Source organism: Drosophila novamexicana, unplaced genomic scaffold (genome assembly GCF_003285875.2).
Source record: "Drosophila novamexicana strain 15010-1031.04,08,12 unplaced genomic scaffold, DnovRS2.1 tig00000820-arrow-pilon, whole genome shotgun sequence".
Lineage (NCBI taxonomy): Eukaryota > Metazoa > Arthropoda > Insecta > Diptera > Drosophilidae > Drosophila > Drosophila novamexicana.
In genome coordinates, this window is record NW_020824828.1 from 1376585 (window position 1) to 1664942 (window position 288358).

General features: G+C 42.1%; 17 protein-coding genes across 35 annotated transcripts; 10 read left to right on the plus strand and 7 right to left on the minus strand.

Annotated features, from left to right (window-relative positions):
* Nucleotides 1-3924: 3924 nt before the first annotated feature.
* On the minus strand, nucleotides 3925-33154 carry LOC115764395. Its single transcript, XM_030707376.1, has 5 exons — nucleotides 32741-33154; nucleotides 32457-32673; nucleotides 18018-18218; nucleotides 4927-5118; nucleotides 3925-4868 (listed from the first exon to the last, which is right to left on the minus strand). The coding sequence occupies exons 1-5, from the start codon at nucleotides 33143-33145 to the stop codon at nucleotides 3925-3927; spliced, it is 1959 nt and encodes a 652-aa protein (XP_030563236.1). The 5' UTR covers nucleotides 33146-33154.
* Nucleotides 33155-49753: 16599 nt separating this feature from the next.
* On the minus strand, nucleotides 49754-51873 carry LOC115764432 (mucin-2-like). Its single transcript, XM_030707433.1, has 3 exons — nucleotides 50682-51873; nucleotides 50451-50621; nucleotides 49754-50385 (listed from the first exon to the last, which is right to left on the minus strand). The coding sequence occupies exons 1-3, from the start codon at nucleotides 51697-51699 to the stop codon at nucleotides 49886-49888; spliced, it is 1689 nt and encodes a 562-aa protein (XP_030563293.1). The 5' UTR covers nucleotides 51700-51873; the 3' UTR covers nucleotides 49754-49885.
* Nucleotides 51874-58829: 6956 nt separating this feature from the next.
* LOC115764390 (proton channel OtopLc) lies at nucleotides 58830-82463 on the minus strand. Of its 10 annotated transcripts, none has more exons than XM_030707369.1 (12): nucleotides 82428-82463; nucleotides 81564-82109; nucleotides 75558-76000; nucleotides 74485-74618; nucleotides 66958-67068; nucleotides 65121-65305; nucleotides 64895-65052; nucleotides 63945-64056; nucleotides 63674-63834; nucleotides 60220-61622; nucleotides 59779-60127; nucleotides 58830-59032 (listed from the first exon to the last, which is right to left on the minus strand). In XM_030707369.1, exons 3-12 carry the CDS (start codon nucleotides 75687-75689, stop codon nucleotides 58892-58894), a joined length of 2886 nt encoding a protein of 961 aa, XP_030563229.1. In that variant the 5' UTR covers nucleotides 75690-76000; nucleotides 81564-82109; nucleotides 82428-82463; the 3' UTR covers nucleotides 58830-58891. The 10 variants fall into 10 exon arrangements, with proteins under 10 accessions (XP_030563229.1, XP_030563221.1, XP_030563223.1 ...); XM_030707361.1 differs by having other exon boundaries at nucleotides 59767-60127; XM_030707363.1 differs by lacking the exon at nucleotides 66958-67068 and adding an exon at nucleotides 74030-74068 and having other exon boundaries at nucleotides 59767-60127.
* An 8318-nt stretch (nucleotides 82464-90781) lies between these two features.
* LOC115764366 (proton channel OtopLc) lies at nucleotides 90782-101241 on the minus strand. Its single transcript, XM_030707329.1, has 6 exons — nucleotides 99269-101241; nucleotides 93331-94104; nucleotides 93124-93241; nucleotides 92428-92524; nucleotides 92181-92366; nucleotides 90782-92090 (listed from the first exon to the last, which is right to left on the minus strand). The coding sequence occupies exons 1-6, from the start codon at nucleotides 101239-101241 to the stop codon at nucleotides 90787-90789; spliced, it is 4452 nt and encodes a 1483-aa protein (XP_030563189.1). The 3' UTR covers nucleotides 90782-90786.
* A 2222-nt stretch (nucleotides 101242-103463) lies between these two features.
* Nucleotides 103464-104587, plus strand: LOC115764335 (ras-related protein Rab-21). The gene is made up of 2 exons (XM_030707290.1): nucleotides 103464-103650; nucleotides 103723-104587. Exons 1-2 carry the CDS (start codon nucleotides 103587-103589, stop codon nucleotides 104346-104348), a joined length of 690 nt encoding a protein of 229 aa, XP_030563150.1. The 5' UTR covers nucleotides 103464-103586; the 3' UTR covers nucleotides 104349-104587.
* A 140-nt stretch (nucleotides 104588-104727) lies between these two features.
* Nucleotides 104728-108901, plus strand: LOC115764334 (alpha-(1,3)-fucosyltransferase C). 5 transcript variants are annotated; one of them, XM_030707285.1, is made up of 5 exons: nucleotides 104728-105834; nucleotides 106129-106220; nucleotides 106521-106650; nucleotides 106715-107684; nucleotides 107741-108901. In XM_030707285.1, exons 4-5 carry the CDS (start codon nucleotides 106933-106935, stop codon nucleotides 108174-108176), a joined length of 1188 nt encoding a protein of 395 aa, XP_030563145.1. In that variant the 5' UTR covers nucleotides 104728-105834; nucleotides 106129-106220; nucleotides 106521-106650; nucleotides 106715-106932; the 3' UTR covers nucleotides 108177-108901. The 5 variants fall into 5 exon arrangements, with proteins under 5 accessions (XP_030563145.1, XP_030563148.1, XP_030563149.1 ...); XM_030707288.1 differs by having other exon boundaries at nucleotides 104728-105474; nucleotides 105548-106220; XM_030707289.1 differs by having other exon boundaries at nucleotides 104728-105474; nucleotides 105582-106220.
* A 2827-nt stretch (nucleotides 108902-111728) lies between these two features.
* LOC115764376 (protein stoned-A) lies at nucleotides 111729-115070 on the plus strand. Its single transcript, XM_030707338.1, has 3 exons — nucleotides 111729-111934; nucleotides 112341-113633; nucleotides 113782-115070. The coding sequence occupies exons 2-3, from the start codon at nucleotides 112370-112372 to the stop codon at nucleotides 115062-115064; spliced, it is 2547 nt and encodes an 848-aa protein (XP_030563198.1). The 5' UTR covers nucleotides 111729-111934; nucleotides 112341-112369; the 3' UTR covers nucleotides 115065-115070.
* Nucleotides 115071-115098: 28 nt separating this feature from the next.
* On the plus strand, nucleotides 115099-120108 carry LOC115764375 (protein stoned-B). 2 transcript variants are annotated; one of them, XR_004018020.1, is made up of 7 exons: nucleotides 115099-116891; nucleotides 116955-118221; nucleotides 118281-118532; nucleotides 118592-118773; nucleotides 118838-119048; nucleotides 119391-119727; nucleotides 119793-120108. XR_004018020.1 is itself a non-coding variant. In XM_030707337.1 (6 exons), exons 1-6 carry the CDS (start codon nucleotides 115109-115111, stop codon nucleotides 119533-119535), a joined length of 3840 nt encoding a protein of 1279 aa, XP_030563197.1. In that variant the 5' UTR covers nucleotides 115099-115108; the 3' UTR covers nucleotides 119536-120108. The 2 variants fall into 2 exon arrangements, 1 of the variants encoding a protein (XP_030563197.1); XM_030707337.1 differs by having other exon boundaries at nucleotides 119391-120108.
* A 7183-nt stretch (nucleotides 120109-127291) lies between these two features.
* Nucleotides 127292-128229, plus strand: LOC115764347 (farnesol dehydrogenase). Its single transcript, XM_030707305.1, has 2 exons — nucleotides 127292-127887; nucleotides 127940-128229. The coding sequence occupies exons 1-2, from the start codon at nucleotides 127297-127299 to the stop codon at nucleotides 128105-128107; spliced, it is 759 nt and encodes a 252-aa protein (XP_030563165.1). The 5' UTR covers nucleotides 127292-127296; the 3' UTR covers nucleotides 128108-128229.
* Nucleotides 128230-130132: 1903 nt separating this feature from the next.
* On the plus strand, nucleotides 130133-131078 carry LOC115764280 (farnesol dehydrogenase). The gene is made up of 2 exons (XM_030707209.1): nucleotides 130133-130768; nucleotides 130825-131078. Exons 1-2 carry the CDS (start codon nucleotides 130193-130195, stop codon nucleotides 130990-130992), a joined length of 744 nt encoding a protein of 247 aa, XP_030563069.1. The 5' UTR covers nucleotides 130133-130192; the 3' UTR covers nucleotides 130993-131078.
* A 4920-nt stretch (nucleotides 131079-135998) lies between these two features.
* On the plus strand, nucleotides 135999-136834 carry LOC115764355. Its single transcript, XM_030707312.1, has 3 exons — nucleotides 135999-136124; nucleotides 136190-136606; nucleotides 136671-136834. The coding sequence occupies exons 1-3, from the start codon at nucleotides 136002-136004 to the stop codon at nucleotides 136722-136724; spliced, it is 594 nt and encodes a 197-aa protein (XP_030563172.1). The 5' UTR covers nucleotides 135999-136001; the 3' UTR covers nucleotides 136725-136834.
* A 2072-nt stretch (nucleotides 136835-138906) lies between these two features.
* LOC115764360 lies at nucleotides 138907-139833 on the minus strand. The gene is made up of 2 exons (XM_030707320.1): nucleotides 139454-139833; nucleotides 138907-139397 (listed from the first exon to the last, which is right to left on the minus strand). The coding sequence occupies exons 1-2, from the start codon at nucleotides 139710-139712 to the stop codon at nucleotides 139339-139341; spliced, it is 318 nt and encodes a 105-aa protein (XP_030563180.1). The 5' UTR covers nucleotides 139713-139833; the 3' UTR covers nucleotides 138907-139338.
* Nucleotides 139834-150357: 10524 nt separating this feature from the next.
* Nucleotides 150358-152185, minus strand: LOC115764319. Of its 5 annotated transcripts, XM_030707260.1 has the most exons (5): nucleotides 152033-152183; nucleotides 151667-151971; nucleotides 151054-151596; nucleotides 150632-150984; nucleotides 150358-150577 (listed from the first exon to the last, which is right to left on the minus strand). In XM_030707260.1, exons 1-5 carry the CDS (start codon nucleotides 152053-152055, stop codon nucleotides 150551-150553), a joined length of 1251 nt encoding a protein of 416 aa, XP_030563120.1. In that variant the 5' UTR covers nucleotides 152056-152183; the 3' UTR covers nucleotides 150358-150550. The 5 variants fall into 5 exon arrangements, with proteins under 5 accessions (XP_030563120.1, XP_030563119.1, XP_030563121.1 ...); XM_030707259.1 differs by having other exon boundaries at nucleotides 150632-151596; nucleotides 152033-152182; XM_030707261.1 differs by lacking the exon at nucleotides 150358-150577 and having other exon boundaries at nucleotides 150917-150994.
* A 27042-nt stretch (nucleotides 152186-179227) lies between these two features.
* LOC115764245 (chaoptin) lies at nucleotides 179228-198842 on the minus strand. Its single transcript, XM_030707163.1, has 6 exons — nucleotides 198657-198842; nucleotides 198158-198374; nucleotides 196733-196995; nucleotides 182295-185229; nucleotides 181647-182185; nucleotides 179228-180717 (listed from the first exon to the last, which is right to left on the minus strand). The coding sequence occupies exons 1-6, from the start codon at nucleotides 198840-198842 to the stop codon at nucleotides 179635-179637; spliced, it is 5223 nt and encodes a 1740-aa protein (XP_030563023.1). The 3' UTR covers nucleotides 179228-179634.
* LOC115764422 lies at nucleotides 194001-194826 on the plus strand. The gene is made up of 3 exons (XM_030707421.1): nucleotides 194001-194022; nucleotides 194094-194570; nucleotides 194639-194826. The coding sequence occupies exons 1-3, from the start codon at nucleotides 194001-194003 to the stop codon at nucleotides 194824-194826; spliced, it is 687 nt and encodes a 228-aa protein (XP_030563281.1).
* A 16869-nt stretch (nucleotides 198843-215711) lies between the features above and the next one.
* LOC115764246 (protein folded gastrulation) lies at nucleotides 215712-251980 on the plus strand. The gene is made up of 4 exons (XM_030707164.1): nucleotides 215712-215813; nucleotides 228220-228423; nucleotides 248839-251250; nucleotides 251347-251980. The coding sequence occupies exons 3-4, from the start codon at nucleotides 248911-248913 to the stop codon at nucleotides 251596-251598; spliced, it is 2592 nt and encodes an 863-aa protein (XP_030563024.1). The 5' UTR covers nucleotides 215712-215813; nucleotides 228220-228423; nucleotides 248839-248910; the 3' UTR covers nucleotides 251599-251980.
* An 8427-nt stretch (nucleotides 251981-260407) lies between these two features.
* Nucleotides 260408-262916, plus strand: LOC115764297. Its single transcript, XM_030707231.1, has one exon. It carries the CDS (start codon nucleotides 260568-260570, stop codon nucleotides 262758-262760), a length of 2193 nt encoding a protein of 730 aa, XP_030563091.1. The 5' UTR covers nucleotides 260408-260567; the 3' UTR covers nucleotides 262761-262916.
* The last annotated feature ends 25442 nt before the right edge of the window (nucleotides 262917-288358 follow it).

A 288358-nucleotide genomic window follows, 5' to 3' on the forward strand; every position in this document is an offset into this window, starting at 1 on the left:
CACATACTTGAGCGAATGTCGCTCAAGCGTTAAATAGAAAACTTTATAGCTGCTCGGTAACCTGGCAACACTTCCCTTAGTCTTGTCGACATCAATTGAAGCACCTTTTGGTACACACACACACGCACGCACATCGACTGCAATAAGTGGGCTTTCAATTAACATACTGGCACGCCCCCTTCCAGCGCACATATGACACTCGGCGCGTAAGCAATTTGACTTCAGGTCATTATTAACGCCTTCAGCTGGCGCCAGACAATGCGTTCGCTTCGAGCTTCAAATTCAGCTATCACAAATACTCTGTAGCTGTTGGCGCCTGCTAATTATGTCATCATTAGAGAAGCACACACACTCGCATACCCACACGTAGACGTGCAATATATGAAATGTCATTGTCTCCGTTATGCGACAATTTGCATATAGCAAGGGCACGAGACTAAGTGATGTGCCCTCTGCCAAACCCCCGGCAGTTTGTGACATGTTGTTTGCTGTTTATTATGATTCCGATGTCAAGCAATTGGTATGTGCTTGGGTGTGTGTGTGTGTGTGTGTGTGTGTACATATCTTTAAATGTCAAAATTTCGCACACCTATTAAATGATTTTCAGCGCTAATTGCTGCAAATTATAATAATTATTATCGATTTTAAATAGGTTATAAACAATTTATGCTGATTATAAATATCATTTTGAGGAAATGAGTCTACACGGTTCCATAATAAAGGTTATCGTATGAGCACTTACGTGTTTGTTATTGCTAGCCAGAATGGATCGGTGTTATTTCCACGTTCTTCCTCCTTTAGAGAAGATTTACTTACGATTAAAATATAAGATAACACTTGTTTGAAACACTTTCTTTCCATGCATCATCTTTGAAAGTGTGCTTAAGTTCGAGAAGATTAGCAATTTAACGGTTCGATGCACGCTTGCAGCTTATAATTCTTAACAAGTTAAGTCTTTGAAATGGGGAAAAGGAATCGAACCACACAATCTGGAAATAACTTTACAGACAACCTGCCATATTTTTGGTGTTTATACCTTGTTGTTTTTTGGTTATAAAAACAGAAGCCAACAGTAACCTTGATGCGGTCAACTTAATATTAACAAATTTCTTTATGATTAGCATAAGCCAAAACTCCATCCTTCTTTTTACTTATACGCATCATACAAAGTAACTACTGTTCGTACTAATCTTCGAAATAAAATAAACAGGTGATCAAAATAATTCTCAGCATTTCTGGCTTCTCATTTACACCCCAGTTGATGGTGTATAATAAGAACGTATTTAAGTTCTGAGTTATTTCATTATTAAAATATGTTTCTTATGTACAACTCTTAAAGACAATCTAAATAATCCTAGCAGGTTTTAGTATAAGCCCCTTTTGGACCAGCTTGGACTTTGTTAATAAAATTTATATCGGTTTTTTTTTAAGCATACAATTATTTATGTTATTACAACTTTTGGCCTATCTATTGCAATTCTCTTGAAACTCTATATTTCATTAATTTAAATGGATTGCTATCCGGTTCTGGAATACAAATCCTGATGGCATCGAGGATGCTGTTTTTTTTAGCACAGCTCATGACAAAAGTTTATAAAACTCACTTACTTTCAAACCGTTTTCTAAATATAGTTTTTTGGAAAGGAATTGTGTCCTAGAAACGCTCACAACATTCCCCAAGGCATGGCTCAGTTGCATCAACTGCTTCGTCATGATTATGATAATGCTTTTTTATTTTTGGGCTCTTTGGCTAATTATGTGATTTATTCGAATCTGTCAGCGTCATTTAATATGCGCTTAGCACTCATTCATTAGGCTTGCCGTCTTGAATAAATTGAATAGGCCAAAGTGCATGCGGACCCCAGAGAGGGTCCATATACTCCAAATATGCTTATGCCCTTTACCGGTCGCATCAGTTTGGTTGGTTAAAGACGGTATTTTTAGTAGCTGGTTTGGCGTTTTTCGCTTTCAAGTTTGCCCATTAATTTAAACTTTTTATTTGCCAGCTTTCTATCTATGCCAACTTCCAAGAGTCGGCTATAAATTCGACCGGCCCGTTTTAACCCCTTAAATGCGGGTTGGGGGCGGAGCTGCGGGCGAGCGCAGTGCAAAAGAAAAGCGAATTAATTTTCTTAAAAGCTTTTCTTGGCGGCGCTGATTATCTGACCGGCTCTTTCTCTCGCTCTCTCTCTCTCTCTCTCTCTTTTTATCCTGCTTTCGTTATTCCCTGTCTGGTTTCCTGGGCGTTTGCCAGGAGCTGCAGGTCCTTATTATTTCATTTAATTTATTTACTTTTATTTATTTTTTGCTTTTAGTTGAAATTTTATTAACGAAACTTGGCACGCTACTTAAGAAACTATGTATATACAATTGTTGTTTCACTGTGCTTAAATTTATTTTTAATAAATTTCTCAATATTGTGTGATTTATAGTTTAAATATTTAATTTTTGATAATATTATATTTGGTTTTGTCTTTTTTCAAAAAAAAAATTGTTTTCCTTATTGACTTACTATGTTTGCAATATTTATGGAGCATATGTTCAATTTCTCAATGTACACAGAAGGTATCTCTCTCTAAATTCTATATAATTATTGCCCAAACATACACCAGCCGCACCTAATATTGGGCGCTACTAAGTGCATTTCTTATATATATTGGGCAATGCTAATTAGTTTAAATTCGATATGTGATCCGGCTTAATTTGGAATTCTATAGAAAAAAAATAACAGACACACTGTGCGAGGATCGTTCAAAGAGTTTTAAGTTTTAACTACAAATTAAATCCAGAATTCTTTTCTTCTTAGAAAAGAATACATTCGAACAACTTAATCCCGAGATAAGTAAAATTTAGAATAAGGAAGCATTTAGAATAATATAAAACTGAATTTATCAAGTCCAGTGAACGAAAAAATAGGTGAGCGTTGTCTAGTCGAAGAGCCCGACCAGGAGATATCCTGAGCCCCACGCCGAACTATCTTTCAAAATTTCAATCTAGGCAGCGGCTGTGCTCCGTGTTGCTTGCTGATGTATTTATGAAAAGCGTCGGTGCTTATACTGCGATCTGTATGCAATTTGTAAGCCACTTTTATGTAACACGGGCATAGAAAATTTGTTGTTTTTATTTTTTAATTTTCATGGAAATGATCTGTGAATACTTTATGAAAAATTTGACGTATCCAGCTCTGATCATATATGAGTTATGCTTCTCATAACATGTCTCACAATCTATATTATGTGTATGGAACGGACTATGGACAAGAAAATGAATTCTAAGAATGGAATATGAGAAGGTATATATTTCAAATGTCATGTCTTTGGCTTCCAAGATCGATACGTTCACAAAGACGGATAGACGGTCGGACGGACACACATGAGAAGATTGATTCAGCTCATCGTCTTGATAAGAAGTATATATACTTAATGGGGTCGGAGACGCTTCCTTCTGCTTTTTACATACATTTGCCCATAGCCAGTACAGCCTTAATACCCATTTTCAATGAGTATAAACAAAACACAGCAGACAAATGCTGGAAATTATGAACCTTAAAATCCTATAAGAATCCTTTCGTTACAAAGAACAGGCATTTTACGGACTAGCCGGAGGCCTCTTTGATAACAATTTGGCAAATGCTGGCTATAAATAAATCAAAAGTACAGTTAAATGAAATTAGCTTTTAACATGTGTCGTGCAAATAATTGAAACTCTTGTGTGAATATGCTATCGAATACTCTCTCCAGCTCTAAGCAATATGGTTGCTGAGAAACCCTCGCACCCTGCCATATGATCTAAATTAATAATGGAGCAGCCGCTCAGCTGGCAGCTAAGCACAGCCTACGGTTGCGCCCTCTGTCTCTGTGGAAGTCCGTGTTCGTCGCTGGCACGCGCCGCCAGGCAACTGCCCAGCAAGGCGGCCGCCAGCCGCTAGTAGGGACGCCAGACGTCCGCCGTCGGCTTTGGCGTACGCGTGCGTATCGGTCCGCCAGCGCCGCTGGAGCCGCTGGCCGATCTCGATGTGGTGCTAACATCATCCAGATCAATTGTCTCTACGGGCGATGGTGAACGGCGCGAGGAGCTGACTGGCGGCGATGCGTTCGGATTGGCATTCTCCGCATCTGGCGGGTTGTGTGTAATGAGCGTAACACAGCGCTTGATGAGATTGACACCGTCGGCATCATTGGCTGCCGCTTGTAGAGCCGATCCTGGCTCCTGCTGTTGCTGTTGGTGCTGCTGTGGAGCTGTGTTAGCCGCAGCTGCAGCTGCCGCACTTCGCAGCCAAGGTAGATCGCTGTAGCTGCCGTAGAGCTGCGTGTAGAGCCACTGGCTCGACTGCGGCAGGAGCGGACTCTGCAGGAAGAGCTGAGCCGCCAACGCCGGATTGAAGCTATGCGCCGCCGGCGCAAAGTGGCCTGCACCGGCAGCAGCGAAACCGCCGAACAGCTCGCTGGGATTCTTACTGCGCTGGATAAGCGCGGTGAAGGCGCCGCCGCTGCCAGGTGCCGGATCTGCAAGCGTTGCCACACTGCTGGCGTCCGCGCTGAGCAGCGTGGGGCTGCGGCTGCGCCCCGCATCCGGATCCGGCTCCTCCTCGTCGTGCGTCAGCGAGCAGATGCTTTTGCGTGGCGATCCTGTCACCGAGATACTGTCGCTCTCGAAACCAGCATCGATATTGCTACTGCTGTTGTTGTTGTTATTGTCGTGGTGCTGCATGCTGCTGAGGGTCAGCGGCGGCGAGCTGCCCGCGCTGGCATTACACGCCGGCGGCTGCACAAATGCGCTCAGGGTTGCGCTCGTCGTTGTCGTGGGTGAGCCCTCCGGACTGGTGGTGCTATGCGCCGCGCCCACTGTCGCTAACTGCTGCTGATTGTCTGCCCAGCCGAAGGAGCAGCAAAAAAGAAGCAGAAAGATCACTTAAAAATCTGTTACGGTAAATGAGAAGAGATGCCTTACCGCTTAGCCCACGAAGACCGCTTGCCGCTACACCCGGAAAGGTCGCTCCATGGTGATGCGCAAAGAAGGGGCCAGCGGGAAAGCCCGGACGTCCACCCAGCGCCATGTGTGCTCGCCAATCGGGCGCATGCAGATGACTGTGCATCCCAACCAAATGATGAGCGAATCCTGGGAACAAGAAAGGAGCAAACGAATAAAACACATGCATGTGAGGGAGCTCCAATCGAGAGTGTTCGACTGGACGATATTCTGTTCTCAGCGCCGACTTGCCGTAGCATACATTAGAATTTCCTTTTATATATGTATGTATTTATGCCTGATGTCAAATTAATTATCCCACTGCTAATTACAAATAACGTGTAGTCCTTCTCTGCGATTCTCATGAATTTAAGTATATATGTACACTTACATATACATATTACGAGTCGAACAAAATTGGGCACATCATTTGGTTTCCATACTCAGGTTATAATATTTTTCTGCAACGTTTGTCTCTCCGTGAAAGCAGTATTTGTTCGACGATATGCAAGCCAGAGGCGAAAACTATAAATATGTATGTATATGCTCGTGACTATCCGGGCCAAACAAATTGTTGACATTTTTGGCCACGCCCACAAGGCGACTGACTGTGAAATTCAGTATTTCCTGATTAGGCATCCTGACTGGTAGACTACTGATGGGAATAAGCCCTATTTAGAAAGCAACGTCAATTTGTTGGCTCTTGCTAACAGCTCTCGTTAGTTTGTAAGAAAGATAAGCTTAATAATTTTCATATAAAGGAACAAGATTCGCAGCTTGTAGACCATAATAACAAGAACTTAAATCTGAAATTCCTTTAGTAGCGAGCAAATGCCAATAACTCAAGGCTGAGGAAAAAAATAAGACCAGCAGCATAAGCCAGGACCAAATATAAGTTCACGTCCAAGTCCAAGCACAAGAACATAAGCAAGTCCAATGCCAAACCCCAACCGAAGCCCACCAGACCACATATAGCCCACTGTGCAAGACCAAAAACGTTGCCGCACATTTTGGTCGCTGCAAAACAACATTGGGCTAAATTCCCGCCCACTAGCCGCCGCATCCGTCGCCGCTGCCGCCTCCGCACCGCCTACTCCTATCATGTGATCAACAAGCCGCCATATTGCTGCTTATGTAAATGCATCTTTGTCTCTTCTCAACCGGCGGACTACTCTGTATGTGCACGCCCAATGAGAGTTCCACCTTTGGTGGGACGAACGGAGCAGACAGGCAGGACAAACGGACAGGCCTGGATGCTGCTTGGCCAAGTCTGGCAGCGAGAACGAGAGCAAACGGAGCTGCCCGAGCAGCCAGAGCAGCCAGCAGAAACGAGGCGAGCTCAAGGTAAACTCCTAAATAAATTCATTAAAATTATCCCAGTCGACGATGTCGTTGCTCTGTCTGGACGCGGCCGTCTCACTCGTCTCGACCCTTGGGGTCCAACTCCTATAGCGTTGCCGCTATCAAGTGGCAGCCCACATTTGTGGGCAAGCGGAGGAAGTTGCTCTGGCTGCAAGCCATTGGGTCGACGGTCCAAGCATTAAATGGGCGGGGAGAGGTGGGGCATGTTGCAGCTACGAAACAGCCTCAAATACCAGCCCGCAGTCGCACATAGTACGCGGTCGACAGTGACGCAGGTTGAAGATGCTGCAAAGCAAGGCACAGTTGACTCATTGTTATCTATGTATGCGAGTATGCCAGTGTGTGTCTGTGTGTATGTGTGTGTCTGTGTGTATGTGTATGTATGTATGTGTATGTGTGTGTGTATGTATGTGTCTGTATGTGTGTGTCTGTGTGTATGTGAGTAAGTCGCACTTAAGAAAACGCCAAGGCAACAAACATTGAGCAAATCTTGTTTCGCTTAGCTCCTCTCGCTTCTGCTCGCACAGTCGAAGACGAAGACCGACCACAACACACTCACACATACTCACACACACACACACACACACACACACACACACACACACACACACACACACACACACACACACACACACACACACACACACACACACACACACACACACACACATACACACACACATACACATACACACACGCCGCCCACATGCGCGCTCTCAACTGCAATCGCTTTGGCTCTCTCCGTCTCTCTCTCGCCCAGTCTGTCTGCCGTGCTCTGCTTTGGCTGTCTCTGTCCCGCTCTGTCGCACTTGAGGCCAAATACTTGGCCAAGTTTTGCCAAAGTTTGCAACCAAAATTTCACCGAAAATGTGACACCAACAACCCACCAACGAACCAACCAGACCAACCAGTCGTCAGACAGGGACAGGACCCGGCTCAGGAGCAGAAGCGGGAGCGTAAGCGGGATCGGGAACGAGAACGGGAACAGAGTAAGTAATACTGGCTGCGACACAGTCTGAGGCAGCACACAAAGAGCAATCCAAGACACGGGACACACACATTCACACAGACAGGACTGGAGCCATATTTGCTGCTGCGGCATTACTTGATTGGCATGCTGCGTTATCCTAATCCCTTGACATACTTACATAAGCATAAATATGGCTACAATAACTACTTAAACTATAACAAGTTGAAGTTGAATCAAAATCATATATGCCACTTGATACTCCTCTTAAGTTCAAGTACTTTTATGTAGGTCAAACAGCTGTGCAGCATTGTTTGGTTGGCGGTGCTGGATTCTGTCTGGGATCTTGATGAAAAATTTTGATTTTGATTTTTACTCTTCATACTACAAAGCAATTCGCCGTAGTCGACCAAATTTCCATGCACCGCCGTTGCCCTTGTCCTCTCAAAGAATTCGCTTATGAATGCATCCGCACAAATTAATACTGACTTATATTTCCCTCTATAATCTGCCGCAAAAAGTGCACGTAACTAAATGTAATCACAACGTTACAGATTGAGAAATTGTTTTAAATTTTATTTTGTTACTTTTTTTAATATTGCTTGAAGCCGCCTTGGGATTCGTTTTGTGACTCTGGTTGGTTGCGGGTTTTGCCTTAGCTGCGTTTTGTGTTATGGTTTGGTTCATAGTGAAAAATAAGCTAGAATTTCGGGTTCACTAGCCTAAGTTATGTAAGATCGCATACTTGAAAATAAATGTGAGATAAAAGTACTAAGGTAATAGAAAAATATTGGCTACTAAACAATTGCAAGAAATTATTTAGATGCAGTTTTGTCTTATCCGAAGAACCCAGAAGCTAATTCTATTGTTTATAACAACTTATAATTTAAAAAAAAAACTAACTAAATAATAATAATAAAATATTGATAATATTATTTAAAATTAATATTTCTTATAAAAGTACTAATATTAATTAGATTCTAAACATTGCCCAAATTTTTCATAAAAATATAATTAATTTTTTTTAAGAATACAAATGACATGAAAACTTTCGCAATAATCTCTCAAATATTTCAATGAAATCGACAATGAAAATATATTATACTTATCATACTTACTGACGGTTGCTATTGTTTTTTAATTCAAAGATCTACAATAGCAAACGTCAGCAATAATATATATATATATACTACATACTTATATTGGATGTGGTATACATTCGAGGTTTTTAAAGCAGATAATTTTCGTTTTAGTTTCCGTTCTTCCTCTTCTGCTATATCCCAACGTGCATTAGCACTCATTATAGTATTTATTTTAGTTTTATATCATTACAAAGTTCTGAATGTGCTTATGCCATTAGCATTTGCAGTGCACTAACTGGTCCTTTTTATGTTCATATATATGTGTGTATGTGTATATATATGCTTATATATGCAGATGGTACCTACAAACATGGACATATGTATATGTATATGTATGGCGTCTGCTATGTACAGCTGCCAGCTGGGGCATAGGGGCATAGTTGTTGGATTTTAGTTGTGTCACACAAAATGGCAGCAGTAACAGCCCACAAAACTGCGACGATCACAAGCTCACACACACACCAACACCAACACAGACACGCCCACGCTCTCGAGAGCTATTTGAAGGCAGCAGCGACACCCGACGGTGAAGAGCAGCGACGGCGGCGATGACGACGACGACGACGACGACGGCGACTTCCATGCGGCGGATGCGGCGACAGACATTGAGCAAATTGTGTTTCCATATAATATAACATCACGTCGATTTTGGTAACCCAAACCATGTGAATGTGTGTCGTTGTGTGTGTGAGGGCTTGGCCACTGCCCGCAAACATATACGCATAAACACACACACACACACACACACACACACACACACACACACACACACACACACACACACACACACACACACACACACACACACACACACACACACACACACACACACACACACACACACACACACACACACACACACACACACACGCACACACACACATAGACACAGACACACATGCAAAGAGAGAGAGACCGCATGAAGGCATACCAAGGATGGCGACAGTGAAACCCCATAACAAAAACCTAAATATGCGGTCCTGTAAGGAAACCCTATGTGCGATAAAGGGTTAGCCGCGCTTGGTGTCAGTTTGGGGTCGGGCTTTCTTCGGCACGCCACGTAACGGTATTCGTCGGAGTCGGCCCGTTCTCGTCTGGGCCGGTGGGCTAGGTGGGTGCCATGACAGGGAAAGCAGAGAGGGGTATGGGGTGTGGTGGCGTCCATAGCCCAGCCCCCATGCATGAGTGAGCGCGTTATCATTGTGTATATGTATGTATGTGTGCATATGTGTGTGTGTGGGTGTGCGAGCGTGTTGGTGTGTGTAGCGGGGCATAACGCGGTGCTATTGGTGCGCCACAAAAAGCTTTCATGCGTCCAACTTCCCACACTTTTTTCGTTCTCGTTTTTGTTTTGTTTCGTTTTTTTTTTTTTTTTTTTGTTTTTCTGGGCACCACATTGCGGAAGGATTCTAGAGATGGGGCATAGTGAAGTGCTTCTGGAATTGCACTGCAGCGTATGTTTGGGTGTGTGTGTGTGTGTGTGTGTGTGTGTGAATCCGCATCCTTTAAAATAATCAGTTGCGCTCTGAGTATTACTTTGGCTACGTTTTGGTTGGGAAACGTTCTTATGAAAGTTACGTGTGTATTGGTTAGCAAATCAGTTTCCATTGCCATGAAACAAGAATCTTTGCCGTTATAACGCACTTGCCGTCGGCAAATACAGCGCTAATGTTTTTCCGACGGCATTTTCACTCGGCGCAGACAGTATGCAGCTCGATTCCCCCACCCATTCAAAGTTCCCGCAATGAAAACGAAAGGCGCTCAGCCAAAGCAGCAAAAATAAAAATAAAAAAATAGCAAAAAAAAAAAAAAAACAAAACCAAAAACACACTCAACGGCGCGCAACAATTTCTCACCACAAGACGCTGTCTTGGAAAAAACGTCGTCGTCGCCGAAGCAGTTGCCTTCTAACTCACCACAACGTGTGGTGGGTGGTGGGTGGCGGAAGGCGGGTGGCTGCTTTGAGCGGCACTAGCGGGGTAAGCAGCAACCCCCACACACATGCACACATTTGAGCGAGCCAACGAATCAGGGGAAATAGCTAATGTACATGGCCCTCAAATCACTCGACTCAATTTCGCCAGTCGCTGCAATACCACTCAGAGAGAGAAAGCGAGTGCGAAAGCGAGAGCGAGCGTGAGCATTGTTGCGCTCATAGTTGACGCCTGCGCCAACAGTTGTTGCCGTCGACGTCGGCAAGAGCAGCGCCAGCAGCAGCAGCAGCAGCAGCAGCGCCAGCATCGAGCAACGAGTCATTTCTGTTGCCTACTTTTCAGCGTGACCTCGGCACGGCGGCTTCAAATGCTCAAATGCTGCCAACGCTGGTTACTTTGGTGCGCACTTTGCGGTGGATGTTCTTTTTTAAAATTCGGTCTTTTTTATTTATATCTTGTTTCTCGTCTTTTTTTAACATTATTGAGCAATTAGCAAAAGTGGCTGGCAGAAACGAACTCAGAAGCAACAGCATCTTAAAGCTCAAAATAATAATGATAACCTTGATGACTTCATGTAGTAACATTCGCGATGCCTAGCATCTAGATTGTAACATATACAATGCGTGTGTCTTCGAGAACATGGCTTAAGCCTATTTATTTTATGCATTGTGCTCAACTTCAAGATGGTTTTATAAGTCCAATTCTGAGACTATCATCAAATACGTTATTTATTATACAAATCTTGATATATATATAAATCTGTTTTACTGAAGTTCCTTTCGTATCTACCAATTATTAATAACACATGTTAATCAATAGTATAACTGGTTAAAGCTAAACCAAAAACTCAATTCTAAATATAATATTTGTAACCTTTTACAAGAAAAAGAAAGATTTTGCAACCAAATTAGTTAAGAAATTATTTCATAGTTTTTTGTTTTTAAAGTCCATCTATTAAACGAGTTCCCTTCAATTATTTTAATTTCGTTTTCTCAATGCCGCCTAGTTAAATGAACTGGGGCTAAGCAAAATTGTAAATATTACGTTTACTACTGAACTCCATTCTACTGAGGATTAAATGTTTATCGATAGGCAGAAGGCGAACAGCTGATTGGGATTTGATTTCTATTTAAATTTAAATTGATATGAACATGAAAATATTGATAAGAGTTTCACAGATATATTATATTTTGTGCAAATACCTTGTAAGATCTACATTACAGAAGAATGATCGATATACTGCACCAATCGATACCCTATAAATGCAACCGCAAGACGCTAGAGACTAAGTTTAGCTACAAAAAGAATTTTTCAAGTATTTAAACAGCACATAATATTAAATTAAATTAAATTAAATGAACAAATTTTTTTAAAAGTTTCTTAACAAAAACTCAACTAGTTATCGACATCTAGCTAAAGAAAATAATATAAGTATATTGCCAAATTATATGAAGTAATTGTATATAGCCGAGAGCCTCAGCAGTCAGTGTTTTATTCAATCTCTTAGACAATATCTTTGACCTAAGCTATACAAAATAAATTAGGTAATAAATAAAATAGTTATTGATGTATTGCTTCTGCCCCTCACGCCCCTTTCACTCACAAACATAGCTCAATTTCCAGAGTCCAAACTGCTTTTACTAAATAAAGACATTCAAGCAGCTGTGTCTGCCTAAAGTCAGCACGCAGTCAGTCAGACGGCTTCTATTTTTAAGCTCCACCACAGGTGAGCTCAGACGGTGTCTCCGCCCCCGCCTGCGGCTGTCTGTCTTTATCAATTTCTCAGCCAGTTGTTGTCAAGTGCCTGTCATATCAGTATTTACACGTAAGTATTTGCTGTAGATTTGCAAATTGTTTTGGCAAATTTGCTGCTATTTGGTAAGGCATGCCAAGAGCTTAAAAAAGACCCCAATTTCGATTCCAAACCCAAACCGAAACATACGCCACCTTATGCCGATCCCGTACCCAACCCCGATCCCCGACTCCTCCGCACGCACAATACGCACAAATTTACCGTAACACAAGTGTTGTCAACACATGCGAGTTGGCTGGAGGTTGGGGAATTGGCGGGGTTGGCGTAACATACATTCCAGCCCGCCCACACACACACACACACACACACACGCACACGCATACGTATGCGTAACAGGCCGCAAGTTATTACAAAAAAAAATGGGAAGGAATGAAAAACGAAGCATACATTTTGGGGCGCGCCAAAAAGAAATTGCAGAGCGACGCAGGCTACAGAGTTGTTGGCATTTGGCAAACATATTTTCGCAAATGTTATAAATAATTTTAAATGCACACCTTGCCCAGGCCACCCTCGCCCCCGCCAGCGATTCGAGCTGTGCCACATGTCAGGCAGCGGCGCGGGTCAGGGGTCAGGGCATCAGCAGCTTTCCGCAAGAGCCACGACCCTTCGCGTATTAGTGTCGCATTGACACGTAAATTGACATGAAATTGAATCAATGCTGTAATATGTCCTTGGGGGGCAACGACACACACACACACACACACACACACCCCACAAAGCCCACAACCCCCACAGCCAGGGCCACGGACAAGCAAGGACGATGACTTTAAAATTTCCTTTTGCCAGCCAAATTGAGCTGTAGGCCTTTCCCGCGGGCACGACTGCTGCGACAGCGACTGCGACTGAGACTCTGACTGTGCAAATTTGTCTGTCTGCATGTTTGATTATTTGTACTAAATCATTTCGTTTTTGCAAGACATGCGCCCGGCTAAGAGGGGGGAGCGCATGCGAGAGAGTCTATCAAGTTGTTTAAAGACACAACGTTTAACCCTTTTGGGCATCTACAAAGAATAAAAGAAAAAACAAGGGATTGGTATCTGTGGAATGCTGAAGAGTAAATACTCTTGCATAGATATGCTTTTATAATAATCATATGATATGCTGGCACGCTGTTAATATGGTTTTGGAGCAGAGTTAGGCGCTTGCTTGGCGAATTTGATCGAGATACATAAGAAAAAAGACATTGTTCCGTTACGAGCCATATAATATACATATGGCCAGATTCAGTCAACTGCAACAAAAAGTCGCAAATAATAGAGCCAAAAGCTGGCTACATTCCGAATTTGATTCAAGTGAAGAATCGGACAATGGATATTTTGAAAAAGAAAAATAAGAATTTAAATTTATAAACAAAGCTGCATACATGCATTGATAAAAGTCTCAAATCGTCCTCTAAATCTTCTGATCTGAAGAAACATAAACAGTTTGAAAATTCCCTCATAAGTAATTTCTATACATCAAGGCACCCGTAATATCTACTTAATTCCCCTTGATTAACAATTAAAATATATGAACATATGAATATTATTATATTGAAAAGAGACTCCTTAAATTACGTAAATTTTAATTATTATAATTAAAAGAATTTTGTTATAATTTCATTGAGCTACTGATCAACAACAACAAATGCCTCGTACTTACGAGCACGCTAATATAGGCTTGCAGGCTTAATGCCCTAAGTTAATACATAAAGCAGAAAAAATAGGAATGATGTGTGTGCGTGTGTGTGTAATGATGGAGCGTGGTGCGCACTTTGATCTTTGCCTTTGCCTTTTGCATTGCTTTTGACGATGTAAAGTCCTGTCCTGGCCCGGCAAACAACACACAAAACGGCTGACGGCAAAAAGGGTTTTAAATAAATACGAGTGCCCGAAATCTTAAATCAAATGCGCTCGCTGTTGTCGTATATATATATATATATATGTTGTCGTATATATATATATATATATATATATATATATATACATATATTTGGGCTGATTGTGAGTGCGGCACTCAAGACAATGCGCTGCAATGTGATTTCAAGCTGAAAATTCATTTAAAACATTTGCACCCGCACACACACACACACACCAGCACGTACACCAGAAGCTATGTAATTATGCACACATGTGTCTACTTTCAGATGGGTTTTATGACATAAATTACATCAAGCACAAAATTTTAATATAATTTTCACTAAAAACGCGCGCGCGAAACTTTTTTAGTTGCTGCTGTTGCTGCTGATGAAGGCAACTTCAAAAGGCACGCACACGCACACACACACACACACACACACACACACACACGGACACATAAAGAAGCGCGTTTCTGGAGAGGGCGTGCGTGTATGAAAGAGGATATCCGTTGCGGAAGTTACAAATTTTCCACTTTCCACACACTCGTGACTTGGCCCCGGGGCACCTTGCACTCCAGCACCCAGCGTTAGAGGGGGTTGGGCTAGAGGCGTGGCACTAATGTGCCCTGCTTACGACGCCATTTAATATTTATTCCGTTCCATCAAGAAAAGCACTTGGCTTGCTTTTTCACAGCCAGCTCAACTATTTCGCCAGGCAGCAGGCAGCTGGCACCGTCGAGTCCTTTTAATCATTTGGCAAACTTTCTGTGACACGCAGCACTCCAGTGTCAACTACATTTTGTGTATGCCAAAACTACTCCACACTCACACACGCACACACACGCACACATATGCCTGGTGCCTTTTAGTTTTTAATGTAATTTTGAGACACTTTTTTGCTGCTGTTGTGTCACTTTGCAGTTTCGGCTCGCAAGTGCAAAAAACTTTTGGGGCGTCAAAGTTTCTAGAAAAAAAATTGTTTTCCCCAGCGGATATCGAAACATTCTTCAACAAAACTAAACTCATTTGGCAACTAAAAAAGCAAAAGAAAAAACAAAACGAAGGTTTCTCATATGCTGTTGCTGCTTTATAATTGCTGGCATTCTAGTGTTAATCAAATAATGTAAATTAAACGAATTAGTTATATATAATCATCGTGCATGTCACATTGTTTTGTAACAAGCTGAAACAAAAACAAGTAAGAGGTTCTAGTCGGGAGCTCCCGACTAGGGGATACCCTGAAGCCTCTTCTTCCAACATCAAATGCATATACATATATATACTATTTTAGAAGCTATATGTCAAGTTTAGTGACTCTAGCTCTTATTATTTACCAAAATTGCCCAAAAAAACAGATATCGATATCGATTTTGATCGATTACTTGGAAACGGAGTAAGTTATCGATTATCGGAAACAAACTCGATCTGCGCGGGAGCTAGGAGCACCTACATCTAAAGAGACATTTCAAGTCTCTAGCTCTTATAGGTTCTGAGATCCTTGCGTTCATACATACGGACGGACGGACGGACGGACGGACGGACGGACGGACAGACGGACGGACATGGCTAGATCGACTCAGCTATTGATGCTGATCAAGAATATATACACTTTATGGGGTCGGAGATGCTGCCTTCTGCCTGTTACATACATTTAGATTTTGCACAAATCCCTGGGTTCAGGGTATAAAAATACAGCTTAATAATTCTGAATGGAATAATCGTTGGTTTATAAATTTAATGAAATTTGGCATAAAATAGACTGTGCATCATAATTATTATTATTATTATTATTAATACTATAATTATAATTAGAATTAATAGCCAAGAAATATTCGTTTTGCTTTTTACGTTTATCCGAGATTCAAGTGTTGGAGATTCAACTTGTTGGACGTAGTATAAAATCGCTCTATAAAAGAAAATACTCCATCAAGAGGATAGTTGATTTTCCCATTTTATGTTGCATTTGTTTATGTTGCATTTCATATACACGAAATATTAAATTTGTTGCAATGCAATTAAAAAATAGTTTGCATATCGATTTCAGTACTTTGAAATTTTGGTTGAGAACTTGATATTGAATTCATATTGAAAGGCAACTTTCGATTGGCTTAGTTAATAAGAAACTGACGCAAAAGGGAAAGTTGTAGAGACAGTGGCAGCGGTGGTGGCATCCACATTCACATCCGTATCGTCAGCGGCAGCGCACCACCTAGCTTCGGGCTCACCCACTTGTCGGCTCATAAATTTCATAGCGAAATTGTTAAATTTTAATAAAATCAAAGCGTATCAAACGGGATTTGTTCACCAGGCGACGATGCCGACGGCGACGACAGCGACGGCAGCGACTTTTCGCCGTCTTCAGCGTTGTCCTTGCCATCGTTATCCTTGTTCGCAGTCTGGTTATATCGCGTGTTTATTGTTGCAACAGTCGCGTCGAGCGCTTTAAAATAATTTAAGGCTACGCCTGCTGCTGTCAATCAGGGGTGAGGAGTGAGCGTTGTGGGATGAGGGGTGAGGGGTGAGGCAGTTCGCGGCTTGCTCAGGGGTTGCACCCCAAACCCATTGATGCTCAATCTGCTCATCCTCGAGGCGCGCGAGTCGAAGTCGACGCTGTGCTGCCGTTTTGTGACTCGTTAAAGGATTAAAATCATTTTAATGGATTTTTCAAGCTGTTGTTTTGTTATATAATTGTCGCCTCTATTGTGACACTGTGTGTGTGTGCGCGCACGTGTGTGTGTGTGTGTGCATTATGGGGGCATAAATAGGGCACACAGATGCACTGGGATTTGACAAAAAGGCAGCGCGAATCTGTTTGCACGCCTGTCGAAAGGCTTCTGCGCCTGACTGCGCAGGCATTTGTCATCGTCCTTATGCTAATGTCTTTAGTCTGTTAATGATATCTAGAGCTCTGTTTTCAGTTAGGAAATGGTTAGGCAACAAATTACAAATACACGTACTTTCAACCTCAGGAAGTATCGAAACTTTGTATCTCAATGTTTCTGCAATTTGCCCACGGACAGCTATCAATAGTGGACCGACTCGATAGCTCTAATAGTTAACTAAATCGATAGTTCGATACTGTGAAGTGTTTGACACAGATCTTTTAAAATGAGAAATCTCTAACATAAATATATGCTATGATTAATTTTAAACGATTTAAGGGATTAACATATTCAGAAATGTCAATGAAATATGTTGATAATCATGTAAATCTATTTCTAACCTGAGCCAATCGAAAATCTTCAGAAAAATTATGACGATTTTACACAGGAGCAGTCTAGTGGGTAACCCATGCCCACATTCATTATAATTGCTCTTTGAAAAATTATGATTTTCTTCTTTCCTCTTCTGATAGGGATAGATTTGGAAATTGCTTTTAAAGTCTAGTTCTTATCGATTCTGAGGTCCTTGCGTTCCGACATACTTTATGAGTTCGGAGATGCTTCTCTCTGCCTGTTAAATACGTTTGCACAACAACATTATAACCCTTTTCCCATTTTCCTGGGATCAGGGTATAAAAAGGACAAAAGAACGACTGGTTCAGCTGCCAAACTTTAAACAGACAAAAAACAAAAACATAAGGTTTTATCCATAAGTTACTTTTACTCCAATCTTTAAGTCCACTAAAGTTGACTCACACCAACAATTTCGAGTATTTAGACAAGTTTGTTGTAAGCCAATCCTGACATACGTATGTACACGTATATTTATTCCATCAACAGTCGAGCTTAGTGGTAGGTTATTCAATACTTATAATCAAATCATTTAATCTGAAAAAGTGTTATTGCCGCTGGGCAGGCGACGTTCGCTTATTTAACCCTTATAATAGACAAGTTTATTTACAAATAAGAGCTTATCGTCTCTAGCCGCCAATCCATCTGCTTCGCATCGACATCAATACCTGCCCTAACGAGCAGGTTGGCGCTTGGGGCAATCCATTTGATGGAGGGGGAGTCTTGCGTTTTGGAGTATTAAATGAGCGCGGCTTACGTACCTGGCAACTTGAAGGGCAATCCGGCCATAAGTGGATCCGGACCAAAACGTTGTGGTCCAAATGCAAACGGGTGGAAGCCCTGATGGCGCACCTTCGAGCGCGGCTCGCGTGGGCCATCCACAGTTACCTTGATGGCCTTCGTGTAGGTGGCGATTTGTATGGGATTAGTTGAGATGACAATTGTCAGCGTGAAGCTTTTACCTTAAAAAGAGAAAGAGATTTAGAGACAGCAAGAAAGAGAGGTAGTCGGTTATGAATGTGAGTGTTTAATTAGCCCGCATTGTCGCCTACGATCTACAATAAAGTCGCCAATCTAAGCGCAGCATTTGATGCAGTTCAATTTCATCGGGGGCTCTGCGTATCATGTAAATTCGTGCTGTTTGCCATGCAGCAATTGGCAGGGTTGTCAGGCGAATGGCGCACATCGAAATTAAAGTGCGGAATTCGCGAAAAGAGCTGCATGCGGCATGCACCATGCCAAATTAACCCCAGCAGAATTGGCAAATTATACAAAATTTGCAGGCAATCATTAAAAATGAAGCTGGCACGCAGACATTCAAATGAATGCATCAGTGAATGAATGAATGATTGAGTGACTGAATGAATGACTATTGGTATGAATAGATGGGGCGGAGGGGGCGTGGCCATGGTGAAACAAGTGGTTCTTAAACAATCGAATGCAATGCTCAGATACTGCTCTGAACAATATTAAGTAGCATGCTGCGACTTTGACATGGCAGCTCTATGGCGGCTGCGGCCCAGGGTTGCCATAACAGCGAAACGTCAATGGACTCCACTGCTCGCTCGCTCCTCGGCCAGCAGAGACTTGAATATTTGGAATATTCATAAGGCGGCGTGAACTTTCCAAATGTAAATATGGGGGTATGGAAACTCTGAAATCAACTCGGGGTCGTTCACTCACTTTCTGCTGGCTTTTTAAAGGGGCGCGAATACAAAATTCATGGAGGCAAACACTTTGAATGCCAAGCGCTTGAGTTAATCAGCAGAGTTGAGTGTACCGTGCGTATTTCGGCCGGATTAACAGCTTATCCCAGCCTATACAGATACAGATACAGATACATATTTATGTATGTATATGAATTTATATTATATTAATTGACAAGCTGATCATGCCGAGAGTGGCATGCCGAAAGCAACAAAAAATTGTGGAAAAGTGTTTCGGTTTCATCAAAAATACTTTATCAGACTATCTGAAGAATTTTCTGTAGTTTTTTAAAGAATTATGTGCTTACATCTTCCAAATACATTATGTCGCTACATAAGACAACTTGAAACAAGTAAGAGATTCTAGTCGGGAGCTCCCGACTAGGGGATACCCTGAACTCTCTTCTTCCAACATCAAATGCATATATATATTCTATTTTAGAAGCTATATGTCAAGTTTGGTGACTCTAGCTCTTATTATTTACCAATATTGCCCAAAAAACAGGATATCGATATAGCTTTGTATTGATTACTTGGAAACGGGGCAAGTTATCGATTATCGGAAACAAACTCGATCTGCGCAGGCATTAGAAGGACCTACATCTAATTGAAGTCTCTAGCTCTTATAGGTTCTGATATCCTTGCGTTCTTACATACGAACAGACGGATAGCCGGACAGGCAGACAGACGGACAGACAGACAGACGGACATGGCTAGATCGACTTGGCTATTGATGCTGATCAAGAATATATATACTTTATGGGGTCGGAGATGCTTCCTTCTGCCTGTTACATACATTTGCATTTTGCACAAATACAATATACCCTTATACCCATTTTTAATGGGTTCGGGGTATAAAAAGGGGACATCATAAGATGAGGTTTCCTCATAAAATCTGTATATAGATTAGTTTTTATAATTGAATACATATATAATAGATAACAATTTGATATTAAAACTGATAACATGGCTAGCTTATTAAATTGTTTATCATTATTATTTAATTAAAATCATATTTATTTTATTAAAATTGATATCATGGTTGCTTAATAATTGGTATTGCGAAGACCAAAGTCTAATTGGGCACTCAACATATTTTAAGCCCAATAAGTCCTTACTGAATTTTACTTTTACAAATTTATTTTCAGTTTTCATACCAACAGTTATGCCAGGTTTGAAAGTTTCCTTCTATGGGAAACACTCTTGAGACTTAATAAGAATTTAGGTAATGCAATAATTCATATTTTGATTATTACTAACAGACAACTTTGGCTTTTTACTAAGGTAATACTAGATTCATGCCTGAATGGCACTGGGTCACTCGAACAGCTCATCTGCCAGGGACAAGAATTTTTCCAAGAACTTTCAAGCAATGACTATCATAAGATTTGAAACACATCTTTAGCATATTCTTTGCAGCCTATTTCGGTTCGAAGCTCGGAAACGTGTGGGCGTTGCGTTATTCACTTTCCACTACTTGCTCCAATGGGCAAAATACGAGTATCTCTTCTCGATTCCGACTCATGATGATGTCAAATTTCTTTCCACACAGATCTAGACAGGCATACAAAGACTTTCGCATTAGGAACATGAAGAAACAGTTGCTCATTTGCAAGTTTCTAGTCGAAGTCAGAGCCAACACGTGAAAGCAAACAAACTTCTTAGATTAATATTAAATTAAACGAAGCATGCAAAAAATGCTAGAAGAAGGCGGCAATCATTAGGACAAGGGCGTCAACAATAACAACAAGACGCCCAACCCAGCCCAGCCCAGCTCAGGCCCTGCCCGTTTAACCAAAACAAAAATATTGCCAGTTTCGAGCATGCGGCATGCGGCATGTGGCAGGCGGCGCTGAAGAAGAAAACCCAAGAAAACCTACACAAGAAAACAAATGAACATAAACAGACGAAACGAACCAAGAAAACCAACAAAATGAAATGAAACTTTTTTAATTATGCGCCCTCAGCTCCCAACACAGACGAGCAGCAAGCGTGGAGCAGCAGTTGGTTAGAGGCGTGGCGGATGCTTCATGGAGCGCTAGCAACACGTCAACAAACTAACGAGGTGGTAAGAGAGGGGGCAAAAGGACGCGACGCGACGGGCACAAAGTGGCTAAGACAAAAGACTCGACGGCGTTTTGCCAAATGAGCAAATATTGCAAATAAATCTGTTGCTGTTAGCCATTTTGTGCAGTGTCGACCAGAGGCGTGGGCGTTGGCTTGGGCGTGGGCCTGGGCGTGGCAACAACAACAACAGCAGCAGCAGCAACAGCAGCAGCAACATCAACAACAACAAAGCCAGCAGCGGCAAAGAACTTTGCTGCTAATAAGATGAAAACCATTAAAAGTCGACACAAGTCGCGTCCGTTGCAAACCAAAGGAGAGCTCTGTAAAGGATGAGTAGCGGCAGCCGTGAGGGGGGAGAGGGCTGTGCAGGGTGCCGGTTGCCGGTTGCCGGGTTCTGGGTGCAGGTCACAGGGCTGACAGGCAGCCAGAAGCCAAGTTAAAATGTTGTAATTTTCGCAACAAAGCAAAAATTATCACCACTTTGCAAGAGGCGACAACGACGAGAAAATTCTGCACCCTTTTCAAGTCTGCCTGCTGCGTGTGTGTGTGTGTGTGTGTGTGTGTGTGTGTGTGTGTACGTGTGCGTGTGCGTGTGTGTGTGTAGCAGACACTAAGTGATTTTAAAACAAGTTTTTCAAACGTTTAACGTTACAATTTTGCCAAGTGTAATAGAAAATGTAACGATTGCTGGCTCGTCTGCGTTTTAACTTTCGATGCTGATAATGAAGCAAGGAACAGGCCCAGCGCCAGAGCCAGAGCCGGAGCCAGTGCCAAAACCAAAGCCAAAGCCAGTGCCAAGTGAATGAGCTCGAGACAAGGGTGCGCATAGGCAATTTAATGGCAATGTCTCCACCAGCGCACCACCAAACCACCCAAAAGTCAGCCCCCAGCGGGCGTAACTGCTTCTGTGTTAATGTCGTTAGTAGCATGGCGCCATAATTATAATTTGACATAAGACAAGAAGTCTGAGGTTGACAACAAAATGACATTTTAAATACACACTCCAAAGGCAGCCGCCTTCGAATCGGCATTGAATGGACAACCCTCCAGTGCTTCAACCAAGCCCCCATCCACAACCATCTCCGCCACCAGCATCTATTAAGCAGCCGCTCATCTTGCCTCTGCTGTGCGTATTTAGACACTTAACAGATCATAATTTTAACACTTTGCCTAATGCCCATGGTACGTTTAATGGAAGTTAAGCCCAGTACAAGAGAGAGTTTCCCTCAAAGCGTAGCTCTGTCAGAGATAAAATGAGAGTTTGAGCACTTACTCGCATATTGGGCAAGAAAATTAATCGATGTGGAGCCAGAGTCCAATTTTTAGATATTGGCTACGCTCTTTTTATTATCTCATTCAATGACTTAATTGATTTTGCGAACAGCATAAATACTTCAAAGCCGCATTAGGCACATTATATTTCAAACCTTATAAGATCCGACTAACTTTTACTTTAACATTTGTCTTTAGTATTCATCTGATGCTGAGATACTTCTAATATCAGTTAACACTAACACATTTTTGCATATAATTCCTAATAAAAGCGAGATTTCTTCTATAGAAAACCCCGTGAAGACTTAACAAGAATTTAGCTCAAGTATTTAGTCAGACAAAAGCGTTAGAGCCAAGTGAATTCCGGCTAAAATTCTAGCTATATAAAGACATGTATACATGTTAACTGAAATACCACTCTTTCTTGCCATCCCTCTCTTTTATTTCCTCTCTCTCTCCCTGTCTCTCTTTCTTCTCCTGCCTCTATCACTCTCTCACCATCAGTTTTCCAAGTAACATTTCTGAAAATCGCATTTTAAATCGCTTAAAAAATCTGCTCGCTGCAAAAGTCGAGGCTTTCCACCGCTTTGTCCTGTCCCTGCTCCCAAACGTGGCTTTCTGTCTGGTATAAATATTCATATGTTTATTTATACGTTTTGCCAACAAAAACGTTGCACTTTCTTCGACCTCCCCGCCCCGCCCGCTACACACTACGTACTACCCAGCTGAGAGTTTTCCCCACCCACTAGCCGTTTGCCCTTTAACTAACTGTTCAGCGGGTATTCAGTTTTTGTTGAGCAATGTGTAACACATAAATAATGGCATCTTTTTAAAAGATTTTAATCATAAAAAGTTAATATAAATATATAGTTTGTAATGAGAATATTTGGCCAATTCCAGGAAAAATTCCCATCGCTGAGAAAATTTTTTTTTCTTGTTAGAAAATCTATTTCACTTTTTGAAATTTTTAAATATTTTTTCAGGAAAATTAATAATTACACAATACTTTGCTAAAAAATCGAATTGAAAATTAGAAACATATTTTAGTGATATGTAGAAACAATCTGGCAAAAATTCAGTTTCTTAAAAGTTTAGTTAAGCATTTAATTTTTGTGTACAAATTGTAAAACTTGCTCGATATTCAAACTTATAAAAGGGCGAATAAGCTTTTTCTAAGATATTAATCCGGCTACTATATCAGCTTCAATTGGTGGAATCCGATTTAACAAGGTATATTTTTGGATGGGATACTATATATCGACTAGGGTATTTGAAGTTCGTCATACGGTTGCGAAACGTTTGTTCTTTTTCTGTTTGGTTGGCTCATGATACATTTGTTGTTTTCAGCTTTTAGCATTTGTCGCCGCTTTGCCGTTGGCCTTCACTTGTGCGGGCGTGTGGAATGGGGCTGGGCTTGCGGGGTTCAGAGCATGGTTTAATAATCATAAATTGTAACCCTTTTTAGCGCGACATTTGCCGTTTTGGCCCTTGTTGTTGTTATGTTGACATCCGTTTTGTTCTTTGGCAGCCGTTTAACCCGATTTGTTATACATGGCCCAAGGGCAGTGTCACTGACGTTGACTTTTGTTGATGCCGCTGCCTCTGCCTCTGTCGCTGTGAAGCTGCCAATGACGTGAACGCGAAAATGCCACCACAGACGAACTGCAACAGGAGCAGCAACAGTAGCAGAAGTGGAAGCCGCGGCAGCAGCCAAAAAGGAAATTAAATTTCCAGCAAAGTCAAAAATTATATTGGCAATAAATGAAGACGCACAGACGCGACGCAGCGCTCCCTGCAATTACTTTGGCCAGCATCAGAAGCAGCTCCGTGCTGTTGGCGGTGGTGGTGGGTTTTCCACTAAATATACGAGTATATATATGTATATATATATATATAAAGCGGGAGAATGCGAATGCCAAACAGGAAGCCGGAATCGACGTTTATTAAAACGGAAACTCGAGACAACTGTGCGGCGGGCAAAAGAAAGCACAAATGCGAGTTCAGCGATGAAGGCAAAAGGCAAAAAAGTGAAGACGCAAACGCTGGCTATAGCAAATGCGCTGGCAAGGACATAATTTTGTCCCTGGTAAACAATGGCCTTGGGCGACGGTTGTACTGATGCTGCCTGACTGATAAGCCCGCCCAACCCACAGCGCGACTTGGCCCTGCCGAAAATGTAGATCCCCGGCGTGAGCATACCGAACAAAGCCTTCAAAATGACCAACGGGGAGCTGTGGCAAAAGGCCGCTAAATTGCAATTTTCAAGATTTAAGCGTGAACAATAAATGTCACATAATCTGTAAGTAGCTAAATAAAAGCGCCCGCAGCCAAGTGACTCCTTGGTCTTGGTCCTGTTCCTGGTCGAAATCATTGCGCCGCTTGCTATTTAATTTAATTTATCGCATTTTAAACAGACGACAAACAATAAAGAAAGCGACAGTTCCCAACAAAATAATACAACAAATTTATTTGTTGTTTGTTTCCTTTGGTTGGTTTTTAGGCCAGGCGCACATTGATTGCGGCTTTGTCTCTTGTGCACCCCAGCCGGAGGGGCTCGCTGGCAATGGAGCCAAGAGTCACTTGTCCCATGAATCTATCGGTGCCACATCGCAATTTGTAGACGCTTTATACGATAAGCAACTGCAGCTATGTGAACGGAGCACCGTGATAGGGATAATGGCAAAATCGTCGAAAATATATGTGTACACTTCGGGACTGCAAAGCCAAAGCAAATTGTCGGCAGCTCCGTTCTTCAACCAGTTTCCAACTTTGGTGCGGAAAATTGGCAAGCGACTTAACATGAATTGATCAGCATAAAGAATTGTTTATGTAGACATAGTTAAAAATAGAGTAAATTAGAAAAGATCAATTAAGGAATACATTGGGGACATTTTAAATAAGAGATGCGCTTCTTGAGCGACCCAAGAAAGTTGAAATGTTTCTAATTTTCTCGAATTTTACTTAGCACATGCATTTAAAGTGGTTCGCTGCTTAAAAGTGGTTCGGCGACCGGCTTGAATTAGTCCAGAGACACAGCTTGTAGAGGCTTCAGCTAGTTCATGCACGCCCGAGCGACGACTAACAGCAAGACAGCTGTCAAAAGCAGCCGTGTCTGTTCTGCCCTCTTTCTCTCTCTCTATGTATCTCTATCTCTATATCTGTTTGGTATTCTGCACGCCTCGCCACCTGTGACCCGATGCGGGCAAGAAAAGCCTATGACACATTTCATTATACAAATATCAATTAAGCCCACTGCAAATACTAATTGTAAGTGTAGGCGAAGGACATTTGCTTCCACCACCGGCACCACTACCACCAAATTTAGCAGCAAGATAAAGCATAACAAACGCTCGAGCGTACGGCCCCGGCCGCCCAGCCGCCTAGCCTCCCCCAGTTGTCAGATACACATACATATGTACATGGGGCATAAGGGCTGCCTCAAGGCTGCAAATGTTAATGAAAATTAAAAATTCAACATCAAACTGAGCGACGAAGGACGAAGGACGACACAGGATTCGTCAACATCAAACGGAGCCGAAGAACCCAAATATACTTGATGGCAGGAATGGGTCGCGGGGGGGGACTTATCCAGAAAGAAGTGTTAATGTGTTATCTGATTTATTTATGTTAAGCTCATGTGTGTGATTGCCAGTGTGTGTGTGTGTGTGTGTGTGTGCGTGCTTGTAAATTGCTTAAATTTGTAGAAATCGTGACTTCAATTAAATTCCATTCGATACTCAAGGAATTTTCGACTGATGATGCGCAAGTAATTTCGGAAATTGGATATTGTATGCCAACTGCAAACAAGCAGACAAACAAACAAACAAGCAAACAAACAAACACTTACACACACACACACACATGTGTTTGTGTGCATACGCGTGTATGTGTACTTTTGTATTAAATCAAATTTTAATTGCGCATACTTGCCCCTCGGCAAATATTTGCAGCGAGCTCGCCGCCTTTGACTCGCCTGCCTCTGCTAGCCAAAATGCTAAAGCGACAAGGAATTTAAGGCAACAACCAACCGACCAAGCACACACCATAACACACACCAACACACACTCAGTCACCAATGCTCTGCAAACAAACATTATGAGCAAACAAACAAACAAAACCGGAATCTTAATATACCACACAATGACGCTTAAATACCCTGACCAAAAGATATTATGATCAAAAACTTTTTAGTTCTACTAACTAGCTCCCTAACATGAAAATGTAACTTCATATGCTTCGAAACACCTTTGAAAGGGTTCAAAATTATGCTGCATACCTTCTGTGCTATGCAAAGGAATATCTATGCTGAAAAAAGACGGAAGGCGGAAAAGGGACATGCCCTTTTCAACATAAGTTGTGCAAATGCATGTTGCAACCGGAAGAAGGCAGCTGCTACTCGATATTATATATATACTTGATCGACATCAGCAGCTGAGTTGATCTAGCTGGCTTAGCGACAGTCCCGTTGAGGAATTTGAAAACCAAGCTACCCGAAATCTCTAGCAATGTATTGATCATTAAAAAGTTTTTGCTGGCTCGCACAATCGAACTGCATCGACTTTGCTCTTAAATAGTCGCCAATCGATTTTTGAGCAGTTTTTACTGTTCTGGAACTTATTAAAGAGTTTCATGACGCCGCTTCATGAAACTTCAAAGTACTTGCCGCTAAGGGCCCGACTAATGCCTGAATGACTAGAAAGCTGCCTGATATAATATAAGCTAAGCGGCTGCGTTGTAAATCTGTCAAATGTCAGCATCAGCATCGGCGGCGGCGTCGGCGTTGGCTCATTAAAAAACAAAAAACAACAAAAACGGGAGAAGGAGAGCAGAAGAAGAAGAGGAAGAAGAAGAAGCAGAACTGTGCCGCAGTTGACTGCTCGATGGCAGAGCGTTCTGCTCGGCTGTAGCTGACACCTGGCAAAACTTTGCCAGTCGCTGGGCGCACAAAATGGCGACGTCGGCCTCATTGCAACCATTTTGGCCGGGTGTTTATCACATTGCTGCTATTAATTAAGCTTAACGAGGTTACCGTTCGCAACCACACCCAGTCAAGCCGGGGCAGCGAGCGGGTGTGGGTGCGGACGGAAGGTGGATTGGTGGGTTAGTGGGTGGTCGGTTGGGGTTAGGCTAAAGCCAAAGCATCTTGGCCCGGTGCCGTCGTGCCAGTCCCCAGGCAACTTCATAATGAAATTTCGCCCTCATCTCATTAAAAGTCTTAAGCATTTTCCAGGCAGCAAATTGATGCGTGCTATGCTAAAAGGGTTCTCTGCGCAAGAGGCTGGGGGCTGTCGCTTAGGATCAGGAACAGATCAACCAGCCACGCCCAGCGCAGCCAAGCAGCTTTTGCTACTTTTGCTACACAAAGAAGCCAAAAAAGCAGCTGCCAGCCGCCAGTCGACGGTCGCCAGTTACCAGATGGCAGCTGCCAACGCTGTGGCGCATATTTAATTTTTAATGAAGTTTAATGGATGCCGGAAGCTTTAAGATGCGAAAGAAAAGCCAACGTAGCGGAATACGCCCCGAAAATAAGTATGCTAACATATTGTTTACTTGCCAGCTGCTAGCTGCCAGCTGCCATTTGCCAGCGCATTTCCGCAAAGCTACAGTCTGTACACATTCCTATGGAAAGCCCATAGAAATTGTTTAGCCAAGCCCATTTTATTAACTCAAGCATATACACACATTTGCTTTGTCTCAATCTGAGTGGTAAATCAACGCATCTCTATTTCAAATGCACCACAACATACATAAGCAGAACATATTTTACAGTGGATAACAACTATATCATGCGCATATTTCCCATAGAAAATACATAAATGTGTTTTATGAAAACCAACGGAATTCATATTCACCAAGTAAAAGAATTGTATGTTCCTAATACATTTTGAAGAATCCATCCATGAGTATACATGTACATAAATGTTGCTAACTCGTGCTCGTGTCACGTGCAAAAAACTGAGCACGCGCCCATCTCTAGCCAGAGGCACGTTTAATTGAATACACTTGCATGCATATGAAATCGTTTTATGTGAAGCACATAAAATTGAATATTTGTTGGAAAATTTTGTCTATGTTAATTTGCATTAACCCTTGAATGCCGCATTCATAAACTTCTTAACTTGCCCAAGTACAATAGGCAAATATTCTGACCTGTTCCTTTGGCTACAAATGCACTTAACTAATGAATTGCAGTTCATGCATGGAGACATACGCATGTGGAGCTGCTGTTTTGGCTATGAAGCAGTCTTTCAGCTAGTCACGCTCCCAGCCACAGGGCTGTGCATGGGCATCAAAGCACCTGGCTCAAGTGGCAAGGAGTTGGGCATCAATTGTGCGATAAGCACGGCATAATCACAGCGAACGCTAACCTCCAGTTAATTAACATATTATCGTAAATGCAGTAGCAACAAGAAACTAAGCTGCAGCTGCTTCTGCTGGCGCTGCAGCTGCTAATGCACTTTAGTAATGCACTTCAAAGTGCTTACACATCAATGTGCAACAACCAGCCGTGCAACATGCAGCGCACATCTCATTTACATGCATACACATATATGGCAACAATAATTACATATGCTCAGCCTCCCCATTTCCGTAGCCGTCCAGAAGAGTTTAATTCATTAGTAGACAACGGCCAAATGCATTTCCCTTGTGTGTGGATTATTCAGTTTCCGCTTGAATGCAACTGCAACTGCTGCCGCTGCCGCTGTTGCAACAGTTGCAACAGTCGATGCCACCATTTTATCTAATTGCGCCCACATTACGCATACGCAGCATAGAACACATCATTAAAATTACGAGTGCACAAAAATGCAAAAGCAGCTCCCAACCCTGAAGCTCAAGCCCAGCCCCAAGCCCAAAACGTTGCTATTGCAGTTGCGAGGGCTGTTTAGAAAGTTCCTATTATATTTTTACTTAAAATATAATGCAAGCGGGTATTTCCCGGCCTTGCCCGGGCCATGTTTTCTGCCTCATATTTTATATATCACTTTGAACGTCATGTTTCAAGATTAATTAAGAATTTCCCATCATTTCGTATGTATTTTAAGAAAGTGTGAAATGAGTTGTCATAAATAACAATGGATATGGGTTTGACCAAGTCTGTAATCTCCATTTCCACCAAGTAGTAGAAATGAGAGTGAAACCGAAGGAATGGTTTACAAAAAAGTTTCATGCAACGAATTTCCGCGATTTTTCCACACTTGCGGATGGAATTTCTTTAAAACTATGGCATGCATATCGACCTTTGCATTTTGTGAACGTGTGACCGCAATATTTTGGGCCAGATGTCTAGATGTCATGCACATTTCAAATTTGGGAGGCTCTTACAGTAAAAATGTCAAAGATATAAATTTGCACTGTGACTGTGAGATATAGAATTACACTGCGACTCTGTGCAGAGTTCAGCTCGCGCCACGTTTAAGCCCAATTTTTTGTTGGGGTTATCCAAGGAGCACATATGATAACATTCAGATATGATAACGTTCAGAAAACAACCAATATAAAAGAAAACGATAAAATGATGATTTGTACTAATGAACCGGCAACATGCCGCTTGTTATCGTTAAGGCTGTACTTTGATCTCCATCAATCAGTCGGACTGACTCCGTTAGTCAAAACAACTCTCTCATAAATATATATATCGATTAATTGCCGCACGTTTTGGGTACCTCAGTAAGATGTTGTCCAATTTACGGAGCAGCCTACGCTAAGCGGTTGAATGTCTATTGAAGCGCATGCTGCGCAAACATAATTCGTAGCTGACCAAGGGGCATTCGGTATCTGCAGCCTTGACAACTGCAAGTGGCATTAGTTGTAGCAACAACAGCAACAACAACAACAATGAAAGCAACAACAATTGCACGCATCACTTTTCTAGTACAAGGGATTTGCATTTGTTTGCTAATTGAAATTAAGCAAATATTTACAAGCATGAGGCGCGCGACGGTCTACCGTGGGCGGGGTCGGACTTGACCCACGTAATCCTTTTGTAGCGCATTAAAATTCATGGTAAGAGTCCGAAAAAGGACCAACAGTGGCGCCAGATAATTTAAATCCATTTGTACAACATTTGCCGCTGCTTTCAATTGCAATTGCGAGCACTTTTTTTCCATTTTATTTTTCTGGTAATTAGTAAGAAAAGAGCCGGTCCGGGAGGGGGCCGGGGCCGGTCCGAGCTGGGCCGGCATGGAGATCGAAGCGTAACTGTAACCGGGTCCCATAATCAAATGTTTAAAAAAAGATTTGCAAGTAAATCCCAAGGAATTATTTGCCACTTGAAACGTTTAAAAATGCCAACAAGAATCTGTCGATGCTGATGAGGGTGACACAAAAAAAAAAAAAACAGAACAGAACCGAGGGGAAAAAGGCCAAAACCAAACCAAAGCAGAGCAAAGCAAAGCAAAGCGTAGCAACCCCAGACCAAGTGCGTCCGTTGGGTTGGGGTCAGACAAACTTAATGAGCAAATTGTCAAATGCCGCGGCAAAGCGCGCACTTAAACATGCCGGGATCTAGAAAATGACGCCCCCTAAAAAAAAAAATGAAAAAGAAAAATAACTTGACGAAAGTAGCAACAAAATGATAAAGATGGCAAAGAAAATATCCAAAGGACGAAAAAAAAGTAAAAGTTGCCGCCGCTGTTGTTAGCCATGTTTGGGGATTTGAATAAACAGTTACGCTGATTTAATTTGGTTCATGGCCCAGGCCCACGGCCAGGGCCAGGGCCAGGGCCAGAGCCAAGGCAAATCATTGGCGAGGAAAAAATTCTATCACAGTATGTCGTCTGTCACCCTCGATTTGATTTTTAAATTGCGTTCGTGATAAATTGACGAAATGAACAGCAATAACGCCACCAAAAAGAGACGCGAAAAACACACACACACACGCACACACCCACACAACACACCCACACAACCACACTCACAGCAAGCAGGAAAAAATATGCGAAGAAAATTGACAATTGTCAAGGCGGCGCCCCCTGAATAGACATATAAAAATTAACTACAGACTACTTATCTTATTTGTTGACGCAGTCAGAAGAAAAAAAGTAGAGAAACCAGGAGCTAAATCCCAGACAGAAGCTAGCAGAGGCCAACGCGGGCCCCTTTCACTGCAATATATGAACGGAAGCCAAGCCAAAAAGTTTGTCCGCCGCTTTTGATGTATGCGACGGTGTGCGTGGTGTGCCTGGTGTGTGTTGTGTGCGTGGTGTGTGTGCCGCGATATGGATGCGCATACGCCGCATTCTAGTGGCAATATGCTACAAGTATCCTGGGGCGTAGACAGGAAGCAGACAATCAAGCCAAATGATACGCTGAATGGAGTTAGCCGGGCGCAGAAGTTAAATGCTAAGAGCTTCTCTTCAACTTTCAACTTTGCATATTCCTTAGTTCTGCTAATGAGCCCCACTTAGCAGGTGGCCCGCCCAGCAACTGGACGAGCAGCGTAAAACTTGGCTAAAACTTAATTAATTAACATGAAAGTTGATATACCTTCTAGACCAATTGGATCGAATGGCCCATTAGGCCCTCTAGCCATGGAAAGATCGCTGAAAATTGGGTAAGCTTGTTCTGTGCAAATGCATGTTACACGCAGAAGGAATATATAAATATAAAGTGGACATATTATTGTTCAGCAGTAACAGTCGAGTAGATATAGCCATGTTCTTCAGTCCGACTGCATGGAAACTGAGCAAGAGCAAAGGGCTTACAACTTGATATATATCTATATATATATCTTTTTGCTTTTCCAGATAAATAGACCAAACTTAGCATATGAGAGTTTTATGTTCCTTGCACATGAACCAATTCCCATTTATATCGAACCACTTTGTTTTACAGCAAATATAAGAGACCGGACTAATACTAAGTTTTTGTATAAAAACGTTTTTGGTTTTTCAAGGTATTCAACATAGCATATACAAGTTTCACACACAATTAAAATCCTATTCATATCGGACGAATATATCATGTAGCTCTATATGAGAAATGGGTTTGAGTATTGCGAAAGGATCTGTTTTTTCCAACAAATCTTCATCAGGCTCGGCAATCACCTCTCTCCACACACATCTACTAACCGTTAGCCACAAGGGTGTTCAGGCTTCGGCGTGCCGAAGGCAGCCGTGTCCCCTCGTTTAATTGATTATAGTTCGTACTCACCCCGGCCGCTGCGTCCAACAAATCGCAGATCGTTGAACTTAGCTACCTGATTCTTCATGACTGCGGTGCAGTTGCGCAGCTCGCCGCAAAAGTTCTCATCGTTGCCGGCGCGTATTGTGACAATAGTACCATCCATGACCTCGCCCAGTGCCAGGACCTTGAAGGCAATGGGCAGCGTTTTATTGGAACGCCAGTGCGTGGGCAGCGTCGTGCAGACCTGAGTGCAGAGTGTGCATGTTATCCAGTTGAAGGATGTGGGAGGGAGAACCTTGCCAAATACTCACCACGTGCGGTGAGCCCGTTTTGACAAGCTCGCCAGGATGTTCGGCTAGCAGGACATCGACGGTGCGCTCGATCAGATTCTCGGGCGTCAGGTACGGACTTGTATCCACGGGCTTGTTTTTGCTGCTGCTATTGGTGTTGTTGTTATTGCTATTGCTGTTGTTGTTGTTATTGCTATTGCTGTTGTTGTTGTTGTTGTTAGACTCTGCATTGCGTCGCTTCGTTGTGCTGCCTGTTGTTGTTATTGTTGTTGTTGTTGTTGCCGCTGTTTGCTGTTGCAGCTGTTGTTGTGTCGATTGTTGTTGCTGCTGCTGCTGCTGTTGTTGGTGTTGTTGTTGCTGCTGCTGCTGTTGCTGGTGTGCTGTTTGATTTGAAGTGGTCGAACTGACCTCAGCTGAAATGTGCATTATTGCCAATAATTCCGAGAGTTTATGTCTTTGGGTTTAGTCAATATTTTGTTTTACTGCCAACTGTTTTATAGATTCACGCACTTGGTCATCTGCAAGGAGAGACACAATCTCATCAATATATCCTAAAAAGTTTCTTTAATTTTATTTTAAAGCTAAGGGTTCGCATTACCGTAGCGAAACAATATTAATTCGCTTTTCTTAAAAGAGTGATCGCTGGAATATGCCTTCCAGGCTGCTTATTATTGGCTTTACATTAAGTATAAATAATTATTAATAATAATTACACTATGCAACAGAATTTAACTTATTGTAAGCATGTTTGATTATATCTACCAAGTTGAGCTCCTTTAAGTCGCAATGGATTTAAAATTTTGTATAAATAAGGCTTGTATTTCACAACTAAATAATTATATAAATAAATAAAACTTAATACCAATTAATAGCCCACTAATACTTTCTGCACTTGTTTAGAGTTTTTCACAATCTTTGCATTTTTTTGCACAAGTCCATTAATAGTTTTGCTCAACACATATTTAAGTCGATTTGCGGCACGATCGTTTCTCAGCAGCCACACTTGCACCTAAACAGCTCTGCCCGCAAAAGTATGCAACACATTTGTCGAACCACTTGATGTTATCCAGGACGTTGAGCCGATGCTAGCCTCACCTGTGTGTGGATATGTCGAACGCTTTGCTTATGGGCCTTTTGGCCCGCAGGACAACCGCGCACCTTTGCGCACAATTTGCATTTAAGCCTCCGCCGTCGAGCGCAACTCAATTAAATATTAAAAATCATGGCGAATACGCAGCGCGACGGGTACGGGCATTGCTCAGCTAAGATGGATGGCGAGCTGCAGATGCAATATGTGCAAGCGGATTCCCCAGGACATCAGAAATAAAAATACACAACAAAAAAAAGTGCACGGCAAAAATTGTCCGGGAAAAAATTGTATATAAATAAAAATGATAATAATAAAGCGCCAGCTGTTGCCTGTTTGTGTTTGACCACCAAAAAAAAAAAAATCAACAATGTCCAATATACACTCACACACATCACACCCACACACGCATACGCACACACACGCACGCACACACCTTTTGAAGCTGCATCGACTGCGTATAAATAAAAAAGCAGCGACTGACGCGATGCGTTTTGTTTTTGCAATGCTTTTTGCGCCATTCGACAACTATTTTTGTTGTTGTTTACACACACACACACACACACACACATGCAGTGTATCTGTGTGTGCGCATACTAGCACAATCTGTAGGTAGTATATGTACTCGTTTTTTACAACTTCCGTTTGAATTTTTGCATACACGACGGGCGCAGCTGGACAACAAATGAGCTCGTCCAGTGACTATGCGGCGACATATGTGGCCACAGAGACGGGACACGAGACAAAGGACCTGGGCACACAGTCGACGGTAGCCAGCAACGGGGGCAGCGGGCGAACAGTGCACAGGCGACAGGAAAATGAGACAATGGAAAAATTGAATTTGGTCTGGGTTCGAGGAATTATTGTCGAGTGCATGTTGGGGCAGGTTCCGATGGGCCTGCTGTGAAAGCTGACGGACTAAATAGGCATTTGGCATATTATTATTGCAATTGCAATTCTCGAAATTATTTCGTATAGTTACCGTACATTAAACATGTACAAAGACTCAAAAAAAGTATCAATCAAATTTGGAATGTTGCATATTAAAAAAATCCATGAATTTTTCTAAAGTATTTTCAAGTAGTTTAAGCCAGTCACATTCCATTGATCTATCTTTGACTAGGTCCTGTATTATGCTGCTTGGTTTTTATGGACATTCCGCAACATAAACTATATAAATGAACAAAATATGCTTTCGGATTGATTGATTGATTGAGAACTTAGTTGATCTGGATTGATACATGATGTACGAGTGGATCTGAAGTTTTAATTAATATAAATCCTTATCAATGATACCTGAAATTTATCAAAAATTATAAATCAATTATCTGATCTGAGCATGTCAGATCAATCCATTTACGATCGTTTCCCAAATCACAACATATATCTGATAGTCTATATTATTTGCATTTCCTATTGAACTATAATCAAGTATACGCCAAGTAGTCGAACTCAATCGTCGCTTAGGTATATAGAAAACTTAATTTCAATACAAATTGTATCTGAAACTTAGTTAAACTTACATTTTTTATAGCACCATGTGAATATTCCAGTTATTGGCGAAAAATGTTTTAGCTTTTTAGAGTAATTTGTGTAAATTTGGTTTATTTTGTGGCACGCAAAAAAAAACTTCTTGAATTATATCACAAATGTGCACAGTAAAAAAATATCAATTATAAATTCTATTAACAAAAACGATATTCAATATATAACAATTTCTTGTGTACACACAACACACACAACACACACAACACACACCACACACACACACTGCACTGATTGATAGAACTGCTTGAGATTGATCTTAAGATTGAGCTCCAGATTGTATAGCACTTTGTTGCTTGTGTGCTAGCCTAGGACTCTGGGGCTGGCGATCGAATCAAACGACACGGAGATATTAAACTATTTTTTTGCGGTAACCATGAACGCGACCACTATGAGCGGTTGGCGACGCCGACAGCGAAGTCAACGGCGCGTCATCATAATCACGACGGCGGGCAAGGACGAAGGCGAGTACGAGAACGAGAACGAGGACCAGGACGAGGACGAGGACGAGGACCAGGACGAGGACGAGGACGAGGCTGAGACGAAGCAGCAGCGACGTCTATGTGAATGTGGATGTGGCTACGGCTGTGCCTGTGGAGGCTGGATGCTAGATTCAGAGTCAATGGCTACCGCCTTTGGAGTGCGAGTGCCGCCTCTTTTTGCGTTTTTCAAGCAACCGCGTTGGGTATATAATTCTTTTTCTTGGCTTAACATTTACCACGAGAACCAGTAGCAGTGGTTTTTACTTGTGGTGTCCCAGCAGCGACGCCAACAGCGACTGCAGCGCCAGCAACTGGCAACGACGCTGCAGTCGGGGACAGCGACGGCGACGACAGCAGCAGTAGCAGCAGCAGCAGCAGCAGCAGCAGCAGCAGCGGCAGCGGCAGCAGCACTGACGAACCGAAAGCCAAGCCAAAACCGAAACCGAAACCAAAAACGTCAACTACACCACAAGCAGAAAGGCCGCAACGATGTCTTCAAGTTGCTGCCCCAACCAGCCAAGTCGCCTGCCAACCTCCCAGCCGCCCAGCCCTCCAGTGGATGGGGTGGGGTCCTGCTGCTGGAAACGAAAAAAAGCGCTCAATTTTAGCGCTCGCAACACCTTCGCGGGCTGCTTAGAGACCGGGCGGCCGCTGGAAGCAAATGGGGGCACGGCCGGGGGAGCAGTAAGAAAAAATTGAGTTGAATTTCGCAGCTGGAAGCTGCGACCTACTGTTCGACTCATTTTTCTATGCAGCTCTTATGGTATTTCCCTGCGTTTTGCTTTTGTACTTCTTTTTTTTTTTTTTTTTGCTTTCCATTTTTTTTCTTCTTCTCTTTGGCGCAAGCAACCCCCGAAAGACGTCTTGGAAGTGCGCTGCGAAGTCTTCTAGCTTTGACTCAAGCGAAAAAATCTCAACAGCGTGGTAAATAAGGCGCTGTCGACTACTGTCCCAAGACTCCGGCACGGGAGCGGCGCTCAGACCTCAGAATTGCAAGTCCGAGATGTTGGCCAAAAAATTGAAACCGGCGCGCGGCTTTGCGGCGAGCCTCTACCTAACCAGAGAATGTGCATAGACAGGCAGCTGGGCAGAACGAGTGAGACGGGCACACCAGGGCGAACGGGATAGCGAGCGTGCCGGAGCGAGATGGCGCATAAGTGTGGGCGGCAAAGCGAGAGAAAGAGAGAGAGAGAAAGAGAGAGAGAGCGAGCGAGAAAAGCAGCAGCAGAGAGAGAGAAAGAGAGAGAGAGAGGCATGTAGTGGTGGTACGGTAAAATCTTGCGGCTGCCATTTGCGGCCAAAGACGAGGCGATTTTATTTATTTTTGTTTATTTTGGTATTTTTTTGTTTTCATGCTAGGCCCCGATTCGGGCGCCTTGAGTGAAAAATTGCAACAATAACCACATGAGCGTAAGACGTCCCCTCACTAATACACACATACACGCACACACACAGGGCCAGACGCACAGGAGATGGATTCGTTGAGTTCTTTTTGTCACCAGGGCGGAGTTTTCTCGCCTTACAGTACCGACCTGTCGGCATATTAACGTTCAACCCTCCTACATTTTGCGGTTTTTGCATGTACCAACAAGACGCGAATGCTGCTTCCAAGGAGAACGGCTGCCAGTGGTGGTGGTGCTGCTACTGTTGGTAGTGGTAGTGTTAGTGGTGGTGGTGGTATGTGTTGTCAGTCGGCGGTTGCGCAGCAAACATGTCGAAGGGTGTGTGGTTGGCGTAATGAAACCGCAAGAATTATTATACGCTGCGGTCGATTACTATATCAAAATGCTAATCCAGCTGACGGCAGGGCGGCCCAACAGCCAACCAAACTGCGCCGGCGACAAGCCAATGAGCGATGTCGCATTGCAAATTAGCGACCGAATCGCCCAAATACCAATCTAAAATGGTGGCCACTCTTATTAGCCAGCTTTCTTTAGGTTCGTATTGCTCAAGTGGTGCACATATATTAAGTCTATGTCAATATATTTGTGTAGCTTCTCGCCCTTCGTATAAGCTACATACTTGTAACTATACCGTCTTCCCTCATTCATTCGCTTGGTAGAGATCAGGCGGAACTGATCGATTTTCGCCCTCAAGCCATTGGAACTCACTTTTCCATAGACTAGATGGACTTTGAATAGACTGGGTAACTTATTTTTAAGAAAAAAGTTAATATCTTATGTTTTTCAAAGTTATTTAGCTTTCATAACTTCATGAAATATAAATATAGACATCAGATCAAGTTCAGCATCGTAAAAAAAACTGTTTAAAAACTCCAGTCCATCCCTCACAATATGTTTTTTCTTATTGACTTATTTTTGAGCAGGATCTGATTTGTGATCTGTGTACTAAGCTCTGTGCTTCTACCTCTAAATCAGGCAATTAAGACTGTTGCAATACATTATTTTTATGACTCGGTCTTTAAAGAAGGTCATCAGCAATCGCACAGCAAAATGTAATGAGTCCTGCTCTAATACATAAGAGATTTTCACGATTTACCCGCCCCAAGCAAGAAGAACATTACAATCCAACACACATAACGTCATAATATACAATATTTCCTCTACTAACAATGTTTAAAATGGATGATAAAACTAACGTGCCATAAAAAAGTTGAGCACGTATAACTCGGTGCCTCTATCCATTTTACTTTTCAAGCTCGTTCAAGCAAACAGAAAGATATTCTATTCGTCTGCCCTGATCAGAAATATGCCTTATTGGTTTGAAAATGCCTTCATCTACTTAATACAAAATGTGCAAAGCCTAATTAAATCTTTTTGGCCCATTTTTTAGTCATATCCATAACAATAACAACAATGATAAAGCTAAGAGAAGCCTGCAAAGGCTACTTTCTATGAAAATGTACTAACAATAATTATAATTAATATATACTTATACTACTATTTATTAAAATAAGTATTATATTATCTTCTGTAGATATACGAAACTGTTTATTCTGAGTGACAGATTGATGATCAATGGACAGCTCAAACTGTGGCAGAAAGGTGAGTTAGGAAGGTGCATAAGGAGAGTTCGTCTTGCAGGGGTGGAAAATTGAAGGAAATGAATCTATATAATAGTCAGTTGTAAGCTATTTTTCTTTTAAATATTCTGTATATTTTGCAGAGATCAATTTTAATATTTTTCGAAATATTCAATCTCATCCCCATAGTGTTCACATATTGTCCGGGAGGCATTGGCATAGGTATTGCTGAAAATCTGCAGCATTGAATGAATATCGCATTCAAGTTAGTTCTGGTAAGTTTTTATTGTCTTGCAGGCGGAGAATGGCGAATGGTAGCTTAATTTGCAATAACATCCACTTAGTCTTGCCAAAGCCGGGTAATAAATGTTAATTACTATACTAATAAAAAAAGAATTATTTTATTAATATTTATTTTTGTTTTCAAAATATCAGACTTAAACAAAGTCAATATTTAAAGCAAACAAAAACGCTGAAATCTAGTGTGCTCGACTACGAAATACCCTGTACCGCTAAATTAATAAAATATTTTCAGTTTTTAGCACCTGGGCTCAAAGCCGTTAAAAACATAATTTATAGATCAATATGAATTCTCGAATATTGAAAAATTAACGTTAAATAAGTTCTATGTTTGATGCATGAACTCCATGAAATTTGAAAGGCATAAATAATACATTTAATTAATATGTGTATATATACCAAAACTGAATGCACTAGTCTTAAAATTAGTGGGGAATGGGGTAAGGTATCACAAATATTAACTATTCACAACATGTCTACATTTGGTGTGTGTATCTTTTATAGTTTTTCAGTTATGCTCCAGAAACCAAATCTCAAAATCGATTTTTATCGACAAAAATATAAGCTCAGTTATCGTATAGAAGAATATATATACATATATATTTAAGGCTATTTCTATTCATATACGATTTTTACCCTTTACAAAACTTGGTGTCAGTGCAATATGGAAGTACGTACATATAAATGTGCACCCGTATTGATGTATTTGTGTATTTATCATTAGCCGCATACAAAGCGATTGTTAAGTGGGCAACTGGTGTACCAGAGCGCTACGTGGGCCAATTAAGGCATAACCCAAATACGAGAACCAAAACAAGCAAATAGAAGAAGGTGGCTCGAGGGCTCGGCAATTCTTGGCACATTGGAACCGCGAAGAAACACCCTGAGAATGGTGACGGGCGGCGGCAATTATGTGTGTGGACAACAACAACAACTATGGCTGCAACAGAAGACGAAGAAGAAGAGCAAAAACTGTTAACTGGTGTTGCACTCAAGGCGCCGCGCCGGGCGCTGGGGCAACAATCAGAAACAAAAGCAAGAGATTTTGTGCAAATAATTTAAGGGGCAGTAAAAAGTAAACGACTCGTCGAGCTGTTAACGAATATATAGCTGAGAAGAGGCAGAGTTGGGTAGCTGGTGCAGTAGGGTGGGTAACGGCACACACACACACACACACACACAGGCACGCATACTTTAATGGCCAGCACGGCGATGACAAGCGACAAAAGCTGTCGGCAGTTGACGGCTCTTCTGGCAGCTTTTGTGTGTTGATTTTTCTTTTAATTGTTGCGGATTTGCATTCTGACACATTTGTCAACCTCAACCTCAGCGACGGCCTCAGAGTCGCGCAACGTAGCCAGCGACACACACACTCACACACACACACACACACACACACACACAAGGCACACGCAAAAGGGTTGCCTACAAAGCGTGTCAGGGTGTGGGTGTGTGTGTGTGTGTGGGCCTGGGTCTTGGTCTGAGAAGTGGCCGGGAGGGCGCAAAACCTCGTTTGCACAGGTTGTATGAGCAGCGTTTATTATTTATTAGCTGGCATGTCTATGTGTGTACATGAGTGTGTATGTGTGTGCGTGCGTATGTGTATGTGTGTGTGACAGGAGGTGAAGCCTTAAGCCCGTTGGGATAATAATAAACGCCGGGGCCAAGTCATTTGTTAGAGAGACTCAACAACAACACCTACCTGCAAACTGTGCATGTTACGTGTGTGTGTGTGTGTGTGTTTGTGCGAGCGTGTATGTGTGTGTGTACAAGTGTGTTTTGAGTGACATGTGTCAAAACTGAAAAACTACGCGAATTTGTGTCAAATACCCTTGTCAGCGCGTTTCAAGTGCAAGAAAATACTCGAGAAGGCACGTGCTGTCATTGGGTACGTGGAAGGGGTGGAAGCAGGCGGACGTCAGTGGGCCGTGACGCACACAGATATACACACATACGCGCTTGAGCTGCCTATGTGTCCGTCAGTCCCCAAAAGAGTAGAGCCCCACTAAATATATGAAGCTGCTATTTAAGTCTGTAGATAAAAAACGATAAATGCTCCGCATTCAATTTATATAAAACAGTGTCCCGATTGATTGACTGATTGATTGACTGATGGACTGGTGATCAATGCACAGCATAATCCGTAAGCGCTTAAATTTTTACTGCACTTCCATTATGAGACGAAGATGCACGGTATGATGGTCTGCCAGATTTTTGAATTCCACCCGAATATGTGGAAAAAACGCGAAAAACGTTTGTATGAAACTTTTTTAATCACCATCCGATCGACCTCAAACTCAATTTCAGTGTTCTTTGTTCAATTTTATTGGAGAGGTGCTTCACACTTTTTACACCCCTCTTTGGTGGAAATGGAGATTCATGATTTGGCGGGCGAAGTTTTGACTTCAAACTCACTTTCAAGGATATTTATATAAATGAATTTTCGCAAAACCCATCCACTTTAATTGAAAATTGTATATTTTTGACGAAATTTTAAGTGTCGTTCGATCGTCATTTGACTTTTTTTCATCCTCCGGTCGGCTTCAAGCTCAATTTCAAAGAGCTTTGTGAAAAATTATTTTATTCACACAATTTTGATTCTTAGTTCCATCAATTCCAAACAGATTTTCAAATGTCTGTGTTAAATATCTTTAGACGTGGAGTTTGGGTGGAATTGCATGTCTAAGATTTGAAGCGAAAGGCTTGTCATACATATATGTGTTTAGTCATATTAAATGCATGCTCATCCTAAACTGGCTAGAAAATGGGCTGTTATTACCCGGCTTTACACGGACAAAGGAATCCTTTAAAAATTGCAAATCAATATTTTCACCCTATTTTCACCCGATAAGATGAAAAAATCGGTCAGAAACGTTTAATTTACTTAATTTAAAAAAAAAATCTTCTACAACATTTTTCAGACTACTTCCAAAATTGTTCTTTGAATCGTCAAGAGCCGCACCTTAGTTACTTACTATATCATAATTGCGCCGACAAATTCGGCTTTCAAGCTCTTATGGTTTGATTTAAGCGTTGATCACCAATCAGTCTGCCTGTGAGCACAAACAGCTTGTTTTATTTCAAATAAGATTATATTGCTTGTTGCAATAGCTATCGAAATTATATTCAATTTGGTCGCATCAGTGTAATAAAGAGACAAACGTTTAATGGATTAAACGCGACTCGTAAGCCCACGACAGTTAAGTCTGCCCTGTCACGACTTGAAACTACTTGTGAGGGGTTGTTCCGAGTATTTCGCAAAAATTTCTTATGTGAGTTCGTAAAAAAACGAAAAACAAAAAAAAAAACAAAATTGCCTTTGATCAATGAAAACAAATCATAAAACGCGGTTTACAGCTCCCATGTGTGTAATCGCTGACATTTAACGTTTGGCCTTCCTTGAGGCTTATGGCTTGCACGTGAGGGTTGCTCGAATGAAGAGAAGCAAAATAAAACAGGAGTGCTCTACTCGAAAAGGGACGCTTAGAATATACCCTGTAGCAAGCGGCCAGCACATGCACACACAGAGACTTTCAATTAAGTATCAAAAGTTCACATAATTTCCGAGGTATGCGAAAAAAGCCTTTTTGCAAAATCGATTTATCGATTAAACTATCGAAAAAATAAATATGTTACCTAATAAATAGAATTTGGCTTTAAAGTATGTAGCTTTTAGAGTTTTCATGATCATGTTGCAGGTAAGGCAAATATACCTAAATCAGCTCAGTTAGACGCGTATATATATGTATTCATATTTATATATACATTTATATGCATACATATATATATAACATACATTTACACAAAACAAAAAACCGACATACTCTGTCTTAAACATATTCAATGGGTCTGTGGTATAAAACCGACATAAAAAACAGGAACAACCTTATTGACATGCACTGCGCCACAAAACATCTGCCGTGGGAATCTGTATTTAAGAAAGTTAAAAATTTGAAAAATGTTCAACAATCTGAGATTTTGAGCCCATGTTTTGATTTCGGCAATTTTTTACAAGCCAAGTAGCATTTGAAGGGACTTGCATGTGAAACCCTTGAAACTGATTCGATTACGGATAAGAGTTCTCAATGAAATATTCAAATTTGCATGCACCTTAAGCCGGGAGCTAGAATTTTTCGTTAGGAGTTGTCTTTCACTTTTGGAAATCAATTTTCGATCGAAAAGTGATGGCTTATGTGTGGCAAATGTGGAAATTTCAAAGAAACTTGCACATTTTAGTTAAAAAAATGTTTTGGCGAACTTTCTCTTGTATATATGAGTGTGTGTGTATATAAAAATATGTGTACAATTGTGTTTGCTTGTATGTCTGCATGTGTATATGCATGCATGTACACATGCAAGTATACATGTTTGCATTTATATAATTTATATATCTATATCTATATATATATATCTATGTATGTTTGCTTGCATGTATTTTCATATATGATATTCTAAACGCAGCACTAGTTTACTTTACTTTTTGGATAACTCTGCTTGCTGCGCTGTAAATAAAATACAAGGTAAATTACCCCTCTCTGCAATTCTCAACAACACAAGTAAGTCCCACAGGCTGTCTTGCTTTGATCATAAGTGTTGTGTTAATATAGTGTATTGGCGAATTATATATACAGATGTGCATGTTGATGTGTATGTATGCTTATGATTGCATGTACGAATATATGCATGTACGCATGTATACATGCATGTGTGCACTTATGTAGGTACATATGCATATGCAACTATGTGTGCATGTATAAATATTTCTCATACCAAACGCAGACAAAGATTTCTTCTCGCTGCTTTTAAAAGTTGAACAAAAGGTTTATTTTAATACCGCCCTACAATGGAATTCTTATGAATTCAAGTGAGCCTTACAGGCTTGTATGCATTGTTATTAACAAGCTTGTTTGGTAATTAAATTCATTCATTTTTGAGAAATTTCGTTCATTTGGAATCATTAAAATATGAAATGAATGTAGTCTGTTTGCCAGGATTAAAGCTCTGCATGTCGCTTAAAAGGTTTGTATATACTAAAACAGGGTATCAAAAATGTCAATCGATTCAGAAACTCAATCTGCAAACAGAGCTCTCACTCAATCCATGGCGTAGTTAATACCAATTCGTTTTTTTTTCAAACACAAGTGAAGAAATAAATTTGTTAGCAAAAAAAAACATAATCCATAAAAATAAGAAAGCTAAGTGCAAAAAGTGCAAACTTTCTGGACTGGTATGTTGCGTGCGGTGCATAGTTAAAAGCCACATTTGTTTTAATGGTCAGACATGGACACACACACACATATTCACACACGCGCGCACAGCCAATGGCGACAGTGAGCGTAAGGATAATAATAAGTGACTAAGTGAGTGAGTAAGTGAGTGAACACGGCTACAGATAACGATAACGTAAATAATGACCAAGATATAAAAAAACATAAAATTCGAGGTGTGGGCATGAAGGGAAAACGTGCTCGATATTCAATAACCGCACCGAGGGCTCAGATCAGCCGAAGGACATGGCGCACACTTTCAGGCGGCGGCGGCGTCGCAGGCGAAAAAATTGAATTGAACATTTCCGGGCCGACGCTGATGGCAACCATGCGGGCAAGGACAATGACAGGACACAACACAGCCCATTGGCATGTCCATGACTGACCCATTCAATTAAGCATGAAAAAATGAGCTGCGTGCGGGGGCCAACCGGCCTACGTGCCATGATAGTCCTGCCTGTTGTTCATAACAAAAAAATACAAAAAAAAAGGCATCACATGCGAGGACGAGAAACAGCACTTAAGGAGCCAGCGACGGACGCTGCCCGCAACAAAACACGCATCACTTGTCACACATACTTAGCAGCAGAGAGCCGCCCGGCGAGAAGGGTGAAGGGGAGCCACCACTGGGAGTCAGAGAGATATACCAATAACGCGCCCAAAAGGACTCACTTATTGTCATGTCCTGGTGTTGTTATTGAGGTGTAATACAATTTTTTCCATGATACCCATAACAATGGCGAATGAAAAAAGCCAAATACACAAAAAAAAAAAATAGATATAAAATGAAAACACCATGCCGACGCAATCAGAAAGGATAACGAGCCATCGTCGTCCTGGTCACATATGGCGGTATTAGTTTTAGCAACAATAGCAAGCCGGAGCGTTTGGGTCGAGGCACAGGGTGGGTTTACTGCGTCCGGCATTGCATAAACTTGCAATTGAGCCAATTTGTAAAGTGCGGCAAGCCCATTAACGAGCAGAGCCAGCGAGCAACTACTCGTTACAGGACAATGCCCAGCGCTGCTGCCAATCGAACGCCGGCACCTGCGTCATAAGGCGACGACAACGACCCAGACAGCAGCCAAAGGCTGAGGCGCTGGTCGCCCACTCGGTCGGCCGGGTGCGGGCGTGTCAGACCGGGCGGGTACCCCGAAACTTTTCGATGCATATCCCTTTTTGGGGCGGCTAGGACGACTACTTTGCATTACAAGCGCCCACAGTGAAATTAAAATAAAGTTCTTTCTGCTGGCTATTTGGGACGGGGCAGAGTTTCGCCTTTTTTGTGCTTAACTACAAATAAATCTAAAACTCGCACATTCCTCAAAGCCTTGACGTCGCTGATGGGCACTGCCGGCAGACAAAGCGCTCAGTATACGCCAGGATACGAGTTGGCCACAGTTGGGCAACTCAGTTTTATTTTGCATTTACATGCCCACATGCATAATGCATATATTTGTTTGTGTGCGTCGATGTGTGTGTGTTTGTGTGTGGTCCTTGGGTCCATTGAATGCTCTAACATTGAATCCTTTACAATATTTAAAAGCACTAAGGAATCAATGGAAGAGTCGGCTCGGAACTCTGCACAGCATGGCTTAAAGTTGCAAAATATTAAAGTAAAATATTAAAGTTGTGGCCAAAAGTGCTGAAAATTGCAAATCTGAAGGTCAAATGTATACTATATACCTCTTTCCCAGAAGTAAATATTATCGTACTGATCTTATGCATTTAACCTGACAAGGCCTAATGACAAATTCCATTTTTCCCTTTCAAAATTACAGAAATACTACAAAGAAATTGTATCCAAATCAGAATATGTTCGAAACCCTGGAAAAATTATATAAGTACAGCTTTGTTGAACGTATACTTACTAGTAAAATATGTAATATATTCGTGTTTACATAAATATTAACAGATATTACCCACAGAGGAAGCTTGAAAATGTATTTTCATAAGGATTCTTCGAATAGATTTTCCGAAAAGTGTGAAATACCTCTTAAATAAATTTGAAACTGACTGTAGGGACGATCGGATGGTAAACAAAAAAGTTTCATACAAACATTATTCACAATTTTTCCACACCTGCGGGTGGAATTGCCCAAAACCCCATCTTAGCTTTCAACTCCATCACATAAGGTAGCTACAGTAAAAATCTCAGCATCCTAGATCCTACAGTTTGGGCTGTGAGTTGATCAACAATGGATCAATCAGTCAGTTAGTCAGTCAGGACAAACCATTTTGTATTATATATTGAGATATAAATACTTTAATAAATATAAATCACAGAAAAGAAGAGATAGTTTTAATGTGATAATGTGTTGCTAAGCTTAAATTTATGAGAATCGCGAAGTGGAGCAGTATTTATAAACACGTTTTATGTTCATTTTCAGCTCGGCTCACATATTTAAACACATATACACATGTATGTATTCCAATTAATACAAAATAACATGCGTGCATACGATTGTAATAGTTGTTACTTTAATTTTTAATATAATAAGCATTGTTACGTTAATAATACTTACCAGTTTTATCAATGCCACATTTTAAATTGATGCCCCCTCCTGCGGCATAGCCATAGCCACCGGCTCCTTCATAGTTCCGCCGTTTCTATTATAAAATTGCCGTTGCCTCCGCTATTGCTGAAGCTGCCATATCCTTCATAGTCGAAGCTGCCGTCACCTCAAAAATTAAATCCGTCGCACCCTCCAATTTTTAAGGCACCGCCTCCTCCGTCGCTGAAGCTGCCGTCTCCTGCACAGTTTAAGCTCCCGTCTCGTCCACGGTTAAAGTTGCCTCCTCTACTTGAAGTGAAGCCTAAGGGACTTACTTGAGGAAAAACTAACTAGGGGAAAATTTGGTCTTCAAACATACAAAATATATGCATATATTTATTTACATATTTATATGCATACATACACGCATGGATATATACATGCAAGTATACATTTCAATAAACTTTAATTGTTTTACATATATAACATACAAACACACTTACAAATATACACATACATACATACACATATACATACATACATACATATTAACATGCATGCATACATACATAGATACATACACATATACATACGTACATACATACATACATGCATACATACATACATACAAACATACATACATGCATACATACATACATACAAACATACATACATGCATACATACATTCATACATATATACATACATGCATACATACATTCATACATATATACATACATGCATACACACACCTACTTACATACATACATGCACAGTTACACATACATACGTATACACACATACATACACACATATATAAACATTCATACATACATGCATTCACACGTATATACTTATAAACGATCATATATACATATAGCGGTGTATCCCCTGCCCATGGCACGTTTTATGCTTACAATTTTAGGTATACCATTATCATCCAGTTCCCGTACTTGGAAAATTCAAATCTACCCGTCTAATCTTTAACTACACGTCTAATTTCCTAGAGATATTTGAAAAGAGGTTAAAAATCCATCGAGTTTTATTATCCAAGCGGGGCGGATTTTAAGAAAACTGTGTAACGCATCTCAGATAAATATGAACAAAGATCAAAAGGTCAACAAATAACTATCTTACAACCGTTTTCGGTTATTTGCTTCAGTTACTAGTGGAATTTCCGAAATCGGGAAAACAAGTTTTCAGACAGTTCTTATGCCGGGCTTTGTACTTAAAATGTGAAGCCGATCGGGCGAAACTTAAGACTTCGCTCGAAAAATCTTTGAAGCGCATTTTCCACCGAGGAATCTTGGATTCTGCGAAAGGGTTAAACACGTCTCGAATGAATTCCCATAAAGTTTTGATTCGATTTATTTTTGAATATTGTCGTATTACGTTCTTACGTAAGTAATTTCTCTTATTCCTTTCCAGATAATCGAAAATAGTGTATTTAAGCTTCGATATGCTGCCCCAAGTTCTTCCTCATTTCTTGCTGGATTTTTTAGTTTCAGTTTTTCGCCCTTTCCAGTTCTCTCCTTTTTTTTGTTCTGCTTTTGCGAAAGACTTTGGAAACAAGGCGCAGGCTACAAAAAATAAAGTATGCAAAAAGTAAAACAAAAAACGTCGGGCACAAAGGATGCTACAATAATATCCTTAAGCTACAAATGCAACATGAATTTGTCTTTGCTCGACCCGAGACCCGAGCTCGGGTCGGAGTATGGCTGTACAGCCCCGCCCACAATGGCCGCCCACTTAGCCCGCACTCAACAATTTTGTTTTGTTGCTGTTGCTCTTTCTTCGAGTTGCCTTGGCAAAAAACACAGCAACAACAAAAATTAAAAATAAAGGATACTCGAACTTTACAAATGCATGCACATTAGAGCGCCAACCCGGGCGATTTACATGTGTCTGGCCGTGTGAATGTGTGTGTGTGTGTGTACGTCTGAGTGTGTCTGTGTGGGAAGTAATCTTATGCGTATCATGTGAACTCCACATATGCCTTGATTCAGCTCCTATATGTTTTCGTATTGCTAGTCCTTTGGTCCTTTATGCTGCTTTTGCTTCGACACTTATTTTAATTTATTTCATTTCATTTATGTATGCTACAAATGTCCTTTGTGCGTTTGTCCTTCTCTTGCCCACCTTCTTTTACTTTCTGCCACTAGTTAAAGTGTGTGTGTGCGCGCGTGTGTTTGTGTGTGTGTGTGTGTGTGTGTAATTAAATAAAAACGTATTTCAAGCGACTTAATACACACACACGCACACACATCCGACTGTGTCTATGCATGTATTTAAATATATGTGTGTCTGTTCTCGCTTCCTGAAAATATTTTGCAAGCTTTTATTTTAATTGCACATTGAAATTAATGTGCTACTCTCTTTCTCGGCAAAGGAAAGAGAATCTTAACTTGTATTTCTTGCTGTTGGAGATTTTTATACTCCAATATACCATTTAATACATTAACACCCGACTAGCTGAAACCCTGCAGCCCCAGCGCCGAGCTGCCGTTTGAAAAATGTCGAGCTTTCTTTTAAACTCACAAAGACACACTCATACAGAGCAGCCACGCTTCTTCCTCCCTTTTCCTTTATCCTTGGCAAAGTGCATTCTTGAATAGCTTCGGTCTTTATAGTCCGATCTATGTGTTTCAGTGTTTTATTATAGCATCAAAGTGTGGATGCATACGAAAGCGCAATGTGATATGAAAAAAAACAAGTATTCCTACTTATATAGAAAGTTGGCAACAAACGAAAAGAAATATTCCATATCCAGTTCTTATGCTACCTTCTGCCTGATACACACTTTTAGCTAGCCTTTAATAAAGTTATCAAAAGTTTGTTTATTTTATTTTGTATTTATATATAAGCTGGTTAAAACTAAGATTCATTTTCATCAATCAATTGCTATCTTCAGAATAGTTATAAAAAAAAAAAGTTTAAAATTTAATTTTGCCCAAAATGAAGTAAGTCAAAATTATTTCTCATCCAACCTTTTATCCAGGATTCGAGTTCTAATTGAACTCACTAGTAGAGGATTGCTTAAGAGTTTTCAGATCATTGTAGGCATCGGCCGCATAATTTGTCACAGAGTAGTCGATCGTCGGATCCGCTGTGCCCGTTGAGCCCGTCAAAAACTGGAAGGGAACAGCAGGCGTGAAGATAGGCTCAGTCTTGAATTCGTTTGGGTAAATGTCCTGCTCGCCGCCAGCCGATTGTATTTTAGTGAATGTTTCCGCCTGGCTAGCTTTAGCCTGATCTTCCATCAGCATTATTTTTTCCATATGCTGGCCCTGATCATGATCCATGGCTTCACCCTTGGCTTGATTGCGACGCAACAGCTCCCAATAGGAGACATTCGGCTGAAACAAGGGCTGATACTTGGGCGGCACCAGCACCTTGGTAGCCTTGGGAATCAGCTTGGTCACTGGACGCACGTAGTAGCCATCTCCGGTGGTACCATTGGTAACTCTAAGCTGGGCCAGGCGACTTGTTAAATGGGTATCGTGCTTGGCTGCGTATGCATATGGGATTGTATTTTTGATTCGAGGTTCGAGATTCCATCAGCATGTGGCTCACCTATGAAATGCTGCTGCTCGCGCAGCTCGCGCTCCGGCATCTCCATGGGCATTGGTGTTGGATAGTCCGTGTGTGGCCCAATCTTTACCTGATCGCCCATCAGCTTGCGGGCGCGACTGGACACGGAACGTTTGCCTGTCACCACATGCTCAAACCCTGGCGGCGGAGGCGCTGCCATGACAACGAGTTGTAATGAGGAGATTTCGTGAGACAATCAGATTGAATACTCACGTATGGGATTGCTGGGATCCAGCTGGCCACGATTGCGATCCAATGGTTCCCACACCTGCCGTGACTCGCACAATGGCTGCCACTGCGTCATATCGTATTGGGAATGGGACAAAGTGACCTGGCAACGGGAACGGGCACGGGGCGAGACACACGCACGTCGCCCCTGTTGGTTATCCCCATCATGGTCTTCATAGTTTTGTTGAACCAGCGGCACAGATTCCTCATGAATATCTGGCATCGTTGGCCTGTAGTGCTGCTGCTCCCAGTTGTAAGCGACTGTCTGGGGCTGACCTGGCTGCAGAAGCGGCTTCTGTTCGATGCTCAAAGGCGCCGGCATACGCATCGGTGTATAGAATGTGGACAGCATGCGCTTCTCCGGCTGCATTAGGTTACCGTAGCCAGCTATCAGTGGCTTCATCATGGGTCGTGGACCACGCGGCTGCCAGTTCATCGGCGCTGGGCAGCGCGGATGCACCTGGCCCGAACTCGTGCCATAGGGACAGGCGGTGCGAGTCCGAAATTCGTTATGATGGCGACGTGGCCGATAGGTGCCACCCTGACTGCTGGATCTGTGATGGTGTCGATGGTCAGGAAACGGCGTTGGTTGACGTGGCCACACGCTCCGAAAGGGTCGGCGGAAATCATTGGACGTTGGAATCCGATTCGGTGAGCTGTGCGCAGCTCTTGGCGTTGACGTTGGCATTGGAGGCTTCAACGGTGCCGGCTTCGGTGACGTATTGCCCACCACCTGCTCGGAGTTCTGCGCCAAGGCTGTTGTCGGGATGGACGTTGGCGGGATAGCCGGCGTTGTCTTAAGCGTCATCGTCGGCGAAAGCGTTGTTAAAGGTGTTGCCGTTGCCGTTGCCGCTGCCGCTGCCGTTGTCTTTCCCTTTGCCGTTGGCATTCGTAACATCGGCTTCGGAGGCCCAGGTCGTACATTGTTCGGCAACCGCAGCGGCTCATCGATGATCCCAGTGGCCACCACAGATGCCCAGGAAGTTGAACGCCTTGATGACATGGAAAAAGGATAAATGGCTTACCTATTCGCCGTGACAAATACCATTGAGTTGCTTGACAAACTGTTCGCTCCCTAGTGACCCGAGCACTAGTCTTTGGCAATTGATAGATCCCTGAGCTGTGTATCGGATCAATTGTTTTGCACAAAGCTGTGACAAACTATGTTCGAAATGTACAAAAGAAATAATGCGGCATTTGACAGGAATTTCAAGGCCTGATATTCAAATGTCACTCGCAAAGTCTACCTATTATTTTGTCTATGGTCCTAAACAGAGCCAATCTCTGTTAGAAATGGGACTTACGATTCTTTGGCAGAATGTTTTTTCAGTGATTTAAGGTCAAGATTTTGAAATTTAATCTTAAGCTAAAAAGTTTACTCAGAGAAAAAAGTATTTTAACCCTTTTTTACAGACATAAAGGATTTATACTTTCATTGGAGCTTTACCTCGTACACTTTTACTTTAGCCAACGAGCTTACATGAAGTTAAAGTCAAAGTCATTGAAATCGTTTAAAAAGCTTTACGTTGTAGCGCCATCTATTGTAATTCTTAAAAGCAAATGAGCTTACATTAAGCAACAGCTTACTGTATTTAAATAGTTCAAAAAGCTTTAAGTCGAACGCTTAGCGCCATCTATTGTAATAATTGATTAAGTTTACCAACAAGATCCTTGTACTCTTATGGGAAAAGGAGCATACATTAAGCACAAGCTATTAATAAACTTTACACCGAATGTTCCAGCGCCATCTAGTGTAATATTTTCAAGGTATTTGAAGCGAAAATCTAGGTTGCGAACACAAATAGCAGTTACTTCAGCCGTTGCCCAAAATGCAAAAACAGTTATTGTTTTGTCTTTTTTCTCAGTTCATTCCAACAGCGCGCGTGCTGCTGCACCTGTTCTGCTTTGTATGTATGTATGTACATATGTGTGCCTTGCATGTTTGCATGTGTGTGCATATTTAATGTGTTGGTTATTAATATAAGCTAATAATAGTGCAAAAAGACTACGAAAAACATCTAGTTCAAAACATACAATGCATAAATGCATATTATTTGAAGTAACAAAATGATACAATTTTTCCATATTTTAAATAATTGAGGAGGTACATATGTATGTATATGTGTAAATGTCCATAATCGAAGACAATTGCGCTAGCCAGCCCGAAGCTCAGCCCAGCAACTGCAGAACATTTCCCATTAAAAACAACAATCAAGAGAAACGACTCGACAATGATAAAAATAGACAACAAGCTCAATCTTATGATCTAAGCTACTGCACCCTTTTGCTGCTTATGAGCACTGCTGTCTGAGATTCGCAGTCACGGTGGCTTTGTTTTTGCACATAGTTTCGTGTGTCATCGATATTTTGCACAAGCATCTAGGTGATCAGCGATTAATACCGATATATCGTGATATCGTGTTCGTAAAAACAGCTGAGAGCACGCCGATGTTCAATCTCTGTGCAACCCTGATATAAGCAAACTCCCGCTATTTTTCAACATAAAATTGTTAGCGCCGTCGTCTACTTGATTAATTTTGCCTACTCATCGCGTTTATATTAAGTAAAAATAAGATAGAACTGCGAGTAACGTTTATTAAAGGTCGTTCACAAGTGCCGCCATTAAGGAACTTCTCGCAGACTCTATAAGCTGCATCGCCTTAATGTGCGTAAAAGTCTTTTTACTACTCCTTGTGGTGTTGGCGGCCAGAAGCGACTACCCTTGCGCCGTTCCCGCGGGCTGTGTATTTATTGAGCCGCCAATCACAGAATGTGGATAATATGGAGGAAATGGCTATCGCTATATTTGCGCACACTGAGGGTTTTTGAAGCATGTGAAACTGCAGCAACTCCAGTGTATATCTGTTCAGCAACTGTCCGATTGATGGCAGCCAAACTCATCCGGTGCTCTGCAGTTATGGGCTCGAGTTGCAGATGGACTGCTGCGCCTTTTCAAATAGCAAATCAAAATCGCTGGTCAAGGAGTACCTGGCCAAGCTGCAGGAATCGGCAAGTCTTGTGGTGCTTGAGTACTGCAAAAACATTGAACGGAGTCCCTTAAAAAGGGGATCGCAGGAGGTGAAAGGAGTCTGACCAATGATTATATGCTTCTCGCAAAGAAATATGAAGTTAAGCTCTATACCTCAGATTGATATGTGTAAGCAACAACTATCTAGCATTTTATCACTTTCACTTTTATAAAGATACTATCTCACTTTTTGCATTCTTTCAGGTATTTTGATCAACTGTGCTGTTTATGGTTGATCCATGACCCGCTCCTCGCTCAATACTATTGACAAGCAACATCTGCTATCCCTTGGTGGCGTCGTTGAACTCGACGATGACCCTGAGGCTCATTTTCAGTAATACTTGGTTCTATATGCCCAATCTGAAAACGCAGACAGCAAATAGGCGTCGTTTCCTAGCTCTAAAAATGTGAAAGTTCGCCACTTTTCTGGCTACCATATTGTCAACCATGTGATATAATGGTGCAAAAAGCTGTCGGCGGTAACGCCACATTGTGACCACGTCCTGGTGGTCATTGACAGTCGCATCCTACGACTGTCTGGCTGAAAGAAAACGCTGAGGGAGTAATGCGTGCGTGACAATGATTTAAAGGGCAATGCGTGAAACGTGGAGACCAAAATAAAAATGATAAACAAATTCAATATCTAAAATTCAAATCAATTTGGAAATAGGATCAAGGCATGCTCGTGGCTTTATTCTAATCAAAGGTATGTGTTTTAAATTGATTACAAATCTCTTGATACTTGTTTGGCATTTCCTTAAATAAGATTTTTGTTAATTCATACGGCCTGTACGATATTTCTTTTGGATCGAATTTTACCTTTGCCGATAGTCACGCTACTGAGTGGAAAATGGGTGGGCTTGGGTTAAGGTTTCCTCTGATGTCGATAAGTCGGATGCAATTTTCACAAAATTTCACAAATAATGGTGGAAATTGGGCTCTGCCTTGTGCGTAATAAAGATAGTCTTGAGTTTTAGGATATGCATATATATATACATATAACTTGAATTAGCATAGATTAAATATGGTATCAACTGATTAATCAGCTTTCTAATTAGGTCGAACCATGCCCACAACCCATATGAAACACATTAGGCATTGTTGTACATATTTAATACTAATTTTATTCAATTTAAAATTACTTTTATGCTTTTTTTTTTTTTGTGTACCATCAATGTTTTCGTTCGTATGTAATTTATTCATGTGTGTGTATTTGGGTATAGATGTGGGTGTGTTTGTGTGTGTGTGCGGTGGATGTGTGTGCTGCACTCAAAGCGATCTGCTGCTCGCTGAACATAGAGCCATGAGCCTTGTGAATAAGTGAGTGTGTGTGTGTACTCGTGTTGGAACGAAAGTTATTCGCGCTCGGAAACAATTTGGTATCTAAAATGCGACAATGATTTAAAAATTGCTTACAACATTTGTTGGGTCATAGCTCCGCAAAATTCATTCTCGTTCGTTTTCATTTTGTTGTTGATATTATTATAAATATTTGCTGTATTATTTTGTAATTATGTATTTATTTCTAGTTAATGGTTATGGGAAAATGTATATTAAATGCATGTAAATTTCGCTTAATGCTTCCATTTTGTTTTTGTATATATATGTATATATATATTTATATGTTTGTATTGATTTATTTCAATTTTTTTGTTTTTTTTCTTTTGTAGTTTTACTTACTGAAATCTTTATATGTACTTATACACGCATATGCAAGTACATATATATATATATATATATATATATATATATATATATATATATATATACATATATACTTTTTCTATATATATGTATATACTCATATTTGTATAGATATTTGAATGCTTTAATTCTTCTATGTATTTATTAATCTTTCTGATTTCATATAATAATTTGTTGTTTTGGGTTTCTTTTTGCTTGTGCGTTAAGTTTTCCATGAACTATATGTAGTTGTTGTTAGTTGTGCGGTTATCCATGAAGCGATCTTTTCATGCGTTTGTTTTTGTTTTTGGTTTTCTTTTAAATACAGATACATAATTCCATTATGTCTAGACGCGTTCTTTGTTAATGTCACTTATAAATATACAACTTAGTTGAAACATTCAATAATTTATGTTGTAGTTATTAAAAATACATAAAATATGATCTTATGTTAAACTAAATATTTTAAGAAAAAACAATTAGATATACGCATATATATATATTTGTATTCATGATTCCCTTTTCCATTCCTTTCGATTTGCTTCTCGCATCCCGATCTCGCTCGCGATCTCTATGTCTGTCTTCTTCATTCACTGCTTATCAATTATATGAATGTATATTTATTGAATATTTATACTAAAAGCTACACAAGTACATGTTTAACTGAATTTGATTCGCCATTGAAATGCTTAAGTATAATCCATAAATAACTGCACACTCGTAGATGAAAAAGAGTCGACCGACTGAACTACTTACGACTTGACTACACGTTATATTTGATTTTATTTTGAGATTTTAGTGGTTTTTTTTTTCTTTTCTTTTTCGTGTATAATACGTATTATATAACTCTATTGACGAGTACGAAAGTGCGTAAATATACGTATTCCGTTTGGGTATCAAGGATTGGATTTCTGATTTGTATCTGAACTTGGATTGCTTTGATCACGTATCGCGCAACGCCACATGCATAATACTTGTCCACGTATATATAGCTATGCGTGAAATTTATATATATATATATATATATATAGAGAGAGAGATGTATATATATACTCGTACAGTACAAGAGACGGCAGTGTATATAAATTGCCAACAAAAAACATGCACACACTGGCTATATTATGTACTCGCTATGTACTTGCAACGTATGAGCTCAAAATTTGATGTCTTCCTTTCGAGTAGGAAGTATCCTTTTATATTTTTTATTTTTTTATTTCGGTTTTTTTTTTTCTTTTGGTCTTTGGCAACTGGTAATCCCGTATTTTGTTGCCAATTTTGAGCCATTTTTTTTTTTTTCAATTTTCTTGGTGTTATAAGTAGTTAAAGTTGTTGCTATATTTTGTTGAGGGACGGGGCGGCGGGATGCATCGTGTTTGCCGCCCTCTATACGCGTTTATTTTCATATAAAACTTTGAAATACTTTGAATTTGGTGGGTTAGTATACATATATTTAAAGATATACGTTGCACATCTTTAAAAATGGTTCTTAGCTTGTAATTGTAAACGTTTTTCTATCATTTCCTAAATGCGTTTCATTGTTTGGGAATTCAAGAAGTTTTCTGGCGAACCACATGCGACAATCTCATTGTTTGTTTTGCTTACTTTGAGAGCTATTACATACAAATTAAATTATTATAATTACTATTAAGTTTTTGTTTCGCATTTAACATCACTACTAATAATCAAAAAATGGACATTTATAAACTTTTATTTAAATATATATTTATATATATATATATATATATATATATGTATATAATATATATATATATTTATATATATATATATATATGTATATACATATGTATACATATAAATATTAAAAATGATTTTCTTCCTTGTTTGGCTTTTTGCTGCCACAACATAATTTTCTTGTTGATCTCTTAGCCTTTGTGGTGTTTTACAATTGGCCACGAAGTTTGGTTGAACGCATTTTTTTTTACTTTTGTGAATTTCTGTGGTAAAATGTCGTAAATAATGTAATGCAACTGATAAATTAATTGGTATCCAAAGTCAATAAACAATATAATTCATCACAGTTTGTTGTTGTTGTTAGTGTTTGTCTTCGGCTGTTGTTTAGGGTGAAGGGAAATCGAAAGCCTGCGCAAAATGTGTTTCATGAATTATGCATTCTTCAGTGCTCGCGTCTTACAACAACACATTTCGTGGCATTCCAAATATGTACAGGTATTGTGACCCATATATCTATAAATATATAGATAGGTACACACCTGCGCAGTTTGTGTATGTGATCCTTAATGCTGCCTGAAAAGCGCTGCATATTTTGCGGCGCGGCAGCTTCTGAATTAATTGTCGAGCTGTGTTAAAGTATATATTTGTTTGAGCACTCGTGTACTCAGCTGCAAAGCGAAAAGTAAACAACCTTTTTGTTTATAAGTTTAATCATTTTTTTTGCTTAAGTTGTACATGATTTTTAATAGATTTGCAGTGGAAATAAAAACAAAAACATTTTGATATAAATATTTAAAGTAAAACTTTTAGTTACAAACACATTGCAGCGAGTTAAGCAATAATAATAATAATAATAATAATAATAATGCACAAATTAGACAGAAATAATAATAATATGTGTCTGTATGCATTTAGAGAAACAATTAAATTGATAATTAGCATATCATGTGCTGCATATTTTTAAATACTTTTCGTTTTTCGCCTATTCTTTAAAATGAGAAAAAAAAGCGAAGAGAAAAATGTTGCAACTAGTTTGCATTTGCTTTCGGAAATGCATTTGAAATGTAAACGCTATGACTTAGTTCTTAAGTTTTCCATGTTGGCGATTGCAGCTCACATGTCACAAATCAAAATTCTATGTATAAATATGTATATATATATATATGTATAAAAAAAAAAAATTATAAAACAACAAGCGATTCGCAAAGCGTTCTCTGACATATGCTCAATTTGTCAACAATTCTGTTAAATTTCATCCAAAGAATTCTCTACTCGTTTTTCTTTTTGCATGTGATGATTGCTAGTTGTTTAAACTTTTGGTATTTAGCATTAAACGTTTGGTTTCAACATTTTAATGTACGCTCTAAAGTTTGGTTTATGCCTTCGTTAACGACGCACATTGGACCAATTTCTTGCTTTGGGCTTTAGCTCACATTGATGCAACTCGCATTTTTGTTGCACTTTCTAAATGTTTTTCTTTTTCATATATATTCAAATACACTTTTTTTGGGTTAGCTTTGTTCTGTTTTGTTATTTGGTTTTTGAACTTAGTTAACCTTTACGTACGCGTAACTAAAAACATATATATATATATATATATGTATATATATTATATATGCAATAAGAAACTAACATTAAATTTACGTTCTTTGCGTTTCGGTTCGCTATAATTTTTGTTGCTGTTTTTCTTTTACTTTCATTTCGTATTTTTTTTTTTTTTTTTTTGTTATTACTTTTTGTTTATGTTTTGGTGCATTTTGTAAACTCGTTCGTTTTGCATTGTTGCAACAGCTTATTCCAAACGCGCCTTGTAGGTGGTCTTCCAGATCTCGGCAAGTGTTACAGCGCTGTGGAAACGATGGAAAATGCACAGGGGCAGTGTTATGCGCTGTATGATGGACCAGGGCACAAAGCCATAGAACTCCAGTTGCACCTGTTTTGTATTTGTTCACAAGAAAGTTACATTAGTTAGTTAGCAGATAGTTAACTAGAGCATAGACTATTCCAAATAACAGCATGCATCAAAGTCAATAGCTATATAATTCTTGAAAGAAAATGAAAATATTCGCCATTTTCCTAGATGAAGTCAATTTATTCATCATCGGAAAGGCAATCATATCGTATATTGTTGTCGATTGACAAAAGATTCAAACATGCATTCGAATCAGAGCTGCGAACTTGTTTTTAATTTTAACTTTTAATTCCTTTAAATATTTGAAATGTATTATTATTATTGCTCCAGGTGGAAGCTATTATAGCTTAGCAATTGTAATCGTATGGCAAAACGTAATTACAACAACTCTGATATGAATTTAAATACAAGTTGGACGCGTTTTCTTAAGTCTCTGTCAGGGCTGTAAGAACAAAGCAAAGATGGTCTGTATACAAAGTTTGTGCATCGATTTGACAGTTCTTTCATCAACTAGTGTGTTTTCGTTTTGTGGAGAAAAGTAATTTGAACTATACCAGCTCAAAGCCGACATGCAACCCTGGTTATTATCAAATTGAACAGCCGACATGGACTTTAACAGGAACATAAAAAGACGCGCCCACACATATATACAATTGATGGTTATAAGTACGAAATTGAATAACAGACAACGAATAGAACGAGTAGAACGAACGAGAACGTTAATCGTCTTACTTAACTCAGTCTCGCTTACGTACATATCTACTTACAGGATTGGCGAATACTTTTTGAGCTTCGAATGTGTAGATGGCGAACATGGCCACATTACAGATGAGTAGGAAGGTGACAATCTGGCGGCCGGGCTTGCTGCGATCATGCTCCGGCAAGTGGACGCGACGGCGCGATACATCGGCTATGAAGAGCAGCTGCAAAATGACCTGGAAGACGGCAACGCCGCCCGTGGTCGTTACCAAGAGGCTGGGCTCGCTCTCCAGTACCTTGATACTGCCGGCAATGATGCTGAACACGGAATAGGTGAACAGGCCAAAGGCCGAGATGCGCAGCAAAATGTCATTTAGATTCGATTGCTCCTCGCAGCGGAATTTCAAGTTCTTGACCCTGTCAGAGATAGGAAGTATAAATCGGAAACGGTTCAGTATATACAAATATGGTTTGAATGGGAAATGAACGTTTGATGTCTGGGAACGCACCTGATAAAACCGATAATGATAGCGAGTATGGCAAAAGCCATTAGAATGCAGTGACTGGCATCGGCCAGGTAAATGGCCAACAGCGAGAACTGCTGATGACGCACCAAGACGAAGAAGAGTATCAAGCAAATCAGCGCGCCAACCAACAGCAACAGACCAAAGAACAGGCCCTTCGATGAGCCAACGCAGTCGACGCGACCGGAACGTGCCTGCTGCGCCATGGCAACAGCTCGACGGGACAACATCACCTCGAGCCTATGCTCCAGATCCTCATCGTTCAGCCTGCCCGGATAGCGACCGATGTGCTTCCACATGACATACAAAACCACAGCGCCAATCAGTGAATACTCAATGATAAACGGATACAGATACGGCGCCGAGTCATAGACGATAGTGCCCATTATGTCAATGCGTCCACAGGCGGTGGAGTTGAGTGTGCCAATGTTGGAAGACAAGGCCGCCGGATAAATGTTGTCCAGGCTCTCCAGATTCTCAAAGGCGATCAGGCCGTTCGGCTCATCATGCGATATATCCGAATACGTTTGGAAGCTAGTCTCCATGCCGGGGCCAAACAGATTGTTCATAATATTCACAGCGCTCTCGGTGCTGCTGGGGCTGACGCTTGTGCTGGGCGTGGACGTAACCAGATTGTTAAAGAATGCGGAGACGCCGGAGGTTGCGGTGCCCTCGGCAGCAGCGGGCAACGTTGACCCGGCCACATCGACTGGCGTCAGGCTCGGAGCAGCGCTTGAGAGGATGCGCTCCAGGCTATTGAAGGGCGTTTCACTGGTCGTGCTAATGACGTCGGCGGCCGTTGCAGCGCTGCCAAATGGAATGCTAGTGGTTGATGTGGTGCTGGTGGTGGTGCTGGTTGTGCTGCTGCTGCTGCTGCTGCTGCCACCCACCGTGCTGGTGGCAGCGGTGGTGCTTGTGATAAACTTCTTCAGCTTGCGGGCCATAGTAGTGCTGTGCCATTGATAGCCAGGCGTTGTATATGGCGCCCTTGTGCTGGTCGTGGTGGTGGTGCTGCTGGTGGTGCTGCTAATGCCGCCACCCATGCCCAGGCTCTTCGAGATGCCATCGACGGTGTTGCGCACCAGCTTGGACAGCACATTGTCGCTCTTGTACACGTTCTTCGGCAGCACATCCTCACCGTCCAGCACCTCGAACTCGCTGTTGGGACCAGCATGGGTTCTCAGCACGGTGCCGGCATGACGCAGCGCGTGCTGCCTGATCGAATGGGCAATGGACGAGGCATCGGGGTCGGCTTCGCGCTTCTGGTGATAGATCGTGATCTCCAGCAGCGACTCCTTCACCAGGGTGCGTATCCACACACAGATATTGGTGGCCACCACATGCATCAGGCCGAACCGGGCAATTACCTTGAAGCGGTGTATGTTGAGCTGCAAGCGATGTGCATTGAGAGACAACGATCAGGAAATATAAAGAGCGGTGGGTGTGGTTGGGATTTGGCGGAGGGGAGAGAAAGTAATGCGCAGGCGCAAACATTAGTACGGAAACAGGAAACGCGTTTACAGCACTTACATATATATATATAGATATGTGTGTATATATTTACAAAAATACGCAAATAAGTGCTTGAAAAGTAAAAAAGATAAAACTAACTTCGCCGCTCTGACGAAGTTTCAATACTCTTGCATATACCCCATTTAACTTTTGAGAAAGCAAGCTACGGATTCGAAGTGCTAAGGTTTTAATTTCGAACGATTGTTTCTATATAAGCTATTTTGTGTAGCTCGCAGTTGCTTTGATCAGGATATCTTGCAGGAAAGAGAAAAGTGGTCCATGCAAGCACTTGAATAATTGACAGATTGTGGTCTGATCCGGACTGCAAACAAATTAAATTATCTAAGCAAAGTTTCGTTAGTAGTAGCTGGCATAGAAAGAGATAGATGAATAGGACATGGCTATAAAGAAGCGACTGTTGTCTCTGATCAAGAATGTATCTATGTATATAGCCTATTAAGCGAAAACCCGTCTTGGTCGGACTTTTTCTCTCAACTCGATGACTGCTGTGCGCCCAAGAGAGTTTTCACTGTACTTTGTGCGCATATATCAAAAATGATTTAACTAAGAACTAATTGGAATACCCTGCAAGAGTATTATAGTTCCCACTTCCGATACCCCTTAATAGTATATATAGGAATATGTTTAAATAGTTTATATTAAGCTTAAGCTAATGATATAGTTATTATAATATCACACATACATATATCTGAAACGTGTGAGAGAAATGAGCGTAGGGTAGAGAGTAGAGTAGAGTAGAGTAGTAGAGTAGAGTTAGAAAATGATTTGTATATCGTACCTGAAATGGTGGCCTAGTCTGCGATCGCGAATGGGGCAGAGTTGTGGGGATTATGTACACAAAAATGGTTCATTAAAAAAACTAAGTACTTAGCACAATTTCGAAATTTGTTTTAAAAATATAATGATGATGATGTGAGTTTGGGTTGAATAATGAATGAATGCTTAATGAATGCGTGTGTACGTGTACGTTCTGTGAATGTGAATCATGTGAATCTAAGCTGCTAAACATGTAACCTTTTATCTAGCTAAACACTGGATTTGGCTTTTGGTCTGAATGAGCTATTCGACTTTGTGCCGAATGTGAGCATAATATGCCGATAAAATGCGAATGAATGAATGCGCTTCAGAACTCATTTCCGAGTGCAAGCACTCATAGTTTATTCAGTTTCTATGGCAATGTTGCATTGTTGCATTGTGGAATGAAGCAAAGCGAAAACAAATAAAGGAAAATTACAGATGATGATGAATGTTGATGTACTTAAGAATGAATCAATGCAAATGAATGCGAATGAATGCACGAATCAATTATAATTAACTAAACTGAACTAACTGCCAATTAACACGCCAATTCGAACGAGCGTCACAGATGTAAACAATAGTGAAAGTAAGAGACAGAGAGAGAGAGCGAGAGAGTGAGAGAGAGAGTGAAAGAGGTGGAGAGAGAGAGGAGAGAGTGACCGAACCGAGCCTGTACTGTTGTGATGTGATCGTGACTAGAACATGGATATGGCACACGATTGTCGTTAGGAATATCGTCAAAGGCTCAATCATAGACGGAATTTAGAGATTTCATAATATTCAGAATGAGTCTATTACGATTTCCAGCAACACAATTGCCTGCCCTTCTCCATTCCATGGCCAGCGAGTATATCGTAAGCTTAAACTTAAAACTAACCTCAATTAGACTGTTGAAGGACTGGGACTCTGTTGGCTTTCTGTTAGGTTGTATTTATTTTACTGTGTGTACTCGTGATTGTCAACATACAGTAGTTTAAGTAGTAGTATTAGATAATAGCAGGTAGTAGTATATTGTATTTAGTAGTAGGTAGTAATAGGTTACAGTGTTTGTTTCAGACAGAAAGTTAAGGTAGAGGGTCACACCCAATTGCGGACTGAATTGACTTACCCGTGCATTCATGAATATAAAGTACATCTGCATAAAGGTGAAGATCATCTGCAGCAACGGATTAACGCCAATCAAAATATGATGGCAGGGCGAATCGAATGGTATCTCAAAGAACGAACCGAATTCCAGACCAATATAGATCATTGCACCAAGTCCAAATGCTAAGAGACAATGACGAAAACCAAATAGTGGAAAAGTACATGCGCGATCAGTATCCAGTTAGCAATACACAGTACATAGATAAATTTAATGCATAAATCTGATGTTTTACCGATGGCACCAACGCGCAGAAAGAAACTTCCATGCGTGGGATCGCTGTGCGTGGTCTTTCGCTTGCGCACGTTCTTCGGGGTGACGGCCACTTCGGCATCCACGGGTGCTTCCTGTGCATGTAAACAAAAATGAAACACATTTACATTCCGCATTGGGGTCATATAGCATGATAAATGTTATAAATGTACATATTTGAATTTGCGAATGATGTGCTCGTCACTGAATCAGTGCTTGGCAAAAATTCATACGGTCACCTTAATTGATGTGGCCTTATCACTTGGCAAATGTCGTCACTTAATTAACGGCGAACTGTTAATGTGCCCCCATTGAAAGGTGGCATCTATTGTTATGTGGCATGTTCAGCCAGCCGGCCATTCATGCCGCCCGCCCTACAACCCTGGCACAAATGAAAACTAAATTTGCCTCGATCAATTCGAGAAAGAACTAATTTTTAGGAAGGAGAAGCGTTCAGAAAGAAGCAGCAAAAAGTAATAAAAGCGGCTTGCAAGAGATCGTAAGGAGAAAAGCAGTCACAAGTCGTTCTGGCTATACTTTTGTAATTTCATTCGTATTTAAATATATTTATAAAAAGAGAAGCAATTAGATAAGTATGACTAAATTTGCCTTGAAAGATTTGGCAATGAACTAAATTTGCAATATAAAAATAATTGAGAATACTTTGGAGAGAACTGCTAAAATGCCGCTCGTTTCAAAACAAAGAGAAGCAATCAGGGAAGCATGAGAAGCTTTGCCGCGAGAAGCGTTTAGAAATCAGAAGAAATAAAAAGGAGCAACGAACATTTAAGGCACACGTCACGTTTACATTTATTGTTAAATTACAAAAGAGAAGAGAGAAGCAATTAAAGAAGCTTCTTATGATTAGACCGCAACTCTGAGAGTGCCGTGGATTAATGACAATTTTCCAAGTAAAGCAAGCATTTAACGCACCTGATATGCGGCGCCTTTGCCAGCTTTTCCAGAGTCCTTAGAGCCCTTCGCATCCTTCGAATCGGCTGGATCTGCATTCTTAGTTTTCTTCGATTTCTTCTCTTTGATCTGTGGTTTCGGTTTGCTGCCGCCATTGCCGCCATTACAGCAAGAGCTCTCTGCGAATGGAAGATACAAGCACTCACACAAATGACAACAACCTGGGCTCTGGCTGTGTTAAGCTTACCCTGCAGCAAAAAACAGAAGACATACAAAAGGAAGAGTATGCTGGTGCCGTATAGGTATGTGAAGAACGTCTCATAGTAGAGCACCGGCAGTCGGTGTGTGGTCACATCACTGATCACATATGCAATGCATACTACAATCAAGAGAATCGCATAAACCAGGCTGGTCACAATGAACAGCGATGTCCTGCGAAATCGAATGTCAAAAAAATAAAAAACACGTTAAAATATATTTTACCGAAGTAAAAATATGCTCGATTCCTACAAGTGAATGTGTGTGCGTGTGCGTGTGTATTGCACAATACGTGTACATGACCCAGTCCTAAATCTAACATCACATAAGTGAGTGTCTGAGTGTGAGTGTGTGAGTGTGTGTGTGTGTGCGAGTATATGTTGGTTAGTGATTACCCCCTAGTGTCAGTGGCAATTACCCATTTGACTAATACTTAACTAGGCTCTATAATTGGTATCATTCACTGTGATATTATTTATGTATCTGTGTGTGTGTGTGTGTGTGTGTGTTTGTGTGTTTCTCATGCATCTTGAGAGCAGCGCTTGACAGCTCGAAGTGCATAAATCAGCAACATGCATACCTAATTAGCTATCATCAGACACCCAACTGCCTCAATGGCAACTGGTCGGCTCTCGATATTCGATGCCAATCAACGCCCTTAACGAGCTACTTAGGCATCAAAGTGTGCACAGTGGGCTGATATTCAGAAATACTTTTGCAAATTTCATATGTTACAAATCAAATATTACATTTGATAGAAAAGCGTTTAACTTCAGTCTGTTTAAGAGCTCTTCAATTTTATTGTGTAAGCTTCAACTAAAAGTTTCTCGAAATTATAACTTTGTAAAAGCATATTTAATTTTAAGCAAAAACTTGAAATGACTTGCACTTCTGAAAAGATTTGTATTTGAGATCTCTCTTTATATGTTCGTTTGCAGAAACTGAAGATTTTTCGAACTGAGAACTTCGGATAGGATTTGTTGCCATTTAAGATCTCTTTCAATTTATTTTTCTGATATTGGTAGCACATTTAATTTATTTTAATTTAATTTATTCATGAAATGAAAAGACTCTCATTAGATTTGTATTCGAGTTAAGGTCTCACTTTATATGTTTCCTTGGGTGGTAATATATTTAATTATTTTCGATTCTGACTAGTTTTCAGGTTCGTTAAGACGCCTTTCATTCGATTTTTAGTAACTAGAAATTTCTCGAAATTAAGATATTTTTCAGTATATTATTTATATTGTAGCATATGATGTTTTAAGCAGAAGCTATAATTTTTTAGAGCTGCTATCTTTGGTGACGATTTATTTTCGAGTTAAGATCTCTTTCAAAATGTTTACTTAGTTTTTGCAGCTATTGATGCCATTGCTGTTTTTCGCTATTTATTTGTGCAAAGCCCTTTTTTGTCCACTGTGCTTTGTGTTGCATGCAACTCATTTGCACTATTTGACCTAGTTAAAAGCATCAACGCTGCTTAGGTACTTGTCCCGTCCACTGGCAGCACTCAAAGCAACCATTTGTATATGTATTTGGGCTGCTGTGTGTAAGCCGCACACTCACACAGACATACAGCCTCATTTCCACAGATGAACAGAGATATCGTATTGACTGAAACTGTCTGATTGGAATGTGACAATGTTGAGGACTTCGCTAGAAGCGTTATACCAAAAATGATAATAGAAAACAGAAAGTAACATAAGCAATTCGCATATATGTCGCTTCCATATAACTGAGTGTACGCTGGGTCGGAGGGGCGGCAGGGGGTTGGTAATGGGCAAGTTAGGAAGCGGTATATTTGATGGTTGCATTTTGTATATTACCATAGTTCGATTGGTCCCGTTATCGGATTTGTCTGATATGTGCCATGGACCGTTATTTTCGCTGGCATAAAACTGTGCTTATTTGGATTTGGCTTGAACGTGTAGCAAACCCTATAAGACGACAATCGGCAATTGACAATTCAGAAAGCATTCGTTAAGACAGTCAAGAAACGAGTATTACGAATATATTCGGAATATAAGGTGGCATCATATTGGAGGATTTTAATTTCAATATCGGTACCTTGGCGTTGCAATTGTTATATGTTAGCTGGTACTGTTATTAACTAAGTTATGGAATGTGGAATACATAGAAGCATTTGTAGTATATACAGCTTAGCTTACTACAACAAACACATACAGACATATATATAAGTATATATACATATACACTGGAGTTTTTGGGTTTAGGCGTGTGTATCTAGCTGTTATACGTGATATATGTATGCGTGATATGGGTGTCTGTCTCTGCGTGTGCGTGTCTGTGTCTGTGTGTGTGTACATGACTGAGGGCCTGGCACTTTTGGCGGCCTTGAGAAGCATACAGTGCCCACCCACTTTTGAGAGCTATCCCCACTCCACATCCCTTGAAACGCTCTCTTGTTTGTCTTTATCTTTCTCTCGCACTCACATACTCTCTCTCTCTCTCTCTCTCAATCTTTCTCGCTCTCTTCTCCCTCTCACGCTCGCTCTGTCTCTGTCTCTTTCTCATCTGGCAGCGCACCTTTGCAACGGCTGTGGCATTACATTCTTCAGCTCCATTTCCTTGTTGGCCGCATTGTTCTTCTCGGCGCTGTCGGTGCTGCCGGCGGTATGGGAGCGGGATACCGGCAGAGTTGCCATATTGTCGCCGCCCTCCACATCGACGGTAGCGACCTTCACTTCACCGCCGCCCATTGTCTCTGATTCCGTCTCGGCCTCCGTTGTGCTGGCTGTTGATCCTTTCTGCTTGCACTTAGCTAATATCGATACCGATATCGATACCGATTTTTTTTTTTTTTTTTTTTTGTTTTTGTTTTCTTGTTGCTTGTCTTTTATCACTTGCTACACTTTAGTATTTACGGCTGTTGTTTGGCTGTGACGTGAAATATTATTGAAACAATTTGCAGCTGGTATTGCAGACGACGCACAGAAGTATGCAACGCTTTATTGTTTGTTTCTCACGCTCCTCAATGGATCTCTGTGTGAGTGTGTGTGTGTGTGTGTGTGTGTGTATGTTATACTCTTTGGTATTTTGTGGAACGCATTTGAAATGCATTTGGCAAATGGGCAACTGAGGCGTGGCCAAAATGCGCGAGCCTCGCTCAAAAACTTAAGCCGCACTTAATGCGTTAATATGCTGTGTGTTGCTGTTGTTGTTGCAGCTGCTGCTGTTGCTGCTGTTGGTGCTTTGGAATGCGTCCTGGAGCGACCTAGTGACCTCTCTTCGACGCAGCCAGCGCAAGTAAACAACTCCAGCCAGCGAATTCAACCCTCGCTCACGCATTCCGCTGCGAGAGGGGAAACAAAAAGTGCGTGAGATTAACTTCGACTGAGTCTGTGTGCGTTTGCTTGCGTGTGTGTGTGTATGCGCTGCACAGCTATGTATACATATATATATTTATGTACATATTGCATACAGCTTCATTTAGCTGGAGCTAAAGCTGTGGCTGGAGCTCGAAGCACTTGAAAGTAAATTTGCGCACTCTCTCACACAGCGAGGTCCTGTTTATGCTGCTAGACTATATGAGCGAGTATGTGTGTGTGTGTGTGTGTGTGCGCGTGAGTGTGTGTGTATAGCTGCCCGGTGCTATCAAAACCAGGAGAGACATTCAATAGCAAAATCTTTAGCGCGCCCAAGACAGCAAATTGTTTCACAAGAGTTTTGCAAAAGCAGCAAAAGATTCAAATTTTCATTCACGAAACACTCCTTGAACTTATTAAAGTTATATTTATAGTTGAGTTGCTCTCACATAATTGTTTGATTAGCGATTAGCTCTTCCGTGCAACACTTTTCGATATTTAACTTTTGGCACTTTTGTCACTTGCATCAGCTTAAGCACAGCTTAGTTAAAAAATTAATTTAAAAAAAAAATGTATATGCATTTCTATGGGCTGACTATTTTTGCTGGAATTGCTGGGCTTTCACCCTGTAACTCTGACTGACTGACTGTGGCTGTGTGTGCCTTGGGCTACCTTGCGAACGCTGCATAGAACACGTCCAGGACCCTTTACTATCCAACTACAACTGAAAAGGCTCGTCTCGGGCCAAGTTTCTGTGCGTTTTGTGTGTGCCTCTGCAGCAGCCGCCCCTGTGCGCCGAATCTCCGTGTGTTCGTTCGCCTCTCCGTGGCCGTGTAATTGTGTACTCACTATCTCCATTCTTGTCTCTGCAGCAGCTGTCCCGCTCGCTCTGACTGCAGCGAGCGCTCTCTTTGTAGGATGCTGCCGCTGCTGCGGCGTTGCATGGCCAGGATGCTGGCTGCTGTGGAAGCCTTTAGCGAAGCGTAGGGGAAACGAAGCGCTGTATGCCAGAAAGTAGGACACATTCTGTGTGGGTTTTGTACGTTTCTTTTTTACTTTTTGCCCTTTTACCTCATGGCTTTTTGAATTTCTGTCCCTTTCCTGCATGGCCATTTATAGCGGGCTTTATTTGCATAAAGCGTTGAATTTCGTTTTTCCTCTCTTTTTTTCTCTTTTTATTATGTTCTTTTTTTTTTTGTTTGTATGTGATTGGAATGTTAATGACTTGTTTGGCTATGATTTCAGTAAGCCTCGGATCTCCACTTGCCCAGCTTGTTGCCAGAGCCCAGAAAAGCGTTTTAGTTTCGTTTACATTTCCGATTTGCCATTTGAGCGTAGGAGTGGGTGTGCGGCTCGTGGCTTATTGCTCTGGCTTCATTGCACTCTCATTGCCATTTGTCCAGGAGGTTCATTGAAATTATGAATTGGAGACTCGAGCTTGAAGATCCTGCTACATATGCCTATTATAGTCTTCTAACATATCTATGTATAACATATGTCGTTTTGGAAGACAAGAAAAAGTTGTGAACAAGTTTTGTCTTGTTTTTTTCATTTTCTTGAGACTCCAGAGTAAAAAAACATGCATGTTCAGAAAGAAGGGGGTCATTTGAGCTGGGAATGCAAAACGTATTTCATTTTACCAGCGACCAGGGTGAGTCCCATCCCCGACGGGCTGATTGTGCAGCTTCAAAGTGCAGCCCACACAACACAAGCCGCGGCATTCGCATCAGAAAATCATGGGAAAAAGGGCGAGTTGTCAGTTAAACGAAAGCAACAGCCCAAAACTCAATTACCGCAGGCTTGGCCGACTCTGTGTGTTGTGTCTGTCTGTCTGCGTGTGTGTGTGTGTGTGTCTGTGTGTATCGTGAAAAGTAAGCACTGTGGTTGAGAGAGTGTAAAAGTAAGTGAAATCTTATTGAAAAGTATACGATATTTGTTGAACTAATTATTGGCAAAATAAAACAAGATTGCGCGTTGAAGGTATTTCTTCTATTTAATATATCTTTTAAATAATTAAAATAGCGGCTTTGTGCATAAATAAATACTATTTTTGCCTTACTTCACTATTTTGTTTTAAAAAAAACACACACACACATTCTTGTCTTGTCTTGTCTTCTTCAAGCCAAAGGAAAATTATTGAACTCTATTCAAAAAGTTAGTTCGATCGTTTGTTTAATAGCTTTACACACATTTCTAATAATCTTTCACAGTAATTTTTTTTTTTCGAGGTGTCCATCATTTTATGAATGTGGCCAATGAGTTTTAATACTTATTCTGAGTCGAATATGCACGAGTAAATATTCTAAGTTTAAAATAATTAACTAGACATTGCACAAGTACACATTTTCCGAACGGAGTATACAAATGAAAACAAAGTAACAGATATATTGTGTTTTGTGTTTAAAGCTCATTTTCAAAGCTCTCTAAGAAGAGCTGTAGATTTGTATCCGATCAAAGATATCATGTATCTTCATATAAGTTACATGTTTGGAACTATACAATCTTCCCTTAGTTATTCGCCTGGTAGAGATCAGTAGGCACTGATCGATTCCAGCGATTCCCTGCCTTAATTGTGTATTCATTATTTGCCTGCTTTGCTCCACTGTGCGTTTACGATAAACGCAGCAGCGACGCCGCCGCCAGCGTTGCTGCGGCGCATCTAATTCAGTTCCTTTCGCAGTCCATTTTATATCGTAAGTATTGGTCGGGCAGATGAGTGTTTGTGTGTGTGTGTGTGTGTGTGTTTTGCGTAGTTTTGTTTTGTGCGCGTTTCACAACAACCAACAATCGCATTCTGTTTTGCTTGCCCATTCGGCATACAAAGCCGGCAGGACCTGCTCGTGGGGTGTACGTATGTGTGTGCGTCTATCAATAAGCCGAGTCCCTTTGCTGCAGGGTACGTTGCCCGGAAAGGGGTTGCATTTGGCTAAAGGCAGAAAAGGATTTGCGTCGCGTCGCGTCGCGTCGCTACCAACAACTGCGTCGCAGTGCACTGAATGACATGTTGAAGAGAGAGGGTCAGGAGTGAGGGGATTGTCAAGTGGGAACGAGAAAAAAACCACACACAGTCCAACAACCGCACCAAGAGTCAGCCAAATGTATAAGCCAATAAAAAATGGGGCACAGTTGGCAAGCACTAAAAGCCCAGAGCAAACAGAATTTGACTGATAGTAATACATAGATGGGGCTTAGCTTTGGATCCGTCGGGGTGGTTGAAACACTTGAATGTTCAAGTACAGTAATAATAACATATATATATTTATATATAGTATTCGATTCTTTTGGTACAGTTGAATCAAGTTTCTTGAAACGAGCCCGTTCGAGATCGGAATTCAAATTATATTTTTACCTTGCTAAAAACCTGTTGCCCAAAAAAAACTGTAACCCGAACTTAGGCATATTTTTCTCTAAAAAGCGTTTCCTTTAAAGTAAAAAACTGCTGGATGAGAGCTAGCCCCAATGCCTATCTAACCATGCTTAAATCCAATCCAAGGATGTACCTAAGGTATATTTCCTTTATTTCTTATTTACGCAAAGGTCTTATTTTTAGCTCAATTTGCTGATGACAGTGAACATATGTTGTGTTAATAGCAGGAGACAAGGACTAGGGTGGTTTCTGAGGACTGTTCGGCGCTGTTATTTATAGATCCTTGTTTTTGCCACCCCATTAACAAGGTGCTTAGGCTAAAAAGCTATCCGTGACCATCGCGAGCTTAGTGCTATTTAAAAAAATAGGAAATACAAAAAGTGAGCTGCTTTATGGCAAAAGCCTTGCTTCATTGACGGTGGCAATAATTAACCTTGTGCGCATTTATCTAATCATGCGTCGCATTTGGTGAGGGGCTGAGCGTCTAGAAATAGGTATGCGACTAATAGAGAAATAGGACAAGGCTCGGGCGAAATCAAATCGATAAATTGATGCCAATATTAAAGATGTGCTGCAATTGTCAGGGTAAGCGTTATCGATTACTGTTCATCAATATTGCAGAGAAATTGAAGAAGCTGCAACATAACAGCAGATCGATAAATAAGCGCCAATGTCTAAGTATCGATAACAAACAATTATAATTTAAGAGATGCTGTATGAGAGCTGCATGAAGAGTTCAGGGAACTGAGCGTATACTTAATGAAGGACATACTGTCCTGTAGAGGTGATAATTTAAGTATCGATAGAAATTGATCAAATGTTATCGATATTGAAACAGTTTAGGGAAGTGTTATCGTATTAAGGTAATCAGTATTGCTGTGAAACGCAGAGAAATCGCAGGAACTGGATAAATTGTAAAGTACAGCAACATCATAACTTAACAAGGTGTCGGTAAACATACACCAATATTAGCGCTAAGCAATTAATAGATCGATAATTAGACAGGTTAAAGCAAGGTCTTACAACAGAGTTTATTTCAAGCTATACTTGAAATGAATACCGATATTAGAGGTTGGAGTTAAAGTATCAATTTAAATCGATATTGTAACAGCGTGAGGATGAGTAAGTCCCTTGTGCTACAACTGACATCTTGGCTGACAGGTTAACAGCTTGTTTCCGCCTGCTGTAAAGCAAGCATTGATAGTTTTATTCGACTTGTCGCAAGTTTTGTTGTCTATTGTGTGTGTTGCATGCGAATGTAGGTTCGTGCAATGACACCTAACACTGAGGCATGAACAAAAGCATAAAGATGAAGCAAGTCAAAGAGAGAGGGAGGAGCTGCCAAAGAGTTGCCCTACGTAGTCAGCACTGGAGCAAAGATCTTGGCAAATGCCTCGGCGACAGCTTAGGCCCAGGCTTTGCTTGTATGGGTTCGTCGGCTAATGGCGGGGCTTTGGCGGGTTTTGGCGGGTTTTTGGCCTGCTGCCTGCTGCCTGCTGCCAGTTGTCATGTTGTGTAATTTGTTTGCAACATCTTCAACTTACATGCTACCCGCCGTTGTGTTGCGATTATATATATAGTTCTTCTATTCAAAGCGCTGACTATTTGTTTCATGTGGGAGGGAGAGAGAAAGTTTGGAAGAGAAAGGAATGTGAGTTAGAGAGAGAGAGAGAGAGAGAGAGAGAGAGATTTGCAGATGAAATTGCATGCTGCTTAACAATGCCGGCATAATCGGAAATGTAAGGCAATGTGCCTGTTGTGTGGCATCAGTTCATTGACATCATAATCTGTCGCGTTGATGACAGACAACAATCCAGCCATGATATTTGGCAACTTTGCCAGTAGAGGCTGGCTGTGTTTATGCGACATCATTAAGTACTACATAATACATTAGGAATTTATATCTAGTGATTAGCTGGGCTTCCAGTGTTAGTCCGTGTGCTTACTATGGGTTCTACGCTAAAACACAATGCAGTGAAATCAACAATTGTGTTCATAGTTCATAACTAAGTGTGGGCAAAGCAATATAAAATAAAATACGTATACTTGGCAAAGAGATCGAGTTTTAGTTAGGATTTATTAGAAGAGGATAGTAGGAAACTAAAAGTAGTTTAGTGGTAAGCTATTAAATGTCTTATGGATATATATATATATATCGAACATTCATGAGTTTTTTTTTTTCGAATTGAGTATATCAAATCTGACCTTTTCTGTGGTTTCGTCAGAACCTGGGGATGATTACCGCTGCAAAGGAGTCTTGCGCATTAGTTCAATGATTGTTTGTTTTTTTTTTAAAGCTACAAGTACTTAAAATACATATAAAAAAAAAAAACTACTGTGAAATCAATGATAATCCACAACCAAGAAGGGACTACGCTGCCTGTGACATGACGGTCGGGTCATACTTAGATGAGAAACAAAAATCACATAGACTGTATAAGGTACAAGCAGCTTTAGCAGTGATATAATGGGCAGCATGAAATATCTTATATAGGGGGGAGGGGTATATAGAGGGTATGGAGAGCATGAAGTATGTATGTTTATGATGTTATTGGTTATAATGGACAACGCGTAGCACGAAACACATTTAAAACGGAGTTGGAGTGTAAGGGTGTAATTATACCATATAAAAATAGAATGCCTCAATGGAACACACTTACTTGGCATTTTTTGGTCGTCGTGCATCGATCGGAAAATCATCATCGAAATCCAAATTGAAATCCTCGCCCAGATCATGCGGCACTAGCGGCGTCCTCTGGTGAGCGGGACTCGTGTGATATCCATCACCCTGTAGCTGTGGTTCAGTTGGGATCGAAGGTGAAAATTGAAAGATTAGTTCCCTGAGCCTCAAATCAGATGTTTGGAGTCACAACAATAAATTGGAATTTTGTATGTACAGCAATATAATAAAACACAAGTATGATGTCAGCATGGGTTGGCATCATTCACAATGGCACTGCGCTTGTAATTCTCTCACATTGTGAATGACGCGCGTTAAGATCGTTAGATAATTATTTAAATAGAGTGCATGCATTTCCATGTCGCATATTAAAGGAAAAACAATTGAAAAACAATTCCAATTTATTGCCAGTAAACGAAAACAAAAAGAAAAAAAATTGTATTTCATAATTTGTATATTATTTTCGAACTCAAAGTAAAGGGCGAATCGTTCCGTTACTCGTGCAAGGATTTGGTTATTTTTTTTATTATATTTGTATATTATTTTGTCACATTTTGGAGTTTGTTTGCTTTGATTCATATCGAGCTGCCGGGCGATCATGATCAATCAATCAATCTGTCGAATCAATCAATCGAGAGGTATTTAATTTCACATGGTAAACTGAACTTTTCTATAATTGGAAAGCTTAAACAATAACGGATTAATGTAAACATTTTCTATATATAGAACACAACTGAAAATGCAATCATCAACATTACATCATAATAGAGGTATATCAATATTTATATTCATATAGGCGTGTAATTATGTTTTTATATTTGAAACTCATATGCAATATTTACAAGCAAGTCGTTCAGATGTTTGCCAAATGGCTGAGATATTTGTACAGTTCTTCGAATGCCATTCATTTGTACAATATATGTATGAGTTGTGAGTGGGATTGTGATTGTGACTGTGAGTGTTTGTTAGTGTATTATGAGCGGCATATTGCATATGATTTGAATCCTTGTTACGAGTACATCCAACAGCCCCTACCTTGACCACAGTGCCGACCTGATTCGACTCGGTTGCCGACTGGCGATTGTCCAGCAAATTGGCACGCTCCATACTCTCCAGCTGCAGTGTTTCCCTTGGCTGATCCAATAGACGTTCGCGCATCTCATGTAGATAGGGACAACGCTGCATTCCTCTCTCTCCGCGCCCGCTACGAACAGCTACTGAAATCCTTCCAAGCCTGGTTTGCGGTCACTTCTTGTTACTTTTCAGTTGCTTCTTTGTCAATGGATTCGAAAGCTAGCTACTTTAAGGCCAAGCTCTAATACTAAATATAGTAAATGATTTGATATTCCCGCATATATGTATGTTTGGGCTGGCTTTTGTTTATGGTATTGATAGGTATAAAGTTAGTTAGAGGTAAATTTTATATGTTCAGAAAAATCAGTCATTCGGTTTGCAGCAGTTTTGTTTTAAGACTTTTAGTTAGCAAATTGGTCGTTCTGAAATGAGAAATGATATTAAACGTATTATAAACAATACATAAATATTCGGATATTTTTGAATATCTCTTTTCTTAAATACTATATTAAAATGTCTGCCCTTGAATCGAACAAGTGGAAATTCCATTAGCAAAAAGCACGCACAATCTTCTAGCCATATGTAGAAGCAAGCATGTCAGGGGCACACTATGGGAATGGGTGTTGGGTGGCGGAGGGTGGGGATATATTGGCAACATTGCCATGCTTGATGGACAGCTGACTGGCTGGCTTGCTGTCGTTGTTATTATTATTTTATTTATTTTTTTTATTTTTTGGCTCGCTTGATATTGTTTATAGCGAAAGCGAACCGATCTTTTTAGCGTTTGCAGCGTAATCTACATGAATCTAATAAAAATCTAGTGGAATCTCGGCGATCTTGACAGATTGATGAGGGTCATGCGCTCCATAGACGCACGCCCGTTGAAATGGCAGCTTGTCGAGGTTGCGCCAGCTAAATATCATATCGTATAATTTATATGTATGAATATCCACTTTATGATGCACCAATTGTTATAATGAGCTGCCACACTTTGTTGCTGGCCGCTGGCCAAAAACTAAACGCGCACAGCCCACCCTCGATTCCATTCAAGCGTTGGAGCCGCATGTGGCGTATCCGGAGAGCAAGTGCATCCAGCAATCGCTTGCTGTATTTGCATTGTGATCGAGTGATCGTATTGGATTTCGTGGCGAGGTCGTGTGCCATTTCAGTTTTTGGCCAGCTGTCTGAGCATATTAAACGCCTGTGAATTGCGTGGAGAATGCGTTCTATTATAAAACAAACATTGCCAAGGAAAAACAAACGCAGAGCCAATTTCCATATGAACAACGTGCCTGACGAAGCACACAGTCTCGGCTCTAAGAGTCGAAAATAATTTTGATTATTTTTATTAAAATCTATTAAAGATATATCGAGGATTCATTTTCTTTCTTTAAGCTTCAAATTTGTGTATTTAAAATTTCTAAAGCAATTTGTTTTTTATTCGAATTTATTTTGGATACATTTATATCTCAGAACAATTTTTGTTTAAGATATATTCTTATCGCAGTCTGTGGTATATTCGCAGTATACATACAATGTATCTTAGAAATATTTGTATATCGGATACATTTTTATCCAAAAAACATTTGTTTTTAAGATATATTCATACTGTAGATACGTTAGTATTACAGATACATTTTATTATCAACAACATTTCTAAATCAGATACATTTCTATTTAGAATTGTTTCATATCTTAAATACATTATAATCCTATATAGATTTGTATCTCGGTCTCACTTGTCAATCAGATACTATTATCTAAGATACATCTGAATTTCATATACAATTCTATCACAGACATATTTATTAAAAACATTTGTATCGCGGTAATATTTGTATCTCAGTATAGAGATACAATTGTTTATAAGTTATATAATTATCTCAGATACATTTGTATCTTGTATACAATTGAATCTCAGACTCGTTTGATAAATGCATTCGTATCTCAGTAGAGATATATTTTGATCTCAGATACAGTTGTTTCTCAGATATATTTGTATCTCAGACTCATCATTTTTGTTTTTTGTTTTTTTTTAAATCGTTTGTAAATCAGAAACATATAAAAACCGAGGCACATTAATATCTTAAATATAGTTTTACTTTTAATATATATATATCTTTTTATACGTGGAAAGTATCTAATAGATTTATTGGTGTCAGATGACGTCCGTCATATATGAATGGCAAAGAAGCATTTGTATCTTCATTTATTTTCGTATCTTTAAGTTACTTTTTACATTTACATAAAAGTTAGTTTAAGTCTCGACAAGATCTTTGTAACTAACAGATTCATGAGAATCTTTTACAATTTTCAGCCTGAAAACTTGTAAAAATCTCGCAGAATGACGCAGTCCCCCATGAAAGCTAGTTGTCTCTGCAAAGCGGAGGTTTTGCATTTAATCAAATCAAAATGTTGCGCAGAGCTTGCTACCTCATATAGTATGTATAGGGTGTTCTTATGGTATATGCCCTTAGGTATGCGGAATGGGCGTTCTGACCATTAACGGACTGGCCCGCATGCAACCTAAACCGCAAAAAAGCAACGAGGCGGCAAACATAAAACGTTGTTTCCATGATGTTGGCCCAATCGCATTTTGCTGCTGTTCCATGGCCAGTTCCAAGCGACGCCTAATGCTGATTGTTGTTGTTATTGTTGTTGGTGTTGTGCCTTCTCGTCCCCCCACCTTTGAGAAGTGTCGCATGGTCTTGCTGCCTCGGCTAGTGACAGCAGTAGCTGCATTAACACCAACACAGAAACTTAAATTAAAAGCTTGCTTAATGCCATTAACATTTGATGGCTAACGACTGTGGCAAGACCCAGCCAAAGCGGCCCAAACAGCAGCGGCAACTCTTGTGCCCAGTTATGGTCTATATAGAAAATCGAGTCGAGCTCTCAGTTAGCGCAAAACTAACGCTCGCTTGTTAATTGCAACGTCTTGAATACCCTTGTCGAGGGTATTGTAATTTTGTCACCAAATGTGTTATGCAGAGAGGGAGCTGTATTCGAGTTCATGAAGTATCTGGATTCTTGATGAGCATCAGCAGTCGAGTCGACAGAGTTCGGCTATCTGTTTCTAGGTAAATTTCTCTCCAGTCAGGGCGGCTCTTATGTATGTCGCAGGTTGGAATTTAGGCTCTTGTCTGAACTACATTTTCTGTCTTCCAAATCTCTCTTTTACGCTCGTTACACAAAATCTAGTCAACATCTTAGATACTTGGCCGTCTGTTTGCGCCGTCGTCTTCATTCATACGAGCTTCTCTATTCTCTTAAAATATTAAACTTAAATTTAAGACCGTATCAAATCGGACTACTATATCATATAGCTTCCATATAAAAACAATTTGCAGCAGACATCAAGATACCTACGAGGGTATTTTGAATTCGGCGTGCTGCTTTTTCGGCTTTTTCTTTTTTTGGTCTAAGCACTGGACATTATCACCTTATCAGGTTCCAGCTAGCCTTGCCACATAAGCGCCTCAAAATGTTGCCGCATGTGGCATGGCATGCCATGTTTATATTATGGTTAAGCATATTTCGTTTGTGCCCGAACAAATCTTTGGCGGGGTGTTCAATGCGCATCTTTACGGCCCGATCATTGCCGGAGGCACTTATTATTGTTGTTATTATTTATTGTTGTTGTTGTTGTTGTTGTTGTAATTGCTTTTTATGACAGTCGCACAAAAGGGTCCGATGACAGATTAGAAACAAACGACAGACAGGCACTCAAACCGCACCCAGAACCATCGCAGACTTGCGGATCGGCGCCACGGGCGGAACATTAAAAAAAAGATACATTTTTGTTGTTGTGCTTTTTTTGTGCAGATGCAGTTCTGTGTGCACTGAAAAGACGGCGCCCACATTGGGAACCGGAAATGCAATTGTATAAAATAGCTGCAAACGCACACGAAATTGGAACTGGGAATGGGCATACGAATGGACATGGGCATGGGCATGAGAATGGGGCGAGCTGTAGACCAGATGGACACATTTTGCCTCTTTGTTTTTTGCCAGACGCCACATAAGTATCTAAGTTAAATTAAACAAGACACCCTGTGCAATCTTTCAAATGCAATAAATCTATCAGACTTAATATGACTCGCAAGGCTGCTTGACTACAAAATACCCTGTACCGAGTTAATAAATGCAATCAAGACAAACCGCCGTCCATGATAGAAAAGATGAAAGAATCATGTACGACTAGAGGACACTCTTCGACAGTTTTTCACTTTCATTCTATCTATTATGCAACAGCAAAAATAGATCTAGAAAAAGCAAATAGACAATCGAAAATATAATCTTGCACGACTTACAGACACCCTGTGCTGACTTGTTGTCTTATATAAATGAAAAACTGCGAAAATATTTAGAGCTAGAAGATACCCTGTAACAAGAGCTTTAAATTGATACCTTGTTTAAACTAGGCCCACTTCAGATAATACCCCATATATGCACACTCAGTAACAGGGTATTAAAACCAAAGCATGGCAAAATAGGGTGACCTTATAAGCCGAAACAAAAACAAAAAAACATCAACAATTTTCAAAGCATGTCTGTCAGCGATCCACAGCTGACGTTGACGTTTCGAGGCGGTCGATGGGTGGGTTTTTGTTTGGTTTGGGTTTTTTTTTCCCGGTGCGTTTCTTTGGTCAGCCTTGAGGCGCGGAGGGTTGAGCCACAGTCAGTCGCAACCACCCCCTTTTTGGGCTGCAATTTGATGGTATTGTGCTTGCAAATGCAACGCGTCTCATTAGCGCAATAGATATATGCATATATAATGCCCTATGTCTGGTTCTACAAACTGGACAAGAGTGCATTCGTTTTGTGCAAGGTTTTGAGCAGATCCTTTACAGATCAGTTTAACAGTCACAGCTTTGCGGTTACAGTCTTAGAGTCGCCAGGCGAAAGTCAAGTTGACTTTTTTTGACAGCTTCAAGCAGCAGTCGTAGATTCATTGTGCACAGAGTATTGCGCAGTCGGTTACAGCCGACAGCAAAGTTCTTAGTTATTTGGATTTGCGCTATGCCCACGCAAACCAACCACCCACAAAGGGTCAGTGCAAAACACACCACCGTTAGAAAGGTGGCACTTTCAACCCTCGCATGCTAAGAATGCATTGACAGAACGTTAAAAACATGCAAAGCAAAATATAAGTTTCATAATCGACATTCGACATTCGAACATTTTTCGAAACGATCCAAGAAGGAGGAAAAATTTCGTATAGACCATTAATTATCTATGAGATCCTTGGGATGAACCTTTAGAATGTAACATTTCTCATTATACAACACTGGTAAACGGTGATTTGATTACGATTTGAATTTCTGTGTATAGTACATAGTTTTAGAACACTATAGCAATAAGAGCTGTAAAACAAATAAGTTATTTGATCTGTCTGATAGTGGATAGATGTACGATATCAACAATTATTTTACAACACTGAATGATAAAAGTTGTAAAATGTAATTATTTGTTGATCTCCAGTTGTCTGATGTCTGTTGTTCGATACGCTAAGCAAACCCAAGACTTTGTTCCATATACGTTGACAGTGTCTGCAATCGTTGTACAACACTGCACATTGATTTATAGCTGTAATATGATTCTTACACAGTTAAGCACCGATCCAACTGACCCAGTTCTGTGGCCCATTTAAGTCGTCAGCCCTGCGGTTAACGATTTTAATTTCCATTTCTTTTGCAATTTACTCGTAACGAAATATCTGTTGTCTCTACAGTTTATTATTTTGTGGCACTTGTATGGGTTTCGCATTGCCAGCGAAGGTGGCAAAGCAAAAGAAACGCTTATAGTGGACCTTCCAATGTCTTTCTAATGGAAGACCAAGAAATGTGAATACAAGTGTGTGTGTGTGTGTGTGTGTGGGTAACGAAGGTAACTCAAGAAACTCACAAAAAAAAAAAAAACAAACAATTTTTTCTATTGGAAAAAAACACAAGATAAACACATCCATATTCAAATAGAGCTTACTTTTCGGGCTTCCTCCTGGTCACACGCTTCTAAATCTTCTGCGTCTTCTTCTTCTGCGTCAACTCTCACGTGGAATGGCAGTTGCGTCTTTGTGTTGTTTGTTTTGTTACGCGTTTCGCATGTCGCTGTCACGACTTCGTCCTGCTTTCAGTTCGGAGCTACGTCGAGGGGGTTGGGGGGAGGTTGGCACGAGACGGACGTGTGCGTGCGTGGGCGTTTGATTGTTGCGCGCGCGTTTGCTTTGCTTTGCCGTTATTGTTGTTGTTGTTGTTGTTGTTACTGTTGTTGTTGTTCTTATTGCTGTCCTCGCATCGACTGCCTTTGCCAAAAATTTGTTGCGTTTGCCGAAAATGGAAGGAACACAAACACATACACACTCAGACACAAAAGGGACGACGCGCACACAACCCTTTATTGCCCTCTGCTTGTTTTATGTTATTTTTATACTGTTATTATTATTATTCTTATTACTATTGCATCAATTATTATTGTTGCTGTTGTGGTATCAAAAGCTAACAACTTTTACAAAAATAGTTTGGTTTAGCACTGTACGAGAAAAAAATTCAAAAAAAAAATAAATGCTAGCGCAACGGCAGCGTCAACGTCAACGCAGCAACAAAACGCAACAGCAAAAACAACAATGGCAACATTGTGTAAAGCAACAATAATTGCGACAAGTATTTAATTCGTATGACTACTCAAGCGAATTGATTCGAGCTTGAGTTAAGACTTGGCTCGATTCTAAAACGGTCTCCGATTGCGTTTTATATTACTTTGTTTTGCTATTTCTGCTGATGTTGTTGCTTCTGTTGCTGTTGTTGTTGCTGTGTTTGTTGCTTGCGTTGGATTGTTGTTGGCAGGCACCGTATTGACTCTTCCATCACTCGTAACAGTTCGTTTATGACTGAGTTCGAACGCAACTAACAACTCAAAACGTAGAACGCACACAGGCCAACAACGAAAAAGCGCTCTGCCGGCGTCAACGCTGCGTCGCAGTCACAGCAGCAGCAGCAGAGGTCGTCGGTATGCGTCGCAACTACAGCAACGTCGCGGCCGGCGTCGCTTTGCGACGTGACGCTTTCTGTAATATCGTAAGCATATACGATATTCACACATACGCTGCCGCCGCTGCTGGCGCTGCTGCCTTTTCTGTAGTTTCGCAGTCTGCTGCACACGACATTCGTTGCGCGAATCCAAAAACAAAATGAAATATATATAAAAACAAGATGATGATTGACTGAATAACGGTAACTGTCTGGAATGGTAGCACGTGAACTCTTGCGACCGCATCCAAATGCGACAGATTGCATAATTCAACAGCTAACGGGTATATTGCCGTTTTGGCTAACTTAACTATGAATTTCTTCAACGAAAAACTATTCTATATCTCTCTATATATAACACTGTTTGTCCTGACTGACCGAATAATTGACAGACTGACTAACTGACTGATTGGTGATCAACGCAGAACACAAACCGTAGGAGCTAAGAAGCTGAATTTCGAACTGTAGTATCTTGTGGGATAGTTCACTTGTTTGATTACCATCCGATTAGCCTTAAAAGTGTCAAAATCAACTCTAAGCAGCTTTATGAAAATTTATTTGACAAATGTTTAACACTTTTTGCAGAATCCAAGCATTTTCGGTGGAACTTTTAAGTTGTGTCCGAACTTATTTCGAACTGTTCAAACTTATTTTCAAAGCCCTACATAAGATCCTAATGTACACGGAACTGTGAAAATTTTGGAAAAAAACTTGATCGTCTTCAAATATATTTTCCAAAAGACGTGGAGCTCAAAATAGAACGGCAGTTTTCTACATTTCTTGGCGAAAAAGTTATACTAAAAATTTTAAGCACAAAACTTTCCACGGGGCAATGTGGAAGTAAACCCCCTATTTAAGATATATATATTTGATAGGATTATATGCTAATAGGATTATATACTAATCTTCTGTCTTCGTTGCCTGAACTAATCCGATTTTGGCGCACAAAACACTTTTTGGGTCGGGTTTGTTCATTGTTTTTTAAAGTTTTTACAATTTTCTTTTGAACATTGTCTTTAGGAAACCCCGAAAATAGCTATTTTTCTTAGGATAGCTCTTAAAGTTTTCGAGATCTACGAGTTTATACAAACGAACAGCTACTGGGACATGGCCCGATCGACGCATCTCGTCGTACTAGAGCTTTGGAGATTCTGTCCGCTGAATAGACTTATATAATACTCTATTTTCATTCCTTTTCAATGGGAACAAATTTTTAATGAACATAAAAGTATAACTCACATTTTAAGCCTAAGTTTAAGAACTAAAATTTGTATATAGACTTTTACTTTGCGATCATCAGAACATATCACAGCTAAGCTCTATAGAGAGTGTTATTATAGATAGAGATTTTTAAAGAACCCATCGGGGAAAATAAGCTGTTCGTGATATCTCCGTTTTTGCTAATGGGGTATCCGATACAAGGAAGAAGCGGCATTTATTACGAGCTTTGACAATTGCAATATTCATCTGCTTATGCAGATCTTTTTCTTAATACGTGCCTGGAGTTCACAGGTCACGCAGTTTGTTTTCGCCTGCACTTAACCTTTGGCTAGTCCATCTTGCACTTTGCTAGACAAACCGAGTGTGACTTCGATCGCGAACACCTTGGTTGGGTCTTTGGATTCGGGCTTACATTACATTCATCTAGACATAATGAATTACCTGCCTATGAGAACAACTTGGAGTCATTGTTCATGCTTTCTGAGTTCTGAGCTCTTTCCAGAACTTATCGTCACGGCTGAGCTGCCTGTTTCCTCTGATTCGCATTCCTTGTATCTGGACCCATTGCTAGCCATCGAATCTTCGTGCTTCTTGTCCATTTTACAAAGTCTACGGGAAGGTTCTCAGCATTTTAAATGCTTAAATCTTAACAAAACTTAACAAAGTGTTTGAACAAATTATAAAAAGGGACAGTTATACTAGAATCAACTTAGGCTAATTTGTACTATTTATAAACATGAACACGAACGGTAATTACCCGGCCTTGCTCGGGCCAAATTTGTTTCTCCAAATTTTTAAAATCCACATATCCGTTTGATTGATTGCAGAGTGTATTTTCTGTCATCGGTAAATAATGTTTGGGCTATTTTATTTATTACAATTTCAAGTTCGATCGAATGAAGAAGACAAAGTTGCCATCAACAGTACTTCGAAAATAGTTTGAAAACCGGTTGAATAAATATGAATCTTTCGCCTTAGTTCTTCATATCCGCCCAGGCTGGTTAATTGTTTTGACATGCACGAACGGGTTTGAAATAAAATCTTCATACAAACGTTTTCCACCCATTTTTCACAGTTGCGGGTGGAATTTACTTACATCGCATACAGCTACTTGGCTCTTAGGGATGTGCGGAATGTTCGCTGCTTACCAATTGTTCAGTCAATCAGTCGCTCAAACAGTCAGTGAATCAGTCAATCAGCCAGACAGTCACTCTGTCAGTTGTTCGGTTCAGTCGCTGCAGAAAAAGAAAAACATTTGGTAACCGTGTCCCGCTGCTGATGATTGACCATAAAGTCCGTTGCTAGGTGTGAACCTGGGTACCTTTGGCAAAGCGTCGCAGAATCCTTGTCGAGATTGTGGTCCATAAGGAGCTAGTACTTGTGCGTGATTATGCGTGTCTTCACACAGGGATAATAATACATACACACACATACACATTCATATGCAGGTGTGTGCGTATGCTTATGAGGACACACAAGTGCTCCAGAGGTGCGACAGAGCCAGGACATTAAAGTCTGAGCAGGCCAGCTGCTGCTGCGCCTACTCGCTGGGGCTGTGGCTCTAGCTGTAACGTTGGCTCTGGCTCTGGCTGTGGCAGTGGCAGAGTCTCCAACTGGGATTTTTGTGGCGCATGCGTGTAAAATCAGGCAAAGGACATTCACCTCTTGGCTTAAGTTTGCCGCCAAACAGGGTGCATTTTGTGTAAACTTGTTTTTGTATCTAATTGCAATGTGGCGCGCCCACAATAAATGTTGCCACGGGTGGGTAGATGGGTGGCCTATTCGGTTGTAGGTGGTGTAGTTGGTGGTGCGTAGGCATACATAGGTGTGGATATTGCCTGGGGATGGGCCGCTGCAGGGGCAGGGGCAGGGGCATGTGCAATGGTCAAGCTGCAGGCCTCGCTGTGTGGGTGTGCGTGTGTCCATATGTCCGTTTGCCCGTGTGTGTGTCGTACCCCAAATAAAACACTAATTGAATTAAACAACCAACAAGGCACTCGTCCTGTCCTGAAGCATTCAACGAGCCCTGGATTAACAGCAGGACCCCAGACCCAGCGCTTCGCTTGTATTTGTAAGTCAACAACAACAACAAAAAAACCAAGGCGATAATAATTCCAAATAAATAAACATGTAGGAAAAAACGTACAGAAACGCTAACCTAGTTTTCGGCCAGCTCAGTTGGCCAGGGCGTGGTTCAAGTCCCGGGTAACCAGTTGGTATATGGTATACATATAGTACGCATAGGTACATAGGCTAAACAGCATCCACAAAACTGCAGCATAAATCAGGGGCAGCTCGCACAGCATCCACAGGCGAGACGGCAAGTCTGGCTGACAGAGAGCGGGTTGGCTGGCGGCACAGAGCAGGAGCGAGAGAAAGGGAGTGAAGGTGTGTTGGAGTGAAAGCGTAAGCCAAATGGGGAAAGCATTAATGTGGCACCTTCGAATGCTGCAGCTCCCTCAAAATGCAGAGCCCACGGTTTTTGGGATGCGACCGTTTCCAAAAGATACGCATAATTGTTTGTTTTAAGTCTCCTGTTTTTTTTTTTTTTTGAATATTTTGGCTCTCTCTCTATCCTCGGCGCGCTTGCAACCCTTAACCGGTTCGTGCGCCTCTCGCCGAGCCACAGATACATGCCCATTTGAACATACAAATGCGAGCATATCAATTTTGTATTTTGCATTATATTCTTTTTTGCCAGCTCAACGACTGGGCTGCTCCCATTTCGCAGCGAGGCATAATTATGTGATGAATTGTTTAGTGAACTGGAGAACCGGAAGTGCTGGCTGGCGCTAACTTGACCCAAATGAAACAATTAACAAATGTGCTTTTTCATCGTAATCGAATTCGTTTTTTATTAATTTTACTGCATATTTAATGCCTTTCTATGATCAGCTTAGGGGACTGGAGTGTCTCTTAAGCCAATTGTTGCAACTAATCAAAAATATTTATGTATTTTAACTTAATTTAATATTAATAAAACTATATTAATCTCGAATCTTCAGTTGCTGGAGAGAAAAACAAGGTAGATTGAAGGAATATATGACTTTTTATTAAAAAACAAAAAAAAAAAAACATTTATATTTCAATTTAGGATTGTGTTGTATAAGCACTCCAGTATTTTTTTTTTTTACTTTGCTGAAAATTACAAATGCATTTAATCGAAATTGCAACTATTATGTTTTTTTTTTTTTTTTTAATGTATTATCTGTATTTTTATTGAAATGTTTATTTATTTTATATGGCAATTTAAAAAAGTTTTTAATGAAATGGTTATAACTTTGATGTTTACTTTTATTTAGTTTGATTTCTGTTTCTTTGACTACTGGAATAGGAGCTTCAATACGTTTCTTATGTTTTTTTTTTTTTTTTGAATATAGTACGAATTCATTTCGCAAACTAGCAACTAGTTAATTAAACACTATTATTACTCTTGTAAATACATTTCAATTTTTTGGTTTGACACTTTCGTTTATGCGCTTTTCATTTCGTTTTCAATTTATTTCGAGTTCATTTTTTATAGTTTTTTTTTAGTTTTTGAGCAGTGTCCAAGTCGGTGTACAATAAATACATGTAAGAAAATGCATACAAAGTTACAGTTATGCTAGTTAAAAATTTAGTTTGAATATAAAATTGAGATAACTAAGTCACACACACATATATATATATATATATAAGTATATATATATATATATATATATATATATATATATATATATATATATATATAGTTCAAATTACTTTGATTTGAATTTTTGGTATTGTTTTTTCTGTTTTGGAAATTCTGTTTTCGGCTTTAATAACGTGAATATACAATAAAACTTCAGACTTGCTTCCAAATACGAACTCAAATCAATCAATCACACATACATTAGCATATTTGATTATGTTGCATATGTATTTGTTAGTTTTTATTGAAAGCAATTTGAACTTAGGCTAAGTAAAAAATCTTTGGCATTGAAAAATATACAAGTCAATGTTTCGTACATGAGGGCGCGGAGTGTACACAAATACGAATATTCTAATAAAAACTTATGTTTGTTAAACATTTAGTTGCACCTACACACATACACATACATATATATATATTTACTCTAGGCTCTATACCTTTATGGTAGACAAAAAAAAAAAAATATTTTGGTTTTCATTTCTTAAAAGTGTTTTACTCTTATGTATTAAAAAGTAGATTACATAGTTAGTTGTTGTTGCTTTACTTGTGCGTCTCTTATGCGATTCCCATGAATCTGTTTTTATGATTTGTCCTTCTATCGTTTGAGCTTATTAAATACTGAATAGTTAATATAAAAACTCGCGGGTCTTAGCTATGCGTTTGTGATGGGACTCGTAAATGAGGGGAATAACACACAGACATACTAGTTATGTTTGCATGCGTATAAGTAAATTATCACAAGAACCTATAAGTAAGGGTAAACGAAGCTCTCAACAATTATTTCAATGCTTATAAAATAGTAGCCAATAGAACATCTAGTTCTCAATTGAAATAGTTCAATTCAACAAATCCAAACTCAGTGATTCATCGGCTAATGGCAACGAGATACGATTTATAAACGAGGAATTTCAACAATAAGGGGATCATAACTATTCAAAATTTACTTAAGAGTGCGGCAAATATTTATATGATCTTACTTAATATAAATATATATTTATATATATGTGAATGTATATATTATATATGTGTGTATTATATATAGTTTGATATCAACAAAAATTTAGTTGTTAGCTGTTGTTGATAATGAACATTGGCATATATGTATGTATATGTATATGTATATGTATATACTATATTTTATATTTTATGCTACTATGTAGTATAATATAGTTAATACTTTTCATGGTTGTTTGACTTTATCGCTCGCATTTGGTGGGGTTTATGTTTTTCTCGCTTTATATTTAATATGCAAGTAGATGTATTTTGATTTCAATGTACTTAATTATGAATACGCAGCAACGTCTACGATAATATCCTTTATTTTTACTTGTATATTATTATTATTAGTATTTATTATGCTTTTGCTTGAGTATATCCATATAGAACGTTTTCGAACTGCACGAATGCCAAATATGATGTTTAGTATCATATCATGTCGTATCGTGTATACTGTTAAATCGAACTCTTTAGGTTATATGCATACTATATTTGCTTCATGATTCACAACTCGTTTGCGGCAGCGCCTTTCGCGGCGCTTCTCAGTTGAGCTACGTTAGTGTCGTGTTGAAATTTCGGTCTGGTCATTGAGGATAAGCATTCAGTCTCTTTAGAGTGAACATAAGTGGTATGAAAACTGTATCGTGATTCGTTGAGGTCTGTCATGGAAATTCAATATGGTGCAGAATTGCAAAAGCTATTTAATTGGTTTTGTTTGCTTTTGCTTGCTTTTCGCCAACTCTTAAGATCTGTTATGGAACTTGTTATGTTAACTTTATGCATAATATGGGGCGCATCTACACACCAACATTTTAAAACACTCAAAGATGCCCATTGTGAATAAACATGGAACTAACCTATGGGTATACGTGTATGTAGGTATCTATTAAACTGATATCATTAACGATTCGTAAATTGTGATATTTAACCATGCATACACACCTTCACACACACACACAAACAGACAGACACATACGAGCATGAACACGGGAAGGGGGAGAGCTTACACTAAGAATGGAAAGGCCTTGCTAAACAGCCCACTAAGATTGGCTTGCAGTTGGCTGGAAAGATCAAATAATCCCTCTAGAGGAGGCCTTTTTTTTCAATTCTCCCTAGATGAGATTGTAGGGGAGGCCCTTCTACCATTTCATCCTAGATGAGAATCTAGACTAGCCCATTTGCCTATAGAACAAATGATTCTTCCATTAACCCCCAGTCGAGATTCTAGATGTCTTAGTCTAGAAGTCTAAGTCTAGAAAACTAGAAGTCTAAGTGACATCGCCTCATCGCAATTATAGAGTAGGTGTTAGGCTGAGTGGTTGAAAGTCCCACACATTTCGACTGTTAATGTGGCCCACCCCATAAAAAAAGAGAGAAAAAAAAATGCCCACACACAAGTTCTTTAGACACGAGACTTCAGCTTTGATTAGAAAGGACTTCACATTGCTTGTGGGGCTTCCTTAGCAATTTTTGTGGAATATTCGTTTAGGAATGTCTTTTAAGGGTTTACCTGCAATTATATACGGATTTCTATGTATATATGTATTACATCTTAAATATGTATGTTTTCATTGCCATTTTTCCAACTCGCGGATATGTTTTTGGGTTTCATTTTCATTTTCTTGTTGCTGTTTTTTCTGTTTGGGCTAAATAACTTTTGCACCCGCCCAGGCCTAAATATGTCGTGAAGTTGACTCTCCGATGGTGGGTGTTGCTGTTGGGTGGTGTTTGTTTTTGTTTTTTGCTTTTTCGTAGTGGTTCCTTATGCTTGGTGGGTGTTGGTGGTGGTGGAGGTGGTGGTGGAGGTGCTGCTGCTGCTGCTGCTGCGGGTGCTCAATCGCTAAACAAAGTTGAGCTCATGGCCGCTTAATGCGTCAATGAACTCAAAGTGAGCGTAAACTCATTCGCCGTTTATGACGTAGACCGGACAGAAGGCCTTATCGGTGTTGAGACTTTGCGGCGACAGCGCCCGGCCGTGGGCCCGTTCCAATCGGCTGGCTGCGCTGCCGCCGCCCTGTTCCCCCTGGTCCTGCTGCACACGTGCAACCAGATCAGCGGCATTATCTGTTCCTGCTTCAGCGTCGACATTGGCGTCGTCGTCTCCATCGCCATTACCGTTGCCGCTGCCGCTGCCGCTGCCGCCGCCGCCGCCGCCGCTGTCCACCTCTTCGACTGTCTCGAGCTCGCCACCAGCCAGAGTTGTGGAGCAGTAGCAGTAGGATAGATTGGTCTTGAGATCTTCGCAGAATTGTTGCTGCTGCGCAATACTTTGAATGCGCGAGCGGGCGAATTCTCACATATATGCCGGCTTTAGCTTATAGGCCCGCTTCCAGATCTCGCACAGGCACACTGTCGAGTGGAACCGATAGAATATGGCCAGCGGCATGGATACGTGCGTTATTATGGTCCAGGCCCAGAGTCCGTAGAAGTTCAGCTGTATGGGATGCGATTCGGCTCGCGATTTCTCCAATGTGCTAATCGCCCACATGGCCAGATTCACCACCAGCATAAATGTGACTATTTCCCGTCCCGGCTTCTTGCGTATGTGCTCCGGGCTGACCGCCTGCCGCCGGCTGGCGTCCAGTATGAACATGGTCTGGCATGCGGTCTGCACAATGGAGGCCAGCGCATTAATAGGCACCAGCATGTCATCGCTGCGCAGAGTAAAGTGTCCGGCGATTACCGTGAAGATGTTGTACAGAAACGAACCCGTCTGCGCGCCCACCAGCAGGATGTCATCCAGGGAGAAGCTGCGATAGGCATCGTACTGCAGATGTCGAATCTGTATCATGCCCAACAGGGTGGCTATGGTCGCAGTGCCATATATGAGTAGCTCACATATGGTTACCTCGGTGACCGCGAGAGCAACAAACTCCGGTCGGGAGATTAGCACAAAGAATATTATCAGCGAGATGATGGTCAGCACGAGGATCAGTATGCCCACAAATAGACCCTTGTGGGCGCGTGCACAGTCCACGGAATAGTGGTGAGGGGAACGCTTCATCGGGGAGCTAATCATGTCCGGTCGCTGTGGAGTCGCTGTCTGAGGACGGGAAATGCTGCGCCACATCACATAGAGTATGGCGGCACAGATTAGCGAGTACTCAATGGTGCACGGGAATAGAAAAGGTGAAGCGTCCTGCACCAAAGTACCAATGATATTTGTGCGACGGCACTCGAAGATCTGATAGGGACCCTTCAGGCCGCGGGGCACACGCAAATGTGCCGTGGGATCCGGAGCAATGACAGCATGACCGCGCGAGTGGCCCGGTATGCGATGCGAGATGCGCAGCGTGCGATTTTCCGGATTGTAAAAGGTGAGTATCTCGTGTTTTGTCTCCTGAATCAATACGTTCAGCCAAACGGCCAGATTCGTGCCGATCATGTGCATCAGACCGAAGCGTGCGATGATCTTGTAGCGATAGACCTTGATCTGCTCGTTGTTCAGAAAGATGAAGTACATCTGAATAAAGATGAAAGCCATGCGGGTAGCCGGCGTCAATGCGAGCAGCACATTGTGGCACTTGGTGTCCGGATTCAGCTCAAAGTACTGACCAAACTCGAGGCCAGAGTAGATCATGCTGCCAATGCCAAATGCTGCAAGGTCCAAATCAAATGGTTTACAACAGCTGATCAACCTCCCTTCCCCCGACTAGTGGGTGGAAGCAGTCCGAGCTGAATACTCACCCACAGCGCCCATGCGCAAATAGAAGCTGCCGTAGTGGTGCTGCCTGCCAAGCGGCGACAGCAACGACGGACGGCGCACTTGAATGGCCGGCGGTATGCGGCGATGGGTCGAGGTGCTGTCCGTATCCGATTCATCCATGCTATCCGAGGCGTTCACCTTGGCCGCCGACTTGCTGGGCGAAGAAGCTTCAAATGCCAAAAGATTTATTAATCTCATTTGCACACAGATCCTTTGAATCTCACTTACCCATCGGCACTGGCAGCTTGGGACGTCCCCAAAGCAATGTGGCGTACATAAAGAGCAGAAAGATCATGCTTCCAATGTACAAGTACAAATAGTAGACCTGGAAGGAAAGAAAAACAATCCACCAACCGGAAGTTGCAATTACATAAGGTAGTGAATGGATAAAGGGAAGAAAAAAGTTAAAGGAAAAGCTACGGGCGAAAAAGAGCTATGGAATTGGTAGCATAAAAGCGAAAAATAGTATTAAAAAAACTAGAAAAAAGACGACAAAGAGAAACTGATTGGATGAAAGAAAATACTCAAATCTTCGAGTGCTAAAAAAAGACATGATAAAAGCAGAATTTATATATTCATAAATAATAATAATATTAGGAAACATCTTGCATACAGCTCAGGTGTAGCGGTAAAACAAAGTAAAGACTAGAAAAGAAACGTTGCCTCCAAAAAGTTTTTGGTGAAAGAGGGAAGGAAACACTACCTAAGAAGGCTACCAAATAATAGGAATTACAATAAATGCAAAATACATTTTTTTAGCCCATCTATATTAAATGAACGTAAACTTGAGGACCCTTTCATTTAGGCATATAAAAAAAGAAGATGCTGGTTCAAGCCACAGGCAAAGCGTGGATATAGCATTATTTTGTCATGTTATTCTATTAATTATAAATGAACTTAATAATTGAGAAAGCACAAACTTACCTCATAGAAGGATGGTGGTATATAGGTGGAAATAACTTCGGCCATGGGAAAGGCCACTCCCATGACGACCAGCAGTTTGCCATAGAGTGCTGAAAAGAGTGTGGCCAGAGCATCGCCGCTGCCAACCAGATATAGATAAGCGAATGAAAGAGAAGTTATTGATAAGACTGAAATGAACATATTAACCATATAGTAATCGCTACTTACGCCTTGACGCGCGGCATTGGTGGATAGACAAAGGAGGGGCGATGGGTACGCTTGATGGCCGGCAGCACCGGATAGTTGGTCAGCTGATGGGAGTGATACATGAGTGCCAGCTGGCCACCTTGTCGCTCCCTATCTGCATTGCTGAGCTGACACTCGGAGCTGCTGCCCGGTGATGAGGGCGGCTCCGAGCTGTCGCCACCGTGGTCGCCATCACCATCGCCATCGCCGCCGACCAATATCAGGCCACTGGGTCCGGCGGTCTCCACATTGCTCTTGTGCGGCAAACTGGACTCGTCGATGGTAACGTGATGCTGCGAGCCGGAACGTGCCGAAAGGCGGCCCGGCGATACGGCTGCCGCCACGTTTCCAGCCTCTCCAGGAGCGGATAGCAGCGAGCTGCTTAGTATTGGCGCCGCCAGAGGCACTGCGCGTCGAATATAGCTCGGTGAGCGTCCATCTCCATCCGGAGCTGATGCCGCCGACGACGATGGTGTATAGCTGCTCGGCACTGTGGGCGTGGGCACGCGAACACTGTGCGTATGATGATTCTGATGATGCGGATGCTGGAACTGATGCGGCAGATGGTAATGATGATGACTGCTCGTAAAGTGGGCACGCGGCTGGCTGGTCACCACCACGCTGGCCGGCGGTGTGGTGCCGGCAACGGAAACGGAAACGGGCTCCGAGCTGGGCAGCTGCGACTTCTGCTCATCCTGATAACTAAGCGTGGCCAGCGGTGGCTCCGGGACGACAATGCTGCTGCTGCTGCTGCTGCTGGAAATGGAAGGCATGGAATGTGGATCTCTGGATTAATAATGCCCGTAATAGATGTGCAGTCGCAGTCGCGATGAGCGACATCGATTGACTGAATGCGCCGCCAGTCACTCGATTTGCATGAGGCCCCCGTTCCGTTCTGTGAGCGCAGATTCGCGCAGATATTCTGCAGGCGCACACTTGGACGCAACAACCACAACAGTGGCTTAATTAAATAATGGACCCGCTGTTGCCATGGGGTAAAGCAGCAGCTTTATATATATATATATATAAATATTATATATGTGCACATTACTAAATGCCTGCTATGTGCCATGTGAACGCTTGACCGTTGGCCACTGCTCATCATTTCGGGTGCCAGACACTTCCGTCGAGGCGTCGTCGTCGTCGTCGACATTGTGTGGCACTCAAGCGCAGAAAAAAACAGCTCGAATTATACAGATAAATCAGATCACTAAGATCTGTACTGCTTCCATTCCGGAACTCTTGCAGTTTTCTGCGATCTCAGCCTGCTGCAGGCCACTAAATCATTCAATCCATGAACTGTGCCATTGTCATTGTCACCAGCTGTTTCCAGCAGTTTTTTAATTCTCTAGTCTATAGACTCCCACGCGCTAGCAATGTTTAGTGTGCGCCTAAATTGTGCTTAATAACAGCAGCAAAAAAATAGTATACGTAAAAAGAACTAATGAAAAACCCCCTCCAAAAACCGCAGCTGGGGCTGCCCACGTTGGCAATTGAAACTAATCTCTATATGCATATGTGTGTAAAAGGTATATATATATATAAAATATGATACATAGCTAGGTGACGAAGCTGCCCGCTTTATTCTCTCTGGCCTGGGGCGGCGACTCAATATTTGGGGCACTCCTGCACGGCGGACGTGTAATTAAGGCTAAATGAGGCTGCGAGACAGGAGCCCAAATTCGAATATTTTCTATACACGATGAAAATAATTAAATGAAGCTCTATGAATTTTTAATTAAAACAGCGAGTGGTTCCCTATAAATATATCAAATACTTAAACAAAGCCTCTTCAAATAAATTGTAATAAAGCTGCTGTATTTGAACCGGTGACTTCACACTATTGAGTCCAGCGCTCAGACAGCTGAAAGCGCTCAAACTGCCAGCACGTTTTTCTGTTTGTGAATAAAAACCAATTAACTAAACAAAACAAACCAAGAACTTCTGTTGGATTTGAACCGGCACCTTCACACTAACTAGCCCGACACGCAAACACCTAACCTCATAGACACATGACGTCACTTGTACAAAGGAAACTTAAGTGGCTGCGTTCTTTTTGAGGTTTTGCAAACAGATATTGATCAGTTGTCCCCCACTTGGAGGTACAATTTTCCACAAACTTGTCTCTGTGCGCATTTTCGAACCAAAGGGAAGTTTCAGTGTAAATTTCTCGAGTAGATCTCAAGGAGGCATAGACACAAAGATCCTAAATTCATTCACTGCCTTGTCTGAGGTTGTTCACACGAATCTTTGTTACAGGCTGCCATTCATTTGCATTCGCAGACACATTTACATTCGCAGACACATTCACACTCGCCCACACATGCAGCGAACTTGCCTTTGAGTATGAATGCACTGAAATGGATTCATATGCATAATTTGTTTATTTGAAATCTAGATTCAAGATTGCGTTTGAGTTTGAGCTTGAATCTGAGTATCTATCCGCTTGGCACTCGAAAATATTGTCGAGCACAACAGCACTTCAGCGGGAACTCATCCTTATGGTGCCGCACTTGGTGCTTGGATGAAGGGTACATAGAGCTCATACATTGCAACAAGTGTGGCAGAGTTTTGTGCCAGAGCTTATAAATAACCTTGACATCGGGTTGGCTCTGGCTTGCTTCCAGTCGACGGGACACAGGAGTCGATCTGGATGGCTGCCAGCCTGCCTGCCTTCTTTTTTTTTGCCTACCGGTGGTGGTTACTGTGGGTCATGCACTCAATCGCTCTTGTAATACGATTTCTATAGAGTGCTGCATACTTTATGGAGTTTCGTCGGGGTTGTTAACCTGCCTGCAACTCGGCTGTTGCATAAATGGTTGTGCCGGTTGTGCAGGAGGCAGGCGCACGCCAAACCCAAGCCGGAAGCATGTTGTTAGCGGGCATGCATGTGGCACTCGCTACAAATGTTGCAACGTGCTTGTGGCACAGAAAAGTGCTGTAGATGAAAGCAAGCAGAGGAAATTTAACTAATTCAGTGGTGCATAAAACTTATCGAAAGTTTGAATAAGACAGAAGTTTGAACATTTCAACTGTCGATTTTGAGTGCTTCACGTTTGTTCACATGCTAATTAAAAGCATTCGTAAGGCATTCGTAACGCATTCGTATGGCCTTGTAATGCATTCGTAGAGTATTCGTAATGCAATCATTGTACTCCCGTGGCATTCGTAAGGAATTCGTAGACCATTCGTAGTGATTGTTTAAGTAATTCGTAAAGTATTCGAAACTGATCCATAAAGCATTCGAAAGGCATTTGTATTGCACTGCAGAGTGCACGTAATGCATTCGTAATGTATTCCTAACTTGCGCGTCATGCATTCATAAGGCATTCGTAATGCATTCTTAAGGGATTCGCAAGGTATTCATAGGGCATTCGTAGACCATTCGTAGTGCATTCGTAAGTCATTCAAAAGACATCCGAAGGGCATTCGTAAAGCATTTGCAATGCATTCGCAGGTCAGTCGCATGGCATTCATAAAACATTCGTAACGTATCCATTTGGCTTGTTTTACTTGCCGTTATTTACATGCCCATTCACAGAATATTCCAGTCTTGGGCATTTATTCCACACAAGGCACGCGCTGGCCTGGAAATGTCCGACTGCCGTCTGGGCAAACAAAACCACGCGATGGAATGAACTTGCTGAATGGGCAGCTATTTCCGGGTGGCCAGCAGCTGCTGCTGCCTAGCACAATAGCAAGTTTGAATTGACCCATTTTGGTTTGAGCTGGACTGCTTCAATATGGGGTGCGTGGCAATGGACAGGTGTCGCCGCAATTGTGGCCATGCGCCTGCCGGCGACAGCAGGTGACAGCAGCGGAGGACAATAACCTACAGCAACTTCTTTGTTGCGCAATTTGTTCGTGGCGAGCCAATCTACGCGGCATCTGCAGCTGCGGGCAACATGGCGTATGCGCATTAACCAAGTGCCGCATACGCCGCGTGGGCCCTGTGCGGCCTCAATGCCTGCGCAACTTGTCAGGCTGTTGCACTGGAAACGTGATGTTTAATTAATGCAAAGTGTAAAAGCGACTACGCTGCCATGTTACGGGCGAGGCGCAGGCTGCGAGCTGCATGATGGCGCATTTAGATAGTAGGCGTCAGACACAGGCCCCGGGCAACAAGCGCAGCATGCAACATGCGGCAAGTGTCGAGTGCACGAACTAAACAGTTTTGCTCGGCTATTAACAGCAACTAATGGATGCAGACAACAAGCTGTCGAGAGCCCAGGCAATGCTTATGCAATTAACAAATGTATAGGGTGTGTGCATGTGTATGTGTGTGTGAGTGTGTGTCTCGTCATAATAAAACCAGAGCAGAGCGACACAACAGCCAACAGATGGTTTAAATAGATAGCTACCACTCGAGACTAATATCGAGAGCCAAAGTTATGGAACGCAAAATATCAATTCCTAACGAAGAAGATAAAAGAAATGCATATATTTATAAAACAGGAGACTGGATGAGAAAACTGCATACACAAGCGTGGAAAACGCAATCTACCTGACATTTTAAGTCTGGCTGGCTGACAAAACTCTTAAAGTCGCTCTCAATGGTGCACTCATCAAGGTTCCATTTCGATTCCTATCACATTTGACTATATATATTCATGAATACTTTCATATTCAATATAGCTCGGATTGGAATTGGAACTTCCTCTGGAATCTCATTCCAAGTTTACTTTTCAAAATGGAGGGTAGCTAGTCCTTACAATCGGTGCCGATATCCCAAGCATATGGACTAACTTTTTTTAAGGAACATCTGAATGTTGAACTGCGTTGCCTTACGGCCAAGAAGAAGAGTTAACTGTGACTGCTGCATCTTGGGGAAACATAGCTCAATGTCATTTGATAAGCATCTTGCAGGAGGCTGAGAGACCTAAATATCGACACACTATAAGCAAAGTAAAACACTTAAATGAGATATGTTGATCGAATAGTTTGCCATCCTAAACCGCTTATTATCTCTTCTTCGTCTCCGGCCAGAAGGTTGTAATGAATAGTTCATAACATTTTCCAACTTCCATTTTATTATTGCGAAGGATGTTATGATTATTTTTATACCCTGAACCCATTAAAAATGGGTATAAGAGTATATTGTATTTGTGCGAAAGCCAAATGTATGTAACAGGCAGAAGGAAGCTTCTCCGACCCCATAAAGTATATATATTCTTGATCAGCATAAATAGCCGAGTCGATCTAGCCATGTCCGTCTGTCTGTCCGTCCGTCCGTCCGAATGTATGAACGCAAGGATCTCAGAACCTATAAGAGCTAGAGACTTGAAATTTTGGATGTAGGTGCTCCTAGCTCCCGCGCAGATCGATAACTTACTCCGTTTCCAAGCAATCGATAAGAATCGATATCGATATCCTGTTTTTTGGGCAATTTTGGTAAATAATAAGAGATAGAGTCACCAAACTTGACATATAGCTTCTAAAATAGAATATATATATGCATTTGATGTTGGAAGAAGAGGGTTCAGGGTATCTCCTAGTGGGGAGCTCCCGACTTGAACCTCTTACTTGTTATTATTGTTATGGTACATGGGAATTCGAATCCTAAACTTCGTTGTTGAGGTATTTTACAGATTTAATCTCTTGGAATATAGCATCCGAGTCATAAACATCATAATAACAGATCAATAGCTTGAGTCACACTTATCGCATTGGCTAAAAAGGATATAGTTCTAAAAAAAATATGCGGCATGCTGTTCTAGACCCTCTGAAACACTTTGATCAATAGAAAAAAGAAATGTTTATACGATATACAAATTTAGCCTCTTATCGATGTGGAAGACTTTTCTTTCTTTTAAAAAAGGTGAAATTTCTCATGCCGACTTTTTCTTAATAATGGCATTGATGTAGTTAAATGTGGTTGAAATGTGTCCCGTTCCAAACATTGAAGCGGCACTTTGCTTACCTGGCCTGTTGCTTGGACACGACTGGCACTGTGGCAACGGCTGCTGCGGCTGTCTCCGCCAGCTTTGGTGGACTGCTGACCAGCGGGGGGCTGCAGACGCGCGGTGGCGTTGTTATGCGCGGCGGACTGTGCATCTGCCGCGGTGGGCTCTTGGCCAGCTCGGGCGGCGAGCTGCGCATCAATGGGGGCGAGGGCATGGCTGGTGCGCTCTCGCCTGCGGGCGGGCTCTTGACGCGCTCGGCGCTCCGCTGCGATGACCTATGTGATAGCGCTGGACTTCTCTCCGAGATCGAAGCCTGCGATTTGAGCGATGTCTGTGACTTGAGCGAGGCTTGAGGGGACAGCACCGGCACCACGGCTGCAGCAGCGGCGACGGCTGCGGCAGAAGCAGAGGCTATAGAACCCGTTCGGGAGCCGGTCCGTGAGCCTGCGTGCGAGCCCGTGCGTGAGCCATGCTGGGAGCTAGTGCGGGAGCCAGCATGGGAGCGCTGGCTGCCGCTGCGACTGGGCACACGGCCGTCTGACTTGGGCGACCCTAGACCTGCGTTGCCAGCGGCCATGGCTGCAATGGCGCCACTGGTGGACATGATGCCACCGCTGGCAATGCTGGCGGCTCGTGGGGAGCTAATGCTATCGCCTGGCTCATCATCGTCGGCATCGTCTGCGTCGTCGTCGCCCACATTGGGCGATGTTTTGTCCATGGACAGTTCATCGGTTTCAACCTTGGTTAGGTCTTCTTCATCAACGTCGAGCGACTGCAAATTTTCTTGCTGCTGTTCATCACGTTCGTCCGCATCCACATTGATATCCTCCAGACCTGCCGGCGGTGGCGGTATGAAGCCACGTCCCAGACTGTCCTCGTCCAGCTCGGCAAAGTGCTCTGGCGGTGGTGCAATTATCGAGGATGCCGAGTATCCATTGCTGGGCGGTGTGGTAATCGTTGTTGACTCATCCTCATTGTCTAGAGATCTGCTGTACTCCTCGGCGGCCAACTGCTGACCACCGCTTACCAGCTGCTGATCCGGCTCTGGCTCCGGCTCCGGCTCCGGGTCTGGTCCTGGGGTTGGTCCTGGTTCTTCATCTTGATCCTGCTCCATTCCCTGGGGTTGCTGCCTAACAATGGGCTGGGAATTCGGCTGCGACTCCTCTTCGCTCTCGGACGAGGGCGTTAGAGGAGGTATCTGACTTACGTGCTGCGCTGGTGGCGACACCATCTTGCAGATGTTTAGCTCCGGGCACAGTGGCGGCGTTGCCGGCGGAGATGGAGATGTCGATGGTGACTTAGTTAAAGGGGGCGTGACGCTGCCCTGCACATACGATAGATTCGAGGGCAATGGCGGCAGCGGTGGTGGCGGTGTCGATTTCTCCTCATCCTCATCTTCTTCTTCCTCGTCATCGTCATCATCATCATCGGCATCGGCAGCATCTTCCTGCTCCTGCTGCTGCTGCTGCAGCTGCATAGCTACTGGTGGCTCAATGACCGCCTCCTCGGCATCGTCTGTCTCCTCACCATCGTCGTCATCGGTGCGCAGTCCGGCATCATCCATGGGCGACAGTGGCGGCGGAGGTATCAGCTCCAGTTCGAGCACAGAATTGCTGGAGGAACCGGGCGGCGAGTTGGCCTCCATGCTGAGCTGCTGCTGTGGCGGCGGCGTTGGTGTTGGCGGCATATCATCCGTCTCCGTTAGCGTCGGCAGCGGCTGGCCAAGCAGCGTGGTTGGCGGCGGCGGTGGTGGCGGTGCCACCAACAGCAGCATTTCCTCGCTCAACGGGACTGTGGGCAACGGCGGCGGCAATGCCATCTGGATTCCAGAGCTCGAGGCGAGCGCATCATCCAGATGTGTATTGCTGTTGTCCACCTCCTCGATATCCGAATCGATGCCCTGGGCAAAGTCCATATAGAAATTGTCGCGTGAGTCGCTGGAGCCGCGTCGCAGTTTCAGCGACAGCGACAAATCCGGCGAGCTATCCATGCTCGCTATTCCTGGTCCTGGTCCTGTTACTGCTGCTGTTTCCTCTGTACCCCTTTCCTGTCTGCCTCTCTCTCTCTCTCTCTCTCTCTTTCTTTCTCTCACTTTCTCTGTATTTTCACTGTGCACTCAAATTCCTTTACTCGAGCCGTGAATTGTTTTTGTTTGCCCTTTGCCCTGCTCCTATATTTTTCGCCTTTGTTCTTTTTGCCTGTTGGCTTTTGTTATTGTTCCTCCTGTTGGCGCTCTTCACTTTATAGCGCTAACGCGCATTTTGTGTATCCTGTGTATCCCTAGAAATGCAAAAGTTACAGCTACACACACGCACACATACGCACAGGCACGCACACGCAGGAAAAGAAAAACTTTGTCAAAAGTCACTCTGTGTTGCCGGGTCGGGGCGGCGGTGTGGGGCGTGGCAATTGCATTTGCTGCGCATTTGGCCTTCTACGCCACAACTGCTTTGCGTATTTGCGTGTGTGTATATGTGCGTGTGTGTGTGTGTGTGTGTGCGAAAGTGCGTAGTATGAAAGGCGCAACAGCAGCAACCCCGAAAGGGCAAGCGGAACTGCAAAGCAGACAAAAATGTTGTTGTTGCTTGTACGTTTGTTGTTGCTGGTTTACGCTTGTTTGGTGCGCAGTTTTTGTTGGCTTACTGACCAAATACACACACATATACACGCACACCAACACACTGGGGCAGCTACCGTTAAGCGCTAGCTGTGGCTCTTGAATTCTAACGGACAGCACAAAAACTTTATGTATGCCAAATGCGAAGCCGACGCCAACGCCAACGCCGACGCTAACGCCAACGCCGAAGACCTGGCAGCGCCTACACAGGAAACCACCGTGCGTCTGTATGCGTGTGTGTACACCAAAAATAATGCGTATGCCTCTGTGTGAGTGTGTGTGTATGTGTGTGTTTTTGTAGGGCAGGGATTTGGCTTCTTGTAAACTTTTTTGCACAGCGACGAAAGCGCAACCGTTAGTGCAGCTAACTTGAAAATACCGTTATTTGATATTTACTAGCAATTTTTATTGTGTTCTCTTTATTGTTGAATATTTGAAATATTTCAGTTTTTGTTGTATTGCAATTAATGCTGCCGATACCGTTACACATTCACGTTAGCTTCGTTTCCGCTACGTTTCGGTTCGGTTTGTCTCGGTTCCGGGTTTCTGGAGGCACACGGAGCGCGCCTGACGCTGGGATTTTTCGATTCCTGCTGCGGCGGCACTTAATTCTAGAATGAAACGCCAGCACGAGACAAAGCTGCGCCACTGCCGTTGTCATAGAAAACAGATGCCACAGCCTCTCAGCCAGAGCCAGAGCCCGAGCCGGAGCTGTAAGCAGAGAGAGAGAGAGAGAGAGCTCGACAAATGAGAGCAGAGTGGATGGAGTAAAAAGAGAGAGAGAAAGAAGGAAAGGGAGCGAGAGAGAGAGGGAGACAGAGAGTGATAGCTGCCGTGTACAATGGTTGTGTTCAAACAAATCATGAATGAAGAGAATTATTTATGGAGCATCCACATGAGCGGCCCACTGTAAGTTGTCTATGGTCTCTCAACCTCTTCGATCCGGGAGCAGGTTAAATGCGGCACTGCGTAGTGACGCCTCAATTGAGAGCAGAAGTAATATACAACAACTACAGCAACTACTTGGTCAAAGCGTATGTGCGCACGCCTCCAGACCCTTGTAAAGTGTGCTGGAATTTCGCATATTTTGCGCGCGAGAGAGAGCGTATTTGGTGTAAGTAGGAAGCTGCCATGGTGGAGCAATACGCTATTAAATTATTATTTAAATTAAAAATAAACTATTATCAAACAAGCTATTTTGTACTATTTGATATATGAAATATTCTAATTAGCTGCCAATAGTAAATCAAACGCGCGCCAACTTAGTCTTGCAAAACACGATACAAAATAATATCGTTTTCCTTAGGTAACGCATATATCGGTAACTTTGCCGATACTTCTTGGTATATAGCTAACATTTTAGCGGATATGTATTTTTACGCCTCTTTTGAGCTCCATTATTAATTTGCTGATATTCATTTTTTATGTGAGAGATCCATATTATAATATTAATTAAATTAGTGCCGCTGTGGTTGCGATGTATCCCACATATGTTTAATGGCAAAAATACTCAACACTATCAGCTTGATGCTTGTCATAATTATCGACAAGCCGCCACAATCTATCGGCGATTAGCTTGCAACTCTTCTAGACTATTTGACAAAAAAAAAATAAAAATATATATATATGAAAATAAAATCAATTACAAAATTCCAAGTGTGTCAGAATAACTCAATGTTTCGGAATCGCTTATTAAATTGCATACGAGTGGACCTACAATGAGTTCGCGCAGAACGGGTGCTGGGCCCACGCTCAACTTCAAAGCGGTGCTGCTGGGCGAAGGTATGTAAACCTCCAGTCGCAATTGGATGCCTCTATGGTTTTTATATTTGTAAAGCGCTGCGCATTTTGCAGGCTGTGTGGGCAAAACATCGCTGGTGCTGCGTTACATGGAGGACAAGTTCAACACACAGCACCTCAGCACGCTGCAGGCTTCTTTCGTGACCAAAAAGGTAACACTGCCAGATGAGCAACGCGCCCAGCTAAATATTTGGGACACAGCTGGGCAGGAGCGCTTCCATGCATTGGGGCCCATTTACTATAGAGGCTCGGATGGTGCATTGCTGGTGTATGACATCACCGATCAAGACTCCTTCCAAAAGGTCAAGTCTTGGGTACGCGAACTTAAACAGATGCGAGGCAGCGAGATTGCGCTGATTATTGTGGGCAACAAGACTGATCTTGAGGACCAGCGCGCCATTAGCTATGAGACTGCACTGCGCTATGCGCAGACGGTTGGCGCACAGTACGTAGAGACGTCCGCCAAGGAAAATGAGGGTGTCAACGAGCTGTTCGAACTGCTTACCCAACTGATGGTAGAGCATTATGGTAGTAAGCAGCAGAACGATACCAATGCGTTGCGATTGCAAAATTCCAGATTGGCGCCCAATGCCGGCGCCATTAGCATCTCGGATGACGCCGAGGCGGATCAAGAGAATGGCCATGCAGCCGCCGCACACCGCTCCTGCTGTGGCATCTAGGCTGCCTGTCAGTCGTCTATTGTGATAATACATATGTACTAGTAGATCTGTAATCGATGTGTATTTGTATATAATACGTGTATTTATGTATCCCCTATACCATATAGTACCATGTACAATGTGTGTTGGCATGTGTAGATAAGTACGATGTTATGAATTACCCATTTCGAAGGGGCATCCCAAACTGTGGTTCAGTATATTCTTTTTTTGCTTTTGTCTAACTCGTTACTTTCACTCTTGTTTTTTTTTTTTTTTTGTTTTTGTACTTTTGGAAATTGTTAATTAAATCTTTTTGTATGCAACAGTCTATTAATAGCTTGTGAACTTGTAAATTTCTTATGGCTGCGCGTACTTTATCTCTATAAGTATGTGGCGATAAGAAGGTTGAATAATCTGCAGGCGCTATTAAATTCACAAAGTTCTCGTGATTTTTCATAATGGTTGCCGTTCGAGACAAACAGCTTAAATACTTTGTAACAGGCGTTGTAGAAAATTGATTTGGGGTTATTTAGTTGTATTTTAGTTACATTATACAAATATATTATACATAAATAACCTCGAGAGCTTACTAAAATGAAACCATTTTATAAAGGTACTAAATATATTTTAACTATTAATCTAGTTGAGTAATGGGCTTTAAATTAAAACCCAAAAATGTTTGTTTAACATTTAGTAAGATTTATAAGTACACAGATTGTGCAAATATTTCTTAAATTAACGAATTATTATTTGTCAAAATGTGCGAAACAAAAAGTAACTTTTCATAATATGATAAAAGTGAAAAAGAACAGTCGAGTAACAAGAATTACCTACATTCCAAGAAAGTTAAGTTATATATGCATTATACATTGTTAAAACTTTTGAAAAAAAAACAATATGAATATGACATTGTGCCCAGTGGTCGGGCCAACATTAGCAGCTAATTTAAAATTCTCCAAATTGCAGTGAAATGTTTTTTCACAAGGTTGAAATGAATGCAATATATGGACGACAGAAGTCCATTAATGTAATGAACTAATGTTGTCAAAAGGTTGCGCTTCAATTAAATGAATTCGTGGCTAACCAAATTAATCACGCTTTTCCACGGGCGTGTCATTTGACAGAAATGCGGCATAACATGCTATTGGTATGTACATGTATATAAGCGATACAGAAAGCCTTGTGTTCAAATTCTCAACTGTCTTGTTATTAATGCATAGTCAGCTGCCTTTTCATTTGGTGCACCTGTTACAGGTGAAAAGCTCCTGCCTAGCCGCTAATGGAATTGCTGCGGCAACTGTTTTTACGCAAATAATTAAGATCCATTTTTATTGGGACCTTTCCGTTTACTTGGAATCATTGTATTCAAAATGAAGCCGCTGCTCCTGCTCTTAAAAACGGGTCTCGTCTATGGATTCGTTACGCTTTTCGTGCTGCTCTCGCACCTGCTGAAGAGATCAATGCGGGCGCTGCACTCACTGGGCCAGCCATGAGCCCGCAGCACAAGGTGCGAAATAGTGCCAAGTAAATAATATAATATTTTCTGTGAAACTTAGTTAATATGTTAAAATAAATATTTGCATTTACTAGATTGTACTTTTTGAGCCCAAGCTATTTGTTCAATTAACTATAATTTATTAAACTCAAACGGCTGATAAGGATTTGAGCACACTTTGTACATAAATAATGCAAAACTAATGTATAAATCTAAGTGTACTTGTTTTTGAATGTACAGGCTATAGCTATATATTTAAAGAATTTGGTTTCAAAACCTAATTAGTGCCATGTTTTACATATGCAGCTATGAATTTTGGACTACTTCCTTTTGAGGGAGTCATCCAAAGGATCGGGCTGCGATGGAGATCCCCGATAAAGGGCAGCAGTACATTTAAGGTATATACTGATACATATCTATCTATCCACATATCCATTAGATAAGCTAGTCTTAAGCGCACAAGTTTAGAATATATAGTTACAAACAATCAGCCTAATATTATTTTAAAATAGCTCTAGCTACTTAGACAATGCACCCGGATCCGAGATCACCCAGTCAGCTCAGCTGCTTGATCCCGTCGGACTTTTCACAGTTGGTTGCTGAGGTCGCATTAATTATAGATATTAATAAAAGACAATAGGCTAAGAGTTTACTAGATATTTTTCAATATAATTTCTAAATTTCGCTTGTAACTTTAGTTTACCGTCTTGATGACAGCTGCACACAGGGCTTATCTGCTATCGGGGCTCGGCCTAGCTAGCTATCAGCGCCATGTCGCATATAAATCTTTTTATCAACTATCACTCAGCCGGCACATTGGGCCAATATGTGAGTACATTTGCTTATTGTTGGCACAGCAATCAATAATGCCTAATCGTCAACACGTTCACAGGTAGACTGCGTCAGGCTGCCCGACCACGATAAGGCCAAACACAATTAGGCCATGACACCAAAGAGGCACACAGGCAGGCAGGCGAGAACGGCCACTAATCGCTGTTAATCAATTGGTGGGGCGAGCACTTGGGCCTGAGCATGCTATCTAACGACCATGGCAATTGCCGATGACCGTTCGAGCGGGCTGGTTGTTGGGCCAACTAACGTGGCCGCAGAATGCGCCTGCAAACGCGCCGCACGCTAACGCTGCTGTTGCTCTGCGCCTTCCTGTTTGGAGCGCTAATTTACAAAATAACCACCTCACCGCTTGTGGATCAGAATGGCATATTGCGTGAGTATCTGGAGAAGAGGGCGGCCACGCGGCCAGCCACGCGTTCCATTTTGCTCTGGAGCAGCTTCTTTGGGGATAGGCGTTGGCAGCTGCCGTTTGATGCGCTGGGACCGCAACAATTTCGGGATGAGCTCAAGTGTCCGGTCTACCAGTGTGAGCTGAGCAATCGTCATGACTTCCTGCCCAGCCTGGAGCTCTATGATGCGATCGTTTTCCACGTGGCACAACCGTTTCCGCTGCTTAAGCCGCTGCCCGCACGTCGTAGTCCACATCAGGCGTATGTGTTCGCACTGATGGAGTCACCGGGCGAGACTAAGCACCAGCTAAGCGATGAGCTAAATTTCTATAATCTAACAATGACCTATCGGCTGGATTCGGACATTGTTTGGCCCTATGCCCAGCTGCTGGATGTGGAAACGGGAGCACCAGTGGCGCCCAGTCTACAGCCGCATTGGCGTGAGCCGCCGGCACTGGGCAGCTGGAATGATAGCACCGTGTGGCGTCTGTGGCCAAAAAAGACGAAAATGGCCGCTTGGTTTGTTTCCCACTGCAAGACGCTGTCAAAGCGCGAGCAGCTGGCTGCTGCACTGCAGCAACACATCCAATTGGACATCTATGGCAGCTGTGGCAACCTCAAGTGAGTATTCAACTGAATCCCATGCCGTCATAAAGCTTATCCAATTCTTCGTTCAGCTGCGCACGGGGTGATCCGCGCTGCGATGATATGCTGGACACGGATTTCATGTTCTACCTGGCCTTTGAGAACTCGCTGTGCATAGACTATGTAACCGAGAAGCTATATTCTGCACTGCAGCGTCACATTGTGCCCGTTGTGTTTGGCGGCGCCAACTACACCCGATTTTTGCCGCCGCATTCGTACATCGATGCGGACCGCTTCGACAGTGTGGAGCAGCTGGCGGAGCATTTGCGTTTTGTTGCCAGCGATGTGCAGGAATACATGAGCTACTTCTGGTGGCGGCAGCACTACAAACTAGCCAACAGCTCGCCCTTCTGTGAGCTGTGCGCTCGGCTCCATCATCCCAGCTGGGCCCACAGAACGCAGATCTATGGCGATATACAGGCCTGGTGGTTCAACAGTTGTCGCCTCTCGTCCCACATACGATTATGAGGAGCGCAGCAATAGCCGCCACATGAGACTGAAAGGAATGCAGCTATATGTGTAGCAATGTGTGCAAGCGAGTCGAAATGATAAGATAATGATAGAGGATAGAGCAACAAATGGACGGTATTTCGGTGTTTCGTTATATGTATATACTATATATGGTCATAATATCATTAGCTTTAAATTGCGTGTCAAAGGCGTACTTCACACGCCCATTGCACACACAATTCTCTCCAACTGGTTAATGCTGTCTTTGTTTACTTATCACGTCGAGCTCTTGACTTTCCATATGTACAAGCATAGTTCCTTATCACTATTTCTACATTAATGATAGGCTTTATTTAAGCGGATGTATATAGATATGTATATATTTTGTTATTTTTGGGGTTGTAAAAACTTGTACCTAATGAAACTATACCTGACATTGTATACCTGCTTATCGGTGGGGTAAACCAGCTCAGTTGATTATGATACAACACTATCTTTCATATCTGTGCGTCATAAAGTTCTGCCTGTACGGTATAGATAAATATATAAATTAAATATGTCTTCGACTGTTATTAGTTTAGCTCATCTTTAGTCTATAGTATATATACTTTGGTAGTTAGGTATAGCAAATAATAGTTAATAACTTGTTCTTGCCTTTAATCCAAATATTTACTTGCATATAAAGCAAATTAAGAAAATACAATAAAATAAAATTAAGATCATATTCAAATAAGCTTTCATATTTCAACTGGGCTTGAATATTATCCACATCCTGCTGAAATACAATATATATCATTTGAAATATTTGCTAATAATAGTAATACTATTTATTTATTTTTATTCAGCTATACAGTTTATTGAGTCTGAATATATATGATTTATAATCAGGATTTTAAGTCAGTCTGTAGTTCGACTTATGGCTCAAACCAACTCGTTGCCCTTAGGTTCGATTCGAATTGCTGGTTAAATTGCAATTGCTGCAATTAAATTTCAAAATTTATAACTGCTCCTCCCACTGAAAACAAATATATATTGTTAAATATATGATTAAATATGATAAAATATATCCAGATTGGGAGCTGGAACTTCCGCAAATGCTGTTTAAATTTAAGAAAATCATTTCTGAAAATAATTTGCTTCGGTTTGGATTTGTTGGGCAATTTGTTGGTTTAAAAATATAAAAAAATTAAATGGATTTCCGGCTTCGAACAGGTTCGATTGAAGTAGAACCTATTAAACTAACCTATAAATAACAATTAGCACTTACATAAACATATTCGATTCCTTTGTTGAAGCTTTTCGAATTAATTCAATTTAAGCTGTTTTTCCGCCTCAGGGCTGCGTAATGCGGTTTTGTTGCTTTTGCGTGACTCACGAGTAGATCACGGGTCACCAGTCACGAGTCACGCGCACGCGCCTAGTCAAATGTCAAGTGTCAAAACCGATGAAAGCGATGACAATGACAGGACTTGATTTGTTGTTGTCTCTGCTGCAACCCCCGCATATTCTCACGCTCATGCTTTCGCTCTCTCTCTCTCACTCACCCTCTCTGTCTCGCTCTCGTTCGCTTTGCGAGCGTGAAAGCTTAAGTTGTTTTTGTTAAGAAGCTTATGCCTTCGGGCTTATCACGTCACAGCTTTCTGGCACATCAGGAGCTCCCCACAGGACCAACGACGTCAGCTGTGTACATGTGTGTGCGTGTGTGAGGGTGTGTGTGTGTGTGTGGGCACGTGTTCCTGTGTATGTATATGTGAAACGTTTTTGGTGCTCGCTATTCGCGCAGCTTTTTGCGGCAAAGCTTTTGAAGGATACCGCTGCGTTTGGCAAAAAAGTATTTCCTATGAGTTTTCTTGGCATTTCCATTCATTCTGTGCTAGATTTCCCGATAGTTCAAATCAGAGGTAACAGAGCAAACAGCCATTCAAAATTTATATAAATAAAATCCAGCAAAAACCGAACCAATACCCAAAAATCACAATTAATATCTAAATAATAATTGATTTGCTCAATTTGGAGCTCAGAAATAGTTCTTTTTTTTTTAATTGTTCTTTAAAAGTGCGCAAGAGTGAGACGTAAGTTGCATAATTTTCAAATCGAAAGAGAAACACGAAGCGAGCGGAGAGGAAAAACCTAGCCAATTTGCATGGTGTATTTACAATTATTTTCCTTAATTTATTTTTTATTGTCAAGATTTTCTTTGGAAATTGTGAGTGCTCTAAAATCGCTGAGAAAAGCCAAGGAAAACTTTTTCATAACGTGTTTGACATGTGAACAAAAAAAGAAGATGCAAAAAAAAAAACGTGTAACACGTACATTTATGTGTGTGATTGTGTGTGTGCGAGATGTGTGTGCGTAGGCGCGTTCTGCTCTGGACAGTACTAGTGCTCTCTTCCCTTCCCTCCCTTCTGCAGCAGCGTACCACATACTATATCTTTTTTTCAGCCCTCCGCTCTGAGTGCGCCTCAGAACCATCGATTTTTCCGAGCTTTAACAAAAACGCCAACAACACAACAGCAACAGCAACAACAGCAGCAACAGCAAGAACAACAAGCATAAGAAAAAGGTACTACTGCCCCCCATTTTCATTGACGTTTGTCCTTTTTTTCCGTACTCTTATTTTGTGTAGCTGCCCCCCTTTGACGCATGTAACCAAGTGGCCTGAGCACCTTTTGCGTATTTCGTAATATATTGAATGCTATTGCCTTTGTGCTCGACAGTTTCCATTAAACGAATGTTGACAATTAGCCCTGAAATCTATTTGTTTCTATACACCCTTGAAGATTACACTTGAAGAAAGTGTTTCTCAGATGCAGTGAAAGCTATCGCACTTTCAAGATCAGAGCAGAGAGTGTATTGGTTAGTGAAATGCTTGCTTCATCAGGCTGCAGAGCTTTTTTGATTTTCTTTATTGGTGGATATATTTTAAGATAGGATTTCGTTTTAGTTTTATGTGTGGAAGTCAGTTTGTCAGTTAAAAAACAGTTATCACAATTTTAAAATATTTTCGTTAAAATATAAATCTGACAATCTGATATAAACTTCGGCTGCTCAGAAGTCTATTCAATCGATTCACATTTGGGATAATATATATGTATATTAAAACATAAATATAATTTATTTAATTTAGTTTCACCCGATTAGTTATTAAACGCTTTCATGATGATTTTCCCTTTGGAAAATGGATAATAAATGGGAGCAATTAAGTTTTGTACAAAAAATCGTGAATTTCGAAGTAAAACATACATTTTCTTATATCGAAGGCATCATCTAATGTTCGGGCGGTATTTTAGATAAGATAAATGATATAAATGACACTCAGATAATTTATGTTGCATGCTGCGAGGCGGCGCAGGTGTTCAATTTCGTTTTCATTACCAATTGACCATGGACTACTGTCGTTTTGCCCAGTGTAGGATAAAGCTGTAATATTGTTGTTGCTGTTGGTGTGTTTGTTGTAGCCGCTGTGGTGAATTGTGGTGTGGTGAAAAAGCTCTACCAAGTGGCAAGTTCATGAGTAGGTACACAATTGTGTCAATCCGCTGCTCGGAGAGTGTCCGCCTGTATGTGTATATATGTGTGTGTGTGTGTGTCTAAAGAGTGTTTGAATTTTTCCATGCAACATTCGCAGTGGAAAGCCAATTGAGACAAGCAAATTAAATATACACATATCAAATGTTTAATGAAAACGCACGATAACACCAGGAAAAGCGTCGAAAGGTTTTCGTTAAGTATTTCGGCAAATATTCTGGACATTGCGAGGGGTCAACGGTGCGGCGGTGAGTGCCTTCGTGTCTAACCCATTGCCTAATAGCAAAATGCCTATTACTCATTCAATACATCGATATATATATATGTATATATATACATATACAGTAGATTTGAATGCGTACATTTGTATACCCAAAAGTAATGAGTCTTAAACAAAAAGCTTCCTTGAGTTTTTGCGTAGTTTGAATACTCTACCCGAGATGGGATGCTACATCCGTTTTATTCGTTCACTGTATATATGATTCGTAGCTTACATAATGCCCGCGTCAGTCCTCCTCGCCCTGTAGACCCCGTTTCAGTTAGATCCACATACACGCATGCATTTATATGGACGTATGTATGTATGTGCGTATACAGAATTTTGTACTAGATGTTTGTATGTGTGCCCGTGTGTGTGTGCATTTGTATTTGCAGACCGATCTCGATGTCTCCGCAATTAGATAATGCTTAAGTTACCAAAAGGCTTAAAAAAGAAAAAGAAGAAGTCGAAAAAGGACCAAGAACTCTTCACCGAAGAGGAGCTCGAGCAGTACAAGCGTGAGCTCAAAGCCAAACAGGAGGCTGCCGCCAACAAATCAGACGCTGGCGAATCGGACGCAGCATCGGACGTCGAGGGCGCAGCAGCCACATCCAGTCGATCAGCCGTTTCGGCAGCCACATCAGCCTTTGCGGCAACAGGCACTGCCCACGAGCAGCAGCAGCTGCAGCAGCAGCAGCAGACCGCTGACGCTGGCGACGAAGAATGGGCCAAGTTTAAGGCGCTAACCTCAGGTGTCGATACTATATTACACAAGACACAGGACGAGCTTGATCGCATCAAGAAGGAATCCTTTTACCAACGCCTGCCCTCGGCAGCCGAAAAGAAGAAGCAGGAGGAAGAGGAGGCCGCACGACGTGAGGCGGCAAGACTCGAACGCGAACGTCAACTAGCCGCCGAGCGCGAGGCGAACCGCGACAAATTAGCGGAGGCCGTTGTCCAACTTTCCGACTCGGAGGACGACCAGCAGGACGAGGTCGATGACATCTTTGCCACTGACTACATCGAGGCAATTACCAGCGGTGAACTGCAACTAACTGCCGTGCCCGATTCGCCCGTGCTTGATATAGACGACGGACCCGATCCCTTTGATACCGCTTACGCGGAGAAGGTCATTGTTGGCGCCGACAAGGCCAAGGGCAACAAGAAACTCGTCAGTCTCGGCGCCGCCGTTGAGGTGCTCTCTGGCCGCGTCGATCGCGAACACGCGCTCGCCTTAGCCAATCCCAAGCGGAAGCTACGCAAGGGCATACAGAATCTACTGCTCAGCGAAAGCGTTGAGCTAGCCGATCCCGAAGCGGATCTCTTAGCTCCCGAGCCCCAGCATAATCTACTCGACGATCTCGTCGATGACGCGCCCGAATGTGTAGGGCCCATTGACTTGAGCGTTTCGCTGCACTTGCATTTGATAAAGCCCCAAAGAGTCGACGAGGACGACGAGGAGGGCGACGAGGGACTTGGCCAGCTCAATCCTGATCTAGCCGAGTTTGATGCACTCAAAGACGAGGAGGACGACGAGTTTGCAGAACTAGCAGCAGAATCTCTAACCAAAAAGGAGGAGGTTACCATAGTTAATCAGGTTCTGCTGCCGCCTGCGGAGCTACTCGCCGAAGCCGCGGCAGAAGCCAGTTGGGCAGAGTTTGAACCCGAGCCTGAAGAGCAACAATCAGGTAAGCGTTAAAATTCTTGAGCATAGGCGGCACAGAATCTCCTTTGGATTACTAAATCGATAACGTGCAGACAGAGAATCCTTCACAAATGAAACGTTCCTCTTATCCTTATTCAAAATTATATTTATCTAAGCTCATATCATTGCAGGTAAGCCGAAACGTCCACCACCACCCGGTCGTCCTTCCACTGGACCGCACATTGTGCCCGGTGCTATCTACGTTAGCGACGACGAGGACGACGCCAATCTAGACGACGATCCGTTTAACACTTACTACGCGGAACAGGTGATCAAAAAGACAACTGTACTCGAACAGGACGACGATTTCGATCCGCGTGCCGAGGAGCCAGCTGCCGATTCGAATTCACTAGCGGCACCAGATCGTGACCTTTTGGCTGGCAGTGCAACCGATCTGAGCAAGGTTGTGCCTGCGCCACTTGCGCCCACGCTAAGCGTCGACCAGCAGGAGCAGGACTTTGATCCCTTCGATACATCGGCCATCAACGCACTCGTTCAGCCAAAGGCCACAGAGCTGCGATTTCTGGAGCGTGAACTGCTTAACGAAACCGGCTCAAGCCTAAAGCACTCGCTGAGCGATCCGGACTTTGATCCGCGCGCAGGCCAGCCGGAGATCGTCGCGGCGCCAGTGCAAGTAGCACAGATTTCCGCCCCGGAGCAGGAATTCGACTGTGCCCGTCGCAAATCGTCGCTAAGCCTTAATATACAGGGCAAAAGCGTGGGCTTTTTAGTGCCCTCGCAGGATTTGCTAGCCGCTGGTAATGACGGTTGCCTTGGTGCCAATAAGAAGCCACTGACACCCTACTACGCGCCTGCCGCCCAGCCCATTGCCGAGCGCGAGTCGGAGGATCCGTTTGACACGTCGTATGTGCCCGAGGCCAAGCTTAGTGACATTGAGCTGAAGCATATTGAGGCCGATCTAATTACAGAACCAACATTGAAGCACAGCTTATCCGATCCAGACTTTGATCCGCGCGCACCGCCCACACCCGTGCCAGCAGAGGTTCTGCTGGCCGTCGAGGAGAATATCAATATCAAGGTATTGACGCCCGCTCAGGAGCGCAGGCGGCTGCCAAGCAACGTGCAGCTGGACGAGGACCTGGATCTTGATCCATTCGATACCTCAATCGCAGCCAATTTACAGCCAGGACAAACGGAACTAAAGCTGCTCGAGAACGAGCTACTGCCCGATAGCGCCAAGCAGCCCATCACCGGAGTTCTCGATACTCAGAGTGACGCACAGGAGCTGGGACTGGGCGATAAGGTGCTGACGCCGTCGCTGCCCAACCGCACAACACAGGAGCTGCTAGAGCAGCAACAGGATATTGATCCTTTCGACACATCCATAGCGGAAAATCTAGCGCCAGGCGAAACAGAAATCAAGCTCCTGGAGAGCGAGCTCATCGAGCGCTAAGCAAAGTCTGGAAACACAAACAACTCAAAGAAAAAACCGAAAAGATGGCCAATCCGTTTTTGATGGACGACGACCTGGATAGTGGCGATGTGGCCGTGAATCCGTTTTTAGTGCAAGCCGAACCAGAGGCGGGCGAGTCGGAGAACCCATTCGGCGAGGCTGCGTCCAATCCGTTCGCTTTTGGTGGGGATGAGCTGGAAACGGAGGCAGAGCCTATTGCTGACATCGATGCAGCCATGAGCTTCTTTGGCACCACCATCGAGGCCGAGGACGATGCGCTTAGTCTTAAGTCAGCCGCCGAGGAGGACGATGAGGGGAAGAAGGCGGCTGCGCCACCACCACGTCCACAGCCACCGCAAAGCACGCAGGAGCTAATACACACCGTCTCCAGTCAATTGGACGAGACAAGCTCGGAACTCTTGGGCCGCATACCGGCCACCCGCTCACCAAGTCCCGTGTCCATGCGCGACCTGCACTCTCCCAGCCCTACGCCCGACTCTGGGCTGGCCGACCTGCTCGATGTGGATGTGTCGGACAGTGGCTCCAGTGCACATAACCAAGCCATTGAGGCGGATCTCATGGGCGGCAGCATTGGGGCTCCAGCAGCTCCGTCGCCTCTCGACAATCCCTTTGGCGTGCCAACGGCGGTGCCCAGTCTGCAGGGCATGACGCCCATGCCTTCACCGGCCAAGCAGCAGCCACCGCGCCCACCACCACCGCGCCCGGTGCCACCACGCCCAACGCCGCCAGCTCACATACAGGGGCATGGACAGCAACAGCCAGCGCCGCCGCAACGTCCACCGCCCCCATCTGCGCAGCCGGCTCCCGCCGCTGCCGATGCGGATGATCTGCTAGACATGTTTGGTTGCAGCAGCAAGCCGGCAAAGCCACCGCCGCCAAAGACCAAGGAGGATATACTTAGTCTGTTTGAGCAGCCAGCTGTGGCACCAGCGGTAGCTGCCAAACCAGATTTGCTCAACGATGATCTACCCGAGTCGCAGGCGGGCGGTGAGCCCATTTTCACCTCGCTACTAATTCGGCCCGATGACAGCACCCATGACATTAGCTCACAGCCACAGCCGGCCACTGTGGCCACGCTCATAGCGGCTTCTCAGGAATCACTGCAACGGCAGCGGGCGCCTACGCCGGATATTGAGATTACTACGGTAGAGGATTTGCCGCGCTCCGATGACGAGGAGGAGCCGACACCAACGCCAGTTGCACAGCAGCAGCCGCCGCCACAAGACGAGCCCGAGCCCGAGCCCGAGCCGAAACCGGAAACCGAGCAGGACCTGAAGCCGGAACAAGAGCCGGAGCCGGAGCCGAAACAGGAGGCCGTAAAGCAACAGCCAGAACAGGAACCGGAGTCCGAACAACCAATTGCCATAGAGTCGGACCAAAGCCCACCTACGGAGTCGGCGGCCACCGCACAGATTGTACACGAGTCCAACTTAGTGCTGGGCAGCGATGAGCCGGAGCAAATGGACACTGGTCTGGACTTTCCTGGCCTGGCCAGCGGCCAGTTGTCCGCCAATCCCTTTGCCAGCCCCGAGGAGGAGGACGACCCGAGCTTTAGGCCGGTGCCGATTGTAAGCAACATCTTTGCTGTGGACGAGCCCGAAGTGGAAATGCCGCCAGAGGTACAGCCCCGCGCTGTGCCACCAGTTCCGCCACCAGCTGTCAGCTATGTGAGCAACATCTTTGCAGCAGAACCGGATGAGTTCGATGCATTCTCGGCCAAATTTGACTCGGTGAAAAAAGACAACATCAGCATACTCGACGGCTTTGGAGGTGGATCGGGCGCCATAACCCCCACGGGTGGTGATGGTAAGTAATCGTACCACCCAGTCCATGGCTTATGGGACTCCATTGATTTATTGTCTCTTGCAGCTTGGGGAGACAGCGCCTTTGGTTCGTCAACGACAACGGCGAATGCCTTTGGCGAGGTCAACTCGGCGGACGATGGTTTCGGCAATGAGGATGACGATTTCTATGCCATGCAGGCGCCAGTTCGTGCCGACTCCGTGGAGTCCGTGGACAAGGAGTTCAGCGTAGTCATCAGACCCAAGGCGGAGGGCGCGTCTGGTGTGGCACCGCAGCTGGCGCCACCGCCGCCACCGGCGCGAACAGTGGTGCAGGCAACAGCCGATCCGACAACCATATCGCCACCAGCGGCGACAGTGAATCCATTCGATGATGTTACTGGTTTCCCGGCACCGTCGGCCGCGGAGGGTAGCATAAAGCGCACAGACTCGCAGGATACGCCACAGACGCCTCTGTTTGACGAGGATGTGTCGCAGCCGCTGGAAGAATTCCCGCGGCTGAATTACGTTGGCCCCGGCTGGGAGATGCAGCTGCGTCAGCCCAACAAGAAGAAAATCACGGGTCAGCGTTTCTGGAAGAAGATTTTTGTGCGACTGGTGGTGCAGAACGATGTGCCGGTGGTCCAGCTGCTCAACCAGGCCGGCGACAAACAGCCATTCCAGGAGTTGCCGCTGCAGCCCTCCTATTCGGTGTCCGAGATTGGCGCCCAGCAGTACGATCAGTTCGGCAAGATATTCACCATGAAGCTCCAATATATATTCTACAAAGAGCGGCCCGGCGTCCGACCCGGCCAGGTGACCAAAGCAGAGCGCATTACCAACAAGCTGACCAAGTTCGCACAATATGCCATCGCTGGCGACTATGAGGGCGTCAAGGAGTTTGGCAGCGATCTTAAGAAGCTCGGCCTGCCTGTTGAGCATGCGCCGCAATCATCGCAGCTCTTCAAGATCGGCTCCATGAACTACGAGGATATGAAACAGTTCTCCGTTTGCATTGAAGAAGCCCTTTTCAAGCTGCCAGCACTGCGCGAACGCGCGCTCACCTACAAAATGGAAGAAGTGCAGGTGACGGCAGTCGATGAGATCACAGTCGAGCAGGACTACGAGGGCAAGATACTAAAGCAGATAGCGCGCGTGCGCCTTTTCTTTCTCGCCTTTCTCACGGGCATGCCCACAATTGAGCTGGGCGTCAACGATATGTGGCGCCAGGGCAAGGAGGTGGTTGGCCGACATGACATCATACCCGTGGCCACCGAGGAATGGATACGTCTGGAGGCTGTCGAATTCCATAGCGTTGTCAATCAGCAGGAGTACGAGCGCACACGCACCATCAAGTATGTGTCTAGATGGTTGACGGTTGTTACCACGTTGTCTAAGTCCTTTGTTCCTGTAGGTTCCAGCCGCCAGATGCCAACTACATTGAACTGCTGCGCTTCCGTGTGCGTCCGCCCAAGAATCGTGAGCTTCCGCTGCAGCTGAAGGCCACCTGGTGCGTTACCGGCAACAAGGTGGAACTGCGCGCCGACATACTTGTACCAGGCTTTACCTCGCGTAAGCTGGGCCAGATACCCTGCGAGGATGTCTCAGTGCGTTTCCCCATACCCGAGTGCTGGATTTATCTGTTCCGCGTCGAGAAGCACTTCAGGTACGTCCGTGATCTGCGCGCAAGCGATTGTAGCTCATCTCTAACCTATGCTTTCACAGATACGGCTCCGTGAAGTCGGCACATCGACGCACTGGTAAGATCAAGGGCATTGAGCGCATTTTGGGCGCCGTGGACACGCTCCAGGAGTCGCTCATCGAGGTGACCTCCGGCCAGGCCAAGTACGAGCATCAGCATCGCGCCATTGTTTGGCGCTGTCCGCGTCTGCCCAAGGAAGGTCAGGGTAAGTAGTGGACCACCAATTAGCCCCAGTTCCTGTTCATGCTCAGCACTTAAACTTTTGACAGGCGCCTATACCACACATCAGCTGGTCTGCCGCATGGCACTCACATCGTATGACCAAATACCCAGCGAACTGGCGCCATACGCATTCGTGGAATTTACAATGCCCGCCACGCAGGTCTCGCATACCACCGTGCGCTCTGTGAGCGTGCAGGACTCGGATGCTGATGAGCCGCCGGAAAAGTACGTCCGCTACCTAGCACGGCATGAGTACAAGTAAGTACCAGACGAGCTGCTGACTAGAGATTGGTGCGGACCTTGCTTTTTATAAGCACGATAAGGCACGAGCAATTCCTAAGCTAATTATTGGGCAATAACTGAGTATACCAGCTAATCTCACTCCTATACCTGGGGTTTTATGTCCATGTCCATGTTTATGCTTTTTATATCCAATACCAAAATATTATATGGGCTGAAAGGTACAGACTACTTTGTATTAGGAAATATTTCGTGCTCGTGCCTCTGTGTCCATCTCTACTGCCGACCCACTAGTTATTGTGATCTCATTTTTTATCCTTCTCTCTCTCTTTGTCTTTCTCTCTCTTTCTCACCCTTTAGAGTTGGCATCGAGACCACGCACGGCGAGTCCACGAATGCGTATTTGGCGGCAACGCGACCCATACGCGAGGAGCCCGCCATTGTGGCCGCGAAGCCGGCAGCCTCACCGGTGCCACCCAGTGACTCGGACTCGGACTCGAACTAAGCAATTGCTGAGTGCCAGTTGAACGATTTGGTGGTTCAGTTCAAGTATTCAGCGAGTTTCTGTAGATATTTTCCTTGAGCGCAAACACCGCCAAAGCACTCCAGCCTCAACATTCGGTATTTGGTTTTCTTTCGTGTTCTCATCGTATAATAATTTGATTTGGCATGCTCCCAGTGGACTCGATTTGTATCAGTTGAGTGCACTGCGAGCAGTTCAAATATATGTTTGTAATAATGATAAGTTGACAATAAATACAGGAAAAGCAACACACACACACATGAAGATCGCGTGTGGAACGGATAAGGAAATATCAAGAATTAATAAGATGGATGGTCCAAGGAAAGGTATCGAGCATATAGATGTAGCTGTATTCGAGTCCTATTCAGTCTTCGGTTCTATATAACAAGCCCATACTAACCATTATACTAACCTATATGTAATCATACCAAATAATTAACAATGTTAATCAAGCGACCAAAGCGAGCGAGACGATCGTATCGTGCTTAAAGTCAACCCATACATATGCATAGGAATAATGGTTAAACAAAAGCACCTAAAAACAAAATATACACATGCATGCATATATACATATATATGTATATATATATATATATATATACTTCTATATATATAATATATATATATATATTGCGTCTATATATATGTATATATGTATACATAAATCGAAAGTTCATAGTTATAACCTATAAACAGATGTTACATTCATATGCATATATACTTTAAGCCAAGAGTCAAGACATAAGAAATGAAAAGCAATTTCGCAAAACATCGTTCAACTACGATTTAAGATAACGTTGAAGAAATTATTCCAAGCAACATCAACAACCCGATCAGCAACTTCTTACTAAAGAACTACTCTAACTTATGAGTTGTTCGCAACTGTACATCTACCAAAACTGGGTCAACAAATGGGTGCAAGCAAAGAGGCGACAGGCCAACGCACACACCTATAAAAACAATATACTAACACACACACAAGCACACACACACACATACTATTCAACACTGAACAAAATAAGCATACATATTTAAAGCTACGTTTAAATTAATGTGTTTACGCCTAAAAGAACAGTTGACATTAATGGAACATTCGAGTGCAGCAAGGACATGCCGATGTTGGAAAATGCTTTGCAGCTTGGAAGTTTCCAACACTAATAGGATGGCAACTCTAAGCAGCGCATGATCATCGTTCAACTAAGCTCATCAAATTGAAAACTAAGCAACTGCAACTGTAACTGTAAAACTATCCATAGTATATTTAAATGTCAAAGCAAAAATAAACTAAGCTTTATAAAACCAATTGATTTAAATTTATAAATAAATTCAATTTAACTTCAAGCAAAACGGAAATGCATATTCAAATGTTATTGTTGTGAATCAAACTAAATTATATATTCAAATAGATAAATAACTTAAAAAAAAAAAAACAAAAAACAAAAAGATGAAAAGATTAAAGGAAATTAAACTAAATGCATATAGAGAAAGCATATTTGTTAAATGGAAGCAAACGTTTATAAACCAAACTACATACATATATGAACAAAAAAAAACAAAAACAAAAGAGGCAAATGAAAAAGAAAATATAGATAAATATATATAAATACATACAAAGGATATATATACATACAGCGCATATTGATTAATTGAGTTAAATAGCTGAAATTGCAAAATAGATTTGTTAATTTAGTGTTAAACGAATATACATACTCATCTTTCCAGACGCCCATTTTCGTTTAACTCAAAATCCTGCCTCCTCCGCCAACACAAAAATGTATTCACAAATTTTGTTGCTTCCCTTTTTATTTTTATTTAACACAAACAAATAAAATAAATATACACACACACACACAAACACTTATATGGAAAGAAAAAGAAGAACATGTAGCAAAAAAAAAAAAATAAATAAACAACATTTTGAAACGACTCTCAATGGACATATTAAATCATGCTATATAAATATACACATATATATTATAATATAAATTAATGCCCCCTATATGTATATTGTGAGTCCCTAGGAATTATGAGCTAAAATATCTCATTTAATGTATTGTATGTTATTTAATTTACCTACGTTTAAACATTATATATATATATATATACACACATAATATACTTATATGTATCATAAAAAGTGCAAAAAAAAATGAGAGGCAAAGAAAATCAAGACAAACCTTCCCCCTAAACCCGGAATGACAACTTTCACATGTTATATATTATATATACATATACATAAATGGTATTATCCGATGAACTAAATTCAATATACTGATTATTATGAGCGGAAATCGACGCAAAATGCAGTATGTTGGAAAATTAACTAGTCAAATGAGAAAATAAATATTGAGAAACCTACAAATTTAGCCATAAACTTGTTTTTAATTCAAACCAAACCACAAATGCAAAGCTTGTAAGTATTATATTGTATTATATTATATTGTTTTTATAATTTAATTTTTTTTTGTTAGCGTCCTTCGCTGCACACTTCGGCTGCAGTTGGAAGCCATTTATCATGGGGTTGGCCCTAAAGCCGAGCTAAATCTGGCCAGCATCTACGACTGTTGCAATCAGTGCACATGTGCACCGATTTACCACTCGAAATCCTCGTAAAATATTATGCTCAACTTTCATCTAAACATCTCAAGTGCTGACCTCACAGCCAATGGTTCCCTTCACGGCACAACTTTGACTTCGACCATGGAGAGTTTGTGACGTGCCTTTGTGGCCTGTTTGTGGGGCTCTCTGTGTTGAATGCTAATCATTTCTGTTTGAGCATTGTTTACTTGCCGGAGGAAACTGAACGCAAACTTAGCCAATTAAATGCACTAAATCTGCCAGTTGAGCCACACTGCGTATGCGTAATATTTTGCTAAAACATTTAGTATTGCCTGCAAAGCTTAAATTTGTCAAGTGGGTGTAAACAAAAATATGTTGCAGGAAGAGGATCCTATAAAGTTTATGTTTATACGACTAAGACTCTTACAGGGACTTCACTTAACTTAAGAAGCTCTGGTTTATGATTTTTTACTCAGTAAAAACGCAGCAATCGAATTTTACTGTATCCGTTCGCCTAGGTCAGTCCAATAAACTCGAAGACTGCAAGATTTCTTTTAATATTACGTTATTAATACAACTCTTAAGACGTAAAGATATTTTAGGCACTCTTAAAAGGTAAAATTTACAAATAGTTAGAAATGAAAATATGTAAATATATTAAGCTGAATGGATAGGGGAAAAGTGGAATCGTAAGACGAAAGCTAGGCATTGGTGCAAACCGTAGCACCGAGCTACTGACAATATCGTTTTGTACTTGCAGCATGGATTTTAATAATAAATCTTAATAATAATTTAAGTTCAAATATAGAAAGGGCAGGCCAGATCAAGACCTTTGTAAGTCAGTTCGAATATCATAAATTGTCTGCTTAATTCTCATTTCAGACCTGTCCCAGCTTTAACCTAATCGAATAAAGTTCTGACAAACGTATTGAGACCCGGCTGTCCCGGCTGTCCTGTCGAGTTGAACATCGGAAGCACGTGATGAAAACTCACTGTCAGACAGCTGGCAGTTAACGTCAAAGATGCTGCTGCAATTTGTGGAAGTAAGGATGGTAGGGGAGTAGGTCAGCAATTTTATGAATTCACCAGCGTCTGGCATAACTGAGTTAGCCAATGACTAAGGTTCAAAGCCAAATCCAAAGCTGTTCATGCAGATACCACAGACCAGCACAAAGTATGCTTCACTTGCTTATTGCTGTCATAGTGGGCCCTCGGCTCAATTCAATCTGTCTACAAAAACGTGCGCCGGCTTTTGCTGAGCTGACAAACAAACAAGTCTCGAATGAATCAATAAATGAGTTGAATAAGTGACACAAGCTGCCGCCAACGAAATGAAGATGTTTACAAATATTAGATTTTGACATCTGGCCACAGCAAAACGATTCCATATTCAATATTCAATAATAATCTGCCAAAGATTGACTGGCATTTCAATTCCATACATATCAATTGAATCGCTTCAATGATGATGATAATGAGAATTCATAGGAAGAAAGTTAAAGTATTTTTCGCGCCTACAGCAATAGGAATCATGTAGTGAAAATCTTATTCCAATGATATAAATACTTTTTACAAGTATTTACTAGCATGCCATCCTTTGGCAACCAGGATAATACTTCTAGATCAGTTATTTGGTATCCGCAATATACTTTTGTTTAGATACATAGATACATTTTTGTACTCGACTTCTACTTTTACTTTGTCAGGGATTTGTATGTATCAGCAAATGCACAAACAGATGCACATAAGCCAGGCCCCAATTCCATTTGCTACTATCACAATGTGGTCATAAATTAGCTAGCACACCTTTTAATTGATTCCAATCTTGAAAGCATTTAATAGATTTAAACCTCAGATGTGGGCTTAACCTGTTTGAGAAGCCAAAGAGGTCTTAAAATTGTTGTTTAACCCTTATTATTAACATTTTTTATATAAAAATCATAGTGTCATTTAGTGTCTGGATAAAAATTGTTTTTTTATTGTCTTGAAACGCTGCCAATTGCATTTGTTTCTGCTAACGGAAGCACCTGCCATAAACTGGCTGAAAAAAAAAAAAAATAGAAAAAAGAATCCGGATTTGTGTTGCTCAGTTGGCAACTGACTAAAACTAATTACTGGCGAGCCACAAAAATAAATTCCATTGCGCATTAAATTCAAATCAATCATGCGGCTTCCTGTGCCCAGGACATTGTCGGCATTTGCAAATCCGACGCATGGCGGAAAGGTACAAAAAGACTAAAGCGATTTGGCAACAAAGTCGTCCCTTGGTTTGCCTCCGGTTAACACAGTTTATGTGCAACATTGTGTGTAGCACTCATGATGCGATTTGCCGATTTTTACGGCCGCCATAACAACGTAAAGTGGTTTCGGCCTCCTACCTCCATCACCTCCTCCCATCGCTGCCGTCTCGCATCAGCGCATCACCTGCCAGACCATAAAATCCATACGAGCTGGGCTGAACGCATAAAGTGGCCAAATAGCCTAAGGAGACCCCAACCGACTGCGATTTCGACTTGGCCATATGCGCGCATAATTATGCAATACGGAAAGGACGACGCATTTTGCAAAATGGCTGCCCAGCAAGAGGGGCAACAACAAGCTGAACAACATAGTCCCGCATACCCCACACGCACACACACACACACATACACACACACGTTAAGGAATGCTGCGCTTGACGCCTTCGAGGGGTCATGGCAAATGCAAATGGCGCGTGTTTCTGCACCATTCGGTTGTATCCTTTACAGTTGCTGTTGCTGCCAGCACATGTTCTTAGCCTACACACACACACACACACACACACACACACACACACACACATGTGCAAAGCTGCATAATTTGTAGCATATTCTTTCGTGAACGGCTAAAAGGGTCTTCGTTGTCGTCTGGACGGCATCTTCTGTGCAATATCAAACGAATTAGCATAAAAAACTGCAAATTTGAATTATAGCCAGCAGTAACAGCTGTTGCAGCTGCCTCCTATCGGAGGCACCCCTCTCCACCACACACCTCACTGTAAATGCAGTAAATTGGCGCATACTCTCTGTTTCGCCCAGTCAAAGAGCATATCCTGAAAATACGAAACAATCCTAACAACACTACTGCGCTACTTTCTATTGATTAGCGAGGAAACTTTAAAATCCGACAAGGTATGTGGAATGTAAACTTCCTATATTCTCATAAAATCCTCCAAATTTATTTGGTGAATTTCTTCTACTTATTTTTCTTTGCATTAACTGAAATTGAATATGAATTGCATTGTGTTACTTTTATTATTATTTGTTAGTTTATAATTATTTTAATTTTCAAAATGTTCATGTGCCTTTTGATAAGCTGAGGCTATGATATATATAGCTACAAATATATGTTTACTAGTTAGCAGAAGTCAGAAATCTGTTTTGCAGAAATACTTGCACGCCATCAAGTTCCAGTGTGAGTCAATAAGAATTTTTTTGTGCAAACAGCATGACCATGTTATGCATACCCAATAAAATATGACGAGTGGACCCCACTTTGCCAATTTGCATGTGCAAATGTAGCTCGAATGCACATACATACTCGTATATATTGAACTATGACCAATGGCAGCTAAGTAAGCATAACTTATGATATGTAGATGAATTCCTGCATATTGTATGTATGTGATGCGGCCCCCGTCGGTTCGTCTGGCCGTGCGTCTAATGCGCCTAATAGAGCCGGTGTTTGCCCCAAGTTTGGCAGCCAAAAGGATGCCTCGGCTGTGCCTTGGTTGGGCCACTTGTCAGGCGGCGTTTCATTGCTCATTGCTCGTTGCGCTCTCTTCAAATACGTAATCAGTGAAATTTTCATGCACATTTTTCTTTCGTTTTTCTGGGTAAACAAACGGCGCTTTGAGCTGACGCTCAACTTGAAATACGTTTCCCAATTTCCATAAACACGTGTGCAAATAACACGTGTGCTCAGGCTCCGGCATCTGTTGGGCTGGCCGGGAAATATTCGGGGCGTTATATAGGGGCTGGTTGAGTGTACCCTTAACATTAGCTAACTATTGCCGGCATTTGATTGAAGGCGCACTACGTAGGGTCTACGTTATTCTTATTTGAGTTTCGGCGCTGTCAAATGCGCCTCAAATTGATTTTTATTTTTATTTCAAAGAAAAACTTTTCTGCAGCTGTTCAGCTTTTGTTTTTGTTTTAAGTCTTTATTTTTTGTTTTATTTTTTGCCTTCATGTGTGCAGCTGTGACAAACTTGTGCCCTACACCCTACCGCCTAACCTCTATGGGGCCCATACCCTTTGTACACCTCGCGTATTGTACACGTATTTTCTCTTCATGGAATTTCCATTAAGCCATTAAATACAAATCGACCTGCAAACTACCATCTGTTTTCCCTGAACAGCCGACAGGCTGGCATGGCAGTTTTTGGATCTGCTCATAAAAGATATACGAGCCCCACTCGGCTTAATTTGAACTTCTGTTGTGGTAATACGTAAACTTATATTGATATACAAGACAGCGCGAATCGATTAACTATTTAAAACATAAAATATTCAATTTATGTTTTTATACCCTACCGGGGTATATACATGGAGTACATGTGTTCTGTTTGAACTCAGATCAATATCCTTAAATTGTTCTTTCGATATGCAATGACATTGGTTGAAAGTGGAATTCATATTCGTAAACAGTGTTGCCTAGCAGTACTTTTTCAAAAGCAGTGCTGGCTAACGGTAGGCTTAAATTATACACTTCTTAATAAAACAAAGAACATAAAAAAGAAATAAAGTGGCATTTATATTAAAAATCAGTGTTGGTAAGCAGTAACACCCGCTTAGTTAAGCCTACTGCCTGCCAACACTGGTTTCTATTATCATTGCCAAGCAACAAAATCTTCTGGTTGAAGATTTACAGAAATAAATGCGATTTTCTAATAAACTGACAGCTGCTGCTCTCATTGCTTGCGGTCTAGACTCTACGCTTGAAGTGATCTGCAAGCTAGGCAGTCACAGCGAAAGCTTATGCAATTGTTACAGCTGCTGGTAATCCGAGAGCTGTATAGAATTGGAAATCGATGCACCTGCCACAGGGGCGCCACCGTGGGGACAGCAGTGAGTGCTTTGAGACAATACTACGCCAGTGGCTAACCGCGATCAGTGGACGTTGAGGGTTTCTTTTGGACTGGCGAACAGGTGAAGCCCCATTCAAATGGCAACCGTTGGCATGGAACGTTGGCAGAATTGCATTGCTGTGGTGACTGGCGCCAGTTCGGGCATCGGAGCTGTGCTCAGCAAGCAGCTTGTTGCTGCGGGCGTCATCGTGGTCTCCTTGGCTCGGCGTCTGGATCGCCTGGAGCAGCTGCGTCAGCAATTGCCAGAGGTACAGCGCGCCCAGCTACATGTAAGGCAATGCGACGTGACGAGCGTAGAGTCGGTGAACGCCGCCTTTGATTGGATCGAAGCAGAGCTGGGTGGTGCCGATATTCTGATAAACAACGCGGGAAAGCTATCCGGTGGTCAACTGGTTACCATGCGGTTGGACACAGTGCAAGAATTGCTGCAAACGAACGTGATGGGCGTTGTTTACTGTACACAACGCATTTTTGAATCAGTACGGCAACGCAATACACCCGGCCATGTGGTGCTCATCAACAGCATTGTGGGTCACTATCTGTTCAATCCGCTGCCCGGCAGCGTCCAGGAGCTGAACATGTATCCGGCCACGAAGCATGCATTGACCGCCATGACAGAGCTCTTCCGTCAGGAGTTTCGCGACCTTAAAAGCCACATAAAGGTCACGGTAAGTAGTCATCCGACTTTGCTATAGCTGACCTAAATGTGCGTCGCCACAGAGCATTAGCCCGGGCCTGGTGGATACGGATCTGGTGCCGCAGGCCTACAAGCGACTTCCCATGCTGCAGCCCGAGGATGTGGCCAATGCCATCATGTATGCACTGGCAACGCCACCACATGTTCAGGTGCACGAGCTAACCATAAAGCCAATGGGCGAACCGTTTTAGCAGCGTGACATCTGGATAATACCAGGTTAATTGTAGCCTTAAATGATGGTTTAGTTATTTTGTATTACAGAATTTGTATGATGTAATATATATAAAATCTTAAAAATGGGAAACTTTTTATATGTAAACCTCTTATATTCAGTTTTTCTTACAGATTTTTGAATGCAACTTAACATAATATTAAATGTTAAAAACAATCTCTGTTTTCTTTAACATATATGGCTTGACCATAAGCTTTTGCACTTTTGTACAGCTCTGTACTTTTTTCATGAGAATGCAAAAATGTAAAGTGCTAAGCTAAAACATTTTCGTTTTTAACTTATCTGCTTCAGATGTTTTGCATTGATCAATTTCAACAGTTTTTTATTCCACCCAATAATTGCTAAGTAGTTACATTTTTGGCCATAAGAGGAGCTGCCCCTTTTTAAAATCGGTCTTAATTTATCTCTTATGCTCGATCTATGTAGATGCAAAAACATAAAACCTGCTCTGTTGCCCGGCAGAATATTAATTTTACTAAATAGGTAGAATCGGCTGACAAATATGCAATTTGATGGTTTTATTTATTATTGGTCGACAAAACGACTGTCATTAAAATATAAAAATTTAAAGCTAAATGCCTAAACAGAATACAAAATGAGGGTTTTTATTTGTGCGAGCGGCCAACTATGCCTATAATCACAGTTTATTTTGCCAGTGATGTAAGTTAGTACTGCTAAAGGGGAAGCTTTTAGTAGAGAACGAAGTATTCTTAAGTAGTTAAGTTACGTTACTTGGGAGAAAGTATAAAAAAGTATTGGAGGAAATGAAAAGAATGAAAAAAGTTGTTAATATAAACATGATATAATTTTAAACTATGTTATATACAGTTAGAGTTGGGGGCTGATTTTTTTTTTTATTTTATTATTTCGATCAGCGCATTCAGATCTTATATAATATTTTGTATTAATATTCGCCGGGTCTTTGGTGCTATTGTCTAAGATTGTGTAAGAGCCTAATTAATCAATTTGTACTAGTGAATTTGCCTACTTGGTAGAGAAAATGTCAAAAAGAGAGTGATGGGAGGATTTATTAACCTGTACCGAAAGCTATGAGTTCTTATAGATGCGTGTGCTGAGTGAGTTCCCGAAGTCAGCCTGAAAGATTTTATTAGGAGGAGAGAGAGTTCAGTGGAGAGCACAAGCTATACCAAGCTAGGCATCTGATCATACGCTAGATATAATAGGCGATTGCAATATCTGCTTTACAAAGGTCGTATATCAGATCCAGCTTTAAGCGACACAAACTATAGTCTTTTACTTACTAGAAATCAGACGCTACTGATCGATTCCAATAATATATATTTGTGAATTCGAAAAAATGATATACCAGTTGGCCAGCAAAAGTTAAAAGTAACGTCGGCTAGGCTGTCAAATCAAATGGTTAAACAGCGAAATAGTGGCACGTGCTTCCCTTGTTAAGCTACAGAATTTGTGTGGGGCCATTTGTGGGGCTAATTTAAACAAATGATGTTGCCATCGGCTGCGAGCGACTACCTAATACTCGTTCAACGTTGAATAAAAGCAACCACTAAATATGTGTTATAAACAATTGATAATCTTAAGAGGAGCTCATTCGCAATCTTCAGTTGAAATTTAGTCACTCTCGCTGGAAAATTTTAATGTGTATATAATGAACACAGTCAAATGATTCCAACATTTTATCTGCTTGGCATACATCAATTCATACAATTTCAAACAGATAGACGGCAGCACAAAACCAATATACACGCTACACTCTGTGAGCGGGTATTAAAATTCCACACATTATAATTGTCAAACTGGCAAATAAAGCGACGCGTCGCTTAATTATTCAACTGTGAAAATGGGCGTGAGGCAGAAGCAACAACTATTCAAAAATTCAATTGCGAACTTGAGCGTGTGTCCCAAGCACTTGTGGAGCGGGATGCGCGGGGCTGGGCGTTGGGCATGCCCAATATAATGAAGGCCTCAGCGCGAACTAGACTCAGTTGCGAAATAGCTGCGTTCAGCGGCGCACAAAAGTCAATTAAAGAAGCCAATTGTTGCGGAATCCCAAAGGTGAACCATGGAACGCTGGCAGGGTCGTGTGGCTGTTGTGACTGGCGCCAGTTCGGGCATTGGAGCTGCTGTGGCAAAGGATCTGGTGCGTGCCGGGCTGGTTGTAGTGGGTCTGGCGCGTCGCGTCGAGCTCATTGAGGCGCTCAAGGAGCAGCTGCCGGAGGAGTTGCAGTCCCAGCTGCATGCGGTCAAGTGCGATGTGGCCGATGAGGCGTCAGTGGCGGCTGCCTTTGATTGGATCGAGGCACATTTGGACGGCATTGATATACTGGTGAATAATGCGGGAATGCTGTACTCCGGCCAAGTGCTGACCATGCAGCTGGATCAGCTGCAGCACGTGCTGCAGGTCAATCTGATGGGCGTGGTTCACTGTACCCAACGCGCCTTTCGCTCCATGCAGCAGCGCGATGTTGCCGGTCATATGGTGCTCATCAACAGCCTCACCGGTCACCACATCATCCATCCGCCCAGCGAGGAGCTGCAGTGCCTCAATATGTACCCAGTTACAAAGCATGGCATCAGTGCGCTGCTCGAGATAATCCGCCAGGAGCTGAACGGCCTCAAGACGCAGATTAAAGTTACGGTGAGCAATGATTCGCATTTCCTTTGCTACATGCTTATCTGAGCTTGAGCTTACAGAGCATCAGCCCGGGCGTAACCAATACGGAGATCCTGCCCGGCGACTATAACAATCTGCCCATGCTGCAGCCGGAGGACATATCGGCTGGCATTATGTACGCCCTGGGCACACCGCCCCATGTCCAGGTGCATCAGCTGACCATTAAGCCCATTGGTGAGCCCTTCTAAGACAGCTGCTAAATTAAAATGCATTACTGCAGCAGCGGCTGGGTGGGCGTGGCATCTGGCCGCACGCAGCTGCATGTCTCCGAAAAGTGTGTTCTTTATTTAAAAATAAGTTTGACAACAAGATGGGCGGGCTGTGGATTGTGGGTTGTGGGTGTGGGTGTGGGTGTGTGTGGCACATCCGGCATGCTGCAAGGTATGCCAAAATACGAAAATAAGTTAACATTAGCTTGACATGCCGACGCAGCCGCCGTAGCAGCCACCCCCTGCCCGGTTCTGGATCCGGAACAGGTGGCGTCCCCATCCGTTTCCGTGTCTCGTGCTGGCGTCTGTCAATATTGAAAGCGTGCGCATTTGACATAAAATGTAATATAGTCACAGCCACACACACACACACACACACACACACACACACACACAGGCACGCAGTCAAGCATCGAGACTGACAAAGATTCTGCACCAGCTCCAGTAGTTTTATGCAAAATAGCTTCTGTCTGAGATGCTCTACTCCCTATATACCATATTCATATACGCAGTACTGTCAAAGTTTTCAACGAACCGCTAGAAATATGCTGAAATATCATGTACCAAGATCCTCAGCTGATTGACAGGGTTCGAAAATCCCGTGGAATTATTTAAAATTGAGAAACATATGAAAAATCGTAATTAAGTCGAATCATTTCGGGCCATGTATTTCCATATTTTCAGATTGTAATCTATTAATATTATTTGAGTTTTTTTTTTTAATATTTATATTTATAAATATTAATTATCGCATTTTCAAATCAAGTTCTCAGTTGAAGCACAGCATAAACAACTCTCGCAATTAGTCGAATTATTAAATTTAATAATATTTGACCTTAGGGTTTTATTTGTTGCTGTCTAATCGATGTGCTTGATCGAACGATCTGGCTTCGAAGCTTCGTTTGCATTTGCAGTGTATTTTGAATTTTGCATATACTTTTATATATTCAGCTAGCACACGTGGCCGCTGAAGTTAGCTGGGTGTCAGACGCCGAAAACGGCGACAATCTAAGTCCGAAAACTTTTATGACTTGCCTGTGAACAGGAGCAGGAATATTGGTAATGGGAATGCTGATGGTAAAGTGCTACTGCTGCTGCTGCTGCTGCAGCTTGGCATCACTCGCGTCACGCCATGCTGTCAATGTTGCATATAAACACGGCGTTGTCAATGTTGCTGCTGCGCGTGTTGTGTATTGCTGGTTGCTGCCAGCAATGGCAATGGCAATGGCAAACTCTGTGGCAGGAGCAAAGGCAGCCGCTTTCCTCGCGCGCGTAACTCGTTTACTTGTCTGTTTCAGTGGCAGCTTTTTCAGTTGTCTGCCTTGTGCCTTCTGCCTTTTGCCCGCTGAAATAGCTAATAATGTCGCACATCCATTTTGGTGCCCCAGAGAGATACACGTTGGACCAGGCGCAGGCCGCGGCTGTTGTTGACTGTCGAGTCTTGCTTGACACGTCTCGATATTTTCTCTATTCCTCTTTAACTGGAGGCTCAGCAGCGACCATAGTTTAAAGTTTCAGCAATGCCACGCCCCCTGCTGTTAGGTAGGCGCCAAGTGAAGCGTTCATGCAGCAATCGTTTTGACCTTCAGTTGGAAGCGGTTAACGTTTCAATAAACACCTTTTGGCTTCAAGTGCTAGTCGAGCACGAAACAACTCGGGCAGCTGCTGCGCCTCTGGTCGGCATTTCCGTTCATATTCCATTTCCGTTTCCTCATCAGCACACTTCGGCGCATTTAACTTTGCGCTCTTGGGGCCTGCTGTGGCTAAAGCAGCTCCTGTTAACGAAACTAGCTAAATTTATTTAATACTAAACCGTTGAACTTTTGCTCTAGAGGCGCTAAGTTTGCAACACATTTGCTTGAATTCATGAGAATCGCATAGTGGTGGACGTTATTTGAAAATACGTTTTAGTTTTTATTGGTTGCGCATTGTGGGAATATTATAAAAGAGCAAAGTAAACTTTGTCTGCGTTTGCCATAGGTTTTTGAAAATGAGATTGAAGTCTTTCAGATGAAACACGATAGCTTTACGCTAATTTGTCGCCCATGCGGATTTCAAAATCGACAAAACACGTATTCAAAAATAAAACGTTCGTCCATAGTCCACAGTATCAAATCATAGGCTGAGGGGGTGCGTGGAGGCTTATTTGTTGCATAGTTTTCAGCGCGTCAGCTGAAAATTGAAATTAGGCGGGCTGTCGGCCTTTGCTCCGATTACGCTAATCAGCATGTGTTGGCGGAGGGACCGTTAATTTGGCTGCTTCCGCCAGCTTTTTAACATTTATTTTTCGTCTGCTAGGGCGTCAAGAAACCACACGGATTGCTGGGAGCGAACACTGATTGATTTGCGGCGACAATTTGTCGGTTGCGCTGCCTAATTAGCATAACGCCGACAGCTTTTAATAAGTTGCCAGTGGCAGCAGCGGCGGCAGGTGCTACAAATGCGTAGCTGTAGCTACATGGATGCAATCGTTGGCCCAATGCGAGGCAGAAACTCGTGTAGTTGCTTTTAATTAAAACTTCAATCGGAGGCGCCGCAACGCAACGTTGCGTGACGCGCTCACCTGCGACTCAATGCTCAATCCTGAATCCTCAATCACGCGGCGCACATCTCTTCTGAAAATCTAATTAAGCAGCCTTGAAGGTTTCAAACCTGGCACCCCAGCGACAGGCTGCAAAGGTAAAAATCTTTATTATTTATATCTATATTCTTATTTGGCATGGCTTGAGCTATCCGAAAGCAGGATTGCGCATAGAAGAGAAATGGAAGATGTGCTGTGTTAATATTAAAAAAAAAAAATAAATAAATGCAGGACATTTTCTTTGAGACAGTTTGGAAATACAATTTTTATTTTATAACATTAACCGAACCGAACATAAGCCCAACTGACAAACATCCGAATAATACTTAAAAAAATATTTTGGTTTATGAAAGACTGGGTTGACCATATAAAACATAAATAAACTTATAGAATAAGAATTCCAGTTAATTGTTGAACACTTTCAATACTAATTTTCCTAAATTTGAAATGCAGAACATTTTTTTTCGATTCAGGCAAAGAGCATGAACTGAACTCACGTCAAATTAACCAACGAAAGAGCAGCCGATGTTACAATTGGAATTAGGAATTAATAATGTAACATATTTCAAAAAAGAAAACAATGTTCAGTGTTGTAAAGGCAATTTTTATTGAAATCGGTTAGCGGTTTTAGAACATTTTCAATATAGAACTTTGGAAACGTTGGAAATATTTCTTTTATATAAGTCTTAGAGTCATGCATTAATTTGAAATCATCCAAAAGTCTGCTGTGCCGCACAATATTATCTAATAGAGATGTGAGTTTCTCGTGCCGTCATATTAGTCACGTCTCTCTGTAGTCTATGCATGCACTTATCTGCATGTCTAAGTTGGAGCTGGCGCTAGAGCTGCACTTGGCTTGCAACAGACATGGTGCTACATTGGGTCGACATTTGCTGCGTGCAATGGACCCTCGACCCTGCTGAATGTGTCAGCCGCTTAACTTACATAATATCCGCAGTGCTTTCTCTCGTTTTTCCGTTTCCTGCTGCGCTGCAATGCGTCGCAACGCGACGCGATGCGATGCGACGCTGCGTTTTCTTTAGCGCCGCCCTCATGCCAACTAATTATAAAGTTGGGAACGGAAACATTTACAAAACATTTAGCGAAAAATGCACATTTACGAAAAACGTGTGCGGACTCTGTAATGCGCGGCGTCGCATAGGAGCGGGTCGAGCAGGAAAAGAGCGTAGGAGTCGCCGAGTTTCGCCTAACGAAATCAAAGGGCCACGACCACGCCTCTACACCTCCAACTCAACGACACGGACACGGACACGTTAAATGGCCAGCCGGGCATGCAAATGCCGTCGACGATGACGTCGACCGCAAACGAGCAGCGACGGGATGTCAGATCCCCTGGGCCCACTGCCCCTTGTTGCTTCTCGTCTCTCTCCACATATGTGTGTGTGTGTGTGTGTGTGTGTGTGTCTTGATGTGCGTATGCGACAACGTTTGGAAGACGAAAGCGGCCACAACTTCATTTTGGGGCCAAACCGGCAGATAATAAATGTCAAGCCTGGAGAGACGTGGCCATTGTGGCTTATGTGCTTGAAACTTTTTAAACTTCATGCATTGCTGCATACATAATCTCCGCATATGCTCCATCTCGCTTGCGCCACGACTCTCGAGTGCCGCCGCTCTTTCTCTCTCGCTTTCGCTGTATCATATATCTGCCTGTAGAGCTGGCCGAGCACGTACGTAGGTGCAGGAAATGCGGCATTTTGTTGAATTGAGCGGAAAAGTGCGGCTCTTCATTTAACGCCGCTACTGAGCACAAGCACACGATCGTGGAGAAGACGATTCGGGTTCCTCCGGCCACCGATTTTAATAGTTGTCATGCTCCATGACTTGAGCACAAGGACAAAGAACACTGAGCAGCGACTCGTTCGATGAAATCTATCGATTTTTTATGGACTTGACGACCTTAATAAAGTTAATGCTGTTTTTTATTTGTTTATTTTTCATGGCCAAAATTTTTTTATTATTTTAAACTTTTGAAACATAACTCACTCAAATCTCTACCAATTCGAGAAAGATTACTCCATTGGGGGAAAACCGGTGAAACAAAAAGAAAACAAGTCAACCTGGAAAAGTGGGTACTACCTTGATAGTAGAACATCTTCTTTTCAATCCGAACTTTAAGATTTGACTTGATTTGAAAAGAGGTGCAAAATGCCTCCGTCCCAACTGTCACTGTGTAGCTCACGTGGGCTGAGTTTTTTTTAAAACCAGTTCCAAATCACATTCCATCAAGAAACAACACTTCAACAAATTGTTTAGTCTTAGTGCTTTTTTCAAGGAATTAATATTGTTTATATTCCTAGTAATTTAATTTATAATTGGTAAGTACAAGTTGAGTATTATTAGCGCTGCCTATGTGTGTGATAACGTAACTTCCTTAGACTTTACCATGGATGAGAATAACGCAGAAGCAGGTCGTAGCAATGGGTCATTGGGCAACGCAAATGAAGACTTGCCATGCGAAATATTACAGGTCCCCAAAACAGAATTAGCGTCGACTACAGCAGAAGCGGTAAGCGCCGTAAACGAAACGCCAAGCTAGAAATTAAAAGCATTTATTTTAAATATTTCTTAAAGGCCAGTTCCTTATTCCCCGCTACTAGAAAAGCTGGAGGGAGAATAAGGGGTTCGGGATCAAAGTTGAAGTCGCCTTCAAAGCCCAAAAACTCAATTAACCGAAGGAAGCCCAATTCTAGATCAATGTCCAGAACGCGCAAGATCAAGAGCACGCCGACAGCTAGATCGCGCGACAGGAAGACCACCTCAACGGGCCTCAAGAAACCCAATGTGAACTGCGTGAGCCGTAAGCGTAACTCTCGAATCAGCATTAAACACAATAAAGGTTGCAGACCTAATCTAACTATGAACAAAGCATATTTGCAATTTTTACGGGAATATTGCGAAAGACCACAAGCGCTGTCAGGACCGGATCTTGCACAAAAGGCCGCGCGCGCCTGGTGTCGCCTATCCGATGTGAAGAAACAGAAATTTCTGGTAAGTGCAGCCGTAGTTTGTATACTTAGATATATACTTATGTATTCTTATCTTTTTATCACAGGCGAGGCGCACAAAGAAAATTTGTAAAAAAGCCCGATTTTGTGCAATTCAATAGAGCTGAGCTGTGCTGAGATGTGCTGTGAAGATCGCAAAAAAAGTCTATCGAATACTGTTCCGGATCTATTAAAAAAGCCACAACCAATTAAACTTTAAAGCTACAAAAAAGCTACTTCCGTTTATTGTAGACCGTGCCCCTTGACAATTTGCAAGTGTATGTAGCAGCTGGCAGCTGACTGGCAGGTACTTAAGATTTCGGAGGTTATACGAGATAGATATCTAAAAAAAGCAAATAAGGCAAGCTAAGATAAAACCTATTTAAAATCTATTGATTGTTTTGGTGACCTTTCCATATTTAAAATATTTGTTAACTGGCTCAAAGTCCGGGTTTGTAAAAACAAACAGTGAAACAATTTTATTTCATTTTTGTTTCCAAGATATTTCGGTTGCACATGGGCACATCGTTAGCAGCTAGACCCATTTGGCTGAAATCGATAAGCTTCAATTTTCAAACTGAATTCTCTGAGAAAATTTCCGAGATTATTCTCCGTTTAGTATACACAGCCCTTTATAGGTTCCTCCCTATTTGATATTTCTTAAAAACGTCTCCCACTTTCCCTAAAAGAAAAAATAAATAATATTCAAAGGTAGAATCGTGCTCTTCTTAGGACCTGAAAATTTCATCAAGATCGGGCTATTAAGCCCGAGGTTATTCAAGAATGTCTCTTCCAAAATGTGGAACCGAAACAAGAAGAAGCACAGGTTGTGTGCATTTTTGTGTGTAAGAAGGAAAGCTCATGCTTATTACGGCAACTCAGCCCTGGGTACAGGCTAAGTATTTAGCAGTTGTGCATTTCCTAATAAGGCACACTCGCTTTTTGATATAATTTAAGTATAATTAAATGAATTATGTATTTTGTTGAAAGCACAAAATCATGCAGACATATTCAAACATTGGAAAGAACTTAAATTGTCCTAGACCAACAACAATTTTTGTTGTCCAAAGGAATTTCATATATTGATACATACAAATGATTTGGAAAATATTGCTATTTTCGATAGTCAACTGAAACCGAACGTAATGTTTAATAAGCGTCTGTCAAACATGACTGCAACAAATTAAATAATGAAGAGCTTACACAATAGAAATCGAACAAAAAGAACCAATTTAAAAACGAATGAAGCAATTTTGCCAGTCCATTTAATTCCGTCAAGCGTCGGGTTTATTGACGTTTTAAAACACAATTTCAATAATTTCATAATTTGTCTATTTAATAATATAGTTTTGCAAATAACCGGACTTTGGACCAAGCCTTGAGCTCGAACACAAAGCGCATCCGTGCATAGACGCTCAACATAATATTTCCGCTGCTTAATGAACCTTTGTAAAATTTAAACAACTCCATTTATACGCACACAGAGACACACACAAATCGAAGCAAAGCATTTGACAACGGAAAGCTGTATCTATGCTAAGGATTGAATTCAGTCTCAATGTGGGAGCATGCCGTTACGAGAGAATGTGTGGACAGTGTGGGTGCTTCGGGCGGCAGCAAAGCTTGCAATGCTTAACAAAGGATGCGTATACGGGATGCCTACAAGAGCAACAACAATAGCAACAACAACTATAGTTGCAACCATCGGACGGAGACTTACAATATCACCAAATTATGGTTACCAGCATTTTTGGACTAATTCAATCTGTCAGGTAAAATGAGGATTCTGCCCAAATCCAAATCGGTAAATTGACCATTGCCCAATACAGATAGTTACAGCAATATGTTTATATGGCGCCAGTTACATTTCCCATTTTCAACTACCCTTCCCCCTATTCCTCTGATATTCATTTCAATTCTCTTTGAAAAATTCTGCTTAATCGAGCAAGACTTGCACTCAGAACTAAATACAAACAGGCATTTATATGCGCATACCCAACATCCTTCTGAACTGGAACTAAACGTTCCAAAGGAAAGTTGAAAATATTTATTAAAAAATTCTGTTTAGCTGAGTTTATATTCTGACAAGTCTGGTCGAAGCCCATTTGATATTTATAATAGCCCGTACTACTGAAAATATTTGCAAATTGTAGATATTTTCTGAGGGCTAGATTTTAACTCAAATCAATATTGGCATCTAATAAATATGGTTCGACAATGATTGGGACACAAGGCTTATATCTTCTGGGCATGAAAATTTATTTTTATTTTCGTTATTTTGGTTCGGGTTTTGGTTCAGCTGAATTTTGGGTTCATATTAATTATATTGGTTTCTGATATTTAAGCTTCGATTCATATTAAAAACTAAATCTAGAATGGCGGTTCAGCCGTGCATTGCATGTCTAGTAACCAGTTTATTCAATTGAACCGCACCGAACCGCGTCTAACTGAATCGCAGTGTGGCGAATCGATGACAGCTCAGCGACCATAGATGCCCCAATGAATGTGTCTGAACATGTTATGCAATAAATACTCCAGTTTTATAATAATCCAATGACATTTGTGGGCGACCATTCGCATTTCGTTAGCCCGTTCGAACTCTCCTCCAACTTAAATGGCACGGAAAGTGCCAACAACCTCTAGCCGCAACCCACACCCTCATGGGAAGTTCTAACACTGGATAGCTGCCAAATGGTACATTGATGGTAAATGCTGGTCGATGGTCTGTTGAATGCTTCAGTGGCTGCTGCTCTGGTGCTCTGCTGGCGACATCAAAGGCGAGACCATCGCAGAGACTAATAAAAATGGCAACGAAATTATGCAATTAGTGGCGTAATATGAAGCACTTTACTGGCATTGTGGGCGTTCTCGTTAATAACAGTTGTGCCCAGTGTTGTTCTTGTAGTTGTTGTTGTTGTTACTGTAGCCAGTAGATATGCTTGTGGCTGGAGCTTGGGGGTGCAAATGGCTAACGCAAAAGTTGTTCGCCATCCATGACGACGCTGCCGATGAGAATCACAACGAGATTGAGGATGACAATGGAGTAAATGGCCATGGAGCGTGAAGCTATGTGTTAGCGATAGTTTTGTAGCTGAATGGATATTAAGCATTTGACAGGTGTATGAGAACCTGCCGCGTGTCTAATTCACTTAAAGCGATTTCACCCAGTGTCCTGCTGTGTCAATTAATTTGCATATAACGCATACGCCCCGTGTGATAATTATATAAACATGGGCTCTCGCGCGCTCATATTGTTAAATAAATATTCGAAGCAATCTGACTGTCAGACAAGTGTCTTTTATTCTTGGCTTCCAAAGCCTAACGAGCGCACATATTTCATCTAGTTTTTATTTTTTCTTTACATATTTTTATTTTTTTGTTTTTGTTTTTTATTTTTTTTTATTCTCTTAGCAGCGGCTGCCACATGCAGCCATGCATCCAATGGGTAGCCAAGAAAATGTGAACATTGCCGTTATATGCTTTGTCTTAGCGTTGCGACTAGCGTCTATAAACTAGCGCAGTGTGTGCGTGTGTGTGTTTGTGGGTGTATGGGTGTGTCTTCTCATATATATACACACACACACACCCGCACACCCGCACACACACTAATAGCATGCACATATGAAATATATGGGCGAGTAGCGCTGGTAACCTTGGCGTCGGTTTCTTTTGCTGCTTAACGGTTTGCTTTGCATATCGTGTTGGGAAAGGAGACCGGCGGGTCGGTGGGAGGGGGGGGGGTTGGGGTAGCTACCACAGCCACGCAGTAGCTGCGGCAGCCGCAACACTGCAGCATACAGCGCCAACACAGGTAGTCGGTGTGTGTTGCATGTAAATACTTCGAAGGTAGGCAAGAGAATGCACTGCAAACAATTTTGAAAAATTTAATTTCAATTTTAATTCCATTTTAAATAAATAAATATATGAATAAAGGGGTTTGGTTAGCTTTAATGAATAAAAATGTAGGCTCGGGCTACAAATCGAATGCCTTGTATTTAAATATGACTTTCAATTAACAGGAAATAAAAATGATTGTATTAACATATATATTCTTATTGAATTCAATAAAATTCTGTTTTAATAATATTTTCAATTAGACCAGGTTAGGCCATTCGTTGGGGATATAATCCAGCTTAGGATTCGAACATGTATCGTAAGCTTTCCGTGAATTTTTTGCAGCTTTTTTTTATGCTTAAATATACAAACGTCAGTGAAAAGCAAAATTTTAGCAATTCAGTATTTATCGGGATCTTAACTATATTTAAATATATAAACAGACGAGTCCGAAGTGAGCTTCCAAAAGGAAAGCCTTTCGAAGCCTCAAGGCTGGAAAAAATGATGGCATCAAATAAGTACTTATGGCTAGATTATTATTATTTGAGCTGACTCGAAATTTATTGCTGTGCACAATTAATTCGCTGTTGGCGAAAAAATGTCATAACATGAAGAGTGATATTCCACGCTCCAATTACGAGCAGCCGTGCCAGTGTTCCAACAGAAAAATGCGCAAAGTGACGGACAGGCAGAGGGTCGGGCAACCAGCCAGCGCTCCGGCTGTGGCATGCCTCAGCCCGGCTGAGTCTCGGCTCGTACTGCCCTGGCCTGGGCTGGCCTGGTCTAAGCTCCGCTCTGCTCAGTTTTGTTGCAGTTTGTGCATGCATATACGCTTATGTAACCAATGTCATCGTTATTTTTAACTTAATTTACATGCTTAACTAAAGTTGTCAGAAAATTATGTTGACGCATGCAGCTTTCAATTATGTTGCATACACGAGGGGCCCTCTGCCGCATGCTCCCGCCAGCAATATGTCCTTGTGGACACGCAACTGCCGCGGGAGTCGCTCATGCTTGCGCATGTTCACACCAATATGGCGGGCCAACATGGCGTATGAATTCATCGTTTGTCATGTGAACATCACATTATCATAATTTTTGGCATGTCAATCACGCGACGTCGCTACAAAGGTCTTCCACGCACACATACGCGCGTTATTCGAGGGCACATTTGTAATTATAGCAGTTAATCGATCTATGTACAAATAATATTCATCCAGCTCAGGTCTAATGAACAAATATTTGCTTTCAGTAAACAAAATCCGAAATGTATATCGATTTACGAAAACAATCGATGCTAACAACAAGTTTAATCATTATTTTTACTTATCCCAATCCCATAAAAATCCTTATAAATATTTGTTAAGAAGCCGACGTTGTCCGGTTAAGGCGCTCATTCAAAATGTTGCCTGCCGCTGGAAAAATGTCCGCCGACTGGCACTGAAGTTCCAAGAACTACCAGCTATTCCGCAGCAATTTGGTATAAATTTCCCTAGACTGCATAGGGCAGTTGCTAAAAGCTGCCAGAGAAAAATTTAGAAATTCTTTAAGTTGCGTGTTGTTAGCCTCAGCATGCTTCCCTTGACGGGGGCAATTTGCTAGTGCCTTTCCCAGTAGCTAAGAGAATACATGAGCGTAGTTAATGCTCGATAACAAAGTATCAAATAATGATATGTACATATTCATAGACATATAAATATGTATATATATGTGACACTGATGGTATTACTATTAAAACATCGCTGGGCAGTTTCTATTAATCTTCTTTTTTTGCGACTTTAACTTTTCTTAGATAGCAATTAAAACATGCAGTAAAAATCGATAAAATAGGAATAAGTGGACATCGATTAATCGATTCAACGACATTATTTATTATATATTTAATTTTCTTATTATTATATTAATTTCTTGATATTCTTTTAACGGCATTTGAGTAAAAGAAAGTTATTAATATTTAAATATAAATAAGTTTCAAAGCCAAACAAGTTTATAGTCCGTAGATCTGGAACTTTAATTATAGTTCAGGCGCGCTCGATTTAATTCTTAAAAATAACAATCTTCCAATCTTGACTTGCCATAGATAACGTTAGCCTCATCATGCAGATCTGCATGTTTGAGTTCCTTTGAATGCCATTCATTTCATTCACACGCAGCACACATTCATCTTAATGTAACGTTGCTTGCCTGTTTTTTTGTTTTTCATTCGATTTATTTTTACTTTTTTTTTTGTGTGGGCAGTGATGAACGCAGCGCGACAATTAAATTTAATAGCAACGCAATTAACTCTTAATTTCTATTTCGGCAGCGTTTTTGCCGATGCTCCTTTTTTGGCAGCCTGCTGACCCATTGTCTGCAGACTTGAATGCGCGCTGCGGAGAATCTTAGGGGGAGTTCAGCCGCTTTGTGAATGCCAAAAAGGCGACACTAAAAAAATGTAGAGCTGCGACAGAGCTCATTTTATTAATTAACCAACAGGCAAAGATGCTTTGAGTTTGATTGGATCCCGGTTCGTGTCTGGGTGCCAGCCAAAATGTGCGGCAAATTGCGTGAATTATTTCAGCTATGTGTGTGTGTGTGTGTGTGTGTGGGTGTGTAAATATAGGTGTCGACTAACCGTTGGTAGTTAAATTAAAATTAAATGCTCGCCCCAACACGCTCATTCCGCTAACCAACACACCGTCACCTATGGTAACCTTTCGACCCTTTGAATTACTTCATTAAATTTGCATATTAGGTGAGGATTTGGTTGCCCTTTACCGCATTTTTTTTCCAGCTGTGCCATTTTAGCACACACTCGCATTTTTTGTGCCCATAACTGCTGGCCTGGGCCGTAGAGAAAAAATTGCCATTACAGCTGTAAACGCACTTGATAGATATGAGGCAACTGTTAGTCCTGGATTTTTTTTTGCGTGAACGCCAAGCATTTAAAATGGAAACTGGGTTTTAACTAAACTTGTACTTAAAGGTAATTTAAAATCAAGCTTTAGTTCTTGTTGTATCGGACATTAAATTTCAATTAATTTATAAAGAAATGTATGATACAAAGTTAAACGGTTACATGATATCGTATATAATCATATCTAGTCAGCCGATTTTCTGCCCGGCTCAAAGCTTCAACCTTAATAATTGACTTACTTAACTGGCAAAAAAGTTCCAATAAAAATAGTTTTTTTTCTTACACTTTTTACACAATATAGTTGGTATTTATTTATATATTTAAAGAAAAACAGCAACAATTTTATATTTCAACTGAAGTTAGGTTTGCCGTTCAGAGGCTGCCTGCTATGCGTGCTATGGCACGCGCTATGCTGGCGATCTTCGATCCTTGAAATTTCCAATCAGTTATGGCTCTTGCATAGTGCATATGCTGCTCGACCTGCACAAAGCGCTATCAACCGACATGCTGACCCTTAAAGGCAGCATATCAACCTTTGCCCCCCACCCGCCCGCGCCTCTTTGCCCCTTGCAGCTGTTAAGTTCACGCGGTTAACGCCACAAATGAAAATGGCAGGCGGCTAGACTATCGCCATTTCGCATCGCCATCATCATTTAATCATCATCATCTTCATCTGCGCCATCATCCCGATTATCATCATCATCTCGACTTGGCTTCTATTGTCAACGTGCTGCAGCCATGGGCTATGGAGCGGCGCAGACGCCGCCGCCTGATGCCATAAATTAGAAAGTGTCAGGTTCGTTACGTAAATTACCTGGCTATAAAAAACGAGAAGAGGCGACGGTGACGGCGTCGGCATCGGCATCGGCGGCGACTGGAGCGCCACCTGAGGCAGAAGCTGGCACAGTGGCAGTGGCAGCGGCAGCGGCGGCGGCATAGTCCTGGCATAGTCCGGGCAGCGGCAACTGCGATGCTCACCCACAAGGACAACGACAACGAATTAATGTCTTTTTATTTGCGCTTCGCGCGCCGAAAGGGCAAAAAGATTTGTCAAGGATATTTACGGCATGGCGGCGGCCAAGTGGGTGGCGACGCTGCGGGGTGGTTTCGCGGTGCGCCCAGTTTTGCTTTGCATGCGACAGCCCAACCAGCAAGACGTGTACAAAAGACGCAGGCAAGTAGACAGAGAGAGAGAGAGAGAGAGAGAGAAAGAGAGAGGGAGAGAAAAAGAAAACAAAATAAAATAAATAAATAAAGATGCTGACCCAGAAATAAAAATGAGATTAAGTGTGATTAACACGCTGTCTAGCTGAGATGCCGCCATCTTCCATAACATGTTTATGTGTGCTGTGTGCGGGTGTGCTGGTGTGTATGGGTGTGCGGATGTAGCTACGTGTGTGCGTGTGTGCATGTGCTTTTTGGTCAAGTATTTTGCGTTATTTTCACTTTTGCATCGCATTCAACTCTCAGTCCAGAGGCCGCAACTCTCTTTTTGTATCTCGCATCTCGTTCGACTTTTTCTTTTTTGTCCACGGATTCGCTGCTGTTCTCTTCCAATTTCTTTTAGTGGGGCCGGCCCGCGCCCTCTGCCGCCCCGCAGTTGTCCTTGGTGGGGTAATTTATTTGGTTACAACTTGATTTGCATAAAAGAACATTTACTTTTTAATTAGGTGTAAAATTTATGCACTTCACTTTCGCTTCGGCCGTTGTTTTGTTAAGTTTTTTTTTTGTTTGTTTCCTCATTTTTGGACTTTCTGTCGCTGAAAGTTGTTGCGGTCCTTTCAGCTTGTTGGTTCTTAAGGTGTTTGAGGTGCATTCTAAAGTGGGGGTAGTTAGCAAGTTTCATTTATGACTCGCCCGGGTTACCGTTAAGATTCTCAAATGCCGATTACCGCACTGAGTCCAGATCGCAAGCTCCTTTAAAGCTAGGTTAATTTTGGATGATCTTGATTGCGTTCATTGGGGTTGTGCGTCCTTTTCGCGAAAAAGATGATAGTCAAATATGTTGAATACATTTATTTTTGTATATTTTTTTTATAAATCATTTAATGCATTGAGCATTTTAATTGCAGAAAGACAAACAAACATCAAAATGTTATGAAGCCAACATTTTTTTATGTCGTTGACGGAGACTTATAATATTAAAAATATGATTAGACATTTTTAGGATTTCATTTTGGCATAGCTTACAAAACGAATCCCAGTTTTAATACCAGCCAAGTGTGTGGATTATTGGAGTATTACTTTTGCCGATTGTAATAGTTGCCTAGGAAATGCCTTTTGCATCAAATCAAATCAAATTGCCCTTACAATGTGGTATGTGAGGCACACGCTAGTAACCCTTCCTCGTCAGGTCTATTCCACATCGGAAATGCTTTCGCATTACTTCGAAGTGGGGCTTATGTGTCGCTCTATGCTCTTTTATATCTTTATCTGCGTTCAGATTGTCATGTTTATATTTTCGCTATAATATGACCTAGCTGCGATCTCATAATATAAAAAGCCTAACCAGAAACTCGAAAATCCATCCACATCCATCGTGTACGTCAGTAGTACCAGCACCTGGTAGCGTTCTAAACTGACCTAGGGTTCGATTTCTTTCCACCCCAACAACTTCATGTAGCAATTGCACAGAAAATTGTAAAATATGTATGGAGTTTCGCAGTGACGTCAGTTAGAGACTGTTTTTGCAGGCCAGATTGGTCGCTGGCTGTTGAGCGTTCAGCGGGAAGGATACGAGTGCCCAGAAGCCGCAGCACGTTCAAGATACACATTTGCTTCTCTCAACACGTTGCTACTTCATCCTTGCTGCTGCTGCTGCTGCCGGCTGCCCCTTTGCCGTTCGCATTTATATCGCTGTCGGTATGTGAAAATACTTTCGTGTTGACGTTGACGCTGGCGGGTAGTTAATCGGTCGCTTGCAACGCCAACGGTGACTTACTTGCCCAACACTGCCACACCCCACGACACGTCAGCCCACCCCCAGATACTGTGGGTGGTACCAGGTGTACGTAAACGTGCCACAGGCCCACTTAATGCAGCACACTGAAGTGCGATAAGGAATTTCCAGATTTCTTTTACTTCTCGCATATACATTTCAGTAGTCAGTCAAGTACAGGGTGATCCAAGCTGTCCGACGATGCAGCCAAATATTGGATGGATTGTCTAATGAGCATTTAACTCTCGAATCGGGAGTTTTCAATTTATGAACTCGATTTGAAATTGTTATAAGCAAAGCTTGAGCGTAACCTAATGGCTGCTATGGTATATATACTATATAAAGAAGGTGGTTCGGCATTGGGTTTTCCATATCTCTTATCCCCGGTTTGAATTCGAACTTTGGTGCTTCACATTTGTTACAATTTTCATTAGAATCCCATTTCGTATAATCCGTATTAGGATAACCGAATATTTCGTTAGCTAATATAAAAACTCTAAGGTTAAGGTTCAGCTGTTCATTATCTAGCTTTAGGGTTTGGTTAACTGCTAATAAAAGAAATAGGATTTCCAGTCTCAGTCCCGGTTCGACTTAAAAACAGTTCGTAGATTTGGTAACACGCATCTTTAATCTCAAAAACCGATTGAGACATTTCAATTAATTGCTTTATTCTTTATTCTGTACAACATTTAATCTATCAATTATTGCAGCTTCGCCTTAAGATTCTATTAACGTATGCATCTGAGCACCCTGTAGTTTCAAATGCGTTTCAGTTTTTATTTTTGTGCCTTTATTCGGGCAACTTTTGTTGCCACTTTTGTGTTTTGTTTGCACATTTCTGCGCCAACAACTGTCAATCTTTTTTTTGTTGTCGCTGTGGCGGCTGATGAAGCTTGCTCCAGTGGCACGGTCTACGCCTTTGTCGGCATCCCCCCCTTCGGCCAAATTCCGTCTTTATCCAGAACTTGGTCTCCGTGTCCGTCTCTAACTCGCAATTCGGCTCATGTGTTTTGATACACATATTGTATCGTTTTGTGCCGCGCAGCCAGCAAAGGCTCGTACGTGTGCTTAAGGGTTGGGGCTTAAGGTGTGTTGTGTATGTGTGTGTGTGTATTTGTGTGTGTGTACCTAAGGGGGTGGTGTACGCCATAAGTGGCTGTATAAAAAGAAGTCGACATTTATTTGCGAGCATGCTGTAAATTGTAAATTACATTTCTAATCTTTGTAAGGCGCTTCACACACACACACACACACACACACACACACACACACACACACACACACACACACACACACACACACACACACACACACACACACACACACACACACACACACACACCCACACACACGCACATACTTACCACAAGCTGGGCGCTATACTAACTACACTTTAAGGCTGCTGCAGTCTGTTTGGGAACAGCCCAGAATCTCCCCCAACGTCGCACACAGACAGCAATCTGAAGGACAGAGACAGAACTAGAGAGCGTCACGCACTTTTGCTCATTTGTGTTTTAAATTTCATTTGAGATTACAACAACAAATACGAGCAAAGTAATGTTAAGTAGAGAAAGTTACAATTTCGGTTGCCAACTTGAGGGAACGTCTTCCACGTCCCTCGAGGGACTCAGAGCGCTGCATTGTGCCTTTTATGCTCGCCGTGATTTGTGTCTGACTGTCTGTCTGTCTGTCCCTGAGTCTCGCTAGCTGTCTGTCCCTGAGTCTCGCTAGCTGTCTGTCTCCCGCTATGCTGTGTTTTGCGTGTGTCGCTTAAAAAACTGCGGCAGTGGCAATGTCACGTTTTGTGTTAATTTAATTACAAGAAACCATTTGTAAATATCACGACGTGATTTGCAAGGCACGCATAGCCGCACAGCAGCGCACCTACTACCAAAAGACACACACGCGCACACACACTCGCATGGAGACTGTGTGCTCCTGAAAAGTATATAGAATTTTCAGCAGTTTTCATTTGCATTTGCAATTCATACGTAAGCAAATTGTCTTTGCGGCAGCTCCTCCCAACACCCCACACCCTCACACCCACTCACCCACTCACCCAGTCCCTTGCCACTTGCCGCATCCCACAGCATCAGCAGCAGCAGCAGCGCCTGCAACGGTTGGTCGCAGAGTCGTTGGCATTCTGCCTGTTGGTAGCCACAAAAATGTCCCTTTTGGCGGCTACAGCCTGGCCAAATGTGTTGCTGCTGATTCTGCTCAGCGCAGCGCAGCATGTTGCCAAGCGCCGCAAGTTGCGCAACATGTTGCCGCTGAATCTGTGCGCCGGCAAATGGGCTTGACTTTTGTTTATGCTTTTTATGAGTGAACCCCACCTGGCCAGATCCTTCAGCTCAGCATGCGCAGGGCATTAAATGTAAATCCACCGTTGAACAGCAGTTGATGGTAAATTATTTCAATAGCAGATAAGCCGCTTAATGTCCCCATTTAATTATTGGCAGTAAACATATTTAGAGACAAATAACTACACGTGTGTGTGCGTGTCTGTAGCTCAAAAAGGTTCAGTGTTAATAAAGAGCTCACCCCCCGCATCCCACTACACATCAGCAACATACAACTGACAATTAACAGTCAATAAGTTTAAATGGCCATAAAAAACAAATTGAGCCACAAGGATTATGCGCTTAAGCAGCACTTAGCCAATCGCTGAAGAGCCAGGAGACCGATTCGAACATAGGTTAGACATGCGGATTACACATTTATTGTGCTTAGCAGAGATTATTGGGGCACTGCAACTTAATATCATAAATAATTGTAGGAGATAAAGCAAAAGAGACAAATATATCTGCAAGTGAGGCCACGTTCCGATCACGCTTATCACACGCTTATCGCGCAGCTGCCAAAAAGGTGCTTAAAGTGAAATCCTCGGATTAATTACAGGCTTATAATGAAGGGTACTGAATATAAAAATTATTAATTGTTGTACACTATATAGCTAAAGATACAAATGTATCTGCAACTTATGCTTTATGTGCTTGAGAACCAAGTACTCAAGATCCAAGGATAACATACACACTTATGCTTGGCAGCTACTATTAGCGCACTGCAGCTAAATATTATTTAATCTTGTACAGTATAAGTGCAGGTGAGGTCATTGCGCAGCTGCCGATAGGTACTCAAACATTATTGGAGATTCATGGATAACTTACGAACTTATATTTGGCTATTACTTTTTGGGCACTGCAACAAAAATTTGTACAATACATGGCTTAAGATACAAATGTATCTGCAAGTAAGGCCACATTGAGATCTCACACGTTTATCGCGCATGTGCTAATATTCCGCGAAAGATCTGTACAGTAGATATGAACTAATATCTCAATAGAGACTTACCAAGATGAAGCATAAGTATAAACAAGTTTTGCTTTAGCGGCCGCTTGGCGATTGTGATTTCGTGGCAGCTCAAGCAAAAAGCGCCAGTCATTAAAAGTTGCAATAAGAAACTACTTGGAGTGCACTCTGGGTCGCCTCGCCTATTACTTGTCCTAATGGCGTGCAATTTAAGCTTGGCGCCACACTCACGTGTGCCACAGGGTCAGGTGTGGCACTAGCAGCAGCAACAGCAGCAAATGGTGTGGGAAGGGGCGGGGGATGTGAAGAGGCAGGGCGCGCGGTTGTTGCGCACTTAAATTAAACACCCGACAGCACTTTGGGCAATTCATTTCATTTTTGCAACCTGGCAACAACAGAAGCTAGCAAACAACACGGAAAAATCTTCAAATGCAACATCGTGACAGCTTCATTCCCCACCAGCAACCTCAACAACCTCCATCTGCACCTCCGTTCAGTGAGACAGAGAACTGGTGGTGGCTGAAGAATGACCAAATGAAGTACTTTGAACGTTCTAGCTGTCTGCCACAAGATTCTAGAGATGTATTACCAAAAGTGCTGCTTTTGATATTTTGTGTGTGTGTGTGTGGGCATGTGTGTGTCCTCCTTCAATCTAAAGAGAGAACTGGGATCACGTAGAGTGTCTAAAATAGCCCAGCAAAAAAATTGTGTTGTGAACTGATTAGAAGAGCAATAATTATTTTAATGGTTAATAAAAATAAGACAATACAATAAATGAAATATTTGTGGTTATTAAGTAAATAAAAGTTGAATTGGTTCCCGTCCAGTTTCAACGATTGGGTTTTTATTTTTATAGTTCTGCTGCTTTTATTTTATAATTTACTTCTCAATATTTTATTCTGAGTTATTTAAGGTTGCAAGAGATTTGGAGAGCACCTTATTATTTCTAATGTTTTCGTTGATGCTTTTTGCTAACTCTTCAATTCGTTGCTTGGCATCTAAATTATGTTTATTACCATTTGGGAATCGCCTTGGAATTATTTGTATATTACCTGCAACGCCTTGACCTTGTTTTTTTTCTTTATATGATTTTGCGCACTTTGAGCTATCACATTTTGTTTATTTTCATAGAGGTAGCCCTTTGGCTGTTGATTTACAATTGTTTTGATACTACCCGCTTGGCATTCATTAAGATACTCATTCTTTAAACTAGATTGATCCATTAGGGACTTGAAGTTTTGCTGCATATTTTGATTTTTCTTGATATTGCGTGACATATCTTGAACTTGCTCTACCCTTTTTTTAATACAGTCGCTCTTCACATTATTTTGCTCCAGAGGCTTTTCATTTGGTTTAATTTGATAGAAGTGCCCTCTTGGCTGTTGAATTTCCTCTGTTCCCTGATCTTGATTTTTCTTAAGATAGTCGTTTTTCATGATATTTTGATCTATTGTCTGTGTATTCAGAATCTTACCTTTACCTTGGGCTTGATTTTCTTCAATACTATCCTTGTTCATATTTGGTTTGTTCTGATAGAAATATCCTCGTGGCGCTTGATTTGGAATTTGAATTTGGGTTTTCTTAAGATAGTCATTCTCCACAATATTTTGATCCTTTAGAGGTATCACACCAAGCTTATCCTGCTCGGGTAGTTCCCTTGGTTGCACATTTCCGAATGTTTTGACATTATTATTATTTTGCTCTAGTAGAGTTTTCACATTGTGTTTGATCGGCTGGGATAGGAGCGGTAACTTTTGTTTTTGAATCGATTTAACTGTAGGAGCGAGTCCTCGAATTTGTTTGGCTTTTGGATTCTTTATATTACTACTACTATTATTAGGCACGGTAAGTGTGTCCAACTCTTCCTTTCTAGGATTGATATTTTCTCCAAACATTTTCCAAACTTCCTCAGCAGAAGACTGGTTGTTCTTTGGCGCACACGTCTTATTTTGAATTGACACTGTCTTTAAAGGGGTATGCTTTCTATTATTATTATCGGGTTCAAATTGTGTTGGGCCTTTATAAGAGTCCGTTAATTACACTAGCATTATTTATGTATAAGTCCAAGCTTTACAGCCTCAACTTACCCGATGGCTTTTCCAGATTAGTTACATTCTCATCCGGCTGCGAGTTTCTCGATTTGTTTAATTCTGCTGTGTATAATCCGTAATCCGATATGACGGTCAGCAGGGTATTCCTCTTTTCAATAAAGTACTTCTTATAGTAAGGCGGCACAATTTCTTGCGGCTTGGGTATATATTTATGACCATCGCTGATACCAAAGACGCGAAATGGTGCCAGCGTTACGGTAGATGGGGAATCGCGCCAGTTTCTTAGCACTATAGTGCGTCTCCTCAGCGTTGTAGACAGATAATGAGATTTCACTTCGGGACTGAAGACATTTGTTAATTATATTTATACTTGCATTGAATATATTTAAGTATTTTGCTTACGATTCTGCACGGCTTTGGGCCATTTTTAGCTTTTTTAAATTGACGCTCTTTTTCTGAATACAACTTTCACTATTTGTCCGATTTTATGGCGACATATTTGCAAAGTTTACTTGATTCGTTACATGAAAAACGACACTGTGGAAGTTCTTTTTATGACAAACAGTAGTCAACACTGGAAAATGCCTGTCGTTGATTTTGTAAGCAAAATAAGAACTAATGAATAGAGATAAGCAGTGACTCAGTAACTAGTCAAACGATTGTTATAGGCCACAGTGACTGATCACGCATTTTTATTGAAATGAAGATGACTTTTTTATGATTAAGTCAGTGTTTCTTTATCACGAATACATTTTAATTTATATAGCAGTCGTTTGTGTTCTGTGAAAATTAATAATTAAAAGTTCGAGATGAGTCAAGTCCAGGGTATATCAATAACGCGCCCAATAGCAGTTACTGCCAGCCATCGGTGATATATCGCATACAAATATCGAAAATGCGCCCGATAAGTGATTGGCACGACTTGCCGAGGTCATTTGCGTTGCAATCGCAGCGTTTTATCACATTGAACAACGCCCAAAGGTGCTACCGGGGACGAGCACAGGGTGTAGCACATTAGTTGCCAACGCTAGCTTCACGAGTTGCAAGTGTATGCGCGCATCTCTGTGTCTGTGACTGTGTATGTGTGTGTGGAAAGCATTGATTTTCTTGGTTTTCGTAATCAAAAGTTTTGTTCCCACGGCGCGTTCACACTGATATTCTTTGCACACACACACACATGCGCACACACATACATACGCCGCTTAATTTGCTGCAGTTTGCGAGGACGACGACGAGGAGTCGTTGGAGTATAATAAATTTTTGTGTGCTACCAACACTCTGACAAATTAATTAAAATGATTGGCCTGCTTCAGTTCTGGTGCTGGCCCAGCCCCGCAGGAGCTGCCCCGACCACATCACACACGCACACCCGCGACGTTATGTAGATAAGCGAGTATGTGTGTGTGTCTGTGTGTGTGCGTGGGAGGGTGTGTAACATTTTTACATGCGCTTGCACAGCGCCTGCCGCGACGCTTGCGACGTGTCGTTCGCAATTAGCAAAGTAAGCTTAATGTGGTTTCACTTGAATTACTTACGAGTGTCGCTGCGGTGCACAGAGAGAGAAAGAGAGAGGCCGAAGTAGAGGGAATGGGGAGACAGAGCAAGCAAGGAGCATGCTCTCCCAACTGCTCATCAATTGCAGTGCTAACCGAAGCAGGGCCAAATTCAAGTTCATTTCGCTTCCAGAAATTTCCAACTGCAACGAACGCAATTACCAGCACTCGCAGTGCCCCAAATATTGGGTATATACTATATATGTACATATATGCATACATACATACATATGCATATAGTGCTATCCCTTACTGGTCTCACAAATGAGATGCACGCCTGCCATTTATCTTACAGTGATACGATCCGATACGACGTGTTCGTGTTAAGTCGAAGTAAAAATAAAATAATTCAATTATAGGTAAATTAAGTTGTTTATACTCATATTAAAATACTTATATATGATTAAAACTATGCTAGACCAAAAATTTTCTAAGACCTAAGCAAAGTAGGATGGCATATGAAAAGCTTTCAATTGATTCTGCTTTTATGATTAAATATTAGATACACTCCATGCTTATCAAAGTATCAAAATTAAAACTTTTTCCATAACAATACCATTTCTAATATCTATAAAACTGTTTTTAAAATATAATTATTTGCCAATCATATGCAAATAATTATATACGACATTAGAATCACAATAAATTGAATAACATTTTGCATTGTAAACAAATTGTGTATTGTAATAATTAAATTTTGCTAGCTTTTTAAAAATTTGACTCATTTTTTTTTTATTGATTTTTGTTGTTATTTTGACTGATTGTGTATTTGAATACTATTGTTCTCTTTCAATTATTATATTTGATAGAATATCTTCCTTTTCGCCACGCGTTTGGTTGTGACACAAAAATATTTGTCGTATTAATAATATTAATTTTACTTTTGTTACTGGCATTAGATTAAATATCATGGTCTAGCTTTGTCATTGACTCGAATTCCAAACTGCACTGCTTCGATCTGTCAAACTGGTACTGAAATATCATGATATATAAATAACATGTTATATTAAAGTAAATTGTATGATTAAAATAAATTAAAGACCATAAATCTACACATTTGAAATTAATGAGCAATAATAATATATTTATTTGTAGCTGCAATCAAATCAACTAAAATGAAAAGCACAAAATATACTCCAGCTTTAATTTACATATTATTATTTAGTCGCAATTTGTGCAATTGAATGTCACTGATTTTTCAGAGTTTCATAAAAATCCCAGTTGAAGTATTTTTTTTTTTTTTTTTTTAAAGGTAATAATGAGATTTATTTAACAAGATAAGTGTGCTGCTACCCTGCAAGGCAACTTAAACTAATCAGAAAATTAAACTAAAAATAACAAAATAATTCATGATAGAACATGACAATGAATTAAAGATAACTTATAGGGGGGAGGCTTAAGGGGTGATACTGGGGAGATCGTCTAAATTTTAGTATGAGATATTTATGTCAAGACCCGGTTCAGGAGGTCTTGAGGGTGGTGGCGTTTGAGTCTCCGCCTTACTCTTGTACGGTGACAGGCAGTATTTAGGCGTCTAGCTAAACAGTTTGGATGAGCTCCTAGCCTCTCCATGTATTTTTGGGCAATCACTTGAATTCTGTCACCTACTTTGGGCACCTTAAGGTCGCGCTCAATGTTACGTGTCCTTATGTACCATGGAGACCCAGAGATCATCCTCAAGGTCTTAGCTTGTAGCACACGGATCTTATTCAGGTGCGACTTGGCAGTAATACCGTACACCTGTATGGCATAGAATAGGCTGGGAGCTAAAATGCACTTATATATTTTGACCTTGTTCTCCAGCGACAATTTGTTTTTGGCGGAGAGTAACCAGGACATCTTGTTTAATTTGGCTCTATATGAGCGCTGCAGTGACGTGACATGTCTTTCGAAGGTAAGGCTTCTGTCTAGGATGACACCTAAGTACCTGTGCGCAAATGAATGATCCAGTACTCTTCCATTGAGTGATACGACTGGGCAGTTCTGCACTCGATTTGTGAAAGTCACGTTTGCACATTTACCTGCGTTAGTTGAAGTATTAGACAGAGTTCGGAAGTACACATATACACACAAAAATTCTTCGATCACACAATATTATTGCATACTTTCAGGGGCCTGCAATTCCCATATTTTCTCCCAAATCGCACACACACGCAAACAGGGCCAACAGCGAGTGCCTATATCGGTGCCGTAGCAGCTGCAACAAAAATGACAAATTTTGATTCAACTCACAGTTCATCTTACTTTTGTGGCTTACACGTTCAGACACATTGTATACAGATGTGTGTACATGTACATGTGTGGCTTGCGTGCTTGGTACAAGTGTGCAAGCCCAATGGTACATCCGATGACTCAAATGAGCCATCAACTCTGAGGTTCGACTGTTCATTTATTATTTGAATGAATAAAGTCGCTTAATTAACGTTTGTACCAATTTGTGTAAATGCCGTCGAAAGTCGTTGGTTACGCATCGCCAGGTCGATCAATTTTCGATCAGAAGCCATTGGCATTAAAATGCAAATTTCAGAAGTGCAAACACAACTTGAGAGAAAGTTGAGAGAAGTTATATAAACGATATGGATATGCAAAGCAAGGCCAGACAACGACGACGTCGACGACCACGTTGACGATGTTCTTCATTAAAGTTCTTGGTCTTCTTCAGCACAAGACAAAGTGAGAGTTGGGCATGGCGAAGGGGTTTTGCGTTTGGGTTGAGTCGCTTCAACAGCAGCAAATGAAACACGTAACTGGCAAAGTTGTGTGTCCAAATTGCAGACATGCCAACTCCTTGGCCCTTGGTCCCAAGCGGAATGCAGGCGCCACCAGACGCAACCTGGCGGCACTCAAAAAGAAGAAAAAAATCCTTCCTGCCCTTGTCGCTGCCATTGTTGTTGCATGCATAATAAGCGAGCATGAATAAGTGACACAGAGCGAAAGACAGAGAGAGAGAAAGAGTGAGAGAGAGAGAGAGTGAGGGAGAGCGAGCAAGAGAAAGAGAGAGTGAGACGGCTCAAGTGCACTTATGCGACAATTAGAAAAGTTTTTTTCGGATGACTGACTGACTGACGATAAGTGAGAAGTGGCAAATGAATGTAAATACGTGTCACTTTTGTTTTTATGCTCTATACCCCTTGAAAATGAGTAAGAAGAGTATTCTCCCTGTCCGTCGAGATATACGCTTCTATCTCGGAAACTACAAGACCTGAAGAGCGCAATTTGGCATATATATAATATATTTATCTATGTCTATTTTATATCTTCGCCCATTTCCATAATATGGAAACCCGATTTGTAAGGTATATCTCGCATAATATAAGCTTAACAAATTTAAAACGTTAAATCTTATATGGAATATTTACCTTTCTTTCGTGATATATCCCTACGCTTTGGTATATACACACATTTACAAGCCATATTTAAGCCCTGAAATCTTAAACAAATCAGGATACGAGCACCGTAGTTATTCGAGAATGAATTTCCCAAAGTTAGGGATTGTTTTTGCATATAGAAGTTAGTCCAGATGTCTGTTGCGTCAGCTCGTCGCTAGTTACAGGGTATCTGTTTGTCGGTAACTCTCGACCAAAGAACTCTTTATCCTGAAATTGCAATGCCTTAAGCAGCTGTAGCAATCAGTTCAGACGCACAGCACGCATGGATGCGACAATGTGGATGCGTATTGGTGCGCTGGCCTGGCAAATTGATGACCGCTTTCAAAAGCTCAACCTTACAGAAACATTATGTGCTGTCACACAAAACAAAAGTCATAATTTATAATGGCTTTATGGGCTCGCTCAAATTGATATAAAGGTCAAGAGTGTGCACGTGCTGTCGTGGTGGGCTTCCCAAGAGCATGACCAGTGTGCAGCATCCACGTTAGCTGGCCACATTCTGACGAGCATAATGCCAGCGAGCTTCAAACGAGGCCATTTTGCTGCTTGCCAGCTTGCCAGCCTGCCTGTCAGTACCCCGTACCCTCGATTCAGTGGGATGTGTGTGCCTACCACGGACCGACATTCATTACTGGCCCGAGGTTCCGCTGCCCGTGTGCTGCATTCACAACTCTCTTGCCACCTGGTTAAAAGTTTGCCAACATTTTTGAGAATGAAATTAAGTGTATTGCAGTTTGAGTGGCTTCTGCAAGGGATTAAGGGTGAGCCATCAAAACCAGCTAGCCCACTTAACATTTTTTGGCCAGCTGAGTAGCCCAAAACAAGCACTGGCCACTGGCTATAGTCGCACTTAACCTGCCGCTTTATTAAGCTACCTGTATTCTTATAAATCGTCAGCACATCAGCTTATATATTTCTGCTTATACGTATATGTGAGTGTGCATATATGTTTTATATTAAAGGCTCTGTTTTTGTTATCTTTCATCCTGGTGGAGGGCGCTCTCCCCATCATCTATTTATTAACCACATTGAGCTAGCAGCCGATCTGTGGCACTGTTGCAGCTTTTGTACCCCGTTTGTCAATAAATTAACGCACACACGCACTCATACACACACACGCACACAGACAAACTCACGCACACACACATGTCGTAATCAACTCATAATCAGTTATAATAAGTGCGGTCTTTGGCATATACTCTATTATAAAAGTGATTACTACCGCAAAAGTAAACCTCAAATGTATGCAATTTCAATGGTATTTTGATAATTATCATCGCATTATTGATAATCATCATGATAATGTGCTACTATTGAAAACAGCATAAGCACCCTTAACAACTTGTTTATGGAGAGCGCATCGCAATATCGGTTGACTGGCTGCGCCTTTACAGATTTGCAAAGATTTGACGGCATTTGCAATTAGCTAATGGCCGTTGTCCTTGTTGGTAATTACATATGCATGTGTGCTCCAAAATAGAGATGAGCACAGGTCCTGCAACGAGCACGAAACAAGTCAGTGCCAGAGCGGACAATTTATTTTTTAATATCCCCAAAAAATATGCTACACTTTTTATACAATTTTTGTTTTCGATTTTGGCAGCGAACTTGATGTTTTTTGTTCTATATATTAGATGTTTATTAAACGGCTTTTAAGGTCGCTAATTGCCTTATTGTTTTCTTAAGTTAAGTTCGCCAAGTTTTCATAGAAAAACTAGTGGATTTGTGGTTTTCAATATTATTATGAGTTTATCAGGTATCCGGCCTGAGGGGAGGTCGCCGCATCGCCCTGGGGATGTGTGGGCGGAGTTGGGGGCGAGTTTTTTTCCTGATGGGACGGGCACCTTGAAGAATGCTTGCGAGCCTATTGGCGTGTGTGGCTAGCCTGTTGTTGTCTAGGGCGCGGTGAGTCCTGATTGGCTCTTCGACCCAGGGGATCTTAAGATCTCTGCGGAGGACACTGTTGCGCACGTAATAAGTTTTTTGTTGAGACATTTAAATTTAACAAATATTTTTGCTTTTATTGAGTTATGTTAAAGATCTTTGTGCAAATGAGTTGTGTCTTTCATTTATTTGGCTCAGCTGTTTCTCCGTTTTTATCATACCCTTTTAGGTTTAATTGTGCCTTTATTAGTACGTATTTTAGAGGACTGGCCCGCGACAATAACAAAAAGCACGACCCGCGCTCAACACTATTCCAAACATTTCAAATGTTGGTCTCATATATCAGGTTGTTATTTGTACAGGTGTGTAAATATGGTATTGCCTTTTACAACACATGCTAAGTAGTATGTGTGGTTAATGTGTTGGGCAACGCTTAGGTTACTTTTGTTTAGTTTGGCTTCGGTAATATTTGAATATAATAGATTTTGAGCATAATATGTATCCCATTTGAGTGCATTTTTTGCCAGACAAAGCTTATACAAATGTGTTCCATAAATTCGCTATATCCATGTCCGACTGTCGCTGTAGGCTTTCCATGAGAAGAACAGAAACATATATATATATCCATGCATAGTAAATACTATGTCAGGCAATTAAAGAATTTCCGCACCTGTGTAACCCAATCTTGATCAGGTCACATGCTGCAGAAGAAAACATGGCATTATGATTCCATGGTATTTACCTAATATGAAATGTGAACACATTCGTGAGCTCGTACCTTGTGCAAATGGGGCAGTCAGCGAAATTTTATTTGAATCGAAAAGGCAGTGGCAGCGTGTGTGTGAGTGTGTGTGAAATGGAGCTGAGTGGTTGAGGTGTGCTGGGGTTAGTGGCCACCAAAACAGCATCAAGAGCAGCGGCAGCAGCAGGAACAGCATCGCATTTGGGTTAATCTGAATCCGAGACGAGGTTGTAAAAGTCATTCAGTCAGGAAGCAATAAAATGATTTTACGCCAATGCCATGAAAATGCTGAATTTGAATAAAGGTTTGTGGCGCTGTTTTGCCACATCCTCAAACGGCACCATCAGCAACCACCAACACCACCACCATCATCAGAAACATCTCATCATCATCATCATCATCGTCGTCGTCATCGTCCTCATCGTCGTAGTGATGCTCTAACATGGCTATCGATGGCGTCTTGGCGGTTGCTGTTGCTTCCCTTGGCCTTCACTTGCCAGCGTTTGTCCGCCTGCTGCTGCGGCTCCACAATTTTCTGCTGATGCAGCGGCCAACGTGACGCAGCTGGCGACGGCTGCAAGACTTTTACGCCAATTATGCGTGTGTGTGTGTGTGTTGGCGCATATGTGTGTGTGTATGTACGTGTGTGTGTTTGTATTCTGTGTGCGCGCATTTACGCAAAACGAACTGGGCTAATGCACAACGCATATTGAAGCAATTTGACTTGAAATGCTTATCCATGCCATTGCACAAGAATGCGTGTCTGCCTGTCTCTCTTTGTGTGTGTGTGTGTGTGTGTTTGCGTATATACACGTCCTTTTTTGGACGCATGCACACCCACAGACTCGCATATAAGTCCTGCCATTGACAGCATCAACTTTCGTCTTTAAAGCAAAGAAACTGCCCAACTGCCCTGAGATGCCCCCCTACACCCTACCATCCGCCAGTTGTGTGCCCCTGGTCTTTTGGGGCTGATGCAGCTAGTGGTTCTGCTTTTGGTCCGCCTTTCCGTCCGGCACTTTGCATTGCTCTCGTTGCTCTGGCTGCCATTGTCGTCAATTGCATTGCAATGGCCTGGCCCAGGCCATTGCGAGGCAGGAGCACTGAGATAGTTTTGAAGAGAAGTACCCCCATGTCAAGCTACCCTGTCACAGTCAACGTCTAATGTCTTCGTTTCGACTTTATCGACGTCTTCGTTGCCTCGTTTTGGTCCGGAGGTGCTCTTTATATAATCCCAGTCCAGCTCTGACTGCACATTCGCCACATTTTAAGCATCCTTTGCGTATCAATTTTGTCTGTGGATTCTTTGCATAAGTCATTTATGTTATTTCATTGGAGATTCAAACAGATCTGTGCGGCGTTTCCCTAACTTTGCTTTGAAATGCTTCAATGCCATATATGTTGTATGTTAAATAAGTTCTTAGCCCTTCTTTCATACAACATTCATATTCGCTGCTAGTGTATATCTAATTATTCGACATAATTGAGCGCTAATCAGTTAAGTAGCTAATCCACTTAGCAATCCAAGGACTTCGCACAGCACCTCCTTCTTTCTCTCCTTTTTATTTTTTTTATTTTTGGTAATGTTTGTTCAAGTCCCGCAGCGTGGCATTGCAAAGTGCTCCCATGACTACAGCGGTTGCCAGAACAGACAAAGCCAGCGAATTCCACTAACCAGTTCAACTTGGCTCTTGTTTTGGCTATAGTTCGAGCTGTGGCTGTATTTGTTGTTGGAGTCTTTTGCCTTTTAGCTGATTTTGATTATGTAAACTGTTTGTGGCCAGCCAGCAAGGAGTGGAGGTCAAGTACTAAATCTAATAGGGGTTTGTGATTGCTTCCGATTTCCTTATTGTCCTGGGCATTTAATTGAATTCAAGTAAAGGTGTATTCCGATTTAATTTAATAAACCAAAGGTGCGAGGAGTACCGAGATTTACTTTAATGTTACAAAATATTGACGAATTGGTAGCAAAATACTTTTCTAAAATAAAAAAATTAATTTGTGTATTTAAGAATTTATGCTACAAATTCATCTTCTTGATCTTCCCAACTTATATATTTATGTAACTGGTATATATATTTTAATTTTTAAATCAAAGCTAGCTTAAGATTAGATAATTTATAATACTTCCAGCAAAAGGATTTTTTTGGTGAGTGCAACACTGAGTTAAGTATTTCACATGCTCTCTGCACACATTTGTGTAAGTCTAATATTTCTTAAGTCTTTGTAAAATTGCCAAGACGAATGCTTAGGTGCAACGCTTATGAGGACATGTAGAGTGAATCACAGGAAACGCTGATCTCAGTCAATTTTTAAAACTGAAATTATGGACAATGATTCCAAAAAAAAAAGATATTTTTAAGATATGTGGAATGTAAATCCGAATCCAACGGCCATGCCATAGTGCTCGTGATAAAAGTCAAAATCGGCAGGTAATCCAAAAAGGCCAGCTAAGCGCGAGCAAAAATCAAAAATGAAGCCACAACTGGAACAGAACCCAAAGCCAAAATCAAACCCGACTAGTTCGAACAATTTACCTTGCAAACCTTGACCAAGAAGTCAAAAACTAACTAACAAAATAAGGAGACCCAAGCAACCAACGAGTCAACATATTTACAATTTGTAACCGCATGTACAGATAAAAAGTGGAGTTATCCAAACGGGAAGCTTTCCCCGCTTTCTTCTGCTGTCGCATGCCCCACTTATCAGATCAGCCATAATGTGAGCACCTTTCAGATCGCCATACTAGTACAGACTAAGCGGACGACGGACAGTTCTGGAGAAAACCCCTATTTATTAAGCTAAGCTTGGCACAAAAAAATAGTATACTTTTGAGCGTTTGATTTCGATTTAGGGAAATATATTTCTGAAGATGTAAAATAATTTTCCAAACTAATCGTAATAAAATTATGCTGATGATGATGTATGTCATCGGATTCAATGTGATTGGTCCACGTGCAATATTTGGAGCTGGCTTTGAGATCATCAGGTGTGGAGTCGTGCCTGTTTAGTCAACATATATGCATATTGAACATCCCCTCCCACCATCACCTCGCTCATGGTCCTTAAATCGCCTCTTTGTGGCCCATAAGAGTTGGACCAAGTGTGCAAGTGATTAAGCTGCTTTCAACTGAATGCAATCGCATGCACAGGTATTCGGTTTTGTTCCAACCTTAGCGGTTCCTGTCCTTGATTGGCCTTTTTTGTGCGTGCACATTGGGCTTTTGCTTGACCAAGCATTGGGTGTGGCATATTGACCATGATAATTGGCCACAAAGCGCATTACGGAACATTTTCATTTGCTGCTATTTTCGGGGCAGTGCACGCTTAGCCAATACTTCGGGATTTGGTTTTTGTTGCTGCTGCTGCATTTGACAGTCTGAGCCAAAAGAAGCCAGAAATCTGCTCATATGCATTCATTTGTGTAACATCTGCTCGCATTTGCTACTTGCCAGCCACTCCACGCTGCGTATGAGTAATATTTACTATGATTGATGTCGGCTATGGGCAAGCAAAGCTATAGATTGCCATATATTGTGTTTTTACATACAATCAAACACATTTGTTGGCATTCATGACGTTCAATACAAGCGCCACTTTTTCTTCAGCCTTTGATAAGTTAATTTGCAGTTGTCGTTTCACTCCCATGACCACGCCCACGGCTAGTAATCTTTGTGTGGCCTGTGTTAATAATACCGTGTGTAATTTTATTTTACCGTAATTTAATTTCTTAAATATAGCCTATATACCCTGTTAAATAATACGTATTGGGTATGCCATGTACACATACGGAATTCAACATATTCTTTAAAATAAGCTCTTAAAATGCTAGCTATAAATATTCAAAGGAGCTTACCTACATATATTTATTATGCAAATTAATTATATTTTCTTTGCTCTCTCTCTATCTCTCCCTCTCTCTCTCTCTCTCTCTCTCTCTCGCAACGAGTATTTCGTGGACACATTGGGTCCTGTTCCCACTACTTTGTGTAATTTTAAACTGTAAGACATATCAGATTACGTATACGTATTTCTTTAGCTAGATCCCGTTGTCCGTGTGGATAGCCTTCAAATGCTTCTTGGCCACAGAAGAGAATTTGTGAATTTGATTCCTTTTATTTTACAATGACCACATTTTGGTTATGTTTCTGTGGCTCTTATGCTTTTTAATTTACATAGATCTGTGCTTCATTTACAATATTTTCATAGCACACCCCCCTCAGTACACAAACACAGACACGCACGCAGACACAGAAGCAGAAAGTGGGAAAGACGGAAAGACGGTGCACACTCAGAGAAGAGACAGTCAAATGTAATTTGCTTTTTACATCGTTTTTCAGTTTCCGTTTCCGGTTTGCATTTCGTCGTTGCGACCATTTTCGATATGCCTGCAGCGTGGCCAAAACTTTATTGAAATTGTCTCTTTTCATTTATCGTTTATGCGTTTTCTGACTTAACAGTGCCACAGACACGACCAAAATGGAACTGTACACAATACAATGGACCCTCCCTGCTCTCAGCCATTTTGCAGTTCCCTTTCTTATCGTTTGCCATATAGTTTATGTGTTGGCATTTCGTGCCAAGGTACGAGTAAGAGCCAAACAAATCTTCGATTAGTATATATATCCCAATTTATTGTTATTCTTTTACATTTCTGTCCCATTGAGAGTCCCATAAAGACACTCAATTTGTAAAGATAAATAAATAAAATGCACAATAATTTCGATATGCATAGAGAAAATACGCTAGTCAAACATGATATACTATCGTATATTATCCAACTTGTACGGGACAAGTTATTTCTGCCAACTTTTGACATGACTTTCATTAAAACATTTCACACCAATGCGAAAAATTAAATTATCACTCACTAATTTCAACGCGCATTTCGTTGGCGAATCAAGTTCTAAATATTTTTACATAGATATGTATGTACTTAAAAATGAAAATGCATTAAATCGTACAAAAATTATATTTTCATGCAACATTTAAAATGATTTAAAAGCCAATTGAATAAAAAGGAAATGGAAAGAATATTAAGCCGTACAATATTGCACCTTGTGATGAGTTTTCCAAAATAGTTCAAACACGCCTTAATCATATTTTAACAAAGACAAATTTTTCATCAAGTTTGAAGCCAATGTGGCTGTGCGATTACAATTTTCCAAATGCCCGTCTAGTAACTGACGGAGAGACGACTCGAGCGACGTTTTTCTTCATGTGACATGCATTTCCACAAAACTATTATTGGCTATTACACATTAGGTAAGGGAGCTAATATAAAACTAAATTAAATTGAAAAAGGTAACTCAAAAGAAAATCAAATGGAATGTAGCATATTTTAATTGAATTTTGATAGATAATCTAAGGCCTTGCTTTGATTAAAAAAAGCTTATAATAAAGATAATTATCAGTTAGGCATAATGAAACCTGTGTATAACCGTATTAACCGAAGGCGTGTAGACAGGGCAGAAGTTTTCCAATTATGATTAGATATTATTCACATTGACTTAATCAAAGGAATGAGGAAAAGATAGGAATGTCTATAACATCGTAAAAGTAAATTTCGAGACGTTGCTTTATTTGGGCAAGAGTTTTCAACTGAAAACCAAGCGTTGTTTATTAAACAGGCAATAATTCCAATGGCAGACCTTCGAGATGATGATACCTAAGTATTTTGAAAGCTGCCAATTCGAACAGAGGGAAAAATTGCAGAATGAGAGTGTTTTGGGCAGGGAAGGGGTTGTCGTTCAATTGCAATAATTTACATGCAAATGCGTTTGGCTATAAATGTGCCAGCAGCAGCGACAACGTCAGCAAGTGAACGGCATTGGCCTCGGCGTTGGGCGGCGGGCGGTGGACAGTGGGTGTGGCTGTAGCTGTGCAGTGCTGGAGCTGCGGGCAAATCGAACTAAAATTCGCAAATACAGGCATATGGATATGCCAAAGAGTGCTGTAATTCAAGACGACGCTGAAAATGAGCTCGCGAGGAGCTGGCGGTCACAGCTGTTGGGTATTTGGTGTTTTTTTTTACGGGCTCTAAAGGGTGTGGCCGCATTTGAATATACATTCGTTTATGTAAATGTGTGTGTGTGTGTGAGTGTTGACGTGGGGATCACCCTGTATAGTCAGCGCATTGACAAAATGTGAACATGACAGCTCGCTGACTTTCACAGACGCGGATGCGGATGCGGCTGTGGCAAGGACATTTTGATGGGATACATTTTGGTCGTTTTCGACACAAAACGAAAATCCTTTTGACATTTTATTTACAAAACGCATTTGTCGCCAACGGAAATTGGCAGAGAGCACAATAATAAAGCCACACAGGAGGAGGCAAACAAGCGCCAACAAGCGCGAAACGACAGGCTAAAGGAATTTGCAAAGCGTCTGTCACTTGACTACAAGGATAACAGCAACAGCAACAGCCACAATAGCACGCCGCAGGATTTGCCCAAACATATCTGGCAGTCTTTGTAATATAGAATTCTAGACTCTAACCCATATTCAACTATTGTGCGCTCTAATAAGTTCGATACAATTTGAAACCACGAACAACCACAGCGCGCACAGTTTGTAATCAAGTGGTTGGCTGCTGGGGGACCTTAGAGATTGACAGGAACAGGCACTAGCTAATATAATGCCAAAGGAAAGTAACATCTATTGACATAACAGCGAGGCGGAGCAAGCCGATCATAAAACTAATAAGTAAAAGCAGGAAATACCCTACACCTTGAGGACTATAGACTTTTTTAGCAAAGAACATTTGCAGAGTTCATTTAAAACATTATATATATGAGAGTGGGTAACAGTTTCCTGTAACCAGGTCCTGTCTTAGTCCTTAGAAATATGATCATTTCCCTCCACTGAAAAACGTAGATGTGTATTTTTTTAATCTGCGCAAAAAGTCGTCACATTTTAGTTTTGTTCCTCGGTCCGATACATGATTATTATAGATACTTATCTTTTAGATATTCTATAAGTCCTACACCTTGACTACGGGACAGTTTTGTAGGACAAACTCCTGCAGAGTTATTTTGAATCTATCGGAAAGTAGCTGTCTATATTATTCTTAATCTATGTAAAAAGTCTACTTCATTTAGTTCCGTTGTTCTTTCTGATCGCAATTAATATCGATTTCTCTTAGATAGTTATAAGTCCTTCCTCCACATATTAGCACTTAAAGCGTACATAGCCTACATAAAAATACCCTACACGTTGACGTTGGGTCGGACTTTGGTTGGAAGATATTTCTATGTCATAATCATAAAGGAACTGCAAGCATAAAAAGTCGACTTCAATTAGTTTAGTTTTTCTGTCTGATCATAATAAATATCGATACATTGATAGATAGATATATAGATACATATATAGAGAAAGAATCATTTCAAGTCATATTTTGAGTGCTCTCTATTCATTTTTGTGATCTGTGAGGACAGTTTTCGGGTACAGGGCATCAAGTAGTCGAGCGCATTTCAGTTATCCTGTATAGTTCTTGATACAATAGCAGCGTATTCAGCAGTCTGGTAGGACGACTGGTCGCTTTTCCGCAGACTTAGACTAAAGTATATTGCAAGGTAGTCGGCACTTCGCGGGCTGTGCTTGCGCGAAGGAGCTGGTCATCAAAGTTGGCGTTGCAGGCAAAAGCCGCAAACTACTGCTCCTGCTGTCATTGATACGGTCGCTATGACAGTGGGTGGCTGCCGCTATCGCTGCTGCTGTTGCTGCTGCTGATGTTGCAACTTCGCGTCTGCAGGGGCAACACAAATCTGAGCTCATGCTGAAAGTGTGCAAATCAATGTGGAAAGCCGAAGGTTGAAAGAGGCTTATTGCGGGTTGCGTGTAATGAGGGCGCTGTGGGTTTACATGGCAAAGCTGATGCTGCCGCTGTGGAGGTCTGTCTATGAAGCAGTTGCTTTATTACTTTTATTATTATTTTCATAATTGAATTACGAGCCAGACAGGCAAGAAGCTATGTCCGTATATGCACATATATTCTTGTTTATACATAGATATTTTTATTTTTATGTTTATAGTGCGGGCGAAAGCGAGCAGCAACAACAGACACAGCGGCAACAGCAACAATAACAACTTTGTGACGTTCGACTAATGTGCGACAATGACGATCAATCAATGCGACAATTCGTCAGGCGGTCAGTCAACCAACTATCCAGTCAATCAATCAATAATGGATTACCACGAGCAACCCGACTACGTACGTGTGTGTGTGTGTGTGTGTTTGTTGGCCATGTTAGTTGTGCGGGCTTTGGGCCAAAATCGTGCAACAATCAATAACGACGAGCAGCAAACCGCATGTGTATGTGGGCGTAGTTGCATTTCCGCTGTTTTGTCGACCATAATCTGTGCCCCATCTTCTGCAGTTGTACTCACACATACAGATATTTAAAGTTGCGATTCAAGCTTCGCTGTCTGCACATAGTTAGGCCTGAGAGGAAGCTTGGCAAATCCTGTGGCTTGCTATCGTTAAGATATTTCAATGCCCGACAATCTCTGTCTTATTCGCACTTGCTCTCCCCTTCTCCGGATCCAGTCGCTGTCGCGTTCAAAGTATTAAAAACTTTTCAACATTTCTGTAAGCTCAACAAAGTGCAGGTTGCTCTTTATTGCGTTAACCATTTTCGCTTTCACGAAAAAGTCTATCTACGATTCCTATAAATACACACACACACGCGTGCAGGGGCTATCGGCAGCTGCCACACCCCACACAGACGGCTGCTTTTTCCCTGAGCGCTGTAATTGATTTATGTGCGCGAACGTGCGTAGAACGGCTGCTTACAATTTACACTCAGCTGCCCCTGCGGCTCACCCAACCACAAGGTTCACTTTGTACTGTAAAAAAAAAAAAAAAGAAGAAATATGTGACAGCGACAGTGACCACAACTTGAAGGTGTCCTTGTCCTTGGAACTGGGCACTTTTGGCCCCTTTCGATTGGGCTACGCAACAGAAATACATATAAAGAGCTCATAAATTTGCAGTCATTTTATTTCCTTAAGATAAAGGTTATACATGAAAATTTCTTCCATTTCATAGAGCCTAAAGAGAAATTTCGTTCGAAATTTCTAGAAATAACATACAATTACGCTTAGTTTATCATTTGTTTTTATTTTGTGGACTTAACTTATTAGCTTTTGAAGCTGCACATTCGTGGATATATTTTGCATATATCAAAGATACTTTCATTTCAAATTTACTTATTGGTTTTTCTTGCAGCTAAATGTTAGTTTTGCATCTCAAATGCCTATCAGGTTCAGCTTTTAAATATTTTTTATTAAACGTATCTTGAATGTTACACAAAAAAAAGTACACACATCATATATGTTGAGGGGCAATATTTGAATGTCATAGATACCTTTGTCTCTTTTTTTATTTTTATTTATTATTTTCGACTCTTTGTTATCAGTAGATACATTTATAGATACTATGATATCGACACAAATATATTAGTAACTAGATAATTTATCAGCTCTGAGATGATTTTGCATATCAACATATAGCTGGTATAGAGATACTTTTTATACGCTGAACCCATTAAAAATGGGTATAAGGGTATATTGTATTTGTGCAAAATCCAAATGTATGTAACAGGCAGGAGGAAGCATCTCCGACCCCAATCGATATCGATATCCTGTCCAAACTTGACATATAGCTATTAAAATAGAATATATACATTTGATGTTGGAAGAAGAAAAGGGAGCTCCCGACTAGAACCTCTTACTTGTTTAATATTATGTTCATGCAAATGGCTTGGGTATGCAAAGTAAGTATATTGATTTAGATAAAGCTACCTATTTATATGGCTTGAATAAATCCAGGGGAGAGAGCTCGATTGGGGCGGTACTTCGTTTAGCATAATTTAATGAATCTCACTTGAGATACTCCAAAAAAGGTGGACTTTGCAAGCGAAACGTTTTTTGGCCATTAACTTTTTTTTAATGAATGCCATATGATAGTAGGGATCCGTACGCATTCAAAAAGGTATAACATTTTAAAATGAGATTATATTTACCCGAGATTTTCAAAAAAAAAACGTCAAACAAGTTGAGATATTCGAACCTACCCCGATTTTGGAAAAAAACGTGATGTAACCCCTTGCTTTTTGGTCGATTTGGCTCAAAATTTAGATTTTAAATTTTCTGAAGCCAATCGATAGTACTGATCCTTACGAGTCAAAAATAGTATAAAATTCCAAAATCTGAGTTTATTTGGCCGAGATAGTCTAAAAAAAATTATCAAAAAAGGTTGATTTTACAAACGAAACGTTTTTTGGTCAACAACTCATTTCAACCCATCAATTTTTAATTTGTTTGAATGCCGTATGATAGTAGGGATTCGTACGAATTCAAAAAGGTATAACATTGCAAAAACTGGATATATTTTCCCGAGAGTAAAAAAAAAAATCGTCGAGTTTGTTTTTTTTTAACTTCTATATGTTTATTGTATTGAATCAAAAAATACCAAACATTTTTATTACAAAACCATTAACTTAGGTGGTATCTCGCCAATCCTGGTTGGCTCCTCAGGCTTTATCGTGGACAAACGTCAAAGCCGTCTTCTTTGAGTAAGGCTGCACCGTCACGTAGGTAGTCGGTGGGCTCTGGGGCTGCTCCTGCGTCGTGGTTGGAGAAGGTCTCTAAAGGATCTTTTCTTGAGCCTTCTGACTACACATCTCTCAGCGAGGTCTCTTGTATGGGTTGGCGAATGCTTCGACTCTGAGATTACTTGGCCGAGGTAGTCTAAAAAAATCAACAAAAAAGGTTGATTATACCAACGAAACGTTTTTAGGTCAACAACTTTTTCCAACCCATTAACTTTTAATTTCTTGAATGCCATATGATAGTAGGGATAAGTACGAATTGAAAAAGGTATAATATTTTAAAATCAGATTATATTTACCCGAGATTTTCAAAAAATATTAAAAAAAAAAGTTTTGATATTCGAACCTACCCCGGGTAATAGCTCTCGGGTAACAGCTCCGCGCAGAGATATGACGTTCCAAAACGACATAACTCCGCGCGGAGATATGGCATTCCAAAACGACATAACTCCACGCGGAGATATGACGTTCCAACACGACATAACTCCGCGCGGAGATATGACGTTCCAAAATGACATAACTCCGCGCGGAGATATGACGTTCCAACACGACATAACTCCGCGGGGAGATATGACGTTCCAAAACGACATAACTCCGCGCGGAGATATGTCGTTCCAAAACGACATAGCTCTGCGCGGAGATATGTCGTTCCAAAACGACATAGCTCTGCGCGGAGATATGACGTTCCAAAACGACATAACTCTGCGCGGAGATATGACGTTCCAAAACGACTTAACTCCGCTTGGAGATATGACGTTCCAAAACGACATAACTCCGCGCGGAGATATGACGTTCCAAATCATCACGTTTTTTTTTTTCAAAATCGAGGTCGGTGCGAAAATCGAAACTATTTCGATGATTTTTTTAATATCTCGGGTAAATAATGTCTGATTTTAAAATGTTATACCTTTTTGAATGCGTGCGGATCCCTACCATCAATTGGCATTCAAACAAATTGATCATCGATGGGTTGAAAAATTGTATTGACAAAAAACCGATTCTTTCGTAAATTCAACCTTTTTGATGCTTTTTTGGAATTATTCCATCAAATAATGTCCAATTTTGCAATTTCATACCATTTTTGACTCGTAAGGATCAGTTCTATCGATTGGCATCAAAAAAAGGAAATACAAATTTTTGACCCAAATCAAAATAGAGGTCGGTGCGAAAATCGAATCTTTTTCGATGATTATACCCTGAACCCATCAAAAATGGGTATAAGGGTATATTGTATTTGTTCAAAATCCAAATGTATGTAACAGGCAGAAGGAAGCTTCTCCGACCCCAGAAAGTATATATATTCTTGATCAGCATCAATAGCGGAGTCGATCTAGCCATGTCCGTCTGTCTGTCCGTCCGTCCGTATGTATGAACGCAAGGATCTCAGAACCTATAGAGCTAGAGACTTGAAATTTTAGATGTAGGTCCTCATAGTGCCTGCGCAGATCGAGTTTGCTTCCGATAATCGATAACTTACTACATTTCCAAGCAATCGATAAAAATCGATATCGATATCCTGTTTTTTTGGGCAATTTTGGCAAATAATAAGAGCTAGAGTCACCAAACTTGACATATAGCTTCTAAAATAGAATATATATATGCATTTGATATTGGAAGAAGAGGGTTCAGGGTATCGCCTAGTCGGGAGCTCTCGACTAGAACCTCTTACTTGTTTATTTTCGACTCATTGTTATCAGTAGATACATTTATAGATACTATGATATCGACACAAATATATTAGTAACTAGATAATTTATCAGCTCTGATATGATTTTTCATATCAACATATAGCTGGTATAGAGATACTTTCTTATATTGGATTATAAATTTGATCGTTAGCTTAATTCTATTTCTGCTGCTTAGCGCTTTCACAAAATTCTCTGATTTGAACTTGAAATACATTTCTCGGACAATTTTGAGTAGATTTGACATATTGAAATTGCCGCAGAGAAATCAATTTACAGCTCATCAGAATCTGACTGAGATCCAGATACGGGCAAGTTTGGGCATGATGATGATGTTGACGATGTTGCTGGCTTTGCTAACAATGCTTTAATTTATTTGCGCCCTATTTGATGACGCCGCTGGATGCTTATCTATGCGCCCGTCGACATCGTCCAGCTACTGATGCTCATCATTGTCACTGTCATCCGCTCACCTGGCAATGCAATCAATTTGCATGCGTTCTTTTCAGCTCGTGCCAATGGGAATCCCAGTAGATGCAGCCCATCAGAATGGCAGACAAACAATTTTGCTAGGGCTTAAGGCGGACTTTTGCTGTGTGGATTCTGTGCGCAATCATGGCCCAAAAGGAGAGTGCTTTCCGCAGCAGAAGCAGCGTCCATAAAACTGACCAACGGCACCACCTGCACCAGCAGCAGCAGCAGCAGCAACAGCAGCAAAAGATTGAGCTTGAGATTGAGTTGAGTAGAAATAAAAATTTATGGAGTGGTCATTTATCACAAGACGGGCAGCTTCTGTTTGTGTTTTCACGTTAGCCGAGCTACCAACTTTGCTATCTGTGTTGTAAGTCTGTTGGCCGTTTTAACTGTAAGCAGCTATAAAAACAGCAGCAGCAGCAGCAGCCAGAGAAACAACAACAAACAACAATTCCACCAGCACAGGCACTAACAATAACAATAACTGGCACGCTGTTGCTTGTATTTATTGTTGCTGTTGTTGCTCATTTGTTGCTGTTGTCTTTAGCTGGTTGTGGTTTATTTTGCAGTTTCTGTTGATTTACTGCTGCCGCCGATGCTGCTGCTACAGTAGCTGCTGCTGCTGCTGCTGCTGTTGCTTCTGCTTTCTGAAATTTAAAACTTTCATTTTTAATGGAATTTCCTTGTCAAAGACACAGTGGCTATTCCCTTGATGGGGTATCAGCACAGCGTGTTTCCTGATAATCCACTAATGTTTTTTTTGTTGATTTTTTTTTTTTTTGTATTTTAACTGACACACACGTACACACATTCACCCAGCTCCTATCTGGTCACGTGCTTTCGGAGCGCTTCGGCTACAGCCACGAATGTCCTTGGCACGACTGAAGACATTCAACACATAATCTTTGATTGAAAACCATTCAAATCAAATCGTGCATTTATGGAGGTACCTATGTGTTAAGGGCATGGGTGAGGGGGCTCAATAAATTGAAAAATAAATTTTATGGATAAAAGCTTCACCCGGGCAAGGACCAGTAATTCTAGTCATCTATTTTATCTTGACTCAAACGCAGTCCAAATTTACTTTACAACTTTTGACAGCTTTCCCGCTGTATATTTAAAATAATCGTTTCTCAAATAACGCCCTACTATGCAATTCTCATAAGTGAACATATCATATTAAGTAGAGTATAATGCAGCAAATAGACCAAAAAAATTCTTCCTTTTAATTACTGCTCTACTAAGCGATTCTCATGAATGCAAGGTGCGATCGTCGATTTTTTTTAATAAATATAAGTTAATCCCTACTTTTTACTTTGTACAACTCGTTCATCTGCTGCACAATCTCTGTACAAATTGTCGCATTTTAGCAACTGCATCTGCTAACAATAAAAATGATGTGCTCTATTTTTGCTTTCTTCAATATTTGCATGGACAGCACTTTGCTTGGCTCGAGTAAATTGCGCAATTAGTTTATGCGAATTTCAATTAATAACTCCGTTTTTTGGCAACACTTTTAACACCCCAAGCTCATACAAAATGGCAAAGGGAACAACATTCAGAATGCTCGTGTATATCAAAATAAAAAAACTAGCAAAAAAAATAGAAAAAAAAGAATCCATACAAAAAGCTGCCAAGGGCCTCCAAACGAAATTTATGACAAAAATTTATACACAGAGCGTATGTTTTGTCATGTGGCCATTCATTGCCCTCGCGTCGCCACTGTCACAGTCCGACTGTCCGCCTATCCGACTGTTTGTCCGTCTGTCCGTCTGTCCGTCCGTCCGTCCGTCTCCACCGTCTGTCTTTGTACACAGCTCCACACGTCTCACACCGCAACCCTGTGACGCCATGTTGGTGAAGCTGACCCGCCACCAGCCAGCAATTGGCTTTTTGTTCACTCCCCTTTTCTATTTTTTCCAAATGTTTTCCGCAACTTTTGGTGCATTTTATTTTTTAATTTTTTTTTGTTAGTAAAAAGTGTAAAAACTACAAAAATCGAGCTGTCATCATACATAAAATGTATACATATGAATATACATATATATATATCGCGCTAGTCCGGAACTGAAAAGCGGCACAGGCATTGGGGAGGGGTAGAGTATTCCCCAACCAGCATTTGTACCTAGCTAAATCGGATGACTGTCTGCAGCCGCGTGAATGCATTTTGTGTCCCTTAACACTTTTCAGCATGGATTCGTCTGCTCTGCCTCTGCGTAGCCAGCCCATCAATTAATGATATATTTTATATAATTCCACGCTTACTATGCGGGAAAAATGCTGCCCTGTCCAATCTATATGTAGGGCAAATCAAAAGTTTTGACTACTTTGGGATTAGGCGTGCGCAGCTTCAATGACTTATAGAGAAACTCGTTCCCTCGACTTGATATTATCGTTGGCGCGAATATTTTGTGCGCTTCATTGATTTAATGGAAAAACTTTTCGGTCCACAGTTTGTTTGTCTAATATTCTTTTTCTTTTTTTTCTGCTCTTTTCCACAAATCGACGTTCATAAATCGACAGGGTCGTGGTCAGTTTCAGTTTCAAATATCCTTCTTATTGTTGTTGTTGTTGTTGTTGTTGTTGTTGTTGTTGTTGATGGCCAGCCAAGTCCATTCCATACGGTTGCCGAAGCTGTTTATAGTAATTTTCAATAGTTTTGCGGTGTTCATGTGAAAAATATGTTCCGCTTGTTTCCCCTCTCTATTTTCTGTTGTCGGCTTCTGTTTTGTTTTGGCATCATTTTGCCAGCAGCTCTTGTTCTTGCTATTGTTATTTTCACATAGGATACTTTAGTTATGGGGCAAGTTATGTGACACTGATTCATGCCCTATTTGTCCTGCACGAATATTTTTCAATCGTTGATAAAATACATTTTTAATTTAGAAATCCAAAAGAGTCAAGCGACCCGACGCGACTTCTAGCTGTAACAGCCCATAGGCTCCTATGTGAAGAATGTCCTGTGAGGATTTTCAATTTTAACTACCCACACAGTTGCAACTAATAGGTAATAGGTATAATTGGAATGATGCGATTGCGACTTGATGATACCCTATACTTAATTGGTCCCACTCATTTGTAGTCCCCTGTGTTCCCAGAAATGTTTAGATAAATCAAATTATATTTCAATATATTTGTGTACCATAAATCAAGGGACTATCTTCAAAATCTTATTAGACAGACAGATAGCATTGAAATGGGTTGTTTTCTGTCTGCTAGGCGCATAGACTCAATTTTAGGTAAGCTTGAGTTATATTTGTTGGGTAAAGGGTATGCAATAATACTCCCGCTTACTCTTGATGTGCCATGTCATCCATGTCCTTGTCCGTGCCATGCAATTAAGTGGAACCCGCAGCGACGGCCCAGATAGACTGTTGACATCCACGTCGTCAAGATGATGATGATGAAGATGACGCTGACGACGAAGACGATGACGACGAAGAGGACGACAATGACGACTTGACTTGACGTAACTTGACACGAGCTGTGGTCGTTGCGAGTCGCAGTCGCAGTCACAGTTGCAGTTGCGATTCGCCCTCGAGACCAACAAAGTGTTTTCCTAGTTGAGTGCAGCAGTAAATGGTCGGGATGTCGATATTGTCATGTAACTTTCTTTCTCTCTAAATACACACACACACACACACACACGCACACACACACACACACACACAGCATCACACTCACGTGAGGCAGAGCGGCCGGCAGGAGGAAATTTTGCCAATTAAAGTTTGTTTTAATGAAGCAACTTACTTAGCTACCTACTTATTGTTGCAAGTAATGCAAATGGAAGCACCGCCCATTGCCTAGACAGCTGCTCTAGCTGCAGCTGTTCCTGCTTCAATTGTAGCATCGTCACTCACTTTGGGCAAACAGCTAACATCCTTGTGGCAACATCTCAGTTTACTAGCCAATTTACATTGGAAGCGGTGCTGCATGCGGTTGCACACTGCAACTATCTGGCTAAGTGAGTTGCTTCAACATTAACAATAGAATATTTTGAGTCGGAAGCTATATACAATTAACTATCTAGTAATTTTCGGTCGTGCATTCTCAAACTAGGAAAATTTGAAGCTCAACTTATAATTAACATAGATATTTGAAACTGAGTTGGAAGTCCATCAAATCAAGAACCAAAAGTTGAAATGTGCTTCCATGTTAGTTTTGTTGGGTGGCCCGAAAAAAAAAGTTCGTTTATCCAACCTTTGAGCAGCCTTATCCATCTTATTTAAGGTTCCCGCTTAAGCCCGAAACTTCACCCATCAAACCTTTGATCCCCATTTCCACCAAAAATAGTTGAATTTTCCTAAAACTGTGAAACTGATCTCAAATGAATTTAAAGAACGCTTTAAATGACTGGTATTTAAAACAGTTGCACGTTTTCACATATTTCGCTGGAATTTACGAACATCCCGTCTGAGCGCGCCCCTTCATCACGTTAGGTAACTTCCTTAAAAATATCAGTTTCCCAGCTTGCACGGCTTAGACTGTACTTTGATCTCCTTCATCACAGTCAGCCAGGTCATTTATGGGTCATTTATTATATACCATATATGCATTTATCGAACCATTGTTTTGTTCTTTTTTTTTGTTGAGAATATCCAAATTCTTAAGCAAAACCCGCACTTACGCTTGTGAAAAGGCAGGGAATGAAATTCTGTAAATTATGTAACTCGTCTGCAAGGACAATTCGAATTTCGGTTGATATTGTCATTAGTGCCTAAATTTGTTGGCGGTGCCTGTATTAGTTATCCTGGACATTGGTTTGAATAAAGCAGAAGAAGCTGGCATTAAATTAACTTTGGCGCGGACCGACAGAATGTCTGTGTGTGTGTATGTGTTTCAGTCATGGTGTAGTTGCCCGCTTGATTTTGTGTTCCGTCTGTACGGCAAGTCCTGTTGCATACAGAGCTCTAACGACACACACACATATGCCCATACACACTTCTTGCTGCAGCCCTGTATTGAGCTTGCCGCCGGTGCACGTCCCTCTGCCCCTCAGCCCTACCCGCTGTGTTGGCTCAACTTTTCTCTTGCTCTGTGGGAGTGCAAGTGTGTGTGTGTGCGTGTGAATATTTGCGAGCCTAATTAAAATTCCGCATTGCATTTAATGCCGTTGATGAGAATACGTGCTCAAGTCAGCGGAAATGTCCATTTAATTAATATTGTACAACAAATATATATATGTATATGTGAAAAACCACAACTTAGTTGATATCTGAAGGAGTGGGTTAGGGGGAAGGTGGAGGGAGCATCGAACAGCAGACGGGACTGAAGGGGAGCACTCGAGTGAAGCCCAGTTCCTCTTGAGATAAAGCACAACTTTCTGCAAAAATGTATTGTTAAATTTCGTTTGTCATTTATTTATACTTTAGTTCTTGTTGCTTTCAATACAATATTTATTTTGTTTATAATAATTTCATTTATTGCATTTGTTTTGCTTTTGTTTTGTGAATTCTGTTTGCATTTGGCTTTCAGGCTCTACATAAGACTAGAACTATTTTGTGAATATGTGTGTGTGTGTGTATGTGTGTGTGCATGTAATCCTGGCGAAGGATATCAATGTCGCCAAGCCCACAGCTCAGAGGGCATAGATAATACACACACTCACTCACACACACACGCGCACACACACCGCAGAGCATCTGTAAGCTTCGTTAACGTGTAGATACTCATATAATTTTTTTTTTTTCATTTATTTATTATTTTTGTTTCTTGCATTTATATTCTTAAGTTCGATTTTTGATTTTGATTCGCATTTAGCATTATGCGCAGCTATTTCGAATTAGTTTTCTTAATCAAGCCCGTATTTGTCGGGTCTTCCTGTTCAGATAGCCGTTGCACATACCTCATATAATGCCCATACACACACATATTTCTTAATATGCATATAAGTTATCTATTGTAATGCAGTTTTTATTTAAACACAAGCATAGGCTGTTTGAGTTGAAAACAAACACATGGATGGGTTGCCTACACCCACATTTGCTGGGGAGTGCTGTTTGGGGGGGGGGGGGGGGGGGGGGGGGGGGGCTTTACGGAACTGGACTATGCATAAATTAGACAACATTCCTTTTGATTTGATTTGTTGTTTGTCTCTTTATATCTTTTCTTTTCCTTATGGTTAGTTTGCTAGCGTTATTTGCCTTTGTGTGTGTGTGTGTGTGTGTTTGATTTTGCCATTATATAAATTTTTGCACTTTTGCCATAAATGGTATTATGATTTCATTGTTCATCTCTATATTGGTTTGCACTTGACTTGCATTTTGCATTTTTTGCTGGCTATTAAGTAATTGGTATGCTATGCAGCTCTTTGTCACATAAATATGTTTGTGTTTCTTAAATATAATATGCCTTCAAGTTTGTATTTTTGTATATTATAGCTAAATCTTTGACTAACGCTAGTTATTTATTCATTAGTAATATTAAAAAAAAAATTGTATATGTATTTATTGTATTAGGAAAATTATAAATACAAGTTAAATTCAAGTGAAAAGAAAGAAACGAGTCTTGCATTTTAAAAATGAAACTCTTTGAGTTTTTTCCAACAGTTTTGCATGTCGCTTGCACTTACTTAATTTCATTAAATTTTTTTATTAGTTTATTAATTAGTTAATATGTTTCTCTTCCGGTTTGATGCTACTCGTAGAGATTATTATACTCATTCATTTTCCATTTACTTTTGTTTCTATTTGCTTAGTGATTCTTACTTACCGCGCTGCTTTCAAAAAAAAATTCCATTGATTAAATCTAAGTTTTTTTGGGCTCAAAAAAAAAAACAACAACATTGATTACAGAGTTGTGTCCGTGCTTATGAATACTACATACATGCATATGCATATGTAGCTACGCAATGTACAGACATATGTAACTGGCTTTTTGATTTATCTCCGACATTTTTTATAGTTACTTTTATTTCAATATATTTATCATTACTCTAAAAACAGATTTTTCTTATTTATGTATTTTTTTTCCATTTGTTTGTGAGCTGAGTTTTCATTTTGTTTCAACTTTTATTTACATTGAAAATCGTTTTCTGTGTGTATTTTTGTTTATTTTTCTTCTTTTGGATTTTCTCCTCTATTTTTAAATTGTCATAACTAAACGAACGTTGAACGCATCATGATGATTATTATCACTAACCTATTTTTTTTTTTTTGTTTGGTAATTTGGTTTCTTTTTACTCATAAATTAAATGCATTTTGGGCCACATTGAAAACATAAAAAATGCTTTGGCATTTTCTCTGATTGAAAAAGTTTTCATGGTAAATGAATTGAATGCCGCATGAAATATGAAATTGTGCGAATCGAGAGTGGGAGTGTTTCGCAGATCAACAGAGAGTGCAGCGACACACATATTGAGGTCTGCCACAGGCGAGCCAGTGTGGTAAAATGAATTATGTTGAATCGAGTAACCTTTTGAGCACTGCATATCACTGTATATGCTGCTGGCATGATTGGATTGGTTATTGCTGCACACATTCCTGGTGACATTGACAATGTGGAGTGGAGTGTATCCATTTTCGATGGCCATTCGGATTGAACTTCAGCATAATAGACAACATGCACAGTTCGCAAGTGGGAGCTCTTGTAAAGGGCTCTCAAAATCGAATGCATTTGAATAATTTGAAAAAAAAGAAGATGGCTTTGAGTAGCTAGTGCGACTAACAGACGCTTAGATGATTCGTATTGAGTACTACGCCTGCGGCCATGTAACCCCCAATGGCGCCGTTGTTTGGACGATGCGCCGCTTGGTGATGGTTGTGACTGTGATTGTTGTGAGCGTTTCCTGCTGCCGGCGAGACGGTGGAGACGGCAACAACGTTGCCGGCGGCGGCAGCATCGCCGTTATCCACAACGAGACCCGCAATGCCCACAATGGGACTGCGACTGCCCGACTTGGCCATGGGCAAGGGTACACCACCAATGGGCGTTGTGGCCGTGGTGGTGGTGGTGCCGGTGCTCAGGCTCGTGCCGCTTATATGTGCGCTGATGCCGCTTGGCACGCTCGACATGTTGTGTGCGGCAGTTGACGGGGCTGATGCCGCAGAGGCAGCTGCTGCCGCAGCTGCGGCACTGTTCACATTCGCTGCGGTCCTGGTAAGCTCCTCGTTGGGTATGGAGAAGTGGCGATAGGAGATGTACTCCGGTGGCATAGCCGCCTGTCGCTTGGCGTTCTCGATGCGCTGTTTCTTGAGCTTTACGTAGCTGAGCACTGATATCATCACTATGAATACTATAATGCCCAAACAGCAGCCGACAATTAGGCCCAGGCGTCGTGTCAATATCGAGTGTATAAAGCCGTTGCTGGACAGGCCATTCTCATCGGTAATGAGGCTGGGCGTCGAGTCCAGCGTCTGTACGTCCGTGCAGGCCGAGATGTGCGAGTTTTTAAGCACCTCGTGCAGCGCTTTGTCCGTTACAATGCTGTTCTCTATCAATGCCTGCTGCTCCAGCTCCTCGACCGCACCGCTCAGGTGCTGATACGGCGAATAGTTGTCTGGCAGTGATGGCAGGGCGGCCACATCCCCAAACCCACCACCACCAGCATAGGCAGAGGCGCCACCAGTCATGGACAGCAGCAGCTCGTCTCGCGTCTCATTGTAGTGCAGCCTTTGAAGCGCATTGGCCAAAGGCTCTGAGAGCCAATTACCGGTGCCGATGACGCAGATGTGATAGCGCGTGTTGGGGCTCAATTTCGTTAGCTTTGTCGAGCTGGCCGTGCCGTTTAGCCGCTTGCCGTGTATCTGTGGAATAAATTAACCAAGTTTTAAAATTTGTATTGCGTTGCCAACCTCAGCCCAGACCCCGATACTCGTCATCATCGTCGTGTCGTTCTTATTAAAATTTTCTCTCGCGGCCTGCGGCTGCGACTGAACCGGACAATGGGGTCACGCTAGCCTCGAATTTTATTTTTTTGCTTAATCTTAACGGCAAAAACATGCATTACTAAATAAAAATATCAATTATTGCTTGCAGTCAATAGCAGAAGCTTTAAAACCTAAGCTCAATAATTCAATTACTTGAGCGATTACCAACACTAGAAAGCTCACTCGATTTTCTTCGCTAGAAGAACTGTTATTTATTTGTCATCTACAGAGGCAAACAGAATAAAAACAAAACAAAATTATTCAATTGGCCTATCGATATTTTAACGTCACTAAATTAATTGCGATTACCAACACTAAAAAGCTCCATAGATGTTCTTTCCTAGCGCTTTGCTTGCTCTATTCAAAAAATATATTTATAACGCTATTTAAGCTCCTGGCTGTCACTTCTTTTCCACTGACGTTGTTTTTTCAAACTTTCAATCGATTTTTATACACATTTTCGTGCAGCTTGGCCCACTGTGCTGTGTCTGGCATCTTAGTTAGTTGAGGACCCGGGGCGACGTGTTGCTTAAATTAAATTTTGTATGCACAAAGTTGCGCAGTTTATCGCCGATCGTACGAGGCCACATGGCTCTTATCCGCCGCCAACCACCCTGTAGCCCTCTAAGCGTTGATTAAGCGTTTATTAAAAGAAAATTAGGGGCCAGGAGGCAAACATGGCCAGCTCGAGTGACGGCGGATGGTCAGCTCAGATTTAGCATCGAGTATTTATCATCGCATTTCTGTCAAATTTGGCGCGTCCAGTGTCAGTCAGTTGTTTGTTTGAACAATCATTGGATACTCACCTCATCTGTAGCAGCAAACTGCGAGAGATGCTCTCTATCTCTGTCTCGTTCAAACTCCCGGTCTTGGTCGCGGTCCAGGTCCCTGTCCCTCTCTCGCTCGCGCTGGCGTACGCCTTGCCGGTGCCTGTCCTGGTCTCGGTCTCGGTCCCGGTCCCGTTCCATTTGCATTCCGGGCTCGCGTTCGCGGTGATTATCACGGCCTCTGGTCTCGTCGCGGTCGGTTGGGGCCGCAATGAGTCCATCGCCGGTGGCATGGTAAACAATTTCAAAGCCAGTGAGGCCCAAATGGTCACGACTCTGCCAGGAAACGACCACCGAATATGGCTGTATGTCTTGTATGGCCATTTTTGGTATTAATGGGGCATCACAAAATTGCTGCGGCTCCATGCGGCCAAACACCTTGCCGCGCAGCTCCGTTGGGTGTTCGCACCTCAGATAATTAATGTTATCGCCGCCCGTTGGCGAGAGCGACCATTTCCGATGATCCCGCAGCCATTCCCAGAGCTTTTGTGCATCGCAGCTGCAATGCAGTGGATTCTCTATGGGTGCGTGTATGTGTGTGTGTGTGTGTAAGTGTGTACAGATGAAAATAACGATGAGAATAAGCAGCAAATTAGGCCCCGACTGAATTTCCGAACTGTTACTTACCCTCCAATTTCAGAGAACGCAAATTCGTTTCGAGTGGCCTCAGCGGCTCCAACGGCACCAGCTCAAAGTAGTTCTTGCGCAGATCAAGCAGATGCAATTTGCGCAGATAGCGGAAGCCATCGTTGGAGAGCGCCGTCATGCGATTGCCCATCAGCAGCAACTCCGTGAGGCTGTGCAGATGGCGGAACGTCTTCTTGGAGATGCGATCCAGCTGATTGAAGCTCAGGTCCAGCGTTTGCAGTTGTGCCAAGTCGCCACTGAACTCGTCCAGATCCTTGAGCGTATTGTGCGATATGTTGAGCAGTCGTAGCAACCGCAGACCTTGCAAACGCTCCTTGGGCAGCATTTCCAGTTCATTGACGCTGATGTCCAGGGTGAGCAGATTGGTCAGGGTCTTAAAGGCGCCGGGCGAGATGCGTGTTATCCGATTGTTGATCAAGTGCAGATGCTGCAGCGCCTGAAAGGCTTCAAAGTCCTTGGAGGTGAGTATGGACAGGTTCGTCTGGCAAATGTACAGCTCCTTCAGATACAGGTAACGCTCCTCCTTGACCGTATAGATCTTATTTATCGGATTGCCAGTCAAATTAAGCCAGGACAAGCGCGGTATGGACACATCCGAGAGAGCCGAGCTGGGTATCTGCAGGAACCGATTGCTGGACAGATCCACGCGCTGCAGGTTGATCGAGTGACGCAGAAAGTTGGCCGGCAGCGAGAGCAACAGGTTGCCGCTTAGATCCACATTGTCCAGCTGCGTCAGATTGACTGCATTGAAGCCGCTCAGCGAGCTGATCTTATTGTCCCGGAGTATTAGCTGCCTCAGATTGAGGGTGCCGCTCAGCTTAAAGAAGTCAATGGAGTTCAGCTGATTCTTGGCCAGATCCAGTGTCTCCAGCGTGCTCAGATTGTACAGTGCAATGTGTGGGAACTCGACCAGATTATTGCGACACAGACGCAACTCCTTGAACACGTTCAGCCCATTGAAAATGTTACGGTTCATCTCGGTAAGCTGATTATCGCACAGATCGATGCGCACTAAGTTCGTGTTCTTCGCAAAAAGCTGATCGGGTATGCTGCTCAAGCTACAGTTGGCCATAGACAGCTGCTGCAGCGAGCGCAGCTTGTCGAACATGCCGGACATGATGCCGCCAAGGCTGCCGCCGATGCCCACATGACTGAAGTTGTTGTGGGACAAGTGCAGACGCCGCAGACTGGGCACATCTAGCTTCTGTATATCCGCCGGATTCAGTTGATTGCGCTCGAGATTCAGCTCGTTCAGATTCTGCATGGACTTGAAAGTGTGCTGCTCCAGCTTGCGCAACGAGGTGTTGCGCAGATTGAGTGTGCTCAGCGGCAGCTCATCAAGAAAGATGTCTCGTGTCAGCTGCACCAGCGGATTGTGCGACAGATCCAGCGACTTGAGCTGCTTCATCCGGCTAAAGGCGTAGCCCTCAATGGCTTCGATTTGATTGTAGGCCAGGTTCAGCTCCTCGAGACTGTGCAATGTGGCGAAATAGTCGCGCCGCAACTGTCTCAGCTGATTGCCACTTAAATCGAGGAATTTGAGCTGCCCCAGGCTGACGAAGGTATCCTTCTCAATCTCGCGTATGTGATTGTTGCTTAGGTAGAGCCGGCCCAGATGCGGTGTGTCCACGAACAGCGAACGATTGATCTTCAGCAGCTGATTGTCGCGCAGCCACATGATCTGAATGCGCTGTTGCTGCCGGAACGTGCGTTGATGAATTTTGTGCAAATAGTTCGACTCCAGCTGTATGGAGAGCAGCGAAGAGTTCTGCTCTGGAAATATGTCCTCCAGCACGGTCAGTTGATTGTCCTGTAGATTAATGTGCTGCATATTGGCCAGAGTGTGAAATGCGCCCGGCTCAATGTCCTCAATGTTATTCTTCTGAATGTGCAGCTCCTGCAGCGCCGGCAACGGCTCAAAGACGCCCTTCCGCACACGACGGATGCGATTGTTATGCAGCCGTACCTCGCGCAGCTGCTCCAGCTTGCGGAACATGCCGATCTCCAGATCCTGAATCTCGTTGTTGTCCAGCGACAGCGACGAGAGCTTCGTACACTTGTCGAACAGAGTGACGGGCACCAAGGGTATGAAATTGGACCGTAGATAGAGGTGATCCAGATTGGCCAAAGTGCTGAAGACGTTGGGATCAATGTGCGAAATGCCGTTCGATTCCAAGTAGATGACATCCACGTTCGTTGAATTGGTAAAGGCATCAGCCGGCAGCTCCAGTACATTGTTCTCCGACAGAAAGACCTCGCGCAGCTGGGGCAGGTTGGAAAAGACACCGCTGATGGCGTGTATGTGATTGTGACTCAGATCGACCGTTTGGAGCCGCTTGTTCTTGTCGAACACCTTTGGATCTAGCGTAATGATGCGATTGTGCGACATGTCCAGTGACATGAGTTCCTTGAGGCTTCTGAACGCCTCGGGCTGTACGATCTCAATCTGGTTGGCATAAAATGAGAGCGTCTTCAGTTGCGGAAAGGCGCGAAAACAATCGTGGACAATCTCGCTAAACTGATTCGAGCTGAGATCCAGCAGGATCAATGAGGGCAGCTGCAGTGCGGCCGCTGTTGCCGCTGCCGCCGAGGCATTGTTTGTGGCCAGCTGAATGTCCCCATAGAATGTGGATATCTTATTGTTGGACAGCCGCAGGATGCGCAGGTGATCCAGCTTGCGCAGCGCCATCATTGGGAATGTTCGCAATCCATTCTCCGATACGTCGATTTCCTGCATGCATTCCTCCAATCCGGCAAAGCCGTGCTCCGGTATGCCCTGCAGTCGATTGCCCTTAATGTTCAGCTTGGACACTCGTAGTCCATAGAAGCTATAGTCATCGATGCGCACTATCTCGTTGTAGTCAAAGTCCAGGGCGGTTAACTTTTGCATGGAGCTAAGTGCTCGCGAGGGCAGCTGCGGATAGGGAGGGGATTAAGAAAGTAGAGAAAGGTTAAAAGCTCGGCTTATATGCGAGATGTTATAATTGATATTAATGTAGTGAGGATTTATTGAATATTTAACTATTTGCTTGGATAATATCTTCTTATATCTCTAAAGAGAAAGGGCTCTACGTGAGCTTGTGCGACGATGGCTCAAGTTGACGGTACCTATTGCAGGCTTAGAGCATTCATTCCAACTAAAAACACAACTGTTTGGATGATTCTTCCATCTTGTTTTCTTGGGAGAGCTATCTAAGACCTCTGCCCATCTATGGCTCACGGCACCCGGCAAAAGCTCTATCCACAATAGTGTCTTAAGCCACTATCACCAAAAAACCTACTCGATGGGCCGCAACCCAGAAACGGGAGGACAGCGGGCTCTGGGTTACCCGTATTATCAGAACATAAGACTCTGATCGGGGCACGCACCACCAAGACCACCGCATGGAATATAACGCGATCGACAGGTGGAACAGTAGTTTCTGCGTCCTCCTAATCGTTGATCATAGATCAAACCCAGAAAATGTATTCAACAAGTCCCAAGGCCTATGGTGAAAGCAAGCGCGCCAAAAGGATACGTCTAGTATGGCTTCAAGCCTTGGAGAAGGTATTACAGTTTTAAATCTCCGAACCAATGAAGTACGTGTATATTCTTGATTAGTTTGAACAGCGCAGTAGGTGTACATATGTCGGAGTCGGGTGGAACAGAACACACAAATGTATTCCTTAGAAGAATAACCTTTTGATTATTAAATATCTTAACCTGATAAGCATTTACGACTATAATCGGTGGAAACTCAATTTTTGTAAGGGAAAAAGTCTGCTTTAGCAGATATCTTGGATAAGCCTTCAAAAATCGTTAGATGGTGAGCTGTGGATCCTTTGGGCCAACTTAATTAGGTGCCGACTCTTAGGGTTACAATAACTAGACTGCAGGGTAAGCGTCAGCCGGGCACTGCCGATAAGGTCATTTTAGAAATTAGGGTAATGCAAATTAATATGCGTGCGCTGTAATTAATGGCAACAATTGTGCAATGCTCGAGTCGCAGTCAAGTTTGTTTAATAAATAAAAGTAAATACACGATAACAAATTAACGTTAACAAAATGCGTAATTTTGCGGTCGGGCTATTATGCAATATTGGATTTTAAAACAGTTTTATTCGCTCCTTTATTCATGTATTTACTTTTTCATTTATTTATTTGCACAGCTGGCTTCGCTCGAATCACCTGTTAATACGGGGCCCCATAAAATATTTAAATTGTTTTCAATAGCAATTAATTGAAAAGTTCGCGCACTTTTTATGCACATACTTATGTATCTATAATTGCGTTAATGTACGCCAACAACAAAAACAAAACAGAAAACCTGAGAAGTGCCACGAAGCTCTGGAGAAACGGAGAAGCGAATGGGAATGCTTGGTTCTGGAGTGCAAACAATGGACTATGGAAATCATGCCCCACGACTTTTTCGGCATAGTCTAGCCTACTACACGCGCGAGTATTTATAAATTGTTTACGTTTGTGTATTGACAAAGTTTAGAAGAATTCAAAAACAAAATTTCAATTACCATTAAGTTATCTGACAACTCCAAAAAAAGAAGCGGGTACAGATAGGTAAAGGTGAATACCTTAATAATGTTCCATAAAAGTCCCCATTGATAATATATACTTATAAATAAAGCTAGACTGGCAAGGACTCAAAACATTATTTTCATACAAATAATCAAAGTTGACTAGAAATTAAATTAATCATTTACTTAGTAAAATGATTGACAATCGCAACTGTGATATCTATTAAACATGTTAGTGTGTGTGTGTGTTTCTTATAATATCTAAATGCGACAAGTACGATACCTATCGAAGTACAATCCCTACTGAAATACAATTTTACAATATTTATCAAGTTCTTAACCATTTTTAATATCTTTTTTCTTATACATATTTATATATTTATACATGTCTGAAACTAATACAGTGAATACTCTCTTAACCGACACTCCTATTGGGCGAACACCGTTCTTGTGCGAACATTTTCTCTTTATCATTTTGGATCAGGCCATACCCATTACTCCTCTATTGGGCGTACACTCCGCTTGACCAGACAAAATATCTTGACGAAAGCTGTCCGCCCAGAAGAGTTTTCACTGTACATCTGCTTTAGAAAATGTATTTATAGGTTAGTCCAAAAACGTTCTGTAAACGGGCTATCAATACTTCGACTCGATAAGAACTTCAGCTCTCGATATTCCGTATCGATAATTCAGAATCAAAGTTGATTTTTATATTTGTTTTATTTTCAGTCATTCCTTATATAAAATCAACACGGATTGTTTCTGTTTGACGGAGGATTGAAATTAAAATGTAAATGATTTACACACAGGGGCTTGGAAAGTTTAAGTATAAATGTTTCTTCTGGCCCGTCGCCCATCGATTCCAATTCAAAAGCGATTACGAATGTTGAGCGGCGAGGGATAACGACGACGCATGGGAAAACGGAGCATGCTCTTCTCGAAGGGCGAGACAACAATACGCTGGCCATCGATCTTGCCGCCATCCATGTTTTTAAGAGCGCACTCGCAGTCCTCGGGATTGGCGTACTCGACAAAGGCGAATCCACGCCCGGCACGGGAATATCCGCCGCGATAGAAGTGATCTATGGGAAAGTCAACGTTAGTCAGGGGCCCGAAGCTGCCGAAGATCTCCACGATATGCGACTTGGTCACCTGCCGTGTCAGGCCCTTAATATGCAGGCGCACGGTCTTCAGATCGTGATCATGAGAACGCAATGGACTCGGCGTACCATCCAGGCTGCGCCGACGGTAGCTCATCGATGGCGTCGACGATGAGGACGGGGAGCGGCGAATGCGGATCCGAGCACTTATGTCAGACATCGAGCGCCTTTCCCGGGAACGGGGAGTTGGGCGTGACAACGAGCGCCAGTTCCTGGAGCGCGACGTCGAGCGACTCGAGACGCGCTTTCCAGCTGAACGAAATGGGGTATAGTGGCGCTTCTCCCTTGGTACTGTGGTTGCGCGAGACAGCATGCGCCGTTGCCTGTCTCTTGAGGTTGAACGCGACGAGGACTTTCTGTCTTTGTCTTTATCTTTGTCTTTATCTTTGTCTTTATCTTTGTCCTTATCTTTGTCTTTATCTTTGTCCTTATCTTTGTCCTTATCTTTGTCCTTATCTTTGTCCCTATCTTTGTCCCTATCTTTGTCCCTATCTTTGTCCCTATCTTTGTCCCTATCTTTGTCCCTGTCTTTGTCCCTATCTTTGTCCCTATCTTTGTCCCTGTCTTTCTCCCTGTCTTTCTCCCTATCTTTCTCCCTATCTTTGTCCCTATCTTTGTCCCTGTCTTTCTCCCTATATTTGTCCCTATCTTTGTCCCTATCTTTGTCCCTATCTTTGTCCCTATCTTTGTCCCTATCTTTATCCCTATCTTTATCCCTATCTTTGTCCCTATTTTTTTCCCTATCTTTATCCTTATCTTTATCCTTATCTTTATCCTTATCTTTGTCCTTATATTTGTCCTTATATTTGTCCTTATCTTTGTCCTTATCTTTGTCTTTGTATTTGTCTTTGTCTTTAGCTTTTGCTACGACTGATTTGGAAGATGGGGTCTCTTCCTTTTTCTTCTGCGAATTAGTGTCTGGCTTCCCCTTGTCCCTGCTTGAAGCGAATGAAGATGATGGGCGATGGTCTTTATCCCTTGATCCGGAATTGGCAATTGAAGCCGAAGCCAAAGCCGAGGCTGAAGCCGAAGTCAAAGCCTTATCCACATCCTTACACTTGGCAGTTGAGCTCTTGTCTCTGTTCTTGTCTTTTTCTTTGCCCCGCGACGATGGCCGCTCCGCTGGGCGCCTCTCCCTTTCCTTCTCTTTCTCCTTGGACTTTGTGGCTGCAGCCGGCTGGCGATCCTTATTGGATTTTGTGGCCACAGTTGTGCTCTTATCCTTGTCTTTTGATTTTGATTTTGGCGGCGATTTATTCTTGGATTTCGGAGTTGGCGACTTTGTCGAGTGCTTGCACCCGCTCTTGGATTCAATGCCTGGCAGCCCAGAGCGGCTACTATGGAGACTGCGGCCGCGCTGCTTGGAGCAGGGAACCGGAGACCAAATCTCTATTGCTGGCGGAGCTGCCTTCGGTGTTGGTGTTACTGGTATTGGTATTGGTATGGGTAATGGTATTGGCAATGGCATTGGAGCCGAGCTTGGCGGTGGAACAGGCGCAGGAACAATAGCTGGCAGGGGCGGCGGCACAGGAGTCGGCACAGCCGCCATCACAGGAGCCCTCTTGCGCGAGCGGCTGCGCTTCGATTTGTACTTGGAGTTTTTTGAAGATTTAGTTTTTCGTGAGCGACGATGGCGGCGCTTCTTTCTTTCCGAGTCGCTCTCGGACTCGCTCGACGATGAAGAGGAGGAGCTGCTCGATGAGCCACTGGAGCAGCTGGTGGAGTCGCTGTCGGTATCGCTGCTGGCCGATGATGCCGGCGAGGGCGTCTTTATCTTCTTCTTCGCAATGTTCGGCGCCAGCGGTGCCTTGGATCCCGCCTTCTTATCACTCTTCTTGTCCATTTTCTCCTTCTTGGATGACGGTTCGCCACTATTATTGCCTTTGCTTTGAGCTGCCCGACGCATCTTCACGTAACGTTGCTTTAACTCTTCTTAACCAAACAAATGAAAAAATGTAAGTTTTCCTTTTATAAATTTTTATTTTATTGGAGCGCTGATATTTAAGCTTGTAACTCGACGAGATTTGCTCTGAAATGAATATAACCAGCCTAGACGTATGCCGATCCTGAAACGCAAAGTGCAATGCACACTTTGATAGCAACAAAATCTATTTTAAAAGGCGACACGCACAGCCATTTTGAGGCGAACAGAGTTGCCAACAGCTTTTCCCAAATAAAGCTTGCCGCCGGCCACAATGTTCGTTTCATTCCCAGGTTCCTCTGAAATAGTTAAAGGCTCTGCACCCGAAGTTAAGTAAGTGTATTTATTTGATTAATAAGCTACGAGGTTGCGGGCTCAAATCACAGGACGTAGTTGCCAGTGCTATTTTATTATTTATTATACGTATATGTATGTATTTTTATTAAATATAAATATTGCACTTGAAATCAATTTAAAATAAAAGAAGACAATAGAGCAGACAGAGAACGAAATTTTGGGCATCGTAGCGCAAATAGCGCAAGCTTTTTAATTTCTCTTGAAGAGACTCAATATATTTCGGAGAAAACAAAAACTGATAAATTGTGTTTTTATTAAAATGCAAAAATATCAAGATCTAAAGCCAGCCAAATCGAAAATCTCATAAACAAAATTGTTCACCATATACCAACAATTATTAAATGTCTTACTTGAATGCATCTGACCGATAAAATGATAACGATATCTAAACGCACATTTTCATGACAGCCTTAAGATATTTGTTTAATAGATATATAAGTTTTTGTAATATACATTTTCCTTCATTCGAAATCATAATAATAAGGTTTGCAATGAGTCATTGAAGTCTTCTTCCTTTGCAGCTGCACGAGCTGCGACTCATTGTAAAAGTTTTGAATCAATCTATACCAGTTCGATAAATAGTGCGATATGTTCAATTAGTTATTGGTAAATTTGAAGCAGTTGACAAAATGGCTCACATTTGACATTTGACATTTCAATTGATGCTGCAGCTGTATATATATTATAGTCCTAAACAAGTTAGAACAAGCTAAGATAAACTCGCTTATTATAAATTAAGTTAAGCTCGTTTGGTTAAGCAGACTTGATCAGTTACTAAGCTAAGCAGGCTTAATTATACGCTAAGGATACTTTTGGTCTATGGTATTACCGCAGTGAGCTAGACCAAACATTCGGAAAAATTATCCCACTCTATTCTAAAGGTAGTTATGTAAAAGAATATAAGTAGCTTAGCCAATTAGTTTCAGCCAGGTCTGCAAGCCGCCTTTGAATAGAACCGGTTAGGGACCGGACTTTTAAATCATTTTTATTATGAGCCGAGCTCCAACAATATGATTTCTTTGACCATATTTGTTTGAAGCCAATTATGGATAGATAGTTAATTCTAAGTTAAAAACTTGATTGTGGCATTCGTTCATGAGCTGTGATCCAAACCCTGGGCCTATGCAAATGGAAATCAGATACATGAGTAGAACCCCAAAGCAGAAAGTCGGTTCGAACCAATTAGAAGTTGTTAGAGCTTTGCAGCCCTGGCCTTAGCGTAGCCCCAAATCTGAGCTATAGACAGTCAAAAAAGGCTCTGCTCGATTTGCTGTCTAAGGATTTGTATGCGAAGTGGCTATGCGATCCTCTATCTGCAAATGAAATGAACACATTTTCCTTTTCGGACTGTTTGGCTTTTTAATTGCATTAAATTACAAAACTTCCGCTACAACTGAGCCGGCATGTGGGCGGGGGGCCTAGCAGGTGACTGCACACGGACTGGACAGGGCGGAGTCTGGGCCCTGTGACATGGCCAAGCGAATTACGGGCTTTTAATTAATGTACTGACATGGAAATTTATGGCAGTCGATTTTAATTTATTGAACATTTGCGACGCCGCTTGGTCCGCTCGGGCCGCTCAGTTGCCGCTTTTGGCTTGGCGCCTTGAAACGCGCCTCAGCAAATTTATGGCCAAGTCATGCGAGGAGCCAGCGCCTGGCCAGCGGCTGTGGCAAGTGCTGGGGAGGGATGAGGTAACATGGAAGTGGAGCAGCAGAGACAGGAATAAAAGCAGAACAAAGAAAAGCCTGCCATAAAATGATATTTATTTTTATTGTCGCAACATTATGAAATATTTACGAGCGTTTTGAATTTGATGCGAAGCAACCAAGGAATAAAAAGAAGGGAGAAGTAGCTATATAATAAAATATAAAATATATATGCGTGGACTATATATGTATATATATATATATATATATATATATATATATATATGTGCGTATACCGTCGTTGTCAGCGTGCTTAGCCCTTAATAACGGGCGGCTTTGAGCGGCACTGCACATCGAGGATGCGCACCAGCTGCAGTTGCGGGTTGTTCCAGTTGATGCAGTTCCTCTCCCGGGCAACGCAGAGGCTCAACCAAAGGTTACGTCCGTCTCTGGTGCGCCAGCAGCTGTTGGGCAGCTGCCTGTTGCAGGTCTTGTCAATGCAGCTGACATGCCTGGGTTTGGTGGGGCGTGGTATGAGCACACATCGAGCGGTGCCGGTGCTGCTCACAACATTGGCGCACTGCCCGAGGCTGGTCTCCCTAAGCGGCGGTAGGCCCAGACTTCTGAGTGCGCAGTTGCGTTCGCGCAGCCGGCAAGGCAGCATCTTGGTGCACAAGTTCGTTTTAGCATCCCGAGTGCACACCCTTCGCTTGTCATGCAGATCCAGGATGTGGCAGCGACCCACGCACACCGTCGAGGCGCCCGTGTTTGCCTCGGCGCAAGCCAGCAGCACGACAAGAAGCAGGCAGCAAGTTGTAAGCTTCAACATCATTCTACTTGGTTGGAACTGCAGCTGTTATCGGGAGCTAACTTATGTTGTTGATGATTGCCAACGGATCGGGCTGGCTATTTATATGTGGCCAGCCCCAGTCAAGCGCGCACGTTAACTGTCTTATTGTCTTACAGAAGCAACTAAATGTTGCTCCCATTTACATTCATTTGTATGCCGCGCGACACGTGTTTCTTTCATCCCATCAGAATGGCAGACAATTGAATGTTTTGAACGATAAATCATGCTGATGTTTCTTGTTTCTTATAAGTAAAACAAGGCGCGATATTGCTAAGAGAATACACCTATATAGCTTGTATTCTCTAAAATATCTATTAATATCAATTCATGTACAACTTGAATTTTATATTGTTGAAGAAAAAGAAAGAAAATAGTAATAATAATAATGATTATAATAATATAAAAATAATAATTATGTGAGACAAAAAGAAGATAAAAATACTTTAAGTGCTTCCACATTATAATTGACAGCCTAGATTATAAGTTCTAATTAATATCTATTACACTATGCAATAAATTTCGACGTTTTTTTGCTTTCACTTTTTTGTTAGCTGTGCCACGCCCCAATGAAAAATCTGTTTTTAGCAATGCAGAACTCTTCTTTAAACATTTTTAATATTAGCGATAATAAATAAAATTTAATTAAATGTTTATTTAATTAATATTTAAAAATATTAAAAGTTGAAATAATCTTAAAGCCTTGGCCACATAACCCACAAGCTAATTAAATAATAATTATGTATATTAAATTAATTATTTTTGCTACATACATATTTACAAATTGATACAAAATTAAATTATTGAACAGTTTGGGCTTGGGTTAAATATAGAGTGGAGGAACAGCATGGCTTTTTTTTTAAATTTTAATGATATATTTTTGCTTCTAATTATTCAATATATTTTAACTCGTTTTAAAGCTGAAAACAGCCGGCAGATTTCTTCTTTAAATATTGCCTCCAAATAAGTTTAAATAAAAGCTAGATATACTATACTTAGTGTTTTCTTAACACCTACACCCCAAAAGTCACATAAACGGCCATTCAGGTGCTTCATTTTGTTGTTAAGGTCAATGGCATTCTCAGTAGTCAGACAAAAGACGACGCATGGCAAACAAAGAATGTGCCGACTGCATTCGGCAGCCGGTCCTTTGTTTTGCCTAGATGCAGGAGCTATAAAAACGTTGTGCGAGAAGTCCGAGCCAACAACTTGTACACCAGACACGGCTCACATAACAACATGCAGTTGACCAGGTTAATTGGTAGGTGCTTTCGCCGGTATTGTAGTCCTGGGGATTCGCTAAGTTGCTACTTGTTCACTTGCTGTTTGCAGTAATTGTGCTCAGCGCGGCGCTTTTGTTGCTGCTGTCGTCGCCGATTGATGCCTGGACGCCCACATTGATACCTACTTCGGGACCGGTCACCATTTTGCCCACGCGTTGGCCGCTGTGTCGGCTGCCCGCTGTTTGTGCTGCGCGTAGTCCGCGTGTCTGCGGCCGCGCTGAGGATGGTATGTGCCGTCGCTTCAGGAATATTTGCGAGCTGTTGGAGCTGAATCGCCCGGATCTGAGCAGCAGCAATCAGCTGACTTGGACGCACACCCAGGAGCGTGACTGCCGTACGGTGCGCGGCGTGGGCGCAGCATACGCGACCTGGTGCCATCAGGACTGTCCCAGGCGACCGGTGGCCTGTCGACGCACGCCCCGCTCCCAGGAGATATGCGTGCGTTCACGCAACCATCGGCAGTGCAAGGTGGTGGCCAACCGCTGCCAGCTGCTAAACAGCAACTGCCACTCGCGTCCACGCAACAGTAAGTGCTGCCAATCCCCAGGTGTCCTACTTCACAGCTCACTCGTCTTCTCGCTCGTTCCTTTGCAGATTGGCTGCCGGCAGACAAGCGCCTCTGTGGCCCGATGCAGCTGGGTGATAAGCCTCGTGCCTGCGCACCGCTGCCGCTCACTGGGAGGCCCGATGTGACCATTAGGCCAGTACTGCCCCCGCCGCCACCTCGGAACACGACCACCCGCAGACCAGGGCTTGTAAATGTCACACAAACAGCTGGCTAAGAAGATTTCTGCAAGCGTTTTATTCTTCTACCGTTGCACATTGTTTTTCTCTTTTTGATATAAATAAAACCAACAAAGTGAACATTCTGCAGTATTAACCATTTAATTGCAAGCAGTGCCATGGAGAGCAGGAACCAATGGTGCCACGCCCATCGCCTCTGTATACATGTTTCCAGCTGGATGCCTTTTGCCAGCCAGCCGCTGCGGCCACCGCGCTCGGCCAAAATTATTATATTGAACGCAATTGTTTTTAGCTTTGGATCGTTTGTTATTTCGCGGCGGCAAATTACTTTTTATGGCTGCCCAAGTGCCGCTTGTCGGGTTTACGTTAACGGTCGATGCCGTTGCCGTTGCCGTTGCCGTTGCCGTTGCCACTGTAGCCACTGTTGCCACTGCCACTGCCACTGTTGCTGTTGCTGTTGCTGTTGCTGTTGCTGCTGCTGCTGTGGCGGCTGTTTTTCCAAATTTAATGGCTTAGAAAGCCATTTGCATTTTTTCGGTTGCCCAACTTTGTTCAACATTATTGACGCCGTATGTTGGCGCCGCTAATTAGCTTTGGCTGCATCACCATCACCAGCCGCAATCTCACCGCCAAAACGAACAACAGCATCAACAGCAGCAGCAAACAAATACTTTACCGGTTATGTATTTTATTATGCAGCTAACAATCAGTTCTGAGCGCTCGTGACTTGATTAAATTTTGCAAAATTTAAATAAACATTCGTTCAGTCTTAGTTGACACAATTAACGAGGGTAAGTTATTTGTTTGTTTAATTAACAAGAGTAATTTATATATTTGTTTGATAGGCAACTGATTATCGCCACGCCAGAGCCAAGTTTTGCACTCGACATTTTATTAATGCAGCCCGTAAGTAGGCAATGAATTTTGGACAACCGGAAATGAGAGACAGCCGCCCACGGCCGCCATATTAGAAGCAGGTAAGCTTCCATAGCATACTTTTGCGCGGTGTTGAAAATCAATAATCCAATTGGAAAACATTTTGAATAAATGCATAAAATTAACAAGTTAATCAAAGCGGTTTGTTTATCATGAACTGGACCTAGAACCAAAACATTTGAATATATCTTTATTGAAATGTTTTGGCTCAAAATAAAAAAAATATTAAGAGCGAATCGTCCGCAAATCCTTAACAATTTATTTCAGTTATTTAATCTGTATCTGTTTGATGTGAATTTTGTGAAGAGATCACAATAACAATTATAAATCTAAATTGAAATATAAATATATAAAAATATTAAATATAATTTCAAGCTGTGAAATTTGTATTCGGTTGATAAGTGAGTGGAATATCTTAAAATCGCAGAAGTTATTACTCTTACCTCTAATTTATAATTATTTATTAGTAAGGCGTCTTGCTAGGCTTCTTAGTGAAGTTTGTTTAATTTTTAAACTCATGCTCATTTATACACATTTTTTTCACACTTCAGTCAAGTGGGCCGTGTGGCTGGCACACATTAATCGCCGTTGCTGTTGCTGCTGCCTTTCGTGTGTTGTGTTGTGTTGTTAGCTGACAGCCAACAGATGATTGTCACACCGTTAGTTAGGGCGTTGACTGGGGGGCGTGGCTGGCGTTGGCATGCCACAAGCCAACGGTTGCAGCGACAAGCAGCAGCGGCAGCAGCAACAGCAGCAAAATGTAAAGTGCAATAAATTTGCATGCAATTATTTTTGGTGTCTGTCGCCTACGTTGCGTTTGCCCCACTTTTGCTCAGTTTTCACTTATTTTGCTGCAGGCAACGCCCTCGAAAACAGGTGCCAGCGACAATAGTGCCACTTTGAGGTAACCTGCCAGCTGAACCATGTCAGTATTTGTTTTGTGTGTGCGTTGGCAAAGGCAAAGTGTTGCACATGGCGTATACGCAATGTAATTTGTTAGCCGCTTACCTGCGTTAATTTGCCATTGACAATGCTCAGAGACTCCAGACTGCCGCGCACATTGCGCAGGCTGTTCTCCTTGAGCGCTTCCAGGTGCGAGTGCGAGAACTGCAGATGCCGTATGTGCACGCCCGGCTGTATAACGTCCTGCGAGAGTGATGTCACGGACCGATCAAAATCGTAAATGGACAGCGAGTGTATCGGCGCCGAGATGCGTTCCAGCGTCGAGCGCAGCGACAACGCTGTCGTGCCAGGACACTCCAGAAACAGGCCTGCGAAATAACAAGCACAGAAATTAAACATCAATTGCAACAAGTTGCGCGACGCGCATTTCAATAAGCCTGCCCCCAGACCCAACACCGAGCAGACTGATGCCACTATGACCTCTATATTATTCTCCTTGCAGGCGAATGTTATTAGTTAATGATGCCTCAAACTTCACCTGGCAAACAGACACAGCTTGAGTAAGCAGACGGACAGAACGGCACACACGGCTATAGCGGTGCGTTCGAGTGTGGCATAAGTAGTTCAACTTGCAAGTGTGTGTGTGTGTCTCTGTTTTGGCATTTTATTCGCTCTTAGGATTTAAACAGACAAGTAAATAATCAGCTTAAGTAAAACATAATGTTATCGAAATTCTTGCAAATTGAACGCATTCTATAAATAAATGCATTAGAGCAATGTAAATAATCAATAAATGGAAAATAGAAACTAAACTTAATCCTTATGCGATAGAAACAGACAATCCTTACTGTGCAGCAGTCAATAAAAGGCTTTATTGCGCTTATCGAACTGGACTCACATAAAAGCATACAAGTATTAAGCTCTTACTAAGCCTACTTGTGGGGCTGTCGAAAACTAAAGCTTAAGGCAAGCTGAGCTTATTTGAAAGAAGTCTGAAAGATCCGTTTAGCTATTTTCTCTTCTACATAGACTTAATCTGTTTGAAAGCTCATCGGACTGAAATTAACTTAAAAATCGGAGGAAAAAAGCACATTAAAGCTTTGGACGGTCTTAAAGAACGTCCAACTGCTCACAAAGAAAATGATTGCTAATAATCTAATCATAATATAATATATATAATAATAATGTTAATAATACATGCCTAGTTTCTCATGAGCTGCTGACAATACTTGATTTAATTGACTTGATAACAATGAATACATGTGAGTACTCGGTGTGTGTGCATTCGTATTCAAGTGGTGTTCACTCTAAAATGCTGCTCTACAGATGCTCTCTGGTGTCAAAGTAAACAATCTTTGCATGTACACACACACACACACACACACGCGCACACATACATAAGGGCGGGTGCTGTCGTGATTTGTTATTGTGCGTGTCCACACGTTTTTGGGTGCAATAAACCTAGCTCTGTTCGGCTTTGATGCGTTTAATTAGCTAGACCGGACTACCCGGCCGGCCGTTTGGACTTACCATCTTCGAACTTGTAGCAGGGACAGGCGGAGCTATCATCGAAGCTGGGACACTCGATGCCGGCTGCTCCACCACCGCCGCCAGCGCCATTGCCGGCACTGGCGCCGCTGTTCAGCTCGTAGTGTAGCTCTCGTGCGTTGCTTTTGCCACCGATAAGCCCGCTGCTGACGCCGCTGCTCAGAGTCTTGTGGCCGCTGTTCAACGAGCGGGCGGAGCGCTGGGCAATTGTGGACACAGTTGTCGTTGCTGCTGGCTTGGCTGTTGTTGCTGCTGCTGCTGCTGCTGCAGTCGTTGCGAGCGTCAACCACAGGACAATCGAGAGACAGCTACGTTGATGCAGCTTGAACTGTTGCTGCCGCTGTGGCTGCTGCCGCTGCTGTAGCTGTTGTTGTTGCTGATGCTGCACTCTGGCAACATTATTGCAATGTCGACGACGCTGTTCTTGGTCTCGTCCAAATTCGTGTTTCTGTTCAAGTTCTTTGGCTGGCGCAATGGCGACTGCCTCACCAATTGTCCCCGTTGCCATTTGCTTTATTTGATGTCCTTGTTCCTGACGTTGTTGATGTTGCCGCTGATTATGTTCCTGCTCCTGCTGCTGCTGCTGCAGCTGCATGTTTTGATGTTTGGCTCCCTGTTTTTGTGGTTCTTCTTCGTTGCTGCCGCCTGCCGCAGCTGCCCCTAGCATGCGTCTCTGTTGACAGTTGCTAGCGTTGATGCTGTCAATGTTGTTGCCGTTGGGACCGTTTGTTGACTTTGTGCATTTTGCTAATAAGTTTGTGAGTGCTGTTGCAGTTGCAGTTGCATTTGCAGTTGTCGTCGTCGTGTTTGGTTTGCTGCCCTTGCACATTTTCGATTTCTATTTATCCAAAATCTACGAGACACACACTCTCTTCCTCTTCGCCTTGCTCGCTATATATCGCTTGCTGTGACCACCTCTGCTGCTGCGGCTATTACATAACGCACGAGTTTTCCGCGTGTTTTAGGCGTACGCCATCTGCAAGTGAAAGGGAAGGAAATGAGTTGAAATCGAGACCAGGCCTGATGATAGAGTTGCATAGAATAAACATAGACATTTGCAATTGCAATTTGATTTAATGAGGATTGTAGTTACACTTCGTCTCGTATTTATATTTAACATTTGTTATCTCATATTTTACGCCTGATTTAAGGTAATTTGTGAGCTTTAAGATTTTCCATTATGTACTTTACTAAAGAAAGTCTAAAGTAAGTTAAAGTAAATGAAGGCTTGTTTCGATATTAATATATACTCATTCAAGCTCACACTAGAGTTTTTTTCAAGCATAGAATTGTCCTAATTTAAGACTATATTTATTTTATTTCAAGGTGAAAATGAGCTGAACGTATTGAGATTATTTTGTTTTTAGTAAAGATTGATTCGATGCGCTTTCGTGCTTATAAAGAGTTCAACTTGACTTATAAAAATTACAAAAAAATTAAATAAACTTAATTCAAGTGTTTTTCATACCTTAAATAACTTTATATAAGAATTTATGATTAAGCTTCAGCTAGGTGTAGGATTCAATTAGCCAATGAAAAGGAGAGAGAGTAACAGAGAGAGAGAGAGAGAGAGAGAGAGGGAGAGAGAGGGAGAGAGATGGGGAGAGATGGAGAGAGAGAGAGAGACCGAGAAAGAGAAAGTTAGTAAAAGAAAGAGTGAGAAAAAGAGAGAGAGAGAGAGAGAGAGGGAGAGGGAGTGATAGAGAGAGCGGGAGATTGAGAGAAAGAGTCAGATAGAGAGAGTCTGTGTAAAATAAGTAATAATTGTATTAAGTAAACCCGGTCTAGAGAGTACGCAAAGAATAGGTTTTGGTTGTTTAAAATAATGCAAATGCATTATGACATGGTCTCTTTTATCTTTCTCACTCTGTGCTTTGTTGTCTCCCTCTCTCTCTCTCTCTCTCTCTCTTTCTCTCTATGTCTGTCTGTCCATCTCTCTTAATCATTAATAAACAGGCCTTCAGCTAATGCTGCCCGACAAATATTTTCAATTTATGCAGTTGAAATTAGCTTTTCCCTAAACTTTGCTACTCTAGTCTTGGGTTGCTTGCATTTGACGCTGCTGCTGCTGCTGCTGCTGCAGCTTCTTCTTCTTCTTCTTCTTCTTGGCCCTCCGCCGCTGCTTGGTTAGCATTTTGGGCTAACAGCATTTTGTCATTTGCGCGCACTTCCGCTTTGGTGGTCGCCATTTTGTCGTGCCACTCAGCTACCGCAGCTACTGAGCTGTTCTGCCCCCACCCCTTCGTCTCTTCCACGGCCAGCCCACAGCCCACCCTTAGCGCTAGTTCAGCATTATTATGAATTATTTTCTTGGGTGCTTTTCGCCACACTTTTTGTGCACTGCCTCTATGCTCTTCTTTTTGATTTCTCGTTTTACTTTTCTTTTCTTTTCGTTATGTTTTTTTGTTTTTTTTTTTTTTTTTCTCAATTTGAATGCCATCCGCCCCAAAGGAATTTGTGTCAAGTGCGTGAATTTTGCGGGTATTTAGTCTCGAGCGCCTAATTTACTGCCTTTTTTTATGCGACCGCTGAGGGGTGGGCGTGGTCAAGGCGTGTCGGTCACGTTGGCGTGCTATATTGTTATTGTTTTATTACTCTCTCCCACTCCCACTTCCGCTCCCTCTCCCTCTCCCCCTCTCTCACACGCACTCTGCCCACTTCTCCTGCTGACTGTCCTGCTGCTCGTTTTCTAATTAATGCGTTTTTTCTCTCTCTCCTCTTAGCCAACATTCGCATTGAATTCCTGCGCCATTAAACGCAATTAAAATTATGGCAGCTAATGCCAGCCGTCGACGTCGCCTTAGCCGGAAATTTTGTTTTTGAAAAGAGCACAAAAAAAAACACAAAAATTGCAACGAACCGAATATTAATTATTCCATACATCCGGTAGTTGCAGCTAAAATGATAAAATACAAAAAAATATGTATACATATGAATACATTTAAAACTGCATTAAATATTTGACTTCAGCTGCATGAAAGTTGAGCGCCGGCCGAAGGTCAGGCGTGCAAATATTTGATCAGAATATTCGGCCAATTCGAGCAAAAATTGACCGCAATAAACAAAACAAAATGATGGAATTAAAGTATTTAATTTTCACCTGCTAACAGATTTATGAATTAACATTAAAGCGAAACTGGCTTAAGGAATTCCATTAGCGACAAAATTAATTAGGCGGAAAGTCTGGCAACTATAATATTTTGTAAAACTGTGCTAAACATATGGAAGGAAGCATGCGACCTCGTAAAGTATATTTATTCTTTATCAGTATCATGTCCGTCTGTGTGATCACATAGCTTTCGGAGACTACAACAGCAAGAGACAATAAATTTGACATATATATATTTTCATATAGCATAAGCAGAACGAGCTCCCAGTTTATCCTTCGATATCTCCTACATTTCCATAATATCGATAGATATCGATTATTATACATGTTTTTTAAGCATAAAACAAAATACTTTGAAGGTGGCTTATATAGTTTTCATATAGTTTAGACATATTACAAAGATTTCACGGCTTGAAAAATATCGCCCATTCCCGCCCCCAAATAGACAAGCCTCAGTCTAGAATGTAGAGGCTTCTCCTTTGAAGTGTAGACACTTTTGATCGGACGCAGATCGGACTATAAGCACCAAAGTCACTCAAAAACACCGCCATTAATTAATTTGCTGTACTATCGATAGTTTCTAATCGTTAATTGATGGCAACGGTCCTGCCATAAGCCGAAATTATCGCGTGCGGCCATTTAATTTAAATGGAGCAAGAGAATTTTCATAATGGTTCGTTTTTAATGCCATTAAGTCTTAATGCCTGTGGGAGACGCTTAGCAAACCATTTAAGTTGGCAATTAAATTGTCTTTTAGTACAGTAAAACACCTGTGCCGTGCGACACGTCACACGGCCTCGGGCAACGGCTGTCCGATTGGCGTTCGCTTCCCAGCTGATTTGCCTATATAGTTCAAATATGCTCGTTAATGTATTTTATGCCCTGCCATTCATCCCCTGCTGGCAATTTCAATTAGTGGCCATGACAACAGAACTTGTTACCACAATTTTGTCGTTCCGAATTGCAGCTGGAACTCGTCGCTCAGTTAAGAATTTGTCTGCCAGCGGCTGCGTTGGTCTGCCCACTTCGCAAGTCAATCGCCTGATATAACTTAATATATATACCTATATATGTATATGATGCGTGTGTAATTAATTGAAAGTTAATTGTATAGCGAAAATGTGCAATGAAATTGAAACGAATTACGCGAATGGACTGAAATCAAATTTGATGCGGCGATTCACTTAACACTCGCAAATGCGCAAAATATTAAATATGCAATATGCAGCATATGCTCTTAATAATAATAATAATAACATCATATAATAACAAATTCACAGTGCGGCCACATTACGATTTAATGCTTCAACCGATATTATATAATGATTTTGACCCTTCTAAGGGGTAATCAAATGTGCTCATGAAACGAGTGAAGCATCGAAGAATATGTCTCAAGCCGCATTAGGTATATATATCTGATCTTCGTGAACAGTCAAGGCTGTTCCCTCAGCTTGAAGCTATCGACATGAAGCTTTGCTCTGGGAACGCCTGTCTGTAGGCAGGCATGTCGTATACCGGAACGAACAACTATATCATATAGCTGATACGCGAATGATCTATCGACAATTAAGTTCTTATATGAAAAACCTTTTCGTTCTTTAAGATATCTTGACCAAAGTCGCCATTAAATGCTCTTCCTATTCTCCTTACATATAAGCCAAATCTTATCAACATCGGAATACTTAGTCAAAATGTAGCCATAGAACTGATGGTTTGATAAATAAGTCCTTATATGAGTAACCTTTTCCTTTTCCAAATATCGGAATATTATATATAATATAGCTGCCTGTTACTGAATAGTCGAACAGCTCCATAGGAAGAATCGGTCGCAAATTAAGTTTTTGCCTATATACTTATACTTGCTTCACAGGGGCAAAGCATGTATATTGGGCTTGTGACACGTCCGCTGGGAACCAAAAATTTCCAAAAGTCACATTTTAAATAACAGTCTAACGAGTCAGCAGCCCAGCACAAAGTCAAGAAGACTGGAACTTTGGACGTTGACACTGCGAACAGAGTATGACGCAGTTGGTTATGCCTGAATGCAATATTCTAGTGTGTTTGCGTTGGGTGCTCAAACACATACTTCACTCAGCTAAGAGCCTTCGAGGCATGGAACACTAAATTTTGCCAAAACTAAAACAGAAAAAAGGTAAAGATTGCATCTTATATAACGTGAACCTGAACCTCAACCTGAACCTTTACGTGTCACTGGAGGCGAAGAGGAAGCAGGGAAGGGTAGTTGGCGATAAAATGAAAAATTGCAAATTTGTATGCAGTTGCTTGGAATTGAATGCATCGCTGCCCCGAATGTACCTAAATGCGAATATGAATATTCGTATGCATGCGAATATGGAAATGAGCAGGAACAGAAGCCAACAGAAGTTAACTGCAAGCCCCCCTTCAACCCACCGCCCCCTCAATATCAACCAGTCGACTGCAATCAGTGGCAACATTCTTGGGTCAAAGGTCCAACGAACTGTGTGCTAATTTAAGTTGTATGTATATAAAAAAGGAAAATATCAACAAATCGATAAGTTATCGATACAAATGCTGACGATTGTTCCAATCAGCCTGTTTGGCTAGTTTCGATAACGAGTGTTAAGCAAATTCCTTAAATCAATCAGTACAAATATTCGATTAATTTGCATGGCTATGTCAAGCATCCAAGCGTGACCACGTGTCTTTAATCCCTCAGCTCTCGGCAGCGAAAGTCTTTTATGCAGCTCGATGACAAAACATGGGCGATTAGCCTAAGACGAGCTATACTTTTTATTCGCACATGTAGATATTACCTAGACCCAGACTCAGGCACAAGCCGCTGCGACAGAACGATGATGAGTTGGCATTTCGGCGAGTCTCGAAAATTAATTGCAATTAAAAATCCAGTTGCCTGAGCCGACAGCAATGAATATATTGCTGATGATGATGGTGGTTATGCTGATGATGATGATGGTTACGATGATGAGGATCTCTAATACCGGCAATGACGTTGACAGTAACTTTGCGACCAAACTTCGACTCAAAACTCTAACTTGTACTGCATCTGTGCGTCTGTGACTGTGCCTTGTGACTGCAGGCTCAAAGACGCAGCTCGGATGACATTAGCGTTGACAGCGCACACACACAACAAAGGAGCGGAACGGAACGGGGCAGAGCGGAGCAGAGCTGAGCGGAGCATAACAGAAACGACAACAAACAACTTTGTTAATAGTAGTAAGCATCTCATCATTCAGTCAGCAACACAAACACAAACACGCGCACACACACACACACACACTCGCACACACATGCACGCATGCACCTGTATTTGCCCTTACAGTGTGCCCCAACTTTTGCTCTTTGCCCCCCTCCCCACACGCAGCCCTGGCCAGCAGCACATCCCCCTTAGCTGCCTGACTGCTATTTCATTTTAATGACTCACGTGACTTTCACGTATCTCCTCTTGCAGGCAGTTCCCAGGCTTCCAGCTTTGGCTCCATATAGGAGCAATAACAACAACAACAACAACAACAACAACCACAACAACAACAACAAAGTCATGGTAGTTGAAGCAGCAGCAAAAGTATAATCATAATAATAAAAGTTATACACGTAACATGCTATTACATAACAGGCACTCACTACACACATAGTTACACACTCGTACAGGCCATGGCCACGCCCAACGCCCCTCACACACAGACACACACACACATACATGCACACAGACAGACATTGCCTTGATATGGGTTTTACTTAATTTGAACAACACACGAGCTGTCCGCTTTGCCACAGCACTGGGGCCAACCAGAGGCGGCAGCAGTTGGTTCCAGCTGTTAGATGGGCAAGGGTGCTGTGTACGGCGGTGGGGTCGGGGGGATCTTGGGCTGCAGCCAGCAGGTGCGGCACGCTGGTTACCTACTTTAGCAATGCCAGGCAGTCAGTTTGCAGCGGTTACCAGCGGCAGCTACCAAGTGATAACAGCCAAAGATTTCCACGAACTGTGGCACAACACACACACACACACACACACACACACACACACAACACACACGCAGCTATAGTGTAGCTTAAATAATGGCCTGCAAGCCACAAAAAAATTGTCGGTGCTTCGTTTCACATTTTGAATCAGCTGCCTGCCTTGAGGCTTGCTTCGAGCACCTGATTTTCCACATCCTTGAGCCCAGGGTTAGATTCACAAGCTTGGCTTGTCATATCCATCTCCGTGAATGAGTTTGCCTTGGCTAACTGACAACGTCCTGCCGAAGCCGTAGCAGAGCGTAAGCTGAAATTCACTCTTACGTGTGAAGTGAACCCCAAGACGAGGTTTTTGGCAAATTAGACCTCTAAACGTAGCAGAATGAAGTATGAATCATTTCAGCCATAGAGTGTGCAATGGAACGTGACGTGGTTTAAGTGTATGCGCGTAAAACTAACAAACGAGAGGTTGCCGGTTAAAACTCTACTAAAATTGAGCCTCTTTTTATTAATCTATTTATTTTGCTATTATAAACACAGAAAAACACACAATGCAAATCATAAGAAAAGTAACAGAGAAATGAAAAATTAATGGCAATCATAATTTTGTCAGAAAAAAACAATTTTTTGTAAGAAATAGGAAGGAATTATAAGGATATCTTCCGCACGCCGAAGATTTTCTACCCTATTACACATTCGCCTTATGGCTGTGAGAATAGTGAAACTCGTAAATGCTCAGTTTAATGATAATATCTTGGCAAAACGGAATATTTTGCGAAACTATTTTTCGAATGTAGACAGCCTAGTGAAACTAATAAATTTCGCGCTTGATCAAAATATCTACTTTAACGTGCTCCGATCTCGCCGGTTTTGCCATATGTTATGCCCGCAACAAAAAGACGGGCATAGCCAAAGTTTTAAGATGATAGCTTCAAAACTGATAGACTAGTTTGCGTACAAACAGACAGGCGGGCAGACGGACATGACTGGATCGACTCGACTGCTAATACTGATCTGGAATATATACATATATATTCTTTATGGGTTCCGAGACGTCTTCTTCTAAGTTACACATTACACATTTAATGACAAAGTGCAGTTTGGTTTTGCCTGTTTTATTTGGGCAGCTGATTTACGTAAAGGTTTTGTTGATCTTGCGTACTAATCTAACATGGGTTCGAACTGGCTTCCTTAAAGTGTTGTTAGCTATTAGATATTTTTGATCTGATGAAAACCAGAGTTCATCGTGTGTTAATTTTTGGCATGTCTCACTTTTCGATACTTGACATTGGTTTCTTTCGTTTTTTCAACTGCCTAGACGAGTGCTCTGTAGCTCTGCAGAACATCAAAGTGACAGCCCATTCATCAAATGGGGCCCAGATAGGAGTCGCGTTTCGGCAAAATGCTGAACGTGTGAATGGAAATGGCAATGGAAGTGGGCATGGCCATGGGCATGGGCATGGGTATGGAGTGTGGGTAATTGGCCGTTCCCTCCTCCATGTCGGAGCATTGGACACCTCCTTGTGCGCTCTTGGCAGTGTGGGCCTTTGACAGGAAACATTAGCGCCTGGTGTCTGCTGGCTGTTTCGTTGGTTTTGTTTGGGCTGCGCTAGTATAAATTCCACGTCAAATGAAGTCCAAATGGGCAGGGCGAGAAAATCTCACTGTGATTGACAGCAGCCGGAATGCCAGCCGCTGTTAAGACAAACAATCTGTCGGTTTTTGTGGTTTTTAAGCGAAAATGAAAAATGTCAATTTAACAGCCAACAACAACCGGGGGATGAAACCAATCAACTCCTACTCCCATTCGCACTCCCACTCCCGCTCCTGCTCCGGCTCTACGCATGCACAACTGTCGCCCCTCTCTGGGCTACGGGCTGGCAGCCATAAGAGGCAAAGCCTAACCCCTGCCCACCACACCGTTGCCCTTGCCATTGCCCTTGCCCTGTCGCATTCCCATATGCGGGTCGCTCTTTAAGTAGATTGTCGTGTTTAACTGACACATTGCGGTTGCCAATGGGTACCCATCAGCCCAGGCGAAGTCAATCTGGCAGCGCAAACTAACTGCTCTTCAGTTTCTATTGAAAATAACAGAAATGGATTGTTTCGTTTCGTTTCATTTTGGCCATGGCTGTTCGCCTTAAGGCCATAAGCGGCAGCACCAGTTTCAAAATAGAATCAAGCGGAAAAGCCAAAAGCCCATAAAAAACGCGACTAAAAAAAGTTACGTGCACATACTAAATAGCAACAACAACAACCATAAAAACAGCAACAACAACTCCACTTGGTTGGCAAAAGAAAAATCGAAGCGTTTAAATGGGAGTCAGCAGACGGCTCGCCATTGGGGCGGGCAGCCAACAGCTTGGCCAACGCAAACAGCAACTCCTGCAAGGCGGAAGCCTCGCCGCAACAACAGCAGCAGCAACAGCAACAACAGCAACAGCAACAACAACAGCACCTTTTAAAGTGCGGCCCAGAAAAGGCAGCGACTGCGGGCAGTAAAAGCAGCAATTTAAAGACGATTAGAATTGATTATAATTAGTTGCTGACCACAAGAGCAGCAGCAGCAGCAGCAGCAACAGCAATAGCAGCAGCATCAGCAAACACAACAGCAACATCAGCAGCAGCTGCTGTGGCAGACGACCACGCCCTGCTGCCGCCTTCCATTTGGGTTTGGGTATTATTTATGCATATTAACATGAAATGAAGTTATTTTTTTTTTTTATTATTTAAAATGACATTTATTTGCAACGAATTCTTTAGCATTATTATTATTATAACTGTTATTGTTATGATTCGCACAGAGCAAAAGGTTGGTCAAGACAAAGGTCCTGCGGCCAGCGCTTTTTATAGAACGCTTCGGCTTTGTTTGGCAGAGAGAACCACTATATGGGCTTACAGAAATTTGAAATTATTACAAACGAAAACAATTATTGGGCATTACGAAAACAAACATAATGCATAATGCGTTGGGCTATACCTAGGTACAATGAGCACAAAGTTGAGGGCTTGAAGACAGAATTCATCATATTTTCCACAAAAATGCACGTATGAAACCTTTTCAGTAGTAATTATGAAAAATAAATAGGTAATAATTGTAGAACCATTTAATTTTCAACTTGTACGGTTAATGGTTCGAGCCGAGCTTGGACCTGAGTATGATCACACTTTTCGAGTTGTGTATAAAACAATTCAATTTGTTTTATTAAGTTAGCAAGTTCTTTTTGATATTTAAAGTGATAAAAATATTTTTACTGAAAGAAAGAAAAAAGAGAAAATAGAAAGTAGCTAACAAAATATGGCCCTAGTATTAGTACTTGGCAATAATATATTGGAAACACCAAGCCTCGAAAAGAACTAGTTCTACAAAGAATACAATACAAAAGAATACTAACATAATTAGAACTGGGCTCTGTTTTGGTAATAGCTCAAAAGATCAATCCATATTTTTCTATACACACTTTATCCATTTCATACGAATATCTCTCAATCGATTCAGACACATCTTGATCCTAAAAACTTGAGAACTTGAATAGCTATGATCACTTGGCTTGCAGCCACGCCCAGCTACTCCAACTCTTAAGGGCGAATAATGCACATGGATTTGGATTGCTAAAGCATTCCGAGTTTTCCACCAAGCACGCGATGCTCCACTGTCTGTGGGCCACATGCAGTATAACAAAATATGTGAAGTGACTTATTAATTGGCAGCGGATGTGTACAATAATTTCGGCAGGCAGGGGACTGGACAACGGCTTTAGCTGGGCTAGATGGAGTTGGACTTTATTTTACCGAAATTCCTGGAAGGTCAACAAATTACAGCTTCAAGACGGACAAGACAACGAAAAAAAAAACAATCCCTCAGCAATGTTGAACGTAGTTGTATCTTGTTTTTTCTTCCTCTTGCTGTTGCTGTTGCTCTTGTAAATTTTTTGTGATGACTCATTGCCAAGTTCAAATGTCACGGCAAAGGGGCAGCTATGCAGACGAAGACGACGCCACTTGGCCTCAGGTTTCCACAGTTTTCCTGGTATACCGTACACACGCCTCTGTCGCCCGCTCGGTTATCAGTCCCGGCGACGCTCGCCCGCTCTCAAGATATCACACACCGAAAATATTTCAGCTTGTCGTCACTTTGGGAAACACAAAAGTAACAACAACAAACTCGAAAAAATGCCGAGACCCAAAGACGCTGCTTTGACATGGGCGCGTCCAAACTACCGTTAGGACACCTTATCGGATTATCGGACTATCGGCCTATCGGAACCAGGCCAGCGATTGCTCAAGTACTTGACTTCATAATGCCATCTAATAAATGTCCCAAGTTTTAGCTCTATTAATCGTGCTCCTTACGCCCGGAATGCCAATCAAAATATAGATCACCTTTCCGTTCACATTTCGGTTCAGATTTGGTTCGGCTGTTCCTAAGTCATCCATAGAATATTTTATATTTACGCATGGCTGTGGAGAGATCAGTTGACAAACCCAACCTAAAGGTAAGGCATTGTTCCGAACCATGAACCGAACCAGTGAACGTATTTGTGGAGCTCTCAGCCCCGATCAGAACTGGTTCAGGCCATTTTCTGACTTTTCCCATTGTAGTTTTTGGTGTCTAGCTTATGAGCTTCTTTTCCCCCCCTTTTTTACTAGCAACTGGCAACTGGAAACTGGTAACTGGCAAATTGCCGTCCACTTTTCATATTGTTCCGAACCGAGCTACAACCTTTTATCGTTGCAATTCATGTCGTTGTCAGAGGTGGTTGGCTTCGGTTTGTTTTTTTTTTTTTTTCTTTCTATCTTTCGATTTTTTACGGTCAATGTTTTCTTTTGCTTTCGATTCTTGTAGGCCCAAAGCGCACTGAATCCCAAAAATGCTGTTGCCCTTTTCTTCTTTTGTTGTTGTTGTTGTTGTGGCGCTCCATATCGGTATTTGGCATCTGTTACTACATGTGGCATGTATCTCTGTATCTGCAGCCGTATTTGTATCTCTATCTGTGTCTGACATGCATGCGTGCGGCTTCCAGGCCAAGCCCCGGCCCAGACCCAGGCCCAACGCTGTCGACGTGTTGACATGTTTATCATTGTTATTATTTATGTTTAGATTTGAATGTCAATGTCGATGGCATCGACATGGGCATCGGCATCGGCATCGGCATTGGCATTGGCATTCGATTGCAGACTTTTTCCTAGCGCTTTTTCTGCGCCCGCTTTTGGGTCGACATGTAGCTGGAGCTGGGGGAAAGTGTTTGCTGGCAGCGGGCGGCCGGGCTGTCAGGCAGGGGGTACCATTGGGTGCCGCATGTTGGCGGGGTTTATTGTGCGCACTTTGAACTTTGATGGCATTAAGTTGTCAATTTGCGTTTTGACTTACGAAAGACATAAATCGACAGCCGGCAGGAACCCGGCACCCGGCAACCGACTCGGAATCCAAATCCAAATCCGGCGCTGCCAGCGAGGCGAGAAATTTCAAATGAAAAGGATTTATCTGGTTGCCGAATGTGAAATCTTTTTAGGCCTCATTGCTGTCGATTGATATCGCCTATCTTTATATTCTGGCATGCCCGGATTTTGTATATCTTTTCCTTTTCGAAGTTATGCCATTAGATCAGACAATTAAATTGGCCCTAGAAAGCGGGCAAAGCTCTTAACTTATGGTTTTTACTTTTTGGAATTTTCTTGAAATTAAAATATTAACGGTCAACATCACATTAATTGGTTTCCAACACAACAAAAAACTTGGTCTGAAAGTGAAAACGAGAACATAAAAAAAAACTTACAAAAATTGAATAAAAGTGAAAATGAAAATGAAGAAGTGGCAAGAAGAAGACGACAAGACAGCGACAAACCAGAAAACCAACTAAAAAAAAGCACCCAAGAAACAAAAGAAATTAATTTCCATTGAATTCCAAATGCCACTTGGAAGATGCGTCGCAACAACAACAACAGCAACGACAACAACAACCGAAACCGAAGTCAAACATTCGAAAGACAAAGAAATTTTTTAATTGATTTCACTTAAAGTACCAACAAAACAACAAGAAGATGCTGAAGAAGACAAAGCACAGGAAAAGTACCAGCAAAAAAAAAAAAAAAGCTGTTGTTTTTGGACTCGGAGTCGATATTTGGGAAAGGCCAGTGCCAGAACGCAGAGCCCAGATCCATCCCAAATACACTTGACCATTAAAAGTAAACTCCAACACACACACGCACGCTGAGAGAGAGAGAGAGAGAGAGGGGGGCCGGAATGTGCGAGTTCCAAGTGGGCATAATTGGCCATTATGTGGGCCTAAAAAACGGCAGCAACAGCCGCTGCCATTGGAGCTCCTCAAAGGGGGTGAGCTGGGGATGGAGGCATATTGAAGAGGCGGCCAATTAAAAGTAGCGTGAAATACAATTTGGCAACAACAACAACAACCATGCTGCATGGCACTCGTAATTATCATAATGGATACGAACATGTTCAAGTTGAAGTTGCGGATTTCAATAAACTCACACCTTGCTTCAGCCCCTCACCCCCCTCACCACCCGCACGGACACACCCTTGGCCAAATGGCAACAGAAATGAAAAGCCAAGCCCAGAGCCCAGTGCCAGTTGCTGGAACTGAAACTGGAGCTGGTTCCGGAGCCGAGTCAGTTGTAATATTTTTGTATTTGTTTTGTGCGAATTGCGTGAAAATTTAATGTAAGCGGATGAGCTTAGCTCCATCCAAGGAAGGCAGGGGCTGAGCCAGATGGAATGGGTCGAGTCTGGCAAGGCTATTGGGAGCTGGCTGTTTTTGAGTGTTTAAGCGGAGATTTCGCATTTTCAGTTGGCTTTGCACTGATTGATTCCGATGCCGAACAGTGTAAATGCTGCAGGGGCTTAGTGTGACCCAGTTGCTCCGTTTCTCTCCTGCCCAGACTGATCTGACCTATGCCAAGCCAAATGTTCTTAAACAATGCAACAAGGTTCTTCGCATTCGGGCTAGACAATGCTAGACAAATTGAAAATGGTGACAAGTAGAAATTGATTTTCTTTGAAAATGTTTCTGGAAAATGTCTACTTTATTTCTTTTGAACGTGAAAACTGATTGGGAATTGACGTGCCCACACCTAGTCCTACGCACACACACACTCTCCCACCCATTGTACGCTCTATGTAAATTTCTCAATTAGTTGCAAACAAAGCAAAGAAATGCATTTTCCAGCTGTCATTAATCATGCAGCCCAACTATCTATCCCTCCATAGACATAGACCCATCCGAGTGCAACTCAGCAAGAGTCCAGTTGCGGTTCCAGTTCCCAGTTGCCACTTACAACATTTTTGGTGGCCAGCTAATGCGCATAGCCGAGCCGAACACACGCGCAGTTAAAAACAAAAAAATCAAAAAAAGAAACCCAAAACGAATTTCAAGAAATGGAAATATTGAACTCAAACTAAGTATATCGATAAGTATACAAAATACATTTTCTATTTCTAATCTCGACTAAATACATTCCCTACATTTGTTGACGATATGTTTAAAAAGCAAAGTTCCTTCGTGAGATTAAAAATGGAATATGGAAAATCCCTATTTGAGGTCATGTGAAAAGATGATCCGAAAGCTCATTAAGAACATTCATATGTTGAAACAAGAAGGTAAATACTCTTGCAATTCGATTAGATACGGATACATATATCAGGAAAACATTGAAGCTCGGTATTCGTGGGCTTGGTCAAGATATAATTAACAACAACAAGGTTATATAAGATTATTATATTCTCTACAAAATGTAGCTGCAATTCCAAGGATTCTGAATTTTAAGATTAAAAGATAAGATAAGATAATACCACGATCTGTACCTATATGATGATCTATGTATTGAGAGAAAGGTAGTTGTTATTGAAGGAAGCGTTTAAGACATGGCCCATTAATACATACATGCTAGAGTATGTGTGTGTATGCCCACGCACATAAGTCTGTATGTATGTATGTTAATACTATATGTGAAGATGGATTCCTAAGCCTATTCAAAAGCTGAAGGAACCCATTTATCTCAAGATCAGCTCTTGTATCAGGGTCCTGGTATTTAAAGTACGTTTGACTTGAATTGCCGGCAACAATACTATTTACAACACTAGCGAAATTAATACCAACAACAACAACAACAACAACAACAACAAATGCAGCAGTTGACTCTGACACTGCGATTTAGTCAGACAGTCAAAGTCGTTGCGTTCTCTTTGTCATCTGGCTCTCTTTACATCTCTCTCCGTCACACACACGCTGCTTCTCTCTCTCTCTCTCTCTGCAGTTGGGAGATCTGTTGGACAACTCAAGTGAACTCAACTCGTAGCCGCACTATGCACGTTCGTTTGACGCTCTTCAGCGCGCGCTCTCTCTCTCTCTCTTTCCCTCTCTCTGACGGCTGCTGCTGCTGGTGGCTCGGGGCCACGACGCCCGCACACATTTTCAAGCCTCATTCCATAAACAACTGTGAACGTGAACGGTAACGGTGCGTGCGTAGCAGCTCTGCCTAAACGTCAACTCGGGATCGTTAAACGGGGCTCATCTCGAGCTACCCCCCTCCCACCCGTTCAAACCATTCAACTAGCTAAGCAACTGAATCGCACAGAAATCAAATAAATGAACAGTGACAAAAAGTGCTTTATAATAGGATCGATCTTCTATCTTTTCTAATTTCTATTTTCGATTGCTATTTCTATTTTTGTACTGTTCCGTTTTCTAACATTTTCTATTTGCCACAACATTTCTGAGTATTTAAAATCCACACACACACACACACACACACATAGGTTGTGGAATTGTACGGGATGTACGAGTACCTTACTTATGTTAACAGTTATGTGCAATCGCTCGAAACGTGCATATTAAAATAATTTATATTCGAATACAATTTTCGTTGAAGAGTTTTAGTTTTTTTTTTAATAATTTTTTTTTGTAAGTTCGTGCGCGCCAAAAAAAAAAAAAAAATTCTAGCAAAATGTGTCGCATTTTAAAAACGTTTCTTCGTGTGCATTTCTCTTTGGTGCTGTGGTTCGCTTTGGTTTTTTTAGTTTGACCCGATTCCGATTTGAATTTGGACTGTGTAACCGAAATGACAAAAGAAGACAACAACAACAACAACAACAACAACAAAACCCCAAATCAAAACAAAAACCAAATAAAACCCATGCGTATCTGTGTGAAAGGAAACAAAAAGCGATTCAAATAAATCCCAAGTGAAATAAAATAAAATGCACAATAAATGCTTAATAAATGCTTAATATTCATATAGAGAGACCGATACAAATATACATATATATAATTTTTTAATTTATATATATAAATATGCATGTACATAGATATATACATACATATGCACATATTCACATACTTATTTATGTGTTGTGAAACACGCGGCAGTTTGTTGTTGCTGTTTCCTATTGTTACAACAGCAACAGGCGCCGATAATTTATAATCTTCAGCACTGTGTGCATGTGTGTGTGTGTGTGTGTATGTGTACATACATTTATGCACATATTCATTTATATTTACATACATACATACAAACATATGCATGGGAGCGTGTTGAAATTATAATCTTGTCATTTTTGTTGTTGGCACAACAAAGTGCATATGTATGTGTGTGTGTGTGTGTGTTTGGTTTCTGTGTGTTTTTGCAAAACAAAAAAAAAACGATTTATTAAGTTGCACATTTTCTAAAAGAAACGCCAATTTACAATATATTATGCTTAAATATTAATTTTATTTTATTCTATTTTTTTTTCTTACAATTTTTACAGTTTTTGTAACACTGTGCGTGCGTTTTCTGCTTCGTTTATTACACTATTTCGTTTTTGTTGTTGCCAGTGTAAATTGTGACGTTAAATTTATTTATTACTTTTTTTTTGTGTGCGAATCTTTCTTTGTGAACGGATTTATCTATGCATATATGCACGCCATAGGTACATACATATATGTGTGTGTGTGTGTATATGCATGTGCGTGTGTGGTGCCATGTGAGGCACTCTCAATACAATAGCAGCAACAACAAACAGCTGTCATTATGCCAACAACAACAACAACAACAGGAGCAACAACAACAACTGCGACTACGAAAAAATGAAAGGCAGCAAGCGACAAGAAAACTTTAAGCAACTTAATAAAATTTAGATAAAATACTAAATCAAAAGCCAAACTGCCCAAGTCCACAGCAACAACAACAACAACAACAAGACAACGATAATCAATATGTAGAGCGTGGTTCTGAGAGCAACAACAACAACAACAACAACAACAAAACAAAAACGAACAATCAGCAACTAACAAAAGCGCTAAAGAGCGATAAAAAAACGAATTCGCGTTTAATATTTATTTGTTTGCTAATTTATTTTACAATAATTTGGTATTAACCCAAAATACAAAAATACAAAAACAACGCGTCAAACCAGCGAACGGGAGATAAAAACCCGAAAACCCAAAAACAACAACAACAGCTGCAATCAGTGTTGACAACAACAACAACAACACGCATGCGCAACATTTGCCGTCTTCACTCTCTTCATTGTCGTCTTCTTCTTGCGCCCGGGACATAAAGCAGTAAAATGTAAGTTTTTTTTCCTCTCGTTTCGTGTCTTTATTATAAATATAATATTTTATATATGTATGCATATACTTTTTTTTTTTTTGGGTGTATTTTCCTTTATGCTGTTTGCAGACCGAAAACATGTTTTAAATGCAAATTCAATTAAATTTTGCTGTTAATTGAAGGAGGCTGGGTTAAGCGCGGGGGGGCGGAGCAGCAGCAGCAGCAGCAGAAGACAGCTGATTATCCGCTGCTGTTGCTGTTTGTTGTTTACAGTTCATTTGGCTAGCATTCAGCTACAAACAATTGGGCATATCCTTCGCGCATGATGAGCCCATGAGCTGTCCCTGGGCCTAACCCAGCGTAAGCGAACCATCTGCGCGCTGGACGAATAAAGGACCTTTGACTTTTCTCTAATTGCAGGCGCGATGCGGCGCCTGCAGCCGTTGCGCGGATGCGATTGCGGATGCGCATATCTCTCTCTCTCTCTCTGTGTGTGTGTGTGTGTGTGTGTGTGTGTGTGTGTGAGTGTGTTGTGTGCAAACACGTCGTAGCCGCATCTGCGGCTGGTTTCGCTTTCAAGCGCAATGAAATCCGCATGGAAGAAGCGTCTGTTGATTGGGGATTGGATATTACCAGAATAATAATGCCATAAAACAATTATTTGTTGTGTCGAGAAACACTTTCTATCTTTAAACATGACAAATGCTTCTATATCGCATCTAACACTCAACAAAGCAACCAAATTTCTTATGATTTTGTCAAAATATAGAAAATATATTTAAGCAAATGAACAATGTTCGCCCTTACATAATGAATTCCATTCTTTTCTATTCTATTCTATTCCATTCTATTCTTTTCTATTATATTCTATTCTATTCTATTCTATTCTATTCTATTCTATTCTATATTCCTGTTCAGTAACGATAGCAAAGACAATCAGGGAGATCGCAAGAGGTTGGTACTCGAAATTTGGAACGTAGATCCTGCTTTTGCCGTTGCTCTCGAAATCGATAAGTATCGAGTTTAAGCTTCGATTCTCGACCATTTCTGGAGCTATTTAGTTTTGAATGTACCTTTTCGCTGATACATTTATCCCGTATATTTTATTTGTTCGGCTACCTCTGTTCTTTTAGCCGGAAATTGGTAGAAACTCCTTTTGGGGATATATCGCACAATGAACAATTTTCTTAATCTCATAACATTTTCTTTTTGCTTTAACAAGTTTTTTCGCTTTATCAGTAAATCAAAAAAATTTTGTCATGGGAGTTCTTAAGTTCTTAAGCTTTGAAATAATAATCGTATAATAACTGCTGTTCGACTGTTCTTAAGTATTGCTGAAACTAAGTAAGATCTACTTGACTTAAGACTGGAAATGCACTAGCATATTCCAAAAAGGACTTTATCTATGCATATATTTAATATATTCTCTTCTTTAAGTTCATAAAACTTGTGTAGAGTCGAAACTTTTGTTTTGAAAAGAAATCGACTTTAATTAAGTTCTTCTTTCAACTACTTGTGGGATTTTCTAGTTGATTTAACAATTGCTGTGCTCACTTAATGCACATGTGTTTTTTCTTAATTTTTGTTAACCTAAAACGCAAGATGAAGAGTTTTTACGGCCCATTGAACCAATTGACCTTCACATTGGGCTTATCAGCCGAAAGTCGCGACAAGTTGAGCATTTGGCAAACAACAAATGTTAATATTTATATTGATGATGATGGGGCTGGCGAATGATGATGATAATGATGATGTCATTGGCGTTATCAACTCTGGCTATCCCGAACTGTACAGACTGCCTGTGCGTGCGCCCTGATCATTTCCGCCCCTATTCCAACAGCATTAACCAAATGATATTTAACATTTGGCACTCGCACTCGCCCATGGGAATGACCAAAAATTGTTGACATCCGATACAGAATACGCAGATCAAATGGTTAACCGGCTAGCCAGGCGTCCGGCCTGGTACCTCCAAACTCATTACAGGCATTAGAAAGTGTTACGAACGGCACGCAAATCAAATCAAGCACTCAACACACTCGCACTCAGAGTCGCGCTCGCATTCACTGTGAAAATGAATCGTGAGGCTCTCAATTGCCTAGCTCGTACCCCATCCCCTCCATTCCCCAACCCACCACTCCTCGTCACGTACATCCCGCTGAAATTGTGAAATTGTTTTAGGCAAAAGGCGGCGGCTCTTGCAGGCTTTAATCAAGCGCAGGGCTCATTGGCATTACGGAATTGTGATTGCCATTCTAACTAGATCTACATTCTACGAACTCTGGACTCTGAGGCTATTTTGTGGCGGCACCAAAAATGCAAAGTACGTGCTTGGGACCCAATGAAAGTGACCTCAGCTTCCGTTTTGTATTACTTCCAATCGCCAACGTTTTCGCTTGTGCTTTTGATTTTCTTGCTGCTTCTTGAGTTTTATTCAACGAACACTCACCACTGCGATTCCAGCTGCAGACACCATCTAGAAGAATTGTGTAATATTCGGTTTCCAGAGGCTACAAAAAAAAAAAAAAAAAGGAAACCAAACAAAACGATTTTATTGCTGGCCGATTTTATTGTCAATGCGCAGAGGTTGGGCGCACAAATGTGCGGTAAATGGTAAATTCCCGACGGACAGAATATTTTCAAAGTAATTTGTTGAAATAATAACAATTTGTTTCATATTCTTTCACGCAAATATACCCCACAGCTGCCAGATTTGATGTTAAATACGATTCTAACTTTGCCTGGAAGATTGTTATTGTTTTTTTCCGATTATTATCTTCTTAGAACCTGGCCACATTGAAACTGGCTAAAACAGGGTATTACGATTTCATGCCAATCTATGTAACAGGTGGAAAAAGGCATCTACTATATTCTATATTCCCGTTCAGTATCAATAATCGAGTCAATCTGTGAGACCGCAAGAGGTAGGTACTTGAAATTTGGAAAGTAGATCCTGATATTGAACGCGCAGACCAAGTTTATTTCACATAATCGTTAGCTTTTTATTGAAAAATCGATAAGAATCGATTCTTCACTTTGATTTTTGGATGTGGGATCTCATTTTGGATGCAAACTCTAGTTGATACACCATCCAGAACTTATCATTTTCGATAAAAACGCGTTTTCAGAGATATAGCCTAAAGTTTTAGGTATAGGGTATTTCTTAGTCGGTCACTCCCAATTAGAGCACTCTTAGCTCTTATTGTTGCGAATATATATGTAGATGTTTAGATATATATTCTCTCCATAGAGGGCAATTCCAATTATTGCAACTGCAGCAAGTTGCTGGATACAGGGTATTTCTAAGTCGGTCACTCTTGACTGGGTCACTCCTATTGCTACAAATATATTACATATCTATTCTCCATATACGGGGAATTAGAGCAACTGCAGCTTGGTGCTGTTTACAGGGTATTTCCTTGCCTGCGCTTGTCTGCGCGAAGAGTGCAAGAGAGGTCGGGTGGCCCGATTTAGATAAGGCGACTGCAGACGCCGCTGACCCGAGGCCAACCTGAGCTGACCCCAGCGTCTAAAGCTGACCAAAACGCAAAGTGGTTGCTGCTGCTGTTGTTTAGAAGCCCCGTTAACGGGCTCCAAGCGAACCCCCAACGTTGCGCTGGCCATGCGCAGCGTAGCGTTTCAAGCGCTCTTCCCCTGTACCCCGCTCCCCCTCACTCACTGAGTCGTGGCCAGCCAGTTATTTGAGCATGAAATGCCGCCACAGGGTGGCTCGCGGGCGGCTTGTGCCGCACTCTGAGTCATCAGCGCCGCCCGCCTAAGCGCAGCGATGCGTCAAAGTGTCGACGAACGTCGCAACGGGGGCAGTTCGGGAGTGAAAGGGAGAGCAGAGGCAGGCATAGAGAATCCAACAGAAGTCGCAATGGGAATGGTAATTGGGCAGGAACAGGTGCTGGTGCAGGGGCAGGGGCAGGTGGCTGGCGGCGATTTGATTGCGGCAGCGCATGTTACGCTTTTGTGGTCATTGCTGTTGTTGTTGTTGTTGTTGCTGCTGTTGTTGTTGCTGTTGCTGTTGCTGCTGCTCTTGACAGCGGCTAGCGGAAGCAGTAAACAGTTTGGGGCAGCGGCCGCCTAATCGCCGCCGATCGCTGCCGCAACTGGCCCACAGGTGCAGCGGTTGGCTGCCTCATTTGATGCTCATAGCTGCAACAGCAACAACAGCAACAACAGCAACAACAACAGCAACAACAACAACAACAACAGCAGCAACAGCTATTACAATGCGACTTTTTTATTGTTGCTGTTTGCCTCTGCTCGTAATTTACATTACACTCCACGGCCGACGGTCGTCGTTTGTCTTTCTTTATGATGCCTCCACGTCTTCGTTGTCGCAGCCAACGCGTGGAGGGGCGGGCAAGGGGTGCCGCCTTCTTCCGCTGCTGCTGCTGCTGTTGCTGTTGCTGTTATTGCTGCTGCTGCTGCTGATATAAGCCAAAGCTCAGTCGACGTCACAGCTGAATGCGTCGCTGCTACTTCCGCTTACAATTGTTTTTTATTATTACACTTTATTACACATTTTATATTCCGTTTTGATTTCTATTTCTGTTGTTGTTGCTGTTGTTGTTCTTTTCGCTGTTGTTGTTGCTGTCGTCGTTGTCGCTTCTGTTGCTGTTTTTGGTAAATGATTTAATTATTTGAAATTTTTGTTTTCGCTGGCTTGTTTTTTCTTGTTGTTGTTTTTGGTTGCTTACTTGTTTCTTGTTTGTGTCAGCCACATTTGCATGTGCGACTGGCCACGCCCCCCCCCCGCCAACTAGCACCCCGCCCAAAGGGCAGCAATACTCGTTTATGTAAATGTACATATATGCATGTATATTACTTGGCATGTTATTTGGGAAAGCATAAAAATAAACTGAAAATTAAACGTTGTCAACCGCAAATGTGACAAGCACTTAATTTTCATGCATGTAAAGTGCGACAAGTGGAGGCCAAAACAGCAGGAAGGCAGCCAGCGCCTGCCCAGGATTGGCCAGCAGCAGCCAAAGGGCAACACACACACACACATACTCTCACACACACATACTCTCACACACACATACACTCACCCAGCCAGGCGACAAGCTGTTTTAGCAAGGTTTCAGTTTCTATTGAGCGAGTCAAACGGCTTCCATAGAAGAGACCAGAACTTCAAAATAGAAAGTTGCTGGTTCAACTCTCTGGAGATAGATAGTGATGCAAGTTAGAGTTCAATTCTAGTATATTCTCATGGAAAGTTATTTATTTACTTTTCCAGAGAAAGAATTATCCATTATTATTTTGTTATATCTATCTACCTATTAATCCATTCATCTATCTTTCTGTCTTTCTATTCTATCGTTCTATTCTATCTTTCTATTCTATCTATTTATCTTAATGTTAATTGAAAAAGAAGGTTTCGGGCTCGAGGCCCCGACTAGTTAAGGAATGCAAATAGTTAACAGTTTGTAACATGTTCCTCTACATACATACATAATTATAATAGTAATAAGAATATAATTTTATTTTACTTCAAAGAAACCAGAATGAAACATAGAAAAAGGAAGAGAATGAAGTCAAGTCCCTTCAGCTACACTTAATATTCTTTAATAATTATTCTTTTCAAGTATTTCTTCAAAATTCTTAACTATGCAACTCAGAATTCTCGAATATTCTCACATAGCAACAGCGACAAATTTGTTGGCTGGTCAGCAATGCGTCCTATGCACCTGTCATGCGTGTGTATGTGTCTGTGGGTTGGTGTGTGTGTCAAGTGTGAAAGCATATGTTTTTACAATGCTAACGTGATGGAAGCCAAGTGGTGGGGACAAAGCAGATCCGGAGCGTGTTTTGTGGCTTGTGAATGGCGCTCGTTGCTGCTGTGTGCCGGGGGTCAATGTGCAGAGGGGTCCATGTTGGTGGGTGGCGAGGGCGGGGTAGGCGGTGGGGGTGTCGTAACTAGGGTAGGGATAGCTCTCATTGTGCATTGCAGTTTTTGGTATGCGCAAAATGAAAACGCGTGTTTTTTGCCCGCCACACTTGTCGCTTGTCGCTGCTGTTGCTGCTGTTGTTGCTGTTGTTGCTGTTGTTGCTGGTGTTGCTGGTGTTGCTGGTGTTGTGGCAGCGGCAACACCGACGCCTCATTGCCCCTGTGAGCTGGCGTATGGGCAGGCGATGGGGTTCAAGCCGAGGTAAGCTGTAGCCAAAATTGTAGAATAGTTATGGAAGGGGGAGGCGTGGTAGCTGGGGAACGAGGGCGGTTGGGCAACAGTGCGGCTGGCATCCGATACAGCTGTTTGTGGTAGCCAGCGATGTTTTGGTTGACAATTCTCGTTTGGATTTTTGGCCTTTTTATCATATTTTGTTGCTGTTGTTCTTGTTGTTATTGTTCTTGTTGTTGCTATTGTTGTTGTGGCTGGGCAGCACGTTAATGTTGTTATTGTTATTTTGGGTGTTGCTGTTAGGGCTTGTTTATTATTCAGTACGTTGCTATTCTATGTGTGTGCGTGTTTTTTTTTTCTTTGAATTTTATGAGTGAAAAACCAACTATAAAAGCCAACAGCAACAGCAGCAACAAATAACAAACAATATAATTCCATGATCTTGTTAACCAAAATAAACCCGGTTAGCTTTTAATATGAACTGACAGATGTGCTTAAAAGTGTTTGCTGGAGAAATATTTTCTTTTAGTGCTCTCTTTATTCTTAAGTTTGTTGCGCTGCATCGCATGATCATGATCGACTGGCTTGACACCATACAACCAGATGTTCAGTTCCAGGGCTGTTGCGGTGTGCAGCAACAACAAGAGCAACAAAAACAACAGCAACAACAACAACGACAACATGCTGTATTGTATTCTGGTTGGACGGGGCCAAGAGTCGAATTATGTGAGAAATGTATTAAAATTTGTTGCGACAGCGAAATGCAAGCATGCCAATTGCCAGCAACATCAGCAACAAGAGCAACACCAGCAATGCCTGCCTCCGCTACCCCGCCCATTGACAACTGGCACCCTTTGCTTTATTCTTCAGCAGCCATCGCCCACACCAATGCCAGCGACTGCAGCGGGGCCAAGCTTGCTGCAGCTGCAGCAGCAGCAGTTGCTGTTGCTGTAGCTGTTGCTCTTGCCGTTGTTGTTGCTGCTGCTTGCTGTGTGGCATCTTCTGCAAAAGTTTCCCATGAACTGATGGCGCCCTCTTTGCTGAATGGGCGATTGGCCGTGTGACCGCCGCTGACATGTTGCTGATGCCTCCAGTAGCAACAGCAACAGCGACAGCAGCAGCAGCAACTAATAAGAACAACACAGTAGCCGCATTGTTGCCAGTTGTTAACGTTGTGTGCTGTCAATGATTTTGTGGTTCAAGCAATTCAATTGAAAATGCAATGGCATTAGGCGATGACGACGATGATGATGACGACGACGACGACGAGGACGACGACGACGATGACGATGATGTGGATGATGAGCATGACGGCGCTGAGGACGAGGATGACGATGTTGTTGACTAAACAATGCGAGTCATGGGTGGGCCATGGATCGGACCAAAGCTGGCCGCCGATCACGACCAGCAGGCGGCAGCCCTTCTCATTGCTGCTGCTGCTGGTGCTGTTGTTGCTGATGTTGTTGTCGTGCATTGGAACGTGAGATGGCAGATAAATCAATGCCGGCCACAGCAATATATGCTGCATTGTTGTTGCTCTACATTCAAAATCATTGAACTAATGAGCGGGCCAGTTAGCGGCAGCCGCAACTGCAACATGTTGCTGCGAAGAAGACACACGGCAGCAATAGCGACAGCAGCAGCAACAGCAACAGCAACAACAACAACAACAATTGTGATAAGCACAGCCCATAGAAAGTTGAATGACATCGAAAAAGCACGGAGAGAAAAAGAGAGCAAATTTGCGAGGGAGAGTGAGAGAGAGAGAGAGAGAAGGACCGAGCAGGAGCTGAAGAGCGGGAGCTTGATTTTATGCCAACTTTGTCTAATCGAAATCGAAAACAAGCCGCATTTAAAGTCGCAAAAAACAAAAAAAAAAAAAAAAAGACAGAAAAAATCATTCGCTCGAACGGAACACATCGGGGCGAACGTTGACCTCCATTAAACTGATCGTTGTGGGTGTGGCCAGGGGGCATGGGGGGGGGAGGCGTCGACTATATGTCATGCTGTCATGTAGATTACAACAAGTGCCCGCGACGGAGCGAGCTATAGCTATATAGACGCCGATGTATAGCTACAGCCGCATCTTTATGTCCGTTGATAATCGTTACACAGAAGTCGCCTGCCGCAGTCTCCGACCCCGCAGTCCCCTCGTGATGGATGCTGTTGTTCCACGTAAGTATTTGGTTTTTGGCTGTCCCTGACATCGGCTCAAGCCCACCGACGGAAGGGAGGGAGGGGGGGGGGGGGGGGGCTCCTTGTCATTGTCAGTTGCAATTAATTAAGCTGTAATCATGTCTTGGCCACTAGGCTGGCGGGCCCGTCATGCAATCACTTTCGGATCTGTTGCAATCGACAGACGCAGAGTTCAAGCCGCATTCAAGTTTCTGCAGCGGCAGCAACAGCAGCAGCAGCTGCTGCAGTCATGAAGACATTACAAATGACTCGCACACGACAACACATTCATATTTTAGCTGGCAGCTATGATTGCATTGAAATTCGTTTTTATTATTTATGATTCGCAGTCGAATCGAACTATCGATAGTCTTATCGAGTAACTAATCGTTCAGTCGGAATATTTTAGCTGCCCATTAATTTCCAATGAGGCAGCTAGACTCTGAATAGTTTTAAAGAGGCCCAGATACTAAATACTATATAATCAGAAAAGTCAGATGCGGCGAAGTTGTGTATAAAGGACTAAGAACACGCGGATATGGGAATAGTATAAAGAATTGTTGCTTTTTAAAGAGACAAGAAAACTGGCATGGGAACAGTTTGCAGCACTGTCAAGGTAACAGTTAAGCTAACTGACTTGGAAGCGAATTTAGGGAATAGTTTTCGTATCATACGACATACTTGAACAAAACTGTACTGCAAAAATCTTCCAAATAATTACGGGAATAGTTTCAGGAACAGTTTTAAGTTAATGACTGTAATGGAAACAGTTTTAGGAAGAGTATTGAGTAAAGTTAGTATCAATCTTGTGAACAGACGTTGTCCTTGACACACTTTAGTGAAACTGGCTTTTGAAATTAGGAAATAGTTTACAAACAATCTTATCTGGGTGACTGTGGTAAGAATACTTTTCGAAAGAGTATTGGCAATAATTCGACTCTTGAGACCATTATTATGAATAGTCTTTGCTAATGTCATCAAAACGGGTTCGAGTATAATCTTAGTAAGTAAGTGTTACCATGGTGAATATGAAACTGTCTTGGGACAGTATTGGGCAGCGGCACTCTCTTGAACGCCATCTGCCCGCTTTGCTCACTGCCAGGACAGAAAGAAGAAGAGCAAAGCTGTGCGAAAAGCCAAGAAGTGCCAGAGGATAAACAGATGAATGGGTTGATATGGAGTCTGTTTTTTATGAACTGCAAGCTGAGAATGGCTCGACTGATTTCTCGTATACAAACTCAGCTCTATGAAAGCATTTGAAATCTTTTCTGTTTCGCGCTTCGATAATCCTTTTGGGTTTGGGCAGCTTAAAAAGTTTTCATTGCTCATAAATTTTAACGCACTTCTCGCTATAATCATATAATAATCATTTATTTTTCATTTTTGATTGCGAGTTGCTGTTGTCGGAGTTGGTCGCCATTTATTTCACTTTTTTTCTGTTTATTTGTTTTTTTTTTTTTTATTGCCAGTAGAAAACAAGCTAAAAATTTGCGTTTAATTTAAAAATATTTTTATTTTTGCATAAGCGCAAATTATGAACGGCAATAAAAAAGTAACGAAAACAACAACAACAATTGCAAAAAAATTCCAAAAATTAATAAGAAGCCGACAAAACTGAAAGATGATTGCAAAAGTCTGGAACTGGAAGCTGGCGCAGTCGCTGCGACGTTGACGTTGACGTTGGCGCTGACGTCGGCGTTGACAGCGCTGCGCAGCGGCGACATTGCTTGGCGCTAATTTGATTTTTGTTGCTTTTTCGGCGCCTCAGCGACTGCAGCTGTTGCAGTTGTTGTTGTTCCTGTTGTTGTTGTTGTTGTTGTTGTTGTCGTCGTCTGGGGAGTTACATTTTGACATTTAAACGTGTTTTTGGCACTTGACGGCATTTTTAGCTGTTGTTGTTATTGTTTTTGCTGTTTGCGTATTTCTCTTCTTTTATTGTTCAATTTTTATTATCTTTCTTGATTTGCGCTTTGCTGTTTTTATAGCGCTGTACACTTATGTTTTCTGTTTGTCTTCGGTACAAGTTTTCACCACAGTGGCCCACAGCGCCCAACCCTTCCCCAGCCTTCCCCAGCCTCCCCCAGCTTTCCCGTAGCGGCTGCGTGGAACCTGAATATCTGGTGTCCACTTATAGGCGACATAGAAATTTCTCGGCTGAATGCAAATTTTACTTTTATTGTTTCATGTTTTTTTACAAATACAATACACTTTGATTGCAATTTGGCGCTGTGATGGGCACACAGATACACATACACACATAGATAACATCTGATTAGCTGGTTACCCTGGCTACCCTTGCTACCCTGGCTACTCTGGTAATCCTGGCTACCCTCTCTGGCCCACGAGCTAGACCCAAGTGCGCTCCTTGCTAGTGTGGACCGAAAATTGAATGTCAAGTTGAATGCGAAAACCTGTTTGATTTCAAATCAACAGTAACCCAAATAAAGCAACGCACATCACAAATTGAGATAGACAAAAAACATTGCGTGAGCGGGGGGCGTGCCGCAGTTGGCAGGCTATGGCTAAGGGGTGGAGCGGAGGGGAGCGGTTCGTGTTTAGGGTCAGATTGGTTAGGGTACTTTTTTGGTTTTTATTGATTCGGGCAAACGCTCATCGAGGCGTAGAATTAAACTGTCAAATTCAACAAATAACTGGATTTGTTACATTGAACGCCGCAGAACACGAGAAAATGGGAAAAATATTGGCCAGCACATGGGTCGAATCTTGCCGGGAAATGGCGAATGCCAAATGGCAAATGGCGAATGGCAATGTGGCACAGCTTAAAGCTGCTTAAGGCGTTCCGCACTTCCAGCATATTCGAATGAATGAAAATCCACCACTGATAACCGGGAATATATAGTAAAAATGTATAGTTCTATTCTATAAACAACTTTAATCGGCGCTCGATTTAGTTGTTGTTTGTCTCAAGTTAAATTCTTTATAAAAACACAAAAGCTCCGGCTAGCTGCTAGTCAAGGTCTTATATATGGGCTATCCGATAGGCCCAACACCCACGCTTCCTCTTGACGACAGTCGAAGCAAATGGAAGTGAAACATTTGCGCGTTTTCGCTCACAGCCTAATTTCACTAGCAGGCATTCTCAAATACAAATACGCTTTAACTTCAAAATAAACCTAATCTTGCAGACGGGAAGCACAAGCACAATTGAAATAGTTACAAGAGTAGGAAACAGCTATAAATGCAAATGAAAGCTTCGAGTCAGCTTATTAAAGCTCACTTAAAATAGGATTTGAAAAGTACGTTAAAGCTACTACTACGTGTATAATAAGCTTGCGGACAGGATGCAGAAGCACAATTCAAATTGCAACGAGTATAAAAAACAGCTGTAAAAGCGCATTAAACCTTTGACTACATAAATCACTTACTTTGATCACTATCAGATTATTTTTTGTCAAAAGTAAGTCTCAAAAAAATTAAAATTTGAAAGCACGTTAAAGCTCTAGGCCCAAGCACATTTGCAAGTAAAACAACAGTCACAAAACCAGATAAGGAAACACAGTAAAGCTTTGACTACATTACTTATAAAAGCCTTTATTACTTTTAGATACATTTTATCGAAAGTCAAATTATGTAAGTCTCTATAAAATATGAATTTAAAGGCACGTCAAAGCTCATTAAGCAGATTTAGCTTTCAAACTGAAAGCTTAAGCATAATTTTAACAGCATGTGAAAGCTTTGACTCGATTAATTAAAGCACACTTGGATAATTGGAAATATGATTTTAAATCTTTTGATCATACAGTAGATAAAGACGGCTTAAGAATAATAATATAAGATATTAAAGCGCATTAATGTTTAGACTTAAGCACTTTAAGCACCTCGTTACTGAATTAGGTTTATATATATATAAGAGCTTTTTATCATATTAAGAGTTGAAGCACGTGAAGGCTTAAAGATTAATTTTACCATTTATAAAGATTTTGCTGCAATAAAATTAATGTTTGAGATAGCTTTGAAGTGCAGCTTTAATCAATGAAATACCCCTCAGCACCACTAGCTAACACGAGCGAAGCTTTAATTGCAACACTTTTCCACAAGCAAAAATGTTATCTTTAATGTTGGTTAATTTAATTCTGTATTCTTTTTTTCCACAGAAATCCCGCAATTGAAGACAGCTTGCATGAGGGAAAGAGGGAAAGAGAGAGAGCGAGAGGGAGAGAGATAGCAAGAGCGGGAGCGAGGCATATTCATATATTCCTGTTCAAGGATTGTCGACCACACTTCACACCACACAAAAACTGTTGGCGTTGCATTTCGTATTCCAGTTGTCATTTGACATTTATGTCGCCTGCTTTGGGGTGAGTACGAGTACAAATGCGAGTACAAACATGCGCGTATCATAAATTTATATATGTATAATATATATGTAAATATTTTTTGATTTTTGTTAATTTGTTGTTTTCGCGTATTTTGCGCTGATAATTTTCGAGCCATAAATTGCATAAATATTGTACTGCACAGAGCGGGGGGGAAAGTGAGCGTGGGGTAAGTGCTGATTGTGAATGGGTGAGCTTCCCTTTTGATTGAATTTTATTAAAAATTTGGTTTTTTCTTTATTTTTTCCGCTGCTGTTTTAGTTGATTAAACACAACTGTTTACGTGCGGCTGTTGCTCGTTTTTTGCTGGAAATGCATTTCCAGGCAGAGGCAGAGGCAGAGGCTTTCCACAACACGGCCCTTTCTTTATCACAATTGCCATAAATTATGTGAGACTGCGCCGAAATGTTTTCGCTGTGCATAAATATTGCCGATATTCTTGTTGTTTTTCACCCTTTTATATTTTTTCATCTGTGTTTTTGGTGCTGCTATCGGCAACAACAGCAACAGTTGCTGCTGCGCATTGAAATAAAAATTACAAAATCCAAATTAATGAACTCGGCGCTGTTAAATTGGTTCAATAACATTTCAATTGCGTTGACATAATTTTAATTAAAATAAAATCGGCTACAACAACAAGTGCTGCACAGCAAAAAAAAAAATAAAAAAACAAGAGCTCACAATGAATTTTAAGTGCAGCGTCGACGCCGAGCTTTGACTTTGCTGAGCTGTCGAAATTGGCCGCTAACGGGGTTATCCAACCAAAGCTCAGCTCAAGCTCAGCGCATGGGGTCGCAATTTGCATTTAATTGCATTTACCAGGGCTGCATGCCTAATTCCTGCCTGGCACCCACACCCACACCCACACTCACAGCCGCAGCAGTGCACCAAATGTATGCCAAACACGCAGCCTGCAGGTGGCTTCTCTCTGCGCTTCTCACTCCCAAACTCACCACACGGAGTTGACTCTGATTCTGACTCTGACTCTGGGTCTGGGTCTGGCATTGGCGAGCGAGCGCACCCGGAAGCGATAGCGGAGCAGCCAGATAACTGACCATGTGCCCGAATACAGAGAATACTCGGAATACAGAATGTAAATTACAGAAAGCTGTCACAGATCGTTGACGCACTTGCCCCTCTGTTGTAGCCACACCCCCGATAACCCCCCACCGTTCTCAAGCCAATCCAAACCCAACCCAGCCACTTGCCCATGAGCAGATGGCGCTGCTTGCAAGCAAATCGCTCGAAATCAGCACAAAATTACGTATACATACACATGAGTCTTTACATATATACCCTATAAATATGTTAATTCCCATACCATCTGCATAAGCCGAAGTGCGATGATATAAGCAGAAACAGTTTTAACTTATGAAGACCGTTTTGTTTTGTACGAATAAGTTAATTTAAATAGAAACAAACTTCAGATAAAAATACTTACATCCTGCCATTGGAATCTTGTATAATACGATCGTAGAAAGTTAAAGAACACAATTCAATCGACCCATTTAAATATATTTGGTAAAACTTGCCAACACACTTGGTTTTATTTTTAACAATAACAACTTTTATAAAGTGCATTTTAGCTTGTTTATAAACTTATTGAGAGCTGAGCTCATATATGTCATCATAACTTGCGTTAAAAATAACTGAACTTAATGATTGACACGTTAAGGAAAAGCTCATTTAAAGGCCTTCAAAGTTAATGACTTTTCTGTTACGAAAATATTTGTTTCTTTTGGGACACTTTAATATGCAATTAAGTACTTAAAAATGCACGAGAAGTAGAAAAATGCTTACATAATTCGCAAACAAGGTTGCCACCTGGCTGAAAACATATATTTGTGTGCTCTAATGTGGCAACTCCCAAGGAACTCAGCTGTAACAATAAAGTGGATCTTTAGATTGAAAACGATCTTCTATCATTTATAAAATTATTTACAAAAAATATATAGTTATTCCAATCCTACAGCAAGATCGTGACATAAAAAACAAATAAAAGTATTATAATGAATCTTGATCGTGACGAGAATCGAAATTAATGCGTGCTTGTTAAAGCTGAAGTTGAGATATACGAATAAACGACGTTTAATATGTTTTTATAACCTGAACCCATTGAAAATTTGTAAAAAGGGTATATTGTTTTTGTGCTACAACAGGGTGAAGGAAACATCGCTGAGCCCATGAAGTATATATCGCTCTTCACAAAGGGTCATGTCATGCTCGAATAAAATGCATTCCATTTAGTACCGAAAGGACACTGCGCATGCAGGATCCCTGAGAGGGATCCCACACTTTGTTTTGGCCCGCTCTAATGTATGTCACATATGTGGTATTTACGAATAATCTGCGGGTAATATACGAATCTGTAGTAAGCCCCCTCGGGATACACGCTAAGTAAAACCAATCTAGGCTTTCTGTCCGTTCGTCTGTGCGTATATACGAACGCAAGGATCTCAGAACCTGTTCTTATAGCTCTTGCTAAGGACTTGAAATCAACGTAGGTGCTCCCAGTGCCCGCGCAGTATAGTACGAGCTTGTCGACACGATAGTCGATAGCTTGCCTCGTTTCCGGGCAATCGATAAAAATCGATAACGAAATCCTGTTTTCTTAGCAAATCTCTTAGGCTTTAATGGGTAGAGTCATCAAAGCTGACATTTATCTTCTATATACAGAACAAGTATCTTTCATTTTTTAGATGGTTCAGGATATCCCCTTGTCGGGCACTGTCATTTAGAGCGCTTGTTAGTTATATTCAAGCCCAATCACAGCCTTCTTTATATCTATATTGTAAGTGCTTATTTCAAATATTGTGCAAAAGTTATGTGTTTAGTTATTTTGAGAGCATGTCAAGCTCTCGCTCGCTCTCTGCTCCACTTGCAACAGGGTAGTTTTAGCTGCCTACAAAATAAAAGGGAATATATTGAAAATATAAAGTGCATGGAGTTTGCAGTTCGTGGCCTGGGTCAAGTAATTTAATGTAATAACAATAATAATTATTTATCAATTAAGCAGCTACATTTAATTCAATTTGATGCCGTTGCACGTTTCTGCAGCGAGTATATTTAAATTTTATTAAATTTTATTTGTTATTATTTTCGTTTATTTATTGTAATTTTTGTTGTTTCTTGTTTCGCCAACATTTTTACTTAATTTATGCGCAAAAGTTCAATTGCGTTCAAAATGTCAATAATTTGCTGCGGTTGTCGCTGGGTTATTGATACATTTGTTATTGTTGTTGTTGTTGTTGTTGGTTCTGTTGTTGTTGATTGTGAACTGTCTCATGAATTTTGCATGCGGCAATTTATTTATTGATTTACTTTACATTCAACTACAGCAGCCGCTGCGGCAGCGGCAAAGCTAACTAAATACAAATACAACGAGGGTCATCCTGCCAAATGTGCCCAATAGTCAATTGGAATTGTCTACACACTCACACACACTCACACACTCACACACTCACACACACTCACACACACTCTCTCACACACACACACACACACACACGCACACACATGGATTGTTTGCACATTTCCATTTGCTTCACATGGCAAATGAAAACGTGTCAAAGGTGTTTGCAATTTTGCAGTCAATTGGCATTAATTGAGTGTGAACACAAAAATATTTTGTAAATCGTCATTTCACTCAATGCGCACGCATATGTGTGTGTCTGTGTGTGTGTGTGCTACACAAGGGGCACACACACATGCTCGCAGAATGCGTCGCGCAATATGCAAATTGATTTGCCGAACAATTCATTTGGCAAAATGTGTTGCATAAGCCGCAATTGAAATTTGAGGCCCAAATAGCTGCGGGCCTTAAATGCAGCCGCATTGCCACATTTTTGTTGCAATTTGCAATTTGCAATTTACACTAAAGTCAAAGTGCAACAGCACTTTGTACTTATTGACTTGCTTATTTCTAGAGCTTGGCACAAAACAAAATATGTATAACAAACAGCTAAGAGTGCTCTAGTGGGGAGTGCACGGCTAGAAGTTACCCTAAGCCCAGCGACAAGCTGCGCCAGCATGCTAAACTCCTTCATGAACAAAAGGGGGAGGGTGAAAGTATTCATAATGTGGAACAAGCTGGATTTTGTCTATGCTTTATGAAAGTCTAGATGCCAAATTTGGTGTCCTTCGAGATATGCCAAAAAAACAGTTCTGAGTTATCGTTTCTTATCGATCTCTAGCTCGCATAATTCTCGAGATCAATACATTCATGCTTGGAGAGACATGGGTCATTTACCCTATTTTACATGCACTCGCACAAAAGCTATACACCCTCCTTAGCCATTTCAAGGGGTATTCACACATAAAAAACACTGCAGTTGGCTTTCCCAGGAAAAGAAAAAATCTATTGATTTTTGAATAGTTTAAGGAACATTTTTCAATTATATTTTTATCGACACTTGTAGAAACAATTAAATATTCTTCATAAAGGCATGTTGCAAATTTAAATGAATGTATTTTTAAAATCTTTTATGGTTTTTAAATACAAAATACTGTTGATGCTATTTAAAAAGTTTTTCTACTCGTAGTGTACTTGGTGTACTTCGTGTAGAAGTCGAAACCAGAAAACCTTTTTGGCTGTTAAAAAGTTAAAAACGAATTGGAAACCCGTATTGGTTAGATTTAGATATTCTATTTGTTTTGGGAATAACATTTCTAGTTCTCTTTTTGAATTGTGCAAAACGCATGCCGGTTCGAGTTCCACTTTTGGCCAGATAAAGTATTTTAATGAAAGGTTTATTAAAAGTACCGCAGCAATTGCTGCCCGCCATCTGGAATTGAAACATCCATCAATGGGGTTTGTTAAGCTGGAATGCCGGCAGGCTTTGATTGATATCGGACTATTGAGTGCCATTATCAAAGCTTCAATTAATTGGCTTAGTTTGCAGTTTAGTTTTTTACCCACTCCCCAAACATATCAATACTCAATTCAAGCACTCGAAACGGCACTCATATGAATGTGAATACACTTATGTCAGTGTGAAGCACCCTCTCAGTTAATAATAAAGCACAACTTTCACATGCTAAGCAAATAGAAATTTTGTAGAGACTTCTTTCGGCGGCGGTAGGTAAGGTCATAATCGTATTTCTTAACCAAAATCTCAAATATCACAAGCGAATCGCACCACGTTTCAGGCAAAACACGTCTGTACGTTAATTTGGCAATTTTCTATTATTACAAGCCGCCCACAAAAGCGACCGTCAGACATACACATACACACAAACACTCTCTCAAACACACTCGCACACACACACACACACACACACACACGCAAATCAAATGTGGCACAAACGAAGGTTTGGCCTTGAAACCTGGGCTATATGCGTACAAAATCATAAAAAATAAACAACAACAACAAATACAAGTGATAAACAATTGTTTTCTCTTTTTTCATTTATTTAGTTTTTTTTTTGTGTAATTTTTTATTTTGGTTTTTTTTTTTTTTTTGTTGATTGGCTGGTCACGAATTTGTGTGTTGGCTGTTTGCGCTTTTAGTGCCCTTTTTGTTGCGAAAATTACATAAAAAAACAATTTGAAAAAAAAACAAAATGCAAAACCGAATTTCAAACAAGCAGCAACAACAACGACGCGTGTTGCATTTGAATTAGATTTTCATAAAACATAAAATTAAAATTGAATTTGATTTAATTTCCGATAGCTCGAAATGCATTTCATCAATGCAAACGGCAGTTATTTTAATTAGCTAATTTCCAACGGGGCCAAAGCAAAAAGTGCGGGAGAGTGTGGGCCTGAAAGCATGGGTTTTTTTTCCCATATACCCATTTGTCGGGTGGCTTTTGGGGAGGGGCATCATTTGTTGCCATGCATTTAGAGAAGGTTTTCGGTTTGGCCCCAAGGCCGACGCCACAGTTACCCAAGCCGGGAGAGACCCAAACTCAGACTCTGTTTTTCTGTTTTGCATTGTGATGTGTGTTTTTAGATTCAATTTCAGTTCCAGTTCCGCAAAAGCTGCCGCCATGTCCGTTCACATGTTGCCGCAAAGTTTACAATGCCAGCATTTCAATTTATTAGTTCGAGTGTGCTCTTGTGTGTGTTTGTGTGTGTGCATGTGAGTGTTTGCTTTTTATGATTACTAAATCTACTAATTGGTCTGGCATCGTCTGTCATTTGTCACACGCGAGCCTTTTTACGGCTCAATCCTCTTCTGGTAATTTCTCTCTGTGCGACATAAAGTTTTGAATGCATTAAAGTTCAACAACTTGGCAGAGTTATCAACAAAGTTCGGCTGCTTAAATTACCTTGCAAACACATTTTGATATAAGTAGTTGCCCAATATTGATATTTGTCGTCCATAATAAAGCTCACAATAGGTGTTCAGGCAGGAGATGGTTGTGCCGGAACTCAATTCTTGTCCGATAGTTCCTGCTGCAGCTCTACATATGTAATAGTGATTAGGTTCGATGGACTTCATTTATATGTGAACTTAGTTAAATATATTAAAAAAAAAGTCGAGTACTAAAATTTTTAAAAGCGCCTGAATAGCTTAGCAAATTTTCTTAACATTTTCTCTAGAGCCAAATCGGGTTTGACTGTTCTCTAATCCAGTTCCAGTCTCGGTCCAGAGAAATAAAAAACAAAAAGCAGCTTTAATATCGAATCAAGAATTTATATACTTGATGGTGTTGAAAAGCGTTACACATTGTAAGACCCTTGAGTTAGGGTAAATAAAGGGGCTCGCTGGGGCCTTGCGTAAGAACATTCTCTAGTTTTCAATTATATTGCTGCTAATGGCTATAGAGAACCGTGTGCTGTGATATAAAAGTGTCGTAAAGTGCATATAAATAGAATTATACGATTAGTTTGGGCTTTGACATTGCTGAAAATTCCATTCATTTATGGCCTGCTATATGGTAAATACATATACATATACATACAAATCTGTGCAACGTATTATTTTTAGCTTCTGGTCTTAAGGTAACATATATGCATACATATATATATATATATATATATATATATATATATATATATACTTATATAGTTGTATAACAAATGCCCATTAGTTGGCGTCCAAATTGATGACGCCAAAGTTATCGTCAAGTTCAAGTGTGTCTCGCTCTCTCTCCCTCTCACTCGCCCCCTCTCACTCTCTCACTTTCTAGCTGTCTAGCCCAGCCAAATTGATGTGTCTCCAGTCGACCTTATCGATGCTTATCGGCCGACCGTCAGTTGGTTGCGCACTCTCAGCTCAGTTGCATGCAATTAGACGCTATCCATTTGTGAGGTAGTCACAATAGCACATTCGTACACACACACGTACACTTACACACACACACACACACACACACACACACACACACACACATACGTGCACACCCAGACACACTGTCACACAGAGAGATATGAGCATGTGTAAAGTTTGTTTCACATGCACTTGCTGTTATTATTATTGGTGTTTTTTTGTTTGTGCAGTGCATTGTGTCTGTCTATCTTTAGAATTTGGCCAGACAATGGCCGGCAGCAGCAGCAGCAGCAGCCACTGGAGCCACAGCAGTCGCGACTGTCTAACACTTTGATAAGCCACAGACGCCCGTCAGCGTTAAACAACAGGCCAAGCAGCAGCAGCAGCAGCAACAGCAGCAGCAACGATCATAAGGCCCACCGATTTATGTGCATATCTGTCAGATACATATACATGTACAAATACAGATACAGATATACTGCTGCTAAATCAAATACGGTCGCTGGCTTGTTTGTTTTCAGTTGGCAGTTGCCGCTGCTGCTGCTGATCTTGCAATTGTAGATCACAACAACAACAACGACAATAGCAACAACTTGCGGCGCCTGGCATTGAGAGCGTTAATTGAATCGCAAACAGTTAACAGCGTTGCGATGCGACGAGACGCGACGTTGCTGAAATGCCAAGCGAAAGCTTCTTTCAGCTCTCTGGCTCTAGGCCTGAAAATTGCTTTCAGAAACGAAACGATTAAACGCTTCACTTTCATTGTGTGCGTGTGTGTGCGTGTGTGTGGCCAAGCACTGACCTATGTTATCGCACCTGTATCTGACAGATACACTTGTTGGCAGCGATAAAGGCCAAGTGCTGTATAATCAGCTGATAAACAGCCGGAAGAGCCAAATAATAGTTGTTCATGCATCAACATAGTTTTTGGAGCTTTATTCTGTATAAAATATATGTCGGCCATCTGATTGTGCATAGGTATTCCGCTTAAAACTCATCTAGCTGGCTTTATCATCAACAGCTTTCTGTTCCTGCTTTCGTTTTAGATCAATTTAAATGTCAAAAAGATTGCTAAATGTTCAGCAGATATCGATTATGTTTAAGTAACTGGCTTTGAAAGAGATTTATTTTTCTTAATATGATCTGAATTTTAAATCAAACTGTGTTCCAAAAAACCATCGAGCCGAAACGAAACACAATTTTCTTCCGTTTAATATGGAAAACTTATAGGGGAAAACCAGCTGCAAAGCATAAACAACTTGTGTCCCAAGCTATTTATGTAGGCATGGATCACATTTAGCCCAAGTCTTTATGGAAATAACTACCGAAATTTCTGTTCGGTTTCGCAGCCCTGGCAATATTATAGTAGCATAGCATGCGAATATGATTAGATATTTTAATCGATAGCTTAATCGATTGACGATAGTTGTAGATCTCAGGTCAGGCCGCAGCTCTTATCAACTTGGCTCAAGGATTCAAGCGCTTGGCTTATCAGGCAGCGCAGCCGGGCAATCAGACAATGTGGCATGCGTACCATTTGCCAGATCAAGTGCATTTGCTTGACAAATAATAAACGTAACAAGGCAACGGTTTGAGCGTGTTTGCTGCTATCAGTGCACGCACACATGGGCAAGATACAGATACATTTCTCAGATACTTTTCACCTTGCTGCTGCGATAACAGCTGCTGCAAACAATGCAAGGACGCGGCACGTACGAGCATCGCATCGGAGTTGAGCTCAGCTGAGCTGAGTCTTATCACTCGCACACTCTCGTTCTCGTTCTCGCTCTCGCTCTTTTTCGCCCTCTCTCTTTCTCTGTGTGTGTGTAACTGTAACAATTGTATCTGTCGTATTCATTGCGCTCTCAGTTGTTTTTGCTTTTGCTGCTGCTGCAGCTTGTTGCTGGAGTGGATCAAGGCTGGAATGACTGTGCAGGTAAGCGAGAAGTGTCTACCTGGCCACGGGCCACGTTCCACGCACGGCACGCAATTCAAATCCGCTATGTCCCATGTGTGTATCTGTGAGTGAGTGTGTGTGTGTGTGTGTGTGTTTGTTTGTTTATCTTTTTGTTGCTGGCTCGGTGTGTGGCAGGATCGCTGCAACAACAAGTGGCAACAGTTTTGCCGCCAAATGGCAACTGGCACCGGCTGCGAGACTTCTTCAAGCACCTTCTCACTATGCCAGGCGATCGCATACATATATATATATATATCTATATATATATAATCACCGATATTGTGACCATAAATTGTTGCTCTTGTTGCCTGCCCCAGAGCCGCGATGCTGTTGTTGTTGTTGTTGTTGTTGTTGTTGTTGTTGTTGTTGTTGCCGTTGCAGCGGCTTCTTGTTGGCCGTTGCGTAAGTTTATCTTTTAGGTTTTTTTTTTGTATCTTTGGGCCGGCTGCTCGGCCGTTTGTCCTCTTTCGACTTGTCTGCATATCTTTCTCTTTCGAGCTCTGGTTCTCTCTCCCTCTCTCGCTTCTCTCTCTGACTATCTCTCTGTGTAGTTCTTCAAATTTGTTTTTCTTTTTTTTCTCTCGCCGAATGTTTTGGTTTCTTGCTCGTCGTCGTTCTCGGCCGCGTCGACGTCTTCTCGGCGATTTGTATGTCTATTAGTTGATACGAAAATTTCGTGTATTTCCATTCAGTCTGCATTCAGATCTCCAGCCATCTACAACTCGTAAAACGCGCTCAGAAGCTACACATATATAAATATATATTTATATATTTTTTCCAACATTTTCGAAAATAAAAATATAAAAAAGCACGTGAACAATAAAAATAAGAACTAAACGGTTTTTTGTTTTATTTTTTGTTTGTTTCTTGTGCCTTGGTGAAATGTGTTTTATTTTATTTAGTTTGTTTTCGTCTTCTGGCAATGTCAGCTTCAAGTTTATAGCTTAGCAGCTTATGTTTAATACAAGTGCGCTTTGAGATACAGTTAAAGCTACAGATTGAGATACATACGCCGAAACCTTGCGCTAATTGGATACACTTAACTGCTGCTGCTCGGACTAACGCCTTGGATCATCCATATATATATATATATATATATCTAAAAATCAACAGCAACAACAAGTGAGTGAAAATCTTTAAAATTTTCAATTGCGTTTTAGCAGCTCGCAAATAGTTTCCCACGCTCGTCGAATAATGCGCAAATTAAAAAACTTTTAAGTGGAAAACAAAAATAACAACAAAAAAATACAAGAAAAACATGAAGAAATGGCTATCTATAGCAAGCCGAATATAAAATACCCTTTGGGGCATACGACTTATGGTCTTGTAGATATGAGAGGAAAACTCTGACGCAAACAGCGATTCTTTCTGTTTCCCGTTTTGTTTCCATATGTGAGGAACACACAAAACTTGAATTAATGACTAATGGCAGCTATATACTATAGTGGTCCGATTCGGCTGGTTTCGACAACAGACAGACATATGTTCCTATGTAAGGTCTTACGATAGATTTTTCCACTGATCAATAATACATATACTCTTTGGGATCGTTACATATTTATTGACAACTTTATAATACCCTGTAGAAGGGCATAAAAATGGCAATGCACTCGTACTGTTATAGTAATTAGGAAAAGATACAGACCAGGCCAAACCTGGTAGACCAACAGACACCTGTGCTGTGCAAAGCTGGCTGGGTGATGAGAGATACATTTCGTTTTGAAAGGTAAACAAACGCTGTCTTACGAGTGTTTTGTAAATATAACAGCGAGCACAATGGCTGAACTGGAGCGGGACGTCGCGTGTGGTGGGGCGAAGGTGTATGGTGTATGGTGTATTGTGTGCGGTGTGTGTGTGTGGGGGAGTTAGCACAAATGCTTGCAGGTTGAGGCAGCTTCAAGTTCTCACGGACAACCTGTTGGCTTGCCTGGACAAAAGGGGCTGACTGAAGTGAAGTGTTGGGCAACGGATGCGGCATCTGGTGGACGGGTGTGGGCGTGCCAAGTGGGGGGTCAGCTACAGCCATGACCTCTGCAAGCTCTGCAGCAAATTTCGAATATTATTTTGGGTTGAATGAATGTGAATGAAGTGAGACAGAAATGAAAATGAAAAGCACATACAAAACAATCAACAGCCGCAAATATCAACCAACAACAATAACATTTGATTTCGAACATTGTAAATGTGTGGGTGTGTGTGAGTGTGTGTGTCTTGTGGAAAGCAGCGCAACTCCACAAGCAGAAACAGACGCAGAAACAATTACAATATGAGTCAAGCAACTGCCAAATATTGCCCTACACTGTGCGGCAGGGCATGCTGGGCATGCACACGCAACCTGTTGCTGTCGTACGAGGTTTTGTTTCTTTGCTTTTCTTTTGTTTTGTTTTTAAATTCATCTACATTTTAAGCCATTTACAAGACGTAAGGTTGCGTAAGCCTGAACAAATGCCTGCCATATATCAGACTTAGCTGCTGTCAAAGAAATTAGCCTGCCGATGTCTTTCCGGGCCATCTGAGCGCATCTTATGCAAATGGCGTGGCATGCCACATGCAGACGGTAGAGGGAGGCAGGAAGCAGCTTATAAACCAAAACACAATTGATATGATGTGTGGAGGGGATCCCAGCTGTAGGCAGTGTGTTGTAGGGCATTCGCTAGGCGACTTCTTGCCAAAGTTGTCTCTGGCTCTGCCATTTGATGGGTTCTTGCACGCGATTCGCGCTTTTGTTTGCTTTTTGGACTTTTTGCGGCGTTATTTGTTGTTGTTGTTGTTGTTTCTGTTTCTGTTTTTGTTGCTGCCTTTTCATTTTGATTGGACTCAAATTTCGTGCCTCGCCGACGTTCAGCGGGTTTTCGGCTGGCCCAACTGCGACCAAATGTAAATCGATTTGAATGCGTTTTTATGAATTCGGCACGCGTCTGCGTGCGCATTTCAGAGCTGCTTTCGTGCCGCTGTCCATTGACTGAACCAGCAGCAGCAGCAACAGCTGCTTGTTGTAAGTAGCCGCAGCAAAAGCAGCAGGCACACCCACAACCACACACACGCACCCACCCACACACACACACGCACACGCACACAACTGGGGCAATTGCATGCTGTCTGCCCCTTGACGCCGTTCTGCTCGTCCGTCTCGCTCTCGAGCTGCAGCGTATCATAAACAATGTTCAATTAAATGTTGTGCTTCCGCCAACAAAATTAAGGCTAAAACCACAGACAACTGCTAGAAACACAAATTCGAATCGCATTTCAAACTGCAATTTGCGCACAAATTTTCAATTTCGTTTTCTTCGCTTAACTCTCTTCTTAACTCCACTGAGTATATCCTGCAGCGCAGTTCATCTCAGCTGTGCCTTTGATTGTAATAAACCAATGTCGCCCAGTTCAGACCTCATCAAGCTATATTATTAAACAGTAGCAACTGTCGACCAGTCGGCCAATCCACATTCGATCAAGAGCTCCAGTCAACAAATTTTGTATGTAAATTCTTGTTAAGCAAACGTAAGAATTGTTCCCCTTACTTTAACAATAGTTTCTTTGCTTAGATATTAAATATAATATTTTTTTTTTTTTAATTATATCAGGTTTTAAAGAAACATCAAGCTAACTGTCTAAATGTTTGATTTCTATATTTTATATTTCTTACAACTCTCCCGTTCTCAGTTTTTAAGCCTGGTTAAAGGAGCTTATGTCGTGAGTTAGTTAAAAGAGCTTTTGTAACTTGCATACTAAATACAAAATAAATTTATCTCACTTTTTTCAATATAATAAAAAGAATGTTTTGCTGTAAAGAACTCCTATTTATTAAATGTTAATTTTCAACGACATTTTTAAGAGTATGCCCTGATTTAAGACGTATTCATATATTTGATAACACAGTGCAGAGACTGCAGGGTATCTGCGAATAGGCCACTTGCGCCTAGAGCTTGCTTCACAAAATGTGTAGCCCATGTATATTCTTCATCAGTATCAGCAGCCGAGTCGATATAATCAATATAGCCTGATCAGATTACGATATCATATAAAAAAAATAAAAAGTGGTATAAAAACTTGATTGTCTTTGATGATATCTTCACCGATCTAAAAAGTTAAGAAACTTACCTCACTAATTTACACTCATGAGCAAAATTATATAGCTCTATGGGAACAATCGGAAAGGAAGCTGTCTAGAAGAGTATTTAATCTTCGGTGTGCTAAGGCTAGCCCCCCATCTCCTGTTTATTTTGCAATTGTGAACGATGAGTTTTGGCATCCTCGACACCCGCTGCCCGGCTAAGAGGCATGCCACCTGCCAGCACAGGCAACTAGCAGCTAGCATTTAGCAGACGCTGCGTGGTGATTGAAAACGGGCTCGTAATTGCGTTTCTCACGCATTTTTCACACGCAACGCATTTGGTGAGGAAATCAATTTTCAATCTTCAATTTTCAATAAATGCGCGAGTGGTTTATGATTGTGTGCGTGCGTGTGGAGGCCCGGGGTCAGGCAGGCCGATACCAAATGATGCCTAGACTTCGATCATGCCACAGCTCGACGCGAACAAAGGGCGACAGTTGTTTGCATTTCATAAGTATTTATTAGATAAGTTTCTGCTTCTGGAATTTAATGGAATTGCCAGAGACGATGATGTCAGTTGAGTCAGTTGCAGTTGGAAGATCGTGAAATTGTCTCAGTTGATAGTTGGCAAAATTTCGAGTCGTTGAAGTCGAAGATGATGCGATCTAACAGTTCTTATATATATATATATATATATATATATATATATATATATATATATATATATATATATTTATAAATATATAAGTATATATATTATAATTATTATTAAATATTTAGTAAATGCGCATTTATTAATTACTGGGCTTTAAGTTAATTGTTGTGCAAATTAATTCTTCACTAACATGGCCTCTAACAACAGCAACTATTTGGTATTTCCTGAGCGGCTATAAAACAATGCGCTGATCTCATGCGAGGCGAGTCGATTCGAGTCGAGTGCTTTATCATAGCATATCAATTGATTGCCTGCCACAGGCAACATGCCACTGATGTGGCTATAAATAGATAAGCTTGGTGGCAGCATCACTTTCCCCGCTTTGATTTAGTTGCTGCTGGAATTTTAATGGCCGACTTGATGCCTGCTGCTAAATAATCCGGTAGTTAAGCAGTTCGCACGAATTGTAACGGTTCTCAAGTGCGTTGCCAGCAACAGCAGCAACAACAACAACAGCGGCAGCAGCAACAGCAGCAGCAGCAACAACAACAGTTACAGCGACAACTTGGCAGCCACTGTCGCCACTTGGCCATAGCTTTAGGCCGCCTTTTGGCTGCTTGGCCAACGTGATCGTTGTCGACTGTTGACTGTGGCTGTTGTTGTTGCAGCTGTTGCTGCCACGCTGAGTGATTGTTGAGCTGCCAGCAGCGGTTGTTGTTGCTGTTGTTGTTATTGTTGTTGCCGTTGTCGTTGTAACTGCTGTTATTGGCATTGGGCATTGCGGCTGGGCAAAGCTGTTAAACGGCTATGAAAACTAAATGACACCAACACCGCCGGCAGCACCATCTCCCGCCCGCATCAGCAATAAATAAACCACAAGAGCGGTGTAAAATTGCGTTCCAGTTGCCTGCTGAACTACTCCGAGCCACTTGAAGCGCTTGCCCCCTTCTGTGGCTCTTGTTGCGTAGCAGCAGCAGCAGCAGCAAAGGCAACGTTTTTCTCTTTTAGTATTTTGTTTCATTTGTGCTCGTCGACTGTTTTGCATTTTCAATTTTAACTACAATGCTGAGGCCCAAAAACTGGTTGATACTATTTAGCAGTATTACCTATAAACGGAGCTACAACAACAACAGAAACAGCAGCAACAGCAGCAACATGTTACAATTCACGTGCGTAGGCAACAGCAACACCATCGAAACCAGATTTGTGAGATACATTCGTTAGCAACGGGTCGATTGTATAATTCTTTGGCTAGCCAGACATTGTCATACTCGCCGGGCCAATCTTTGTGTGGCTAGCTGAATGCATAATAAGCCACTTCTAATGGCCAACAGCGAGCACTAGCATCTGTCTGTTTCTCGGCTAGTGCCACTTGCTGCTAATTGGACTACTTTGATCATCGTCAGCTGCGCTCGCAAATGAGTAAATGAATGCTCATGCTTGCTTTTTGGCGTGTACGAATACGAATACGAATATGAGTCTGAGTCTGAGTGTTACTGAAAGAGTACTAGATACGAGTCTATTGTGGCAGCCCCCCTCCGGGCAATAATTGTATACGCTTTAGCTACCGATGAGATCACCAATGATGCAATTCAGCTGCATTTTTGCAGTCCTAAGCATTGCCATTGTGGCAGGGCCAATAGCACTGAGCAGTGCATTAGTTTCCATACTTTCCAAAAAAGAACTCTTTTGTTGCAGATTGTTCAAAAAGTTATATAAAAATCTGTGTTCAAGTCGGGCGTGAACGACCAAAAGATACCCTGAGCTAGCTCACGAAATTCCAGCTTTCTGCTTTATCCACGCATTGGGAAATTTATTTAAATTTATGAAATTTACAGTGCTTAAATATGGCATGCAAAAGTGTGTATATACCAAGTCGCAATGCGTACTTGACAACATAAGCGTTATGCAATTTTGGCGAGAACGGTACAAAAACCCATATACCGAGCATTCTGTATCTATCTTTTATAGTTTTTGAGTTATGCCTTAAAAAGCAATTCTCAAAATCGATTTATCGATTTAGGCCGAGTTATGGATAAGCTTTAGCTCGCTCAAGCATATGTATATGGTAATATATATTTGAAATTGAAATTCTCTAGCTTTGCCAAGTTCACACAGAAAGACTCTCGATCGACTTAGTTCGTCGCTCTGATCAAGACTATGGATGCACACTGTTAAATGCAGTTGCACAAAACCAATATAAACTCTTTCCAACCTTCCTTCTTCCATTTGGGGTAAGTTCGGGGTATGGAATTAAGACTTAGTGTAGCTGGCCATAAGTTACAGCAAGAGGTTTCCTGGAGTCGCAGCTTTAAGTAAGATTAATTGGAAGTGTTTTGCTTCATTTTTTGTTCTCTGTGTGTCAAACAAACGCTTGAATGACTAAAGTTGTTTCCTTTGAGCACTTTTTTCTTGCAACACTTTTAACAAATGTCATTCGACCCGCACAGTTGAAATGGAAAATTGTGTTTGCCAAACTTGCTGAACCCTTGGCCATACAAATAGTTTTTATGACTCGTTGATTGACTGACTAACTGGCTGATTGACTGACTTACTGACTGACTGACTGATTGACGGACTGCCTGATGGATGATCAATGATCAGGTCAAATCGTAAGAGCTACAAAGGTAAAGTTTGTTTTGCGTTCTAAGATGACGTTTTGGAAAAATCCACCCGCAACTGCGGAATATTGGTGGAAATCTTTTTTGTAAAACATTCTATGCCTGAATCAAATCTCATTTTAAAGCTTTTTCTAAAAATTAATCCCAGCCTGAAAACCGAATGAAAATTGAACTTTAAGTTTTCTTCCATTTTCTTCCATTCATAATTGTGACTTGAGACTTGGACTTAGGGTGGCAAAAGTAATGTCTAAGATTTATAGAATAAAATTACATGTAAATAATATAAGCTAATACCATTTAACTTACCTTAAGATTCAAAACGTGATTACTGAAAAAAGAAGAAGATACAAATATATAAGAAACTGTGCAAATTTTGGGAAAATGTTAAACAGGTAGCTCAGATATGTGACGGATATTAGAGTGAGAAAGAGAGAGAGGAATAGAGAGAGAGAGAGAACGAGAAAGAGAAAGGGAAGGATAGAGATAGAGGGGCGTAAAGCTGATGTTGATAAGTCTGGACATGCACATGAATAGCTTGGAAACGCAATGAGGATGTCTGCGTGTTTGTGTGTGAGTGGGTGTGCGAGTGTGTGTTTCGCGGACACCATTCGAGGCACATATAAAATAATGGCAAATGAAAAGCGGGTCACACACACACACACTCGCACACTTAGAGGAGCACGCACTGGTCTGGTGTTGTTGGTGTTTTGAAGGATGCCGAATGGGATTGAATCATTGAATTGAATTGAATACGTGCGAGCACGAAACAGAAAGCACTGCTACGTGTTCCGCTCATGTTGTTGCTGCTGTTGTTATGTATTAGCAGGATGTCAATGTGTGTTGCCTGGAATTATGTATGTGTACACATACAGTTGGCAGCAACAAAACAACATGGATGTGAATCCTAAATCCTGCCGCTCGCCTCCGACAGCCCAGATGGCATCGCACGCGTAAAAGGCATCAAATGTTGTCCGAAAAAAGCAAAGCACATCAAAAAAGAAAGAAAGCACAGGGCAAACAAAAAACACAGAGGCACTGTGGCATAGTCCAGTGGCGGATCCTTTGGCTGTGGCCCCAAATTGACATCAGTTGCTGATTTTTAATTAAAAATTTGCGACGTGTGAAGTTGATTTCAATTTGGCGGGTGCCCAACTGACAGTTGAATGAATAGACAGCCGAAACACAAGATACAAAACGTGCAACTCGTCCTTCGGCTGTGTTAGAGCCAGTTCGCATATCTATATCTAGTACATATATCTGTCTATATATAATACATATATATAGCTACTGTTCATGTTCGTGACTGACCACTTGAATGGACAGGCGCTAGCTATCAGACGCGGGCCTAGAACTCGGCTAAGCCAAGAAGCCACGAGAGAAATATTACTCTGCAAAGGATGATGAGGACGTCCGATGTTTATTAATTGCATACGAATGCATTGCGCAAGGCCTGTGGTCATATTCATGGAGCAGCACGAGTGCACAGAACGCGAAAGAGTTTTGGCCCAAACACAAAAGCTGGTCCAGCAAAATGTGTCGAACCTATGCAACAAATTTGCTAAATTTGATCCTGAACCGATAATTGATCGCTGGATGGAGCTGGATTGTGACTCATTGCATTATTATCTGCGGAAGCACGAATGGTTGAACTCGACAATCAGCTGCGGTGCTTCGGCTTTGGCCTAAAATGTTCTCATGTGCAGCTTCCTGGATCCGCTTCTAGCTACAAACAAGCATAGCATGGCTATTTATCGAAAGTGGCACTGAACGATGGCGCTGGCCCCTTAATACCCTGGGTGCACTAAGTACAACATTTGCCACATTGAATTTACGCCAGTCTGCTGTAATTTCTCGTGCCGTGCCTTCAGCAACTGCAACTCGTATCTGTTTCAGCTACTTCACAATGCTTATGAAATCTTAATGCACTATTTTGATTCGTAACAGACAGCACACGGTGCACAGCAGCAGGAACACTGAGTAGGAAGGCAATCTGTAATAATGCCGCCGCTTCTGCTGCTGCTGCTGGCGGTTGGGTCAGTGGATGCCTTCATAAATATACAGATTAAATATTGAGTTAAATGCCAGACATACAAAAGCTCACGACTGTTGCTTGTTGCGGGGAATTAGCCAACTGTCACGAGTGCCAATGATGCTGGATTGAAAAGCAAGCGCAATAAGCACATGGAAAATCGTTTAAGACTAGTTGAAGAGCTACCAAAACTCAACCCTGCTTCCCTCCCTTCACTGCCTCACCAGTAGCGCAATAGTCATTTGCATGAACTTTTAAGCTGTGGGTACTTGTGGACTAGACTAATTGAACCATGAATGCTTCATAAGTGCTGCGGGTGTCAAAGTCATTGTCTTATATAATGCCGTAATGACATTAACCTTATCAAATGTACATGTGTGTGCGTCTGCGTACGTGTGTATGTGTGTGTGTCAAGAGGCTCTTGACGTTCACACGCGCATTCGACACGCACCGCCCAAAAAGACGAGACGAGACAAGTTGAGGACAGAGGCCGGTGGCCAGTTTTATGACCGATACGCGGACCCAGGCCCACTAAAAAGCTATTAACAAGTAATAATGACAACAACAGCAGCAACAACAATAACAACACGAGCAGCAGCCATAAACTTGAGTGCAACAGTTAGAGCAATCGGATAAGTCGCGGTTGCAATGTGCCACACTTGAACTCATAAATTCTAAGAACCCGCAGATAACCTACATATATGCCTATATATGCCCTTCTTACGCTCTCTCTCTCTCCCTCTCTCACTCTCTCACTCTGTCCCACTGTCCCTATGACAATATGTATATGTGTGTACGTGTGCGTGTGTGTGTATCTTTATAAATAAACATTGTGCGTGCTTATCCCACTGCATGTCTTACGTGCGTGGCTGCGTCTCTGCGTGTGTGTGTGTCTGCGTGTGTGTGCTTAAGCAAAGTGCAACATCAACAATGACTGCTGTGGCAGCAACAAGTTGATGCAGTTGTTGTGCCCCTTGCTGCTGCTGCGGCTGCTGCTGCTGCTGTTATTATTATTGTTGCCGTTGATTATGACAACACCGATGACTGATGTGAGATATGCATTTGTGTATGTGTACGTGTGTGTGGCTGTGTGGCTGTGTGTGTGGCACCGTCGATATACCCATTAAAACCTTAAAGCGATGCCCAAGTTCACAATCTTTGTGTGTGACGTCTACCGTGCGCACAGTGGTCGAAATGCTATCAAAATGTCCACAAATAATTGCTCTGTTTGCTGTTTGTAAACAAAAGTGTTTTTAATTGCATGTGCATATAAAACAGACCGCGGCAAATGAGTTGTTTAACTGATGCAATTAAATAGCGAGGGTTCCAGTTCGACTCCCCGGCTAGTGCATGGTCACAGTGTTCCGCGCTATATGCAAAGCATTTCCTATACTGACGATAATAATAATAATCTAAAATGTAAATTTATGTGCAACATTTTCTCTTTATTAATATTATAATATGAATTCAGTTGAATTTTGTTTCTGATTCAATAGAGATTTAAGCGTTCAATTTTTGTAAAATATTCTTTTTTCGGCTGAGACCTTCTTTAATTTATGCCATGGTGGCATGCTCTGTGTGCGGCCCGGACACACACAAAAAAACCGGTATTGTTCCACATGCCACAAAAGAAGCGGCTGGGCAAAACCTCACAGAGAAGAACAGCTGCTGCTGCTGCTGTTGGTGGCACAGAAAGCGCATTAGCTGCTGGCAGTAGGGCGGTTGGTGGAGAGAAGGTGGGGGGGTACACAAATGCAGGTTAGCTTCACCTGGGTGGGGCACCCACATCGGGGCAACAGGGCATTGGCAACAACACATTTCGCCAGTCATACTTATCTCTCTCCATTCTCATCCTGTTTGCTTGCAGATTGCAGAGATAAACAGGACTAGGATTGTGGGATTGGTAACGCTGCCGCACTGGAGCTGGAGGATTGCCGCGATGGCATCATCTTCGAGAGGCATACAGCAGTCTAGCGGCTGTGGCTGGCTGCTGCTGGTGCACGGGCTGCTGGCGCTGACCGCGCTCCACATGCACAGCCTGAAGGGGGCGGCAGTTGAGGCGCTGCCGATCACCTCGCGGCCCATTGAGGGCAATGCACAGAAGGATGCGTGGGAGGCGTGGTTGCGTCTCCCATACGAGCAGAAGTCGCTCGAGAAACAGAAGAAGGTAATGCCCAAATCGATATTCGCATTGCCCTTCCGCCACTGCCCGCCGGGCCATAAGCTGTACAACGAGCGCTGCATACCGCAGATCAACATTGATCCCACCGATCTGGTGGCCCAGGAGCTGCAGGGTGCACTCGGCGAGGGCGGTGAGGTCAGCAGCGGCAGCCCCACAGACTACGATTACAGCGACAGCGAGAGCGATGAGCAGCTCTACGAGATGTCCACAGGGCCGTTCGCTCAGAACGATCAGCTGTCCACGCAGCCCAGTGCCAGTGGTGCCGAGGACCAGGCCCTGCCCAGTGAGGATGCCCCACTCAAGTTCAATATATTTGAAAAAAAGTTTCCCACGGCGCCAGAGGCTGTGCTGCAGCCCGATGTTGTTAATGCAACGACAGCAACAACAGCAACATTGGCTGCAATGAGCACGCCCACACCCACGCCCACAATAGCAACAATGCGCGAAGACGCCCTCAAGGCGCAGCGGCAGCCGGATAATCGAATTGCCGAAGGCGCTGAAGATCTGCAAGCGGATGCCAGCAATGCTCTGCCCAGCACAACTACCCTCAGCATCTCCAGCAGCAGCAGCAGCATTGGCTCCTTCAGCGATATTGGGAATATCGATGCCATTGTCGTGCCAGCGGGCGGGCCTCGGGGTGCAGAGCCCAGCGTTCAGCTGGTGACAAGTTCGATGAGAGATGAGCCCGAGCTAAATGTGGTTACAAAGCCGAATGCGGATGCGGGGGCGAATCTGCAGGCAGCAGCAGAGCCAGAGGCAGAGGCAGAGGGAGAGACGGACCTGGAGCAACTGCTCAAGGTTGACGCCTTTCTGCCGGCCTATGGCAGCAGCGTGGATATGATGCCGCCGTTCAGTCATCGTCGCGTCTCGCCGCTGCTCAGCGCCGATCTGGATCTGGGCGATGATACGGCCACGGATATTGTTCCAGCGGCGGTTGACAGCGAAGCTGATGCAACAACAACAACAACAACAACAACAACAACAACAACAACAGCAACAACAGCAGCAACTGCATCGTTGGCAACGCCCACAACAACAACATTGTCTTCAGCCCAGCCGCGAGTGCCAGGGGAAGAACAAGAGCTAGATCGAGTCGTCGTGAAAAAATCGAAAGTGCAACCGGTTCAGTTAAGCTCCATAACTGCAACGACTGCAGCAACAGCAACTGCAGCTACACTAACAGCAACAGCAACAACAATGACATTAACAGCAGCATCAGCAGCAGCAGTGACAACAACAACAGCAGCAACTGTCGCTGCTGCTGCTGAAACCGAAGTTGCTGCTATACATCAAGATGCCAATGGCAATACGAGAGATGATGACCGGTTTTATTATCAGCCTTTTGCCAGAGATGTTGCTGCCAGTGCCAGTAGCAGCAGCAGCAGCAGCAGCAGTATTGCTGACGGCGATTTGGATGTGCTGAACGATATGGCATCCAGTGACAATTTAATGACAAATACAATTGGTGGCCAGGGCGACAGTGAGAAGGCGGCAAGTGAAAATAATTTTGAACAAGAATTGCGCATTATAAACGAGCTGGTTAAGGACAAGCGGCGATTATCGCAGCTGCGACAACAGCAACAAGAGCAGCAGTCAACCAGCAGCAGCACAACAATACCAACGACAGCGACAGCAACAACGACAGCAGCAACAGCAACGATCATCGAAAGCAGCTCAGACGCGTCTAGCACAGCAACAGCAGCAACAGCAACAACAGCAGCAACAACAACAGCAGCAGCAGCAACAGAAACCACAAATTTTTGGTCAAGCCTCATGCCAATGCTGGGCTTGAGCTCAACGGAATCAACAGCAGCAACAGAACAATCAGCAGAGACAATTACAACGACATCAGTCAAGCCAACAGCAACAACGGCGATAACAGGCAATGTTGCTGAAAGCTCAACAGCAACAGTAACAGCAGCAGCAAAAACAGTAGCAACAAATGTTGCTAACACAAAAAGCACACAACATTTAAGTATTAATACCAATCGTAGCAATAGAAATAGTAAAATAATTAGAGTAGATAGTTTAGGTGTCAGCCCACAGCCAATATCAACAGCAACAGCAGCAACAGAAGCAACTGCTGCAACAGCAGCAACAGCAGCAACAGCTGCAACCGCAGCAACAGCAGCAACTGCTGCAACCGCAGCAACAGCAGCAACTGCTGCAACCGCAGCAACAGCAGCAACTGCTGCAACAGCAGCGACAGCAGCAACAGCTGCAACAGCAGCAACAGCAGCAACGGCTGTAACAGCAGAAACATCCCAATCCGCTGACGATGCAAATTATACACCATTTTGGTGGCTGCCCAACATTGGCTGGCGTGTGGATCGTCAGTTGGACGAGAAGGGCGAGGATCGATCGCTGTTGCTGCGTTTCTTCAGGACATTTCGTGCCAACGATAGTGACGTGGCAGCAGCAGCAACATTGCCGTCGCGTCGCTAATCTCTCTAGCATTTTTCTGTGCACTCCCCCGTGCCCTGTGCGCTGCTCTTAGCTGCTCTCGCTCCACCCGAGACACGCTGGAGTCCGCTAGTCGGCTGGGATTGCTGTCGTGTCGTAGGCCATGCCGGTGGCAACAACGTTTCAATTGTGTGTTGAAGTTCTGTTTGTTCTGTTGCAATGGCGTCCAACTGTTTCCACCCCACACACAAAACTACTTAGCTTTCAGTTTTGTCTATAATTTATATATATTAATTTTAATTATTTTCAAAATTAAATATCTATTCGATTTCTTTTTTCTTTGGTATTTGTTTAACTGCTTGTACATATTACGTAACGTCAACAATTTCATTTATGATTAAATAATTTTTTTTTTGTTTTCATGAATTCTAATATATATGTATTTTTTTTTTTTTTTGTTATTTACTTTGCTGCTTCTTTTAAGTTGTTGATTTAATTTTAATACACATAAATATTATTTTATACAATAGTTTTATTATTGTGCATATGTGGGGCCACGACATGCGAATTGCCGCTGTTGCTGTTACATAGCTTAGCAATATTTAATTGTGATTATTTAAAGTTAAAACTAGTTTTTAGCGCGCGCACACACACACTAAATTTACAACTATTATTATTGATATTATTATATCTATATATTTGTAACATAAATTCCTTTCGCAACTTATCCAATTTTTATATACCTCTATACGCCCACCCTACCCGTACCTATGTAATATTACAATTATAATAATTTCTTCTACATTTATTTTTTTGATGTGCAGCCCCGTTGCAATTGTCTCTGTGTATATACGCTGCATTATTTTAAACATTGTAAATTGCTGCTGCATTTGAACTTGAACTTGAATAATGTAATTAAGCTTAAATGAGAGAAATCGCGTTGCTTTTTAAATGCTGCTAAATGAAACATTTTCAAAGATATACGAGTATATTTATAATTAATAATAATAATAATAAATGTTTTTTTTTAGAACTTAAGCGTAATATTTATGTTATCGAACAAGAAAAACAAGTAACAACAAAACCATATTGTCAAGTAAATGTAATGCATGTACATAGTTATAGCTCTGTTCTTTTTTTTTGTTGGTGTCTAAAACATACGAAGAGAAAAACATAAATATCAAAAATATCAAATCCAAAAAAAAGAAAACCAATTACGAATGTATAAAACTGTTTGTCAACAGGTAAATTCCAAAATGGGTGGATGAGACTTGTTGGCTAACATCCGATCGATTGCAAGCTTAAAGCTCAAAGAGAGAGAGAGAGAGAGAGAGAGAGAGAGAGAGAGAGAGAGAGAGAGAGAGAGAGAGAGAGAGAGAGAGAGAGAGAGAGAGAGAGAGAGAGAGAGAGAGAGCAACAAGTTGGAGTGCAGAAAGGCTAATTACGACACACAATACTATTATCCTGAGTTAAAAGCCTGTAGCTGGCGACTGCCGTCTTCGGCTTTCAGTCTTGAGCCTTGAGCCTTAATCCTTGAGCCTGCGTGCTTTTGTCTACAATTTCCATTCGCGCAGTTTGGGAGCATGATAAACTTCGCTTTGTGCGGTGGGCTTTGTGAGAGATTTCCTTACAGTGTATTGCTGTGATTATGCGGGATTAAATTGGACGCCTGGCTGGACGGCAATATAGCTGCGGCAAAGTGTGACGCTTCAGTAAACATATTATTATACACAGCCCCGGCTGTGGACTTGAGGCGTATATTGGAGCGTTCAGTTTTTGTGATGCATCGAAAAGTGGAACTCAATAATGCAATCAAAGTGGACGTAGAATATTGCGGCAGTGCCTCAGCTCGCGGGTTGGCCAAAGCAAACACTGCGAATACGGATGCCGATGCGGATGCGAATGTCAGCGACAGCTGGCAGCGACGAGGAGCATTAGAATAACCAGCTATTAGAAACAAAATCAGGGCCAGGAAACTGGCGCTCGTGCGGATGCACAAACAACACACACACAGGCGCTCACACACGCCCATAATATGCTAAAATATCTGTCACACTTGCCTGCAGCCGGCGTAGGTGTCGATGTTGTTGTTGCTCCTGTGCTTGCTGTGTTTGACTCGTGTAGCAAATGCCATTAGGAAAATTTAACATTTTTCCCCGAAAATCCTTGGGCAAACATATGCAGACGGCATGTTAACATGGCGAATAAAATGCAACCGAATTGAGAGATAACGAGAGCGAGAGCTAGAGAAATTGGCATAGGAATGTTGAAATGCGTGTTTACCAAACGATCTGCATTAGGCGCTGATTGCAGCAGCTGAGTTTGTATAAGCCCGTGCGAATCCATTTGAATTTCCAAATATGAATGTATATGAATACACCCATGTGCATATATATGAATAAAATCATCCACAGCTGGTTTTTGGGCCATTGCGTTCAGCCGCTGTTAGTCGAGTTCTGTTGCTATTTGGCTAACTGCATGATTTTGTGGCTACAGCGCCACCTAGGGGCAGGCAGTCGCGCAAGCATAGCTGCATTTATGCTGCATACCCTTGGGCGTGCGCCAAAATTATTATTACATATATGCAAAATAAGAATTTCAGCTCGACCTAAAGACATACAATTTAGTAAATGGAGAAAGAGTGAAAGAGGGGGAAAAAGGGGGAAGGGGGAAAGAGAGAGCGGGGAAGAGCAAGAGAGAGAGAGAAAAAGATTATTTGCACTTTTCATTTCAATTTATGCAATATTTGTCAAGTAAATCGAACAAAATACAAATAAAATATTTCAATTACAGAAGAAAATTTGTATTTGTTTCGGGAGCCTCTGAATTATTGTCGAATGGTGTGTGTTGTTCGGCGATTCGATGGGTGGTGGGGGGTGGGGTTGGTTGAGCTGTTTTATTTGTAAGCCAAATGGCAACTTTCGCAACTGCTGCTGCTATTGCTGTTGCCAGAAGGAAATTGCTGTTTATTTAACTATTAAGCTCAAATGCACACTGAAAACAGGACGATAAAACGACGCACATAAACGTTGGCTCATTCGCTGTATGTGTGCGTGCGTGTGTGTGTGCCTGAGTGTGCATGTGTGCATAAAATATAAATGAAACGCCTCCTAATGCTATGCAATACAAAGTCTCAATGTGCTGTGCAGTATTTTAGTTTTCAATGGCTGAGCTTTTATGCAAAGTAAACAATACGCACACACACACACATACACCATACATTTACATACGTACGTAATTCAGACAAGTGCCAGTGTGTGTGTGTGTGTTTGTATTTGTATTTGCCAGTTGAAGCATTAGCTATTGTCTGCCAGTCAAACCTGCCCATATTGGCATATGCGTGGGTGACTGGTTGAGGTTGGCGGGGGGTGGAGTGTAGGATGTTGGTGGGGCTGCGTTGCACAGGACTTAACTGAACTGAAGCGAAGCTTCACAATCTGCTCAATGAATCTCAATAAGTTTGTCATGGCTGCTGCCTTTGTGTGTGTGTGTGTGTGTGTGTGTGTAAGGGAGAGTCTGAGTGCTTGAACATGTTTGCATTTGTGTGCGTGTGCTAAATCAAGCGGTAATTGGGACTACTTGCCACCGCTACCCCTGCAACTGCTGCTGCTGCTGTTGCTGCTGCTGCCGTTGTTTATATAATTGAAACTAACACAAATAAAGTGCGAAAGCTTTCTGATTATGGGGCTTTGCGCCTGCCACAAAATGAGCGTGGCTAAAAGCCCAGCCAAATGCTGTCTCGTTACCATTGCCGCTGCCACTGCCATTTACATTGAAGATGCTGCTGCTGTTGCTGTTGTTGCTGTTGCTTGGGTACTTTGCTCTGAATCGCATTCCATAGTATCGACTCCGGTGTGCACAGTGGTTAAATGTGACGTTAGTCAATATGAATAAATAGATAGAGTTAAGGCAAGTGACAAACTTACATAGAGAAAGAAAATCGTTTAGAAGTGCCTACGTTTAGCACAGCATTAAAAAAGAGCTATAAATATATGTTCAAATTTTTGTATATATATTTGCAAGTATCGCCCATTGTGCGCAGCACACAAGACGCAAGGTGTCTCAGCGAAAATGTATGTGTGTGTTCTTGATTAGTGCTTGAGTGTATGTGTGTGTGCATGTGAGTGTGTGCTGTTGTTTAAGCTGTTGTTAACTTAAGTATGACAATGATAAGGATAACGTTAGGCGATTGCGATTTTGTTGGCATTAAAGCTACCAAACGAGCTCGGGATGCTGCTCACACACGCACACATGCGCACATATATACGCATGTTTACACCTTATTTATTTGGCACTTTCATTGCTGCCTCACACACACACACACACACGCAAACTTCACACTAGAAGCTGCACCCCAATTTGGCCACTTACTCAAACAATTGTGTTAAGTAATTGGAATGGTTGGGATTTTCTGTCTCAACAGAACTTAAATGTTGTTTATCGCGGCGCCTATCACTCCATTGAAATTTCCATTCAGCGTAAAATGCCTTTTTGGCACGGCTTTCAAATTAATCAGCCCGAAAGTGGAGCATACAGCGTCGTACAATCAATCAGCCTCTTGCATATTACAGTGAAAACTCTCTTGGGCGGACAGCGAGTGTCGGCCTAATGGGATTGTCCTGTAGGCGAGATTTCATAGTATATAATCTGTGGTTGTTTTACTTTGTATATTGCTAGATTTGTTAGATATGATTGCATCTATAAGCAGCTATCTTTTGAGCCTATCTGAAGCGGATTTGGCCAGCACTCGGTTCGTTAGTTTGCCATATGTCAAAGGATCTGCTGTCGCTGCTGTTGTTGTTGTTGCTGTAATTGCTGCTCAATGAAAAGGCTTAAATGCTCATTTCACGCAATTCATTCGGATGTATTTACGCACCCACACACCCACACACACACACGCACACACGCACACACTAACACACGTCATGCAGCTCAATTAATGATAACAAATGCAAATTACATTTAAATGTGGCGCATAATTTTGCATTTGGCTGCCTTTTCCTGTGGCTATGTGGTTGGCATTTTAGTTATTTACGAGCCGTCGCTTCCTAACCTCCCTTCCCGCACTGCGGCACCAACATTATCAACTCCCTCATTAGTTAACCCAGTCAAAATGTGCATTGGCCTGGCCAAAATTTGGCATTATTTTAGCTGCACCTGTCTATCAATTTAAGTGCTAACTGCAAGTCCGCTCAAGAGACGAACAAAGGCAAAGTAAGTCAAAGGCTGAGAGAGAGTTCAAAGATATTTAAATTAAAATCTAAACATTGTAACTGAAATTAAACTCTGTGTAAGAATTTAAAATTACAAATTTTATCTATCATTTGTATGGATACAAAGAAAAAGCAAACAGGGAGAAATAGAATATTAGACAACTGGGAGCTTATTTTAAAAAACCGTGTTGTCTTAATTAATTTGGAAACAAATTAACAAAACATTAACAATAGTTAAAGTTATCTGGAAGATACAATTATTTACTAGTTTTAATTGGCCAAGCCACCAGGCGAATCACTTTGGCTGGCAACATGCTTTACCCCCCTTTGACATTTGCCGTCGTCGGAATGTGAGGCTGTCGTACACAATTGAATACATTTTGAATGCAAGCGTGTGCAGCTCGGTAAGTGTTGAAAAATTGGCATTAAAAGAGTCCCGCTGATTAACCACGCGCTGTTGATGCTCAGCTTAAGCCAATCAGCTGCCCAATGCGCTGTTGCCGTGTGTTTTGTGTAATTTGAAAACGAAACCCGCAATCGGAATCGCAATCGCAATCACAATCCCATAATGCGTCGTATTCATTGTCATTGTCATCGCCGTTGTCATTGCCGCATTTCGTTGTTCATCGTCCGCTGTCTGCCGCCATTGGCCGTTACCCGTTGCCCGTCGTTGTCCTGTGTCCCGACACTTGTCATAAATAAGCAAGGCAGCTTGGATCTCTCTCACAGCTCGGGGCTCTTCAGCTGACTGCCCTCAGCTCAGGGCAGCTCGCATTGAATGACTGAATTCAATTTAACGAGAAATTGCAACAATCAACGCTGCTCAGTGCGTCCTGTGTGTCCCCGTGTCCTCGTGTCCCCGTGTCCCCGCGTCCCCGTGTCCTGTGTGTCCCTCTGTCCAGCGTCTAGTGACCCTCGCACATTGGCCAGCGTGCTTTTCATCCTTATCCCCTTGGCTTGCTCTCTTTTGGTGGATTTTTGGCTACCTTTACCGCGGGCATTATCGTTTGGGCATACATTCTGCAGCCTTCTGAGACAAGTTCCGTTTTGATTTTATATGTGTAATTATATACAGCTGCTGCACTCTGAATCCAGGGGCATTCGCAAGTCCCGCACCTATTTTTTTATTTAACAAATATTTGGGGTAATTTGTGATTTTATGTTCTGATATACGAACAATTTTGCAATAAATACCTAAAAAATATTCGAATAGGAAAAATTGAATGGACTGCCGACTCGCATTATATATTTATATGAACTATATGTATATACATATATTGAAATGTTACTCATTTTATTGCTGCTTCCAACGCGTGAAGAGCATCCTGATGTGTGTTCTTATCTATCCAATATATATGCTTAACAGACCAGTATAGACTCCTCTAAAGAATACTATTAAAACAGCATCTTCCCCCAGGACCTTGTCCTTCGCATTTATGCTTTCAATAAGATTTTACCTTAAAAAAATTAAATTATTATGTAATTTTAAAAATTACTTTTATAAATTCTACAAATATCGTTTAATATATACATACATATATTTAAAACTGAATTTATCCATTTAATACATAAATATTTCCAATTCTATATCTATCAGAAAAACTATCCAACTCCCTTTACTGATATTACATACATATAAACAATGATTGTATAAATGATAGACTCGTAGATCGAGCTGCTAGCCAAAGAAAGTGTATTGGTGATACGGCTTTCTATTTAAAGAACTTTCTTGTTTTTTTTTTTTTTTATTTTCTGCCTGTGTGTGTGTTGTTTTTTTTTTTTTTGTTGGCTTGTGCCGCCCACATTTTGCGGACAGCCAAAAAACGAGCAGCTGAAGCAGAGCAGACAATGGGCTGACCGGCTCGATGGTTGGATGGCTGGAAAGGATTTCGAGGTGACCAAACGGCAGCAACAGGAGCCGCAATAACAAGAGTTGCATGCTGTTGGCGGCGGCAGGAAGCGCGAGGTATGCCACCAAAAGGGGGGCGGCAGCAACGCAAAAGGCACAAAATAAAATGTTGGCCAGCGGCAGCGAATGGGGCAAAAAGTTGCACAGCGTATGCCAACAATGTAATTTTGACGCTTGATCTCGGTAAAGCACACACACGCACAACAGCACACACTCAGGCACACATACACACAGCCGCTGTGACTGCCAAATGGCAGATGGAAAAAGGCGTGGCAACAAAAAAAAATGCCTCTGGATAATGGACACCGACGAATGCAGCAAGAAAAAATTCGACATATGTGTGGGCGGTTGTGTGTGTTGTTTGTGTGTGTGTTGTATGTATGTTGTGTGTGGGTGTGTTGTGGGTGTGTGTGTTTACAGAACAATGGTTGCATTGAGCTGATGCTGTTGTTGTTGCTGCAACTGCTGCTCGTTTTGAGTGGGTTTTTTTCTGTGTGAGCGCGATTTTGTTTGCATGGATTTTCTTTGCACATTTCCCCCACACTCCCTCGATCCCGCACGCCTTCGACTTTGTGCTGTGTGTGAGTGTGTGTGTGTGTGTGTGTGTGTGTGTGTGTTATTACTGGCAAGCCACAGCCGTCTGCTAAGCGGCCTCATAATATTTCATGGCTGCTGCAGTTTGTTGACATTCCGCTTGCCGCTTCCCCTAGTCCTGGCTGCCGTCGTCTTGATTATGCGGCAACAGGACACGCGCACATTGGCACGCCCCAGCGCCCCCTTACCTGGCAGCGGATGTAAACAAACGAGGCAAGGGCAACCGCTGCAGATCAACATCCGCGCCAGCAAACAGGACGCGATTGAGCCTGAGAGGCACACAGCTGGCTGTGGGGCACTAGTAAAAAATCTCTCTAAAAATGCCAACCTTTAAAGATCCACGGCCTTTTTAGGAAAGGAACTGACCTTTACTTAACATCTGGTTTATTCAATCACAGCTGCGTGCAAATATTTTCAGAATGTTGGCGAAACCGCATCTATTTTAATCTTCTTCATCTTTTTTCAATCAAGCGAGTATTACCTGGTCTTGCCCGAATCAGGACAGTGTAAAATGGAGATTTAAAAGCATCTTGGCTCTTCGCTCTTATCTATATTTTTATCATCAATCAGTCAGTCAACTAATTCAGTCTTTTAATTATTCGAGAGTCGATGAGCTTGTTAGTCAACGAGTCAGTCAATCAGACAATTAGTCAGTCGGTCGATCAGTCAAACATTCAGTCAGTCAATTAGTTATTCGGTTAATTAGTCAGTCAGCCAGTCGGTCAATCAGTAAATAAAGCAGTTAAGCCGTTAGTCACTTAGTCAATCCAATATCAATCATCAGTCAGTCAATTTGTCAATCAGCTTGTCACTCAACCAGTCAGTCAGGCAGTTAATTAGTAAGTCATGCAGTTAATCATACAATCAGTCAGTAAATCAGTCAATCAATCTATCAGTCAGTCAGTCAATCAGTCAATTAGCTAGTAACTGGGGGATTAGTCAATCAGTTAATTGGATACACAGATTATTATTTTTATGTCAGCCCATTTATATGTATTGGTTTTCTGGTTGATCCTCTATATGTATTTGGGATTTTATGATGACTTTATTGCATTTTATTTTTAGTTAAGATATTCATTAGTTTATAAGCTTATCAATGGGAGCTAAGCAAACAGCCTCAGCTCTGACAGCTACTGAGAATTTAAAAATCATTATCTTTATACAAGTCATAGTCTTCGTTTGCCTCTGGCTCCGGGATACCCATAAACAGATCCGTTTGCTTGGGCGTTTAAGTATATCGTGTTTAGTTAACGTTTAGCGATTCGTTTGCCAAAATTCAAGTCATATTGTGTATTATGAATGCCTCCGTTTGCGTCATGGTGACGGTGCTCACCGAGCAGGAGGAGAGACGCCAGCTGAATCTGCACAGCAAACACTTTTCCGGCAACTACTCGAGCGGATGTGGCAGCAGCTGTAACTGCAATTGTAATTGTAACTGTAACTGTAACTGTGACTGTAACTGTGATTATGCCTATAACTGTGTCTGTCCCAACTGGGACATGAGCAGCCATATTCAGGGTATCGAGCCAAATATGCGGTCACACAACAGCCGAGCTCTGCACCTGCGGGAGCTGTCAAGAAATGCACCACTGGAGCAGGTGGTACGCCAGATTGCCCTACAATTGCGGTTGGAGCACGTGTTCTGGTCACACGACGTGGCTGGTGGACAGTTGCAGGCGCGCTTCGATCTTGTGCAGGATGAGCGCTACGAGTGTCTACTCTGCACGCTGCAGGATTGGGGCATTGGCGAGCGGCCGGGCACACATGTGACTGCCATCAATTGCCTGGAGACGCGTGTCAAGCTCAGCCCGACACCAGGCACCTATGGAGGAGCAGGAAGCGGATCAGGAGCAGTAGGAGTAGGAGTAGCAGCTGCCGCAGCTGGAGCGGCAGCTGGTACGCCAGGCACAGATACTGGCGCTGTACCCGGCGCTGGCGCCAAGGAACAGAGCGAGGGACAGCGTCTGGGCTGGCAGAATTTTATGGATTCGGTGCGATGCCGCCTGAATGTGAATCAGGTGGTGCGCGTGGTGCGGCGCGATGCCACCATCAATTTTGACTTCGTGGTACTGCTCATTACCGCCGCCCTGCTCTCCTGCGTCGGCCTGGTGGAGAACAGCTTCCTATTCCTGTCGAGCAGCATGCTCATCTCGCCCCTAATGGGCCCCATCATAGCGGCCATTTTCGGCTCGGTGATTGGCGATCGCGGCCTGCGTTGGCTGGGTATTAAGAACGAGCTAATTGGCATTGCCATTTCGGTGGTGACGGGCTTCATTTTCGGCGGCGCCATCTGCCTGTGCGGGCTTGGGCGTTTCTTTATGCTATCCACCGGCTTTACCGAGGAGATCATTTCACGCTGCGACACCCATTCGCTGGCCATTGGGCTATGTACAGCGCTTGCCTCTGGGGCCGCGGCGGCCATTGGCGTGTTGGGCGGTAATACTGGTTCGCTGGTGGGCGTGGCGATATCTGCATCCCTGCTGCCACCAGCGGTAAATGCCGGCCTGCTGTGGGCTATCGCGCTGTGCACTCGCGTGCTGCACATTGACCAAGAGCTGCTGAAGGGCCTGTCCAAGCATCGGGAGTACTCGCCGCATCTGCACATCGAGCTCTTCGTATGCGCCACGGTCAGCATGGCGCTCACGCTCCTCAATGTAGTCTGTGTTTGGCTAATGGGCGTGGTGGTGCTGCGCATCAAGGAGGTGGCGCCGGCGGTGCAGCGGGATCAGCAGTTTTGGCGGCACGATGTGCGGTTGGCGCGCGAGGTGGCATTGCGCGATCCGGAGCTGCACAGCGCTATTGATCGACTCGATCTGGATGAGCGCCGGCAGGTGGATCTGGATGCACCACAATATCAACACACCTGGTCACCAGGCACCGTACGGCCGAGCCTACGGCCGGAGGCGCGTGCCTGCCAGGGCAAGGATAACAGCAGCAACTATCACACAGTGCATGGTTTTCAGGACTTTTGCATTACGCTGCACAAGCTCAACTCGGAACTGCCGCGGCGTCCCTCGCAAGCGCTGCCCAGCTTCCTGGATGTGTTCACGCCCTTGGAGCAGGCGGAACACAGCCCAACTGCAGTTGCAATTGGCACACAGCTGCCGCAGTCACCGGCGCTGGCCCAACCGGAGCCACAAATGCTGCCCAGTGGCAGCGGCATCAATAACTATCGCAGCCTGCCTGATCTGCGGCAGGCCAGCTTTCTGCCACAGGATGCGCAGCGGCCACTGGAGCTATCCGATCCGGAGCCGCACACCAAGTCGAAGATCTCGCGGTGTGTACACTGGAGCGTGGAACGCAGACAGCCGCTCTACGAGAGCCCGGAGCTCAGCCCGCTGCCCAGCAGCAGCATGGACGCGCTGCAGCGGGCAGGTCTTGGTCAGGTGCTGGTGCCACTACCGCTAGATCGACGTCTGCGCCTGATGAGCAGTCGCCAGAGTGAGGAGAGCGACGAGTGCGACTACCAGCACGAGTTCAATGTCTAGCACCAGGGAGTCGCAACTCCTGCGCTGCTCTGCGCCAGATCTCTCACTTTAACTGCAACTGCAACTGAAGCTGTAATTGTAACTGTAACTTTAACTGTGTGCTGTATCCAGTGGGTCGACTTGCACTCTACTTTACTTAGCCAATAGAAAACTCGTCGAACAGCAACCCAAACATTGAAGCGCAGCTTCACTCTCTTTCATTTGGCTCTGGCTCGCGCGTTTCTCTTGTTTTGCTTTGGTTCGCGATGTCCTTGTTTGCCCAGCACTTCACGCTGACAGCTGGCGGCTGGTGGCTGGTGGCTGTTGGCTGGCGGCAGGCGGCGGCCCACTCTGGTCCTGGCCATCGCCACTTCAAAGCCTGCACAAAGTTTGCTGTCCCTTGACTTTGGCTGCGACATAACAAACATTTTGTTGGCTTTCGATTTGAAGGCACTGCTACAAACCGCAGCCCGTTGTCCGCTGCCCACTGCCCGCATCCTCGTATCCTTGCATTCCCTGGCTGGCCGTGTCTGGTATCAATAAGTCTATAGCAGTCGTTGGCAGCACATCGGGAGCTACTCTTTTAGGAGCATGTTTCGTTTGTTTCTTAACGACAACAAAGAGAAGACATTTTCTTACCCTGTTCATAAATCAAAAGAAGGTGTATTGCCTTTATGCAGTGGCAGTGTTCAGATTTCAATGTTATATACATATCTACAACGATTTGGTTTGCGTGTGAGGCAAGCTAATTTAATGCACTCGAGAGGGTTCTTACATTTAAATACAACTCTTCTGCAATCTTCTTTTAATACATGGGCTCGCAGGCAACTATAACCTATAATAATATTATTTTCCAGCAATTTACTAGTGCTTTCTCGATTACAGGCAAATTGTAAAGTATTTTACAGAATGCGATACATGCTGCGATTGACATGCTTTTATTTTATATATCATACAGCCGATTTTCTTCAAGTATTCGCAAATACTTTTTCATTTGCCAATTTTATTAAATACCCATTTTAAATGTTTACGACAGGACTTCATGATTTTGTGCACATGCATGTAACACGTAGAAGTAAGTATATCCAACTCTATAAAGCATCTATAAAATGTTGATCATTCCGGCCTGTTGTTCGTCTGTCCGTCTAAATAATCGCGTCCATCGCGACGACTATAAGAAAATCTGGAAAGTGGGTCCCACACAATAGCGAAAGCTTATCCTGTTTTAAGGTTCAAAGGAGTCAGAGGCAGCAAATTCTCTTTGTAGGCTCGCTCATCGACGAACCATTTTAAGAGGCACAGACGTGGGCTTTGGTATACGTTTATATGTCATATTCAAGTTATTCGAGATAAGAACAAGAACACAGCACAGTTTGAGGCGTGCCTGCTTGGTTGTGTATCTTAGGGTATCTGCAAGTCGTGCACCGCCGACCTGCGCACTCTTACCTGTTTTTATTGCATTTTATTGTTTTCTTTCGCTGATTGCTTTCAGTTGTTTTTTTTTTTTGTGTTGTTTTTATTATCCTTTCGACGAGCCACTCAGTGGGTCAGCTCTTGGCTCTAATAGACAACAACAATTACGTGTTGCGCTTTTGTTGTGGCCGTGGTTGTTGTGCTGTATGTGTGTCCTGGTCATTGGACCCAATTGGACGACGGGCGGTGCTCTGTTTTTCAGCCAGATGTCTAGTGTGAAAAAAGGTCGTGGCCAGGTGGGTGGATCCTTTGATGTGCTGCTGGTGTTGTTGTAGCTTTACAGTAATGTTTATTTGCCATTTGGCATTGTTGCTGTCCTCGCCACGTTTACCGCATCCCATTTGCTGTTTGCGTCCTGCAGGTGCGACATTTGTCAGGTTGCCGCAATTAGCGCCGTTCACACAGCGCGCTTCCTGCGTGCCTCGTCCTTCAGCCCTCGTCCTGTCCACGATTAACTCGTTTTCACAGCGTGCCCACTAACGACCACTTCAATGCGCATTCCCACTTCTGCCTGCGGATGCCTCAAGTGCCCAAACTCATATAATTTTATGATGCATGCGCGCCAGAGCTGCGGGAATTTGTGAATCCATGGCTGAAACTTAGCCCAACCCAATGTTGGCCATTTCAATTCCCATTCTCATAGATGTGCTAACATGTTTATGTAGCTGTTTTTAGAGCCTTGTTAATGAGGTGAGTTACAAGGATTCGGCAGGATGTTTGCCGGAGCTGAGCTGCTGCTCTCTTTCTTTCGCGTTCTCTCTCTATCTATCTATCTTTCTATCTTCCTTTATTTTTATCTTGATTGTTGCCATTATTTAAAGCTTACTTTTTGCTTTAATTTATTTGGTCAAACAGAACTTGGCCAAAAATTGTTTTGGAAAGTTGCGTAGCCAGAAAAACTGTCCAAAATCTCTGAGCAGCTGCATGTAGAAAATGAATTGAGAGCCCAGAATTTTCGTTGCTGCCTATTTTATATTATGAATTCCACTTTTGACGAGTCCGAGTGCTGCCAGTTGGAGGCTTTGCGGCTTACATGCCACAACTGGTTGCACCTTTGAATCAGTGCGGAGCATCTGCATGCTGACAAGCTATTGCAATTGTCTACTGGGTACTTGCAGATTAGGGAGTACTTGCCCACAAACAGACTAAGCTACAAAAGATGTTGGTTTTGCTCGTTAAATTTTAGAATTTCTACATTTATATCAAGTTTTTTCATTTTTTTTATATAACAAGAATAACAAGAAAAAAAATGGATGTAAAAATAAGGCTTAAATCTGAAGAATATAACTTGGGCAAGTCCGGGAAATTTACGATACGTTTGTTGTTCTCTTGCGACAAGTTTATTTGACTACAAATATAAACAAGAAAAAACGTAATTTTTATATATTGGCTTACTATGCGATTCTGAAGATTTCGAGTAAGATTCACAGTTTTTCATGCATTGATTAAAAGTGTTACATTAACAAGAATTATTGTTTGTCTAATAAAATTAGTCTCTTCATACTTTGATTAACTCTCTCTCTCTCTCTCTCTATCTCTCTATCTCTCTCTCTCTCTCTCTCTCTCTTTCTTGCATTCTCTCCGAAACGAAACCAAAATCCGATATGCCATAATCAGATAGTTGAACATCAAGAGCATATTATAAGTAAAATATGTCGATTAAATGTTTATTAGTTCTTGAACATTTTTAAAAGTTGTTCATGTACATGTACATGTGAAAAGTACACGGATCATCTGTTATTATGCATTTATAATTTTTTTCTACAGCATTTCCACATAAATTTCTCAATCTTTGGCGATTTATTTTGTGGAATGGGCTAAAACTTTAATAAATAACTTAATACAATTCATTGCCTGCTATTTGTAAGTGCTTTAATACAACCCGGAACCCGTAGTTGCCTTCCCCTGCTCACGTCCTTCCACTCTTTCCATCCATGTGCTTTCTTTGTGCTTCTCTTGAGCAATTTTTTTGTATGCTGCCAACTTCAGCTGAATTTCTTTTGCAACAAATTGTGTTGGCTTTGTTATTGTTGGCTGCATTTCGTTTTAATCTTGCCACAACCGGGCTTGAACGGAGCTCGGACCGGGCATTTGGACTGGGGACCTGGTCCGGGTCTCGACTCCTGGCACTGTCAGGTTTCAACTTGTAAATTATGTGTTTTAATAATTTACAAAGACTCAAAAACTGAAGCACTTTGCTTATAATCTTTCTGCCGTCCCTCTCACTTTTGATAGCCATAATGACCGGCTGCAGCTGCAGCTGCAGCTGGAGCTGGAGGCGAGCCTGTAAATAACTACAAAAGACGCAGATCCGGCAGGAATGGCATATAACGAGCAAAGTCATACAAAAATGCTCCTAAGCAGTAACTTTTAATTTCACACAAAGGCCAGAATCTCGCGCTGGCATTTCACTTATTTTCCATTCCGTCCGCCCAAGCCCTTTCACTCAGCTCGCTTGAACCCATGTTTATATTTACAACAACTGCAGTCAAAAGAGTTTTAAGAAATTTTGTCAAAAGATCATTTAACGTGAAGTTAAATTAGTGCTTGGCACAATAAAGAGATAATACGAAAAGGGTGCCGAGCTGCAGAAGTGAATAACTAACCTGAATACAACATGGCCACAATGAATACATATATATATATATATATATATATATAATCGTTAAATAATTATCAACCAGCAATATGAGTGCTTAATTAAATACTTTTTATATGCGGCAGACTTCGGCTTACCTACACTTAAGATAGAACAAAGCAACCTTTGACCTACACTACACTACATACATTTATATATGAAAGGCATATTGTTTATTTTGAAGCTTTCGGGGTGTTTAACATATGCACATTGACAATTAGTCAGGCAATGTGCTGGCTGTGGTGAGACGAGTGGCCGAAAGGAGGGCTGGTCAGGTGCGCCACTAATGGATCCTCATGTTCCATTTGCCACGTTCCGCACTTCAGAGCACCTGGGTGACTATTTGGCTTGGTTACGATTGCTTACAACTTAATTATCTGCAACAATTACAAGCCGGCAACAAATCTAAACTGGAATGTGCTGCATATCCCATATGCGTCCAATGCCCTCTTTGTCCGCTCTACGTGTCCTGCCAGCACATTTGTCTACGTGGCGTATGAATAATTGCAAATGCCAACAATTGTTGTTGTTGCTTTTGTTGCTGAAATTCCACAGCTCTAATATACATACGTATGTGCTTTTATGCGCATGCAAGAGTTTTCTTTCACACACCTGTTTCTATGTGTGTGTGCGACAATTTAGATAAATAATTCAGAATGTTAAATGAGTGTAAGAAATTTAAGACTGCCAAGAGTTTCAGACTCTGCCTTTTGTGTGTGTGCAAATTAATTAACTAAAATATTAAGTGAACAGCAAAATGGGCTACACACGTTCATACACTCACTCACACACACACACACACACGCACACACAGTCACACGCACAGTTAAATACACATTCTCATAGAGAGAATATTATAAATTATGCTTTTATTATTTGCTCTAACTTGTTAAGAACAATAATGATTATGTCCGGCCATGTGCTGGCAGGCCAAACAGCACACACAACCACACACACCCACACACCCACACACACCCACACACCCACACACACCCACACACTGAATGATATACATACATATGCTTGTCTCTTGGCATTTGGCATTAATTGCGGCCTAGCACCAACAAAAATTACCTGCATCTCGCTCCAACGACCATGCCCACACCCACGCCCACTTAACAGAGCTAACCAGGGCTCGTGCATTAGACAAAATGGAAACGCACACACACACACACACACACAATAGCAGAAGGTGCCCGGCACTTGGTAACGCCAACTTTGCCCACTACCCACTGGCCACTGGCCACGGGGCACTGGCCACTGTCCTGGGCATGCGGCCACGATGCCATTTGGCTGATGGCAAACATTAAGCAATATTTATGACACGCACCCCGTGCCCTCCCTCTGCAGCTGGCAACCATGGGGCCTGCCACGAAATATGAGGCGAGCAAATTGCAAATGCAAACGCCAAATGCTTATTTAATGAGTTAATTATTTTTTGTATTTATTACAATGCCAAAATATGCGAGCATTTACGAAGTAAACGTGAAAATATTTGCAATTAAAAGCCTAGCACAAGTCCATTAAATATTTCATTTATTTATGTATTTATTTTTATTCATTTATGTTTACTTGCTCTGGTAATTAATATGTTTATGGGAACAGAATTTAAGGAAATGGCTGTGTCGTGTATCGAGTACCCCTAATGTAATCTATTTAGTGGCTTTCTAAGTGTCTAAAGCAACAATCTGTTCTCTGGGTTATTTTATTCTCCTTCACTCATTGCTTCTCCGCTCTCATGTCCTGCTTTAAATTATTAATTATTCTTAACAAAACGTGCATGTACAGAAAATTGATTGCGCGTGTGTGTGTGTGTGTGGTTGTGTATGTGTACGCTTTGACAGCTCGTTATATTTGAAAGGAACTGTTTCTGATTTGAATTGACAGATACTCAATTCACAAAATTACAGTTTAATTATGCATGTCTCAGCTATGAAAACAATTTTTGAATAAGTAGCTAATGCAAGTTGTTAGAAATTGTTGACGTTCTGCATCCTTTTCAAATGTGACAGGCAACGAGCAGGTCAACAAAAATGTTGCTACCTCTATTGTTATTAAATTACATTCTTGACTTGAGAGCCAGTAAATATTTCTGCTTAAATAACATATCCATATGTGGTATATATGTAAGCAGGGTGGCAAGACGGTTCACACTCGAACCGGTTCGAGAATGGAACAACAAAACCAAAATAGCTGCTCGAAAAGCAGATGAACTTTGCAAAATTTTGTTATCTTTTTTTGAATTTAAAAAAAACGCTAGAGAATGATAAAAGTTTCTTAATTTTAGATTATTTGCTGATAAAAATAAATTCTCTCTTTTATGGCGATTTTTCAAATTTGTTAAGGCTATGGTAAGCAAAGGCTTGGCCCAGGTAGTTGGTTCGAGCCGTTCGCCGAACCATTGACAAAATTGTTTCTGCAGCCCTGTGTGTAATAAGGATTAACGTTATTTTGAAGAACATTGCGTTAAAATGCAGGAAAGCATGTACATTTAATGAATGGAAATGTTTATTGGAAATGTTATGCCAGAAACATAACTAAATGGCATGCTGTGCCAGCGTTTGGACTTGACTCGTGCGTCAATCAATCAGCAATCATTCAGGCGCACATTTATTTATTTATTTGAAGAGTTCGATCCTCCTTCCATGCGCTTTCACCTCTTAGAGTTCACAACTCGTTACTCGTGACTCATGACTAGTCATTTGGCAGCGTCCGCTCGTCACTTTCGATAGGGGGTGTAGACAAAATATGTTTGCTATTTAATTGCTCTTTCACCAATTTCCGTATTGAGGGAGCAAAACGCTTTTAATTACTTAACCGGAAATTGGCAATTAAAGCGATTTAACGGCCCACATGCATGAAAGCTGCACAGAATTCTCATTTGCCTGGAAAGTTAACCAACGCTGCTTTCCGTTCTCCGGCGTAATCAAGTTTTAAATGGCCGCAGCCAGCATCTACCCCTATCAGAGCCTAGCCAAGGACATCAACCCTTGCCAGCCCACGCCAATATCAAGCTTGAAGCCCAGTAAAAGGTGCTGCCAACTCGTTCATTGTTATTTATTATGTTTGTTGTTATTGCCAGCAATTTATTTCAATTTTGCCGAGCGGCAAACTTTTGTATTGTCATTGCCAGTGAGCGGACGCGCGTCTTTTTCCAATTAGAAATCGCTCGGCGTGGTCGGTGGGTGCCTGACGGGGGAGAGGTGGACTGTGGAGGAACGGAGTCTCTAGCATAAAAACTCATTTAACTTTTTTGGCCGGCAAACGTCAAATGCTTTGGCTTGATGAGCGCCGCGTGTAATACACAAAAGTTTTTGGCAGGTGGTTAAGACTAGAAGTGTTGGCTTGGATGGCTTAGGGGGGCTGTGTAGTTAGGGGCTTAGCTGTGATAACTGTTGCATAGTTTCGGGGGCGCTGCATAATTAATTATTTGCCAGCAGCCGCAGCAGCTGAGACACTTGCCACGAAGCCAAACGAAGCGAACCAAAACGAAATGAGTTGAAATGAGATGCGATCCCGTGCGTTGCGATGCGATGCGATGAAATCTGTTGCCATTGCGTAAGGGGCCGCCCAAAAGGAAGGGGGCGTCACAATGGCTGCTGGACAGCGGGCGGTCGGGTTGATGGCTTACTGTTGGCCCAAAATTTTCGAATTTTGTGGCCGCAAGTTGTGGCAAGCAAATAAAATAGAAAATTGTTTGCCTTGACTTTTATTTAGTTGGACATGTTCGGGCCGGACCCGGGGTAGAACCACGGCGCGGTTGGCATACTGCGGCCGGCCGCTTAATTTCTGGCGCGACTTGCAATTTGCCGCCACATTGCAATCCAAAGTTATACGCGAAACTTTGCACGGGCCGAGCCAAGTAGCCAACTGAAGGGATGCACTCTAATATTCAATTGGCGCTGGCTAATGTGATGCTGCTCTGGAATAGCCCTGCCCCTGCGCCAGCCCTAATATCTCAACTTTATCGCGAAAGTTTCGTGAAAAAACCGTCAAATGAAATTTATACAAAAATTTAATGTGAAAAGTGTCGAGAAGTTGCGGACAAAAAAAAAAAACACCGAATCAGCGAAGACTTTTGGCAAGATGCCTGGCGGCCGCACATAGCTTAATTTGTAATGTGCAAGATCTGTGGCAACTGCCCGACTCGGAACAGACATATTGTTTACCAAACTTGGCTAAGAAGCTCATAAATCTAGTATGACCATTGTCATAATTAAGATAATCTAAGATGCGTTGCCCAAGAGGACGGCTTATAAGACAGTTCGAATTCCATGCTAGATTTTAAGATGTTGCTAGATTCCTGTTTCAGATCGTCGGCGGGCCAAAAAAGCGACAGATCAATCGACAACTTGTTTAAGCGGTTGACAAGTGTGGATGACATTTAAAAATATTTGCATAAACGATTTCAAGTGTTAAATAAGTTATATACAAAAATTGCTACACTAACAAATTCAGGGCGATGCAAAAAAAAAAATGTCTGCAATCTGGCACTCCATTAAAAGCATTTTGACCCACTATTTCGATATGTATTGAACACGTCGAAAAAATAAAAATAAAATCTTTTGCAATCGAGTTGATTGTCCAACAATTTGTAAGTGGATTCTCGATGGTTAATTAATCGGGTAGCCATTGAAAATGTTTATCTCATTGTTCGAGTCCCCGAAATGGTAACACACAATTTGTGCAATTTTTGCCCACTTCACAACACTCTGCAAACCAGGCCCCCCTCCCCGACAACCCGCAAGTCCTTAGTCCCTTCAGCACTTCTCGTAAACTTTTCGTGCCAATCGACGCCTGCCATTTACATTTTGTTTTAGTTGCTTTTTGTGTGAATTTTGTTTTATTTACTTGCGTTTGATTTATTTTTTGTATTTTTTATATATTTGTGCAACCGATACCAAAACAAATGCAAGCCCTGTGCGTGTGTGTGTTCGGTTTATTTTATTTTTCTTTTATCTCGAATGTTGCAGCTCCGCAATTGCCGCTGGCCGGCTGCGTGCCGAGTTTTGTAATATTCCCCGATGTCAGTTTGACGCAAAAAACTTTTTGCGGAAAAACAAACCGGAATCGCAACGGCAACGGCAACGGCAACAACTGAAAAAAGAAGCCAACATTTTGGCATTTAATTGGAAAATTAAATTTAACGCTGTTGCAATGCACAGGGCGAACGTGACGTATACGCGATGAACGCGCGCGCTTATTTTAGTCAGAAGCAATTTGCGGCGCAATCAACGCGCAACCGTCAGAGTTTCCAGGTAATATCCGAGCATAATACATTTAAAATATTTTCTATCCCACCGTGTGCCCACTTTAGAAGCTGACGTGTCAAGTGCTCGCTCAGCTGTCTCTCCAGCTCTACAGTTCTCTAGCTGCCTCTCCAGTATGCTCTGCAGCTGCCCGCCGGTGGCTGTCCCGTTCTGTCCTGTTGCTTGTGCAATTTTGCGAAATGACTGGGAATTCATTTGACAAATTGTGCTTTGGCGCGGGGCACAAAGTCAAAGTCAAAGCAGATTTTCAGCTTTTCTGTCTGCATTCGTTTCGTGCTCTGTCATTGGTTAAACAAGTGGCAAAATTAAATTTAACAATCTCCATTCTGGCTTGTAGATGCCCAGGTGGGGTTGGGTTGAAGCCACATTGTTTAAAGTGCTTAACAAGCAGCTGGCCGCACACCTTCCCTTCGTTCCCAGGGCTCCCCCGCACCACCACTCCAAGCTCGCTGTGCTACAAACTCAGTCAAAGAAGTGGCATGAAAAATGAAATGAAAACCAACAAGTAACCGCAATCATTGCTCGACTCGCCACTCGTTAGTAGAGACAGCAACCGGCAGCAGCAGCAGCAGCAGCAACAGCAGCAGCAGCAGCAGCAGCAGCAGCAGCAGCTTCAGCAACAGTGGCAGCTTTGTGTGGCAGTTTCCCTGGCCATACCAACAGGCTTTGGCCCCTAGTAGGGCGCTGAACTCATTTGGCTTTGGTGTTGGTCTGCTTAGTGCTTGGAAAAGTGCTACAAGTGCAGGCCAGTCAGTCAACCCGTCCTCAGTCCGTCAGTCCATTCGTCCGTCCGGCTGTCCGGCTGTCCGGCTGTCCGTCTGTCAGTAGTCCCATCCGTTTTGCAGTCATTCAAGTTCGGGCTGGCTTTTGATTTGTGGCACTGACACTTCTTACCCATGGAATGGGCTTTGATTTTGTGGTCGCTCTGCCTGTTCGTCTCTCTGTCCCTGTCTGTCTGCCTGTAGCCGGCACCGAATGCACCACTCGTGCATTAAGTAATTACTTCTTTGTGCCGTAGCCGACGAAAGTGCAAATTCATTGGAATGTTGCACTGTGCCTCAGCTCTTAGCACGCATCCGACCCGTCGTCAAACAACGATGTGCACTAATTAAAGAGCTCGCAAATGCTAAAAGCATTGCACTAGAAGGCGTGACACATTTAAAACGCTTTTGTATTTGGATATATGTGCATTGGCCTGACAATTTGATTATGCAGCTCAATTATCATGCTGATACTTCGATTCAATTTCGATTCGGATATTTGCGTATTTGTTTTTTTTTTCTTTTTATTTATTTATTTTTTGATTTTCCTGCTTTTGCTGGTAAGCCCTGGTGAAAAAAATTAACACTGCTAAGCTCTTTTATACGTTTTTTTTTTTTTTTTTGTATTTTTTCTGTAATGAAATCCCTTTTTGTGCAAACTTTCTAATATCAGTTGAAACAATTAAATCAATGCACTGTAATTTGGTTATGCTCACAAAGCTGAAAAGCTCTGATAAGCAGTTAAGCTTTTTTATATAATTGAGCTTTAGGAAAATTTCAGCACTGAAAACAAGATGCGAGCTTTCAGTTTTAAGTCATTTACGTATCGTTAATTGCTTACTCAATAGATATTTAATCTTTAAGTGAGCTTTAAAATAGAGCTTCATTATTCAAACTGACGTTTCTTAATTTTAATTTAGCTGACATCTTTTGCAGCTTTAATTTTTTAGTGCTTTTGCCAATCAATGGAGCAAACTAGGCAAAATAGATTCTTATATAAGACTGAACTGTTTTGGTAACATTTATGTCTTAAAGGTAAAGTTTAAATCTTAAAGAATTCTCTTTACTTAATTAATATTTAAGCTTTAAGTAAGCTAAATTGAAATTGTACAAATTAGTATTTAGGTATAGTTTTGAGTTTAATTGAGTTTAATAAATGCATTTCAGTTAACTTTTCAATTTTCGTGCACTATTACTTGAAATAATTTTGTATGTTTTCGGCTTAATATTAACTCTAAATTTATGCTTCTCTGATCATTTCTGGCTCATTTGAAACCCGTTTTCCCCACTGCTGCGCCTTGCCTTGGATTATGACTGCAAATGCGAAACAATTTTCCCATGCGCGAACATACATATCCTTAAGCTAAGCGGGTGGGGACTGTATATAGACAAACTGACGGCTGGGTCTTTAGTAAGTCGAATTCCAAGGCAATTGGCAATGCAAAGGAATAACTTTGCTTATTGCATTGAAATGCAATTGCGATTCGCAACTGTTCGAATGCGGGGTAACAGGGGCGGGGTCGCTGGCTGTGGAGGAGGCCCAACAATATCCAGCACATATTTGGGTAAAGAGAATGTGAAATAAATTTTGTACAGCAGCAGCCAAAAAGCGGAAATTTCCAACATAATTTCGTTGGTGTATTTTATTATAAATAATTTTTTTTTCCTTCTTGCTATATTTTTTTCTATAATTTTTTGCCCAAAATTGCAGAGCAAAAGCTCGCGGCCAACGACTGACAGATGGAAGCAGCTGGAAGGACTGGCCAGAAGTTATGACCACTCAATAAGAGGAAGGACATGAAGGAGCAGCAGATGAAAATATGTAAGCTGTGAAGGATGGCTATGGGGCAAGAGGGATGTTCGATGCTGAGCGAAATATAAATAAATATAAAGAAAATAAGTGCATGCCAGAACCAGAAACACTCAAAGTTTATGAAATACGCGTCGCCGCCAAAGTTTCCTTATTTTTTCTTCAGTTTTTTTTTTGTTCTTCATAGCTTTTCTTTCTTTTCTTTGCCCGGCCCCGCTGGCCGCCACATAAAACAAAGTGGAGGCCAAGGAGCAGGACACATGTGTGTTGCCTTTGGTGTCTGAGTATGTGTGTGTCTGTGTATCGCCAATTACTGTGTCTGTTTGAGCGTACAAAGCGTTTTATGAACCAACTCCGAGCCCCTGATATACCGCCACCCACTCTCTCTTGCCCCTTGCCCACGCCGCACCCCGTTGAGATGGTCGCCTCGCATTTAGGATGCAAGACATGCCGCCTGGACTTTGTCGAATAACTTTCCGCCGTGGTCGTCCACAGCGACGACGTCGACATCTTTGCTACTATTGCTCTTAAAGTTGTTTTTTTCGCTTTTGATTTTATTGCCAATTGACCAACTTTTTAGGTCGATTGCCTCAGCAGTTGGCGGCGGGCAGCGGCCAGCGGGCAGCGGCCAGCGGGCAGCGGCCAGCGGGCAGCGGACTGACCAAATGACAGGACAGCTGCCCTAGATGAGCATTGCAGTGGTTCAGTCGGACATACAAGTTACCTGATTTGCAACGGACAGGTCGCGGCCTTTGAGCGGGCTCCAGACTGCCAAGTCCCCGCGGATGGACTCTAAAATGGGCGGGGAAGTTCTGCCGGAACTCCATGCCATCAAAGTAGCTCAAAGTCCATCGAAAGCTATAAACATAACGAAGTTCGAAGGCAATGTTTACATTTATCGATTAGCTAAAGCCCCAAATGACATTAGCAATTCAAACCGTAGCAAGTATATCAGTGTTAGAAACACGGAATCGATAAATTAAGGAAAAAAACTTATTAATTTGAGAATCGTTTCAATATTAAAAGTCAACTTTCAGAATATAGTCATGAAAAATAAATTTAATCTTAAAGAAATTTAGATTACAATTTTGTTAAAACATATAGCTTTAATATCCATCCTACAGAGAGATCAATATAAAAGAGAGCTCTGTGCTTTAAATAACTTTTGTATAAATATTTTTAAAAAAATTATTTAATTCTTTATTTGACGGTGTTGTATAACTGTTTATACAAAATATTGTAGTATGACATCTTGCATACACGAGAATTCTTTGTAAGGTTAGATAGGCATTGGGCTGCCCTGTGGTTGATGCCTTATACAACAACTTGAATTTTCTCTTAACAATAATCTGTCATAATGCACATAAAGCCCCAATTAACGAGTAAGGGCACATTTTCAGCTTACTAACAACACCACAACATCATTAGCTTCTAAAGGGAAATAAAGTAAGAGCACCAAAAGGACTTTAGGCAAAAGGGATTGCGAGGAAGACTCGGACTGGCTGGTATGAAATTCGAAGAATTCGCCATCTCTCAAGATGCTAAATAAATGTGAATGGGGCGAAGAGCCAGGCCGAGAAATAAACTTTGGTAACAATGTTAATCTTTAAGGTAATTGCAATGTGCAAAAATGCCAGCCACAAATCAGAACCAAAAAACTCGACGCGCAGCGGTTCCGGCATTGGAATCACAATCAGAATCAGAATGACGTTCAGCATGGAAAACTTGAGGGCAGCTGAAGCTTAGAACAAAAGACAAGTTGCGGTAAATTTGTAATGCTACTTCCTGGCTTCACATGAAGCACGACAACAATGCCATACACACATACACAATCACATGTGTGTGCTGAGCAGCATAATAAATGCGTGATTATTTGTAGGTTTTATTAGGTGAGCGCTCAACACGCCAGCGGGTGGTGGCAGCCATAGAAATTGACAAAAGATGAGCAGGTGAGGCGAGGCGGCAGTCGTGGGCAAAACTTAGGCAGCCCTACAAACAAGAGGAGGAAGCACACGGGGCACAGTGAAGGCATAAGCGAACCGGAAGCCAGCTGCCATCAGGCTGCACTGTGTCAGCCAAAGGAATTGAGGTAATCCTACGGGTAAAGTCCTCGGCACAGTCGCAACTTGAATTTGTTTTCCATGTCGAGCAGCTGAAGCGGCGCCTCAAGTGCCACCAGCTACTGCTGCGACCACGGCTACGGCTACGGCTAAGAACAACAAACTCAGGACTGCAACAAAACGGAAGCAGACAATGCCAGACATTGTTTATTACACAAAATAAGTTATTGTTAATAAAAATCTTACCTGTGCATGGGCGGTCTGTGTGGGCCGTGGCGTGAGAGATCTCAATCCCCCAGAACCAAATCCCTTACTGATATGCTGCCAGTGTTGCTGGATATGTGGGTGAACGGGGCTGAGTGGCGTCTTCTTTCACATTGTTTGTTTGCGCAATTTGTGTGCAAGTCTTTGGCTTTATTTTGCCTAAGCGCCACCCAAGCAGATCCCCTTTCTTTTCTTGTCCACCCACTCCCAAGCACTCCCCTCATCGCTGTCCTACACTTTACAAATCCGGCCAATTGGTTGCCGTCTGCAACTGAGCTTATGGCTTGGCATTAGCGCTGAGCTGGAGCCACCTGTTGTTGCCTGCCTCAGATACCCAGCCAACTCTGCCCCCTTCTAGGCCCTGTTGCACACGCCTTCTGTGTCTTCTTTGACGCTTTGGCGCGTCAAATTAACTAAGCTTCTGCTCGATTTCGCTTTTATTTCTGTTTCATCTTTCTGTTATCTAAACAGTGACTGCAGCTGTTACTGTTTTGACCAGTCTGTTACAATTGTTGCGAACACTCTGTTACTGCTGCTACTTATGTGTTTGTATTTAAGCCCTTGGAGAGAGTATTCTTAGTTTGTAACGAATGACGTAGCGCATTGATGAAGACGTCTCGTGTACTTTGAGCCAAACGACCATAAGGGTATTTAATCTTCGGTGTGCTTTGTTTTTTATTTATTGCTGCTGTTAGTGGTGCTCTCATTGTAAACAGCATGTCGTTGGAAGCGCTTCAAGAAAAAAGAAAAATGCATGGATCATTCAGTCCCGGGTTTCTGGTCAGAGCTTGCTTCATTCGTTCTATTGCCGCGCACGAAAATAACCTCCACAGTGAGTCTACTAAAAGATCCGAATCTATCGGGACTAAATTGGGGACGGCCGAGACACGAGGAATTCCTTGCTTGGAATCCCATTAGGTGGTGTGCATGTATGTAGATGTGTATTAGATCTAACCAATACGAATTGCTTGCTGTTACTCTTAATATCACTGATATCACTGCTCGTGTTACCCTTACTGTTAGAGCTAATGTAGCTGTGTTCATTCTTATACTGTTAATGTCATTGTAAGTGCCAGTAACAGTGACAGATGCTGTTACGTTCATAGGATCGCTGCGCTTATCGCTAACATTTAATAGCTTGCAGAAGACCGCAAGGCACCTCTTAAAGCAGTCTCTTTAGCTTAAGCTATGCCCGTATTTGCAACTATCAGACGACGGCCTTAAATTCTGCCACGCCCACTTTTACCCACCTTGACGCGCCCCCGAAGGCAACGACGAGTCGCAACGTTGCAGCTGAAAATACTCTTGACTTAAAAGGGCCTCTGGCGTAACATGAAATTAAAAATTTTGGCAGCACTAAAAACCCAAATTGCATGTGCGTGTGTGTGTGCGTGTCTGTGTACGTGTGTGCGTGCATGTGGGTGTGTGTGCTCAACAGGAGTCTTCAAAAATGCGCGCATGTCGCGAGCACAAAGTTTATTGCACCATATTTTCTCGAGCAACATACGCACAAACACCCATGTGCACACGCACATACACACACAAACGCATGCACACACGCACACACACATAAACGCACGCAATATGCATGCAGTTTTTATCACACAAGCAACGAAAATATTTGTCTTGGTCCTTTTTGGCGTGCCAAGTTTGCAGGCAACTGGCAAAAATTGTAGGCAAATTTCGTCGAAAGCCGACAACAGGACGTTGTCGGGACAATTTTGGCGATTTACGTTGCCAGCAGCAGCAGCAGCAGCATACACACACACACGCACACACTGACGCTTTGAAAAATGGCTGGCAATGGACTACAGAAGTCTGTGGTGGAAGCAGGGAGTAGAAAGTGTTTTGGGAGAGGAGGTCTCTGCACTGTAAGTTGCGATTGCAGTCTGGCGCGTTTTGTTGCCGGTCGCATTGCGACAATTAAACACACATAGCAGCAGGAAGCTGCCCCACTCCCCCTACGTTCCCCCTACCGCCTGCTTGCACTGTCAACACTTTCAGCGTGGGCCCGTGGTGCGGCCTGCCAACTGAAAGCGGGACAGCTGGCAACTGGCAACTGGCAAGCGGCTCAGAGACTAACGACAACTAACGAAGCTAAACGCATGCAAACAGCAAACCTAAATGCATTTGCAAGGATGCCTGCCACAGGGCTCTAAAGGACGGCCAAATGAATGTAGCTGCAACGTGCAACCAAAAAAAAATAAAAAAAAAAAATAAAAAACAAATACATGATACTAATACGCACACCTCACACTACACATTTCCCGGGTCTGAGAACCAAAATTGTTATGGCTCTGGCTATCAACATGCCGTCATGTTATTCTACGCAATACTCTTGTTGACTGAGAAGGAAGCAGGGATCAAGCTCCGATTTCCCTTTGGATGATTTGTTTTTGTTTTGTGCAGACATTTTGAATACTGACAAAGTGTTCAATTCTTTAATAAATACTTTCTTCATATCTACGATCAGGCGATCTTGCGAGCTTGCCAGCGGACGGAGTTCGCTTAAGTTAAGGCTAGTCACATTAGGAGCAAATTTGCATTATAAAGTTTTTACTTTACAGAAGAAAGCTTTGCTTAGTATGCTCATTAGATTTGTTTGTTTCTCAAGGCAAGGCTGTCACTCGACCTATGCTAACAGTCGAGCTAACAGCACATTAACAGAGAGATAGAGAGAGAGAGAGAGAGGGAGAGAGTCAGGGAGTCAGAGAGAGAGAGAGAGAGAGAGAGAGAGAGAGAGAGAGAGAGAGAGAGTCAGAGAGAGGCAAGCGAGAGCTCTGAGATCTTGAATAAGAGTGATTTAAATTGGGAAATATCTTTCATCTGAGCTTTGTATTAGTAATGAGCCTAATGCTATTAAATAGATCTGTTTTGGATATCCCACAGAACACATACAACGTTTTGTTTCTATAGCTCAAATGTTTACCAATCTCTTTGGGTACATTAGGACGCACATTGCGACTTGTTTCCCTTAAGTAGTGATTAACGCCTCAGAATTAGCTGTAGTCGTTTAATATGGCCGTAATTAGTTGCTGGAGTGAAATTAATGAGTTGGCCAGCTCGTGGGGCTGGCTAATTAGCATAAATTAACATAAGTGAGTTTACGACAACTGTTCAATTGTTAAAATAAACACCCCCAATCAATTTGCAGTAGCACAAATGGAGGTTGACGGGGGCACTTACATTTGCCAAAGCTAAAGGTATAAATACCTTTGCAGCTGCAGGCAGTTTGCATTGATGAATATTTGAAATTAGGTTGCACTGGGCAGGACTGCAGCCGATGTCAGTCAGTTGTTTTGGCAGCATTTGCGAATGCTGGCAATTAATCTCTGTCCCTACTGCTGTTACCCACTATAAATTGTTGTTGCTGGCGCTGCTCTCACATTCACATTCACATTCACACTCGCATTCGCATCAATGTTTGCTTGATGTTCGATGTTTACCCGTTAACAGTTTGTGATTTCATTTAAGTATTTCATTGGGATTTCGACATGCACATGTGCCAGTGCTCACATATGTAAATCACAAACGGATTTGTTGCCCCTTCCAATTGCACTTGCAGCTGTGCCCCAAATGGCTGTTTGGTGTTTAATGTGGCAGCCACAGCTTAGCACTCGAATAAGGCAATGCCTGTCAGGGCTTTAGCCGTCATATATATATATATATATATATATATATATATTGTCTGACCAAATGACTGAAAGCTCAATAACATTTGGCTTGGGCATTCAAATGATTTTGAAAGCGACTTCGAATTTCCGTTTGCATGTTTCTGACTTCAGCTGCAGATGGCTCAAGGCAGCCATCTAGCCATCTGGCCATGCTTCAAATTGAAAAAAGAGAATATGCACACGTTCATTACATAGATAATCTAATTGCAACTTTTTACTATTTTTAAAGCCGATCGGATGATCTTTTACTGCACTGACAAATTGCATGCAGCCGTTTTCCATCAATTTTCCACACTTGTAGGTGGCATTTTGCAATACCCTGTCTAAAGGTAGCTGCAGTAAAAATGAAAGCTCTTCAATTCTTAGGGTTCGCGCTGTGCGTTGATCATAAATCAGTCAGGCAGTTTATCGGTCAGTCAGGACAAATAGTTTTATATACAAAGGTATAATTCACTTGATTCGTCCAAGAGAAAAAAATAAATAAAATAACAGCTAATAGAAAGTTATCGAATATGTATCGAAAACTGTTTAAAAAACTGAATTTTTCGAGAAAACGATGAATATCGATTACCTTCCGGAAATATTAGTTAATAGCAAAATAACTACTAAATAAATACAAAGCACAAAATATTACAAATTAACTAAAAACTAAAAGTAATCAAGGATATCTTCTAGTCGTACGCTCTCTGTCTTTCTCTCTCCAATTTCCTAGAGGAATTCGTTAAACGGGCTGTAACAAGATTGCGTTAAACAAACGCATTGGCCAACACCTGTGTTTTGTGCTGTCCCGCTGTAATCAACAGGCTCGTTAAGGTGCACAGCTGCATGCACTTGCACACACACACTCACAAAAACACTCCTCTGCCAGGAGCAGGGCCAACACTTGGCTCGTCATCTGTCAGGCAGCCATTTAAGCCGATTGATTGACGCTAATAAAAATGTACAACACAAAAGCGCAACAATGCGGATGCCAGGGAGTGGATAAGCGGCAGGGTTGAGGAGGGGCATGCTGATGGAGCGGGCGTGGGTGTGATCGGGCTGGGCAATAGCAGGCGGCGCACTGCCTTTTTGCTAACTTCCGCTTTCCGTTGGCACTTTGGCAACAATGAAGCTGGAATGGGCTTGCCCATAAACGGCTGGCGGAACTGAAGCATAAAGCGGTTGCCTCGGCAAGCGTTCGCTTAATGATGGCAGCTGCCAAACTGGCGGAAGCATGTGCCGTGGGAAGCGTTCGGAACTGGATTTAGTAGACGGCGCGCTGCACTTTCACTGAAAATCACATAACGGCAACAATAAGGAAATCGCATGTGAAAGGCCGCCAGCGGCAGTAAACGGAGCAACCAAAAAAAAACACAAAATGAAGAACTAAGAGCAGAGAAAGAGAGAGAGCGGGTAAAAGTAAAAAGTGAGGAGGGCAAAGAGTGGAGCTGGCTGCCATTGTCCTTGGTGGTCCTGGCTGTGGTTGTCGACTATTTATGAACTGTAAGCCGTGTACAAGTTTTGCCTCAAACACACATACCGACGTACACACACACACACACACACACAAAACCACAACAATGCACCGTCTCCGGCAGCAGGAGTCGGAGAGGAGCAGAGCCAGAGGGGCCAAGCGAAGCATTAAGTTGAAACCACTTTTTGACTTGTCGCTCGTGCCACTTGGCAATTTCAAAGGCGTTGAATTGAAGTCAAAGTCAAGCGCAGATTCAGACGCAACCTAAACACCAATCCCATCTGATGTTGCCGGCTAGTAATGGTTCTGGGAGGGCGTCTGACTGCGGGCTGGGCTTAAAAGTGGCGTAGGTGAGGCGTTGTCTTTTAATAAATAAAAACTCACTCAAAGCGGCACCAATGCACACACACGCGCACGCTCATACGCATATTTAATTTCATTTATACAAGCCAATCGCAAATTTTGTACTTTTTCTTTTTCTTATTGGCGCCTTAGAGTATGCAATGGAAAATTGCCAGCGCTCGTTAAAGCTTTGATGTTGTGCATGGATGGCTTCCACAGCCGCAATGCCAGTGTGTGTGTGTGCGTGTGTGTGTGCATCTTCGCTGAGCTTCTTTCATACATTTTAATTGCATTTTTTGTATCAAACTCATATTTATTATATGCCGTGCGTGTCTGCCCCGATGTGAGTGTGTGTGTGTATGTGGGTGTGGGTGTAAAAGTGGGTTTCATTTTTTCGATTAAAAGGAGGAAATTAAAACGAAAAGCACATAAAAAATGCACAATGACAGGCAAGCAACAATTTATGATTGTTTCAACCAGCTGCTAATTGCGTTATTTTTGTGTTTTTGATTTTCATGAATTGTATTTTTGTGCCCAATTAATGCTGAAAATGTTTGTGTCTGTATTTTTTTCTCACAGTTCTCATTAAATGCTGCCGAATTTTCAACGATCACAAGGAAAAAAGCAGAGTTGACATTTGTTAAAGTCAAATGATACTTTTTAATTATGTAAAATAATGCATCAAATAATTGTATTTGATTCCTGAAATATTTATAATTTAATTAATATATATTTCTATTCTATTTTTAGCTTGGATTTTGCTTTAATAGCACGTTATGACATTTGTAATATAAAAAATATGGTTCAGGTAAATAAAGCTGCGTAAAAGGTTTGACTTAATTAATTGATTATTATTTATGCAGTATTTCTACATTGTATTGTCAATTGGGTTTCGTTCTCATCATTTGATTTCATTTTGCTTAACTTACAAATTTAAATAGGTTATTATCATCTGGATTTTTTAGTGATTTTTCGCCAGATTTTAAGGTCAGCGTTAATTCGTCTTTGGGTATTTGTGCATTTAATTTAATTACTAATAGTTGATCAAAATGGCTTCTGGTCGTTGAATACTTAACTTAATCCCTAAGCAACTTGTAGTAAACTGTTTAATATCGAACGTATTTCGAGAGTTGTTATAAATTGAGCGATTTAAGGAAGTTTCTGGGCGCGTTAATGCCTCATTTTAAGTTTCTCGTATTTCGGGATTCGGCTTTCAAGTTGTTGCCGCTGTCGCTGCCGCTGCCGCAGCCGCAGCTGCAGCCGCAGGCATCAATGCTTTTGTGCGCTAGACCCAAACAAGATCTTCCAGTAACTAACCGCGTGGTAAGAAAAACTTTTACTTTTGGGATTTCGAAGCTGCTGTTGTTGCACTTGCACTTCAGAGACGCCACACAAGCACCAGGCAGCACCAGGCAGCACCAGGAAGGCAGCAGATGCTGAGCCTCAGCCTCAGCCTCAGCCTTGGCATCAGCCAGCTAATAACAGTTGCAATACGAACCGGCCTGGGGATGTCGACGAACAAAAACGATTTACGCTGAAAGTGGCAACAATGGCGCAAAGTTAACCCCTCCTCTTGCAGCCAACAACACGCATACGCCAGGTTGGCCCACACTTCCCCAAACGCTCGCTTGTGTGCCGCAAAGTTCTGCGCTCAGCATTTTAATTTAATACAAAAACTTTAGCCCGTTGCTCAACCTAGGCCGAGTTCAAGCACACAGGAGCAGTTGCACATACCGTCCCGCCTCCTCGGCTGCTGCTGCTGCTGCTGCAACTGCCAGCTGCCTGTTGGCAATTGAACTTGGCCAAGAGCATGGTTGAGTGCATTTATTTAAAGTCAAGTTTTGTTGATTTGTCGCCCCACAAATTCTTAAATGACATTGTGCTTCTTCTCTTCTACATTTCTTTCCTTCAACAATTAATGCAAATAATATACAGACACCCCATCCCTGCAACTAAATCTTTTGGGAACTTAGAAAGAAATTAAATAAAGCTAGCTTTACTTTAAGATACTCTCTTTACATGGGCATAACTGGACGTGGCTTTAAGATTTTAACGACTTTGATAGCTTGACAATCGGGGGGAAGAGCAATTCAGAAAAATCTTAAAGCTTGACCCAACGCAAATACATAAAATCATAAAAAAAGGGAACAAAAACATTGCATAAAACCAATATTTTTTGGTTTGCTTACAGAGAATAAAAGTAATAAAAATAAACAAAGAAAGGAATGGGTTCTTGAATTTCCAACAAAAAAGAGAAAAAGAAAAGCTGATCCTAACCCCATGCCAAGCTGAATTATCTTCGGCTGACCTGACTTTTGCCATATGGAAACTTGGTTAAGAGTTGGGCGCGCTGTGAAAAAGATGTCAAAGTTTTTGGGAGCTACTTACTATATTATTTTATAACTTGTCATCTGTTGGTTGACAGCTTCTTCTTGCCACCTGGTCACATTATGTGCCCATATTACGCATATGTCATCTATCTCAGGCATCAAAGCGACCTTTTTTTGCTTCACCTGCTTTCTGCCGTGGGCAGCTCTCCAGGACACCCGCAAGTGAGGGGAAACAGGTGTGCAAAAGGTGGAGGCGCAACGAAAAGGGAAAATTGGGTGCCCAGGCGCTGGCGTTCACTAATAAAATTCGTGTTTCAAGTTTTACGACCTGCTGACAAATAAATGCGTAGACAAATTTAATGAACGGCGGAAATGTCTTTTCATTCCGTTTGGCATTTTTGGGGGGCAGGGCGTTTGGTGTTGTCCGGCCGCACGAATTTATGGCCCCAGGCCCCGGGCCCCAGGACCTTTTTTAAGCTAACGGCAATAGCGCTCCATAAAAATTACGGCCCGGATAGAAATCAAACCTCAACACAGCCACAGCCACAGCAACGAATACAAATTCGAATAGAAATGCGAAAGCGAATGTGAATACGAATACAAATACAAATACTTGTGCATATGTTTGTTTAACTTGCCGGCAAATGGGAAATAAAATAATGCGCACTTACAAGACCGCAAAAGGCAAACCAACTGTCCACCAAAGCGGAGGGTGAGGCTGGGTTGGGCTAGCCCCGTTGCCCCGTTTTCCCGTTGCCTCATGGCCAAGAAGTGAAATAAATGATAACAATAAAATATATATAAATAAATAAAATTAACTCATAACCACTTAGACAACCGGTGCGGGTCCCAGCAGAGCTCTGGCCAAATGATGACCCATGTCCCGCCGAGTACCGGCCAGCGGACTGCCCAACTGCCCAACCGCCCCCGAGTCCTTTTGGCTGCGACTGCTCAGCGCTGCAACTAAACACAAAATAATTTAGTGAGCGTCCGCAAACGACTAGAGCGGATGTGCGCTGAATGAAGAAGGACTCGGCTAGCTAAAGGACAATGAACAAGGGCCGGCCAAACGCTAATGTGATGCTCTCTAAGTATATATATATAGACATATATATATATATAAATGTATATATGTTTGTGTGTGTGTGTGTGTGTGCCACACTTCTTGGCGGCTGACGCCGTTTCAAAAATGCCGCCATTGCCGACACACGACTCGGAACCTTCATTTATCAAGTTGACATTTTAATTTATTAAAACAAAATGAAATGAGACGCAATGGGAATGGGTGAGCTGGGCCTGGGTTAGCATGGGATATTTCGGGTCTTAGTATGGCCAAGACGACATGCTAAAAATCTTTGGAGCTGCTGCTGGCCACTTGTGTCCAGTTTCCCGCACAATCTGCTCTCACATACATGCATACAACAAATTTCGGCTGCTCCGGACCCACTGTGCAAGCTGAGCAAGGCCCCAGGACTCGACGACAGAGCCACCGAGAGAGAAAAAGGCGCCGCAAATGAACACGTTAAAGATGACAAAATCCTCGCAGGAATGAATGAATCCTCTTGCCGAGCAGCAAGATAAATCTGAAGGGGAAATGCTCACATTAGTGCTCAAGCGATGTACGAGTAAAAAACCAATATGCTCCTATTCCATTTGTGCACAGAGTATTAACCTAGATCAATAGCTAAGGCAGCAGCTGGTTAAACTTTATGTTAACATAATGCTCTAAGGTCATAAAAAGATGATGCGGCCAGCTAGAGAATTCTTTAACTCTCAAATCAGTTTGGGTTCCTTGAATTTGCATTTTCTTAGCCATAAATTCCACATGCTGTACCAAAAACAACAACAACAAAAGCAACAAGAATAACAACATGCTTCAGTTCGTGCGGCGAACGAAGCGTTTTTTAATTTGCATAAATTTTAATAGCAAAAATTTGAAAACGTGTTTTTGTTGTTATTATTTGTATTGTGCTTTCTTTCTTTCAAAAAAAAAGAAAAAAGGAAGTAATATTAAACAAAACGATGCAGAGCATCGAAATGTATAATAAAATATACATTCCAGGGATCAAGAAAAAGGTGTACTCTCCCCATCCAACCGAACCAGAGTCAAAAATGGGAAAAATAGGCAACACAGAGTTTCGATTTGTGGGCAGCAGAAAGTCGCTATAGAAAATGTTGATGCTCAACTACGGCTGCCGCAGCCCCAAACATGCAGCTAGGCCACGCCCACGCGACATCAAACTCAAGGAATTTGATGCGGCAAACAATTTAGTATTCAAAAATGTTGCGGACCATTAAAGCAGCTTAGAATCTTCGCATCCAAAATAGAGGCCCATAGCGTGAGAGTGTGAGTGCCGGGTGGCTGGGGTATAGGGGAAGGGGCAGTTTGGGGAGGTCAGTTTATTGAAGGGGTCTCAGGCAGCGCAATTGGCGCCACTGAAATGCCGCAAACTGCTTTTTTGAGCAAATGCTTTCGTCGCCTTGATTCATTTCACCCGCGGGCCTCCACTCTACGTCTTAGACGGACCGCGTCCGGCGTTTTTTCCACGGCGTAAATTGCTTTTCATTTGTTGTTAGGGTTAACAGCTGGCCAGGGGGTAGGTGTTGCGGGCGCAGGTCTACCTAAAGGGGCTACGTCAACAGCTGTCATATCATGGGCGTGGCAGCCGTTTCGGCGGGTCCCTTTAAAAATATTATATTCACCAGGCCGCAGCTCGCACAATAAAAAAATTGTATAAATTTAAACGAATTTCATTTGTGCACCGCAGCAATGAAGAAGAAGAATATGGTGCAGGATCAGAGCTGCCACCTGTCACCTGCCACTTGCCAACTGCCACTTGCCACTTGCCACCTGCCATTTGGCGGCTGTCATTTGGCTGAAAAAGGAACTTATTCATTTGATGCAGTGACTAATGAATGAAGCCAATTCAGCTGCCCTAACCATACGAATCATCCCTGATCTAAGTCTTTTTTTCATTGATTGGTGATGTGAATTAATCGCCTTGCAACATCTGCAAAACTGACTCAATCATTCAATTCGAGCAACATACATGCAAAATTTATGCATATGTATGTTTCTTAAGGCTGTAAGTGTAACTAGAATCTGCTGAGGTTCGGCTTGTGTTGCTTGCTCTCTACATCTACAGGCCCAGATTGTAGATTTTTCTTTTCATACAAATTAAATTTATTATATTTGAAAAAAAGTTAAATGGTCTGTCTTTGGTTCGGCTCTTCTTTAGTAAACTAATCGGGCTTGAGGTTCGATTCATTGCAAACATAATATTTCAAATATATAAATTGTATGTCCTTCAACCTAGGTCCTCTGGGAGTTTATATAAGCCAATTAATCGAAATGAATGTGGACTACTTCCATTTTCAAAGTGTGTGCTAAGCCCTTTTCCCGTTTACCAAAGTATTATCGATGTAATCCCCATCCCCATATCGACACATACCAATGCACGCATTATAAAGCCTCAACAGAAAAATGAGAAGCCGCAGAACAGACTTTGTTGGTATAATGCTTACCTTAATCAGTTAGATTTGT

Bases quoted from the DNA above. Each gene is read 5' to 3' on its own strand.
- LOC115764395 (XM_030707376.1), bottom strand. From the start codon at position 33,145: ATGCACATTTCAGCTGAGGTCAGTTCGACCACTTCAAATCAAACAGCA. The intron at 32,674-32,740 runs GTGAGTATTTGG...CTCTGCACTCAG, and splicing joins AAACGGGCTCACCGCACGTG to GTCTGCACGACGCTGCCCAC. The intron at 18,219-32,456 runs GTGAGTACGAAC...TCTCTTTTTAAG, and splicing joins TGTTGGACGCAGCGGCCGGG to GTAAAAGCTTCACGCTGACA.
- LOC115764432 (XM_030707433.1), bottom strand. From the start codon at position 51,699: ATGTCATCAAGGCGTTCAACTTCCTGGGCATCTGTGGTGGCCACTGGG. The intron at 50,622-50,681 runs GTGAGTATTCAA...TTGTCATGGCAG, and splicing joins GGATCCCAGCAATCCCATAC to CGCCTCCGCCGCCAGGGTTT. The intron at 50,386-50,450 runs GTGAGCCACATG...ATGCATACGCAG, and splicing joins CGAGCAGCAGCATTTCATAG to CCAAGCACGATACCCATTTA.
- LOC115764390 (XM_030707359.1), bottom strand. From the start codon at position 75,689: ATGCAGCGTTGTCCCTATCTACATGAGATGCGCGAACGTCTATTGGAT. The intron at 65,306-66,957 runs GTAATATACAAA...TCGATTTCGCAG, and splicing joins ACGGGACCAATCGAACTATG to GACATCGCTGTTCATTGTGA. The intron at 59,033-59,766 runs GTACGTAAGCGA...AATACAAAACAG, and splicing joins CCAATCCTGTAAGTAGATAT to GTGCAACTGGAGTTCTATGG.
- LOC115764366 (XM_030707329.1), bottom strand. From the start codon at position 101,241: ATGGATAGCTCGCCGGATTTGTCGCTGTCGCTGAAACTGCGACGCGGC. The intron at 94,105-99,268 runs GTAAGCAAAGTG...TTCCATTTCCAG, and splicing joins GTGTCCAAGCAACAGGCCAG to CAGCAGCAGCAGCAGCAGCA. The intron at 92,367-92,427 runs GTAAGTGAGATT...TGGCATTTGAAG, and splicing joins CAAGCTGCCAGTGCCGATGG to CTTCTTCGCCCAGCAAGTCG.
- LOC115764335 (XM_030707290.1), top strand. From the start codon at position 103,587: ATGAGTTCGCGCAGAACGGGTGCTGGGCCCACGCTCAACTTCAAAGCG. The intron at 103,651-103,722 runs GTATGTAAACCT...CGCATTTTGCAG, and splicing joins AGCGGTGCTGCTGGGCGAAG to GCTGTGTGGGCAAAACATCG.
- LOC115764334 (XM_030707286.1), top strand. From the start codon at position 106,933: ATGCGCCTGCAAACGCGCCGCACGCTAACGCTGCTGTTGCTCTGCGCC. The intron at 107,685-107,740 runs GTGAGTATTCAA...TTCTTCGTTCAG, and splicing joins GGCAGCTGTGGCAACCTCAA to CTGCGCACGGGGTGATCCGC.
- LOC115764376 (XM_030707338.1), top strand. From the start codon at position 112,370: ATGCTTAAGTTACCAAAAGGCTTAAAAAAGAAAAAGAAGAAGTCGAAA. The intron at 113,634-113,781 runs GTAAGCGTTAAA...ATATCATTGCAG, and splicing joins GCCTGAAGAGCAACAATCAG to GTAAGCCGAAACGTCCACCA.
- LOC115764375 (XM_030707337.1), top strand. From the start codon at position 115,109: ATGGCCAATCCGTTTTTGATGGACGACGACCTGGATAGTGGCGATGTG. The intron at 116,892-116,954 runs GTAAGTAATCGT...TGTCTCTTGCAG, and splicing joins AACCCCCACGGGTGGTGATG to CTTGGGGAGACAGCGCCTTT. The intron at 118,774-118,837 runs GTAAGTAGTGGA...AACTTTTGACAG, and splicing joins TCTGCCCAAGGAAGGTCAGG to GCGCCTATACCACACATCAG.
- LOC115764347 (XM_030707305.1), top strand. From the start codon at position 127,297: ATGGCAACCGTTGGCATGGAACGTTGGCAGAATTGCATTGCTGTGGTG. The intron at 127,888-127,939 runs GTAAGTAGTCAT...GCGTCGCCACAG, and splicing joins AAAGCCACATAAAGGTCACG to AGCATTAGCCCGGGCCTGGT.
- LOC115764280 (XM_030707209.1), top strand. From the start codon at position 130,193: ATGGAACGCTGGCAGGGTCGTGTGGCTGTTGTGACTGGCGCCAGTTCG. The intron at 130,769-130,824 runs GTGAGCAATGAT...TTGAGCTTACAG, and splicing joins AGACGCAGATTAAAGTTACG to AGCATCAGCCCGGGCGTAAC.
- LOC115764355 (XM_030707312.1), top strand. From the start codon at position 136,002: ATGGATGAGAATAACGCAGAAGCAGGTCGTAGCAATGGGTCATTGGGC. The intron at 136,125-136,189 runs GTAAGCGCCGTA...TATTTCTTAAAG, and splicing joins CGTCGACTACAGCAGAAGCG to GCCAGTTCCTTATTCCCCGC. The intron at 136,607-136,670 runs GTAAGTGCAGCC...TTTTTATCACAG, and splicing joins TGAAGAAACAGAAATTTCTG to GCGAGGCGCACAAAGAAAAT.
- LOC115764360 (XM_030707320.1), bottom strand. From the start codon at position 139,712: ATGCTTAATATCCATTCAGCTACAAAACTATCGCTAACACATAGCTTC. The intron at 139,398-139,453 runs GTAAAGTGCTTC...CATTTTTATTAG, and splicing joins CGAGAACGCCCACAATGCCA to TCTCTGCGATGGTCTCGCCT.
- LOC115764319 (XM_030707259.1), bottom strand. From the start codon at position 152,055: ATGGCCCAAAGCCGTGCAGAATC. The intron at 151,597-151,666 runs GTAAGTTGAGGC...ACTCTTATAAAG, and splicing joins TAATCTGGAAAAGCCATCGG to GCCCAACACAATTTGAACCC. The intron at 150,578-150,631 runs GTAATATACAAA...AACATAATTTAG, and splicing joins ACAAGGTCAAGGCGTTGCAG to ATGCCAAGCAACGAATTGAA.
- LOC115764422 (XM_030707421.1), top strand. From the start codon at position 194,001: ATGCAGTTGACCAGGTTAATTG. The intron at 194,023-194,093 runs GTAGGTGCTTTC...TGCTGTTTGCAG, and splicing joins GCAGTTGACCAGGTTAATTG to TAATTGTGCTCAGCGCGGCG. The intron at 194,571-194,638 runs GTAAGTGCTGCC...GTTCCTTTGCAG, and splicing joins CCACTCGCGTCCACGCAACA to ATTGGCTGCCGGCAGACAAG.
- LOC115764245 (XM_030707163.1), bottom strand. From the start codon at position 198,842: ATGCTAGGGGCAGCTGCGGCAGGCGGCAGCAACGAAGAAGAACCACAA. The intron at 185,230-196,732 runs GTAAGCGGCTAA...CCCTATCCGCAG, and splicing joins TCAATGGCAAATTAACGCAG to CTGCCCTCGCGAGCACTTAG. The intron at 180,718-181,646 runs GTGAGTATCCAA...TTTATTCCACAG, and splicing joins AGTTTGCTGCTACAGATGAG to ATACACGGCAAGCGGCTAAA.
- LOC115764246 (XM_030707164.1), top strand. From the start codon at position 248,911: ATGGCATCATCTTCGAGAGGCATACAGCAGTCTAGCGGCTGTGGCTGG. The intron at 251,251-251,346 runs ACAGCAGCAACA...GCAGCAACTGCT, and splicing joins CAACTGCTGCAACAGCAGCA to GCAACAGCAGCGACAGCAGC.
- LOC115764297 (XM_030707231.1), top strand. From the start codon at position 260,568: ATGAATGCCTCCGTTTGCGTCATGGTGACGGTGCTCACCGAGCAGGAG.